The following is a 288358-nucleotide window of genomic DNA, read 5'->3' as shown; positions in this document are numbered from 1 at the left end:
ATGCCAATGCTTTTTGCCAATGCTATGCATCAAACAAAGAAAAAAGGCATGACGACGCAGTTGCTGTGCCCTGCTGCGGCATTTTGTATGTGTTATGAGGTATGCTCTTTCATGCATCACCGCACATCGGCTTGACTATGGAATGACACAGGTGGCATTTTGTTTATTTGTTGACCACTGTAAGCTGGCAGAGACACTTAGGCCCAGATTTTCAGAACAGTCACAGAACGCAAGGCAGCAGCCTAAAATGCTGATCTGCGCTGTGTGACAGGGAGGGAGGAGGAGAGCGCCATATCTACAGAGATAAGGCTCTCTCCTCCCCTTTCACTGCACGCCAGGAACACACCTTAGCGCCATAGTGCTAGGGTGTGTGTGTGAGCCTACCATAGCTTTTGTACTGGAAGGTTAACAGTGGTGGCCACGACAAACAAAGGGTGGTGGGGTGGGTGTAGGGAACGCAGGAAAAGGTGCACAATGGGGTGCGGGGGGTATTAGAATATGTAAAAAGTTAAATACCTTACCTTAAGGTGCAAGCTGCCTCCCGCGTCGTGCTTCCTCTTCTCTTCCTCGACCCAACAGACACTGGGACCAGGTCACAGGCTCCCATCCAATCCCCACAGCGCAGGGATTGGCCTGGGCAGACTGAAAAGACCCTCCGCTCAGGCCAGTTAATTTGTTGGGGTTTCTCCAGCCCGGCTGTTCTATGCAGCTGGGTTGGAGAAATCTAAGGGGCATATTCTCAAGGAGCTATTGCCGAGTTATCAGCACTTTATCGCAACCAAAGTGGCGATAAATGTACTGCCCCATTCGCAATCTGGTGCTAACAGCCATATCACCAGTTTTCCGACAATAGCAGCCTCAAAAAACATCACCACAGATGACCCCGCCAACTATCGCTAATGAGATGCAGAGTTGGCGTTCTCGAGGAAAAAGCCGCAACAACACCACACCTCAACATTCTCAACGACCAGCCTGATCTGCGATAAGATCACAAAACATGCGCTAAGGCACGTTAGCAGCAGGAAATTAACACCTGCTCTGACCTGCTGCAAAGTGGGACGACAACCGGCACCAGACAAGGGAGCCCAGCCCAGAGCCACACCTGAAGAACAACAGATGCCATGGAGCTACTGCTCATGCAGCTCGGAGCCCCAACACGGCCACAACACCCACCGCAACCAGCCCCAGGACCTCCCGGACCCCTACCGTCCCCCTCGGACCACCACAGAGGCAGCACAAACAAAGACACCGGACCTTCAGAAAACGCACTAGCCTCACAGACTTAACACCAGAGTATGTCATTGCCCACTAAAGGCTCAAAAGGACAACCATTCTCCGCATCCTGAACATCATTGTCCACAGGCTGATGGTACCAACACAGCGGACAACCAACATCCCTGCGCAGACAAAGCTGCTGTCTGTGCTGCACCTGTTGGCCTCTGGTACCTTACAACCAACAACCGCCAGAGTCGGAGGAGTCTCACAGCCTGCCCTATCCAAGTTCCTCATACCTGTCCTGGATGCCATCCTCAGCTTGGTACCCCAGTACCTATACTTCCCCACACTGCGCAGGAACAGCTGGAGACCAAGCAAGGCTTCTACGCCATAGCTGGCTTCCCGCATGTGTTGGGAGCAATTGACTGCAAACGTCCTACTTATACCCCCTACCAACACTGCACACAATTACCGCAACAGAAAGCACACACATTCGATCAATGTGCAGACAATAGTGGACCACCGAGGACTCTTCGCCAATGTCGTCTCCAACTACCTAGGCAGTGTGCATGACTCATACAGTCCCATAGTCCATCATCAACAGGCGCTTCCAGGATGGCACCTACGGAAATGCAGTTCTCGTTGGTAAGTACCAAATGGACACACCACACACCTCCGATCCACAATCATGCAACTCACAACTCTGGCAATACACATTACAAACCCACAAACAACATGTCATACAACAAGCCCACCCACCAAACACAACATCACAACTTACTGTGGCAACCTGGACTAGCCATGTACAAGAGCCACCAATGGCATGGCATATCAGCCACACACCAGCGGAATGTGGAGGTATGTGGCAACCAGGCATGTGGGAAGGAGGTAAGTGACCCATGAATGAGAAGAAGGCACACGTTGCTAAGTGTGGCGTGGATGTGCTGGACAGACTGCAGTATCTAGACCACAGACATATCCATGTTGACATATAATGATGGTATTGGTAGTGTTGTGGACAGTAGACACAACCATGTCACCCCAGCCAGTGGGGAAGATCATGGAAATGTAGCTTGTTACATGCCCCCTGTAAGCGTGTGCGGAGTACGCCAGGCCAGCGTAGTGGTGTGAATGAACATCACGTAGCCCTGGGCATGGTCCTGTTCTGGAAAGGCAAACGTGTCTGCCAGGGCATCGCCTCTAACCTTGCCACGAGACCGATGCCATGTGTGGCGGTGTCTGCGATCCTGTGCACCTGCCGCAGTCCGGGCCACTGCTCCCCAAACCAGTTTCGTCCGCCCCTGCGCACCCAGGCCTCACTGCTCACCTGCCGACACCGGTGTATCTCTAAGAGTGCCCACCACGCGCCTGTGCTAGCTCCAAGCCTGAAGCCCACTACCATGGCAACCTCCTCAAACCATTGCAGCCTCCGCAAGCAAGGGCCGCAGTACTCCTTTTCCGTTGACGCAATCCCACGCCATACACAGCAGACAAGTAGGTTACACATTTGGAACTGAGTCTTGATTACACAATTGCAGAGTACACGTTCATGGCATCGTTTGAATCCCTATACTCGCTTTGATGTGGTGCCACCAACTCTGTGCATGGCATTCCGAGCACATGTGTCTGTGGGCCCTTGCAGACTTCTGCCTTAGGCCTACACACCGGTCCAGCAGGCCTCATATAAATTCAATCCAGTCCGTCCCAGGCAGGACACAGCATTGTCGCAGGGATATAATACTTTTTATTTGATTTGTAAAAAAAATCATAAAAGGGTGGAACTTACCACCATGCGGTCAACATTTACATCTTTAAAACAGCACAAAATAAACAGCAAATCGGATTAAAAAATAGTAACGCAAAATTACACAAACTTTGCAGAAATGATCTAAGGGGGAAAGTAAAACTTGGGTGAGTAGTGTAAATTGGGTCGCATTACACTGTTTAACTCAAATTAAAAATACTTGTACTATACTAGTGAGTGGAGAAAAGAGTATCCATTGAGCAGGATGAAGGAGGGTCCATGACCGGCTATAGCCAGGCCTGTTATCCTGAGTCCTCTTTGGTTGGTACCTTGTTTTCCAGCTCTTGAGCGGTATACTCCAGAAATGTTATAGTATTATAGGATCATTGGATACAAGACCTGCTAAGGCATTTGATGACAGCCGCCCTGCAGGTTCTCACCTGAGCATCTCTTAAAAGTGGTAGCAGGAGCGTTTTCCTTAGTTCCTGAAGTGCCGGACATATACATATTAAGTGCAGTAGTGACTCCGTGCCGTTTCCACAAAGGCGACAGTCGGGTGTTGACCACGACCGTAGCCATTTGGGGGTGAGGTCTTTACTCAAGAAGCAACCCAGCCTTAGCAGGCTTAATTTCCTTTTGTAATAGTCCCTGAAGCAGTCTTGCAGATATGGATGGGGTTTCAGATGGAAGTATGATGGCAAGACAAACCAAGCGTGGCTTTTACCAGCCACTGCAGCTTTGTCCATTAGTAGTGATGCTTGTTTAATTGCTTTGTTGGTTAACTGTTTGAAAGCGGTGTAAGTCATGGGTAAAAGCCAGGATTCTTCCAGTGCTAACGCATGAAGCGCTTGCCTAAGGGACTTATATATGGAATTGGGGAGCCCTGCCTGTTTTTCAACTTCTAGCCAGCACAGATGAGCCAGGGAGTGATCTTCTGTGTCCCTCATTCGCCAGTAGTATTTGGCAAGGGCTCCTTGTCTTGCCGGGTACTGATTTGTGAGACCATATTCCAAACGTATTTGGGCTTGGGAAATGTGACGCGGAATTGAAAAAAGGTTTTTGAACAGGCTGGATTGGGCGAGATTTAGGACTATGGAGTCCCGGGTTGCCATCATCTCAGAGCCGTATGTAAGCGATGGCAGGAATTTAGCAGCCGCAATCTTTAAAATGTGGCCAGTGGAGTTTCCACGTAGATGTTTTTGGACGGTTTTAAAGGCAAATTGGAGTTGTTTGGCTTTTGATTTCCCTTGTTCCAAGTGCTGTTTGTACTTTACCTATGGTCCAGTAAAATGCCCAAATATTTGTATTGGTCTACCTGAGTTAGTGTAGTAGAGTTTATCTTCCAGACGAATTTTTGTCTTTTCTTGCGAGAGCCGGAGAAGCATAGGATGTTTGTTTTTTTAAGATTTATTGTTAGTTGTGCATTCGAGAGATACAATGCAAGTTTGGAAATCATGCGTTGTAGGCCGAGAGGAGTTTGTGACAGGAGCACAATGTCGTCTGCGTATTGGAGACTCATTATGGGTAGATTACCCAGTTTTGGTGGATCTCCCTGGATAGAACGTAGTCACTTTCTAGGTCCGCGGTGTAAATGTTGAAGAGGCAGGGGGCCAATAGGCAGCCTTGCTTTAAACCGTTAAGCGTGCGAAATTTCTTGGTCAGGCATCGGCCGTCTCCTTTTTTCACTTGGACCCATGTGTGTGAATAGAGCTCTATAATTGCTCCCATTAGCTTTGGCGGCGCACCCCAGGCTTTCATTTTGACCCAAAGTTTGGATCTGGGGACTTTATCAAAGGCCGATTTTAGGTCCAGAAAACAAGTGTACAGCGGGTTAGAATTGTCGATTGCCTTTTTAGCTAGGATGGTTATCGCGGATAAATTAGTAAGAGTGCCCATCCCTGGGCGGAAGCCTGTTTGTGTCAGGGGCATAAGCCCTATGCTGCTAACCCAAGCTTCCAGTTCTATCAATAGATTTGACGCGTAGATCTTAGCCTCCACGTCTATTAAGGCTATTAGCCTGTAGGTGTTAGGGTCTGAACGGGACACGGATTTATGTATTGGGTGTAAAATGCTGCCCCTCCACGATTCAGGAATGTTTCCGGTCCTTAGACTATGACTGAATAAGGGGAATAATTGGCTGGCCCAAGACGTAGGGTCTTTCCTGAATAAGGCATTGGGAAGACCATTTGGTTCAGGCGCTCCGTCTGCTCTCATTGATTTTATGGTGTTAAAAACCTGCATAGGTGTGTTCGAGTCGGTTTTTCCTGTGTACTTTATTGTTGATCGTTCACTGGTAAAAAAAAAAAAAAAACTGGCGCTGATATGGCGGAGCCGTCTAACTATCGCCCCATTTCCCTCCTCCCCTATTTCTCTAAACTTATGGAGGCCCACGTCACTCGCTGCCTGTCAAGCTTTATAGAATCTTCCTGCTATCTTGAGCTGACTCAGGCCGGCTTCAGACCTGCCCACTCCACAGAAGCCGTTATTTTGGCAGTTCTTGACACACTCAGGAGTAACGCGGACGCGGGAACCCCCCAAGCCCGCGTCCTACTGGATCTGTCTGCCGCGTTCGACACGGTGGATCATAACATCCTTCTCCACCGTGTCGACCAGGGCGTTGCTCTTGAGTGGGTCAAATCCTTCCTTACGGGAAGAACACAGGCGGTCCGCTTAGGTCCTTACACTGCCAAAAAAACAAACACATCATGTGGTGTCCCCCAGGGCTCTTCCCTTTCCCCGCTCCTCTTTAATCTTTATCTTCGACCACTCATCCAGTCACTTCTGAAATGGGATATCGTCACTTATAACTACGCTGACGACCTACAAATCATCTTTTCTCTCAACTCACCACATGCCATTAGAACCTTCCATGGAGCCATGACTTACATCCAACTCTGGATGAACCAGAACCAATTGAAGTTGAACCCCGGTAAAACCGAGCTCCTTCTCCCTGGACTCAGTCACACCTACTGGGGCCCACAGTTCTGGCCTCCAGAGCTTGGCTCCCCCCCACCCCAGCAAAAATAGTAAAGAGTCTGAGCGTCTTTATCGACTCTGCGCTCTCTCTCAGGGCTCAAGTTGGAGCGGTGGTCTCCTCTTGCATGTATCAACTTCGGAGGATCCGCAAAGTTCGTCACCTTCTTCCCCCGGCGGCACTTACCCAAACTGTCATTTCGCTGGTACTTTCCCGTCTGGATTTTTCCAACGCCATCTACCACGGTCTGCCACAATTTCTGATTCAACGCCTCCAAGTTGTCCAGAATCAAGCGGCCCGCCTGATTCATGGAACTCCCAGATGGCAATCAGCTAAGCCTCTGCTCACGAGCCTCCACTGGCTCCCAGTCGATCGAAGGGCCGCCTTCAAGGTGGCATGCCTCACCTTCAAAGCACTTCACTGCCCTAGCCCCGTTTTCCTAAAATCCCTCATTCGCCCTCACTGTCCTACACGCAATCTTCGATCTGCCCACCGCGATTTGCTGATCACCCTCAAGAGAAAAACCAAGAGATTCGGCGGCCGTCGTTTCTCCTACCTGGCTCCTGTGCTCTGGAACCTCCTCCCTCTCCCAATCAAATCCTGCTCTTCCCTTCTGAACTTCAGAAAAATGTTAAAAACCCACCTTTTCCCCATCCTTACTTAGAATCTGTCACCCTGCTCCCCCCTCATCTGTTCTGTTTATCAGCGCCAGGAGGCTTCGGTGTCAGTGCGCTTTATAAATTACATTTAACATAACATAACATAACATAACTTTAGAATCAAAGGACTTTAAATCTGCTGTTGTTCTCAGGCTTGACGGGGGAGTCTCTGGGAGAGACTCGGCTTTGTTATCTATAGATGTGTCGTGCGTGGAGTTGTATAATAAATCGATGTGGCTGCACCAAAGCTGATCTGTCATGTCTGAGTTAAACTGCCGATGTTTACCATTGAGCAAGAAGTTTATTTTTGCCCAAAAGTCTTTTGAGTTCTGCAACTTACTTGCATGGAGTATGGTGCACGCTCGTTTTTCCTTATATGTTCGCTTGGCTCGATTAGTCTCTCTTTTTAGCTCTTTTTTAAGACTTCAATTGTTTTCAGAGTTTGTTGTGAAAAGTGAAGTTCCTTTTTGCGTTCAGCCCTAAGAAATGCGTTCATTTGTCTTTTTAGTTGTCGCGGTTTTGGGGTGAACCATTTCCCTCTGCTGTTTCATATGGTTTTTTGTCCTCTCTGGTTAGATTGAAATTTCTTATTTATATCTACTACAAAGGACTCCCAGCTCTTTATTGTGTCCTTTGATGTATCGGATAGGGAAAGCAATACATGGCATGACACCATAGGTTGGGGAGGTTTTCTTCGTTCCAATTTAGCCGTTGTAGGTTAAAGATTTGGGTGTTCAAAGATAGAGGCAGTGCTTGCTCGGACTTTTTTGGTAGGATAGTCAAGGTAAAGGTCTGTGGGAAATGATCACTTTCTCCACGATCCTGGATGTGAAAGTCTCTGATATAAGGGAATAGGTCGGGGTCAGCCAGGGTATAATCTATGGTTGATCCTGAGTTCTTGGAGACCCTCGTTAGGGCTGCCAGTGTATCTAGGTGGCCCCTTCCATTTAAGGTGTACAAGTGGAGCGCTTCCAATTCTGTAGCGCATTTCCTTCCCATTGCGCTTTGTCTGCCTTGATTGCCCTGCCGTGGATCAATATGGGTAGGAAGAGGTCCCTCCTGGCGTTGAATTAGATTCATATTGAAATCTCCGGTTATAAGCATGTTTTCGCTTGGGTAGGTGGACTTTAACATGTTGATTACGGTTACTAGTTGTTTTATCCTTTTCCCTTTTTGTTTTCCACCGGGATGCATATAAAGGTTCACGATCAGAAGGCCCATGTTAGGGGAAATTTCAATTTTGATGCATTGCATCCATGTGGAATCTAGATCAATGCAACTATGTGACCACATTGTCGCAGGGTGCACACCCGCTCTGCTCTGCTGCCTTCACCTCCATCACCAGGAATCTTCTCCACATGCCATTCCAACGCTGTGTGTTAGAGATCCAGGGAGAGCTGGCTGCACAGCATTTGCCCCATGCTGACCGCTGCCTCCGGCACACACTGTGGTCGAGTAGGACACACAATTGGAACTGAGTCTTGATTTGTTCATTGCAGAGTTTATATCATTGTACAGGCCTCATTGCAGACTGCACCTCCTTCCAGCTCTGGTGCCACGGACTCTGTGCCATGGGTGTCATGGGCCCTCTCCCGTTGAACATTGTTGGCATCTGAGTCTATGGCCTGGGGGTTGTCTTCATCATGTAGCTGATACTGACATGGTGGGAAAAGGAGACTGTAGCATTCCTCTCCTCCAAAATTCCTGTTTCTGCATGCTACTGCCCTCTGCATCATGCACTGGATGGACACCTTCCACTGTCCCCCGTAACACTCTGCAACATTCACCTTGGACATCAATGAGGACCCGCTCAGCTCTCGTGGCCCTATGTCAGTGCACCACAAGTCACTGTCCCTTGCGGGCTCACCTGTACCGGCCACAATAAATCCGGGGCCACTAACTCTGTGCAGCTCAAGACATGGACCCTTGCTATTTGTATTTTGAACTTCTGATTGTCTGATCACTGTTGCAGTTGTTGCCAGCACCAACCAACCTCTGAGGGGTTGCTTACACTACCCAACACCCATCCAGCACAGGCGTCAATGGACGTGTGACCCTGGAAATAAAAGGTGCCGGGCGCCGGTGCCCGTAGCCAGTTCCACAAATTATCTCATTGTGTCTGTGTGGTCATTATGTATGCATGAGGGCCCCGGGCCATACCACGCACATTGTGCTGTGTACAGCGTGTGCAACCATGTTGCTTCAGACAGTAGGGTAGACCTGGGACAATGACACGTCTGTGTACAGGAGGCGTTGCTTGTCCCTCTGCAAGGGGAGTTGCAGTTTCACTGTGTGTTCCATGCATGTGTCTGCATTGGTGCAGTTTAAATGCAGACTGCATTGTGACTGTGAGGAGATGCCAATGTGATGCGGGACAATTGTCATTTGTTCTACATCACGGATGTGGAGTTGTGCTCGTACATTTCCATCTCACCGCTTTCGTACTCTGCTTTTATGGTGCATTTTCCCGCATGGCGCGTGGGAATTGCAGGCCTGTCGCTGGTTTTCGCTAGTTTTTGTATCGCTATTGGCCTCATCGCAGCTTTTTTTTGCGTTCGTGTTTAGCATTTTTGCAGCGTCGCGTTGACTTTATCGCAGACTTTTGACGCGTTATCGTGAGCCTATCGCATAGTACCGCCGAACTAAGAATACCAGTTAACACAGAGTTATTTTCCCGCGATAGACTGCGATGTGAAGAGTTGCGTTAAGCCAATTTTGCGATGCATATCCCACGTTCTAGAGAATATCCCCCATAGTGCACATTTGTGTTTTGTTCAGCATAAGACGGCCAGCTAAACACATATGCGCACTTAGGGAGTGCACATAGCACTCCTCCTCACATGCCCCGCCCCTTCCTGCACAAGTTGGTTCAGAGGCAGCAAATGAAAAATAAAATTATGCTAGAACATAATTTTATTTTTCATTTGTTGGCTCTGAGTCGGACATTGGGTCGACGCTTCTTCGCCATTGCAGAGGAGCCACCCCTGGTGGTTAGCTTTCCAGTACAGAATCCTATGCTTAGACACACTTTACAACTTTTCCTACTTTGCATGTGTGCTGCACAGTGCAACACGCATGCAAAATTGGAAAAGAAAGGAAAAAAAAGCATTTCCCCTTTGAACACCTCCTTTCCATTGTCATTAAGTTTTGGAGCTAAACTCTGTCTACTATTGTATAAAGATAGGGTTTTGCGTCAAAAGGCATGGGTGGTTGCATGGGAACCCCCATGTACCACCCATGTACCGCCCCTTGGCTCTAAGCAATGCACAGCAATGCTTTACGCTGCTTTGCGTTACTTGTAGGGTACTTTCTAGTGCAGAACAAGTTTTGCACTGGGAAAAAAATTAGGAAAAAAACATTTTGTGCTATTTACAAGCCCCTTGAGCCACTGGAGCATCACTTTTTACATGGGAAAAAGTGACAGAAGGCTGGTGCAAGGGTCTTGGCAATAAGCCCCAATGTTTGTAAATCTACCCCAAAGATTGCTAAATAATTTAAAAAAAATGTAACCATGCAAAGTTCCCTTTCTGTAGAGGAGCACCCAGCAGCAAATGACAGCAGTGGGCCCTTCAAAACCCTACACATAAAAAAAAAAAATAATAATACCCACAAGAAGTGTGGGGGGGGGGTAATGAAGAACAGCATGGGGGCAAGCAAGGGCAGAAACAAGGGGGGTTTGTCGTTGGGAGGATAAAATAAAGCTGGGTGAAGGGCGGCAGCAGTGCAAAAGCAGCACACGAGGGGGGATTTACAGGGGCAGCAGCACATGGACAGAGCAAAATGGCGCTCAGGGGTAATGGGGTTTGCTGGGGAAGAAGCACACGAAGGAGAATGCTTGAAAACATGAGCATTTTCTTTCTCTAATAGTTGGGTTCAACCTGCTTCAGAGTCCCCTCTTTCTCTAGCTCAATGCTGATTGCGCTTTAACTTTTGTTGTTTGATACACCTATGGTGACCCCCTAGTGTTTCATCTGTCAATCATTTAAGACTCTGAGACAAATCCTTCTGTTTGAATAAAAAACACATTGAAGCTGATTTAAGCATTTAGTGGCAGAGTTACAAACCCCGTACGCCAGTTTTGCGCCACCGGAGCGTCACTTTTGTGACGCAGCAGCGGCGCAAAGCCAGCGCCATGCTGCAGGGTATTTACAACGTGACACATCTGGGAGGTGCGTCACGTTGTAAAGTCCTGCGCCACATGTGGGCGTTCTGGTAGGGGGGGGTGCTCCGGCGCAGGAACGCCTCCTAAAAGTGGCTGAGTGAAATCTACACGATTTCACTCAGTCACTTTTAAGGCCATGCTGCGTCAAAACCCTGCGCCTTCTTGAAGCAGGCATAAGTATTGACACAGCATGTTAGGCATAGGGGCACCCGAGCCTTGCTGGAGCTGCTTCGCGCTTGCGACGCGACTCCAGCAATGCGTCATCTTTGCGGTAGAAGATGCATCATGCATCTGTCTACTCTTGCCCCATGGTGTGCCGCGTTGTAAATGCGGCGCATCCATGGTGGCGCAAGAGGTGTCTGCCGTGACGCACAATAACTGGCGCATCCCTGCTGATATGCAGGGATGCGCCAGTTATTGTAAATCTGCCCCCTAGTGCACCCAGGGGGTCTTTCTTTGTCTGATTCCTGCTCCGTTTTTTGGGAGTGCCCCTTGTGGCCTAGTGGTTAAGAGCTCACTCGTCATCCTGAAGGTGTTAAAGTTCAAGCCTCATTGCTCCCATGAGCATTTATCTGCTTGGAGATCTGTTCAACACAAAGGGTTTCAGTGTTTCCCAATAAGTGAAGTCGATGACATTCACAATAAGAAACATCCTGTAGAGTGGTTGTTGATGGGCTCTTCTCATAAGCTTGAATCCTCATATTATTTCTGGAGTTGTTACTGTGAAACCCGTTACAAGTTTATTTTTCTGCCCACGCTCTGTTATGGGGGCTGTCACGTTTACATTGTGAATCACCCTTTGTATAGGTTATGATTCAACTGGTCTTCCCTCTCCGTTTCGGGGAAATGTGGATTAGATGTATGGGCTGTTCTGTTGTCTTCTGTGTTTTTTCAGAGATTTTGTTGGATGAAACCTATGGGCATATTTAATAGCCCCTTGCGCCACAGGAGCTTCAATTTTTTTGACTTTCCGATGGCACAGTGCGCTCCCCATATTTACAAGGCAATGTAAAGCCACCCTGCGTAGCTTTTCATGGTCTTGTAAATATGTGCCCCTTTCGCGCATTACTGTAAGCATTTAGTGGCATATTATCAAGGGCCGGTGATAAATATTGCAAAGCGCGCTTAGCGCTTACATATTTATCGCCGGCTATTTCTGGAACTTTTCACCTGGTTAGCGCGTTATCAACAACGCGCATTGCCGAGGCGGTAAAAATTCCAGAGATAGTGGGGATATCGCTGTTTTTCATGGTGGAAAACGGTGATATCCTAGATGATAGGGCTTGTGGTCTTAGCCACACAATCCACCCCCCATATTAGATATACCTTAGTCAGGAATTTAACAGACATTAAATTCCTGCATACTTAACGCGATTAGATATATCGCTAAGCCTCCTTGATAATATCGCGAAGCTGCCTTTGTGATATTATCCCATGTTGTTTTCACAGCCACGCCTCCTTTGCATCTCATTATCGAGGCGAGGCGTTTGAAAAACAGGCAAAAAGTCAATGGATCACGCACTAGCGTGTCCTTGAGGATAATGCGATAATATTATCGCCGCTTTTCGCCCGAAAACGGGCTCTGAAGTGGCGATAATATTATCGTCGCCCCTTGATGATATGCCACTTAGTCAGTAAAGTGGCATCCTAGCACAGAACATCTTTTCCATGTTTAATATAGGCCGGAACAATTTTGCTGCAGCAGTGTTCCTGGTCACACATTGTATGTGTACAATAGTACTGGCAGCACTGTGGTTGAGAAGAAATCTTTCTGCTTAGTGTTGCCCCCACATTTTGTATCTTTGCACACGTCAGTTCTTTAGTGTTGCTTTGTGTTTGACTTTGTTTTCTATGAGGTGTGCTGAGCAAACGAGCACTGTTTTACATTGTTTTTCTTCACGCCTTTCGGGAAAGCTATCATAACTAAGGACTAGATTGAAATTTTTTAAGCAAACCAAGCAGCTAGCACACCCAGGTACCAACATTTATAATCATACAATGTCAAGCTAACCATAGAAAGTCAGGCAGCTTTGTTACTAATGTATCGTTTGTTGTAGACAATTACCACGTTATTCCTCCATGAAAAATGACATGCAACTTGGCATCCAAAACTTTAATAATCACTGCAAAAAAAACTCTGTAATTAGTACATAGAACAATCCTTTCTAGAATGATGACAGCTAGTGAGATTTAGACAGTATACAAAGACTCAGTTCAAGATAGAAATAAAATATTCATTTTGGATTTGTTTTACCATTTATGAAAAATAAGTTCAGGATGAATCAGTGTGAATTCACACACCGGTCTGGGTGAGGGAACAATTAATGAATGCTAATGCTCAAAGTGGCCCATTGGGCCTCTCCCAGCAAAACCAATGGAGACTAACATAAAATAGGGGGCAGGAAGCACAGGATGGCCAATAGGAGCTCTGTTTTGCGCACTTTTTGAGCCTGCTCCATTTATACTGAAGAAATAACACTGGTCTTTATGCAGACACCGTTTGTCCTGTCATTAGTTAGCATAAGGTCAACAAAGTGCTCTGATTAGTGTGCTCTTTCCCTGCTGTCTTGGGTTTCGTCTGTACAAATGTCTCGAGTGATTTTCAGTGATGTGGCACTCTCCAAGGGCAGTAGCTGGGGTATGTCCTAGAATGCGAATTGAAGGGCGATTGTATAGTATCATCCCTGTAGTGATATAGATTTGAAGCTTTCAGATATCCCAAAACACAGCTCCTCAGATCCACCTATGAACTTGGAAGAGAAAGTGTTAGAAATGGGGGGGCAGATTTACAAGCCCCTTGCGCCTCTTTTGCGTCACTTTCAACATGGGAAAAGTGATGCAAAAGTGGCGCAAGGGGCTTATAAATAAGCCCCTGGGTCTCCAGTTGGGAGAGGTATGAACCCTAAGTAGGGACCACAATCCTAGTCAAGGAAAGCTAGATCGACATTAAAAGATAAGATGTGCTCACCCTCTAGTAGCTTGGCAGAGAGCAGTCAGGCTTAGCTAAATAGGTAGTATGTAAAGTATTTGTTCAATCCACAGTAACACAAAAAAAACATTTAAAAAACTCCCCGCAGGTTTAGAAAAATACAGAATATTTCTATGAGAAAATCAAGACCTAAAAAACAGAAATCCAATAAGTAGAACCGGAGTTGAAGAACCGGGTTTTAGAACCCAGCGGCGCCAGCGACACGCCCAAAGTCTTCGGGTTCTCCTGTCTTGGCAAACAGAGACACGGAATACTTCTAGGTGGCGTGAGAGATCAAATTTATTAGCTGCAGCTAGTAACAGTAATCTCAGCAATACAACACGGTGTACAACTCAAGAAACTGTTCAATTTCATAGAGCAAGTCATCACCTTTTATACACAATATTCTCATTATAAATGTACACCCACTGCGCAAAATTCTGACCAATAGGACACATTTTCTAACTGAGTATCACATTACCAAAAACCCAATTTACAGTAACCCAACCCAAAAGGTAATTATTAGGACTGTCCCAAATTCAATTTCCACAAGCCGGACAAACCCATCATTGGAAGCACTACCCATGTAATGAAAAGTCGTCAGGAAAGAAACAATTCAGATGATGATTAGGATAAGATATGTGCAAAGAAACTAAAGTTAACGAGGTCCTGAACATTGATTGGCAATCTCAGACAACGATCAGCCAGAGAAATTGGCTTCGTGAAAGGTCAGTTTCAGGTGAAGAGGTCAGCGTCCTGCAGTTCATTCACAAGTCAGAAAAGGGCCTGTTTAATGCATACATGAACAATGAGGCCCATGCAACTTTGTTCGTTTGGTTACCTCCACGGCCTACGTGAGGGCAACACAAAATGGCGTTATGAACAACGCAAACAAAATGGAGTCCGGTCCCGAAAACCACGGAACCTTAGGACCTCCTTTTGCCATTACATAGGCAATGACCTAAACTCACGTCAGTCTGAATCCAGGTCTATATCTATTCTCATCAGGTCATCAAGGTGTTGCTGTAACATCATCTTATTATCCTTCGCTTCTCTCGGGACTGGTCTTCTCACACGGATTGTAGCACAAAGACTACAAATGGCGGGACCACACTGGATGCATAAGCAACACGAGAAAGAGATTGCTAGAGCCATACCAAGAAACATCAGAATCGTCCATCCCCATTTGGACAGCAGTTCCTAAAACCATCCTATCAACGACCAATTCACTTCGTCTACATGTATAGACTCAGCGGACTTATGTAACCTCAAGATGGCGTGGTACACTGTCGGGGCGTTATCTGGTATGAAAACGCGGCAACTAGACCCGATCAATTTACATACTCCACCTCTATCTGCAAGTATAATATCTAAAGCAAAGCGGTTCTGTAATGTCATAAGGCGATCCGCTTGAAGCTCAGCTGTAATATTACTAAGAGCACCTGCAGTCTCATTTATAGTGGCCTTGACCACTCTCGTAAGCTGACGAATAGTCCTACTATTAGCCATAGGACCCCAAAAGGGCAAGAAACCCTTAAAGAAGTCTCCAACTTCTTGTGCAGCAGAGTCTTTCACATCGATAACACCTCTACCATATCTTGTCTTATGGTAGTTGAAAGCAGCTGTGTATGTAGGGGGAAGCAAAAACACCACATAACATGTGCCTGAAAAATCAGAAGGCAACCATGTATATGCTCTGTCATAACAAACAAAATACGTGCCTTTAGCTGGCACGAACGGTGGAGATTTCTGGGACGTAAAGACATAGGTGTGAGCACACACACTCTTACCAAGCTGAGCTCTCGGATTCTGACCATTACCTTGCAGACAAAGATGACCTCGGTGGGGTACGATCCAAATAGGAGGAGACCTTTTCTGTCTCTCTTTCTCTGTCAGACTAATGCTATATCTCGTCTTGTTCCAACCAACATATGCTCGTACCTCATCTTTAGGGATAGCAGTATATGCATCAACATCTCTGACCATATCTACTATTCCCTGTATCAAGGCATTATTATTCGCATTATCTTTGACAGAACGTACAGGAGATGCTTCATTCGCATAGATAAACATTGACTGGAGTGCCCATACTGACCCATTAGGCAAAAAAGGCAAAACAAAATATGGCATTCCCTTATCAGTCGTATGCGGCATAAGACCACACACCCAACAATTCGTGGTATTTACAACTAGCTGATGCTGATGTAACATCTGTATAAACGAATTGTTCACAAATTCTAATCTTCGTGTCTGTTCATGTTCAGGCAATGTATGAAACTCATGTGGGGAAACAGTAGAAAAAGAAAGAGTAGGTTGGGAGGTAGATGCAAGCGTCTGTTGTGATGCATGGAAAATCCAACCCACACAAACCAACGTAATGTTCAAAAGCATAAGAAAACACATTATTAAAAAATATTTGCTACGAACCAATATACACATTTGCACTCTGAAATCAACTCTTTTAACACCCTTGTCGGACTCAAAAGACTCCATCCTCTAACGTGCTGCTCACGGCAATTTTCCTTCTTCACTTAAGTGTGCGTCAAGATCGTACTAACGACCCTAAACCACAGACCTTGTGTCAATACGCGTCTCACCCCTTAAGAACTTATACCGTGACCCTGCAGCTGAGTCCAGATGGTGACTCCAAAAAGAAAAAGTAAAAAAGTCTCTTGATCTGACAAGGTGTAATTCACTACATAAAAAGCCGCAAAACTTACCGCCGCCACCGCCGAGAGTCTGCTGCAGGCACCAGCCGCCACCGCCAAGAGTCACTAACGTCCAGAAACACCGCACCGCCGCTCCGGGGACTACAACACCCGGCAGGCCACGCGGCGGCGCGCAACAGGTGACCAACAACGCGGGGAGAACGCGCCAGGAGGCGCTACAAATTCCCAGACACCCCGGCAGAGCGGGGGAGCCGCAAAACTTACCGCCGCCACCGCCGAGAGTCTGCTGCAGGCACCAGCCGCCACCGCCAAGAGTCACTAACGTCCAGAAACACCGCACCGCCGCTCCGGGGACTACAACACCCGGCAGGCCACGCGGCGGCGCGCAACAGGTGACCAACAACGCGGGGAGAACGCGCCAGGAGGCGCTACAAATTCCCAGACACCCCCGCGTCGCGGGACGCCCGGGGCGAAGCCCGGGCAAAGGGCGGGCCCTCTACGGCCCTCATCGGCAGGAGGAGGCAGGGACAGGGCCAGAAACGCTGCAGGAAATTCCTTGTGGCCCATACCTCAAGTAAGACTTACTGCTGTAAGACTTTGCTATTTGACATTTTATACGTACATTTGAGAGTTTGTGTGTATTCTGAAACATGCCTAAAAAACCCGAGGAAGTCCCGCTAAACACTATTGACAATTATCTTGTCCAGACTGTCAAAAAGATAAACATGCATAGGAGAGACTCTTTGGGGCTGAGTCAATCCCCAGACTTACGATGTCTGTCCCTATCCGCATCCTCTCTGATCGACGATACCATACTGCAGGAAGCCCATCATGTGGTCACAACTAGCGGTCTCATGTCTCAGGAAACAAGTGGCATACCTGCTAACATAGCCCTGGCCTCTGAGGTACCCAATGTAGAGGCTGAGAGCGATATTGACATTGGCTCGGAACAGGAGAAACAGATGTGTTTCATCTGACGGGCAGTCGCCTATAGAGCATGCCACTAGGCCAAGACGACTATGTACCAAAAATTCATCAAAACGGGGCGGGCTACGATCAGGGACAAGATGGAAGAGAGCAACTACCCCAAAGTCTAAGCAAACGAGCATTGTTGAGGAAAAATTAAATCACTCAAGTGAGGACGCCCTCTTTGAAAAAATTGCTGATTTCCTGGAGTCAAAAATTAACGCTGTTATTAAACCCCTAATATCCAAAATTGATAAACTGCAAGCGGAGGTCAAGAAGTTGGGTGGCCATCATACTATGGTTGCAGGAGGGTTAGAAAACATAACTACGCTAGTCACAAACTTGAGTAATAACGCAGGGGGAAATGTTGTCAGAGAGTTTGTAGGTGAAGGCGTAGGAAATCAACAGTTAGAAGAGAATTCACCACCTCATCCACCAACATTGACTGCTGTTAGTGAAGGCCCTACACTAGCTAACATCACAACAGACAGAATCTCTTTAGCCAATATCCCCCCAGTACAAGCTCACTCAATGGACCCCCTACAGTTCATAGTAGAAGCCACACCAGTGGTTTTAGTTTTAGCAAACGTGCCCCATCTGGAAGGGGGTACAGTAGAATCCCCGACTTCTCTCACAAGCAAGGCCTTACACTGGCTAACCAGTAACACGCGGCTAGCACCAGGGGGAAAGCACCATCTGGCAAGCGTAATCAAGTCAGCAACTAGGGTCCCCTGACTGGGAAACCGGCCGAAAAAATTTAAAGGGGACTGTGTGACAGTAAGTTTCTCTAATCATGACGTCCTCCCAAATATTCTCGCTAATATACTTCCTCCCCAACGCAGACAGGGCACTGTTGTTCCCTTAACCCTGAAGTTTTTTTACGGTGAACAGCAGAACGTTACTTATCCAAGGACCCCTGCACTGGGGTGGGGTAGAAATTGGGATTCGAACCTTGGATGGGACCAGGACCCAAGGTTTAATGTAGCAACTCACCACTCTCATTCAGTTCAGCACAATTCTTTTTTACAACCCCTTCAATTGTTCAATCGCTATGCCCCGTTATCTTCTATGGATCACAACGATTGACTTTCCTCTAGACAAGTCAGTATTGGCGAGGGCTCCCAGCCTGCCCCCAGTTCATCAGTTCGGAACTCTGCAGGTATTAGGCCCTGTAGAATTATGAGCTGGAACATCGCTGGTCTTAAAGCCAAACAGAATGATAAGAATTGGTTGGACAAAATTAGATTCTATGATGTCCTTGCCTTTCAAGAAACTTGGGAAACGTCAGACAGTATAGTTTTGGATGGCTTTTCTCATTTCATTGTACCTGCCGTTCCTAGTAAAGCAGGAAGGGCAAAGGGGGGCTTGGCCATATACATTTCATTAGATATTCAAGGAAAGCCAAGACATATTAAATCTAACTCAAAAAATTGTTTAGCGGTAGAACTAACTACACCAAACTCTCAGCCTATATTACTTGTCAATTTTTATAATTCCCCTGTCAGTCAAACACCAAACGAGCATCTGGTAACTCTAGAGGAATTCCTGTCTACCCACAGTGAGAATAGTGCCTATGGGTATGACATCATCCTTATGGGCGACTTTAACACCCATCCATGCCCTACGGATTGCCATGCGGAACACGAGGAATCTTCCCTCTATTCCTCCCCACCGCATTTTGAACACTCATCACGTGGAGAGGCTTTGGAATTGCTCCTAGCCACTTTTAACCTTTATGAATCAAACAGTTGTCCTATAGGCCTGAGGTTACCAACGTTTGTGGGTAATGACACAGGCACAATCATAGATTATGGGGCCGATTAGGATGGCGGACGGACTTGCGTCCGTCCGCCACCCCTGAGTAGGAGGGACCGTCCGCATGGGCAGCGGCGGTCCCTCCATGGCAATTAGGATGTGACCGCCAGGGTGGCGGTCACATCCTCTATTTTTAACATTGCGGCGGGTGCAGCTTCAAGCTGCACCCGCCGCAATGTTAAAAATGCATGTGTTGCATTTACATGCACAAAGCGGCAGGCACCGCACGGTGCCTGCTGCTTTGTGTACGCAAATGCAGGGGGGTACCATAGGTACCCCCCATGTGCACCCCCCACCCCCCATTCACCCAGGGGGCCCGCAACGGGCCCCCAAAGTGAATGTCCGTATGCTTTTCCATGGCGGAAAAGCCGCCGTGGAAAAGCATATTTACACCAACATCATAATATGGCGGACGGTGTCTCATAGACACCGCCTGCCATGTTATAGCTTTTCCGCCGCGGTCGGAAGCCGACCGCGGTGGAAAAGCGGCGGACGGAATTCCAGACCCACCAGCCATCCTAATTTGGCGGTGGGTCTTTGGAGTCTCCGCCGCGGTTTTTCCGCATCCTCCAGGCCGGCGGACACTTCCGCCGGCCCGGAGGATGCGGAAAAACCGCCATCCTAATCGGCCCCTATATCTTTTTATCCTCTAGTATTCTGCCTGAAGTGATTAACTATAAGGTAGAAACTACAGTTTTTAGCTACCATAACCCTGTGATTCTAGAGACCATATCACAAGGAGTCTTGGCAAAAAGGGAGATTGATGTTTTATGCGCGACAGAATTAGTCCCGAGAGATCAGAATCGTAGGCTGAAGTGGGATCAAGTAACCCCAATCACCTTTTTACAAGACACTCTGGCTAAAGTTGAGGGGGAAGTGGCCATTTGTTTGGATAACAATAACTCTGGTACTACTATGATAGAGGCTTTTAATGTTATCTGCTGTCAGGTCAACTTAGACCTTACCGTAAAGATAAAATCCAATAGGCCTAGGTGTCCCAAATGGTTTGATTCAAATTGTTCCAAGGCTCACTCAATCCTCCTAAAGGCTCTAAAAAATAATCCTAGAGATAAAGAGCAGGTAGCATCACTGAGGAAACAATACAGTTATGCTATCAGGGTGAGGAAATCTGAGATTAAAAAGGAGGCCTGGAATGATTTATTATCGCCCGAAATACAGAGAGATAGTGCCAAATTTTGGGCAATAATAAACCACCCATACTTCGTCGGACTAGAAAATCAGAGAGCAGATTGCATCATACCAGATGATCAGTGGGTGACACATTTTAGCAACATCTATAGTTGTCCCGATACCACTCTAGACTGTGAGATACCTCTCACACAAGTTGTAACTACCATCTCTCCTTTCAGTCTGGAGGAGGAGAAAAAGGCAATTAACGACACACTCTATAAAAAGGCACCGGGCCCCGATGGGGTTCCCGCAGACTTTTTTAAGAGTGCCCCTGATTTAAGTGCCAAGATTCTCACAAACATTTTTAATGCTACTAGGGATCTTATTTTTCCTACTAGTTGGGCCAAGTCCACGATAGTTCCAATCTTTAAAAAGGGACAGAGGACAGATCCGGCCTGTTATAGGCCAATCTCTCTCATCGATTCCAGTGTTAAAATCTTGGGAAGAGTCCTTTTAGGAAGACTGACTCACTTTTTAGAAGGGAAGGGTGTCCTATCAGACGCGCAATACGGTTTTAGAGCCAAAAGAGGAACTTTAGACCAGTGCCTAAACTTAGAACTGATCATAAACAAATATGTAATTGCCAGGGGGGGTTCTCTGTACATGGCCTTTATGGACCTCTCCTCAGCTTTTGACCTGGTCAACAGGGCTAAGCTGTGGAGGGTCCTCTTGACCATGGGCATTGACCCCCCTTTGGTTAGTTACCTGGCTGAGCTACATAGGGACCTTATGACCTCGGTCAGAGTGACCAGGGAAGGGAGATGCACTTGCCACTTTAACTCAGAGAGGGGGGTCAGGCAAGGGTGTATCCTTGCCCCCCTCCTCTTTACTCTCTATATAAACGATCTTGAGGTAGTCTTGGCAGCATCCCACACCGATATTCCGCGTGCAGGTGAGACAAAGATACCTGTCCTCCTGTACGCGGACGACGCAGTTCTTTTGGCACGCTCCGGAGTGGCACTAAATAAACTCCTTTCATCTTTTGGGGATTTCATGTCCTCGTTGGACATGAAAAGAAACACAGATAAATCTCATGTAATGATTGCAGGAGCTGCAGGCAGGAAAAGAAACTCGAAAACATTTTACTGTGCCGGGAAAGAGGTCAGGAGAGTTCCATCTTTTCCATACTTAGGGGTGACCTTTGACGAAAAGGGCACTTGGGGCCCCCAGCAATCCGTTAAAAGCAACGCTGTTGCAAGAGCGGCAGCAGGGTTGCTTGGCTTCGCTAAAAAACTGGGAGCCCGCCCCATGGAAAGCATTATAAAGGTTTACAAAGCTAAATGTTTGTCTGTTGCCCAGTACGGCTCTGTCATCTGGGGGTACACTAACCATGAGAAAATCCAGAAAGTAGAAAATAAATTTCTGAGAACTCTGCTTTCTGTCCCCCAATCGACTTCCACCCATGTAATACACACAGAACTAGGATTGGGCTATATAACTGACATTTTAAAACTAGCCCCAGTTATAGGATGGTTGAAAACTTGGCTTAACCAGGAGCTTACACTGAATCACATCATCTTAAAAGATTGTTTAGCCCTGGACAGAGCCCAAAACATTCCGTGGGTAAAATATGTACAAATGCAGCTAATTTTAGCCGGTCGACCGGAGCTTTTCTCATCCCCAGATTTGATAAGTCAGGAAGATCTTAAAATAGTAAAAAATACCCTGACAAATTTATATGTTCTGGAGAGGGAAGCCATTGAGTTAAAAAAAAACATGGTTAGGAAACACTGTTTGTTGACATCTGCCCCAGGAATGGAACTGTATCTCCTCCTGGTAACAAAACCATACCATCGTTTCCTTTTAACGAGATTTCGTTTTGATCTGATCCATCTTATTCTGGGTAATTTTAAAATATGGAATAGACCCGAAAATGCCGAACCATGGGACTGTGACCACTTTTCCACCCAGGATACGACTCACTTTACCATGTTCTGCAGCCATTATACTGAGATTAGAAAAAGATATTTGTTTCCAATTTTGCGCAATTTAGGTTTTACCCAGGTTAAACCAGCCTTGATGTACCTGCAACTCCTTCCCAATGTAAGAGTAGCTTTCCATGTTGCTAGCTTCTTAGTGGCAGGAGCACGTATAAATAAGCATCGTACAAGAAATAGGCACCTTATTCCCGAACATTGATTCCCCTTTTTTAAAATGTCTTTTTAATATTTTTAACATTCCTGTATAACTTATTTTGTATATTGTGGTTTTAGAGTTTTTAAAAATTGAATGTTTGTTATAATTATGAATTAACCTGTGTCTTGATGAAATGTGGCTATGTAATAATGCTCGTTCTTTTATGATTTTTAATAATCGAATAAAGATAATTGACTGACTAACTGACTGACTACATAAAAAAATTCAGATTTATTTGTCCATTTCAAACGTCCTTTTTCGATCTCAGATTGTAGCGCTCTTTGCCAGGCACAGTCTGATCCTTAAAGAGGAGTTCCGGATTCGTCGTGTCGATCTTTAGATGAGGAGGCACAGCAGCTTGCAGAACATCAGCATCCTCGCGCTCTGATCGTGTCCATGTCAAATGAGCATCACTAAAAGGTGCGAATCTAGGAACCCTTTTACACTCGGAGTCAGCTATTCCATCCCTCACCCACTTATCATACGGTAAGGGCAACTGAACTTTTTTCGTATGGGTGGCATGCACCCATTTCTTTTTACCAGCTACTCTAACAGCAGTTCTAGTGACCAGCAATACCAAATAGGGACCAGTCCATCTCGGTTCCAAATTCTTGGATCACTGAAAATTCTTCGTCAAAATAAAATCACCAGGTTGGATCGTGTGCCCTGGATCTGCAGTAGCTGTCGGCAAACTGTCATAGACCTGTTGGTGGAGAACACGTAATTTAGCAGTCAAGTCATGTAAGTAATCCACCAACATAGGGTACTCAATTTCGCTGTATTTCTTAGGACGAAGCACACCCCAAATATTCGCTGGACGACCAAAAACTATTTTGTATGGGCTAAGTCCCACACAAGAATGCACTGTCGTCCTTGTTGACAAAAGAGCCAACGGCAGGCCATCCGGCTATGTAAGACCAGTGCTCGCTTGAATTTTATGGAGTTTCAGCTTTAATGTGCCGTTATAGCATTCGACAAGACCTGCTGACTGGGGGTGATTCGCAGTGTGGAACTTCTGCCTGATACCCAAACCAACGCATACTTTCTTCATGATTTGACCCACGAATTCACTCCCATTTTCCGACCATACAATTCTCGGCAAACCAAATCTGGGGAAATACTCTTTGAGCAAAACCTTAGCTGTAGACAAGGAAGTATTATCCTTTAGGGGGTAGGCCTCTATCCATCTGGAAAAGGCGCAAACAACCACAAGGACATACTTCAGATTGTTGCATCTCTCCATGTGAATGTAATCTAGCTGTATCACTTCAAATGGATACGTCGGAGGAGCAAAATGACCAGCTGGAGTTGGAGTTCCCTTGCCAGGATTATACTTCAGACAAATCATGCAATGCTTCACAACATTCTCAGCACATTTAAGAATTCCAGCATTCTGCCATACTGGAGCCAACAACTTGCATATCCCTTTCGAACTGATATGAGCCATTCCATGAGCCATTGTAACCACTGGGAGCACATACGCATCAGGCAACAACCATCGCTGATGATCTGACAACTCAACCCAACAACCTGTCGAATCCAACATACCCATACTTTCTCTCCACGTACTCACTTCTTTTTCCGTAGCTTCAGCCTGAATCATCTTCACACTTTCCATTGTGTCTTCACACATTCCACTTTCCACAACCCATCTTGCAGGACCTGCCACATACATACGGCTCATCATGTCTCTCGCCGTTTCCTTCGCAACTTCATCCGCAAACGCATTCCCTCGACCTACATCATCCACAACTTTCTTATGCGCACTACACTTCACAATTGCAATCTGCTTTGGGAGAGCAAGAGATTCCAAAAGTTCATTCACTAACTGCCCATGCTGAATTTTTGTGCCATGGGAAGTAGGAATCTTCTTTCTCTCCACAAATGTCCAAAACTATGGGCAACACCAAACGCATACTGGCTATCGGTATAAACATTCACTCGCTTTCCCTATGGCAAACCACACGCTCGTGTCAATGCAATCAACTCTGCTGCTTGCGCAGAATTCTGTGCTATGCGTGCTGTCTCAATAACTGTATGTAAAGTTGTGACGGCATATGCTGCAGTCGTTTCACCATTCGGAAGCTTGAAACATGAACCATCTACCCATAAAGTACCATCGACATTCTCAAGAGGAGTATCTTTTAGGTCAACTCTAGCTTTCGTTTCTTCCTCTGTACGAAGAAAACAATCATGCTGTTCTTGAGCATCTGACTCTACAGAAATCGGCAACAACGTAGCTGGATTCAATACATTACATCTTTTGATGTGAACATGGCTAGCTAAAAGAGTCAACTCATAACCTGACAGACGTGCACTAGTAAGGTGCTGAGTCTTGGTCCTGTTCAATAAGGTATCCACTGCATGTGGGACCATCACAATCAACGTATTATACAATACCAAACCAGCAGACTGTCGGATAGAAACAGCGCTGCCGCTGTAGCTCTCAAACAACTCGGCAACGCTTTAGCTACCGGATCTAACGTTGCTGAAAACTACGCACATGGGCGTTGCTTGTCTCCAAACTGTTGAGTCAACACTGACAATGCACAACCTTCTCTCTCGTGAACATACAACATGAAAGGCTTACTGTAGTCAGGAGTACCCAATACCGGAGTTTAACACAATGCATCACGTAATTCAGAAAAACTTTTCTGACACTCATCAGACCAAGGGAGAGGATGCGGAGTATCTTTAAGAGTCAGCGCCAACAGAGGTTTCGCTAGCAGGGAAAAATTAGGGATCCATTGTCTACAATACGAGGTGATACCTAAGAAAGCGCGCACTTCTCTCTGTGTGGTTGGCACACTCATTTGCGCAATCGCTTGAATTCGTTCTGGGGTCAACCTTCTTCCCTCCTTCGACAAGAGATGACCTAAGTAGGTTACTTCTTGTCGGCAATACTGTAATTTGGAAGGTGACACTTTATGATGAAGGTCAGACAAATGTCGTAACAAAGAAAGAGTAGCCTCTTTACAAATCTCTTTGTCATCAGCGGCAACCAACAGATCATCAACGTACTGGATAAGAGTAGCACCAACAGGCAACACAAAACCATCAAGCTGAGTTTTCAACGCCTGACTATAGATGGAGGGACTTTCACAATAACCTTGGGGAGCTCTCTTAAACCAGAAGCTTCGTCCTCCTAAAGAGAAGCCAAAAATATCCCTAATCTCCTCAGCAATCGGAATGTTAAAGAAAGCATTCTTCAGGTCAATAACAGAAAACCAGGCTGCCGAAGCAGGAATCAGAGTCAACAAAGCAGTGATATCGTGAACAACAGGAAACTGTGGCACCACATTCTTGTTCACTTCCCGGAGATCGATCACAAACCGATACACAGGTGGCTGAGAAGCATCAGTACGCTTAAGGACAGGCAAAACAGGACTGTTACACACATTGCCTCTCGTTTCTTCAACTACACCCTTCTCAACCAGATCATAGACAATCGCTAATAGAGCTCTCTCGCCATCACTAGATATTTCATATTGTGGAATACGAGGTAGCCTAGCATTCGATTTGGAGGTGACAACATAAGGTGGAATCTGCAAGAGACCAACATCATTCGGACCCGTAGCCCAAAATGTATCAGGAAGAGAACGCAATTCCAGTGGAAGACAATCTTTAGACAAATACATCGGAGAAATCACTTTCTTACCTAGGGTAAGATGTACTCCCGAAGGAGAACAATGGAATGTCGCATACAATCTTTTCAGCAAGTCCAAACCCAACAGATTCTCATTACAACCAGTCGTAAAAATAAGAGGAGCTTCCAATTCACAAGGGCCAATAGAAAGGGGCAAAGGATTAGAAATCGGGTTACAAACTGGGGCGCCTGAAAATCCTACGGAAACATTGGTCAAGCCAGACAAAGGTGCGCCAGGAAGTTTAGAGTGAATAATAGAACTCTTTGTCGCACCAGTATCCAAAAGAAAAGGTTCTGTCACACCTGATGTAGTCACTTCAACATAAGGTCCACTCTGATCTACTGGAACTGACACTACTCCCTTAATTTGCCCATGGCTGTCCTAACTATCATTATAACCAACACTCTCACTATCGACATAATAATCATCAACATAGTACTGTGCAGACTGACCACACGGAACATTCTGTCTGTCAAAATAATTCGCGGAATTCTGAAGGGAAGAGGAACGCTCATGCTGGGGTAACACACCACGTCCCCTAACCCTAGGAGCTTGCTGGAAACCACCACGACCTCTCTGACCAGATATGCCATTCGCACGCTGTAACAAAGCCGGGCAACTATTCTTAAAATGACCTTCCTCTCTGCAATAAACACACTGATTAGGACCAGGAAAGAATCGCGGCGCATAAGGCTCAGGTTTCTGTAACAATCTCTGAAACTGTGGAGGGTGCTGAAACTGAGGCTGATTCTGACGAGGTGGATAAGCTTGCTGCAAAAGAACCTTCGTCTTTAAATATTTTGTTTTCTTCTCTGCTTTATCCTTCTCATCTTTATCCCTATTCTCATAATATTGTGCAGTAGCCAATATCTGGGCCGACGAAGAAACAGCCCATGAACTCTCAGAATGTTTTAACTTATTAGAAAGCTCGGGAAGCAAATTAAAGACAAATTTGTCCACGAACAACCTTTGACCACCTTCCGTACTCATGTCCTGACCACTATGATCGATAAACGTCTCTTCAAACCTTGTGAAGAAATCAGACACACTCTCGTCTTTCTTCTGTTTGCATGCTGCTAACTTGTCCCAATTCACTCGTAAAACAGGCATCATAGTTTTCATTAGAATAATAATCCTACCAGGTAATTCTGCAACTAAGGGCTCAGGTTTGGCACCCCCAACCTGTCGACCATCTGCAGCAACAATATTAGCCCACGTATCTCCTAATTCTGCCGCATGACTTTCATGACGAATCTTCGCCCACAAAGGTTGAGGAACTACATTACCCATTAACATGTCTATGTCAGCTAAATTCATGATACACGCTTCAACTGTCTGAGACAACTCCTTGTAATAACCAGCAGGATTCTTACGAGAGTCGGGTAAGGTCTGCTTAAGAGCTAAGACCTCTGCTCTCTTCCATGGAACATGTACCCATACTCGCTGAAAATGGGCCTCTACGGCCTGAATACCCTGATTAACATTAGCAGCAACTGCCTCTCTCCATACAGGGGGAACTTCTCTCATAGGATACTGCTTCACTTTCCTCCTAACAGAAGAATCAGGTTCGTACAATGACGGGAGTCTAGTTCTGAAGGCAAGTATCGTCTCTACAGCATCAGTAACATCAGATTCCACTATCGTCCCTTTAGCAAACTCTGACTGAACATCAAGCACTTCCTGCGGAATCGGTCCCAACTCATTATCTTCCCATTCCTTCCGGAGAAAAGTACACATTACATCAAAAACATACCTTTGCTTAGGCGGCTCCCACTGAAAGAAAACATCCATAACTGCTGGCAAATTATACCTGGAAGCATTTAAAATCCATCTACGAGCCAACAAATCCAACACCGCCCGCTCTTCGGAACTAGGAAGCTGACTACGACTCTGCTTACGTTCCGAAACAGGGGTCATACTCAGTGGCCCAAACAATGGAGACAACAGATTAACAACAGTTTCTGTCATTCGTTTTCGAGCAGAAGGAGAAGAAGTAGGCGTAAAAACAGGAAAGTTAAAATCTTGAGACAAAGGAGGAACTGGAACAGTAGGAGTCTGAGATGCAGAAGCAGAAGGCAAAGGAGTTTGAGGCAAAACTGGAAGCAAAGCTGGCGACCCTAGAGTGGGTTGCGCAGTAGGAGGCAAAACCATCTGTGGAGCACCGGGTGGCTGAACAACAGCAGGAGGTTGAACAACAAAGGGTGGAACAACCGGGGGTAATGGAGGTGCAGTAGCACCCTACACATAAGGGGGTGGCAATCTCAGTAAATGAGAGATCAAAGAATCTTAATCAGGGTCTTCAGTCACTTTTGGAGGAGAAGACGGCAAGGCCGGATAACACTTATCAATGGCCATGCAACGTTGTCTATCTAAAACTTCACTCGCACGCTCTTCTCCATCTTCCCTAAACTGCCTAGCAGCTTGTAGTACTGACATATTCTTATCTTTCTTATCTCTCTTTGCCTGCTTAATTTCTCGCTGTTTGGCTTCCTTTCGCCAAAGGCGGAAAGAGTCAAACATTGCCGGCTGGGCTTTCTTCTTAAATAGCATAACTTCCAGATTATCTAAAAGATTTAATTCAAAGCTACCATGTTGGGGCCATCGTAAGACACCATCTTTTTTTGTATATCGGACCCACACTTCATTATAAGTGATAGGACCCACTCCGTGTTTTGAATAGAGCTCATAAGTCGGAGTTCCAACCGGAGGTATCGGACACGAATCCTCCAATCGGGAATCCCTGTTGCAACCACAACTAAACCATTTCCTAATTTTGCTAAGACCAGGCATCTTATAGCTCACCAATCTAGCTTCAAACTTCAAGGGGTTATCAAGGGGTTATCAACTATCGATACACTTGTAAATATACGAGCCCCTCGGCTTCGATTTTTGCAAAAATCAAATCAAAACCAAGAACCAAAACAAAGTCGTGGGAGCGACCCATTTATACTTAACCAAATATCTGTCACGCCACCAGAAGACCGTCTATCGTCTCGCTCTACAAAGGATCAATCAAGGGTCGAAGACAGGCGACAGTCAGGGCAGCAGTCCTTCGTAGCCGTTGGAAAGCGGGAAGCCTCGCAGAAAAGACCTTCGGTCCACGTCGACATGCAGGGGTCAATGAAGTGGCGGCCTTCCTCCGGAATTTCCTCACGTGGCTCCTCACGATCCTCGGGCTTGGACCGGTAAGTCGCCCCACCGTTGGCCCCCACCGTTGGGCGCCAACTGAAGAACCGGGTTTTAGAACCCAGCGGCGCCAGGGACATGCCCAAAGTCTTCGGGTTCTCCTGTCTTGGCAAACAGAGACACGGAATACTTCTAGGTGACGTCAGAGATCAAATATATTAGCTGCAGCTAGTAACAGTAATCTCAGCAATACAACACGGTGTACAACTCAAGAAACAGTTCAATTTCATAGAGCAAGACATCAACCCTTTATACACAATATTCTCATTATAAATGTACACCCACTGCGCAAAATTCTGACCATTAGGACACATTTTCTAACTGAGTATCACATTAACAAAAACCCAATTTACAGTAACCCAACCCAAAAGTTAATTATTAGGACTGTCCCAAATTCAATTTCCACAAGCCGGACAAACCCATAATTGAAAGCACTACCCATGTAATGAAAAGTCGTAAGGAAAGAAACAATTCAGATGTTAATTAGGATAAGATATGTGCAAAGAAACTAAAGTTAACGAGGTCCTGAACATTGATTGGCAATCTCAGACAACGATCAGCCAGAGAAATTGGCTTCGTGAAGGATCAGTTTCAGGTGAAGAGGTCAGCGTCCTGCAGTTCACTCACAAGTCAGAAAAGGGCCTGTTTAATGCATACATGAACAATGAGGCCCATGCAACTTTGTTCGTTCGGTTACCTCCACGGCCTACGTGAGGGCAACACAAAATGGCGTTATGAACAACGCAAACAAAATGGAGTCCGGTCCCGAAAACCACGGAACCTCAGAGTTATGAATTTTTAAAGAATAAACCTAAAAATAGTGCTTAGAAGTTAATAGCGCTAAGTGGTAACTTGAGGTCGTGATAGACCGGGGTAAATACAAAGTTCAGGCCGACCGGGATGGAGGACAGGACAGCTACAGAACTCAGACTGGTCCTGCTGACAAAGTACCTTGGATGGAGGCAAAGCATCTGTGCCGATCCGTGCAGTTGATGAAGGTTTCGGTGTCGAGGCCCTTTGTGATGCAGGCACTGCGTTGATGTTGTCAATCTGCTCCTGCGTCAGCATCAAATGGCAATGCACCAGTTCTGATTGGTGCAAAGTCGTCACTGCACCAACTTTGACGCAAAAACAGCTGTAGAACCCACTTAGGCCCAGGACTGGATTAGCACCTCAGGATAGGGAGGAGTCACAGATGGCAGAGAGCAGTAACAGGGTTGTAGGAAGTCTTTGATGGCTGTGGGACCTTTGAACAGGGGGCAAGCCAGCAAGCCCTTGTAGTCCCTCTGGGTTTGAGTGAGATGGGTTCGGTCCTTGTCTTCAGCAGGGCAAAGTTCAGCAGCCTGCAGTGCAGCTCAGCAAATCAGAGCAGCAGTTCCTTCAGAACAGTCAGCCAAGTAGGATGGCAATCAGTGTAGCACAGCAGTCCTTACACCTGGCAGAGTTCTTCACAGGTCCAGTAGTGTACTATCTTGGTAGGGTCAGAGCATCCCCTCCCTCTTCCTGCCCTGGAAGAGCTATCAGAATGTAGATAAATGCAGATGAGTTACCTGTCACACCCTAAAAGTGTTTTAAGGAATTTCCAATGCTAGCCTATGATCTGAGATGGCCTCTCAGTAGTGAAAAAGGAAGTTAGCTGTTTGTCACTACCAGGACATGGACAAAATAAAAGTTCATACGTCCTGCCTTTTAGTTACACTTTATCCTGCCATTACGGGCGGCGTGCATAATAAACAAGCATTTGTAATGCAATAGGTCTCGCATTATTACGTTTGAGCTATTGGCATTGCTAAATATTGCAACACCAATTGCAACAAAAGTCTATTAATTGTAGGCCAAAAAAATGTGTATTTATTTTTGTAGCAATGGTGGCATGTTACGCTTTAGATGAATATGTTTAGAAGTAAAGTGCGCCATACTGCGATTGCTACAATAGTTAATTGTGGATGCGTTAACAACTGATGTGTGCACTGATGGCTGGTGGTGTGTGTGCTTGTGGAAGGGTGCACTGCCAGCTGGTGGTGTGTGTGCCTGGTGGAAGCGTGCACGGATGGCCGGTGGTGTGTGTGCCTGGTGAAAGCGTGCACTGACGGCTGGTGGTGTGTGCCTGGTGAAAGCGTGCAGTGACGGCTGGTGGTGTCTGTGTGCCTGGTGAAAGTGTGCACTGACAGCTGGTGGTGTGTGTGTGCTGGTGAAAGCGTGCACTGACGGCTGGTGGTGTGTGCCTGGTGGAAGCATGCACTGAAGGCTGGTGGTGTTTGTGCCCGATATGACCAAACAAGTCAACGCCGTCTCATCCTCATGCTTCAACACCCTGCGAATGCTTCGAAAGATCTTCCGATGGATCCCCACAGAAACCAGAAGAACCGTCACCCAGGCCCTCGGCACCAGCCGACTGGACTACGGGATGCCCTATACGCAGGAACCACCGCCAAACTTCAGACTAGGCTCCAGCGCATACAAAACGCCGCTACACGACTCATCCTGGACTTCCCTCGCCACAGCCATATAACCACCCACCTGAGAAACCTCCACTGGCTCCCCATCAACAAAAGGATCACGTTCAGACTGCTCACCCATGCACACAAAGCGCTCCACAACATGGGCCCCGACTACCTCAACAGCCGACTCTCGTTGTACACCCTCACCCGCCAGCTTCACTCCACCTGCCTCACCCTCGCCATCGTCCCACGAATTCGCAGAACCACCTCCGGAGGAAGATCATTCTCCTACCTGGCAGTGAAGACCTGGAACTCCCTCCCCACTCACCTACGACTGACCCAGGACCATCTTAGCTTCAGGAGGCACCTCAAGACCTAGCTCTTCGAGCAGTAGCAGCACCCCTCCCCCCTAGTGGGGGACCCTCACGGGTGAGTAGTGCGCTCTATAAATGTTTTGGTTGATTGATTGAAAGCATGCACTGACGGCTGGTGTCTGTGCCTGGTGAAAGTGTGCGGTGTGGTTGTGTGTGTGTGGTTGTGGTTTTGTGGTTGTGTGTGTGGTTGTGGTTGTGTGTGTGGTTGTGGGTGTGGGTGTAGTTCTGTGTGTGGTTGTGTGTGTGTGGTTGTGTGTGTTGTGTTTGTGTGTGTTGTGTGTGTGGGTGTGTATGTGGTTGTGTGTGTGGTTGTATGTGTGGTTGTGGTTGTGTGTGTGGTTGTGGTTGTGTGTGTGGTTATGGTTGTGTGTGTGTGTTTGTGTATGTGTGTGGTTGTGTGTGTGGTTGTGTGTGTGGTTGTGTGTGTGGTTGTGGTTGTGTGGGTGCTTGTGGTTGTGTGCGTGTGGTAGGGCGTGGTTATGTGTGTGTGGTTGTGTGTGTGGTTGTGTGTGTTTATGTGTGTGTGGGTATGGTTTTGTGTGGTGTGTGTGTGTGTTTCTTTGTGTGTGTGGTTGTGTGTGTAGTTGTGGTTGTGGCTGTGTGTGTGGCTGTGTGTGTGGTTGTCGTGTGTGTGTGTGTGTGTGTGTGTGGTTGTGTGTATGTGTGTGGTTGTGTGTGTGGTTGTGTGTGTGCGGTTGTGTGTGTCTGTGGTTGGGTGTGGTTGTGTGTGTGTGTGTGTGATTGTATGTGTGTGTGGTTGTGTGTGGGGTTGTGTGGTTGTTGTGTGTCTGTGTGGCTGTGGCTGTGTGTGTGTGGTTGTGTGTCAGAGAGGGAGTGTGGGGATTCCTGTGTAAAGTGGGCGTTTTATCCCCACGTCATGCTAGTTTTAGCAGTGTGGGACAGGATGGAGACCAGGACTTCGTATTGTTGCCCGTGCACAGGGGCACGAGTTGTACAACCCAGGACCGCAAGCTCTCTTGTGGAATCGGAAGGCATTGGCCTTTCGGTACAGGCTCCTCTTAGTGCTTTGCTTTCCACTGGTGATCTGGCCTTTAGTTGTAGTACACCACCCTCTGTGTACCCCCAAATTAAGTCTCGGATGTGAGGCATTCAGGAATTTGACCTTCAAAAGAAGAGAGTTTCCCAGAAAACCAGAAAGGACTGGGTATTAGCAATAACAAAAAGAAAATTCCTTTCTGTGTTGTTCAATCTATTAGTGACCTATAGGCCTACACACAGGTACCAGCTATTTATGCTATGTAGTGACACAGATAATTATTTTAACACGACACTAAAATTGCTTATTCTTCTCAAAGTTTATTCTTAAATAAAAGGTTGTATCAATAAAATTCCTTAATCCACATATAACAGAAAACATATTACACTTAAACACTTAGATCAATGTCCCACATTTCCTATAGCATTTCATTCACAATGCAAGACTTAGTCCCAACACTTCATTTAGTGTAAATATCTTTTGGCATAAATCACAACAAATAAATACAAATCTTATAATCAATATTTGAAAACAATTTGAGTCCTTTTGCCGACGCGTTCCGGTGCTTTGTTCTAGATGTAAACACCTTCTTCAGGACAGAGCTTAGTTAAAAACAAGGTTTCTTCTTTCTAAAAAAACGAATACATACAATTAGTATCGTCGTTGCCTATTTGAGAGAAAGTTACCTATCTGGTTGTGTCATTAATCTTCCGTGTCACTCTTATCTATTGGTTCACATAAATAAATCATCATTCTTACTTTAATTATCTTTTCTTGGATTCATCTTTTTTGGGGTACTGGACCTTTTGAATTAATGTGTCCTTGGTCCTCTTCGTGGGAACTGTCAGAATACCTGTCCCACGGCCTCTACAATTGTGAGGGTGTACATTTTAGTGGTAAACTCCTTTATCAATTATGGAGAAGTTAGTGGTTGTTGCATCATACGTTACTTACTTTAACAAAGAGACTGATGTTATTTCTTGTGCCTTACTCGTGTCTGCGTTTTTAAATCTGCGCAGGTTCTTGTATAGCAGTGGGCTCTTTAGTGCCTAGGGGGTCAAAAGGACGTATTATTGACTTTCATAGATGCCCCTTTGTGAGCCTGTGTCTATTCTGAATAGACACAGGCTCACAAAGGGGCATCCATGATTCAGGAATTTGAACCTGAGGCTGTTCTGTGGTGGGGAAAGGGAGGGGCAGGTGGGAGAGGCACCATGACAACAAAAGATGCAGGAAAAGCAGATTGCAGGAAAAGCAGATGGCCGCGTATGCACACGCATGTTATGTTATGTTATGTTATGTTAATAATTTCTTATAGAGCGCACGTTCACCAGGAGGTTTCATGGCGCTGACTCTAACGAATGCCGGATCCAGGCAAGGACTACACTTGTGCCTGTGTGAATAACCACGTCTTGATCATCTTTCTGAAGCTCAAGAGGTTATTGCAGGACCGAATCTCTAATGGGAGGGAATTCCATAGTCTGGGGGCCAGAGTTGCGAACCTACGTCCGCCCTGGTGATGTAGCTTAAAGGATGGAGTGGCCAGGAGTTGAAGATTAGCGGAGCGGAGGTTGCGGGCAGGGATATACCTAGGTATAAGGGATGTGATAAACTTTGTGCTGCGGCCGTGAAGGGACTTAAAGATGATACAGGCAGTCTTGAATGCAGTGCATTGAGGGATGGTGAGCCAGTGAAGTTTTTGTTAGCAGTGGTCTGGCAGACTGCCACCTAGGTTGCTGATGGATTAGCCTGGCCGCCTGGTTCTGAACCAATTGCAGAGGACGAGTGGAAGGCCCAGGTATATAGCGTTGGCATAATCCAGATGTGACAGTACCAAGGCTATCACAACCTGGATCAAGGCTGAGTGGATGAACATGCGGCTGATTTTCCTGATCTTACGAATTTGCAAGAAACAGGAGGACACCACCGTGCCAACTTGAGTCTTTAAGGACAGGTCGTCGTTGATGATCACCCCTAGGCTTTTTACTGGGGGGTGGGCCAATAGTGTGGGCCCCAGAGGTATTGGCTGTGCCCATTCAGAACCAGCCCCATCTTACCGGGATTAAGCTTCAGGTGATTATGGTCCATCGACTGGCGGATGTGAAGCATGGTACCCTGAAAATCTTGAATTGATTCGGGGGAGTTGTCAATAGTAAAAATCAGCTGGAGATCATCAGCGTAATTGAAGGTGATTATTTTCCGTTTCTTTAAGGACTGAATCAGGGGTATCAAATATAAATTAAACAACAAGGGAGAGAGTGAAGTTCCCTGCGGAACCCCACAAGTCGTCGGAAGCTTAGCAGCAGTAAAAGAAGCTAGGCGTGCGGCCTGAGAGCGGTCCCTAAGGAAGGATAGAATCAAGCTGTAAGCCGCACCGCGGATGCCGGCCAGTTTGACACGGTCCATTAAGATTGTATGGTCGACCGTGTCAAATGCGGCCGAGAGATCCAGAAGGACGAGGGCCTGGGGGATTCCGCTGTCAGTATTACCTCTAAGAGCATCCAGCACTGCGAGAACTACTGTCTCGGTGAAATGGGCAGGGCGAAATCCTGCTTGGTGAGGGTCTAAGTAGTCAGACTGCTCAATAAAGTTAGACAGGCATGTTGTTACATGAGCTTCAAGGACCATGGCCAGATAGGGAAGCAGAGAAATAAGCCTGTAATTGGAGAGGTTCTGGGGTCCGCACCAGATTTCTTCAAGAGGGGGACTACAATAGCGTCCTGAAACGCGTTGGGGACCCTGCCCTGGGATAAGGATTCATTCAGGAAGGCCAAAATGGGAGGGGAAAGGACAGAGAATGCGTCCTGTAAAATATGAGGAGGACAGTTGTCCCTTGGCGATCCAGATTTTACCCTGGACAGCAGAGCTTGAAGAGACTTAGCATTAATGAGGGGAAAGTGGTCAAGGGTATAGGGGTTAGGTAATAAAGCAGATTGATCCTCTTTAAGGTAGGTGATGGGAATACTGGTTTTAATATTAGCAATTTTTTCTAGAAAGTATGAATTCAGAGAATCACACAGAGCATGGGTGGCCACGGGGTGGGGAGTATTCTCTCGGCATTGGATAGCTCATATACTATGGCAAAGATGTCTTTGGATTTGTTATTTGACTTTGTGATTTTTTCCGAAAAGTATGAGGCTTTAGCTGAGATGATAGCTCTCTTATATTCTTTGCAGGCCATCAGGTAGTGGCATTTACCTTCCGGAGTATACGAGAGTCTCCATTTCCTCTCTTTTTGACGGAGGTCTAATTTTTTAGCTCTGAGCTCAGGGGAAAACCATCTCTGAGCATCAGAGCGGCGGACAGTTTTAAGTTTCTTGAATGGGACATGCTTATTGCTGGCTGCGAGTAGCCAGGCTGAGATGTTGGCTTCGGCGAGGTCAACATCCGGGACCGCTGCAGCAATGGAGCTAGTTAGACTATCCAGAAAGTATTGTTTATTGAGAGTGCTCCATTTTCTTATCAAGCCTCCCTTGATCGATAGGGGTTTAGTACAAGTGGAGATTGATATGGACAATTTATAAGGTGGTGATCGGACCAGATGCACGGGGAGATTGTGGGTGTTGAGACCATGAGGTTAGTAGTCCACACCTGGTCCAGGATATGTCCTTTAATATGCGTGGCTGAGCAAATGTGGTGGGTGAAATTTAGGTTGGAAAACAGTTCTGTCAATTCAGTGGCATGGGGTCCACCGGATACGTTGTTGCACCAGTAATTAAGGTCCCCAAGCACCAGTATTTTTGCATAGTCCGTGACCAAGTTAGCAAGTTGCTCACATAGTGAGAGAGAGAATAATGGCATATGCTAAGGGGGTCTATATATCAGGACACAAATAAGTAGCCCGGCACTGGAGTCCAGTTTGATAACCATGTTATTGGCAGCGGGGAGATTTAAAGGAGACATAGAGGTAAACGTGTGATCTTTATGAATAAAGGAAGCTACTCTGCCTCCCATTTTCCCTGGGGTCCGGTTGGCGTGTAAGATGTAATAGTTTGGGGTAAGGGCGGCCAGAATGTCAGGGGTGGAATAAAAATTTAACCAAGTCTCTGTAATAAAAAAACGATGTCAGGCGCCTCCGATGATAGGAGTAAGAAGATGTCTCACTGGTGTTTGACGAGAGAGCGGGTGTTGAGGTAGAGTATCCGTAATGTCGTTTTTTTGGCCTGAGAAGGAATCAGAATCTCACCCTGATAGAGAATGGTACGCGGGGGTCTATGGGGTGTACTCTGACTTTGAGCGATACCAGTGTGCTTCAGGTGGGCATAGATGACGGGACAAAGAGTGTAGTTGGACTGATATAGACTTTTTAGTTCCTGCGAGGAGTATGTGGTGATTAGGGCAGGGGGTTTGGCCCCTGTGCCCGGACAGGCGCGGATGGGCGCAGCTGGGGTTGCCTTTGGCACGCCCGCTGAGCTTCCACGAAGTCAGCGGCATTTCTAGTGGTTCCCCGCCTCAGACTCCTCCCCCATCAGGCGAGATTGGTTGCAGCCTAGGGGTGTGGACAGGAGCACGGGAGGGAGCCGGCTTTAAAGAGGTATTTTACACAAAATTCCAAATATCTCAAATGCAATTTTAAAAGTAAGGCATTCTTTTTTTAAAACAAAGAGCAAGCGCACGACAGGCAATGAGCGGGGAAACGGCACAAAGCTAGTGTGTCCTCGTCCGTACTACCAGCGGCATTTCTAGTGGTTCCATGCCTCAGACTCCTCCCCAATCAGGTGTGATTGGTTGCAGCCTAGGGGTGTGGACAGGAGCGCGCGACGGAGCTGGCTTTTTACAAAGAGGTATGTTACACACAATTCCAAATTTCTCAAATGCAATTTTAAAACTAAGGCTTTCCTTTTTTAAAACAAAGAGCAAGCGCACGACAGGCAATGAGCGGAGTAACGGCACAAAGCTAGAGTGTCGGCACCTGTACTACTAGCGGCATTTGTAGTGGTTCCCCGCCTAAGACTCCTCCCCCATCAGGCGTGATTGGTTGCAGCCTATGGGTGTGGACAGGAGCGCGCGAGGGAGCCGGCTTTTTACAAAGAGGTATGTTACACACAATTCCAAATATCTCAAATGCAATTTTAAAACTAAGGCTTTCCTTAGCATGTGCACTCATGCTTCTAGCCAACAAGCAAAGACTGTGTAGCACTTTTGAGATCTTCTTTAAACAAGGACGGTTACATTTTCCCGTATGACTGCAACATTTAGCAATTATTTATTATACCGGTGCTTGCTGCTCGCATTGAGATCACTCCTGAGGGTGGGCAGGGAGGAAAAGGATTCGGTTTGAAACATTTACAGTTCTGCCTCGGAAACCCAGAAAACAAAGATAAATCACGGGTTACCTGCTTAAATTGTGTGCTATTGGCTGGTATGGGTTAAAGCAGGGCTTTAAGTGGGGAAAAAAAACTGGGGGTGCTCTAAAAGGGGCGGGGCAAACATCTTAAAGGGGTGTGGCCTATCCAAGTGGGGGTGTGGTCTAAATTAAGGTAACTATTGTAGCAGTACCCCCTGCTCTGACAAGCTGTCAGCTCTAGGACTCCTTAGAGGGTCATCAGATTTGGAATTCCCCACTCAAGCTCGTGAGAGAGCACAAGTTTGAAAAAAATGTATAAGTACGCCATATTTACAAGCACGTAGTTAGTTCACATGTACTTTGCACCAGAGTGTTTATATTTAGAAGTGAAATACACAGAGTGTCTTATATTCAGTGGTGAAATGCATAGAATGTTTAAGTAGAGTAACGATAATCATAACTGTGTGAGACTAATGTAGAAATGTTTGGGATGAATATGAAAACCTCATGTTCTCATGTTAAAGGAATAATGTAAGAGTTGAATGTAACTCTAAAACCCAGTATTTTGTGTAGGCCTCATGGCAATTCACAAGCAAATCTAAACGTGCTGCTAAAATAAGGTGAGACAAGGTTGACATAGTTCTTTCAAAATGTACTATTGAACTTAGGGTTAAAAGTATATGCTTTATAGATGTGTTATTTTAGAAACGTATGCTAGTTAAGAATGTTTGCTGTTTAAATCAAGTTAACGTTTTAAGAGTGCAGGAACCTGCTGCATGTAAATCAAGTAGGCCAGAGCCGATAATGTCATGTAGTTTAAATCGTCATGTGCTCGTTAGAGGAGAGGTCGTGAGGTGTCCAGTATGAAGCTCAGAGAGTGTTTTATGGCCTAAGATATGGTGAAGTCTGGAATTTGAGGCCCACTGCAGGACGAGCTGTATGCAGGTGCGAGGGTCCTAATCAGCTCGAATGAAAGGGACTTTGTTCAGTGGCGCCTTGCGCAGGCCTGTAGGAGTTTCCAGGAATTTCAGGGGGTATCAGCGCACGGAAGAAGGAGCCTGGGAACCAAGGTCAACTTTAACGAGGGTCTTCAAGAGTACCATCATGGAGTTTGCCGCGGAAAGATGTACCACGTGAGGGGCGTCCCAAGGGGCGTTTCTATTGGAAATGTGATTTGGTATTAGGGAAAGTGACCCGGGAGGAGTGCAGAGCAGATGATTTTGGGAGCCTAAGGAAGCGGATGGGTAGGCAGATAGGCTGATCAGGAGAGACCCATTATCAGAGAAGAGACAAAGAGAAGTGCGTGATCTTCTTAGGAAGTCACCACGGCTGACACCTAGAGGGTTAAGATCTTGCTAAGTAGGGATGTCATTTAGTATAGTGTAGGGACTGACTAACCTTAATTTTCTTTTCTGTAATGACTGTGAGGTTGCAACTTGTATCCATTTTAGCAACCCTGATGGTATTCGAACTTGTACTTATTATTTTGTTCTTCAGACTCAGACTATTCAAGAAGTTCATGTTCATAGTGATTCCGATATACCTTTTGAATCTCATTTTGAGAAGTTTGTATCTTCAGTTATCTTTGACTTTATATTAAATCTTTAAAACTTAATTTTGGTCAGTGGTCATTTAGAGTGGTGTAAGTTCTTAAATTGATTGTTTACCTCGAGATTACCTTTTACTCAAGACAGGTACCAACGATTCAGTCGACAGGAAGAAGGGATTTGGCAAGATAATTAGTAACCAGTAATCCCGCGTTAGCAGTTGGTAGCAGAGTGAGGATGGTTATCTTCTTGAGGAAGGTAATCTAGAGAGGTTAGTTTACCCCAAGGCCCGAGACGTCGAGAGACGAGCAGCGGAAGAATCGTGTGCCGAAAGGTGCAGACGGTGCGAGAAAAGCAGCAGTATCGGAGAGTGAGTATAAAAAGGGTCATGCGTGAACAGATTGCGGTGTTTTGTGTTGTATTTGTATTGTAATGTCTTGCGGAGTTGAATGCCTGTAGTGTGAATGAGAGAAGGTTGTGAGCGCGCGCAACCTGGTAAACTGGTAACCTGGTAAACGGGTGAACTGGTGAAATCTTAAGTTCAGGCCAGAGCTTAAGTGGTTTTGGGTGTATCGAACATCCAGGGTAGTTGTCGACCATAGTACGGAGGTCACGAGGTACCATTGACCGCCGTGGATCCAAGATAGGGGGAGTGTAAGAGTGAGTGTATGAGTAACGGACGCTGGTCGAAAGTTACTGCGTGTGAGTAACCTATCGGAGAAGGCGATTGTCTGGAAGTAAACGGAAAGACATTTCGCCAAGTTAGGGGGACAACTACAGAAAGACTGTGGGCGTACAGTCAAAGAAAGGTGATCGCTTGGACGGAAGTAATCATTTTTCAGAGTATGAATGGGATGCGTGCATGACCGAGGAGACAAGCTGAGAAAGGAGGGGAACTGCTGCGAAGGGGGACGGGTGACGTCGGCTAGAGCCGCGCTCTGATTGAGCGGTTGGTGTGACGTTGGCTAGAGCCGCGCTCTGATTGAGCGGTTGGTGTGACGTTAGCTAGAGCCGCGCTCTGGTTGGGCGGCTAGAGTGACGTCGGAGGAAAGCCGCGTATGGATAGGCCAGTTAGTGAGAACGGCGCCGAGGTTGGTGGAATATCATCAGGAAGTAAACAAACGCGGAGAAAAGAGAAATCATGAAGTGTTTTAAGTGTTTGAAAGGGATTTTTAAACGTAAACGAAGTGAACATTATTACGGGGAAGAGGCTCCCCCAGAGGGTACGCCAGCTCATTATATGGCAACGAATGTTGGGCTGCATACGATATTGTGGATTGGGGCTTGGAATAAGCTTACGGAAGGAAATGAGGAAATGCAGTTCCCGAAGTACGGGACGTTTAAATTAGAGGTGTTACATCGGCTAAAAGCAACCATGTCCTCATTGAAACCCTCACCTAGACCAACACAGTTTGAGGCTCTTAATGCATGGATTAAGGCTGCACACGACCGAAATTTGAACAGGCGTCAACAAAGGCTGACGCGATCGGTAAGGGCAGTGCGAGATTCCAAATGGGATGAGGAGGAAAAGCGTTGGAGGGTACAGACTATTGAGGTGGAGAAAATGTATCCGATGAGGGAGGTGTCAGGAGGAGGAAACCTCATGGAAGAAGACGAGGAAAGCGAGTCGGAGGACAATCTGATAAACAGATTGTTAATGGATAGACCACCTCCGAGAGTGGGATTGATAGAAGATAGAGGGCTCGCAAGGGAAGATGGGAATGAGATAGAGGGATATACACCACTCCCTATATCGGAATGGACACCTAGCAAAGGCGGAGAAACACCTCCAAACAACACTGTACAGAGTGTAGTGGGAAGGTTTGTGGTGCAGAAAACGCCAACCACAGAAAGGGTTGAGTCTGTGGGATTGCCAGACGCTCTTCAAGTGCCTGTTACCATAGGACCCATAGTTTCGATCTATAATTCTGAGAGAGATAGAGGGGAACAACAAAGGCAATTGGATAGGGAAAGGATTGAGATGGAAAGGAGGAATAATGTGACGAATGCATGGAAACAATTACCAGGTTCGGTAACGTGGAACACCCCATTAGACACAACTGTCGGTCCCAATTCAGAACAGGGAGGTCCGAGAGGACCAATGGATCTAAGGGGACCGCGGCCAAGATCTTTTTCAGAGTTGAGAGCTGATTTGAGGGAATGGGACGGGTCCATAGTATCTCCGAGTAACAGGACAAGAACGGAACCAGAGTGGGAAAGCAGGGGAAACGGGACTGTATCTCATTGTGGGGCCAGCGAAAGCAGTCAGGGCCGGGAAGGCCAAAGTCAAGAGAATAGAGGGGATGCAGGTCCTACAAATCAGAGAGAACAGCCGGAACAAAATACTAGGATTGTAGAATGTGAGGAAATGTCCCGTCTCTGGGGGAACGGAGGAGATGAGGCGGTACGGAATTTTCAGAATAGGTTTAGGTGCCTTCATCATACGCTTGGGGAAGACGTTCAACATTGGAGAAAGGAGAACAGCGATAGGTCCCGCCACGCCTCGAATACTCAGGAAGCACAGGGAAGTAGGGAAGAAAGAGGGAGTAAGGGAACATCTTACCCTGCATCCCGTGAAACTAGCCAGGATGGAGAGAGAGAGGCTGGGAGGCATGAAGGAGTGTTTCACCACCCACCCCGAGAAGACGGAAAGGCATGGGACTTAGAGAGATGGGAACAGGGGAGGACTCCCTATAATTCACCAATACCTAAACGTAGATCTCGGAGTTGGGATGGGAGAGATGCGGATGGAGGAGCTAAATTGAGTGTCTTGAAAGCTGAAATAAAGGCAAAAAGGCTTGATGTTACCAGTTTAAAATCAGATGTAGATGAGATAATAGATGGAACATTGCCTTTGGAGAGGATAGAATTGTATGAACAGGATGAGTTATTGTTCATGGCAAAGGATATTACTAGGAAAGCTAGAGCGGTTCATGAAAAACTGACTGATTTGGCAGACAAGTATGCCGTGGATTTGTCTAGGACAAGGGCATTACAGAGTAACCACAGATTACAGTACGCAGACCAAGATCTAGATGAGAAGAGAACTGCTGGATTAAAAACACACATAAGAGAGCTGGTAACAGGGATAAGAGTGTGGAGAGAACTGGATAAATGGGAAGAAAGGTGGTCGAAAAAGGGTACAGTTAGGCGAAGTACAAACGTGATGACCCCTGAGGGAAGGGTAATGCAGATGGAGGCATTCCCTTTGCGAGAAATATCAAATGGAAATTATGTACATGTGCCCTGGAGTAGAGGAGACTTAGCCGCATTTACCAACTCATTTCCGAAGTTGCGGGACAACCCAGTCGAGTGGTATAAGCAGGTAGAGAGGTTTGTTAAAATTTCGAAAGTATTGTGGATAGATTTGAACACGTTGTTTGACATCGTGGTCCCATCTGATTTGTGGACCCCTTGTAAGACTAGTGTCGAATGGCCAAATGCTGAACCATTGAGAGATGTTCGAACTAATGGACCAGCTGAGATAGTCATGCGAAAGTATGAAAGGGTAATAGCATGGCTGAAAGATAAGGTACCACCACAGGATATAGATTGGGTAAAAATAGACCGAACAAGGCAGGAACCCAAGGAGACAGTTCACGAGTTTTATGAAAGATTGTTGAAAACATTCAAGCAATACAGTGGACTAGATGTAATGGATCCCAAAGACATAGGGCAGTTCGTGTCAAAGTTTGTATTGGGGTTGAGACCTGATATTTGTTTGATGATACAGCAACATTTAATCTGTTGGCAGAACAAACCACTAGATGAGATTTTACGATATGCGAGGTACTGCAGTGACGAGATAGATTCTAAAGCCAAGAATCTAAAGGAGAAATTGATGGTGGTGCAAATGCAGTCCGCTGGGAAGGGTGGCCAGCAGAAGCAGGGGATGGGACGAAAACCAAATGGTCAGAACAAAGATAATGAAGAAGGGCAGAGACCTAGGATAGACTTTGCCACTTTAAAGAAAACGACAAATTGTCATCTGTGTCATCAGGTGGGGCATTGGCGACGCGAGTGTCCCTTTAACCCTGAAAATGGAGAGCAAGAAGTAGAAGAGCAGGTCCAAGAAGACCCAGTGCAAAAAGTGACAGTCCCAAGCAGTAAGGTGGCCAAAGGGGGGACTTCGGCTCCACGGGCCCAATTCCCACAGCCACCGAAGATAGCAGCTGGAGGAAAGGTCTTTAAACAAATGCCTCTGTTTATCGAGGAAGAAAAATGTTATTACATTGATCCATTGACAGGACAACGGGTGAGCAGTGAAGAGGACTGTACCCTCGGGGAAGTTCTAGAAGTGGATCAGAGAGGACCATTTGTTGAGGCAGAAGTGGCAGGGTGTCCCACTACGTTCTTAGTGGACACTGGGGCTACTCGTTCGACTCTGAGATCAGCGGTAGTTCCAGACTTGCCAATGTCAGGGGAAACAATTCAAGTGGTAGGAGTCGCAAATAAAAGAATGACTAGTCCCTTGACAGAACCAGTGTCTGTGAAAATTGGAAACCACATGAACGAACATCAGTTTGTGGTTTGTGACTCGAGTCCGGTATGTCTGTTAGGTAGGGATTTGTTATGCAAATTGAATTGCACCATATACTGCACCCCACAAGGAGTGGAGGTACAGACTACCGACGATGATGCTACCTTTAAGGTGGCCAATTCAAAATTCTGTGTAGAACTATATCCTACTCTGACTGTAGAAGATCTTCCACAAGATTTAAGAGATGCAGTGGCGTCAGAGGTGTGGGATTTCACAGGAGAAGATATAGGATTGATTAAAGGGGTAGAACCGGTAAAAATTCTGGTAAAACCAAATGTTGAGTTTCCAAGAACGCCTCAATACAAATTGTCCCAGGAAACGATTGCGGGAATAAAGCCTGTGATCGAGTCAATGATACAGCAGGGAATACTGAAGGAAATTGTGGGCAGTCCTTGTAACTCCCCGATTATGGGTTTGCAGAAACCTAGTGGGAAGTTTAGGATAGTTCAGGATTTACGAAAGATTAACAACATAGTCGTTTCATGTTGTCCCGTGGTACCGAATCCATCAGTAATATTGTTTCAAATACCATGTCAAGCAGAATGGTTCACAGTGATAGATCTTTGCCAGGCTTTCTTTTCAATCCCATTGGATGAAGAGAGCAGGTACCTTTTTGCGTTTAAAATGGAAGATCGCGTTTTAACATGGTGTCGAATTCCACAAGGATTCACAGACAGTCCATCCATCTTTAATCAGTTGTTGAAGAAGAATCTTGAGAATCTAGTACTGCCACAGAACTCGGTTCTGGTACAGTACATAGATGACCTACTTGTTGCGTCAGAAACAGAGGAAGCTTGTAAAGTAGATTCAATTGCCTTACTGAATCATTTAGCTGAAAATGGACATAAGGTATCTCCGAGCAAGTTACAGTATTGTCTGACAGAAGTACAGTATCTAGGGCACAGGTTAGAAAAAGGGAAACGTAAGGTGTCCCCAGAGAGGATTGAGGCGATAATGAATATGAATGCGCCTACAACTCAGAGAGAGGTTAGAATGTTCCTAGGAATGGTGGGTTACTGCCGACAGTGGATAGTTAACTTTTCACTGAAAGCAAAGCCCTTACAGAAACTGACGCACAAGGAGGTGAGTGATCCGGTACCATGGGATGAAGAATGTCTGGTGGCGTTTTTACAGCTGAGAGACGATTTATGTCGTGCTCCGGCTTTGGGAATGCCAGATTATGAAAAGTCGTTTTCACTCTATTGCTGTGAGAGAGAGGGATGTGCTTTGTCAGTCTTGGCACAGACCCACGGTAATGCCCGTAGACCAGTTGCATATTTTTCGGCTACATTAGATCCAGTAGCCGCAGCGTTGCCCGGATGTCTCAAATCCGTTGCTGCAACGGGTGTCAGCATTGAAAGGAGCGAAAGTATTGTAATGGGACATCCAGTAGTGGTGTATGTACCACATTCAGTTGAATTGTTAATGACCAGGACGAAGACGCAGCATCTGACCAATAGTAGGCTCACGCGTTATGAGCAAGTTATACTTGCTGCAGAAAACGTGACTCTCAGGAGATGCTCTGTCTTGAATCCTGCTACTTTGATGCCATTACCTACTGTAATAGAAGGCGAAGGATGTGAAGACCACGATTGCCTTGATGTGACTGAACTATGCACGAAATCCAGACCAGATATTGTGGATGAGCCATTGTCTGACCCCGATGAAATTTACTTTGTTGATGGCTCATGTTTAAGAGACGATACTGGTCGGTTGAGAGCAGCTTATGCTGTTTGTACCATTACTGGAGTTGTGGAAGCCGCTTGCCCGGAAGGAGTACATTCCGCACAGGTAGCAGAGATTATTGCCCTAACTCGTGCCTGCATAGCAGGAAATGGAAAGAGAGTCACCATCTACACGGACAGCCAATATGGTTTCGGTGTGGTTCATGATTTCGGGCAGTTGTGGTCTCAGAGGGGTTACATGACCTCCTCTGGTTCGCCCATTCGAAATGGAGAATTTGTGCGATTGCTGATAGAAGCATTACAAGGTCCTATTGATATTGCAGTAGTGAAGTGTGTAGCTCATACTAAGAATACAGATTTTGTGTCACAAGGTAATAGATATGCTGATGAAGTCGCACGCTATTGTGCGGAACAAAGTTATTCTTTCTCAAAGGTGGAAATAGAAGGTGCAGAAGAAAAGACTGAATTAAGTATGATGTTAGAAACGGTAGACACTTGGGAGGATTTAAGAATAATGCAGGAGAACGCACCTGAAAAAGAGAAAAAGGCATGGGAAATAGCAGGCTGTGTGCGAAGTGAAATGGATTTTTGGGTTTCAGCAGATGGGAGAGCTGTGTTACCTGAAGAATTAGCTAATCCCATGGCGAGAGAAATACATGGTCCAGTACATCTAGGAAGGGATGCTATGATGAGAGTTTTTAGGCAGACTTGGTATTGTCCGAAATTCAGAATAGCAGCAGAATCAGTATGTAAGCGATGTGTTACCTGCCAACAACTGAACGTAGGCAAACGAACACCAGTCACACTGAGTCACATTGGGAGGTCAGGGGGGCCTTTCAATAGAATGCAACTAGATTTCATTGAAATGCCAAGAGTCAATCGCCTTCGGTATGTGTTGGTGATTGTATGCGTATTTTCCAGATGGGTTGAGGCATACCCTACACGTAGGTGCGATACACTCACAGTGGCTAAATTGTTGCTCAGGGAGTTGATACCGCGCTTCGGGGTGCCTGCCTCTTTGGAATCGGACAGAGGAAAACATTTTAACAGCGAAATAGTGAAGATGTTGTGCTCCACACTGAATATCGATCAAAAGCTGCATTGTAGTTATCGACCAGAAGCTTCAGGAATTGTGGAACAAGTGAATGGCACTTTGAAGAATAGATTGGCTAAAGTAGTGGCATCCACATCTTTGAGTTGGCCAGATGCTCTTCCATTGGTGCTCATGAGCATGCGCAGCACACCTGATAGGAGGACAGGTCTCTCTCCCCACGAGATCCTGATGGGGAGGGCCATGAGACTTCCTACAGTTCCAACTACTGCTCTATTGAATATTACAGATGATCTGATCTTGGATTATTGTAAAGGACTGTCTGACGCCATCCATTCTGTGTCCCTTCAGGTGCATGCGGCTGAAGTTCCAACAGCGAGGAACCTGTGTCATGACCTGAACCCAGGGGACTGGGTCCTGGTTAAAAAACATGTCCGGAAGAACTGCCTAGATGTTCGCTGGCGTGGGCCCTTTCAGGTAATCCTGATCACGAACACCGCGGTGAAGTGCGGGGGGCTGCCAAATTGGATTCATGCATCCCATACTAGAAGAGTTCCAGCACCTCTAGAAGGAACAGCTCCCATCCCAGACGAAAGCCCGGAAGTGGAAGAAGAGTCGCAAGAAGGGATTGAGGCAGCTGAGGAGGTGTCGGAAGAAGTTGGGAACGCATCGGATTCAGAAGAAGAGCGAAGGCAGGACGGCAGTGAGACAGAAGACGCAACTGAAGGAGAGAGCAGAAGTGAATACGACTCAGACTCAGATCCGTATCGGAGCGATCAAGAACCAAGTGGGAGGACAAGGAATAGGAGAATAAGGCTTGGAGCTGCCACTTGGCCAACAAGAAGAAGAAGGCTAAGTTTGAGGTCGGCCCAAGAAGAAACGCTTACTCCTATATCCGAAGACTCAGATCCAGAAGAAGATATCCAGGATCAAGCCGAGGAGGGTCTTAGAAGATCAAGTAGGGTGCGAGTGCCTAGCAGAAGATACTCTACTCCCGACTGGACCTACCTTGTTGCAGATGTCTGGGAGACACAGAACAGGGAGGATCAGGGAAGTGGAACTGATCAGAACTGACCCGATCATCACAGTGCAAATAAAGTTTCTACTGCCAGGAGCGGAGACCGAAAGGTTGCTGACACTCAACATCGTTCATCCTGCTCTCCTGAGTGGAATAAGAAAATTGCTTTTAGAGACAGTTGAGTTTCCAGTTTGCTGTTCACGATATCCAATATTGGAGGGAACTCTTCTTCGTTTGGAAATGCTGGAACGAGTAGTAGAATTGCTAGGAGTGCTTATTGTTGTGGATTAAAGCCATACTGCGAATGTCTTCAAAGGGGTGCAGATCTGGAAAGGTGAAGAAAGTGATCTTGATTAGAACGGACCCCTTTGTAATTGTGGATATAGAACTGATAGTACCAGGATTAGAAATTGAAAAAACGCTAACTCTCAATTTCGTCCGTCCACTTGTCTTGAGCGAAATAAGGAGAATAATCCTAGAAAAGGTTGACTTTCCATGGTGTGGTACGAATTGTCCAGAACCTGAGGGAATGATACTTCGGATGGACATTTATGAAGAAGTAGTGTTACTCCTTGAGTCATACATAACTTCAGACGAAAATAAGACTTTTGAAAAGAAATTGTAAACTTGTTGCAAGATAACCTAGCGCCGAGTGGAAGAAGAAAAGTGATAGGGGTTTCATTTTAGTGGATGGAGAAGGGCTAGGGTTGTCTATTTTCTACTGGACTTTGAACTGTTTTGCGGAAACCAATTGTCAAGCTTCCAAGCGTTCCAAGAAAGACATTGCAAGAGAGAAAGACTTTGTTTGAAAAAAAAAAAAAAGAGGAAGTGAATGCTAGAAGAAAGAAAACTACACTGTTTGAAAACATGGAGGCTGGCAACCCGAACCGCAGGGCAAAATGTATAGCTGTTACATTTTTAGGAGTAGTGGTTTCTCTTATAATTTTAGTGGTAACTGTTTCATTCCTAGCGGGACACGAAGGGGATGGAACCACAGTTAAGGAGGATAGGGGAGTGTCAACACCGAGAACTACCACAGTTAAGGAAAAGGGAAACATCAATGAGAAAGACAAAGCGTTGTTAGATGCAGAAGTAAAAAGGTTACACATGGATGAATCACAGGGGAATTACAAGTCAAATGCTTATGCTAAGTTGCTTTATGAATATGTTGATGCCATGGAGGTAAAGGACTGCTATGTATGTATGCAGTTACCAATTTCGGTGGAGGAGGGTATCAAATACCATCATCTCCCGTTGACATATGGAATAACGTGCAGTTTATTGTTAAGTATGTTTTATGGACGAGACGGATTTGAGTATTACTTCTCGAATTTCGACTCGACATTGCCAGAGGTTCCGAATTTCAAGCATTTGAACAAATGGGACTACTACAAAAGCGAAGACAGGTTACACAAATGGTTTATTCCATGGAGAACGTTAGATACTTCACATGCTCGAAACAACAATCTGACTTGTCAAATATCAGAAGTTGAGAAAAAGTTTATAGCTCAGGTAGATACTAGATACAGAAAGCAGAAGGCATTGAAGGCATCAGGACAAGGAGAAACAGATTGGACCAAGGAAGAAAGGGCACAACAACGGAAAGGTAGTATTGGTCCAATTGCTTTGGATAAGGAGAAACGGGGGAAACTGTGCATTCACAGGAGTTACTCCTACTATGAAAACGTTTATGTAGGACAAGTCAATTGCGAACATGCTTTTCAATTGGAGTACTACTCTAAGAACTTCATGAAAGGGATGCAAGCAATACCAAATGTATATTTTGTATGTGGAAGATATGCCTATGTGAAGTTACCAGATAATTGGTACGGATCATGCTATCTGGCTGTTGTCTTCCCTAAAATATACCATGTTGAGAATTTAGACACGCCTAAGAAAGAAATATCAACTAGATGGAAGCGAGGGCTGGGTGCAGCAGAAGTAGTTGGAGATGTAATAGGTGCTGCATTCCCTTTCTTAGGATTGATAATGAATGACATTAAGATCAGGAGGTTAGCTACAGTCGTAGATAGACTGTCTGCCAGTACTGCAAGATCCTTGATGCTGATAGAGGGGGAGATGCAATCGATTAGGGCAATGGTTCTTCAGAACCGACTTGCTTTAGATGTTCTGTTAGCAAAAGAGGGAGGAGTCTGTAGGGCCTTGAAGGTACAGGAATGCTGTACTTACATTCCAGACAATTCAAAGCCTCTAGAGAAGTATATACAAAACATTACTGCCATACACTACGAAATTGAGGACCTGGCAAAGGTAAATGTGTGGGAAAAAGTAGGCCATGGAATGGGTAAAGTTGGAAGTTGGTTTGCCAACTTAGGAAAGGGTATCGTTTGGTACATATTGAAACCCATCATCATAGTAGTGATTTGTGTAATCACTTTGTGGGGATTGGTGCGTTTGTATCAATGGTATAGAGCAAATAGGTTACAGAGAGCTATGAAGAAACAGGAAGAAGAGTTGACAGCGATGCAGGACACCCAATACAAAAGTCTGAAAGCATTAGAGAGTATGAAAAGAAGTGGTACTGTCCTGTCTTCACTTTAAAGGTTCTACATTTTTAGTGTCATGGTGATGATGACCCCTAAAGGTCATCAAAGGGGGGACTGAGAGAGCACAAGTTTGAAAAAAATGTATAAGTACGCCATATTTACAAGCACGTAGTTAGTTCACATGTACTTTGCACCAGAGTGTTTATATTTAGAAGTGAAATACACAGAGTGTCTTATATTCAGTGGTGAAATGCATAGAATGTTTAAGTAGAGTAACGATAATCATAACTGTGTGAGACTAATGTAGAAATGTTTGGGATGAATATGAAAACCTCATGTTCTCATGTTAAAGGAATAATGTAAGAGTTGAATGTAACTCTAAAACCCAGTATTTTGTGTAGGCCTCATGGCAATTCACAAGCAAATCTAAACGTGCTGCTAAAATAAGGTGAGACAAGGTTGACATAGTTCTTTCAAAATGTACTATTGAACTTAGGGTTAAAAGTATATGCTTTATAGATGTGTTATTTTAGAAACGTATGCTAGTTAAGAATGTTTGCTGTTTAAATCAAGTTAACGTTTTAAGAGTGCAGGAACCTGCTGCATGTAAATCAAGTAGGCCAGAGCCGATAATGTCATGTAGTTTAAATCGTCATGTGCTCGTTAGAGGAGAGGTCGTGAGGTGTCCAGTATGAAGCTCAGAGAGTGTTTTATGGCCTAAGATATGGTGAAGTCTGGAATTTGAGGCCCACTGCAGGACGAGCTGTATGCAGGTGCGAGGGTCCTAATCAGCTCGAATGAAAGGGACTTTGTTCAGTGGCGCCTTGCGCAGGCCTGTAGGAGTTTCCAGGAATTTCAGGGGGTATCAGCGCACGGAAGAAGGAGCCTGGGAACCAAGGTCAACTTTAACGAGGGTCTTCAAGAGTACCATCATGGAGTTTGCCGCGGAAAGATGTACCACGTGAGGGGCGTCCCAAGGGGCGTTTCTATTGGAAATGTGATTTGGTATTAGGGAAAGTGACCCGGGAGGAGTGCAGAGCAGATGATTTTGGGAGCCTAAGGAAGCGGATGGGTAGGCAGATAGGCTGATCAGGAGAGACCCATTATCAGAGAAGAGACAAAGAGAAGTGCGTGATCTTCTTAGGAAGTCACCACGGCTGACACCTAGAGGGTTAAGATCTTGCTAAGTAGGGATGTCATTTAGTATAGTGTAGGGACTGACTAACCTTAATTTTCTTTTCTGTAATGACTGTGAGGTTGCAACTTGTATCCATTTTAGCAACCCTGATGGTATTCGAACTTGTACTTATTATTTTGTTCTTCAGACTCAGACTATTCAAGAAGTTCATGTTCATAGTGATTCCGATATACCTTTTGAATCTCATTTTGAGAAGTTTGTATCTTCAGTTATCTTTGACTTTATATTAAATCTTTAAAACTTAATTTTGGTCAGTGGTCATTTAGAGTGGTGTAAGTTCTTAAATTGATTGTTTACCTCGAGATTACCTTTTACTCAAGACAGGTACCAACGATTCAGTCGACAGGAAGAAGGGATTTGGCAAGATAATTAGTAACCAGTAATCCCGCGTTAGCACTCGCTCTCTCCCCTCCTTATTACAGCTAGGTTATGGATAATGCCATGCACCCTCCCCAATACCCCAAGACCGGTGTCGTCATCCTGGGAAATGCCCAGGCAGACACCTCCCGTATAGGGTGGCTTCACGTGAGGCTGAGTATACTAGAAGCACTGCTTCAAGAAGGCAACGCGGCTTCACAGGGGTGAGTTTTAAGAAGCCACCACCCCCTTCAAAACATGCCACAGAGTCCTCCTACAACATGGTTCACCTGGCATGATGTCATGGCTTGACCTCCACTACTCAGTAGTGAGCAAAATGAGCATGCGCACATCAATGTGCATGCTCTCACTGAAGTCCAAGAAAAAATAAAGAAAACGGACTATCTGCGAGGCTTGAAAATACAGCCCGTTAGAGACCCGTTTGGAGGCCCCCTGAAAATAACTGCCAGTGCCCAGACCCAGACAGAACCAGCCCACTTAAAGCCCTGAATTTAGTAGTAAGTTAGACCTATGCTGCTGATGGCAATAGCACAACAGATGCAACACCCAGTGGGTCTGAGAGCCAAGATCCCAGGGTGTGAAGAGCAAGCACCATGTCAGACAGTGTGTGCAAGATGGGGACAGGACGGCTGTGTACCCAACCCACTGAGGAACTTACAACCCAAGCTGCATCCAGGGATAATATGAGCTACTGCGAGGTGGGAAGCAGGTAGCCCCCTGACCCGCGCTTGGCTCAGGGCCTCTGTGTATCTGTGAGGCAGACAGCCTAAGTGCACTTTCCGGAGCACGTCACACGGATTTTGCAGGACCGCTCCGCCATTTGGCATGTTGATTCTCTGGCACTAAAGCAAAAGGGCATATCACGCAAGCAGCAACATCACACCAGCACATAATACATAAAATGTAGACGTGGTGAGTGTACTGTGGAGAGATCTGGAGTTAACCTCCAGGTCACATGGTCAAATCTCAGCACAGCGACTCAGCGTTTATCTTTCCACGTTTGATGAATTGATTTGGCTGGCAGTCACAGCTGTTATTTAAATATCCTGGTCTTTCTGCTCTCGTTGGGGTAGATTTCAAAGTCAAACACGCTAAAAAGTGCTCATGCAGTCATGAGCAAGCCGTAAATGTGTGGGCACTATAGATATTCTCTTCTGGTTTGCTCGCTGCGTTATGCTGAAAGCAGTGCTGTCTTCACCCGAAGACACTGCCATTCTTCTCTGTGACCTATCTTCACCCTGAATACAAGGCCGAGAGCCCTAGGGTCACGTGACCCGGCACGGGGCACCGTTGGTAGTGCAATTCTCCTCCATTCCTGTCACTGAATGTTCCTGCCGTATTGTTTAGCATTCCCTCTGATTTTTCCGAAGCAGAAGGCTTGTCATGTAGGCAGAAATCCGGCAGTTTAGTTACCTTTTGACAGCCGTGCGTTATTTGAGAAGGACCACTCGGGTTTGATCCTCTCGGAAACCACAAACAGATATGGCAGAGAAATAGAATCTGTTTTATATTCCGCTCCCCGAGGATGCCAGCATTGTGCTGTGCACATCGATGTAAATGCTTTCACTGAAATCCAAGAAACAAAAAGAAAAGAAAACGGACTACCTCTTCGAGGCCCGAAAACAGTGCCCGATAGAGACCGGTTTCGAGGCCCCATAAAAATAACTGCCGGTGCTCAGACCCGGACAGACCCGGCCCACTTAAAGCCCTGGGTTAAAGACTTTAACAAAGCCAATAGCTCTCACATCCAGTCCATCAACAGAAGTGTTGAAAAGTCCACGGGGCGTGAATTTGCTAAAAGTGCTATTTTTGCCAATTACGCTAGATGGCGTCAGTCTTTAGACATCTGCCAGTTTCATTGAAAACTGAATAAAGAAAGCTGGTGGTGATGTGTAAACACAGTTAACGATGTAGAATTACACTTAAGATGTGCTACGAGAGCAGCACCAAGAAGACTGATGGGGGCAAGAAATTGAAACTTTAGCAAAAGAGAACTAGCACATAACACAACTGTTAACATATTAGCCGATTAATAATCGCCTCGGGACCATGCCATGAAAATACGGTCCGTAGATCCAGAAACGGCTGCGGTAGTTACACCTTCAGACGCAGTACCGAATAAAAATAAGCATTTGCAATGCAATAGGTCTTGCATTAGGAAAGTTTGAGCTACTGGTATTGTAAATGACACCTTTTTTATTTATGTCTTGGTTTTGAAAATAGCAAAATTAATAGCTTTATCATTTACAATGCCAATAGTTTTTGTCGCAAATGTGACACCTATAGCATTTGTAATGCAATATGTGTTGTATTTACGCGACTTAAATGTATTGATATTACAAATAACAATGGCTTTTAATTTTTATAAATAATTAATACTTAAATAAAAGTTACTGTAATTTATAATGGCAATAGCTTAAACTTTTGTAAATAACTTTTGTGAAGATTATGTTCAGTGTATTTTATTGTGACGAAAATGCAAGGACAGAAGTGAAATATTATCATTTTTTTAAACATTTGTAATAAAGCTTGAAACATTGAGAGAACATATTGGAACCAGTTGTTGTGGAATGGTTGCACAGATTGATGCTGTGGTGGCGCTGAGTGATGTTGTGGTGGTGACGAGTGATGGTGTGGCGTTCAGTAATGTTGTGGTGGCGACGAGTGATGCTGTGGCGTTCAGTAATGTGGTGGCGACGAGTGATGATGTGGCGTTCAATAATGTTGTGGTGGCGACGAGTGATGCTGTGGCGTTCAGTAATGTTGTGGTGGCATCGAGTGATGCTGTGGCATTCAGTGATGCTGTGGTAGCGGATAGTGATGTTGTGGTGCCCCTGACTGATTATGTGGTGCCCCCGACTGATGTTGTGGTGCCTCTGACTGATGTTGTGGTGCCCCTGACTGATGTTGCGGTGCCCCTGAGTGATGCTGAGTGATGATGTGGTGCCCCTGAGTGATGATGTGGTGCCCCTGAGTGATTATGTGGTGCCCCTGAGTGATTATGTGGTGCCCCTGAGTGATGTTGTGGTGCCCCTGAGTGATGTTGTGGTGCCCCCGAGTGATCTTGTGGTGCCCCCTTGTGATCTTGTGGTGCCCCCGAGTGATCTTGTGGTGCCCCCGAGTGATCTTGTGGTGCCCCCTTGTGATCTTGTGGTGCCCCCTTGTGATCTTGTGGTGCCCCCGAGTGATCTTGTGGTGCCCCCGAGTGATCTTGTGGTGCCCCCGAGTGATCTTGTGGTGCCCCCGAGTGATGTTGTGGTGCCCCAGAGTGATGTTGTGGTGCCCCCGAGTGATGTTGTGGTGCCCCTGAGTGATGCTGTGGTGCCCCTGAGTGATGCTGTGGTGCCCCTGAGTGATGCTGTGGTGCCCCTGAGTGATGTGATGGTGGCCCTGAGTGATGCTGTGGTGGCCCTGAGTGATGCTGTGGTGGCCCTGAGGTGGTGCTGAGTGATGCTGTGGTGATACGATAGATAGAGTGAGGGCAATAGATAGATATATATAGAGTGCGGGCAATAGATAGATAGATATATAGAGTGATGTTAATAAATAGATAGATATATAGAGTGAGGGCAATAGATAGATAGGAGTGAGGGCAATAGAGAGATAGGAGTGAGGGCAATAGATAGATAGGAGTGAGGGCAATAGATAGATAGGAGTGAGGGCAATAGATAGAGTGAGGGCGATAGATACATAGAGTGAGGGCGATAGATAGATAGAGTAAGGGCGATAGATAGATAGAGTGAGGGCAATAGATAGATAGGATAGAGTGAGGGCGATAGACAGATAGGATAGAGTGAGGGCGATAGATAGATAGAGTGAGGGTGATAGATAGATAGGCAGAGTGAGGGCGATAGACGGATAGGATAGAGTGAGGGTGATAGATAGATAGAGTGAGGGCAATAGATGGAGTGAGGGCAATAGATAGAGTGAGGGCAGTAGATAGAGTGAGGCAATAGATAGATAGAGTTAGGGCAATAGATAGATAGAGTGAGGGCAATAGATAGAGTAAATGCAATAGATAGGGTGAGGGCAATAGATAGAGTGAGGGCAATAGATAGATAGAGTGTGGACAATAGATAGATAGAGTGAGGGCAATAGATAGATAGAGTGAGGGCAATAGATAGAGTGAGGGCAATAGATAGAGTGAGGGCAATAGATAGATAGATAGGATACAGTGAGGGCGATAGAGTGAGGGCAATAGATAGATAGATAGAGTGAGGGCAATAGACAGATAGAGTGAGGGCAATAGATACATAGAGTGAGGGCAATATATAGGTAGATAGAGTGAGGGCAATAGATAGATAGACAGGATAGAGTGAGGGCGATAGAGAAATAGGATAGAGTGAGGGCAATAGATAGAAAGGATAGAGTGAGGCCAATAGATAGAGTGAGGGCAATAGATAGAGTGAGGGCGATAGATAGAGTGAGGGCGATAGATAGATAGATTGAGAGCAATAGATAGATAGATAGAGTGAGGGTGATAGATTGATAGTGGGGACACGGCCAGTCAGAGGATGAAGTGTGAAGGGGGTGTGAGGAAAAGGGAGATACGTCAGGGGTAGGGAAGGACTCGTGGGATATGGGAGAGGCGGGGGGATGGAGGGATTAGTGCGTAACTGAAATAGAGGCGAGAGGACAACATAGAAACCGTAAAACGCATAAGGTAAGGGGGCAGAAATATGAAAGAAAATAGCAAAGAGGGGAATGGAAAAATAGGAATGACCAGCAGGATACAGGAGTGATGGGGAAGAGGCAAAAATGGATGAGACAGGCTGAAAGGAGAAGGGGAATGAAAATAAAGGAAAAAAGGCAATTTAGGAACACAAGTAAGAGGTGGAGGAGTGAAGATGAAAAAGTGGAAGCAAGGAAGAAGCAGAGTAGATGGGAAACTTGGGGATACCAGTTAAAAAGGGGAGAGGTGGAAATAGAAGGGAGACATTAACGAGGTAAAGACGTAAAGTAAAATTGAGAAACGGTAGTAACATGAGAGACAGTGGCGTGGAGTAGATGGAGAGAAGGGGATAGACCAGGTGGGAAATGGAGGGCGAAAGGGAAATAGGACTGGGGTTATTTGGAGATAAATAGCACATGTAGAACGAACGGTCAGTAGGAGAGAAAGAATTTACGTCGGTGATTTAGTATATATTTCATTTGTTTTATTTAATTTTGCATTCCCTAAAAATTGTAGCTTTTTTTTTGGATGTTGGTTTATTTTTTTTTTCAGTGTGGCATGTTACTCTTGTACAATGCTTTATCCTAAACACCTAACGATTATTGATAAAACCAATAGTCATGGCTGGTTGTAGGTGTATGTTGGTTGTTGTGTATGTATAGCTGGGTGCGACAGTGATGGAATGGCCTGTCGTGCACTCTGGCACACACTGCCTTTTCAAGCCGCCCAACGGGCTCTGCCACTGTGGCCGAATGCCCCAGGACAACACTAGGATGAAATAACCGAAAGCTCAGAGGCACCAAAATGCTAGATGGGTGGCACACTATAGGAATCACAGAAATGTAATTTACATGTTTAAGTCACGCCCTAAATTATACATGCCATGCTCCTTGTAGCAAACCACAATTTTTTTTGTCCCTCTTAAAGTCCAGGAAAGAAGAGAGCGTTTCTCCTATAAAATCCGCTAACTGAGGCGTAAATAATACGTATAAATATGCTTACAAATGCCGCTGTTAAATTACATTCTACACAAAACATGTGTTTGTTTTTTTGTTTTACAAAAAACTGAATATATTATTAAAATAGGCAGCCCGTCCCTTGTTGAAAATGCGATTTAGGAAAAGGGGGAGACGTCAGGGGAGGGGAGGATGAGTGGGATATGGGAGAGGCGGGGGGGGAATTGGTGCGTAACTGAAATAGAGGCGAGAGGACAACGTAGAAACCGTAAAACGCAGAAGGGAGAGGGGGCAGAAATATGAAAGAAAATAGCAAAGAGGGATATGGAAACAAGACAAAGAGGATAATGATGACATAATAACTGGAGGAAGTTGACAACTGTGATTGGCTTTCCAAGTCTTGCAAAAATTCATTTGGTTAGCATTTTAGAAGGCAGACAAAAGAAAAACACACAGGTACTCACAAAATATTTAACCTAAGTTGCAACAACTTGAAATGATAGCTAGCCTTGAAAACGCAAAGTAATTTAGTGAAAAATGTGTCAGCTGGAATGTATAATGATTTTTCTACTGTGCCCCAAATATGTTGAGAATAAAAAACTGGACTCTTTTGGGGTAGTGTAGAGTTGTGTCTGGTGGGTGAAGTGAGTTTGATAAGATTTTAGATGCCCTTACCACTTGCTTTTAATGAGATTGTAATCCATTATTGAGTATAACAGACATTTGCACACAGGGTACAATGCATTAAAATGAGCATATACAAAACTGCAAACACATTCAAATTATAGTGAGAAGAAAGGAATATTACAAAATTCACCATGAACTTCAAATTCGTGCATGCTGATCACCTAAAGTCGAACAGTAAAAACACAATAGTTAAAACCTTCAATTTAGGGAATACCCGAGTAGGGAAAATTATAAACGTGCAACAGAACAGAAAGTGTGGCAGGAAAAAAATCAGTATCATACACATGGCAAAATGAAGCAAAAAGTGTCCTACATCACTGAGCTTACACCACAGAAAGCCTTAGTTATATTCTGCTTGCTCTGGTTCAGAGGAAGGCTATGACTTCCATGGCTCTGCTTCTTAGCACACTGTTGTTCATTCCCATGCCGTTACTGGCGACAGTCGCCAGAAAATGAAATTAAAATATGAAAGCAGGTAGAACGCCTCACTGGTGAAGGAAAGGACAGTGGGGGAAATGTATATTTAGAGGAGACAAATACAAGACACAAACATAAAGAGCGTCTCAGGGAAACGTCAGAGAGAAATTACAATAACACTAAAAACATGGATGAACCGCTAAGGATGAGAGGCATAAGAGCGCTTTAAAAATAATTCAGTCAGTCAGTCAGGTGGGGGGCACTAAACACATACACGAGACAAGAGACAAGAGGAAATACAGAGATTAAAGCACGTGTCTCAGGGAAACGTCAGAGAGAAATTACATTAACACTAAAAACACGGATGAACCGCTAAGGATGAGAGGAGGTGGAGGGCACTAAACACAGTTACTCGTTTTCCACAGGAAAGACAAGGGTCCCACGGCAGATGTTCTGTCAAACATCGTCGGTAATTAAAATAATGATAGTTTTCGAGCCTTGAGAGCTGCCATCCCAATGAAGATGCATGGATTAGGAATGCATTTATGCAAAAGAGTTCTTTCGGAGGCTGTTTACATCCGAGCTTTTCTCTCATTGCGGCTTAAAGCACTAGAACAAATACGTGTGAGGTGCTTTACCACCGCTTGCCTCCACCGGGATGCACTGTCGAGAGGCCCTGCTATTAATCTTTATTTGGCGCTGTTGTGATCGAGGCGGCACAGATGCTGCCTGTGTAATCTACAGGAACATTAGAAATAAAAGACCCCAAGGGATGCAAGGCGTCTAAATGTCGACAGCGCCAACTCAGCATTTCATTCTTCAAAGCGGAACACATTGAGTAATTGTAACAAAAAGATTAAACAGGGTGTAGTGGGGTGAGTGAGAAAAGGAGTGAGACATAAAGCTAAGCCCATAGAGAAGGGAGAGGAGGTTGGAAAGATAAAGGCTGTAGAAGAGATTTGGAGAAGCACAGAGACAGAGAAAGGAAGGAAGGAAAGAAAGAAAGACAAGCATTGGCTGCCGAGAAAACAAACAAGAGGGGTAAGTGCACTGAACAGGAACAGGCACCTTCGGAAGCATCTGGTGAGTCAGGGGGCGGGGGAGTGGGAGGCATTCCTTTGTAGTCTGTGGTTTGTGATGTGCCTGGTGTGGCGGAGGGTGCGGGGGAGCGGAAGGGATTCCTTTGAAGTCTAATGCTTCTGATGCTTGGCTCGGGGAGCAAATGGGTGCGAGGCTGATGGGTTTGACGTGCACTCGCGTCTCACACGACTGGATCACATGAACTGCACGTAATCCGCGCTTGGTCAAGAGTTTGTTTCGCCTACTATATACTCGCTATTAATCCCTGCGGGATATAATTGCGAGACCTAAAAATAACCTCGGGGTACAATTCCCAGAGAGGAAAGGTCAATTTACAGGTTGATAGGAAAGTGTAAATAGTCACAGCATGTGGTTGACAGTCAGTCCGGAATGGTTAGCTTTTAGCTGCTAATTCCTGTTGTCTAAGAGATGGTGAGATAGATAAGCAAGAAAGGCCTGCGTTGGAGCCAGTGAAACAAATTGCTTCAGGGCATGTATATGTCCTGTCTGCAAGTGTAACTGTAAGCAAATGTCAAACAGATTATTCTCAACCTCTGCAAAGAATTGAAAATGACACACCAAAAACTGTACAAAAAACAGCCCGTTTATAGATCCTTGCTATTTTCCTTAAATTCGCATGCTTGCATGCTTTTTGCACCACAACTATATAATGTGACATTGATTGTACAGTTTAAGACTACGCTTGGATTGAGGTTTTTTCTGTCTATTTCATCAAAGGGTTCCCTAATATTTATAGCTCCTTTCTGTGTTGTCCCGCCTTACTTGCAGCAGCTGTGCACTGCTCACCATAAATCGAACAGATCTTTAAGCGTTGCCCCCTATTTAGAGTTGCAATAAAACACTGAACTTTCCCGACCGCTTCACACACTATAATCCCCCATACAAGCCACTCGTTGTGCAACACCTCAACTCAGAGCAAAAACTTGAGTAACTGCAAATTAGAAAAGACAGGAATTTGACTGAGCCTATCAGAGACACACACAAGCTCCCATTGTACAGAGACGTATGTACGCTAGCAGAAGCGAAAGTGCAATCTTAAACTATCTAAAAAGAACTGCATTTGTAGGCTGCTGTTGTCTGCCGGACATAGCTTAATTATGAAAGCAAATTAAGGAGAGCCTTTTAGTAGCTAATCATTGATACATGTTCAACATCTAGTGATGGGGTGATACAGGGGGCCCTTGATGATTCAGATTTCCTTTGAACTAAATGCTTTAACAGTATTTGGTGGGAACATGCTTTCAGCAACGTGTCCCTTACGTTGACAATTTGAGATTATGAGTAATGGGCTCATGCATGAGCATGTGAAGACTATCTGTGACACACATGTAACATGTAGAGTCTGCCCACAGCAATGCAATGTTGGGTTGTTGCACATGTATTTACTTTATCGGTGTACGGTGGGCATTACAAGGTTCTTTTCTCACGTACGCAAAGCACAACAGACCTCGTTCCTGTAAAAACAAGTTCACGTTTTTTTTACCCATTGGTTACTTTCCCTAAAAGAATCAATTCTTTGGATCAAAAAAAGGGAATGGTGTTATTGTTGGGGATTGGAGGGCTTCAAAGGGGTGAGAATTCATCGACTTGGTTTTGCCTGGTAACGGGCAAAAGTAAGTCTTGGTGCAAAAAATAAAAGATGAATAAACCAGCTTTCTGACGGCATTCCCTTCTCTGTGAGTTTTATGGCCACCATTGATTATCCTTGCTTTGTACCACAGAGAAAAGGGATCGTAAAAACCCTTCGACATCCGGGTTCCTGTCCCGGTAAAGAGAAAATATAGCTTTCTCTTCCAAATGGCTTGGGAGATAGCCATTGTTTAAAATACATGTATATGTGAGCGCGCCAATCAAAAAGGCGTATATATTTGCAAGCATTCGTAAATAAGTAAAATGCATTACTCCTGGCGTCATTGTTTGAAAACACATTACAATATTTCCACAGGTTCCCAGTTCAACATTGTGATGTTGAATTGTAATTGAAATACACTAGCTCACACAATACGGATATAGATATATAGACACACATTGTATATATCTTCTAATTCCTCTAAATGCGTGTGTTTTTATAGCAATAGGCTTTAAAAAAAGATGATGCAAAAGCCATATTATACTTTTGTTCCACGTACTCCTGGAGTCAGTTCGCAAATGGGCGGAGATTATGGACCTTGATTGCTATAATTCCAATCTCAAGCAGTTGGAGTTTGATCTATAAACCGTGTTGCTAACCACACTACACAACAAGAAACAGAAACAAAAGCACATCTTCTAAATAAACCATTTAAGAGCATTTAATTGCGACAATACGGGATGGCGGGGTGCTGGGTGGGTGGGGGGTGCTGGGTGGGGAATGACAGGAAGAAAACGAGACTGTGAAGCCCAGGTAAACCAGTTTTCGGCACATATTGGCAGAACAACATATATATGCTGAAGCAATGGCAAACTGTGTACCACTGCCAATGAAATAATAGCAATTAAGTTTCATATGACAGCACTTGCTTGAAATCATTAACATCTGCACACTGTAGACGCATAATGTCCTCTCAGCTATGCTGAGGTGGGAAACACACGCATTTGCTTCACTATGAAGCTTAGGGGAAAAGCCCATGCAAACGAATCAACTGTCAGACCTTTGGAGCCAAATAAATAAAGTGGGGAGGGCTGTATGAGAAAAGGAGAAGTAGGGAGAGGCGGGCAAACAACTGAACACAGCCAAGTGGCGGAGAGCAAAAGTGCCAAGCAGAGAGAGCTGGGGTGAGGGAAGGGGTAGTAGAAGAGCTGGAAGGCACAGGAAGAGATTTTGAAAAAAAATGAGGGCAGAACAAGTAGGGGGAAGGAGAAACAGACGAGCTGGAGAGGCGAGAAGAAATTAATGGAAGCAACACGTAATCCTTTGGATGGAAAATGGTGATCACTTTCGCGGCCCCTTTGATGTTCTCAGTGGCCACGCGGCTCACTGAAAACATCAAAGCGGCCGTGAAAGTGCCCCAAATGCTGCAGGCTGACAAATGGTGCGCGCGCCCGGCGCTCATGCACTGTACCGGATCCGCCTGCAGCCTTTGGGAGCATTTTTATAAAAGACCTACTAAATATTTCGCAAAGCATCGCTAACTCGATGGCTTAGGCGAGACCTAAAAAGGGAGTTCAAGGCTTGGCAAGTGGTTTTGAATGCCAAGTAGAAGTGGCAGTAAATTGCACACACAGGCCTTAGAATGGCAGGCCTGAGACAAGTTTGAAAGGCTACTTGTGTGCAGGGCCGGACTGGCTACCGGGCATTTTGACATTCTACAGTGCTGGGGGCTGATTTCGTTGATGGGGACCTGCGTGTGCAAAACGTTGATTTCGAGGCACACGCAGGTCTCCATCTATGAAATTAGCCCCCACCGCAGTGACATCCGCCCCAAGCCCTGCAGAATGCAAAAATGCCCGGTAGCCAGTCCGGCCCTGCTTGTGTGGATGGAAAACAGTGCTGCAGGACCACTAGAGGCATCTAGATTACATGCCCTGAGTATATGGTATACCACTTTACAAGGGACTTATAATATTCCAATTGGGTATACATCAATGTCACTATGTTTAGGGAAGAAGAATATGCACTTTAGCACTGGTCAGCAGTGGTAAAGTGCTCAGAGTCCTAAGGCCAACAAAAAGATACATCAAAAAGTAGAGGTAAGCAGGCACAACGTTTGGAGGAAGACCCACCCTAAGAATGAGAGGTCTAACAGGATGGAAGTAGTTGTAGCCTAAGAACAGAGCGGTGCCAAACAAAATAAATACTGACTTGACTCTTGAGGACCTAGGAGTCTGCAGCCTGATGAAATCACTGTGACTGGGAGAAGTGCCCTCTGTCGGAAGTTAGCATGTAAGGCAATTGTAATAGACCGAAGCCCAGGTCCTGCCATCCTGAATGGGATGTTTTTGGAGATACATGGAAGAACCTAGCAGGCTGAGTATTGTATGAAGATACTTCATAATTGTTTACCCAGCAACCAAGCTGAAAATCTACAAGCACCCAAAAACATATCAAGCATTCCTGCTATTTTGCCAAGATGACAACTATGCTATTTTAATTGACGGTTAGAGTTGCACATATTCTAATTGGGCCCCTGGCACACAGTCCCAGGTACTGTGAAGCACTCTTTCGATAAGCTAATGATCTATGATACTTCCCGAGTTATAGTCAATTGTTTCAAACATACCACTCAAACACTTTTATTATCAAGCATAGCAGATACAAGCTGGCGTTTTTGTCAATTTGGGCAAAGCTTTAACATAGTATTCCTCTTTCTGGCTATTAGCAGTATCCTGTTGACTGCCTGAGAGTGTAAGTCAAGAAAAAAAAGGATGGTAGTTTTCTCTCTTGCCACACCTTTTGCATCCCTCAAAAGCTTCAAATTGACACTGAGGAAAAAAGAACTGCAAGACCTGTGTAACCTGGGAGATAGCTTTGCTGTCTTCACACTCTACTTGCAAGACCAGCGTGACTGAGTGATCGCTCTGCTGTATTTACACCCAACCTGAGAGATCTGTGTAACCTGGGCAATAGCTTTCCTGTTTTAAACTCTACCTCTGAGATATGTCTGACCTCAGGGATTGTTCAGCTATCTTTACACGCTATCTACAAAATAGGTGTCCCTTGAGTACCTGCAAGATTGATGTGACCTGAGCAGATTGATCTGCTGTCTTGAATGAATTAGTAGTTTTGTATTGCGGAACGTTCACTCCAAGGAGTATCTTGGCGCTTTAGTGGCGAATGAACATCTGAAAGGTTCACAGAAGAGAAGAAAACTCAATAACAGAGCTTAGATAATGGATAGCACAGTATTATCCGGGATAGCGAAGATCCATGTTTTTAAAAGCTTCCTAAAAATAGGTTCCGTTTGTATGTGTCTAGGTTGGGTGGGCAAAGAGTTCCAGGCTTTGGTCCCTAGGACCGCCATTGTCTTGCCACCTCTGGATTTCAGCTTAAAATTGGGGACTTTAAAAAAATTCTCAGAGGATGACCGCAGAGTACGTTGGGTAGCGTATGGCCTGATTCTGGATCTACGGTATTCTGGTCCGGTTGTTCTTATAGCTGTGAACATGAGGGTCAGGATTTTAAAAAGGATCCTCATGTGGACAGGCAGCCAGTGAAGAGTTTTAGAGTGCAGTTGCTGAGGAGGAGTCTCTGGGCAGTTTGAGTACCAACCTCGTTGCAGCACTCTGGACCACCTGGAATCTTTTCAGGACCGTCTTTTTTGTTCCTGCATATAAACTATTGCAGTAGTCCAAGCGTGATAAAATTAGGGCTGATGCAACCGGTTTCCTAGCAGGCACCGGGAGTAGGTCGAATAATGCTCTGAGAATTTTTATTGTTTGGAAACAAGTGCCTGCCATAGCAAGAGCTTGCTTGTGGACAGATAATGTGGGATCAAATGTATTCCTAAATTTCTCACTATATCTACTGTTTTAGGGGATGGAGCCGAATTTGAAGGCCACCCCTGGTTGGGCCTAAATACATTGGACTTTCCAAACAGCATAATCTCCGTTTTAGAGCTGTTACATTTAAGATGTCTTAACATCATACCTGCATGACTGGTGTGACCCGAGCAATAGCTCTTCTGACTTACACCCTACATAAAACCACAAGCATTCTACCCATTTGTTAATGCGCTTAGGCATCCCTCAGCAAGGTATGAAGCCCTATATGAATCCAACACGCTCAACTTGTTCGATAGTGCTCTTCAGCACCCCATAACAGGATATGAAGCGCTATATAAATGATGCAGTACAATTAAGGAAACAGACCTCTTAAGTGGTTGTGATGACTTTCAGTTCTGGACTGTCATTGCAGCTTTTGAGCACAGGACCACGAGGGTGGGCCCAGTGGTGGAAAGGGAAAGTTAATAAGATTAAACAGCTGCACTTCCTTGTGGGCACAAATTGACGTCAATACCAAACATCCACACAGCCAATGCTTTATTACAACATCGAGTTTTCTTTTTAAAGTACCAGACATCTTTTGCTTCAATGTGATCCTTACAAAAAGCATGACCGAAGTCTTCAGGAAGTTAATTTGTAAGAGGTTGTTTGAATATTACGCTAGTGCCAGTAATGCATGTTGTGAAGCAGTAGTGCTTCAGCTGTATATTACAACATTTTCACTCAGAAGTGAGGCAGTCTACAATTTCCTTGCATGTTAAAACGGTTATATGTGATTCAGTTTTAAATGGTGTCATCACCAAATGTCATCATAATGTTCCCTCAATGAAGAAACACCTTGAGAAAGACTGTGTGAACATCTTGGGTTTATTAGGAGCCATCAAATCCTGGGACTTGCTCATGTAGGATTCAATCCATCCCTTACTCCTACAAAGTCTGTGTTGATTATATATATTGTATTGTATTGTATTTCAGATTTATAGAGCGCACTCGAACCCAACGGGCATCCTGGCGCTGCGGTTGAGAAACTACACTTCCGGGCTCACTGGTCTCTACTCTAAGCCTGCACTCTAGGGAAAAGCCAGGTTTTAACTTTGCCCCTAAACTTCATCAGATATTGCATCTGTCTCCGCTCAACTGGCAGACTATTCCAGAGGCGTGCTGCCGCGTAGCTAAAGGCTCTTAGGCCAGATTTAACTTTCTTGATCTTAGGTATATTCACCAGATTAGTCGAGGAAGACCGAAGGCTCTGTGTGGGCTTATACCAGTTAAACTTGGACTGCAGCAGTATAGGTCCCAGCCCGTGCAGTGCCTTAAAGACAATGCACAGCGACTTGAATTGAATCCCCTGGAGTATTGGAAGCCAATGCAGGTCCGACAGTGCCAAGGATGTGGAGGACCGTCGTGGTCCAGACAGGGCCAGCTTAGCCTCCACCGTCTGTACTCTCTGGAGTCTCCCAATCAGGTACCTAGGTGTTTCCAGCAGTAGCGCGTTTCCATAGTCAAGTCGACTCAGAATAAGGCTCCTTACTACGTGTGCTCGCACCTGGTATGGGAGTAACGGTAAAATCTTCCAGAGGGCCCTGATAAGCATAAAACAGCTTCCCACAATTCTATTAACGTGGGTTTCAAGGTTCAGGTTATCATTAAAACTGACCCCAAGATTACGTACAGTCTTGGCGGGTAGCAGAGGTGTCTCCGTGGGGATGGGTCAAAAACCCAAAGGGAGAGAGCAGGGGACTTTACCTGCTGCACAGCAGAGTATCTCAGTTTTTTCACAGTTGAATTGTAAGGAGTTGTTTTTCAGCGAATGCATCATTTCTAGCATAGAGGCGTGAAATTTTTCCAGTGAGACTGCGGGGTTTCCCTCCAGTGATACAATGAGCTGTTTATCATCCATGTAGTTTACCAAGCTGACCCCATAGGATTTAATAATCGAGATCAGGGAGCTCATATAGGTATTAAACAGTATTGGGCTGATTGCAGAGGGGGGACCCCATACCCATTCTCAGTAAAGTCCGAACGATAAGGGGGAAGGGTGACCGCCTGTCGTCTGTTTGTTAGGTATAAACGAAACCAATCCAACCCTCTCACCCCAATTGTTTCCAGCCTGGTCATGAGAGCTGTGTGGTTAATGGTATAGAATGCGGCAGACAGGTCCAGTAAGATCAAAATAGCTGGTTGTCCTCTGTCTGCTCGCATTCGAAGGTCCTCCAAGACAGTAATCAGAGCTGTCTCCGCCCCATGATCTGGGCGAAACCCAAACTGCACATCCTCCAGCTTGTTGTTACACTCCAAAAACACGGAGAGTGCCCGGCTGACCAAATGTTCTATTATCTTTAGTGGATAAGGGAGAAGAGATATCGGCCTATAATTTTTTGGATATGCTGGGTCAAGTGTCGTTTTTTTCAGCAAGGGTGTGATTAATGCTTGTTTCCAGCTTGCTGGGACCTGTCCGCTGCTCAGTGATAAATTGCACAACTGTTGGAGTATGGAAAACAACTAATTTCCCAACTCTTTCCAGATTCTGGGAGGAAGGGGGTCCAGAGGGGAGCGTGAAGAGACTCCTAAGGCTATCTTATTAAACTCCTCCTCAGAGGGAAGCTCAAAGTGACCCAGATAGACTACCAGGTCCACCGGCTCAACCCCTCTTTCCCTGCTCCTTTGTTTACCCGTAGACGTTTGTTCATCTGCCTCCCTGGATATGCCCACTTCGTCATTTTCCAGCCCTTCTATGATTTTTCTTATCTTGTTTTTAAAGAATGTAGCCAAGCTATTACATCGCTCTTGATTAGGTGTGGTGCTGTTATTAGTACATTCGGGACTAGCGATGTCCTTCAAGATTTTAAGAATAGCCCTAGTGCTGTTAGGCGCCTTCATGATAACTTCGGCGTAGTAGTCCGCCTTAGTATTCCCAATTTCCTTTTTATAATTGACTAACTTCTCCTTCCAGAGTGCTTTGTCTGTCTCTGCATATGCCTTCCTCCATTGCCGCTCTGCCAATTTGCATTCTCTTTTTTTGTCCTTAATGTATCATTATACCAGGGAGCGGAGGGTCTCCCCACCTTCCTGATTTTCTTAGCTGGGGCAATCTGGTCAAGAGTTTCGGTGATATGTCCAAAGAAGGATGCATAGTTTTGTTCCATCGGTTTCAGGGGGTCCAGAAGCCCATTGGTCTTAAATACCGGCGATAATTCGGCCCTCTTAAGAAGGCTCTTCCAGTCCCTGCCTAGGAAACTTCTTCTCCTTACTACATCAGCTCGCCCTGTTTTAGGGATCACCATCCGAAATTGTACCAGATAATTGTCCGACCAGCCCACTGGGACAATATTTTCCACCTTTCTCAGTGGATATCAGTGGAAGTCAATCGCAGATGGATGAAACAAGAGGGTACCCTGGTATTCTGAATCTACCAAGGGCTTTAAAAGCATGGATTTGGTATCCTCTGAAACTCCCACGGTGAAGCTGATGTGCAATACAGTGACCTCAGCTCCAGTCTTTTTTTTAATGGGCCAGGTGAAATCCTGGGCAAATCAATGCAAGACATTGGATTATTAGTCATGGCGGAGATGAAAAGATTGAGTAATAATCTTTATCCCAGTTAGGAAGAACGAACTCTCAAGGTCACTAAATTAGCCTGGGTTCAGTCCACTGGCAAGTATGGCTTAACTTTGCGCAACTGTAAAGCATTTATGCAATACCAAAACAGTAATAAAGTCAAATCAACATAATAAATATCACAAACTGAATTAGAACAATAGAGTACATTTTAATAAATCAAATGGCACCAAAAAGATGACAATCCAATAAGAGAAACTAGAGATATGAATGTAATTAAAAACAAAATAATAAATAGAGTAAAAAAGCATTAAAAGCCAACATCAGTCAACTGGTCACAGAAGAGAAGGACCTGGACACATTTGAGGCCAACTGTGATGGAGCACAGGTCAGATACAGAAACCTGGTCGGAGATTTTATCTTGGGATTTAGGGCCCGGTTTGTATGTTGTCAGTAAGCATACCATTAAGCCTGGGAGGAGTTCTGCTACGCAGAACTCCGCAAAGTGCACAAAAAATAAAATCCACTGTGCTACGCAAAGCTTTGCAAGCGGCGGATTGCATTAGATAAATGCTGTTCACAGTGATTTTCAGTGCCAGGCGCTTGTCTGCACTGTGCAATCATCGCGAACAGCACCAGGCACAGCATAAGCGGGTGCTGCTTCCTTTCTGCCACTCGAGTAGATTTTTACTCGAGCGGCAGCTTTCTCAACGCGAAAGGACAGTTTCTAAACGTGAGCAGTTGCGAGCATACATGACCACTTACAATTAGAAATCTGACTGCCTGCGTTGAGAAATATCGCCGGGCGGTTGCTTTTCCACGCTCGGCAATTTGATGTTGATGATTGCAACCGAGGAAAATTCTCGCCGGGATGTGGATTTTTCTCGCTACGTGGAGCTGAGTTTTTCAGAACTCTGCTAGCTCAGCGTAACGCGGAAATCTTTGCAAACTTCGCGAGCAGAGTGGAGTTCACCACCCAGACTCCGGTTCGTCTGCTGAATTTGGACACAGGCAAACATTTTCGTTTAATCACAGCAGACACTACTCTGTCTCCAGCATGATTAACACTCCACCCCCACCGATGAACCTATGGAGAAAGGACAGTCGGAGACAGGCCTCGAATTCCATCCACCTAATTTAGCTGGGCGGAAATAGAGGTCAGTTTTTACTGCCCGCCACTGCCATAAAACCCTGGCGCTAAGGGGCAGTGAAAACTGCTAAATGCTGCCCTCGCAATGGGAGAGTACTCTCGAGAGAAGAGGAGCATTTTCCTTTTTCTTTTGTCTTTTTGAAAATAAAAAAGAAAACAGTTTCATGCAGGGCTCTGTCATGTTGACTGAGCCCTGAACCAAACCGCAAAAAGCATTGATAGGAACCACAGTGTCGGCAGTTCCTGGCAGTACTTGAAATGACTTCCGGCTTGGTGGTAATTTCTAAATCTGGCAGACGGTACTTCCATCAGGGCAACTGAGTAAATTACTCCATAGCCCTGGCGGAGAAATAGGCTGTCTGCCAGATTATAAATCTGGCCCTTAGTCTCAAAAATGGAAGTCAGAAACATTCAACGGAGCAAGGCAGCCGGCTGTAGCTGAAGAGAGCTCCAAGAGATCTGACAGCTGTTTGATGCCATCCTGGTGAACTGCTCTTTTTGGCAGGAAAAGCTCCTAACTGGAGTTATTAAAATATCACACCCTGGTAAGTCCTCTCTCCAGTCAGCTACTTTTGACAACTTCGCTTGGTCAAGATTTCAAAGTTAGCTCTAAGTAATTTCTTTAAAGCTTGGAATTTTGCCAGGCAAGGCTGCAGGCTATAGCCAAGGAGGGCTTTACGAGGCCAGATACCTTCTTGGCGAGTTCTCACTGAACAAGATTTGCTGCTTTGGAAAAGCTCAGAATGGAGAAACCCAATCTTCAGCCCAGTGCCAATGCACCTCGGGTGGATTGGTTTGGCAGATTTGCTTCAGTAGTCCAGAGGTCTTGAAGTTGAAAATGTTTACAAATCCTAGGTTTTTAGGGGTGGTAGGAGAAGTCCCGCTAGACACAGGCAATGGCTCCAGGGCCTCAAGAACAGCAGGACTCCAGCAGAGGCCGACAGCAGGGTCCAGGGCAGGTCTAGTTGTTACTGGTCAGCTGGCAGTGGCAGGGACTGATCGATATGTTCCTGTAGCTTGAACAGGAGGTCAGCTTTCTAACCCATGGAGTTCACTTCTTTGTTCTGGGTTAAAGAGGGAGTAGTACAGTCCTTCAGGGCTCCTCTCAGATCACAGACAGCAGGTCCAGCCCTCTTCTGTTCTTCGTCAAGTTCAGAAGTGATATGAAGAAGGTGCAAGGGATGCCACAGTTATGCGTCGCACTAGCTTGTGGGCCGAGGTGGCTCCTGGCCCCTCCCTAATCAATAGGGCAGAACATCCCAACATTAATCCTACCCACTTTTGCAGCAGTTCGTGTGTGCTCCATTACAAACAATACCACAGTGTCGCTCACCTCAAAAATCCAAACCAGTGAAACCCTTCATTCCTTTTGTAGAGCCTGTGAGCCCAACCAGAGGCATGACCAGAGTAATGAGCAGCCTCTCCTTTGTTGTCACTCTAAAACTAGGTCTGAAGGCTGGTCGCCTCCCACTTGGATTGGTGCCTGCATGAATAGGGAATAGAGGATAGGGCCTGCCCAGGTATCATGTGACATCTGCTTGCGGCAGTGTGGGCTCCTTTGAAATGAATTAAGTCCCTGGGCATGGTCCACATGACCCTCGTGCCAGAGAAACAAAAACAACTCCCCACACACAGGCACTGGAATCAGTTGTAATGCCTCATTCAAGGCCATTCAACATGTCAGTGACACTTCAAAGGCCAATCTAAATTGGCCTTTAAGAGTTTCAGGCAGGGAAAAGGTAACTCCCTAAAAGTTATGTGACCTTAATATTTAGTAAAATCTGATTTAACCATTGAGTTGGGCTTTTAACAAACATTAAAAAGAGAGTTGTTGAATTATTTGTCTAGCTGGTTCCTACCTTGAGATAGCAGAATTGATATTTATTTATGCTTCCCGGTGCTCCTCTATGGACCAGCCAGCCTTCCTACATGGAAAATATCTTTTGGGTGCTAGTCACTGTAATATGTTTGCATTAAATTTCCACATGTTCTACTTTTAAATACCATACTGCCCTGTGGGCTGCTTGTTGTTGTATCACATCTGTGAGAACATGAACCATGTGGAGGCAGAACTCAACTGAAGACCGCTGATCTCCATCTCTCCCAGATAGCCTCTCCAAACCAACAGTGATGTGTCCATCATCAGTGTTATTTCTGGGTGGGGTAAGAAGAAGGGTCCAGTGCAGATCTTTTGCAGTCTCCTCCAACACTTGGGTGGAATCCAACAGGTTTCCCAGGTGCTGGGTCCACTGAGACTTAAGAAACCACTGCAAAGGCCATAAAAGCCATCGCGCATGATCAGCGAACAGGAGGCAAGCAGTTTGAGAAACCTCAGAGCATTCCTCACATAACCTAAGTCAGAGTCTGAAACATTATGATCATAGCACAAATGAAAAGCGAGAAAGTGCACGGTATCCAACACAGCTTCGATTAAAGGTTTGACTTCAGCAGTTTGATTGAGAATTCCAAAGATGTCAAGAGATTTGCTTTGGTCCTGAGATGGTCCACAGGTGACTGTGGCGAGCCTGCCTTTAACAGCCAGTCTTCAAGGTAGGGGAAGACCGGTACCACCGCCCTCCGTAGATGGGCAGCGACCACCGCCATCACCCTGTGAACACCCAAGGAGCACTGGTGAACCTGAAGGGGAGCACAGCAAATTGAAAGTGCTTGTTGACCACCTTGAACCGAGGGTACCACCTGTGGGCTTATAGAACAACCATGTTAAAGTATGAGTCCTGCAGATCCAATGGCAACATCCAGTCTCTGCAATCGGAGGCAGAAAGAATCAGCACCAACATGAGCATCTTGAATTTGTCCTTGCACAGTAAAGCATTGAGGGGTTGAAGGTGAAAAATAGGACAAAGTCTTCTGTCTTTTTTCGGCACAAGGAAGTAACAGGAATAACATCCAGTCCCTACTTCTAAGGCTGTTACCATCTCTATGGCTCCCATGGTCAGAAGAGCCTGTGCCTCCTGGGGGACAACTGACAGATGGTCCTCCAAAAGATGTAGGTGGCTGGTCATAAAGCAATGGTAAGGCATAGCACAGTTGCATCATTTGGAGAACCCGCTTGTTGAATGTAGTGGTCTGCCACCCAATGAGGAAGTGGCTAACCCTGCCTCCTACTCAATGGCTGTGTTCCCCTAAGGGTGCACTAAAGATGTTTTAGGTCATATTCAGAGGGGCAGGGGAATGGAGCATATACTGTATGCTGCCTGATTACCTGGTCATTGTCTGTTGGGTTCCACAGCCCTGACTTCGCAAGGGCTGGGAGGCTGTTGTGAAGATGGCAGGTTTGAAACAGTGTATACACCAAGCCCCTGGCATAGCCACGTAAAGAGCAAAACTGTTGAGGGGATTTTCAGACTGGTGTTGAATGGCCTAAGAAGTGTGCAGTGGCACAACTCTCCTTAAAATGCTCCAGGGCGGAGTCTACTTCTATGGCAAACAGTCCATTAAGAATGCCTGAATGTTCCCAGAGAAACTAGTAGATCTCATCCATGCGTGAGGCCTAAGCTGCCGACTCATCCCAATAGCCATTCCTAGACAATCCGTGGTGTCCAGGCCTTAGCAGATGACAAATGTGGCCACATCCTGGTCATGCTGAATGGAAGCATGCCAAAGACGAAAGGTTTTTACCTGCTGCAATGTCGCTGACAGACCTGGGAACTCACGGTGCATTGGGACCAAAGATGAAATATGTTTCTTGATATAATGGGAGCAAGACCCGGAGGCACAATTATGCCTTCACATCTTCTCCAGAGAACGAGAGTGGTAGAAAGGGGTGGAATCCCGCTTGGCCATTTTATGTTTTTTCTTTGTCTTAGCCACAGACTTTGACCATAAAGATGGTTTGTCACATGGCCGATAGGGACATTGTTGACATCACTAAGTTAGCATGAGCCCAGCACCCATGATGCAGCTTTTGCGCATGTTACTATGTGGCTTTATTTTTGCAACGCTGTTTATGCCCTTCACATGAGAACCGTCTGATGTGTGCGTTTTCTTCCTATTCCTGGTGTTTAATCTGAACACTGAACAAGTCGATAAACAATGCCCCTTGTTATTCTATTCTGGTCAGGCCCTAGTACCTAGACAAAACATGCTAATGCAGCTGCTGCAGGAAACTCCTACTTCGATTTTATGGAGATGCATGTTTAGGTAACGCACACACTTGGAGAGGGACCTTTCCAAGGAGAAGAGCAACACATACCTACAATGTAGAAATACCATCTATAGTCTAAGGTATGGGGTCTGCTGACAAAACCCAGAGATCTTCAATTATATATTAATACTTCTTCTTGCCAAGGGGAGGGAGGTTAGGCACTATAGTCTTTTCCCCATTGTTTTTATATGATGACATCTCCCTTTATGATGTATGGCCCAGCTGCGCCCCTGTGTGGGCCAGGGCGGAAGGCATAGCGATTAAGCGGGAAGAAATCATGGGTCTCAGAAAAGTACCCATATCCGAAAGTTGGGAAGCAATCCTGGCAACACTACAGCAAAATGTGGACCCGCCAGTCCAGGCCTCGCAGACATTTGACCCAATCGACTAACACAGTACGAGCGACTAAAACTGTTATATGGCCCTTAGGGACATTGTCGACATTGCTAAGTTAGCATGAGCTTTGCGGCCATGATGCTGCTTTTCCGCATGTTACTACATGACTTTGTTTTAGCAAGAATCTGTTTGTGCCTTTCACATAAGAACAGGTTGCTTTTGGCGTTCTCTGCCTTTCCTGGAGTTTAGTCTGAACACAATGTGCAAGGCCGATAAACAAAGCCCCTTGTTATTCTGTTGTTGTCAGTCCCTAGTACCTAGACATAACATGCTACACACAGCTGCAATACTGAAGACTTGCGCTTTGATGTTACTGGGTTGCATGTTGTTTTAACACACTTGGAGAAAGCCTTGGGAAAGGATGCAGCCTAACGGCTAGGGCGGTTGAGCACTAATCTGGGGAACCGGATTCGAGTCTCGGCAGGACGCCAACATCCTGCGATTCTGGAATGTATCCTCATGTATAGCAACTGGTGGTCATTTAAAGTGCTCTGATACCCGATACATTCGGGTCAAGTTTGCGCTCTGCAAAACTCAGTAAAAAATTTTTTTAAAGCTGTTCCATGGAGAAGAGCTCTGATGCTTCTATGATGTAAACCTTACATTCAGGCTTTAAGGTATGGGGTCAGCTGTCAAAGCCCAGAGATCTTCCTTAATATAAAATAAACTTCTTATAGTCAAGGGGAGGGTGGTTAGGCCTGATTGCCTTCTTTTCCACAGTCTTTATAAAATGACTTCTCCCTTTGTATTCTATGGAATGGTAACAATGCTAACTGCGCTGAGTTTATGCATTTTGCTCCTGGTAGTGGCTTGTATACTGTATTGTAGAGCATGATAGTTAAAATAATTATTTTAAACTATTTTCAGTGACTCTGCTAATTCTTATTGTGGACAAGTATAAGGGAGTAAGCGAGAGAGTACATCTTGCTCCCGCGATTCCTGAGCAAGTCGGGAGTGTTGTGTTCTGGGTTGTCTAATCATTTGTAGCTTCATTATATTTGGAGGAGAACGAATGAGGCACTTTAGCTAGTGGGTATTGAGATTTTGGGCATTAAGGGGGTAGGATGGTACACCCGTATTCACTGAAGTCCTGTTTTCCTGCGCATAGTTCTGTGTATGTGCGGAATCCCTGCAACAATACCCTTTAAGATATGCATGAACACCTGAGGAATCGCAAACGGCCTTGTGCCACTCACCCAGCGCGAGTACATGCAGGAAACTCAAGGTCAAGGTCACAGGCGTAGGCACATTAGGTGGCACACACAAGAAAACACACAAGGAAGTGTGCGGAAGCACTCCAACCCAAACCCAAGTTCGACACCCTTTACCCACAGTTACTATAACATGTACAGCTCGCCACACCTGGCTAAGTTGAACTGGCCTTCAAAGTTATACATCAGACATAGAACAAAAAGTCCAGCTGTATTAGCAATGTACTATATCATCATACAAACATAACGTGTAAACTGCCAGTTGAATGTACTTACTGAATCAACAGCTGTGATATAACTATTGCAAATGATGTGACGAATAATAACCTCAGTCGCTGCATGTTGCAGCAAGACATGCTGTTTGATAATGGTCACGTTCTCTAAAAAAACAATAAAAACTAATTTACAAAAAAAAAAGGATGTAAGGCCTAGCTGCAAGGTTAACTATATTACAGTTATGCATTTTTCTGCTGGTCGCGGGCCGTACACTGCATTTTAGAGCACAATAGTTAAAATAAACACTTTAAACTATATTCGTGTCTCGGTCAGTTCGTATTGTGGACAGGTATGAGTGTGTGAGCGATAAGTGTGTCTTGTAACTGCGATTCCTGAGAGATCCGGGAGTGGTGTGTTCTGGGGCGTCTAATCATTTGCATATTCGTGAGTGTGTAGGAGAGCAAGTGAGACACTATAGCTAGTCAGAGCAAGACCTGATGGCTTTGCCAAAGCCTGCTTTAGTATTTGATGTTCTGCCGAGAGATCAAAGAGGATCCAAAGGAAGAGACCATAATGGAGCGAGGAGAAGGGCTTCATACACAACTTCCATGATTGCAGTATGATGCTGCACCCTGATCAGCATCAAGGATTCAAGCCATTCAGTAGATGATTCATGTAGCTGGTTAAATTGAGCTTTCTCAAGTACATTTGTAAGGAATTTCATATGTGTAACTGGTTGTAGTTGGCAAGGTCGCTGGAATCCAGGATTGCTTTCTTCAGAAATGGTTTGAGTTGTCAAGTTTTGAGTACATGAAGGAAGATGCCTTTTGTGAGGGATGCATTGTTTATGTTGGATAAGGCGTTAGAGGGTCTACATAACGGTTGAAGCATGATGTTGCCTTCATAAATGGTGGCTTTGGCAGCTCAGAGGATGTCAGAGAGGTGTGTACTTTAAAGGCAGACCACTTTTAGAGGCGGGGGGTGGGAAGAGAGGCAGGATGGAAGGCTGCATTGTGCTACTAAAGAGGAGTTTCAACTATTTTTTTCAGTAAAGACAGTTTCTTTGTGAAGAAATGGTTGTGTGCGTCCTTAGTCTCTGGAACTGATGGGTTAGAACGAGGGTCAATTCAGTGCTTAGCAGCCATAACTAGGGTTTGATATTGATTCTTTGCTGCTTTCTAGTAGGTTGTTTTTCTGCAGTGATATGGTGTCTATTGCATGAAGTAGCTTTAGCTGAATTATGCCAGCTTGGGACGTTTCTGTTCCTGTTTATGGTCCTTTACTCATATGAGTGCATATAACTTCTATAGCACCTAAATGCTGTACAAAAACAGGAGTTTAGAAAAGAAAATGGCCTACAACATGGATGGGGAACACAAGAGAAGGGTGTGGCATCCAGGGATACCTGGAACATAAGGTTATGGCATGCGCAACATCTTAAGTTCCGAGACCAGCAGTTAGAGGTTTGCAGAACAGGACATGATGTTGGATGAGGCATGATATACTTGAATAAACCTAGTTTAATATATGGAGTTGTCCAGGGACTTCTTTACATTGGAGGGGAACTGGAGGGATATTGTAACGCCTCAACACTCTGCGAAGCGCTTATGAAGAAGGCAGCGGATATGTTAGGAAGAAGTGGCAGTGTGACGTGCATCAAGCGCATAATCTGACAAAACGCAGTGATGAAGGCGGTGGAGTGGACATTATAGAGGCTGTGTGTAGACCAGAGGCCATAAGCAGAGCAAACAGAAGTTGGGGTAGCGGAAGCTGCATGAAGGCCGAGGCAGTGTTGGGAAGTGACTGTACAGTGAGCCAAGGCTGTGAGCACAATTATGTTCATTTTGCGGATCGGTGGCTGTTCGAATCACTGTAATGACTCTTTGCTGTGAATTGCAGGTATGCTCAAAATTTAAAGGTGGGCAACATCCTTTCAGCCCTACCTTCCCGATGTAAGGCAGCGTGTGCCGCTAGCTGCTGTGACATTGATAGGAGCGTACTGAACACTTGCGCACCAACTTGCGCTCTTGCCTGCTTGAACACTTGCACACCAACCATAGACATCACCCCTTCCCAGGACCTCTGCAACAAGTTCAGTTCATACTTCCATCTGAAAATCAGGTCCCTCTATAACAACTTCAACTAACAGACACCCGACTCCAAAACCACTCTCTCCTCTAGCAACGCCAGCCAGCCCACCATCTCCTCCTGGACCCCAGTCACAACCAAAAACACTGCATCAACCATGAAAGACATTCACTCCGGAGCCCCCACAGGCCCCTGCCCCCTGCACATCTTTCACAGAGGCACCGCCGCTATTGCATCGGAACACCGACACACCATCAACGCCACCTTTGAAACTGGCACATTCCCCGACGATTGGAAATACACAGAAGTCAAGCCCCTACTTAAGAAGCCCTCAGCAGATCTAATAGCCCTCAAGAACTATTGACTTATCGCCCTCCTCCCCTTCGCGGCAAAAGTCCCAGAGAAGACCAGCAAAGTCCAACTAACGAAATTCATCGAAGAGAACTCCATCCTCGACCCTTCCCAATCAGGATTCCACAGCAACCACAGCACTGAGACCGATCTACTCGCCGCCACAGAAGACATCTGCACTCTCCTCGACCAAGGCCACACTGTCGCCCTGATCCTACTCGACCTCTCTGCAGCATTCAACAGTGTCTCCCACAGGACACTCACCGCCAGACTCCATGATGCCACCATACAGGGAACCGCCCTCGACTTGCTCCGCTCCTTCCTCACCGGCAGAACCCAAAGAAGCAGACTTCCACCCTTCCTATCTGAACCCACAGAGATCAAGTGTGGAGTACCCCAAGGCTCATCGCTCAGCCCTACTGCTATGCTTTGTGGCGCAGTTCAAATTAATTGTTACAGCAAACAAATGATGGGCAGAATGCTGACAATGCAAACATTCTCCCTCAGTCAAAAGATCTGGGTTAAATCCATCGTTCTTTTGCCCACTACGCCACCCCAGTTTGGACCCAGCCATATGCAACTCAGTCTTGACCCTGTGCCCCATGGGAACAGTCAGACCGAACTGCCAGGCCAGGGCCCCCCAGACCGGAAAAAGCATCACTGTACCACTGGATTCAAGCTAGCCTGGCTGAAGAAGGGTGACATGCCCTGGAACCGGACCGAGGATGCTTGTTTCCTATCCAGGGAGGACATAGCCTGGCAGTTCGATCTGGACTGTTCCCATGGGGCACAGGGTCAAGACTGTTTTGCATATGGATGGCTCCAAACTGGGGTGGCGTAGTGGGCAAAGAAACAATGGATCTAACCCAGATCTTTTGACTGAGGGAGAATGTTTGCATTGTCAGCATTCCGTCCATCAGTTGCTTGCTGTAACACTTTGCGCCCTAAGTGGGATGGGTATGCCCAGACGTGGGTCCTTTGCTCACCTTGCTACTGGATTCAAGTTAGCCTGGCTGAAGAAGGGTGACATACCCTGAAACCGGTCCCAGGATGCTGGTTTCCGGTCCATGGAGGACCTGCCCTGGCAGTTCGGTCTGGACTGTTCCCATGGGTCACAGGGTCAAAACTGATTTGCATATGGCTGGGTCCAAACTGGGATAGCATAGTGGGCAAAAGAACAATAGATTTAACCCAGATCTTTTGACTGGGGAGAATATTTGCATTGAAAGCATTCCGTCCATCATTTGTTTGCTGTAATGCAGTTAAAATTAAAATACTACTCAAACATAGTTGGATATTGGAGAAAAGCCAAAAGGTAAAGTCCTAAAACTAATAGCATTAGAAAAGACAGGTGTTACTTATGGTAAAGAAAAAGTTCATGCTTTTTCCTGAAAAGTATGAAGCTCTGTTCTGATCACAAAGCAAAGGGCAGTAAATTCAATTTATTTGCTGCAACCATTGAAATGCAATGTTGTTATATCTTATGGTTATTTATTATTTCTGTTTATTCATTATTTTGTTTTACTATTCATGTATCTTTAACTATGCTGTATTGTTAATGCATCTTTCAATTGATAGAGCTTTGAAGTTTAGAATGTTGGGCTTGTACTAGCCAGTATGAGCTGTAGCTGATTGAAGAAACACTCTGCCTGGATCTCAGTGCTGTACTTGTTTAAGAATAAAACGTATTCTTATTTACAATACCTTCTCAACTCTTCATTGGATGCAACATAAATTTGGGGACGAGGTGGTCAAGGCAGCACTCTCTGGACCCATCGCTTTTGGCCTAAAGAAGATCCTACCTGCAGACCTACAGTGTTTCATATTTTATGAAAATTCTACTCATCTTTAAGAAGCTCATATTCTTCATTTTGAGATAAGTGACTTTGATAAATATATATGAACTATCTACAGTAAACAAGCTTTTAAATATTTTCTGCGTTTTTGAATTCTACCCTACTGCACTTTTATTATTTAATTCGATGCAGGCTTGTAGCGTTTAATCCTCAGCTTAAGCTTTCTTTTATTTATTTCTGTCATCTCAAGCTCTATATTTATGGCGCCGAGATGCCCTAGGGCCTTCGTTTGCGCTTTATAAGTGTTAAAAATAAATAAATAAATGAATAAATAAATAAATAAAATAAATAAAATGGATTAATACTTCACTACTGGGAGCTTCGCTGCATTTATTAAATTGTTTTTGCTCTTTGAAACTGCCATCTATTGACACTTTACCCTGAAGATTTCTGCCTTGGTTTAATTTAATCATTTTTTATGCTCTTTCAATACTGCCAACTATTGACACTTTGCTCCGATCTCACAGCATAAATCAAGTGATTTACAACTTCGCATGTCATCTCTTTTGGATTTCACCTTTTAACCTTCATTATTTACATTGCATCTTTTAAAAATTATCTCGAGTCAGCCTTTCTATCCTTAATGACATCAGCTATGACGGAGACTTGTGTATACTGCTCTGTACTCGGAGGACACGAGTGAATCGTAAATATCCTTGTGGATTACTCTTGAATTGACATATACGTTACGGGTTGGGTCTTATACTCCTTTCCCAACCCCAGAGGATTGAGCTAATGGATTACATGATTTATTGACAACATTGGAGAATACTGTGGATATCGTGGAACATTTTGGAAATAACATAAGAGTGGATGCTGTGTACGGACTAAGGGATACCACTATTAATAATCCATTACAAACAATTCTAGTCATATGCCCTGACGAAGTCAATTGGTCATCAGACCAAGACGAAACACGTGTTGGCAGCGGCTATTGTATGTTCTTTGGCAGCGACTATTGTATGCTTACTTGGTGAAGATTGGATTTACCCAAGAATGGAAAATAAATGAAGATAAAATGAAGAAACTCTGATTCATTGGATTCAATACTTGGACTCTGATATTGATGAACTTTTAGCTCAGGATATTTGTTTGTTCTTTCAAGCTGTGACGGAGACATCAACCGGCATTTTTGACACAGCAGAAGTCCACACGGAACTTATTGTTTACCTCGCATCTTTTAAAAATTACCTCGAGTCAGCCTTTCAATTCTTGGTGACATCAGCTGTGACGGAGACTTCAAACGGCATTCTTTAACTCAGCAGAAATCTACACAGAACTTCCTCAAGCTTAAAACGCTGACTTTGTTTGTACTAATAACTCCTCCGTAGCTCTGTGACGTTGCACGTCTTCACGTCCTTTCTAATTTCTTCAGCCATCTTCTGCCGATTTCCTGAATTGCCGTTTTCTTCATTCTGCAATGGACTTTATGCGGGTTTACTGACATCAGTGACACGCATACTCTTTCATTAAGGTCTAGTTTATTATTTTTCATGAACTGCTGTTTTTCTTCATTACGCGCTGGAGTTTATGCGTGTTTATCGATATCAGTGACACGCACACTTTTACATGAAGGTCCAGTTTATTCTCTATTTTTAATTTTGCGTCTTTACTGACACAACATCAGTGGCACGCACACTTTTACATGAAAGTTAATCATTTTTCCATACTTGTCATTAGAGTCACACAAGTAGTGATTAATTTAATTCACTTATTCAGGGTAGTTTTGCCTTTTATACGTTTTACATTCATTTTATTATATTCTGAAGAGTTATTACTTATTTACCTCATTTACTTTATTTATTTATTTCATTATGGCCTTACAAACTGCCGTCCTTCCTCCACCTTTTCTCCCTGAGCCTGGCACTCCTAAAATTAAATGGGTTCAATGGTTTAAAGCATTTAATAGCTATATTATAGCCATTGACGGAGTGAAATTTCCTCCCATCAGGAAAAATGCCATGTTATATAGCGCTTTGAGCGCAGAAGGACAGAGAATTTTTGATCATCAACCTCCAATATTGCGTCCACCTTCCGATGATTGGAATGAATATACTGAGGCAATTGCTAGATTGGAAAAACATTTTAAAGATCAACCTAGTATAATTGTTGAAAGACACAAATTTTATACTAGAAAACAAAGGGAACATGAAGGCATTGACACTTTCTTAGCTGAATTAAGAGTTCTTGCTGTTTCTTGCTAGTTTGAGGGTCCTATTGAACAATATCTAAGGCACCAACTTGTAGTAAATTGTTTTAACAATGAGATACAGAAACCATTTTATGCTGTAGGAACCCTTCACTTGAGGATGCCTTAGAGTTAGCAAGAGTCATTGAGAGATCTGTCTCTGCTTCAAAAGAACTTAGTATTAACCCAGTTAAGCCTACTATTTCTGAGTCAATAAACAAAGTGTCTCAAGACTTTACTCAGGTTTCTCATAAAGACAAACCTTTCAAAAAAAATGAGACAAAGAAGGCTGAAAGATCTTTTCAGTGTTTCAGGTGTGGTTCGAAAACACATCTTGCTAACTCTCCTTCTTGCCCGGCTTTAAAGAAACAATGTACCATTTGTAAGAAAATTGGACATCTTGCTTCTGCATGCAAATTTAAGTTTAAAACGATGTATCTTGAAACAGATAATTTAAATGAGGTGGGCATTGTTAAACACAGTGAATCCATTAAGAAGATATTATTATTATCCATTGATATGGTTGATTCTCTTCAAGACTCCAACAGTGGTGATCCTGTATGTGATATGAAAATTGGAGAAATTCCTGTCAAAGTAACCGTTGACTCGGGTTCTCCTGTCACTATCCTATCTGATATATTTTTCTTTAAAGAATGGAAAAATGTTGAGTTAATACCCCCTGACATTCGCACAGTAGCCTTTAATGGACAGGAGATTGTCATGATGGGTTATTTTAACGATAGTCTTACCTTTGAAGATAGGGTCATTGAATCTAAAATATACATAGCAAACAAGGGTTATAATATCCTTGGTTGGAAGGATCAAGGGAAGTTTGGCATGATATTAAGACCTGGCACTGATAATCCTATTTCTCTTGATCGTTCCAAAAATGTGAGTTCTGTGATCTCAGATGGTTTGTCATTAGAAGCTGTGATTGATAAACATTGTGATGTCTTCTCTGATACTTTAGGTTCAGTCAAAGGCTTTGAACATAAAATAATTTTGAAACAGGATGCCTTTCCTACTATTCACAAAGTTAGACATGTTCCTCTCAGTATTAGAGATAAGTTAAGAGAACATCTTGATCAATTATGCAATGATGGAGTTATTGAACAAATTGATTCTTCACTCTGGATTTCTCCCATTGTAGTCGCTCTTAAAAAGAATTGTGATGAGCTCAGACTGTGTATTGATCTGAGATCATTGAATAAGAATATTCAAATTGATTGTTTTCCCTTACCCCGCATCCAGGACATGTTGGCTCAGTTAAAGGGAACGAAGATTTTTTCCACCATAGATTTAAGAGCCGCATACCACCAAATTGAATTGCATGAAGACTCCAGACACCTGACTGCATTTAATACGCCATTTGGTGCGTTCAGATTTCTGAGGTTGCCGTTTGGCCTAGCCTCTGCGGCTTCTGTTTTTCAGAAGTTATTGTTCCAATTGTTTGGAAATGTTAATGACGTCTTGGCTTATCAGGATGACATTTTAATTTCTACCAATTCAGTACAGGAACATCTTACCAAACTAGATCAGGTTTTAGGCATATTACACAAATATGGTATGACGGTAAAGGAGCAAAAATGTAAATTTCTACTAGATCAGGTTGAATACCTAGGTCATGTCATTTCTCAAAGAGGTATTGGTCCCAAACAGGATTTGTTAAAGGCTATTTGGGAATGTGCTAGACCTACTAATAAAGATCAATTGAGGTCTTTCTTGGGGTTGAGAGAATTCTATTCAAGGTTTGTACAAAATTTTGCACTGATTAGTGAACCTCTAAGATTGTTAACTAGGAACAAGGTTAAATTTATGTGGGGCAATGAACAAACTTCGGCTTTTGAGAAACTCAAAAATGTGATAATTACTGCTCCAGCTCTCAAACCCTTTAATCAAAATGAATCTTCGTATATTACGGTTGATGCTAGTAATTGTGGATTAGGTGCTGTCCTCAGTCAGATGGTTGATGGAAACGAAAATATAATTGCATTTGCTTCACGTCAACTCTCTTCTTCTGAAAAGAACTAAAGAGGCCTTAGCTTGTGTGTGGGGTGTTAAGCATTTTTCCACCTATGTTTGGGGTGAAGATTTCGGATCATAAGCCCCTAATTTTTATGTGGAATGATAAAGGGACAAGAAATGCTAGTCCCAGGCTGGTTCGCTTGTTTTCTAAACTTTATGATTTTAATTTTGTTATGAGGCACATACCAGGAGGTAAAAATTTTAAAGCAGATTTTTTATCCAGGTGTCCCTTACAGGAATCGGCACTTGATTCTGTGTTGGATGATAAAGAAGTTGTAATCAGTCTGGTTGAAGGTTTAAACTTTATGGAGAATGTTATTTCTCAATCTGATTGGGTGGAAGCTTCAGCAGAAGACCCTTCTCAAGAAATTCTTAGACGATTAATATCTGTGGGATGGCCAAGGGAGAATCAACTTGATAAAAATTTGCTTCCTTTTTCTAAAATAAAGGATTAATTGAGTCTTGAAGGCAATTTCATTTTAAGAGGTTCTCTACTCATTCCTCCAAACTCAGTCAGAGATAAAATTATTACACTAGCTCATAAAGGTCATGGGGGAATGACTAGCACATAGAAAAGATTGAGGCCACACTACTGGTGGCCTGGTATGGACATTAGTGTAGAGACTTTATTAAACAATTGTGTTGAATGTTCTCAAGCTGAGAAATCTCTTCGCACATACAATTCTCAATTATCCCCAGTTGACTTTCCAAAGAATCCTTGGGAGAAGTTGGGAATTGACTTTTTGGGTCCTGTGGGTGGCTTGAATCAAGGATTCAGATTTATTTTGACCATTGTTGATTACCATTCCAAATGGGTGTCTTTCAAATTCATGAAGGATCCTAATACTGAAAATGTGGTCAAATTTAGAAGAAACTGTTCAGATCAGAAGGGGTTCCTGTTTATCTGGTTTCAGATAATGATGTACAATTTGTTTCGTATGTTATGAGAGATTTTTTGGGTACTCTTGGTATAAAACATTTAACTACAGCCCTTTACAGCCCACAGGGAAATGGTTTAGTAGAAAGAGTAAACCGTGTAGTAAAAGATTCTGTCCAGTTGGCTATTTCTTCTGGTCTGTCAGTACAAGAAGTTGTTAGTGACAGAATTTGGTCATACAATAATACTCCACACTCTACAACTGGAGTTACCCCTTTTGCCATGTTGAGAGGGAGAGAGTCATTTAACGAACTTTCCCCAGAATGGGTTGTGAGTAAAACTCATTTTGACAGAAGTGTACCTAATTTTGAGTTAGTTAAAATGAATGTGAAGAATTCTCAAATTAAGTCTAAGGCTAGATATGATGTGAATAAACGTGTCAAAAATCAAGAATTCATGGTGGGTGACAAAGTTAGAATTAAAAGACCTTTTAAAGTTAGAGGGTCTAAATTCTATCCTGATACAACGATTGTTAAAGTAGGTAAACATTCTGTCATGATTGAAGGTGGAAAATGGTGGAGCTACAGAAATATTGCTAGAGTGGACAAGTCTGTGGAAATGAACTCTAAGAAGCATTCTATTCAGTCCTTTCATTGTCCATCTAATTTTAAGTCAGGTTCATCTTCTAATGTAAGCGATTTATCTGTGTATAATGATTTTTTTACCAATTTTTTCTTGATGGTGGGCATACTCATGATGTTGGGCATAAAGCTTCACATAATCTTGTTTCAATTTCTGATGTGCACACTGTAAATGATTCTGTATCAGTTTCGGATACACAATTGGCGAACGATGTAATTTCTCCTCCAGATGTATGCAGTTCTTCTGTTAGGTCTAGCACTAGGTTGAAGGTTACACCTACATATTTGGAGGATTATGTCACTTACATTTTTAGATATTGTAAGGTGAGGAGGTGTGTCATATCTTATGGTTATTTATTATTTCTGTTTATTCATTATTTTGTTTTACTATTCATGTATCTTTAACTATGCTGTATTGTTAATGCATCTTTCAATTGATAGAGCTTTGCAGTTTAGAATGTTGGGCTTGTACTAGCCAGTATGAGCTGTAGCTGATTGAAGAAACACTCTGCCTGGATCTCAGTGCTGTACTTGTTTAAGAATAAAACATATTCTTATTTACAATACCTTCTCAACTCTTCATTGAATGCAACAAAGGTGTTGATGGGCTGAGTGGAGACTGCGACTCAGGGGCATACGACTCAAACTTCTTTGCCCTGAAATCTGGAATGCAGGAATAGATAGTCTTCTGGACTTTGGTCACAGTCTTGAAGGAGACTCTCTCTCATTCTTGGAGTCAGTAAAAACTTTCTAAAGACTGTTGCAATATGGTCTTGTCAAGTGAGGTTGCGGTAAAATCTGGTTTGGCATTATGCTCCAGCTGCAAACAATTCAGAGTTTGGACCAGCGAGTTCATAAATGTTGTGCATCAGTAAGGGAGGAAAAAATGGAAATCGTTTTTTTTATGGTCTTTAAAGGCAGATGTTTAACACTCGAGAGACCTGAGCCTCAAGAAATACATCCAATATATAGTAAATATGCAGGTTTGGCACAGATTTGTCCAGGGGCAGGAACGGTACCTCTGATGTTTTTGAAAACTGCTTTGGTTGATTAGATATTACTTTAACGTTTAAGACTAATTTTGTTGGGTTGAGCTTGCTACAATTTTTTGACATTCAAGAGATGGTCTAGGGAGAAGCAGTTTGCCAGAGTGACATGGACCTGTGTTGCCAAAGTATATGTTGAATTTAGACACCCCCTCAACTTGGGTGTTGTCTGCGTACATGTTACTATGATCCTGGCAGCGTGAAGTGATTTGGCCATGGGCCTCCTGTATATATCAGATAGAAAAGGGATTAATATTAAAGTCCTGTGGAAATCTACAGCAGATTGGTAGAGACTGAGATGTAAAAGGTAGCATATAAATTACCTTGGACTTGACTTCCAGAACTGATTAACCAGTTGAAAGCTGCACCTGGGGACCTGGCATATACAATTCTGTAATTAAGGATGCAGGGGTCAATGGTGCCAATGGGTGCAAAAAGGTCTAATGTCAGGATCTGACACCAACATTGCTAAGCAATTACCGTAGGACATCCAGCACAGACAGTAAGACAAACTCTGCTGTAAAACTGAACCATCCCTACGAACACCTGCACATCTTCCTTTTTTTCTGGCGAGGGCAGCTCTGAGATGGTCTTCACTAACTCCATTTTGGGTCTCAACTCGTGGGCAGAAATAACGTGGCCAAGGTAGTTGATCTATGTTAAACAAAATTACATATACCTATTTTCGAGGGGGTACCCTTATGTTTGAAAATTTGCATTACTTCTTTTACCTTGATCCCAAGGAAAGTAAGTCTGTCACTGAAGAGATCATCATCTTTAAAAACCATGACCCCGGAGTGTTCCCTAGCATGTTTTTCAACACAGAAGAATCCTCAAACCACTGAGACAGCTTCACAGCGTTCGAGCACTTCAGCGGTCCAGCAGTGGCAGAGAGTCCACAAGAGAGCTCGGATGAAGGCTCGAGAACAGAGACGACAGAGCAAGCATGTGAAGGGAAATAGTAAGGTAATTCCCAAATCACAAACCCAGAACAGCCCACAGCCGCGGCACTTAAGTTGAAGCAGGCAATAGGCAGACTCAATGACCAGTCCTAAAAGAGACGCTGTATATAGTGTTGAAGTTTCCAGTTCCACCAAGAAAATGACAGTTCCTCAGAAATCCTGGCATCCCATCCTCATTGTCAAATGTGAAGTTACGGTAGTCCACGTAAGACCAGGACATGGTTGAGTAGGTGAAATCCAAGTTTAATCGAGAAGAACACAAAGCTCCATCCACTCTGGTCTCCTGACGGCTTCAGAGCCACTCGGACTTTGAAAGATAACATTCTACCAGGCAGGCTCGAGACAGTAGAGGATTCAAATAACAGAATAAACATACAAAAGCAAAGGAAACAGTACAGCGATACCACACTAACTCCATGTTGTGACTGGCACTAATGCCTCAAAAGCACCCAGTATGGTGGTGGTCTATGCAAAAAATGTGCTTGTATCAGCACAAGTTTGTTAAGTACCTGGCCTAAATATGAGAGCAGAGCTATCAGGTGGTAGTTACTATCTCATCTGGTTTTAAAAAGGGTTTCTTCTATTTAGACTCAGCATAGCTGCATTCCAGGACACTGGTAAACTCCTGTTTATTAGGGGGCATAAAATAGTACAAGCAGTCTGAATAAAGGGGCAGAGGGCCTTCATAACCCTGGCTGGACCCATTTTGTGGGGAACCTGAAGCAGTGTATATTACAGTGTTTAGTAGAAAAAGTATGAAGGATTCAAATTCATCTAAGACATTTGATAGAGGGTTTAAACAATCTTGACAGAACTGAGCAAAGAGTATTCTGTGTGTCACAATTTCAGTCTGGGCATTTCTGATTTAGTTTACAAAATATTGGGAAATATGGATAAGTTACCTGGAATCCTAGTTCTCTTCCAGGGGTATCCTCATCAAAGTCATAAGCACTGAATATTCCCACCCATGTGCGGGGACCCCATAAACAATATAGAAATATATATGGAAATCACATATATCTTGCTCCCCATATATGTATGTACATATATCATTTTTTCTCACACCAATGCAGCCCCAAAACGGAGGCTAAACAATGAAAATATCCACACATAAAAGTGTATTAGCAAGCGTATAAAAAACACATTAGGTAAAATAGCACTTGAACTCTGTTTTAATGAGCAAAACACTCAAATTGTGAACATTGCTAATAAATAGACATTGTTAGCCTACAGGCTGCATTGAAAAGCAATAGCATAGAAAAAGAAAGCATTTTCAACACAAACTGGCACCGTGCCTTTAAGGCAGCCATGACCCCTGGCTTCCCATCATGCCTCAGGGGTGAAAGTTAGGTCAGTTGTTCTTTGCATAACCCTGATATCAGGGCTTAACAATTCAATCAATCAATCAGCAGAATTTGTAAAGCGCGCTACTCACCCTTAAGGGCCTCAAGGCACTGGGGGGGGGGGGGGGGGGGTCGCTACTGCTCGAATAGCCAGGTCTTGAGTTGTTTCCTGAAGGAGAGTTGCTCCACGGTCAGCCGTAGGTGTGTGGGGAGGGTGTTCCATGTCTTGGCTGCCAGGTAGGAGAAGGATCTTCCTCCGAGGATTGCTTTGCGGATCCGTGGGGTGGTGGCGAGGGCGAGGCTGGCGGTTAGGTGTGTAGAATGTGAGGCGACTGTTGAGGTACTTCGGGCCCGTGTCGTGGAGAGCCTTGTGAGCGTGTGTGAGGAGTCTGAACATGATCCTTTTGTTGACAGGGAGCCAGTGCAGGTCTTTCAGGTGAGCAGAGATGTGGCTGTGGCGAGGGATGTTCAGGATGAGTCATGCTGATGCGTTTTGAATGCGCTGGAGTCTTTTCTGTAGTTTGGCTGTGGTTCCAGCGTAGAGGGTGTTCCCGTAGTCCAGGCGGCTGGTGAGGAGGGCCTGGGTGACCGTCTTCCTGGTTTCGGTGGGGATCCATCGGAAGATCTTTCGGAGTATGCGCATTAAACTATAAACACACTGATCACAAATCTCATTTACCTGGGGAGGCGGGTGGGTTGCTTATGACTTTCATGAGGATACCCCTGGAAGAGAACTAGGATTACAGGTAAGTAACTTATCCTTCTATACAGGGGAACCTCATCAATAGTCATAAGCACTGAATAGAATAGCAAGCCCATCAACCACCTGCAGGTAAATGAGAAATACAAGACCCAACTAAAAAATTGTAACAGCTGAAAACTCAGCCGTTAAACAGATTCCGCAAGGAGGCCTGGCCTACTTGGGTATCTGCTCTCATGTCCGAATCAAGACAGTAATGTCTGGTAAATGTATGGGCGGACCTCCAAGTCGCCGCCTTACAAATCCCAGACATGGTCACATTATGGAGAAAAGCTGTAGTAGTTGCTGTCCCTCTCGTGGAATGTGCCTTGGGAGACAACCCTAGAGTCTTATGCGCCAATTGGTAGGCAAGCTTGATACACGAAACTATCCATCTTGAAATAGAACGTTTCGAGGCTGCATAACCTGGTCCGACCGAAACATAGTTGATCAGACTTACGTATAGCTTTGGACCTATCTAGATAGTACATTAAAACCCTTTTCAGGTCCAAACAATGCAAGGCCCTCTCAGCTGGAGTAGAGGGATTGGGGAAAAAGGTGGGTAGTGAGATGGTTTGGTTTACATGAAAATCTGACACCACCTTGGGTAGAAAGTACCACTCTATTCAAATGGAACACAGTATAGGGCTCTTTGGAACAAAAAGCTTGAATTTCGCTCACCCTACGAGCTGACATGATTGCTACCAAAAAAGCAGCCTTCCAGGAAAAATGGTGCAAAGTTGCTTTGTGAATGGGTTCAAAAGGGGGCCTATTAATTTTGATAGCACCAGGTTCAGCTCCCAGGGGGGAGACGGAGGGCGCACTGGAGGGTAAACTTTTTCAACCCCTGCAGGAAGTCCTTTACAGCTGGCAACTGGAAAAAAGAAGGTTGTGTAGGTGATTGCCTATAAGCTGTTGTAGCAGCCAAATGCACCTTAATAGAATTAAACTTCAACCCTGCTTTAGCCAGATATAGTAAATAAGGAAGAATAACATCCTCCTGACCCCTGATAGGATGATGATCGTTCTGCATGCACCACATATAGAAGCGCTTCCATTTACATGCATAGGAATGTCTTGTGGAAGGACGTCTCGCTTCTTTCAAGATGGACATGCAGTCCTGCGGCAGTCCTAGATGGCCATATTGTATGACCTCAGGAGCCATGCTGCCAAGCTCAGTGATGGAAGGTTGGGATGATGAATCCTCCCGTTCATCTTGGATAACAGGTCCGGCCTACATGGCAGCCTCTTGTGAGGGGACAGTGACAGATGAAGCAGGTCCGTGTACCACCATTGCCTCGGCCAGTATGGGGCAATAAGGATCATCGTTGTGCACGAGTGTGCCAGCTTGCTCACCACCTTTGGGATCAGCGGAAGGGGTGGAAAGGCGTACACAAATTCCCCTGATCAGTATATCAAAAGGGCATTCCCTTTCGATCCTGGCCGGTAAAATCTTGAGGCGAAGTCTCAGCATTGGGTGTTTTCGTCGTCCGCAAAGAGGTCAATGGTGGGACGACCCCAAGACTGGAAGATGCCCTTGACTACCTCGTCGTTGAGAACCCAGTCTTCTCTGTCTTCGAAATGCCGGCTCAGGGCGTCCGTCCTTACATTCTGTTCTCCTGGGAGGTGGACTGCTGTGACTGAAAACTTGCGAGCCAGAAACCAATGCCAAATGCGTTGGGCTTCCAATGAAAGAGTCCGTGAGCACGTTCCTCCCTACTTGTTCAAGTAGTACATTGTGGTGGTGTTGTCCGTCTGTACTAACACGGATGATGTTTGAATCGAGGGTAGGAATGCTGAGGGCTAGGTGGACTGCCCTCAACTCCAACATGTTGAAGTGGTAAGTGCGCTCTTTGGAAGACCACAGACCTTGCATCTGGAGATGACCCATGTGTGCTCCCCAGCCTTGTAAGGAAGCATCCGTGATCAACGTTTGTGTAGGAGGTTGATGGAACAGGACTCCAAGCTGCATATTCTGCTGTTTTGTCCACCACGGAATGGAGGCTCGAGCGGTTTCTGACAGAGAAATCTTGTCGTCCCAGTGAGATGACTGTTGATCCCACTTGTCCTCCAGATCCTGCTGAAGAGGACGCATCCGAAGTCTGGCATTCGGGACCAGGAAAATGCAGGACGCCATCGACTCTGGTACTTCAAAGCAAGGCCCAGAAAGTGCGAACAATTGCCTCCCTACTAGACAACATTTCTGAGCTACGGAACACTGTCTCTCCTCCGAAGGAAACACTTTCCCTACCTCGGAGTCTAGCAGAGCCCCTAGGAACTGAATCTGCTGCGAAGGCTGTGAAATTGACTTGTTGACATTGACATGCAGTCCCAACCTATGGCAGAGGTCGATGCAGCTCAGGAACTGATTTCTTACACTGTCTTGGGAAGGTCCTTTCAACAGCCAGTCGTCCAGGTATGGGTACACGATGACACCCCTGCGGCGTAGTGCGGCCGCTACCACTGCGACACACTTCGTGAACACCTGGGGTGCTGACTTTAACCCGAATGGAAGGACCTTGAACTGGTAGTGGGAGCTCCCCATCCAGAACCGAAGAAATCTTCTGTGATTGAGTTTTATTGGGATATGGAAATAAGCATCTTGCAGGTCCAGCGAACACATCCAATCTCCCCTCCTGAGATGTGGATATATTTGATGAAGCGCCAACATGCGAAACCTTTCCTTTTTGATATATAGCTTGAGTGTTCTCAAGTCCAGAATGGGTCTGTATTCTGCCTTTTGGCCCTTTTTTCTGACCAGAAGATATCGTGAATACACTTCTTTCCCCCTCTGAGAGATTGGCACCCTCTCGATAGCTGACTTTGAGAAGTATAGCCACCTCCTTTTTCAAAAGATTTAGCTGATGACTTGATGTTGGCATTGGAGGAACGGGTGGAGGCAGACGTTGGAAACGAAGACAGTATCCATTCTGAAGTGTAGTCAACACCCAGTGGTCTTTTGTAATGGCCTGCCACTCTGTCATATGATGCACGATGCTCCCCCCACTGGAGTGGACAACGGCGCTGGGGGAAGGAAGGACTCATTGCTTGGACTGGGCCTTGTTGAAATTGCTGCCCTGGAGCTGATTTCCACCGCCTCTGGAATTGCGCTTGCCTCTGAACTGAGACTTCCGCTGCCCCCGTTGGTCCTGACCCTTCTGCCACCGAGGGGTTTGATCCCTCTGCTTGGAAGAGCCCTTATTGTAGTTGCAAAACCTTTTTCTAAACTCTTTCTTCTTCTCAAGCCCTACGGCTTTAATAGTGTCCAACTCTGTCTTCATTCGCTGCATCGCTTCGACCGGTACTTGCCCCAAACAACGATGTTCCAGAGAAGGGCAAGTTCAAGATGAGGGACGGAGCCTCCGGTTTAAGGGACGTCAGACGCAACCAGGAAGACCTCCTTGTACATACTCCTTGTGCATAGCCGTGCACTGATAGAGTAGCTCCGTCTGCAGCTGCACCGATTATTTGATTGGAGACCTGGCAGCCCTCCAAGAGAATCTCCCCAAAGTCCTTCCGATCCTCTTGCGGTAGTTTTTCAGTGAACCGCTGCAGAGAATCCTACAGGGATCGATCATAGCGGCCCGAGAGTGCTTCCGCATTAGAAACTTTCAGAAGTGAGGCTGAGGTGTTACAGACTCTTCTTCCCCAAGAATCCTGCGATTTGCTCTCCTTATCCGGAGGAACTGTGGAGGAGGAAGCCACAGCGTGTGATTTTCTTGCCACCACAATAATCACTGAGTCTGGTGAAGGGTCGGCCCTGAGGAAAAGAGGATCCTCCTCTGGTGAATGATATTTTTTCAGAATCCTCGCAGGGGCGGCCTTTATTGTTGCTGGTGTAAGAAACACCTCCATCACAGGTTCTATAATACCCTGAACCAAGGGTAGTAGAGGCTTGGGTACTGACCTGTGGTGCAAAGTCTCGAAAATCACCGAGGTTTTGACCTGGTGAGTCGTCATGGGGACTCCCAGCTTAAGCGCCCCTCTGCCCAAGATAACTTGAAAAGTGAAGATGTCGTCCACTGGAGATATTCTCGAGGGCGGACTGTCCGTCAAGGTAGGCGAATTATCTCTGTGAGAGCAAGTAGGAGATGAGGAGGGAGTGGGAGACCTGCGTTCCCTTCTTCTACTCCTAGACCTGGACCTCCATCTGGTGGAAAGCATCGGGGTGCGTGACCGATCTCTGGGTCTGGACACCTGTCTGGCTGGGGTCCCATGCTGAGTAGGCCCACCCCATCGTGGTGATCTGATGGGAGGCAACTTCTAAACCTCTCTCCTTGCTGGTGAACGTGACGGAGGGGGTGATGCTCTCTGATCATGCAGTGAACCTGCATGAGAATGTCTCGACCTCTCACTGCCAGAGGAATAGATGACCACATCCGGTGATCTATTTCGATCTGAAGATCTAGAGCCTGAGGACGATGACGAAAGGCTCACTGGCATGTTTCCTCTTGAAGGGTCTCTCGAGCGGGATCTAGACCGCCTCTTAAAAGTCTAATCCGCTGGACCTCTCTTCCTCTTAGCAGGGGGGCTCATGCCCACAGGAGAATGACGGAGAGTGCCTCGACGTCGCACGCCGGTGATGGGGCGACGACGGAGTGTGCCTCGACTTTGATGACTGGACGCCGACGGAGGTTGCCTCGACGTCGAACGCCGTTGACTAGGCGTCGACGGAGGAAGCTTCAACGTCGAAGACTGGTGATGTGGCTTCGACGACGGCTGTCGACGTTGAGCTCCTGTGCAACAACAGAGACCTCTCCCTCGACGCAGCACATCGCCCCATTGACGGCAGCGGAGGTACCTTGGTTCTCGACGCTGAAGTCTTCGCCGTCGAAGGAAGGTGACTCGTCTTTGTCGACGGAATCTTCTACGCCGATCCCAATGCCGAAGGTGAAGAAGTCGCGAGTCCTCTCGACGTCGATCACGTTCTTCGCTTTTTCTGCCTCTTAGGAGACCTACTTCTCTCAGAGAGACCATAAATCCTTATTCTCTCTCTATCTTTGAGAGTTCTCCTAGACAAAGTCTTGCAGTGTTCACAGGAATCTGCAGAGTGTGTCTCAGGGAGACAGAGGATACACACAGGATGGCAGGCGTCAAAAAGAGAAGGCATTTTGACAAAAATTATCCTTATTTGAAACTCAAAAAAGGCAGCTCTAACACTCTAAGGCCAAAAACTGTCGAATGAAAGCAAAAATTGAAGAAAATCACAAAGGATTTTTGACAGAAAGTTAAAAAAAAGTGGGAGCTGTTAAACCAGGGTCCTGACAGAAGGAGCCAGGAAGAACAACTGACCTAACTTTCACCCCTGAGGCATGATGGGAAACCAGGGGTCATGGCTGCCTTAAGGGCACGGTACCAGTTTTTGTTGAAAATGCTTTCATTTTCTATGCTATTGCTTTTCAATGCAGCCTGTATGCTAGCAATGTCTATTTATTTGCAATGTTCACAATTTATGAGTGTTTTTCTCATTAAAACACAGAGTTCAAGTGCTATTTGACCTAATGTGTTTTTATATGCTTGCCAATACAGTTTTATGTGTGGATATTTACTTTGTTTAGCCTCAGTTTGGGGGCTGCATTGGTGAGAGAAAAAATGATATATGTACATACATATATGGGGAGCAAGATATATGTGATTTCCATATATATTTTTATATTGTTTCCGGGGTCCCCGCACATGGGCGGGAATATTCAGTGCTTATGACTATTGATGAGGATCCCCTGGAAGAGAACTCCATAGATGCGATAAGAGGATGTCTGTATAAACACTGGGCTTCAGCCTCAGAAATACAATAGTTATAAAAAGATGTTCTGGGTGGTATACATTTTTTTCTACATTGGCGTCATTTTCTCTCATCACGCCTAACCTTTACATGGAGCTGTAACAATTCTGGTGAAAACCAAGTGTTCTTCTTGACCTTCAGTATTAGGGATTTTCTATGACTTTTAATGGTAACATATGGTCAGGAGCCTGTGTCACATTAGTGTTGCAGATGTCTAAAAGATTGTTTGCCTTGGTATCAAGAGACAGTGAATGTTAGTAGCCACATGTGCCTTCAGGTAAAGGTAGAGAATTATCCAGTTCTACTCTAAACTAGTTCGCAAATGCTCATGAGGCAGGAGTACGTTTTGAACCTCAATGGTGAAGGGCACCCTAAAAGCACTCATCAAAATGAAAGGGACCAGATCTTGAGTATTGTCGCAACCCCCTCCTGCACCCTCTCTGTCACAACCCCCTCTTGTGCCCTCTGCTTAGTGGTCTAGCGCGCAGGGCTAATGATGATTTATCCCCCTTGGAGCCCTATGCATGCTATAATATTACTGACTGATGCTCTCCCTGCATCCTAATGACCGGTGTCTCCTCCCAATCTCCTCATGGTTGATGCTACCCCAGCATCCCCCATAACTGATGTACCCCATAGTTCCCTCATGACTGATGCTTCCCCAGCATCCCTTATACCTGATGTTCCCCATAGCTCCCTCATGACAGAAGCTTTCCCAGCATCCCTTATAACTGATGCTTTCCCAAACTCCCTCAATACTGATGCTTCACAAGCAACCTCATGACTGTTGCTTCCCAAGCATCCCACATAACATCCACCTCCCTCATGACTGATGCTTCCCCAGCACACTTATGACTGATGCTTCCCCGACATCTGAAATTTCCATTACCCTTGAACCCCTAAAAGCGTTCACCACTCTCCATGGATTAACTACTCTTGCTGTCCCTGGGGCCTTAGCGTGGTTTTCCATTCACTCTCTGCAAGCGTGCCCCAGAATCCAATGAGCGAATGACAAACCTTGCTCTTGCTGTTATTGGGGCCTTGGTGTTGTTTTCCATGAACTATGCAAGCTCGAGCAAAAATGATACATTTGTTTCTGGTAACTTGATTCCGATCAACAAGTTGCACCAGCCCCTTCTGTACGGTCATATAGAGTATACTAACATGTTTTCCCCAAGGTTCAAGAACCTTCCAGACAGCCATGTTCCCCACATGCTGCACGCGATCTAGCTACTTACATCGAGATTTCGAGAGGATATATAAACCCCACCCAAACTGTGGCTTGGCCTCGCTCCCTGCAGAACTTCATCCTTCCCACTCAACTGAAGAATCCTGCCGGAACCAAGAACCGCTCCAATGTCCTTAAAGACCAACCAAACCAGTGCTTCCAGTGGCAGCCGCTCCCTCAACATCTTCCTCTTCGCTACCTCCTGCACAGTTACGCTGGTCCCCCTTGTAAACCTGAGTCAAGGCTTTGAGATTTTCTTCGAACTTCAGACAAGTTGAAGAACTCTGCTATTAGTACTGGATATCAGGTCAGTGCACACTAAACCTCTACAGTAGTAAACAGGACTCAGTATCCCCCGTCTTCAAAGACTATAGACTTTTCCTCCATTTCCACGCTTCTTGTGCATTAATACTCCAGACCCTCGCTACAACCTTGATGCTAAAACGGTCACCGCTTAAGGATTCAAGAATTCAGTCTTGTGTTTTTCTGATGAACAGTAGTGCGCAGAGAAATCACTTCAGTCTTTCATATAAGGATCAACCCTGTACCCCACTATGTGTTTTGAGTGTATCCTCAGGAGTGCAAGTCAGTCCAACCTATGCACAGAGAGAATCTTGAGGAGTGCCAATAACTCCAATCTGTATTTCAAGTTTATTTCTAGGAGTGTCACTCCAATCTGTGAATTTCGTATTTCTGCTCTCATGCGGAGTTGCTGACGAAACTTGTAAGTTTGTGTCACTAAAGTCAATGCATGTTCATTGAATGTTCAGACTTGTTAGTGTACTGAGGGTAACTGCTTCCTCTTGTTATTTCCAATGCATTACATTATCGCAAAGCCAGAGGTTCTTGTCCAGTGCATGTCTACCTCACAAACTTAGATGGCCTCAGAAGTGACAAAACCGGTTACGCAGTTTCGCACAGCCATCGAACAGATCCAGTACCGCAAATCTCTCTTTTCTTATTTAATCCCAACCTCTATTCTCCCAGGAGTACAGTGAGAGTTCTAAGGTTTCCGTTCCTGTACTTGCATTGTGTTCAGGTGGGACAGGAGATCCAGCATCGGCTCCTGAGTCGTCTCCGTGATTGGGACCAGTTGAGTGCATGACAAGTATATGTTTGTCTGATTATGAGACAGCATCTAAGAGGAAACCAGCCTCATGAGTGTCATTTAACTACTTTAGATCATAATTTGCATAGATTAACATTCATAAAGTTTTTTGCAGCCCGAGGTGGGTTCTGGGTATACGTTAAAGTTTACCAAATAAGTCATGGACTCCTTATATATTTTGTAGGGTATAAAGTTCTAGTTCAACCAAGCATTTCAGTGTTATCTTATTGGGAGGACAGTAAAAGTGGAATACATGTATTTTATATACCTTTATCTTACATGCAATAGCTAACAATTCAACCTCAGCTAGTATTTGAGGATGTTCTAACTATATAACTAGGGATTGGTTTGCTATTATCGCTTCTTTTTCTCAGTTTTGGCAATGTTGTCTTAAGCCCTGGAGATACTCAATCATTCATGAACGCATCACTTGTCTCTGTATGCCACGTCTCAATAATACATACAAGGTCTAGGGTTTATGCTATAGGTGCACCGCTATCTGATGCGTTTCATATCCAACCTTCCACTACGAAAAAATGTCAGAGAAAAAAGGATACTCTCCAACAACTGCAAAATAAGTATCCTCAGGACTGAGACAAATCCACCAAGAAACAGGAACTGCTACACTCGGTCTCCACACATGCTTTCACACACTATGGCAATACAATTTAGCAAATGAAAATCAAAAAAAACAACTGCCATATAGAAAATATCGACACATGCAAGGCTGTAGTGGTGCTGACAATAAGAACTAACAAAATATTCAGCTAATTCTGTTGAAAAGCAGGTCTTCAATGTTGATGTGGTTGCCTCAATTCTAAATTCATTCACCCCTCAATTTGAGGGCAGGCCTGTTTGTTCTACCAATGATCATGTCACAACACGAAAAGATACATATGAGACTGTGATGCGTGTACACAAGTTTAATTGCGCAATCCAGAAAGGGAACTTAAAATAGAGAGAACATAAAAGACCCAGCATAGTGGTACACGCAGCTTATTTGCAGCTTGCTAGCAAAGAGATTTGTCACAATTGAGCATTCAGATTCAACATTTCCATTTGTTTATTCTACACGCATCTAAACGCTGCATCATAAATATTAGGGATCACAATACACACAAAGTTCCACTTTACCTGGTCAGTGTGGCAGCTGAGACTTAACTATTCCTAATTTCATGCAACTATTGGAGACAGAATTATACACCATGAGCACACTTCCTTCATGATGTTCTTTAAGGACATGGATGACATCTATGCAGTACTAAAAAGGAAGTGCAGAATAGTAACATCAGCACTAGAAAGGTACTTTACTAACTCGACCTTCAACCCCTTCCAAAATATTGTATTTAAGCTTTGTCTATTGTGGGGTGCATAAACTTCAATTCAAGGCTTCGATTTAACTAGGACAATTTGGGTAGCCATCTTATTTAGTTCCACAGATGGAAACACCAAGGTATGACCATAGACAAGCGTCCTCTACTGCTCCTAAAGCATTCATGTGCTCATGTTGTTTATTCTCAAACTTTCTTGCTCTTGAAATAAACACCAGCCTACTGAGCTATGCATTCTGAAACTTCAGGTTGCTGTGTTCACACCTGCATTCTCAGGCCACGGTCGCAATAAATGGCCAGTTCCAAGGTACGTTCATTGACACTTCTCAGCTCCTGTGATGGAGCGTGGCTCTGTGACATTTGGGATAACCATTTAACCAAACCTTTGATTGCCTCACAATAAAAGAGGTAAAACGCTAGGACAAACCCCAACCAGAAATAGTATAACTTTGCCATCACTGTGCTTCTTAAATGCAACCAGTTCTAGCTATATATTTGCGATTCATTAAAGATTCAGCAGTGCAGCTTAATCACATAGTCTTCACAATTCACATGTAGCTCTTTGAGATGGAGTAACAACAGGCACCACAAAAAGGGACAATTTCATGTCGCAAATAGTGGGCAAACAGTCGTTTAGAAGCACATTGGACTTCTTTGCTAAGTTATTAGTAGGTCATATCCTTAACTTGAATTTCAAAGTTTAATTTATTGCATTGCATACGCTGATAATACACTTCAGTAGCTGCAGCATGCAGCGAGGTATGTCTGAGTAATGTAGTACATGGCCTGATCTTGAGTGAATGAACTAGACTCAAGCATGTGGGACATTCAGTAAAATCCTTCATTGAACATCCAAGAGGGCACACGCCTGGCTGTTCACTTGTCCAAATGATGGGGAAGAAACCTGAGCCACCATACACAAATGTAGATGTAACAGTTTAGTGCAGAGCATAATACTATAGATTAGCAAGTTACTTTTGCCAGGCAAAGGAAGTGAGGTACTATAAAATGAACTGATTTGTCCAGAGTCGCTTAAAGTGGGGGATACAACAATGGAGCGATTAGATCCCATCTCCATTCGACATATTGTATTTTGATTGGTTGCTTCAGCATGTTGCTTCCTGTTGGAGAAGTACTGCTGTGCCGCAGGGTCACATGACCCTGTCCAACAAACCTTTTTGCTTTTCATAACACATTGGTTTCTTCAAGGCTGCAAAAGGTACAGGATATACGTCTCAAGAGTGTGGATATTAGCCCAACTGTAACATATACATTTCTACAGAGACGGATACCAGGTATATTTTCCTAACGTTCAGATAACACACAATTCGAAGTCAATGGCATGCTTTGAAAGCTAGAATACATTCAAACAGTTTTCTGAGAATACTTCTGCTGCTGGGGAAGTCATCCCTCACATGAAATGTGGGCAACTCCATCAATAATGTCCGTAGATCTTCAGTTCATGACCAAAGAAAGAGCTGCTTCAGTAACTCAGCTGAATGTTGAGAAAGGTTTGAGGAGTGTTTCCAAACTTGGGTATCTAATACAAAGGTCAACCAAGGTGACATCTGTATGGTATTTTGGCCTCTTGGTATAATACACACATGTGGTCGAGTGCACCTCTAGCATAGGGGTGCAAAGCTATCAGTTGATCGAAGCTCTTGACGTGTCGGCAGCAGTCATTGCCATTTTTAAAATCTCCTGAAACTCTCCAATGACCTTGGAAGCAGGCCAGCTGCAAGAATGCTCCACCTTTCTGTAACATGGAGAATGAGGGCAGCATAGGCAGGAATTTGTTCAGAGGAAAAAGATCATCCCTACCCCATATTACACCATAAGATAGCAATGATTTTACAAAGTCAAAGTCCATTATAAATATGACATTGCCTTTGGAGGTTCATGATTGAAAGACTTAAGACACTAGGTAGGATGAAGATCCATTCTGAGAACACGGAATGAATGATCAGATGGAAAACATCCACTCGCTGGGAGTGCGGCCATACTGCAGGGAGAAAGAAACAAGAATAAATTAGAAACATTGGCACCTGGCAGCTGAACTTAATTAACTGGATCAGTAACCAAGCTAGGCTGGTTCACAGTGAATCCTACTGAAATCATGTAGGATTATTGCAGCTCTACCAAGACTACAGAACCCAGGTTACTTGCACGGGGGCTAAGGGGTCACTGCATAAACATATTTAGCATATGGTTAAAAAGCTTTGCACATAGTATGTTACTGAGAATACTTCACTTTAATGAACCAGCACTGAATGACTACTACAAATATGCAACATTATTACACTGCACTTACCTGCCTCCCTGCAGCTTTAGAAAAATCTTGATTAATTTGCAATGTGTTGACTGGTGAAAAACCTCCTTTCGTTTAATAGTGAGGCAACTTTAAACCTTACAATAGTTGAATGAATGAATGAAATAGGTTTTATAAAGCGCGTTACTACCCCGAGGCCTCGCATCGCTAGGACCAAACAGAGCAAGGACATGGTAAGTTAGTGAGTATTAGTGAAGAGATGAGTTTTAAGAAGTCGGCGGAAGGTCAGTAGGTTGGGTTCCCTGCGAAGAGTAGGGGGCATGGAGATCCAGAAAATGGAGGCAATCCAGAGAAGCAACGTCCGCCTCATCTGGATCTGCGTACTATCCTCGTCGTGGCGAGGAAGGCGGTGCTGGAGCGAAGACTCCTGGACGGTTGGTAGGGGGTAAACAGAGGATGGGTAATGGCAGGTCCAGTTTTCCAGATAGCTCCGTGGGGGAGGCACATGGCCTTGAAACGTATTCTGGACTGAATTGGCAACCAATGAAGCTTCCTCAGAGCAGGTCTCGCCGATTGTCTCAGGGGATCTCAAGGAGTAGGCGGGCCGCACAGTTCTTGATTACTTGCAGTTTTTGGGTGGTGGCCTGCGGGGCGACCAGATACAATGTGTTCCCATAATCCAAGCGGGACATGATAAGGGCTTGCACCATAATCCTTCGCGCCTGTAAATTAAGTAGGGGGAGGATTTTCCTTAACATCCACATCAGACCAAAGCAGACAGCAGAGAGCTTGGTGGCTTGATAATTAAAGCAAAGGGAGCTGTTGAGCCATATACCTAGGCTCTTAATCTGGTGCTTTGGGGCAGGCATCGTACAGATACAGGGTGGCCAGGAGAGGGTGAAGGAGACTTGCCCAGAAACATTAATTCTGTCTTGTCTCCATTCTGGTTAAGGTGAGATAGTGCCATCCATTCAGCTACCGCTTCTAAGCAGATGCCCAGATCACACGATGACCCTTCGGGTCTTTTAATGCAACCACAAGCTGGGTGTCATCTGCGTATGTAATGATTTTTATGTCAAATGGAAACATTTGACATTTTAAACCACTCAATAAACATTTTTATAAGATTTTTCATGGCCAATTTCTACTTCGTCCACTTCTTAATATCTTTACATAGGTTGGGCTTCTGTATTACCAACTCAAACGATGATTTGTATGTCTTTTTTGATTGGCGCTATTAATTTAATTCTGCATGTTTTATCTCTGAAATATGCCTTAAAGTGAGGCAGACCCCATCAGAGAAGTCACTTCCATAGTACAATTTTCTCACCCGCTGGACCATTGACCAGATGAAGTTTAAGTGGAACTGAATACAATGCAATGGGGCAAGTTCCTAAATGAGGTCAGGAACCTTTCTACATCAGTTTGCTATTTCTGTCTCCTTGTGGGCTGGCTCCACAACATGCAAGGGGCACCAGCTTTTTAACATCTGTTTTCTTACCTGCATCTGGTAGTGAGTCGAAAAGGTGCTTAAGTGGTTTATAAATATCAGTATGGTGCAATTTCTACTGCTTGAGGCAGTGTTCAATAACACTATCCCTCTTTGGTGCCATTCAGGGATGGATAGAGACATTCCTTCCTCAAAAATCATTCCTGTAACTAGTGTCATTGGAAAATGAACTTCAACCAAATTTATTAGGTGATCTGATAACAGCAGATAACTGTGAAATAAAGCAGAATCCATAGAGATGAGGGTTTCGGTAAACTACCTTCACCCCGCATCCGTAACCCCGCATGCTGTAACAACGACCGCATTGTGACAACGCATACCATTACCCCTCAAGTCGTTACGACTTGCGGAGGGGATGGAGAGGTAATGGATTTAAAATCCAACACCTTCCCTGCAGTCCGCACAGACTGCAGTTTGAATAGTAAATTTTACTATTCCAACATCCAGCGCTCCCCCTCCGCAAGTCGTTGTAACGACTTGCGGGGTAATGGTATGTGGGAAAAAGAATCACATTCGAGGGTTTCATGTGCACAGCAGCCCATACCTGTGCTGAGAATTGAGCAAAGTATAACAAAACGATGCTCTGTTTGAGATCAGGAGTAAAAAGGTGTCAGAACAAAATCAGTTAAGAAGGAATACAATTAAAGGGCAGTCTCTCAAAAACTTGCATATTTCAAATACTAAGGATTTTTCAGTTGATAACCCAAGATTCAATTTTAAGAGGGAAAATGCATTAACTAGTAATTTAGGGACTTTATCCTACTCACAGTCATCATAAGTGTGGATACTTTTCTGTGTGCCTTTTATCAACACTAGGTAAACTGTTTGGTGACATTCAGTTTAAAACTGCCCACAAATTATGGGTCCTAAAATGTCATTTAATCTAGGATTTGTCCTTGCAAGATAGTGGTTGTAGAGGGACGTTTCTAACACAAGAGAAAACAAATCTGACAACATTCTTCTAGAATTGATAAAGTTGTTAAATATGTTTACAAAAACTTTGACTTTATTTATTTTGTATGATGTGGAGCATACATTGGTTCCCGTATACTCCAATTTAAAACGGAGTAGAAGCCACAGCAATGCAATTAAGTCTTTGTTCACTTCTCACATCTTCACGCTTAGCCGCTCTTAACTGTGTCACTCAGAGCACCTTCACCGTGCAAGTATTTTTTTCTCCAACCACTGCCTGTTTTCCATGTTGTACCTTTAGCGATTTGCAGTCTTTTTGTGATATTAAAACTCCGCAAAGTCTTCACGGCTGCTGCCCTGGCACTCCAATGCATGCTATAGCGTTAAGATTCTCAACATTTACTATACAGTTTATTTAGACTTGACCATTGATATCTCATTTTCTTTTTCAAAAACGTTTTCATCTTCAAAAAACTTTTTTTTAGTATATGTATTTCTCGTTTGCTGCAACACTTTAGTCTTCTTGATGCTTGAAGTACATACAACGGGCATGCAGTCTATTTGCTCAATTCAACTCCAACACTTGATTAATGTGGGGAGTTATTGCTTCGTTTACTTCATCTGGGACGTTGTCCTTTTCAAATAGGATAACTAACTTCGAGATATATTTTTATTATATGATAGTGCATGCAGCAGATCAGTCTCTGTTGCTGAAGTTACATCATTAAGACTTGCTCAAGTACAAGTTAGAGGTTTAGTTTTCAATGTCCTAACCTCCAGGGTAGGTACATTTTTAGTATTTTCTCATTGTTAGGGCTACGCAAGTTACAGATATGAGCTATGGCTTGGGTTGCAATGTCAAACAGGCGCATGCAGTTAAGCCCCATACAAAGCTTCTCATCTGACTTATTAAAGCTAATGTTTTGTGAAGTATACTGTACTACATTAAAATTACACTAAGATTGTTACAGGACCCCTGACTCTGTTGGAGTCACTCGCATTCAAATAGTACTTGTCTTCAAATGTATCACCAGCACTAGAACTGAACCAGTCTGAACTGTTTGACAAGATGACACAGTGCCTGAATGAGCCATTTAGCTATATTGTTTTTCCAGTGTTAAATTCTAACGAGAGGACACATCACATGGGGGAAGAGTTATACTTTACTAAATCCTTTGGATATTGTTGGTGTTATAAGCTAGAGGTAATGCTCTACCCTCTCTTCCAAATACAAAGCAACATTTGTAGACTGGTCAAAGGATTGGGATTGTAACAGTTGGACACAGCTTTGAGTTTTTGTATTTGAACAAGTGAAAAAATATTTGACTTCGAATTTTAGTCGCGCATTAACTCAATTTCATACTGTTTTATGGGCCTTTGGAATGCAGCCGTTATTATTTTTGGGAAACCAAAACTGCTGCAAATCCTTATTTTCCTTTCAGAAAATGTTCAAAGAATTTGTGTACAAGTGTTAAGGTAGGTACTGTACCTACTGAGCACAATTACGTTTATGGATGTATGCATCTCGTTTTATGGTATTATAGTATCTGATCATAACTGGGACACTGAAATAACACTGTTGATTTGTGTCACATGAGTAATTTGTAAAATGCAAAGTCCACATCCATGCAACAATTTCATTACCTTCTTAACCACCTATTCAATCTTTTCTCCCATTGCCACTTTCTTAATGAAGGCGCTTACCAACTTTTAATGCTGGGCAATCTTTACGTTGAATATTTCAATTCTCTTTTTCCACACGCCTTGGTGTATGCTTCAAACTTGCGCACAATATCGAGGCAGGTATTAAATGTAAGGTCTAGAGTGAAAAACGGATGTGACATTATGGATTTAATGCCTATGTGGTTATCTGACGACATGCAGGATATCACTTATGAGCTTAATTTATTTCAAGTACTCTGTAGTTATATCCCACTGAATAGGTGAAAATGTAGGGTTATGATATTGTTTATTAACAGTTCCCTTAAGTTCTAGACACTCGATTCTTGTTGCAACCCAGTTCCAGAAGCCCTTGCTTCAAACAATTGGGATTCTGATGGTAGTCTGTGGACCTCCCTACACACCAATTGACTTGCCTGTCTTATTTCGCTGACAAGAAGCAACCGATGACTCACACCTGGTAGTTCTTGGTGATTTGAATTCTAATTAGATAGTATGAATGCCACACTTACCATTAAATATAATGATTTTTTTCTCCTCTTTTGCGCTATCTCAGCATGAACCCGTTGCTTACTATTTGTAGGGCTACAAATGTTTAGACATTGTCTGCTCCAATACTCCATTTTGTCATGTTTTCTTTATGTGCTTTGCCTTAGGCAAATAATTTGGGGCTTCCCTTTTCGTGAATCGCCTTCAAAATAACTAGACCCCACTCCACCTCAGTGTTTGTTTCAGAAAGACAGGACTGGAAATCTGTGTAGACTGAAGATTTATTGCAGCATTTGTCTGAAAATATTATTGATTAAACCAATTCCTATCTGATTGTTAATCATCTTTACTCAGTAGTACATTGTGCCTTGAATAGAATTCCCATTAACAATTGTTTTTTTTTTAAGTGCAATCAAATCTTGCAGCTGTGGTTTACCGTGGACCTCGCTGCCCGTAAGCAGGTCATATACTTTACTGAAAGACACTGGAATGTCTAAACTTAGCCATGCTTAAATGTGGCCATACAGAGAGCACAGGCAGCTTTTTGCAGTTTGAAAATATTTAATGCCCCCTATATGGCTCATGGTATTTTTTCTGTGATTGATGAGCTTAGTAAATCTAATATAGAGGCAAATGTAAACAATTTGGGAGATAGGTGCAATACATATGTGTATTCTCAAAGCCTTCAAGGTCGTTTGTTTCAACCTCAGCCAGTAGAGAAGCCCAGCCTTAAGTCCTCCTCCTGACATACGATAGACTGGTCCCTTTTGCCAAAAAATTGTTTTTTTTCTTTACTTTTAAAGAGTAAGCCCTCAGACTCCAGCATTGCACCTCTTCCTATTAAATTGCATAAAGAGTTTCTCCTTTGGGAGCACTACTGCCTATTGGCTGTTCTCAATGCCGCTTTGGCATCAGGAAGAGTCCTCACATTTTTTAAGCTTGCTTCAGTCACCTCTATTCTAACAAAAACAAAAAGCACTAGATAAGAACGCTTGTAGGAATTTTCAGCCTATCTCCCAACTGCCATTTTAAGCCAAACTTCTTGAGCAAGCTTTTTCTTCAGCTCCAAGAGTTTGTAACTACAAGCCTCGGTTACACTGCACAATGCGGATTTCACCCTGGATTTACCTGTGAATTGGCTGTCATTTCTGCCCTTGCCGAGCTATCCTGCTGTGCGAACCAGAATCTTCCAGTTGCCCTTATTTTTCTGGATCTATTGGAGGCATTTGATACATGATATTCTTCTAAAGCGTCTCTTTGGGAGATTGGTATCAGGGATGTACTCTTGCCTGGTTCGACAGCTTCTTATCTACTAGGATGCTTTAAGTATCTCTCTCCATCTTCTCCTCCTCTACGGTTCGATCCCTGAACTTAGGGGAATCCTAGGAATCAATTATTTATTTTATTTTATGAGTTTTATATAGCGCTAGCCAGGCTCGAAGGTATCGGAGCGCTTTACAGCATGAATCACTCGTAGGATACATTAAGGCAATTGTTATATACAAAGTTCCGGGAAGCCTCACATAATATCGACGTGGATAGCAAAATGTTACACGTAAAGTAAGTTATTTCAGTACAATGAACAGGGAGCATATGACCGTTATCACAGTAGAATGTACCGGGAACAAATGATGCCTTGCTTCAGTGGTCGTTGAGGATCCAGTGACTCCTGGAAGGGATCGACTGGTGAGGAAGAGGGGGGGGGGGGGTGAGGAGGAGGTTAATTGCTGATCGAGTGTCCATGTGCTTCTATGGTTTATAGCTGTCCATTCCAATTGTCTCCATTATTGTTTAGCATTTACATGATTCGACTGCCCAACATAATTCAGTCATGTGTTTAAGATTTTTTCTTATATCCTAAGATACTGAGATAGTCATGAAGATTTATGACAATATCCATGAAGCAGCTACAGCATCTTTTAAACGATGAGAACAGGATGAGCAAGAATAATTTACAACTTAATGGGAAATTGTGTGTCCCAATCCGCTCCTCTCCCTTTGCGCCTCTCTCTTTGTCCCAAACCTGCACTGTCTACAGGTGTGAAAAAAGATGCGAGTAAACATTGATTCTCATTGATTGGCCCTCTCCGTTGTGGGTCAACCTAATTCTTTGACAAAGAACATGTTATTTCAACTCTGCTCCCTGACGCGCATTTTATACTTTTTCACACTTTCTTATATGGTCCAAGTCGTCAATACTATTGCGTTCTCACTGATTTATTACTGTAACTCTTTCTACCTTGGGCTCCTAGATTATTTTCTTCCTAGACTCAGGGCCGGCTCTAGGGTGGTGCAATTGGTGCCACTGCACCAGGCACGGACTTCAGGGGGCACTGTGTTGTCAACTTATAGTGGGTTTAAAAGCACCTGCAGGCACGTTCCTTCTCTCCAACAATGTTCAAGCAAAAATAAAAATATCAAGATAACTCTGGTGATTAATGGATATGCTGGAGAGCAATCGAGTTTTGTCTAGTAGAAGTTTTAACTCAAAGTAGCACAGAGGGTTAATATGCCTGCTGCAAGCAAATGCACCATGCAAATCACATAAGTGCATATAATGTAAATAGTTCAGTGGGTTACTGCTATTGTCGGAGAGATCATTTTGGTACTTGCAATTTATAAATTAAAATCCCAATATAGAACAGTTAGCAGTCATCAAAGAACTGCCTGGAAACTGCAAGGCATATGTTAGAGCGTTACGATTTGTTCCCCAGTCTTTTATTACCCTAATGCAACAAAAAGCTTCATTTTGGGTAGAAATCCATTCTTATTTGTAAAGGCACCTCCCACTCATTGTGCTACGTTTTAAATACTGAGATTGTGCTTCTCCATATCAAACCCTCCCCTACATAAACTTCACAGATTTAGAACTTTACAGCCAGACTTGTGCATAAAAGATAAAAGATCATATTTTTCCTGCACTGATCTCTTTACACTGGGTGCCAATGAAAGCTCACATTGTTTAATTCCTTGTGTTTGTTACATAGATCCATCCTCTCACCAACTACCTCTGCCTTAAGTACTAGATTTTGTTTCGATCAGTCGTTGCAATATTTTAGGTCACAGCAAAAATGTATTTTTGTGTCCCTTAAAATTTATCGCAAACACAACAAGATGCAGCCCGGAGTGGCGAAACTTTCAACCACCCACCCACCCCCAATCAAGAGATCTGGGTTTAATCCTCTGTTCCTTTGCTCACTATGCCACCCCGGTTTGGGCCAAGCCATATGATATGCATATCAGTCTTGACCCTGTGCCTCATGGGAACAGTCCAGTCCGAACTGCCAGGCCAGGTCCTCCCTGAATCGGAAACAAGCATCCTGTAACTGGTTTCCGGATGTCACTCCTCATCAGCCAGGCTAGTTTGAATCCAGTGGCACAGCAAGCAAAGGACCAACTTCGGGGCATGCCCTTGGCCCCTTTCAAAATCACGATGGATTAAACCCAGATCAGTGACTGGGGGTGAATGTCCAGCATTCCGTCCATCATCTTTCAGTGTTGCATTTTCGCCCTAAGTGGGAAGGGTATAGCCAGATGTGGGACCCTTGCTCGCTATGCCACCGGTTTCAAGCTAGCCGGGCTCGTGAGGGCTGATACCCCAAAACCAGTCTCAGGATGCTTGTTTTCCAGTCCAGGGAGGACCTGGCCTGGCAGTTCCGACTGGACTGTTCCCATGGGGAGCAGGGTCAAGGCCGAATTGCCTATGGATGGGTTCAAGCTGGAATGGCATGACGAGCAAAACAACGAAGGATTAAACCCAGATTTGTAACTGGGGGTGAATGTATGACAATGTTCAGCATTCCGTCCATCTTTTTGTGTTGCCTTAAATTCATCATCAAACTAGGGGAGGCCCAGCTGGTTCCATGGCAGCTGTGGGGAAATGGTACTCTATACCTCTGCATCTAAAATAAATTCTGACAATAATCCAATTTGGAAGGAACTTCAAACTTGGCTGCTTAAAACTTGGATGTTTAACATCTGTATACATTACTTTCGATACACTTGTTGAGCTGTCTTACATGGGTTGTGGTAATTTGCAATGATACCCCTTTTGTGGGTGAATGATGAACTTTACAAAACCCTAAACTAAACTTAAAACATTACGGTGAGTTTAAACTACATTAACTTTGTAAATTGGTCTTGTGGTCTTTGTGAACAACATGTAGGTCGTAAATGCTGTACTAACTAAATGGAATCGCTCAACACAATGAAAGATGGTAACCACTACAGTAATTCTACATCACCAAGGTCGCATGGGATAGACCTATACTTTAGTAGTTGCAGTCTACCAGTTTATATTTGACACCGTTTCTTTGCACCAACTCTTGAAAACAGTTTTTTTCTGTAAAGAAATCGTTTTGCCTATGGTATGTCGAGGATTACTGCACCCTCCTTTCCCAGCAGGTTTTACATCACACTCTACTTCTTGAACCTTCTAATGAGGATATAAGGAGGAGGAAAAAGGGAGCCAAGATCCACTCAAGTTGAGGGGTCACAGATGCTGCAAGTTCAAACTCCGCCACAGCAGGCAAGTCTGATGAGACAGAACAGGAGCAGAGTACATACGTCAGGGGCCGTTCTCTAAAGGTGTTTTGGTATAATGTGATTTCTACAACGCCAGAAGTGGTTTCATTATATTGACATTTAATTGACCTCACAGCACTGCATAGCCACATAACAGGATGGTGACTTACACAAATAAAAGCTTTGCGTACTACTTCCAAAGGCCCTGGCAATAAACAGGATTTTGTTTCATATTGCAAAACTTGGACTAAAACAACCAGCTTTTGCCCATCAATAATGCAAAACTTGGAACCAGCAGCAACAAACCAGAAGACGTCTGCAGGATTCTGGGCCAGGCATAATAATATAATTTCCTGCAAAAAGGAATACCCAAGATACAGAACAACTTAAAGATTATTCACTACTGAACTGTCAGCCTCCATAACCCAAAGGTGCCTAGAGGATGATCTCTTTGGAAACACGTACACCTCCTTTCTTCCTTTCTAATAAAATGCTTGCATAAGACTGGATAAATTAGCAAGATGTAACAAAACAGTGCTCAGGTGCCAGGTTTTTTCACCTTCTCAGTAGGAGGATTACCTGTATGTCAGTTAGTTCCTTGAGGAAACGCTTTGCCAGGTCGGGTCCATTCTCCATGGTGGGAATGTGGTAGTTCTTTTGCGGGGAAAAAAAAAAAAGATCATGAACAAACCAATACAAGAACTAAGAGATTGAAAGTACATTTTTTTTTGAGAGAGAGGTTTACTGAGTGTGATTAAATACAGATCAGCATTTTTAGGTCAAGCCTGGGCAGTGCAAGCACTGCACGGCACGCTGTATTGAGATAGGGATTTGAAGCTACGCCCACATTTTTCATTGGCTTGTGTCATTGTCCACTGTAAATTGTGGCTGTTCATTGGTCAAAAGGCTTAGTATTCCCTCCTTAGTTCCGCCTTGCCTCATTTTGTAACCTCCCATGGCGACACCCAGTTACGTGTGGTTGTTGCTCGGTAGGCTTTAATTACAGCCTCCAAGCACTATTTTTTCAAATAGAGTTGTCCTGCCTGGTGAAGCAGGCAGGACACGCTCTGTCCTAACGGGCTTTTTTTCTAAAGCACGCATTTGTAAGAAATTAAGCTATTGGCATTGTAAATGTCAATGCCTTTTATTTATCTGTTTTACAAACAGCACATAAATAAAAGGTATTGTCATTACAATGCCAATAGCTCAAACTCTCATAAATGCTTGACCTATTGCAATGCAAATGCTGGTTAAAAAAATGCTGTAAGTTTGTTAGTAAAGGAAGTGGTACAGGAGAACTGAGACAAAATGAAAATACTTTTTTACAGCATTAGCAACTGCCACTATTTAGAGATATGTGGTGTGTTCTTGACACACACACCATTCCCTGAGACACACAAACAATGACTAAACTTCCCTATAAATAAGTGAGTTAATGGAGACATCCAGAATGATTAGAAAAGGCTACAAAAGTATTTTAAACTACTCTCAAACTGATAAAACGGTACTATGAAAACAAACTACTGGCTCTGTAGAAACGGATACCCTGATCAGCAGGCTGAGGCTTACATTATAAGACAGCTGCATCAAGTTTGCTTGTGTTGGCCAGTAAGTTGTTTATGTATGGCCTGTAAGTTGTTTATGTATGGCCTCTGAGTTCCTAGTTCACACACGGCCTCCAGGTCCTAAAGAAGTGGGTACTTACTGAATCTTGAAGATCCATCTTAAGAAGAACCATGTGTTAATTGCATTCATAAATGGCAAATGGTTGCTAAGCAGTCTTAGCATTAGCATCTGAGAGTTCAGGACAGGTTGAGCCAAAGCAGAAAAGGCCCGAACACATCAGTTTTTCTTAAACGCATAAACAGCCATGAGGTGCTGTGAACTAGAGCAGATGAACTGAGAATTGCAACCCCACAGCAATGTATTCAAATGAAAGGTTATCTGTCACCTGAGTTGCAAGAAGATATACACAATCCCTTGAATTATATGATCAGTCCAGCCAGGATACACAAGATGTTGTCGGGTAATATTGTGCCCATGAGCAACAGTTTTCGGAATAACGTGCAACAGGTGAATGGTACACATGGTACACTCTGTGGATGCAATAAGTTACTGAGTTAGAAGAGCTTAAAAGTGATCTTTGGATGACAGCGTGAAAAAGGCTAGGACTGTGGACAGTTTTGTTTTACTTGGAATTCCTAGAAACTCTGAGTACAAGTGTCAGGGAGAAATAAAAGTTTAAAATCCAGATTCTTTATCACGGTGATGGAGAAGAATGAGACGGAAAATCAATCAATCAATCAGAGTACTTGTAGAGCGCGCTACTTACCCGTGAGGGTCTCAAGGCGCTGAGGGTGGAGGGAGGGGCGGGGGGGGGGGGGGGTCTTGTGGAGTCTTCTGAAGGCGAGTGGGTCTTGGGTCTGTCGTATGTGGGTAGGGAGGGTGTTCCAGGTCTTGGCGGCGAGGTAGGAGAAGGATCTGCCGTCGGAGATTGTTCGTTGGATGTGGGGGGACAGCGGCGAGTGAGAGGCTGGCGGAGCGGAGCTGGCGGGTGGGGGTGTAGAAGCCGAGTCTGCTGTTCAGGTCGGCTGGTCCGGCGTTGTGGAGTGCTTTGTGTGCGTGGGTGAGGAACTTGAAGGTGATCCTCCTGTCTATGGGGAGCCAGTGTAGGTCTCTCAGGTGGGGGGTGATGTGGCTGTGACGGGGGACGTTGACCATCAGATGGGCTGAGGAGTTTTGGATGAGTTGTAGTCGTCGTAGGTGTTTGGCTGGGATTCCTGCGTAGAGTGCGTTGCCGTAGTCCAGTCTGCTGCTGACGAGGGCCTTTGTCAACGTTTTTCTTGTTTCGGTCAGGATCCACTTGTAGATGCTGCGGAGCATGCGGAGGGTGTTGTAGCAGGAGTAGGAGACGGCGTTGACCTGCTTAGTCATGGAGAGGGAGGAGTCGAAGATGAATCCTAGATTGCGTGCATGGTTGGTGGGTGTTGGTGCTGTTCCCAGTGTGGTTGGCCACCAGGAGTCGTCCCTGGCTGAGGGGGTGGGTCCGAGGATGAGTACCTCCGTCTTGTCCGAGTTCAGCTTCAGGCGGCTGCTCCTCATCGAGTCGGCGACAGCCTTCATTCCCTCATGGAGGTTGGTTTTGGCGGTGTGTGGGTTCTTGGTGAGGGAGAGGATGAGCTGGGTGTCGTCGGCGTAGGAGATGATGTTGAGGTCGCGATGGCGGGCAACTTGTGCGAGGGGGGCCATGTAGATGTGCGAGGGGGGCCATGTAGATGTTGAACAGTGTCGGGATGAGCCCTAGGGGATGCCGCAGATGATGTCGGTGGCTTCGGATTGGAAGGGTGGGAGGCGGACGCCCTGGGTTCTGCCGGAGAGAAAGGACATGGTCCAGTCAAGGGCATTCTCTTGGATTCAGGCTTCTAGGAGGCGTGTCTTTAGAGTGCGATGGCAGACCATGCCGAAGGCGGCGGACAGTTCCAGGAGGATGAGGGCTGATGTTTTGCCGTTGTCTAGTTGGCGCCTGATGTCGTCTGTGGCGGCGATGAGGGCTGTCTCGGTGCTGTGGTTTCGTCTGAATCCGGATTGGGATGGGTCCAAGATGTAAGATGTTGTTGTCTTCCAGGTGGCGGGCCAATTGCTTGTTGACAATTTTTTCGATGACCTTTGCTGGGAACGGGAGCAGGGAGATGGGCTGGAAGTTCTTGAGGTCTTTGGGGTCCGCCTTGGGCTTCCTGAGGAGGGCGTTGATTTCGGCGTGCTTCCAGCTTTCTGGAAATGTCGCTGTTTCGAAGGAGATGTTGGTGACCTTCCGTAGTTGGGGTGCGATGGCTGCGTCTGGCTTTATTGAATACGTGGTGTGGGCACGGGTTGACAGAGACAGTGGCGTAACAAACCTTGAGGGGGGCCCCCCTGCAGGGTACGTGAAGGGGCCCCTCTGGACTCAATCTAGAGAGACCCAGCAGAAGTGCGGTGCTGACAGGGCTCCTTGGAGGGTGAGAGCCCCCCAGCACCGCGGGGGCTGCAGTGGCCTGTGTTACGCCCCTGGACAGAGACCCTGAGTGGATGTAGTTTATGACCTTGTGTCTCTCGTCGTCGTTGACGTTGGACCAGGAGCTCAGACGGATGCCGCTGGTCGTGTTCACAGGGGAGGTGGAGTCTGGCGTATTCGGGCGGTCGTGGTGTTGAAGCCGTCGTGGATGTCAGCGATGGAAGAAGATGGCTAGTGAGTCGCACCGTTCTTGTGAGGGCGGGATGTCGTTGGCGCTGGGGTTTGAGAGTTCCTTTACGATGCTGAAGAGCTCTTTGCCGTCGTGTGCATTGTTATCCAAGCGGTCTTTGAAGGAGGATCTCTTGGCTAAACTGATGAGGTGGTGATGTCTGCGGGTGGCGTCCTTGTGGGCTGCGTGGTTGTCCGGTGCGCGTTCGTGGAGCCATATTTTCTCCAGATTCCGGCATGTGCGTTTGAAGGTCTGGAGTTCGTCGGTGAACCAGGTAGCTCTCTTGCTGGCATGGCTGTTGGAGGGTTTGAGCTGGGCGAGGGTGTTGGCGCAGTCATTGATGCACTGTCTGGGTTGGTGGGGTCGGTGGGTGGGTGATTAGCTGGTCTTCGATGACTTTGCTCCAGCAGCGGCGAGGCAGCTGTTGGGTGCGGTGGTGCGTGGTTGGTTTCTTGAAGGTGAAATGGATGCAGTGGTGGTCGGTCCAGTGGAGTTCGGTGGTGTGGTCGAAGGCGACGTGGGTGCTTGTGGAGAAGACTGAGTCCAGCGTGTGGCCGGCGGCGTGGGTGGGTGCGGTGACTAGTTGTCCGAGGTCGAGGTTGTCGATCAGGGTGGCGGAGTTGGCGTCATTGTTGTTCTCGAGGTGGAAGTTCAGGTCCGCGATGAGGATGTAGTCCGTGGAGGCGAGTGCGTGGGTGCTGGCGAGGTCGGCGAAGGAGTCGCTGAACTGAGCCCGGGGTGTCTGTAGATGAGTGTTCCTCTGAGGCAGGGGTTAACGAATGGGCGCGGGGCCGCAGGGGCAGCAGCGGCAGGAACGGCGAGCAGGGGCACGGGGCGGGGGCAGCAGAGACCGAGGGTGCAAGGCTCTGGTGGAGCGGAGCTTCAGCGGGGGGGTTGAAATGAAGGGGGGAAGCGACCTTCCTGGCAAGGTCAGGGGTCGCCCAATTACTTATCTTAGGTAAAAATATTTCTAGAAGGCACTACATCATATCCCCGGATTCTTCACCTTATCAATATTCTACAGGTGCCAGACTGGACCAGGAAACTTTTCACTAGCAAAGGCTCTCCAGTGCCACCAGGTGGCACCATTTGGCTTCGCATGTAACATTGTCTCATCCAAGATGTGAGGCCATCAGGAGATAGAAGGATCAGACAGGCAACCTCAAATCAGTTCCTGGAACCATTTGCTTGCTATGTGGAGGCATGTGCAAAGGAAGCGGCAGAGCATAAATACAGCCCATAACTCGTATGTCTCTACCTTGGGATGTTATTCATTATTGCACTGATGGATCCATTAAGAAGGCAGGATGGTAAGTAACATGTGGGAAGATTAGGATACATCTTCCAGCCGATTCTTCACCTTATGAATGAATCCCAAAGCAATGCCCTCTGTAAAGAAAGTTTAAATAGTGCTGGTTAACCAAGGCCTTGCAGAGTACCTGTTAAAGTGTGCTTGGGCTGACAGGCAGTAATGTTTAACAAAGTATGCAAAGATGATCACTTGACTTTGGTGAAAGCTGTGGAAGTAGCAATGGTCCTGGTGATGTCAGCACAACTGCCTGGAGGGGCTTTCTTGGCTAAGGGATAGCAGATCTTGATATAAAGGATAACCCAGCATGAAATGTTGCACTTGGTGACCACCATGCCCTTCTCAGCTTTCTTGAAGTCCACAAAGAGCTGATCATTCTGCCTGTTGATTGAGGTTGATGTAATAGGATACTGCAAGCCCAGGGTCCAGTCTATGCAGCTTCTACTCGTCTTTGGTTGGACAAGGAAGAAATAAATATGGAATGTTAATGAACTGACCTATGTGGAAAGCAGATACCACCATAGGTAGAAAGGATGTGCAGGAACAGAGGAACAACATGTCCAAGTAGAATACTGTGAATAGTGGATAAACTGGTTGGGCCCAAAGTTCTCCTAATTGACAGGGTGCAGTAATTGCCACCGAGAAAACAGTTGTCAGAGTGCGACATCTAAAAGGGCACCAACAATGGGTTCAACAAGAAAGGAGATGTCATTACAAAAATAAACACAAAGGTCAAACCCACTAAGTAAAAATTAATGAAGTGGGTGAAAACAAAGTAAATCTTTCAGAAGACGCCTCACTAGAGGCTATGGAAACAGAGAAAGCCAGTTAGGGAGACAAAAGAAGGCATATTCGGAAGCTAAATAACTTTAACAGTGTCCACTACTAAGCCCTGTTGTGCAAGAGGCTGCATGAGCAGAAAGATTTGATTGAAAAGGATTCACAATGTCTGCCTTGCAGTCCAAATAAACAAATTTGCTCCAATGACAATCATAAATGGATTCTGTAGCAAATTTCCTGACAGCCAAGATGGCATCCGCCAGTTCAGGAGGGAGATAAAAGGCCTTCAGCTGCCACCGCTCAATCTCCATGAGTATCCGCTCACATGCTAAGAGAGCCTATAATGTGAGAACCTATTGGGAAAATACCTTGCCACTGTGCTACAGAGGAGCTACTCCCGACACAGGGTCTACAACCCTTGATGTCCTATCTATTGATATAATGAAGGGTGGGGGAACTGTCTGACAGAATCTAAATGGTGCTTCCCTGGGATGGAAGGGAGGAAGGCATCGAAAGCAAAGATGACTGCCAGCAGCTTCATCACTTGTGAGTGCAGGTACCTTAGTCCAGTGAGGAGGCTTCCATGACCAGGGTAGCCAGCACTTGAGGAGGGCTGAAGTGATGAATCAACAAAAGGGTGCCATTTGTACAGATCCTAATGGACTTGCATAAGGAGCTACACTCGAGACGAGATGCTTGCTTGATGTTAGAGCCACTATTTTCTCAGGCACCAGTGAAGGGCTGTCATCTGCCATCTGGGTGTGAGGCACCAACAGGACACAGGGTACATGAGGCCACAAGGCCAAGCAGATGTAGGAGAACAAAAGGAATCTATGTGAGTTGTGTCCAGGACAGTTGCAATGAAGAACAGTCTCAGTATGGGAGTGAAAGGAGATTTCTGAGCACTGATAGCAAAGAATGAGTCGTGAAGGAGTGTCATGAAATATCGAAGCCATTCTTGGACTACCACTAGAGACTCCACTCTCACCAGCCAGCCATCTAAGTTCACAAATACGTTGATTTGCGACATTCATGGTGCCAAACTGTCAGCACCTTCGCAAAAATGTGAGGTGCAGTACTTAGTACAAATGGTAGAACTGTGAACTGATAGTGCTCCAGGGTGAACCTCAGGTAACATCACAAGGCGGGAGAAATCTGGAGTTGAATTGAGTAACCTGGTGGTCCTGAAATGCTCACAAACATCTCGCATTTGGGGTCAGCAAGACATGAATCAGTGACAGCATCTTGAACTTGTCCTGGCGATAGAACACGTTCTGAAGGCGAAGATGCAGGATGGGTCTCAGAACCGTCTCCTTAGCTTGACGACTACAGGCAGCAGTAAAAAGATGTTTATCAATACTGTCAAATACTATTCAGATGGACTGAATAACAACAAATGTATGTGTCTGTCTGCCAATGTTTTATTTGTAGACGGGGAAGACACTTTTAGTTCTGTTTTGTATTGGGCTTCATAACAGTAGTTAAAGCAGCTAAAGCAAACTCTTAAATTTTCTGCCAGGACAAAATACAACCCTGCCTAAACAGACTATGACGGTGATTTCCTTTATTATTTATTGTTCCTCCTAAAAAAAACTATATTGAAATAATTCACACTCAATCTTTAGAGAAAAGTTGACTTCTTGCATCTTTGGAGGCATTTTTAGAATTGAAAGTATTAGTTCTATATATTATGTGGTAACTGAGCTTTTCATGATGCGCAATATGTGTGAACTTGAGCAACATAAGACTGTGCATATAGATGGTGCATACAAGTGAATGGAGAGAAAAGATCAATGCATTCCTCACTGGCAGAATGACTGTTGGATCAGTGAGGAATGAACACCACGTGCACAGGACAATGGACCTTTGAAAGTATTAAAATAAGTGGCCAGTGAATTTATTAGAATAACGAAGAGTGGTCACTGCTATGGTCAAAGGCCATTCCTTTAATAGAGCCATAGTATGCGTTCGAAGAATTACCATTTTGTGCACTGCAAGAGTAATTTATAGATGCACTGGAAGAATGAGACATTGGCTTCCTGGAATAATGACCAGTGGATACATTGGAGTACCGACCAGTGGGAGCGTTGGAAGGATGCCCAGGCAATACACTGCAGGAATTACCACTCCATGCTTTGGAATGCAAATGTCCAGTTTTTATCTAGGTATACGTAAGTAGCATGTTGCAAAATAGCCTATTACTGCAGAGAACAGGACTGGAGGAAGTTTCAGAGCATGTAATCTACGAATGCCCAATGCCTGTAACCCAACAGTGTCCGCTGTTTGGTATTTTATTAAATGCAATAGCAGATGGACATTTAATTTATACACTGGAAGAACGACCATGTAATACAATGGAAAATGGGCATGAACCGATTGGGTGGGTTAAAACTGAAGAGGCCAGGGAGATGATTTTTGTGTGTGATGAAATAGAAGAAATACCCAAATTGTAGGAAGAATCAATCAATCAATCAATACATTTATAGAGAGCGCTACTCACCCGCGAGGGTCTCAAGGCGCTGAGGGGAGAGGGGCGGGCTGCTACTGCTCGAATAGCCAGGTCTTGAGGTGTTTCCTGAAGGTGAGATGGTCCTGGGTTAGTCGTAGGTGTGTGGGGAGGGAGTTCCAAGTCTTGGCGGCCAGGTAGGAGAACGATCCTTCTCCGGTGGAGGCTCTGCGGATCCGTGGGATGGTTGCGAGGGCGAGGTTGGCGGAGCGGAGCTGGCGGGTAGGAGTGAAGAACGAGAGGCGGTTGTTGAGGTATTCGGGCCCCATGTCGTGGAGCGCTTTGTGTGCGTGGGTGAGAAGTCTGAACGTGATCCTCTTGCTGACGGGGAGCCAGTGCAGGTTTTTGAGGTGGGCAGATATGTGGCTGTGGCAAGAAATGTTGAGAACGAGTTGTGCGGCGGCGTTCTGTATGCGCTGAAGTCGTTTCTGGAGTTTGGCTGTGGTTCCTGCGTAGAGGGCGTTCCCATAGTCCAGTCGGCTGGAGACGAGGGCCAGGGGGACCGTTTTTCTGGTTTCGGTGGGGATCCACCGGAAGATCTTTCGGAGCATGCGCATGGTGTTGAAGCATGAGGATGAGATGGCATTGACTTGTTTGGTCATCGTGAGGGAGGAGTCCAGGATGAATCCCAGGTTGCATGCGTGGTCTGTGGGTGTCGGTGCGGTGCCCAGTGCTGTGGGCCACCAGGAGTCATCCCAGGCTGATGGGGATTGTCCGAGGATGAGGACCTCCGTCTTGTCAGAGTTCAGATTCAGCCGACTGAGCTTCATCCATTCCGCGACGTCTTTCATTCCTTCCTGGAGGTTGGTTTTGGCGGTGGATGGGTCTTTGGTGAGGGAGAGTATCAGCTGGGTGTCGTCGGCGTAGGAGATGATGTTGAGGTTGTGTTGGCGTGCGATGGCGGTGAGGGGGCTCATGTAGATATTGAAGAGGGTTGGGCTGAGCGAGGAGCCTTGGGGTACCCCGCAGAGGATCTTGGTGGCCGTGGAGCGGAACGGCGGGAGGCGGACTCTCTGGGTTCTGTTGGAGAGGAACGAGGTGATCCAATCCAGTGCTTTTCCTTGGATCCCAGTGTTGTGTAGGCGGGTTATTAGGGTGCGGTGGCAGACGGTATCAAAGGCGGCTGAGAGGTCTAGGAGGATGAGGGCAGTAGTCTCCCCGTTGTCCATCATGGTCCTGATGTCGATGGTGGCTACGATGAGGGCTGTCTCGGTGCTGTGGTTGGCTCAAAATCCGGATTGGGATGGGTCGAGCGAGTTGTTTGCCTCGAGGAATGCAGTCAGCTGTTTATTGACGGTCTTCTCGATGACTTTAGCTGGGAAGGGAAGAAGAGAGATGGGGCGGAAGTTCTTGAGGTCTTAGGGTCAGCTGTGGGTTTTTTCAGAAGGGCGTTGATCTCTGCCTGCTTCCAGCGCTCTGGGAAGGTGGCTGATGCGAAGGAGTTGTTTATGACGTTCCGGAGGTGGGGTGCGATGATGGTGTCAGCTTTGTTGTAGACGTGATGGGGGCATGGGTCAGAGGGAGAGCCAGAGGGGATGGTGTTCATGGCGTGGGTGGTGTCTTCTGTGCTAATGGGGGTCCAGTTGCTTAGGGTGGTGGTGGGGGTCATTGGTTTGGTGACTGGAGGCGGAGTCTGGGCGTCAAAGCTGTTGTGTATATCTGCGATCTTGCGGTAGAAGAACGTGGCGAGGGAGTTGCAGAGGTCTTGTGACGGTGCGATGTCGTTGTTGCTGACTGGACGAATACCTATAGCAGACATAGGTACTTTTACCTCAAAATAAGTTTGAAGGGCTGTTTAGAAAATTGGATAAATAACTTCTGAATAAGAATATTGAGTTATTTGCACGATTCTTAGACCTGGGCTTCATTACGGCGAAACGCCTGATCACTAAAAGATGCAAAGCCCCGGCAACGCCTCAGGCATTGGCCTGGCACCGCTCTATGCTCAATTGGGCCAAGGCAGAGGGCATGACTCGGCAGAGGGAGGACTTACTGGGACTTTGCAAATTCCCTCTTGCTACACATAGGGGAGCTATGGTGTTTGAGTTGCAGGCTCTCAGGAGGAGGCAGAGGTCGCCTCAGCTCTAAGAGGGCTCTCCACTCATGTTAATGCGTTGCCATAAAAAGAGCTCCCTCACACAATCCTCACATGCTGTGTCATAACACGGTATCTTCATGCGCTTCACAAGCAGTTATTAAGCCATTGATGCACCTGTACCCTCACCACTGGTATAGTGCACCCAACTAGAGGGGTGACTGATCTATGCCAAGGCAGTGGGTTGTAGACATGGCACACAGGGATGTCGGCCATGTCGGCTCTTTACTTTGTTCTGCACTAAAACACGCAGCCTGCAAACGCAGTGTGTGAGTGTAGTGGTACAGGACCTCTAAGGGTGGCACAATAAGTTCTGCAGCCCTTAGAGGCCTTCCCTAGTCACAGTGCCCTGGGTACCCGTGGTACCATTTACTAGGGGCTGACTTGTGGACAGAGAGGTCAATTGGGTTTAGTTTTGGGGAAAGAACACTGGGCCTGGGTCCCTGATTGGCAGGGACCCAGGGCACACCAAGTAAAAGTGCATCAGCAGTCTGGCAAAATGTAGGGGCGGTGGGTTACTGCAACAGAAACCCACTTTCCTTCAATCGTTCAATGCTACTCAACATCATGCACAATATAGCATCACAATACGCAGCGCTCGATTATACATTCTCTTATACTACCTCTCAAGTGTTCTGACGTTGTGGATGACCTTACAACACCAGGTCTGAAACACTACATTCTCGCTATTGATGCCAATACCGGGCCATATGTCTTACTGTGGTGTCCTTGCCTGGCACTTGTGGCCATTTGACTATTGTTGTACTGTACTGTTAAAAATAATAAATGTCAATAACAAGATTTACAACAAAAAAAACAACAAAAAAAAAAGAATATCGAGTTGCTTTTATACAGAATTTAATATTTGTTCAAGTTGTCTGTTCTGCCAGTATCAGGAGTTAAAACAGTTCTACGTTTTAGGCACTGGAAGAATGGCAATGAAAGGCACAAGAGGATGGGCGTTTGGACATGTTGAAAGAATATCCAAGTGATACATTGGAAAAATGACTATTGGAAAAGGCATTGAATGCACTGAAAGAATGACCACGCCATGCATTGAAAGAACCCCTACTGCACGCAGTCAAAGAATACCATTGGATGCATTGACAGAATGGCCAATGGATGCGGAGGTAAAACGAATACTAAGCGTTGCAATGTTCACAACTGATATGGAGATAAAAATGCACTGCATGATAAGGCATAATGACAACTAGAAAAATTCTAAGAAAACTCAGAGGCTATTTTGGAAGAATGGTCACTGACTGAATGAAAGAGTTACTTCGAAAACATTTGAAGGATAGTACACTGAATTGTAATAAAGTTACTTGGAAACACTAGAAAATAGCCAGTTAGTCACTGTGGGATGTATAAGAAAAATGTATAGACTGCTTGGTTTTTAGGTGCCTATTGGATGCATTGAAAGGAATATCCGTTAACGCACTGGAAAGTTGTTCACAGACTGAATTAGAAGAACAAATGCTCAATGCAAAGGAAAAATTACTAGAAATTGAGACCTCTGCGATTTTGGACAACCTCTTAACTGAAGCCTCGCATCTTTTAAACTCACCAGGCCTTCTGAGAACACCGTGGCTGATTTATCTAAAAAGAATGTGTAAAGCCCTTTCCTTGGAATTTCTGTGGAACAAACCTGATGAAGCCATTAAGGTACCAAGGCACCTGATAAAAGATTGGTGTAAGGACCACTTTCGGGTGAAGCGATTAAAAATGTGTCTCGTGAAGTTAAACAGATCTTTTTGTAGATCATAAGATTATTCCTCACTATGAAGTGTCACTAGATATGAAACGAAGTTCCTTTCCAAGGTAACTTTATCTGAAGTTCCAATATGGTACGCTCCCATTGGGTGAGTTTTCAGGGAGATGGAGGAATGCTAATAGATCCAGCAATACCTGCCCAGTGTACAAATTGAGCCCTGATACCACTATCCATTTTGTATTTGTTTCCCCTGCTTATAGTACTCCTCCTTAAAAATAGATTATCCCAGCATGCCGTCTTCTGGGAATACGGACCCTTGGGGTAGTTTTTTGGGTATTGAAATCTGATACAATGAAAATGGTTAGTAGGGCTAAATATTTGCAAGCAGCATGGATAATATGTATGCGGGCAGGAATTACAAAGTGTTAACTCCAGTATTGCAATAACCTTCATATTATTAGGTTTGTCTGTGTACAGAACAACCAGTACAGTAATGTAAGACAGCAGATTATCGATGCAATACCGACTTTGTATAAGGTGGATCTTGCATATCTGGTTTAGGAGGGGGGCCCCAATTTGATGGAATCTTGAATAAAGGAAGTGTGTAGCCCTGGCTGATACAGCCGGATAGATAAACACCCTAGGGGGAAATTGTAGTAATGCTTATTGTGCACATTAAGGGTACAGTATAAACGTTTAACTGCTTGTGTTTTTAAAGCATTTATTCTCTCCCAATTTTTAGAATTGTGATTTCAACTATTTATTCTCTTTAAAAATCTTAGAACTTTTGATATGAGTTTAATGCTTTAAACAAAAATTAGGAACTGTTCCCTTCTAGAAAAGGAAGGCAGACAGTGAGGTGGGAAATCCAACAAATTATTTGTGATGCCCTCACACACGCCTGGGGATGTCATGCTTCATCATCAGACTTGCTCCTCGTTGGCCCAGCGCTGCCATGCCCTACGGGTCCCCGAAAGGTCACTTTGGTGAAGATCTTTGTGGTTCTAGCCGTATGATGAGTGTGTGTGAGAGGGCTCCTAAAATCATTAGGATGAGTGAGGGTGGGTGTGTGATTGGTAGAGAAAAAAAATCTAAAACCGACTAGGTGTCTACTTTGATAGTTTTATTCTGGAGACTCTCCTGTCAGGGTTAAAAGATCAAATGTAGGTTGGTTCTACTGTAGACAGATGATATGTTCCAGTAGTGTGACCATATGTAACCGTAGGTTAACATGTTTAGCGTCTTGTGACCCAATGAGACCGGATCAGCGATGCTTCTTCAGGACCGAGAAAGTGTTATTCAATACCCTACCCCACACCTATTAAGTGCAATAGTATATATCCCTTAAAAATACCGGTTTAAAAAGAAATTGAGTGACCCAATCATTCAACCCATTGGATCGGTAGATATTGGCTCCATAGGTCACATAGCAGAGGTCAGTGCTTCGCTACTGATTGGTTCTGGCTCTGCAAAAGCGAACGGCCTACGCTCCTCTGCTCACCTATAAACAGGTATTTTTTAGGGAATACCCACTGTTACACTTAATAGGTGTGTTTACCCAATGTAATGTGTAGGAGAAATAACCACTGGATGCACTATATAAGAATGAATACTGAATGCACTGGGATGAGGACCACCAGATGAATTAGATAATGATCACGAAAGGCAGACTTGCTGTGTTGCCTAAGGCTGGGCTTTGCTCCGCTCTACCTCCTTGGCCGGGCTTGGCTCCGCCGAGCCCCTGCACCCCTGTGTTGGTACCTGTGGGCCGGGCATTGCTCCGCTTGTTCTCTGGCCGGGCTTGGCTCCGCCGGGCCCCCTCAAACTACATTTCCCAGCAGCCCCATCGTGGCAAGGACGCCGCTGACGCAAATCGGAAGCGCCCGGAGGCGCATAAAGGCTCCCTTGGTGCCGAGGCCGGGGGGGCCTTACTTGCAGTGTTGCTGAGGGCCGGGCTTTGCTCCGCTCTACCTCCTTGGCCGGGCTTGGCTCCGCCGAGCCCCTGCACCCCTGTGTTGGTACCTGTGGGTCGGTCGTTGCTCCGCTTGTTCTCTGGCCGGGCTTGGCTCCGCCGGGTCCCCTCAAACTACATTTCCCAGCAGCCCCATCGCGGCAAGGACGCCGCTGACGCAAATCGGAAGCGCCAGGAGGCGCATAAAGGCTCCCTTGGTCCCTCGGGACGGCGCCGGACACGCCGGACGAAGCCCGGACAAAGGGCGGACAGTCTGTGACAGTCCGGGACAGGACGCGACTGGGCTGGGCCAGGGACCCTGATTCTTATTTGCTGGTGGACTTCCGTGATCCTTACACAGTGAGACCTTAACCTATTTAAATCCCTCTCAAGTATTTGTACTAGGTGTCTTGTTCTATCCTGTGTACTCTGGTAACGTTCTTTTTTTTACTGTCCCACCCAATCTATTATTCTCGGGCATGTCTAAACAAAAGGGTCCCCTAGTGCCAAATACCCTGGATAACTATCTGGTGAAGGTTGTGAGTAAAATTAACAGTGAGAGACGGCAGTCATTAGGGTTAAGTTGTTCCCCTATATCTCCTACATCCCTCACACTGCCCAATGCGCAACCTTCGCCAGTATTACCGGCACGGGATGACAGTAGTGATATCGTTAATCCCGATTTCTCTGCCAGTGACTTACCCGAGCTAAACACTGCCCCCACAGTTGATTTAGAACTATCCCTTGATACTATGGTACAGAACCCACCGACCCCTGTGCCTAGAGCAGTCAGAGGATGCAGGAAAGTACAGACCAAACGAGGAGGGTCACGCTCTGCTAGAAGAAGATTAGTTTCTCCACCCAAAATCCCAGATAATGATGAGGCCGTCCCGGGGAAGGGTGACACTGTGAAACGGGAGGAAGACCAAATTAAAAAATTAGTAAGCATGCTCGATTTGAAGATCAAGGGTATTGTCAAACCCCTTGTGGCTAAAATCGACCAGCTTACTGCAGAGGTCCATAGACTAGGTGGCCTCCTCAATAAGACATTGGAAGAAGTAGGTAGCCTATCAGCATTGGTGTCAAATGGGTGTGAAATCCAGGAGGCTCACCCTGGAGGAGGGGAGGGAGGTAGTGAGAATGTTGTACAGCAACCCCCCCCCCACCCAGCCTCCAGTAGGTGAGGAGGGCCAAACTGCAGCCAGAGAGGCTCCCTCAACAGCACTCCAAGAACGGCGCCAAGAGCGCGACTCATTCCAATTTGTAGCAGAAGTTTCTCCTTTAGTTTTGGTTCTGGCAAACGCTCCCTTTTTGACACCTGGGCAGGTAGAGTCAACAACCTCTTTGATTGATAAAGCGCTGCATTGGTTGACGAAAAACATGAAGATATCTCCCTGGGGAAAACAGCAGTTAGCAGGGGAAATCATTATGGCCAGAAGGGTAGCATGGCTTGGGGATTACCCGAAAAATTTTAAGGGTGACTGTATAGCCTTGAATTTTTCTTGACCTGAGGTACTCCCAAATATATTGGCAAACTTATTCCCCCCACAACGCAGGGATTCTGATATGATCCCACTAACTCTTGATTTTTTCTACAGTAGGAGATGGAGTGTAGCGAACTCTAGTAGATCTTGGTCGAAACGGGCCCCTGTGTTGAGTACATTGGGGAGGGATGTCCAAACCAGGGATGGAGGTATGAGACTGGAAAATCGGTTTGGGGTCCTGTCCGACCTGAATGAATGTGATTGACTCTTGAGGACTGATAGATCTGCAGATATGGTGGCAACAGAGATTGGCAGAAAGTATGGTCCTAAGGTTTGGAGCGGGACACAAACTAACACGGCCCCTATACCTCGTACAATCCCACTGGAGAAACCCCACCTCACAGGGCAGCCCATAGAGAGCAGGAATCTCGGACAACTAACTTGCTCGGATCCATTTGGGGAATATGATTGCCCTGAAACAGACGGGCCCCCCCCCCAGAGAAGAACTGCCTCGTGCCCACAAACATAGAACATCAACCAGTGATTGAGGGCGCGAGCCCAGTAGCTGAAATCCCGCAGGATTCATTTAGTACTCTACCAGGGTAGGTTTTCCTTTCATGGAACCTTGCTGGAATCGATAATAAGATAACATCCCCTGAATGGTATAGTTTTGTTGACCAGTATGACATCATCCTCTTTTAGGAAACCTGGTCTATGGCTCCAGTTTATCGCCTGGGGTTTCTCAATTTTCATGCTCCAGCCACTAAAAAATCTAAAGGTCGGCCTGCTGGAGGCCTGATTATTTGGGTCCGACAAGCCCTATGCTGCAAGGTGCACCAGATTAGTCCTCCTTCGAATGATATCCTGTCAGTCAAAATCACATGGGAAAATGGTCATGGGGTGGCTATCTACAATATTTATGCGAGGGGGACAGCAGGGGGACAAATATCTGAGGTAATCTCAGCTCTTGATCAGCAGCTTGAGGCACTCTCAACACAGGTGTCTACTATACTAGATGGAGATTTTAACACTACATTTGAACCTCTTGGTCAAGAGGATCAGTTTCTCGCTGCTGAGGACAGCAAATGGGGTGTTCCCCAGCTTGAATTACCTGCTGTAAAAAGATGGTCAGCCGTAGCAATACAGCTTAAGGCCCTATGCTTAGTTAGAGGGCTTAGAGCAGCAAATGGACGCACTCCGTCCGCTCGCATGGGGAAAAATACATTCGACAATGGTAGGCATTCTAGTCATATAGATTACATCCTGGTGGATATAAGAGGGTGGCATAGTCTGATAGATAGGACTGTTAAAACTAGGATGGAAAGTGACCATAACCCACTCTGTATGGGTTATCAAGTACAGATGGGGACTAAAGAACCGAACCCGGGGTGTGGGAAGGTCACCTTGGACATTGTCGCTTCCAATAACATGCGCCACATCAAATGGGGTAGTTTTATTGAGAACCCTGAGAAACTGGAGGTCCTTAAAAATATGGTTGTCGAAGAAGTGGCTAATCTAAATACTCACATTAACAAGTCAGATCTTCCCCAAATGTTTGAGGCACACATCCACTTCTTCGCAAAACTCCAACTACTTTTTAGGAAAACTATAAAACCAGACAGGGGAAACAAAAAACAACCAAAGGAGGGGTGGTATAACAATGCATGTAAATTAGCCCGCCAAAACTTGAGCATAGAAATAAGGAGCAGGAACCCCACAGAAGTGAGAAAGGCAAGGGAGACTTATAGGCTTGCCCAGAAGGTAGCAAAGAAACAGTGGGATGAGGATCAATGGCGTGATTTGAAACTAGCCTGTGGAGCAAAGGACTCAAAACAATTTTGAGCCATTGTGAAATGGGACAGAGGAGGTGCAGCTGAAGCCCCCCCAAAACAACGTTGCTAAACAAGAGTGGGTAGATTTCTTCAGACCACAATATGCTTGTAACCGAACTGAAGAAGACTGTCCACTACCCCCAACTATTTTTTTTATCAAAATCAGCTTTTTACAATTAAAGACGTTAGCATAGCGCTAGATTGCGTGACCGGGGGAAGAGCCCCAGGCATGGATGGCATCCCCGCTGACGTGTTTTTAAGTGATAGATCATCTTGGTGTCAGTATTTTGAGTGTCTAGCTAACTCTGTGGCTAGGGGTGCGCCAATCCCACCCTCATGGAAAGGTGCCGAAATAATTCCGTTTTTTTAAAAGGGTGACTAATCTCTACCCAGTAACTATAGACCCATTAGTCTTATAGACTCAGCCCAAAAACTCATGGGTCGTTTAGTGCAAAACAAACTGCAACAATGGATAGAAGAACACCATATCAAGCCGGCTTTCGGCCATGCACTAGTTCAATTGACCAGGTTTTTTATTTCATAGCACTTTACTGGAGGAATGTGGCCCTAACTAAGGGGACTCTTTATGCGGTCTTTGTAGACCTGAAATCAGCTTTCGATTTAGTCCCCCGTTCCAAACTTTGGAGGGTCCTCGCTGAGTCAGGGATATCCCCGGAGCTATTGACTCTCCTCGTCCGCCTGCATGAGAACAACTACGCCAGAATCAGATGGGGGATGCAGGGTGAGGTGACCGACTCATTTCCTGTCGAGCGTGGTGTTCGGCAGGGGTGTGTACTGGCACCCACACTGTTCTCACTATACATCAACGGCATTGTGGATCATCTTAACCGTTCCCCCACTGACGCCCCCATTTTGGCTGGGGCCCGCGTACCTGTTCTCATGTTTGCGGACGACACGTTGATAGTTTCCCGGACCCCGAGTGGGCTCCAGAAGGCTGTGAATGCGTTCGGAGAATTTTGCCAACTGCGTGGACTTGAGATAAACACCTCAAAAACAAAGTTCATGTCCCTGAGTCAGCGGAAAACCTTCAAAGGCATAATTCATTTTAATGGAACTCCACTACAGCAGGTAGAGGCATTTACGTATCTGGGAATAACTCTCCCGAGTAACATGGGCTGGAAAAGTCACATTGACATGGCTGTTTTAAAATTTCACCAGCTTGCGGGTGCCTTAGCCACAAAGCACAGAGCTTCTTTTACTAAGCCAATCACACCTGCCCTAGAGATTTATAATATGAAGGTCATAAGTGCTTCTTTGTATGGTTCAGAACTTTGGGGATTTAATAACTTGAACCAACTAACAACGGCGGAGAACAAATTCCTACGTTGTTTAGTCGGGGTTCCCCATAGTACTCCTACCATCCCGCTTTTATATGATCTTGGTAGGAAAAAAAAAATCGAGGATATTGCACGGCTACGGCCCCTACTGTACTGGAGGCGTATCTGGACAACTCCAGAACTAGCACACTACGCCCTTGCACTAAAGGACATCATTAGGGCTGATCGCTTTCATTCTATCCAATGGCTTAAAGGGATAAGGGGCTTATTAACAAAGTTGGAGCTTGACCACCTATGGGTAGATGCAGACGTCCCAAGTTTCCCGTCAAAAGCAATTTTGAGAAAAAAAGTATTGGGAAATGATTTGGATGTCCACCCATAGCACCTGTATAAACACTAATTTAACAGGACGGTTCCTTGATTTTAAACCTCGCCCACTCTGTGAAGCTTATTGGGATAATATAGAGGGTCCGCTTGACCGAAAGCTGTATTTCCAGTTTAGAACTGGCACCTTACCTGTAAAAGCTTTCAGCAATAAGTGGTCAGCAAATTGGGATGACAAATGTCATAAATGTAAAGATCTGATTGAGAATGTATCACACATGCTGTTTGTATGTCCCCTCTATACAAGCCCTCGTAGCAAGTGGCTAAAACCAACGTGCATCAATATGGGCACCGGGAGATACATTGAGGCGCTAAGGATACTGGAGACAGATTGTTCACCTTGTATAGCGATTGCTGTTGCTAAATTTCTACGGTGGGCCTGGATTATACGCACTCACACTTTAAATTCTACAGAAGTCAGCCAATGAACTCTAAGACACTTAAAAAGATAATTGATCTTGTTTTATGTATATATCAGCTGTTTAAAAAAAAAAAAATTTAAACGTGTTTTTTAATTCGTAAACGACAGTCACAAAGATTTAATAACTTTTTAACATTGTATTTTTTATTGCTATTTAGTATTTATAATGTTTATGTCTAATGGTTGTAATAGGTTGTATAATTTTGCTTTTATGACATGCTGTCGAATAAAGCTTTTTGAAATTGAAATTGAAATGCATTGGGAGAAAAAACACTAAATGCATTGAAAGGATGACCGCTGAGTTGTCTATAAAATGGAAAAGGACCATAGAAATGTTAGAAGAAAATTTGCTGAACATGTATGAAAAATGAATACTAGACTGATTGGAATAATGACTGGACTGATTAGAATAATGAGCTAGGCACAATACTAAGTCTTGGATGAACATGAAAAAAGGATAAGGAATGCATCCGAAGAATACGTATTGGACACACTGCAAAAAAAAACCTTAGTTGCAAACAGCATTTGTAAGTTAGTCTACTGAACACTAGTAATTCGGCAGAGTGCAAACCTTTTGATCAAAGGAAGACTTTAGAAAATCTGTGCATTGTACTGTATTTTCACCTCTCGGAATAATAAAGCTTTGCTGGCTGGTGCCCTTGTGATATAACTGCCTCAACTAAATCATCCTCCCTGAAGCAAGCCTCGTCCATAATCTTCACAAGTAGGAAAGTATCACATAGACTCTTAGAATAGCCACTGATTCCACTGCATGATCAAATCATTTACACACCTGCTACATGGTCTACAGAGCAGTCAACCATGGCACCCCACTGTAACCACGATTAGTACCTTAGGTTGAACATGCATGATAGAGCGCATCATCACTAAACTAAAGATCAGGAAATGCATAAAATAGAAGATGAGGTACCAGGATGTGTTCTGCTTTATCCTTCGATCTGAAACAGCATCCCAGACAAGATCCACTGAGCGCTATTCAATCTCCACAAGCAGGAACTAACTACAGGGTTACTACCAAAATAAAATACCAGATCACCTATGAAGAATTTGCAGTTTCCACCTTATAAGTGCACATCCGCCTTTTACACTCTATCCAGCAGTTCTGATGCTTCACTGGCTCCCCTGACACCTCTTTAGACTCATCCCATCATCGATCCAACAAAACCATTAGTCTAGATGCTGTGCAACACCACACACCTCCATTTCTCACCAACTTCACTGTATTACCTAATGAAATACCCCCATCATGTCCAGGGCTCAATTGTCATGTTTATAGCTTCTCACAATGGGAGTCACATTAATTCATACATGAACACAAACATACAAAAAGAAACAAGATGAAAACCAATGTATGACCTTACCTTGTCCTGGTAGAGTATCCGGTTCACAGGGCACACAACACAGGCTGTCCCAGACCCAAATATTTCCTTCACCCGGTTTTCCTCCAGCGCCTTAATCAGGTCGCTCATGTTGAATGTTTTCTCTGAAACCTTAAACTCCCCCTGTGGACCAAAAGGAAGGTTTAGTAACATCAGCATTGGTTGGCATGAAGTGAAATGTTCTATTTTAGTACGTCCTTAGAAATAAGAACATATGGTGAGAGTTCAAGGGTAGTTACTCGATTAGAACTCCTGCTGGTAACATGAATTAACTGTACAGAGAGCTCGGAAGTGTCCGCACTACAAAGGGCTCCCGTGATCACAGCAGAAAAACTCATTAACAACTGTAAATAAACTCAAAGTGGCTAGGGAAAGACAAAAGAAGCCCAACAGAAAATCCCATCAGTTCATCCATGGAAAGCAAGCACCAACGCATACATATAGTTTGGCTCTTGCTCGTCACCCATTTTTTTAGCCGCTGGACGAAAACAAAGTCAGAAGCTGCTACTTTATTTGCAAAATTAGTACATACGATGTATAGGCTCTGTAGCAAGTTGTTTGCGCGATATTATATTTATAAAGGATACAAAAAAAATGCAGCAGTCTTAAGCAGCTTTTATTGCTCTATATGAACTATTGAAGTTACAAAAAAATGCAATAAAAAGTACCTGGGCAAAAAAAATGTGATTTACATCTGGAATGGTTTACTTTGGCAGCAGAAAATAAAACATATACAAATGACTGCAAAACTACAGATATCTTCCAGTAAAGAAATAGGCAAATGATAAGCAAATGCTGTAAATTTTAAAATAGTGACCTCATAAAAGTAGAAACTGACAATTCTTGAATGATGCACATTCAGGATAGAAGGCAAATTTGATATTTTTGTCCCATTTCGACACATTAAGAACCTGGATAATTCTTCTAGTGTCATTCCCATACTTTTGTGAGGGGCTGCCTGGGTCAGGCATTAATGCTCCTTGTACGCTTACAATGAAGGTTGTTGTCAATTTACATCAAATAGCATTTCATTGAGACGTGTCTTTTTGGTAAGTGGATGCAGCCAAATTGTGCCAAATGGAGTTTCAGCTAAAGTACAAAGAGTGTATGTTTGACATTTGGTTATTTCACATAATCCAGCATTGTCAGCTACAAAACTAAAACATACATAGATGGGAGTTGCCGGGGACGCCAGTTCTTTAGTCCTAGGCTTCATTTGGTGCATTCATGGAGTTGTGGTCTACGTTTGCTAGAGCTGAACTAGGGTCTAATGCCTAAGATTAAGTTTAAACATGTGCCCAGCCCCAGATAGTGCAGAGGGGCTGCACAGCCCCTGTAATACACACTGAACAGGTGCAAAATGCATATGCTGCGTCCTCATTTCTCTACTGAATTATTTATGTTCATTTGTTTCACATTTGTTGACAGAGCCCGCTGGGTAACCACGCCCTGAAGATGCTAGATGTTCAATAAGCATTGCTTTCCTGGGACTTCAACCTTTGCACTTCATCCGAGTTGAACCTCAATTGATAAATTTCCCCCTTCACCCCTTATTGCTTGTGGCACCTGCGGCTTCCTTTCCATTGGTGCCATAAGCGAAGAGGAGTGGTCATGAAAGAAACACACAACTCCCAGTTGGTCGAGTTGTGTATCGAATTTCGCCTTCTATGGTATCCAGGTAAAATGAAGCAAAATTAAGGATGTTCTCCAATGGCATCTTCACAGTTTGGGGCGAGCAGAACCAGGAAGTGCTGTAGGCCAGAGCCTTCTCATTATGCACGCTTTTCCGTTCCTCTTTATCCTTCCACCTCACCTCTCATCCTAAGGCTAACTACTTCCATGCAGAGGACTACATATTTCATTTCTAAGCTGCCACATTTACAGGATTTTTCTGATCACTTTTAGAGGGAGTGGATGTCCAGTAACTGTTGGAACGCGTATATGATAGTGACACAACTTGGGAGAAGGCAAGCCAAAGATTGAGAGAATTGGCAGGAATTTGAGCAGGAGCTACTGAATGCTATAGAGAAAGTTTGTCAGAGTGAGTAAGACAGAGCAATAAAGTGAGGAGAAAAATGAGAAATACTGAGGGATGAGAGAGAATGTAAGGGGAAGTGACACTGAGAAAGTAAAGGTGAGTGTAACTGCTTGGAGCTTGAATAAGATGTGAGAGCGATAATGAGTGGACATGTAATGGGTTGAAAGCGGATAACCTGAAAGGGTGAGGAATGGAGTCTTGGGAGAGGAAACAATACATTTAAATAGAGCTAAACACAGTGGTGGCAGATAATGTAGACAGGAGGGGGGAAAAAGGTAAGGAGGGTGTGGGATGATGAAAGAAAGAAGGGATGCAGGGTATAGTGTTCTACAAAGGAGGAGATCGAGCCCTGGCATCCCTGTGGCACAATATGTGGTATGTATGCCTCCGTATTGAAGGGTACGCATTCAACATCAAGCATTCAATGGCTCAGCCCCTGATATTTCTTCTGTGGCAGAGTACTTGCTAGGGATAAGAAACTGATGGACAGGGATACCGAAAAGGTGAGTTATGGAATAGTACTGTACCTAATACATGGCTGTCACTCAATGTGTCTGAGCCACATGCTACTCCGATGCACAGCAGGACATGTGAATTCTGGAATGCATGTTATGCGAACTTGCATTTATTGAGCTCTCATTTAAAACGCTTTCTAAAGCTGTGACGTTTTGGCCAAATTAGTAGGGAACAATGTTGGAATGAATATAGTAACTATTTTTAAATGCAGTGAGGAATGTTCCCTTCCAAGGCCACCAAATAGTAGCAGGATGCTGGTCCAAATGAATCAGTTGCGCACCCAAACAAGAAACATATGCACACAAACAGGTCACTGCCGCACAGAGAGAGCAGTATTTTAAGGGAACACTGATGCACCCCACTACTCCTTGGGCATACTCCACTCAAAGCATACATTATTTCAAGTTGAAAAGCCTCTTGGAAAGCTCTCTCTATGATGGATAAATAAGTGGCTTGTGGTCAATCCTAACCACAAAGCTGGTTAATCATACATATTGGTAAACACAACGGGGAGAAAGGGTCAGAGGGAGAATATTTAAAGACCTACCCAGGGTGGGGTCCCCCTACCAGTAAATGTAAGAAACAAAAAACACACACTGGGGGTCTAAAGCTGGACCTAATACGCTCCAAACAACAAACTGACAAAAAAACGCTACCTAAGTCGGTGAGTGTTTGCCACTGCTATGTAGCAAAAGTTTTTTTTACGGGGTGTTTATACCCTTGACCTGTGCAGTGGGGTTCACTTCAAATAAAGAATAGACCCATACAGAGAAAAGTAGGATGTCCATCAACGTCAGATGTAGATCATATATTCTCATTTGGCCATCCAGATAGGAATGATATGTCCCATGATCATTGGGACTGGTCCATAACCTAGATTTGTCTGGGTCTTATCTCCAGATGCAGTGAAGACCATTTGAGCAAAAAGATCGTGATGGAATCTGGTGCAGTGCAAAGTAAATATAGTGTGGTGAGGTTTAAAAAGGGATAGTAGATCAATACAAAAGCTTTAATACAACTTGATCACTCCCTTCATAAAAACAAGAACAGTGCAAAGATGCAGTCTAAACAAATATCTGCATTTATTCGGCCAACATGTTTCAACCTAAGGGGAACCAAATCCCGCGGTTTTCTTCAGGGCCACAGTCCTTAACGTTTGCTACTGCGTATCAAAAAACGGTGAAAATGTAACTAAATCATATAAAGGATACACCTATGTCGTGATAAGTATCTTTCAAACCTCTGTATCAACCAGTGTCGATTTCATCTGTTCATGGAAACAAAGCAGAAATATTTTGCGTGAATCCTAAGGGTTGAAATGCTTCCAGGCCACTATTCTGCATTGAAAAGACTTTTAATTTAAGGGAGTGATCAAGTTGTATTAAAGCTTTTGTATTGATCTACTATCCTTTTTTAAACCTCACCACACTATATTTACTTTGCACTGCACCAGATTCCATCACGATCGTTTTGCTCAAATGGTCTTCACTGCATCTGGAGAGAAGACCCAGACAAATCTAGGTTATGGACCAGTCCCAATGATCATGGGACATACCATTCCTATCTGGATGGCCAAATGAGAATATATGATCTACATCTGACGTTGATGGACATCCTACTTTTCTCTGTATGGGTCTATTCTATATTTGAATGAACCCCACTGCACAGGTCATGGTTATAAACACCCCGTAAAAAAAACTTTTGCTACATAGCAGTGGCAAACACTCACCGACTTAGGTAGCGTTTTTTTTGTCAATTTGTTGTTTGGAGCGTATTAGGTCCAGCTTTAGACCCCCAGTGTGTGTTTTTTGTTTCTTACATAATCATACATATTGTCAGAATGCGTCTCTCACTCTCCAACAACAGGATAGCAGCACTTTCATCTCACCATAGAATATTGGGTTTCAGCTTGTCAAAAAGCTTCAGATATCAGCCATAGCCTATCTCATCCTGCAATCTGACCAACTCATCACACTGTCAACACATCATACCTCACATATTTTTAAGTACGTTATTCATGTTGCACGTCTTGTTGGCAAAATGTGTTATAAACTTTGCAGAATGCTCGGCCAGGCCCAGGGCAGTGCAGTTGCTTCTTATTGCTGGAGCTGGGAGCGACCATAATTGTTTTAACTACATTTTAATACCCTGTCAATGTGATGGCCTAAGTAATCCGTTCCACTACTACTTTACGTCTGCCACCTACCCACTGACGCGACAGGTCCAGCAGGCTGCGCCTGACCACTCCCGGCAGGATGACGCCATTCAGCGGCGGTGTCACGAGCTCTTCCTCTGCAAGTGTAAAGCGAAAACGTAAGCACGCAGCTGCGGCCACTCAAGGAAATAATATCCGGGGGACATCTTACGCTTGGACTGCGGCGCCGCACCCCCCCAGGCAGACGCAGAGCGTGAGTCATCAACCCAGTGAGACGTAGTTGTTACCTTTGGCCGAGGCCCCTACGTTTAACGGTGAGTTGGTGTAAACACATTTTGCGAACAGATTTCTGCTCTGCCTATCACCGAAAATATAAAACAAGCAAATGTTCCGGCAATTATAAAACACAATTAACAACCAGAGGAAAAACGATGGGTACCTATTCTGTCTCTTAATGGCACCGTCGAAACGTCTGGCTGGTACAGACCTGCCAGGTTGTGAAAATAGTATATATACACATCGTGTTATTTTTTTTGGGGGGGGGGGGGGGGGTTAAGAAGATTAGATCACAGCCTGAGGCACTTGACATTTATCTAAGAAGCAGCGCCGCTTTCTGCTCAGTAACTTCCGCTGAACATCGGGCCTGTTCTTCAACATGACTCAACCCCTTGCGACCCCCCACAAGCCAGCACTTTACAGAACAAGTACAAGTATTGATTCATATTCAGGCATCAGACCCAGATCTTTCCACCATCTCAAAACAGGACCACAGGCATCTTTCCCCCATGGTGGCCCCCGGGAGAGATTGGAAAAAAAACACAAGGAAATCCATAGATTGTAACAGTCACTTCCACGTGCCTTCCGGGATGACTCAGGCCCAGAGATGCATGGCGTGCCAATGATGTATACATATTCGGATGTATATGATGCTCTTCATACATACACAGAGCTATGACACCGCCCAGTCCAGAGGTCCGCATACCCGTGGGAGAAGGCTGCATTTACACAGCTTGCTGAGAATCTGTCAAGATCAGCCCCTCCGAAACAGGATGTTACTACTGCAATACAGTGATCAGTTAAAACAATTCATAGCATAGTAAAAACAGTAACCCACTAACAAGTTCTCAATCTGTAACACGTATTATATCTGATTAGACTAGACACAAGCAGACCCAGCCTTGAGTAAGTACTTTAAAAAGACCTCAATAAGGACTGCAACTTATCCAAGATAAATCTAATGATAGAATTACTGGCCTAGTTCGGACACTTTCCAATGTATGCACTGGATATTTCAAAGTCAATCTGTTCATTGGACTATTGGAGAGGTAAGATTCTTTTCCACGAGTCATTTAATAGAGGACAGCACTACATTGTGGTCAGACTCCCCTCTACAGAGAGTCTATTAACAGGCACACTGGACCAGCAGTATAAGGCAAGTATCATACGCAAGGAAGCAGCTCTGTTCTGCACCACAGTAGCAACCAGTGACAGAAGAACTTTTGGATGCTACTCTGTGTACAGTTTTCCCTCAAACCATCTACTGTTCTTTTATCCCATTCCTTGATTTTTGTCTCACTTGAGTACATCTCGCATCGAGATGTTCCATTACTTCCTAGACTCCAGACTGTGAGCCCTTTTCATTGTTTGAGTAATAGGATCATATCACCCCATCCTAATGGAACTCTATTGGCTCCCATCGCCAGCCCACACAATCTTGAAAACAAGATCAACAACATTTACAAAGCCACCATAACCAGCAACCTCTCCTTATCTGGCTGAACATCTCTGGTGGTTCTCAACACAACCACAGCCAGGACACCATCAGACTGGAGACAAGGATGCATAATGAAGAAACCATCCGATCACCTCAACTCTGCCGAAAGTGCAGAGACAGACCTACACTACAACATGATACAGCGGGAGTACATTTCTGTTCCACAAAAGTAGCTACCTCTCCAATCACTTGTTGACTCTATCCTTGCTTTTGACTGTGTACAGCACTCTACTGCGTTTTGACTAGATGTGCTCTATACAAATGATAAAAACATAACACACTTGTACAACAATCAAACATATCTCGTTGTTGATCAAAAGAAACCCGACTAACAGCTTCACATTGAAAAAGAAGGGGCATGTGGATTTGTTGGCTGTTAGTGCCTCTGATCTTGATAAGTGAGACTCGATGTGCTATTTCCATATCCTACACCAATTTTTGACACACTCCTTGATTTATTAAATACTTGTGACATATTTTGTTACTTTTTATACACAAAGTTTAAAAACCTACTGATGTCTCGATCTTTGAAATATTTCCAAAATATGTCTGAGAAAAATATCATTGGATGTGACCCAAATATGCCGAAACAGTTCTGTGGTTGCTAGTTTTCCTTTCGGGAGGAGCCTCTCCTGGAAGTTCAGGATAGGCTTTTCACATGAGGAGGTGGGTCACCACTGATTTGCGTAAGACACGGTTCTGTAGCTGGACACAAAATGATGGACTGGAATGTGGCCTGAGAAATTGCCAGCGGTTGAGCTAATTCAAGCATTCCTTCCCAGCACCTTGCTCTTTGTATTAGATGAGGGCAGATGAAGGCTTCAAGCCTACTCTAAAGGAACGGTGATACTGCAAACCAAGAAAACCAACTTGGCCCTAAGAATTTACTAGACCCAACTGCATATGTAGATGGGGGCCACCAAGGAGTTATGATGCTGCGACCCGATGAAACCAACACACACCGCAAATACATGGAATCTACATGGTCCACCAGATGTGGTGATAACGCAACCCACACTTGTGGATATTACTGGGAGCCAGTTTGAGCAAGCGTCTATCAGAAATCATTTCAGAAGGATGAGTCCATACTTAGGGAGACCAGAGGAAAGTTGAAAAATATAAAGGGAGAATATAAAGAAGGGGAAACAGACCCAAAGTATGTACAAGGGGTAAATAGGGAAGATGACACAAATGTATGCCCTTCTCCTCTCTGGCCTTTACTTGGACATCCGGCCAGTGCATTCTGAGAGGAGGGGTTTAACCAAGAGGACCAAACATGGAGGGTTCACAGGTCATTTGACAAGCAAAAGGCATGTGGCAAGGACAGAAACTTTCTGCAACTATGGATGGGAAACAGAGCTGTGGATAAGCAGGGGAGGAGAACATGTGCTAAGGGTTAAACAAGAAATGCCTTCAGCAATGCACAAAAAGTCGGCTGAACAGGCCAGAAATAGGTAAACGATTTAACAAATTGCAAGGCAAACCTAAGGCTGAAACAGAACGGGTGCAAACACCAGTCACAGTCATGGCCCCACCATTATGTACTCAATGGTCACTTCTCAAGGAAGCAAGGCACAAGTGAACCACTACGATGTTTTAATGAGGCTTGGGCCTTGTGAAACTCTCTTGCTTGTAGTGTTATTTACCATCTTTCACTATTTAGTGCTGAAACAAATGACTGAATACAATAAAAGCGTTCTATACTGGTAGCGCTTTAAAACCCCTTCCATGCTTGGCCGATTCCGCCGCTGTGCGGTAAACAAATTAACAGGGCGGGGCCGTGACGAATCCCAGCCGTCATCAGCACACGAGCACCGTGGAGCGTGACGGCTGGGGTTCGTCATCAGCATGGAAGGTGTTAAGGTCGATATGGAGTCTTGTCCTAGAACAAGCTTTGTAAATAGTACTGTAAGAAACAGGTGTATGTTAAAAGCAGCAATACCAATTTACTTTCAGAGATCCAGCACGGGACAAGTTGGACTTTAAAGTCCTGAAAGCCCACCTTTGCCCCTTAGATGCTACTCCATACACAACCTTCAACAATCTTCAACTGCTTCAACCCCATATAAGGGCAAATGTTAGACTGCAAGGCCTATTGGCCTTATTGGTGGCTGCTGCTGCTTGTGGAGCATCCTTACACAGACTAGCACAAATCTAAAACCAGTACGTAATACATCCCACCTATCGGCACAGGAAAATAATGTGAAAATACATTGCTCGGGTCATCCAGCTTTTCCAAAGCAGCACTCAAACCACTCATGTTAAGGTGCTATGTAGGTATAGTTGGAAATAGTGATGGATTTATAAACCCCTTTTTATATGCATGATTATGGGGGGAGATAGTTACCCTTTGAAGACTTTCATCACTTTCAAGTTTACTCTAGAGGGTACTTAAGGCGGGAAATCGCCACCTGTCCACTTTTCTGCCAAAAATGCCGAATGAACATGCACTGTGCTTAAAATATATTTTTTACTTATTAAATACTGTGTACCATCACAAAAAGCTCCCTGTGCACTGATATTCACTTAACCCACACATGTCTTTCTGCAAAAAATCATCACAGAAGGAGCTTAGGACAGGCCACCCAAACCCACCTGGTCAATAGAAGGCACTGGTTCTGTAGGTGCTATATTCAGTTTCATGTGCTATAGCAAAGGGTGGGTGGATCAATGGCACATACACGGTAATCATCAGTTACAAGCACTTACGCCTCTCTTCCTCCATAACAAGGTTTAGATCTAAGTATCTAAGGACAAAAAGGTTCTTGATGACATCTTACCTCCATGCTCATTGATCCAGTATAAGAAGATGTTCATTGTGCCCACCTCAGTGATCTGGTGGTCCTCCCCATAGAGCCAGAGTACCTGCTGGCAGCCCAGCTTTGCCGCCTCACTCTGCACATAGATAGTAGGACCGTAGTTGCTGCAGAATCGAGAAGAAAAAGATCAATTTAGTCCACGGAATTCTTCAATTAATGTTTCATCATCATGAGCAGATGCTTGCAAGGAACATCCCATGTCTCCTGTGTAATTTGACACCTTAAGACAGAGAAAGATGCCAATGCACATCTAATCCGCAGTTTCACATTCTGCTATATTTCCAAAGATCCTGCTTGGTCATTTGCTTCGGTCAGTGCAGGTTACTGTACGAGGTAACTTGGGCGCTCACAGTGTCTTTGTTTGGATCTGTATTGGTTCATGACACATCTGGACATATATAGTAATAAGGCCCTGGTTATGAATCGGGTGGAGCGAAATTTCCATGTGGAATTTCCCTGTGCTGGATCACGAGTTGTCTGGTGTTCCTAGGTGCAGAAAAACCAGACTCAATTTTACATCCTGGAAAAATCACTTGAGTCTTTTGCTGCAACAATATGGAAGTCTCTGCCTCCATCCCTCCCTGACTTCTTTCCATGGCAAGGGGGGAGCCTATCTTGCCTTCCCAGACCCTCTTTCTCCACCCCACTCCATAGAAAAGCCCTGCTATTATATACCACTTGCTCCGATCGGGTGGTAGCTAGGAGCATTACATCCTGTGCAGCACTATGAGGAATTCTACACAGTAATTCTGAACCCATTCTGAGGAGTCTAACGCGTGATTGCACAGTACAGGTGGGATGTTATCACAAAGCACTGCTAATTTGTAGGCCTGGGCGCAGTTCGCTGGGCTTTACTCTGAAGTGCCAGAAAACTCTGCCGCGTTCCACAGAGTTCCGCCAGCGACGAAGTCTATTAAGTCACGCTGCGGGCCCTGATATTCAGGACCAGGAGTTTTCCCCATGCTGTAAAATCTGTGTGAACTGCACTACGCTAGTTCCAGAGGGTTCTGCTGCCCGAGTAGCCATTCTACCTGAACAGCAGCTTCCTCAACGCAAGCATCAGATTTCTCAACACGAGCAGTCGCAACCGTCCGTGACCGCCAGTGTTGAGAAATCTCAGTGGGAGGAGGTCTAGTGCATAATTTTTTCGCGCAAGTGCTGGCCAACCTACAGTTGACAAGCCTCTCGGCAGAAAAAACTCAGCTCCGTCTCACTTCACGGAGTTTTTCGGAACTCGTACGGAGCACGCAAAACTCTGCGCACTCTGCTAGCGGAGTAAATTCTTCGCCCACACCTAGTAATTACAGGTGCCACCAGCACCATGCAACTAGAAATTAGGGACCAAGAACCTAAGTGCTATTTTGTCTAGGATAAACATTATTTAAATGCGGCATCTTAGAAGGGGGTCTTTAAACTTGGTGAAGATAGCGAGAGAATCTAGATAAATGTTTAAGCTATGAAATTCTTGAACAAAAGCTGTCCTTTTCAAAGATGGTATAGACCGAATTCCCAAGGCCGTAGGTGGCATCTCTGAATAGAACAGTAATTCTGCATTTTGAAATTACTGCCTCAATATTTCCACTTAACCAGTCATTAAAGCCTCTCTTTCACACTGTCTCACCAATTGATACAGATGATAAAAAGTAGAAAACTGTTACATCTCCAGTAGATGAGAAACGAAGCCTGATTATGCCATCACTACTATTGTTGGTGCCACCATAATAAGAGCACCCTTTCAACATTCTCAGCATTTAAATTAACGTGGGAATGACAGTGGTAGGTGAAAACTTGCATTCAAATTGAACAACCCCTTCAGTTACAAAGAAAAACCGGACTGTTGGCCTCCCTACAAATTCAACAAGTACTGACAAAGCCAATAGGTCTAGGGTCAATGTGCCAACATATGCAAACATTTTGTTTGAATTTGTTAACACATTAAAACCAGATCAATAGGCTTTCCCAGTGCTAGCATGCATGCAACATATAACACCAAGTTATAAATATAATGTTCACACCTTTCACTTTTCTATTCAGCTGCCACTGGGCTATTATACTCAGTCCTTCTTCCTCACCATTAAAGGAGACAGCTACAACACAGAAAATGTCTAAATGCAATGAACTACTATGTGCTACTAACCTTGGCAGCTACAGGAACACAAGTATGGGGAACTATAACTATTGCAATGCACAAACTCCCCACTGATCACAAAACTAGCCCCAATTTACTCACTCTTCTCAAAACCTCTAGTATTTATGCAATACCATGGGTCTTTGCATATTAAGCCTTTATAACCCACGGAGCTACGGTCTCACGTTCTGTTGGTTCAGAAAAACCTCACAAACCTGTTCTAGTTTGTCTTCCAAATCTATAAATCCATTTTCAGGTATAGGCATAGCATAGCGCAGTTTGTAGGGAGATCCCTCAGAGTATCTGACCTTCTATCAAAGTTAAATTACATGTCTGTTTAACTCATCTCTGGCAGTATACCAGTTCCATGTAGCCATCAGAAAAAGTATCTAGAAAACTCAGCATCGAAAAGTCTTAAGTGTGCCGCCCGCGCTATGGACTTCTTTGATGGCACCAAATGCAGTGAAGGTAAACGTAAACAACATATGTGAAGTCTAGAAGAAGGTTCAAGGTTCTGCTGAGGTCTATACAAAGGAGCTCATGTTTAGTAAACCGGCGCTTCACCTTCTGACCAATATTTAAAGTCAACGAAAAAAACCACACAGTATTACAGGGCTAGAGGGATGTTTAGAGACCAAGCCTAAGTATTATCCCCCACAGGAACAAGCTAATAAACAACAAACTTAGGGGTCTAATTAGAAATCCAAATGTGATTCTATGCTTTTGTAATCATGTCAATTGTACATGAGGACAAACACAGCAAATCCAACAAACCATACCACCAAAAGTGAAGCACCAGTAAACGTGAGTCACCCCTAGTTAAGGATTCCCGTCAAAAGTCTTGTATGGATCAATATTCTCATTTGGTAGTCCTTATCGGGTATCGTGTCTCTTGATCATTGAGACCAGCATACCCAGATAGCCAGTTCGGGGTAGCGACCCACAATCACTCGGTACTACCACATGATGTTGATACGATGGGAAGTGCAGTGCAAAAGCAAAAAAGTGGTGATTTAAAAAAGGATAGGGAACTTAACACAAACCAGTTTTAATAAACGTTAGCCCCTTCCCCTTTAAAAACAAGAACAGTATAACATCATCAACGCAGTCCACACAAATAGCTGCGAGGAGACCAACATGTTTCAGCCCCAATGGGATAATTCCCCAGGCTTTCGTCAGGGTCTCTGTTCTAAAAATATGCTACTGCTTATGAGTGAATAAGGTGTGAAAAAACTATACAAAAAAACACACAAGTGAAAACCAGTAAAGGATATAATTTTCCTTCAACTGTATCAACTCCTCTCTTCGGCACCTGGTCGACTTAGTACTGTATGTTGGGGACAAACATACAAGTGAATCACGATCAGCTATCATGGTTTGTTAAAAGAGATACATCGTTCCTCAAATATATACAAGTTCATTACTCACCCAGGGTGTCCGGGGAGTGGACCTCACCTCTTCCTGGACCTGGCTCAGGATATGTGGGACCCAGCTCTACAATAAAAGAAACCGACTCCGTAAATACAAAGGACAGAGGGATCAAGCGTTGATCTACTCTGGCACTGTAAACAGTACGAAGTCATAAGGTCTTCTGTGCATGGAGTACACTAACATCTATCAAAACGTTCCCATTACAACCAACTATCCAGACCCTTGTTAGCCACAAACTGAGAAGCCATTGGTGTGATAGTCACTAGGGTCAGAAATCAAGTGACAACAACCTTAATACAAAACTATTGAGAGAGGTAGAGATGTGTGTCCTACCTGTCCGTCGTTGTCTCAGGATGTGAGACTGAGTCAGGGGGAGGCACCGAACCTCCTTCGTTCTCCCTACTTCATTAGTTTGGTCTAATAAAATGAACCAATCGGTGCCGATGGGGGAGGGGCATGGCCGAAAGGCTGAGTTTGATCCCATTGCCCAACAACTTATTTCTCAGCATCCGTTGGTACAAGAGATAGATTAGGGACCGGGGGGAAAACGGGTCTGTGTCACCGACTGCCATCAGTGATTGAAAGACTTGCGCGTGTAATCTCGCGAGACTAGCAAGTCGGAACTACAAGATGACGTCACGCGTCAGTCTAGTGTAGTTTATTCATACCGCTTCCGCCATCTGAGGCAGAAAACGAGCGCTGAAAACAGGAGAAGAACTACCGGATGACGCAGTAATGCTTGAGAAAGTAGTTCAATGTGGGGGAAAGTCGCTATAATCAACTTGGCATACAGTACCTCTCAGAGTCTGTTAACTATGACCCAAATTATGTACAGCGCCACAATAAAAGTAATTTATTAGAGGGAAAGTCAAGAGTGTGATTATAAACAGCTGGTCACTGTTTATGAATGAAAACCCACAGGAGAGCGACAGTACAAATACAATCATCTGTCAGACCCCCTATAGTGTCCACACCTTCTGAATTATGTGGTGCAGATAAAGCACTGAAGGACTAAGGGGCACACGAGAGACACGGTAGCAGTGAATCCAATGTTGCTATAAACCTTCTATACAAGGGGTCTTAGTCACCAGCATTAATCCAACTAGCACTATGCAGATCACTCATGCATACCTATATGTATGTTCACGACAGATTAAACCAGGGTATGTCATCGTTCAATCCTCGTCTGTCTGTGCCCAATTTGAAAACCCACTTTTGTTCACGTAAGAACAAAAATCTAGACACATCACTCACATGTGGTGGAATGAACGTTTTTTCCAGGACATGCCACTTAAAATCTGTTTCTGCATGATTGTGTGTTAAGAAGTGCTTGGTGAGCTTCAAAATATCTTTTTTGCACCGAAAGGTGCTTCTGTGCTCTTGCATCCTCACGCGCACCTTCCGCGTGGTCATCCCCACATACCGTTCGTTACACGTGCAGGTAATGAGGTAGATTAGGTTGGTACTGTTGCAGTTCGAAAACTGCCGCAGTTCCCAAGGCCGATCGGTACCAATGTCCACGCTTGTAATTTTAGTAGTCAGAGGGCAAACAGAACAACCTCCGCACGGATGGTGACCCACTGAACAGTGGCAAAGAGAAAATTGCTTTTCCGCTCTTTGCCTTCAAACGCTCCAGAAACCTAAGGGACCATTTGGTACACACTCGCCCTAAAGCTACACCTAGGAGAGAGGTAGGCACTCTATGGGACCTACCTCCTGTGGTGGGTCACCATCCGTGCGGAGGTTGTTCCGTTTGCCCTCTGACTACTAAAATTACAAGCGTGGACATTGGTACCGATCGGCCTTGGGAACTGCGGCAGTTTTCGAACTGCAACAGTACCAACCTAATCTACCTCATTACCTGCACGTGTAACGAACGGTATGTGGGGATGACCACGCGGAAGGTGCGCGTGAGGATGCAAGAGCACAGAAGCACCTTTCGGTGCAAAAAAGATATTTCGAAGCTCACCAAGCACTTCTTAACACACAATCATGCAGAAACAGATTTTAAGTGGCATGTCCTGGAAAAACCGTTCATTCCACCACATGTGAGTGATGTGTCTAGATTTTTGTTCTTACGTGAACAAAAGTGGGTTTTCAAATTGGGCACAGACAGACGAGGATTGAACGATGACATACCCTGGTTTAATCTGTCGTGAACATACATATAGGTATGCATGAGTGATCTGCATAGTGCTAGTTGGATTAATGCTGGTGACTAAGACCCCTTGTATAGAAGGTTTATAGCAACATTGGATTCACTGCTACCGTGTCTCTCGTGTGCCCCTTAGTCCTTCAGTGCTTTATCTGCACCACATAATTCAGAAGGTGTGGACACTATAGGGGGTCTGACAGATGATTGTATTTGTACTGTCGCTCTCCTGTGGGTTTTCATTCATAAACAGTGACCAGCTGTTTATAATCACACTCTTGACTTTCCCTCTAATAAATTACTTTTATTGTGGCGCTGTACATAATTTGGGTCATAGTTAACAGATTCTGAGAGGTACTGTATGCCAAGTTGATTATAGCGACTTTCCCCCACATTGAACTACTTTCTCAAGCATTACTGCGTCATCCGGTAGTTCTTCTCCTGTTTTCAGCGCTCGTTTTCTGCCTCAGATGGCGGAAGCGGTATGAATAAACTACACTAGACTGACGCGTGACGTCATCTTGTAGTTCCGACTTGCTAGTCTCGCGAGATTACGCGCGCAAGTCTTTCAATCACTGATGGCAGTCGGTGACACAGACCCGTTTTCCCCCCGGTCCCTAATCTATCTCTTGTACCAACGGATGCTGAGAAATAAGTTGTTGGGCAATGGGATCAAACTCAGCCTTTCGGCCATGCCCCTCCCCCATCGGCACCGATTGGTTCATTTTATTAGACCAAACTAATGAAGTAGGGAGAACGAAGGAGGTTCGGTGCCTCCCCCTGACTCAGTCTCACATCCTGAGACAACGACGGACAGGTAGGACACACATCTCTACCTCTCTCAATAGTTTTGTATTAAGGTTGTTGTCACTTGATTTCTGACCCTAGTGACTATCACACCAATGGCTTCTCAGTTTGTGGCTAACAAGGGTCTGGATAGCTGGTTGTAATGGGAACGTTTTGATAGATGTTAGTGTACTCCATGCACAGAAGACCTTATGACTTCGTACTGTTTACAGTGCCAGAGTAGATCAACGCTTGATCCCTCTGTCCTTTGTATTTACGGAGTCGGTTTCTGTTATTGTAGAGCGGGGTCTCACATATCCTGAGCCAGGTCCAGGAAGAGGTGAGGTCCACTCCCCGGACACCCTGGGTGAGTAATGAACTTGTATATATTTGAGGAACGATGTATCTCTTTTAACAAACCATGATAGCTGATCGTGATTCACTTGTATGTTTGTCCCCAACATACAGTACTAAGTCGACCAGGTGCCGAAGAGAGGAGTTGATACAGTTGAAGGAAAATTATATCCTTTACTGGTTTTCACTTGTGTGTTTTTTTGTATAGTTTTTTCACACCTTATTCACTCATAAGCAGTAGCATATTTTTAGAACAGAGACCCTGACGAAAGCCTGGGGAATTATCCCATTGGGGCTGAAACATGTTGGTCTCCTCGCAGCTATTTGTGTGGACTGCGTTGATGATGTTATACTGTTCTTGTTTTTAAAGGGGAAGGGGCTAACGTTTATTAAAACTGGTTTGTGTTAAGTTCCCTATCCTTTTTTAAATCACCACTTTTTTGCTTTTGCACTGCACTTCCCATCGTATCAACATCATGTGGTAGTACCGAGTGATTGTGGGTCGCTACCCCGAACTGGCTATCTGGGTATGCTGGTCTCAATGATCAAGAGACACGATACCCGATAAGGACTACCAAATGAGAATATTGATCCATACAAGACTTTTGATGGGAATCCTTAACTAGGGGTGACTCACGTTTACTGGTGCTTCACTTTTGGTGGTATGGTTTGTTGGATTTGCTGTGTTTGTCCTCATGTACAATTGACATGATTACAAAAGCATAGAATCACATTTGGATTTCCAATATTTAAAGTCGCCACTAAACCTTGTAGTGCAAAAATCAAATCCATTCTTGGGCTTTGGAATGAAAGTGGAGGCTTCAAACTTTATATGTCCAAGGCAGGCTAGAGAATCCGACTCTTAACAGCATGGGAACCCGTATCAATAGCAGCGAAGCTTCGAGTGTTAAAGGCCCAATGATGAAGAACATCCTCGATATCAAGGGCATCCCATAGGGTTGCCGAAGACCTTTGTTGAGGGTGAATACATGAGTAATTTTCACTCTCAGCGTCAAGAGACACCTCAGAATCGAGGTACTGAGGATAAACGGAAAGAGGAGACATAGGTAGGACTTGCACCCCTCCAAAGGCAATTTGTCTCGGACTGGTCTGGTGGCCAGAATCACTGTAAGGGGTTCAACCCCATTCTTGCTTTGGGTGTATGCCGAACGATCCCTGCACTAGAATAGAAAAACCTGCATTTTATGGAGTTGAAATGTGCAAATATGGATTAAGGATTAGGCTGCTCTCTAAAACAAATCTTAACTGACTCCGACCCTTCAACGCTCTTGTCAGAAAGAAGGGAATCAATGGTCAGAAAAATCTGAGAGCAAAAATGACGAGAACAGAAAATCTACCTCAAAGCAAGTTTTAGAAGAATGTATAAAATGTTAAAAACATTCTAAGAAGTGTCCAAAAAGAGCATATCCCTAAACAGAAAAAGAATTACACATCTGGAAAAAATAATTGAGGGGCTGTGGATCACTGTGTTGCTTGTTGGGATTGTTAAGGTACCATGTGCAGCTTTGCAGTGCCAGCACAAATTAACCTCTATGAAAGGCTGAGGTGAGGATGCAGGTCCATGGGTCCATTTCCCCTTTTATATTTTTCTCTTGAACAGCAATGCTGCTATGTAACACAATGGGTTGTAGCTGTGAAAACACATTTATTTTTGCTTTTGGACCATTTGTCCTTGACCGCTGCTATGGCACTGATGCTCCCACATGTAATCATCCTCACTGCAATTCTTTGCATAAATGGACTATGAACTGCAGCCTCCATTGCCCGCCTTTAAATATAGGGTAAGCTTACTGTGGACTAATAGGGTATATGACTGTGTAGTCTGCAGTCAGTGTGTGAACACGCATGTGCAGTCTGACCGAGGAAACCTCTCGTCTCTCCGCCGGTGTCTGCACTTAGGGTACTCTGCTGCAGACAGAGCACAGTCTAAATTGTTATAATTCAATTGTATACTGAAAGGAACTGCACCATGTGTTTTGGGTAAAAGTGTAATCTGCAGCACTTTTCAGTATGTGCACTTTTATGTTTAAATTATAACTTTGGACTGGTGCATTTTAGAATCCAAATCTAAGGTTATTTTTTTACCATAGATCTGTTCTTCAACTTAATAATTGTTCTCACCACCTAGTACGGTTCTGGTCTCAGCGAACAATAGGCCCATTATTGCAAGAATGAAAATCTCCTACTGGGGCAGAGAATAGGCTATGAATTTCCATAACCATTACCAGAAACTCCTAATCAACTGCATAAAGGAAAACTCCCAACTAAATAACGGGCAGTATGCCCAGAGGTAGGTTCTTTGAAGATTTTGGAGGAAAGTAGAAGGCTGGCATGGACGGAGACCAGCCCAGAGAACGATATTGTGCTCAGACTTCAAAAGCATTCATGATCTTGTTTTTTTTTTACCCAACATGCTGTGCAAAAGAGGGAAAATCAGTTGGCTGGTTCCTCTAACGTCAGATAGAGGCGGAGAGTTGTAGTGCCTGTAGAAGGCATTGGGGACTTCTGTTGAGACAGGACCTGCTGTAGGGCCTACATAAGCAGGCACGGTTGGCACCAGCTGTTCTGTACAGTCACCCTGCAAGAAGCTGAGCACGCCGGCGCACTGTGTGGACGCAGAATGTGGTATGCCATGAAGGATGACAATCTGTGAGTCTCTACTGAGGAGACAAAGTGTCCCAGATCAGGAGACCAACATGGTTGCACAGAAGAGGAGACCAAGAGCCCCTCCAGTGAAGTTGCTGTTAACAGGAGATGTGGGTTGTGGTGCAGTGTGGGGGCTGAAGAAACCTTAGTAGCTGCTGATAACAAAGGCAAGGGGAGGGCAGCTTGAGCAAAATACTCTAAACCTTGCTGAAATCAATCTGGGTTGGAAGTAATATTTTACATTTTCCTTGCCATTCGTACACTGATTTTTGTTGAAGAAGGCTTCTGTTGAAATTAAGAAACATTTAGCCTGACCATCCGCTCAGGAAATATAGGCCCCTTTGAAGCAGACTGGCCGATAAACTCAGAGCATAACCATAAGTTGTTTCAAAGTCCCACATTGTCTTGAGACTGGGTCGATAAGGCTGTGCCACAGACATTGTGAATCAAAAAATGGGTTCATCTGCATAAGGTAATCTCCAGGACTCATGACATGGTCCTGCAGTGAAGGCCAAATGAGGCACCGGTAGTGCGCTCACCCTTCTTAAGTGCTCCACGCACCCAATAAGAATAACACGCGAGAGCGAGGGTAAAGCCTCTCCAATTCCGACAAATGAAGCAGAGAGCCTGGTAAGCAGAAGACTTGGGCTGGTGTGGCTCAAGAAGACTCCCGTGTGATGCCCCCCCCCAAAAAAACAGGGCTTAGTGGGTGAGTGTGGGAAGCCCAATTGAGGCAGAAACCCACCACAAATAAGAAGCCCACTGGTGCAGCTATTAGTTTAGTTTAGAACAGCACAAAGTAAAGTGGAAAAGAGCATTTCTTAGGTTGTTGGCCAACCCATAAACACATACTGGTGTGTGTAATGTCACCCATAAACAGATTATTAAAAACAAAATTAAGTTTGGACAATTTATGGTCTGGTTATTTTTGCGAGACCTCTTATTAATAGTTCCAAACTGGCTTTACCAACGTAATTTGGAACATATTTGCGATTCTGTGCCATGTATTTAGTTGTGTGTATTAAAGCACCTTTTCTGAGTTTCAAGACCACACCATGTCCATGAGTCAGCCTGGGACAACTGTGCCACGCTATTCTCAGAGTCAAGTCCGCAGTTTGAGAGCCGGCGGTACAGAGGTGCCAGCACTCTAGAAGTATTTGGCCCTTATTGATACAATTAGGGCCCAGCAACTTCCGATCGATCTGTTATACCTCCAAACTGTTTTTTTCGTATGGACTTTGTAAAGAACAAATCAAAAAAATCCCCAAAAACCTTTTAGTAGTAAAGCTGCCATATTTATTTTGGGCCCAATTTTATGTGTGGCTTTTGGAGTTCTTCCTTACATATTTATTTAGAAAATAAAAAAAATAGAAGAACATTTTTCCTCTCCATTGTAAGTGTCTGGAACTTTTGGTAAATTCAGTGTTATTGAATATTGACGAAAATCCCAAGACACAGAACCAACCATAGTTTATGCAGAGCTGCTGTTCAGAAACAGTGGCTGCAGCATAACATTTCTTGAAACATTGATTTACAGCAGGAGTGAGAGAAATTTGCCAAAAAGTCAACATACTTAAATATTGGGACGTAGTAACAACCGAACAGAACCAACATTTCTCCATAAACAAATATGCATTTTATTTGCTCCCACACAGACAAGGGACTGGTGTATGGAGACACTTACATGTTATAGAAAGGTGCCTGGGCACATACTAGGCCTTGCATGCTACTGTGCTTCAAATGTTGTACTTTCTTCTTGTTGGACCAACCGTTTGAACTGTTAGTTCTGTATATACCAGACTTCTGAAAGAATGGGGCTGTGTGAAAGAGTATGTCTTCTGTTTAGATGGCAGGTATTTTTGATTGTGGTCACTAAGTGCATGTCTAACATCAGGATGGACCACATTGTACAATGGGCGAGTGCTTTGCACACTTTGAAAGGGATTAGTAAATATGCTGCTCCCATTATACCTTCAAAAGGTACAACAGCATTATTTTTGCCAGTGACGGGTAAGCACATTTTACTAACTTCAATATGCTCTCCAAATCTTCTAGTACATACGACCAACATCTGCTTGCAAAACTTCTTTATTAGACTTCCAGAGTTTGTGTTTGAGGACAGCAAGTTGTAGACAGCTTAAATACTTGGACCCACTTTTATTCTTCGGCACAGATATGGCTCTATATGCTGTATGTCTTATGAGGGCCTAATCTAGACTTATGCCATTCTGGATAGGTGACTGGTAAAAGGTGCCTGCTCTAACAGGAGATGGTTTATTATGTTCACAGCACAAGCCTATGAACTAATTTGACCAGGAGTCTGCATAAATGATAGCATCCCGAGTAAGAACAAATTTGTGGCGAGGATATCATATGCCCGCCAGACTTCAAGAGAATAGTTTTTTTTTTTTTAAAAACAGCTCCGCCAAACTGAGCGTCATCATCTCAAGACAAAACCAACATAAGTTTCTGTGGTGTACAGGTGGTATGTATATTTTCTATTACACTATGCAGAGGATGATTTTCTAAAGCTCTATTTACTCACCATAACACAAGATGATCTGGTCTCAATGTAAATAGAAAATGTAAATATTTTGTGCGCTCAATATAGCTCAGTTCTGGTAGTCAAGCCTGCATTTGGGAACTTCCACTTTTTTTGTGGGCAACGATAGCAGGGTCACATAGGGAAGCCAGTTTAAGACTCCGGGTTCGTGGCTCCCTAGCTGAAACCAATCGACCAGGGCTTTTTAAACAAGGACGTGAACTAGTTCAAGAGCTGGATATAATGAGGTTCTGCTGAATTAGAATTTACAAAGAAACATTAGAAGTGGATTAATCAGGATCACAATGCTATAACGATTCAAACCCAAAACTCAGGGAAGTCCTGTGACACTCACCCACCGACCTTACAGTCTCCCACGCCTCCCATCCAGGCGCGCACATATCTGGGGTCAGCCATGAGAGCCACAGGGCTGAAGCTGCCTGTCGAAAAGTAGGGCCCGACCGGCCCAACGATGACATACAACAAGGCGTGGTTGGACTTTGTCACCCCAAGGGATGGCTGCAAGAAGAGTAAGGGAGGATGTGAAAAATCAGAAAGAATGCATGCTATTGCTAAACAAGTGAAGCAATCAAATACCAAATCATCAAAAAGAGGCCCTATTTGCATATATATCCGGCATGTTAAAATTTATAGAGGTGAAAGAGGTGGAGGGTGGCAGAATGTAGGCCATATGTAGTCTAGACTGGGACATACAACACAGTGCAGTTAAGAGGAATCCTTTCTCAGAAGCAAACGGAGACCTTTATTAAATGAAATTTATAAATAAAAAAAAAAAAACATTGAAAAAAATCTGACCTGTCCAAATGGTATTGGTTTACAGTCTTACCTTCAACAAAATCACAGTTTAAGACACAAAAACATACAGCAAAATTTGTGTCGCTTGCTAAATCACTCACAAAAACATGCATTACTTAATTAGCGCAATTCTCACAACATCAATTGGTACACATTTGCTGGCTTGACCACTGAGTAGCAAAACCAAAGGGGATGATAGGCGGAGTGTTGAAAATTGCGAGCACTCACCCCCAGTCAACTGATCGGGGTTTAATCCAACATCATTCTTTAGCTCACTCCGCCACCCCAGTTCAGACATGGCCATATGCAAATCAGTCTGACACCGTGCCTCATGGGAACAGTCCAGACCAAACTGCCAAGCCATGTCGTCCCTGGACTGGAAACAAGCATCCTGGGACCGGTTTCGGGTTCATAACCCTCATCAGCCAGGCTATCTTGAATCCAGTGGCAAAGTGAGCAAGGGACCCACGTCTGGGAATACCCTGCCAACTTAGGGCGAACTTAGCAAAACAAAAAGGGGATGATGGACGGAGTGTTGAACATTGCAAGCACTCACCCCCAGTCAACAGATCGGAGTTTACTGAAAGCCCGAAACCGGTCCTAGGATGCTTGTTTCCAGTCCAGGGAGGACCTGGCCTGGCAGTTTGGACTGGACTGTTCCCATTGGGTACAGGATCAAGACTGATTTGCATACGGCCGGGTCCAAACTGGAAGGGCATGGTGAGAAAAAAAACGATGGCTTTAGGCCCAGATCTCTGTACTGGGGTGAATGTATGACATTGTTCTGCATTCTGTCAAATCAATTGTTCTTTTGGCATTTGTCACCCCGAGTGGGACGGGTATGCTGAGACGCGAGTCCCGTGCTTTCCATGCCACTGGAGTCAAGCTATCCTGGTTGAGGAGGGCTGAAAACCCGACACCGGTCCTAGGATGCTTGTTTCCAGTCCAGGGAGGACCTGGCCTGGCAGTGTGGGCTGGACTGTTCCCATTGGTTGCAGGGTCAAGACTGATTTGCATATGGCTGCATCCAAACTGGAATGGCATGGTGAGCAAAAAAACGATGGCTTTAGGCCCCGATCTCTGTACTGGGGTGAATGTATGACATTGTTCTGCATTCTGCCCATCAATTGTTCTTTTGGCATTTGACCACTGAGTAACCAGTGCTAGAAAAATTAGAGCGGAAAGTGGAGTAGTACTCACAATTGTAATACTTTCAGGCAGGTGTATGGATGCAGCCCTTGATTTGGAGGCCAACAAAAAGCACAGATGCGGCCAGATATGCCACCTCTCAATAATGATGAATATATGTTCCACCACAATCAGAAAACTAGTGGCTCCGAGCCAAATGTAAAATTTTTAGTTTTACATTTTATTTAACTTCCTATTCTTACTTCGTTTTCCTCTTTGCATTCACTTTTCTCTTTTCCCAACGTGGAATGCTCATTTTTTAATTTACTAATTTCCTTTGTGTGATTTTCTTGGTCCTGTGTTTTTCTTTCTTCTTTCTTGTCAATGGCTTCATTCCTGTGTTTTCTCCACTTTCAGTGAGGCAACCCCACACACCCTTTTTAGGTCTCGCCTAACACATCGTATTCGCTGTCTATTGCAAGACATATTAGTTTATAGTGGGCTTAGAGCCCACCCATTGCTTACCATTGGTTGGCTTCATTATCACCCCTATTTGCTAATCCATTATTCGTCCGTTCCATTGGCTTTCCTTTGTATTCTGTTTGTCGCACCAGAGTATGAGCACATTTACTTGTGTCCCTCTGCTGCTTACTTTTTCGAATCTACTTTTTCTTTTTAAGTACTCTACAAGGGTGCATGTGTTTTACAGCTGCCTGCCACATATGTAGTATATGTGTTCTTCTTTCTCGCCCTTTCCTGCTTTCTCCCCACGACCTTTCCATACCATTCTTGCTTGCCCAGAACCCCCTTGTCCTTTGCTGACTAAGCTCCATGCGCCCAGCCTCCATTATCTGCTTGGTTCCCCAGCCCTGCCCACCCTCTGATGCCTTGTTCAAGTACTTCCACATACGTTTCCGCTTACCTTACATTGTCTGTGAGCTTCCCCATCCACTCGCACCCTCCTTTGTCCGTGCTTGGTAAGAACCTCCCGCTCACCCTCCATTGTCTATGTGCTGCACCAGACCCACCCCCCACCCTCTGTCAGCTTGCTTCCCCACAAATTCTCACCCACCTGCCGTTGCCATCTTGCTTCCCAATCCCCTTCTGCCTACCCTCGTTGTCAGCTTGCTCCTGCAGCCACTTTCACTTGCCCTCCATTGTTTGCTCACTGCCAGAGCACCTCCCGCCCTCCTTCCGCAGTCCATGTACTTCCGCATTGTCTCTCACATGTCCTCTCACCAACCCATGTACTTCTCTCTCACCCTCCCTCCGTGATGTCTATTCCCGTAAAAAAAAAAAAAAAGGGTAGATGCTGGCCAACTATTAATGCTTTTTATTTCTAGTTTTTAGCCATGCTACTGTACAGCAGGACTAAAAATCATTGCCAAAGCGAAAAGCTCTCATAGGCTAAACCGATTGGCTTTGCCAATACTTAGTGCTATTCTCTTTGCTTCTTTTTTATTTGCTCTTTTCCCTCTGTCCCCATTTCCTTATTATTTTACTTTGTTCTCTCATTTCTACACGGGCTTAACACTGTTGTCTTCTTTTTTTCTCTTCGATCCCCAGGCCCCCTTTTTCCCTCATCCAGCTTTTTTCCTCACTTTTCCAATTTTACAAGTTCTGTTTTTTTTTTTTTAGAAGTATTGAGCATTTTGTTGAGCAGCCGGATTTTAGATTACAAATAACTGGCTGTAACTGCTCTTGAAGTATCTGTTGGTTTCTGAATCTCTAATTGGAAAGGGAGGTCGTCCCACAGATGCATGTCCACAAGTGGTATAGAGTTGTTGTCACCCACTCATAATAGTGCATTTCTATAAGGACAAATAGCTCTGTCACCAGAGACTCAGGCCCTCATTCCAAGGGCTAAGTAATGTGTGGCTTCATAGCCAGTAATCATAGTTTGTCTTAGTCCATATTCCTCGCCCTATTACTTATTGCATCCTTCCACAACATCTTAAGTCCTTTTCTAGTATTACTAGTTTACTATGTAAGTATTACTAGTTTACTATATAAAGTAAAGGAGCATGTATGAAACTGTATTAGATCGGGTGGGTGACTACCCACCTCAAGGAATAATCACAACCCTTGTCAAGATGAACTCTCCAAGCCACTAAATTAACCTGAGCTCAGCCCCTTTTAGCTTTGGCACACAATAGAGGAGCTTAGTTTAGGGAAATGTGTAAAGAATTTATGCAGTACCAAAACAGTAAGAAGGTCAAAATGCAAAAGAATAAAAATCCCAAATCTAATTAGAAAAATAAAATAAAAAATAATGAACAAGAAGATGGCTGGTTGGACGTGATCCACATTGGCTTTGCCGCCCTGTAGCTGTCTTTCTGAAGAAATCGAAGCACAAAGTTGCAACAGATAACGACAGACAAGACCAATTACTGTGGAAAGAGAACAGGGGTCGATGCCGGCCCCTAATGGAGAAGAAATTTAGCGGATGGCCACGAGGGATACGGATCGTCAGTGCCGGTGCTCCTGGAGACATCATGAAGACAAGAGGCATACTGCAACACCCCGGGAAGAGGAGGACTGCTGGAGCGAGCATCCGCTGGAAGACACCACTGGTAAAGAAAAGGGATTGCACCTGTGGGGGCGGGGGAATCCGAATTGTGTCACGAGGGCCAAGTGGCGGTGAGTGAGAGGCCTCGACCAGACCACGAGTGCAATAAAGCGTTTGGGCCAGAAGCACAGTGTGGCCACAGGGATCTCCTGAAAACCCCCCCTCTCATGGGGCAAGTCGTCCTTCTAGAAGGGTCCATGAACCCAACCAGTGGAGAGTGTTAGTGGATACTCCCACAGAGTGGCACTACCAAATTGCTTTTGGTAAGATTGGAGCCCCTACTTAATCTGGTCCTGATGAATGCCAAGTACCCACAAGGACAAGTGGCAGAAACATGTTGACCTTTTCTAAAAATTTCACAGCGGTGACGGGATGATAGTATCCCTATTCACCACACTTTCCATTTTTAATCCCACACAGTCACCCTTTTGAATAAAGGATTTATGGGTGTACTGTGATGGCCTTTTAATACTCACCTTTTTTCTTTCTGGACCCCCACTCACTTAGAAGTGCATCCCTGTCTCCAGGTGCATGCCCGTCCTCAACCAAACGAGGTTTCTGGAGGGCGAGGACTGGCAGATGATGAAGCATGACACCTGGTGGTGTGTGATGCCAGTCTATTACTTTTTGTGAGATGCCCCACGATCATTAAGCACCTCACCCTTCTTTTGATTTGGTCTCACACTGGGAACGGTCTCTATTGTGTTTACTGACTACATCGACCGCCAAGGTGCAGTGATAGAGCAGAGGACGGAGGACAGACTTACCTGACCTCAACCAGGCGGCCCTGTGAGGCGACAGTTACAGAAGGCGGGGCTGCCATGGAGAGACCCCGCATAGAAGCCCGAGAAAGTAGAGGGGCCGTTAGGTGCAAGGTACCAGGAAAGTGTGTGTGTGGAGGGGGGGGTGGAGGGGGGAGACAGATCAAGCACTGTAGCCCCATGACAAGCTGCCTCACATTGCCTGACCGTAAGATGATGACAGTCGCATGAGCCACCCATGAAATGAAAGAAAGGCGGCCCTTCTCAAACAGGGGATAACTTCTCCTTTCATGGACGCTTATTGCTTACGCATGCCGGAGATCTCAAGGACTCATGATTTAGGGGAAGGTGGCTTCCTGAGGACAGGGGGCATTTCCGACCTTCCGAAAATATCCTCAGCGTATCCAGTTATTTTGCTGCTCCCGCTGAGAAGAGGGATTTACAGGAAAAAGGAGATACGAACACAGTCATGGAGCTCACTAAGGAGGATCTGTTGGCTTCTCTGAAGGAGTTGAAAGCTGAACTTCACACAGAGCTTAAGATGCATATGAAGGCCTCGCCTCAACAGAACAACTTACAAGATGTAGAATCCATTGGCGCAAGTTTGCTACAGGTAGAGGCCCAATCACAGGACACCCACAACAAGGTGCAAGAGCTCCATGCGTAATTACAACAGGTCCTGCTGAAGAATGAGGACTTGGAAAATAGATCCAGAAAAGAAAACATTAGAATTTCGGGTCTAGAGGAAGGGCCTGACCTGAAGGGCCTATATGCAGAGGTGCTTATGTCACATCAGCAGAAAATCAAAACCGAGAGAGCCCACAGAGATGGACGACAGGCACCCAGAGAACGATGGCACAACCGAGACATTCTGGTCAAGCTACATTCATTCAAGGTAAAGGAGGCCATACTTCAGGCGGCCAGGAAGAGAGATTCTTTAATGTTTCAGGGCTCTACATGCACGTTGTTACAAAACCTGGCGCAGTCAACCCTGCAATGATGCCAATAATTCAGACCAGTGATGAAAAAACTGACAGGACCACATCAAATATCACTGGCCTTAACCGTTTGGGCGGCCTTTTGAACTCAATAATAAAGCGCGACCTGGGGGAGGGACTGGATATCCTGGGACAACCGCACCTGGAAGCAGCAGGCGTCCGGCCCACCGCAAAAGGGAATGATACAGAGCTAAGCAAGACCTTCCAATGGTGGACCCAGCTTAGAAGACAACACTCAAAGAACTGAGGTGGAAAAGAGGTGATATCCTACACACTGACTTGGCCCGGATAGAAGAGATAATGGGAGAATATTCGCCTGGACAATCGAAGGACTTGAAAGGGATAAGAGGGGCCCAGGCTCTGACCGACGAGGTCATGTGGGACTAGGTATGGCTTCATGAAGGCTGGTGGAACCATTTGAATGCATATTCAGTGAAAAAGAGAGGAAGTGCTTCAACATATTATTGCTAACAGACAGCTGTGGAGGCGGGCCTTGACCAAGACGCCTGCTGACATGCCTTTTTCTCTTGGTTTGTAAAGTTGCTGGGGGTCAGAAGACTCCACAGCTGTTGCCCAGTTCTGTTATTAGTTTCATAGGGTTTAAAGGGTTTCTCAGGGGTCTCAGAGGGTGGTTTGGCTAGATACAAGAGACAGATACACACCGCAGGGGCTAGGGAGGCGGGGATGGATTCTAAGTGGGACGGGTCATGGCAGATCAATGGGCGGGGTGGGCCTACAGGGGGCACGGTATAGAGTAACAGGATTACAGTAGCATCTTGGAGCGTGAAAGGGCTGAACTCTCCTCTTAAATGCCAAAAAGTTTCAAAATACATGATATACCACCAACTTGATATTGTGGCACTGCAAGAGACATCTCAAGCAACTAGATGAAAACGGGTTAGCTACCCCCTGATCTATAAATCATCCGCAGGTACAAAACAGAAAGAGGTTGCGCTGTTTTTTCCTGGCACCACGAAATTCCAACCAGAAGGAGTCAAAGCTAATAGAGAGGGAAGAGTGATTATACTGAAGGGCAGACTTAGGGGGATATTATGAATATTTTGTTCAGCATATGAACATAACAATGGCCAAATTGCCTTTATTACCACTCTGTTACCTATGGTGGGAGGATTCGCAGAAGGCCGTGTAGTCCTTATGGGGGATTTTAATCTCACATGGTACTCAGAGCTAGATACAACACACCCCAACTGGCCAGTTTCTTCAAGGGCTCAAACCAGGCATTCAGAAAATGTGACTCAGGGATGCATGGAGGATTCTTAACCATACCACAAAGAACTTTACTGTCGTCTCCCTTGTACATCAGATGTACTCCTGCTTAAACTATGTATTCCTCAGTCAATGTCTGTTGGGCTCCTTACAAGCTGCAAAGATTCACCCTATTAGCATCTCAGATCACAGTCCCGTCTCTGCCTGTCTGACCTGGGGGTCCCGGGCGCGTGGACCGCCGAGATGGTTACCCCCGGCCCCGTCTCCCTAATGCAGGACCGGGAGCTACGCGATGAGCTGCGTGCAGCAATTAAAGAATACTTCTAATTGAACTTGTCAAAAAACACAACACCCTCGAATAACTGGGATTCCTTGAAGTTGGTGCTGAGGGGTAAATGCATTGAACTCAACTTCGCCTTCAACAAGCACAGGCAAAGGAGCGCAGCAGCCATGGAGGTAGAGCATAGACAAGTGAAACAGGAACACAAACTGACACCCACAGGTGCCCTTTAACGCTTCTCCTATGGATACAGGAATAAAGTAGGGGTGCACCTTGCAAGGCAACTCAGAGAAAATAGGGAGGATCTATGATGCGGAAGGGAACACTGAAAATTCAGATGAGGGTAAAGCCACGTTAGTTGGAGCTTTTTACAATGAGTTATACTGGGCAGCCTCTGCAGAGAGCTCTTCTCAGATAACGTACCTCGACTAGATTGATCTACCTCAAGTCACTCCCACCCAGAACGCCAGACCGGTCGTCCTAACTATCAAAGAAGACGTACTGCAAGTAATTGCGGCGTTAAAGCCTCATAAATCCCCAGGGCCCGATAGGCTGCCTGTGCATTTCTATAAAACATTTGTCCAGAGATCACTCCTCAGCCAACCAACCTTTTTAACGCTAAAGTGGCGGGCATAGCAGTGACCCCTTCGATGGCAGAGACCATGATAATGGTGATACCAAAGGCAGGGAAAACCCACCATCTCCGTTCATCGTGTTGGCCGATCGCCCTTCTAAATCTGGATGCTAATTTATATTGTGCAATTTTGGCAGGCAGAATGGAGGACTTCGTGCCGGAACTTATCCACCCAGATCAATCGGACTTCATAGAGGGCAGACAAACCATGATAATGTCCGACGGGTACTCCACTTGATCGACAGGGTAGACTGGCCCTTCTTTTTTCGCACACTACAGCGATTTGGGTTATGTGTAACATTTATCAACATGATTAAAGCAGACTACACTCAACTCTGATCCAGAGTACAGGTTAATGGAGTCGGCTGACACCCATTTCCCCTGGGCAGGGGGATGAGGCAGGGCTGTCCTCTGTCCCCATTGCTGTTCGCTCTAAGTATTGAACCCTTGGCGCTCGAATTGAGTGACACAGGAGATCAGGTTTAGTGCCGATGAATACAATTCTTTGCTATTTGCAGACGATATCCTGCTAACCCTTACCTTCCCCTGGTTATCGTTGCAAGCCTTACAGGAAGAAAGGGAGTATTGGGCTTCAGCTTCAATCTATCCAAATCTTCAAATGTTAAATCTTACTCTGTCAGAGAGGGAGATGACTTCTCTGCTCGGGACTTCCCCATCCCAATGGGCTAATCACACTCATGTACCTAGGTATCAAGATCACACCAAATCTGGAAGGGCTATTAAGGGCAAACTATTCCCCATATAACAAGACCTTAAACGATGGAACTTCTTATATATCTCGTGTCTGGGTCGCATTCAAGCGATTAAAATGACGGTACTACCAAAAATATTTTATTTGTTCCAGGCCCTCCCGACAGACCTAGAGCAAGATTTCCTCCCCAAATTATGTACTCTCACTACCAGCTACATCTGACAGAATGGAAGGGCGGGACTACCTTTTGCTCACTTAAGACGCTAAAAGAGGGTGGGAGGAGTGGCTATGCCTGATTTTAACCTCTACTATAAGGCAGCACAACTCCGGGTGATAGCTGAGTGGTCCATGAGCGAATCGGACTAACACTGGCTGCACATGGACAGATCGATTGTGGGCAGGATGATTTGGGATGTGCTTTAAAAACCAAAAAAGGATATACTCCAGGAATGCATATCTGAGTACCCCCACCCGGACCACCCTTAAGGTATGGGACAAAGTCAATAATGCAGCAGGATAGATGTCATTTCCCTCCCCCTACACTCCGATCCAATTTAATCCAGAATATCCCCCAGCAGCCAGGGTTGGAGAGAGGGTGGATGTCTGACACGGTTTGATCTCTTTCTCTTTCATAACTATGACATACTGACTTTTGAGCACTGCCAGCATTACTATCATCTCCCTCCCTCTACGCATTTCCATTATCTTCAGCTTAAACATTGGGCCCTAAACCCACTGGTCGGGGAGGGAGCCTGTGTGGAGAGTAGGAGCTTTGAAAGGGGGTAATCTTCTTCCTATATGGGATATTGCTTTCTACCCTGCACTCCCCACAACCCCGCCACATCAGCTTCTGGGAGCACACGTTAGGGAAGGAGATCGCAGGGGGGGGAGAGTTGAGATACCTCTGGAGAGACATTGCTAAAAACAACCACTCATTAGGCTTAAGGGAAGCTTATTACAAGATACTGTTTGATTGGTATCTCTACCCCATGAAAAGTAAAAAGATATTCCCATAAGCCTCCGACCTCTGGTGACGGTGCTGCAGGTTATTAGGTGACTTCCGTCACATCTGGTGGGATTTTAGCACAAATAAAAGATATGTTGGGGTATCCTGTACCTAATACACCTGAGTGTGCACTACTGGGTCTCAGAGATCACGGAATAGAAAACCTGTCAAAGGAAGATCAGGCGATTATGTGGCCATGTCTCGGGCAGCTAAAATAGCGATTGCAGCAGCCTGGAAGATGAAAGACGCGCCAGTGATGGCCCAGTGGCACCTCCAACACTGGAAAGTACTGATTATGGAGAGGATGGAGACCTCTTTAAAAATTACTAAGAATTTTAAATATAGATGGGGCCCTCTGGTGACATATCTCTCTGAGGGTCTTCCACTGGCTGGCAGTGTGCCTCCCCCCCACGATGAGAGCCATGCATCTATTCCGGTTTTAGATCATGCCTAGGTTACCCAATGAACCACTGACAGTACAAGGAGCCTATAGGATCGCCTTCACTACTAGTAACTTTGCTTTGCCACCAAGTCTACTCACTACTCTTCCATATCCTTTCTTCATCCTCGCCACCCTCATTCGGGGGGGGGGCTCTTTGGGTGTGGGGGAAGAGGAGTTATGAAGGGGTTCTAAATGTGTTAAAGCGTAAAGTTGAGCAGGTAGGCATGAGGAAGTTAAGGTGCCAAGCATTGCCTTTCTCTGCTGTTCATTGAGCTACTATGTTTCCTTTATGCACTGATTCGGCTTTGGGGAAAGACTAGACTATGTAATGCCACCAGCTGTATGTGTGTACTCTTAGTAAAAAGATGTTTGAGAAAAAAAGAATGAACAAATTGCACCCAAAAAAAAAAACCCATCTATTAAGGGGAGCCAGAGGGATGTACTTTTAATATTTTAAGTAGAAATAGGAGCAAATAGCACTAATGATAGTCACTAATGATAGTCACTGGTTGTGGTAGACCGGAACCTAGCAACAATTTGAGGCTGACCGTGATGGAGCACAGTTCAGATACACTAACCAGGATCGTCATGGACAATGATTTCACTTTCTGACTTGGTACTTCAAGTCTTAATCCACCACAGGAGTGCTCTTTCAAAGGCCCAAGACCTCAGGGGAGGCACTGGAGATTCACAGGGTGTCAGGCAAAGGCCAACGGCAGGGTTCGGTCTAGGCCCATTTGCCACTGGTCAGCTGGGTACTTCCAGGAAAAGGCCTCTTGCAGCTTTTTGTCTGTCTGTAGCCACACAGGAGGTTAGTTAACTGACCATTGGAATCCGCTTCTTTGTCCTGGATAGAAGAGAGTGCAGGTCCATTCCTCCATGGCTCCTCTCAGGTCAAAGACAGCATATCCACCCCTCTTCTTATCTTCCATAGGTCCAGAAAGTGTTCTTAAGTTGGTGCCTGGGGGTGCTACATGTATGCTTGGCACTAGCTAGTGGATAGGAATGACTCCAGGGCACACCCTAATAAATGGGCTTCAACCCTACCAACTTTGAGCCTTTTCAAGATGGTAGAAGTCTTCGGCCACACTCAACATGGGCTCTGGCCACCGGCCCTGGGCACGGCACCCATACCCACAGAACACGCACGTAACCTAGGCTTCATCCTAGACTCCTCCCTCGATGACCAGACAAGTCAACGCCGTCTCATCCTCTTGCTTCAACGTACTTCGTATGCTCAAGAAAATCTTTCGTTGGATCCCCACCAAAACAAGAAAGACCGTCACCCACGCACTGGTCACTAGCCGACTGGACTATGGAAACACCCTCTACGCCGGTACCACAGCCAAATTACAGAAAAAACTTCAACGCATCCAAAACGCATCAGCCAGACTCATATTGGACATCCCTCGCCAAGATCACATCACCGGTCACCTGAAAGACCTCCACTGGCTTCCCGTCAACAAGAGAATAACGTTCCGTCTCCTCACCCACGCACACAAGGCCCTTTACAAACTAGGACCCGAATGCCTCAACACACGACTGTCCTTCTACACACCCACCCGCCAACTAAGATCCTCCAATCAAGCCCTCGCAGCAGTCCCGCGCATCCATAGATCCACCATGGGAGGAAGATCCTTCTCCTACTTGGCGGCCAAGACCTGGAATTCTCTCCCCACTCACCTCCGCCTTACTCAGAACCACATCTCCTTCAGAAAGGAACTTAAAACCTGGCTATTCGATAAATAATGCACCCTCTCCCCCAAGCGCCTTGAGACCCTCTGGGTGAGTAGTGCGCTATACAAATTCCTGAACTTGAACTTGAACTCTGATGCTGGGTGTGTGTGTGGGGGGGGGAGTACTATAGTAATCCTACTGTCATCCCACATCTAACACTAAAATCTAGTTTGAGGCAGCCACTGTACCCACAACAAACCCAGACACAAATGTTTGGTAGGACACAAGCAGATTCCTTCAGCAACCAAACAGATGTTCCACAAGAGTTGTCTTGGCATACCGTTATCTCCCCTTTCAAGCGTGTCCCAAGTGTTATATGTGAATCCAGCAGACCTGTCAAGCAGGACTGGACACTCAAGCGGAACTTGACCCTGTTGTATCAAAAAGGATACCCACATGCTGTGGAGTTCAGAGAAGTCAACTCTGCCCATTCAGGTCAGTATACTGTTTAGTCCAGGGAGGCATTTTACACCTTTTCACACCTATTCAAGGCTAATTAGTGGCTGGTAGAAGCTGGACAGGCAATGTATGTTAGCCTCCAGGAACGTCAGGCAACTTTCTGAAAGGTACTTTTTCTTAATATTTATAAGAAATCTGGCTTTATCATTGAACTCAATTTTTAATAACTACATAAAATAGTTATTGAATTACTTATTTTAGCTAGTCCCATTCCTGAGATAGAGTATTATTATTTTAATCTGTACCCTGGTTTTTACATTGGACAGCTCAGCATAGCTTTTGAGTGCTAGTTGTAGGGACATGCGAACATACCATTTCTACATGTCCCACTTTTAAACGCCAAGCACCCTGGCTTGTGGGCTACAAAGCCTACATAGAGGTGACTTACTTATTTTTTAAAAGGGAGGTTTTAACCTCTCAAAAAATGTTATTTTGAGAGGTTGAGTTGCAGTTGTTATACTGCTAAAGTCAGCTACAATGGAAGGCCGGAAGTCATGTTAGCACTGCCACTTTATAGGACGGCACAATAGATGCTGCAGTCCACTAGTGGCATTTACCTTCCAGGCCCTGGGTACGTTTTCTATTATATACCAGGGAATTATGGGCAAGTTAAATATACCAATTAGGAATATGCCATTCGACTACGTTAAAAGGTGTCTAAGTTCACTCCTGCAAGCGGCAGGACATCCCGCTGATTTCAAAACCATGATCTTAGACCCTTATGGTTAAGGATAAATAGATGGTTGAAGAGATGTTCAACCTTCTATCTGTTTTGACCAGTAACAAGTGACCACCCATGTGATCCTGGTCCAGTATGAGTGCCCATGGTCCCTCTGGGTGCCCAGGAGCTGCAAAAAATACCACAAGGAATAGCTTGAAATTAAAGGTTTTGGCACCTCTTTGAAACAAATAGTGGCAACTGGCCCACTGCAATTCAATCTATTGCTATGACAGCCAAAGGGACCATTTTAGAACTTAATTAGTTCTTATATTCCTAAAACTGATTCGGATTTTTAGTGGTCACTAATACCCATCCACATGGCCAGCTTTACATCTTGGAAGCTTCAAATACTTTTTGTGGGTGGGATTTTTGTTATTGTGTGAAGGGTTTAGTAATAACCATTTTGACGGCTTTGGGTTGAGCTATTTTGGATGTGCCTCCTTTTATTCAAGAGCTCCTAAAATAAGGAAAAAAGTATTCTCAACTGTATTCCGTCACTCAAAAGTGTTCATTTTGTTGCTAGATCCAAGCGCTTCTGAACATTACAGAGTTAAACTGAAGGATCTCTTCACAGTATACCAATACTTCTGGATACTAGTGTTGGTTACACTTCTAGTACCTAACGTAAGAAAAGTATGGAGAAGTTTCTGGCCATAACTTAGGCCTACCAGGTGATAGAACCATCAAGTGCACTAAAATACTCACCTGTCATAAAAGTTATTTTCATTTTATGAATTAAAAAACGAGTTGAACATTGATGCTATTGCTATAGTCAGACTGGTTCGGAGTGTCTAAGCCCCTACACCTCTTGGAGTGAGCCTTAACCGCGCGTCCTCGCTAATCTGAGAGATATAAGAAAGTCTCTTGGTTGTCCTATTTGGAGTGCACCTCTCTTGTGGGCCTGGGGCACTTGTGGTAAACGTGTTATTTTTCAGCTTTACAGGACCACAAGCACAACACTATGTACTTCTTTACTGTTTGGTAGAGCCAAATAGTGTCCTCCACAATATATATGAAGAGAAAGTGCTATGATGAAGCATACCACTTTCAGGAGGGTGAGGGCTCAGTGTCATTTTAATGAGTTGCTCAACCACTTCACCATTCTACTGCTCCTCATAGAACTTAAAACCGTGTGTGCTGCTCACAGGACCCATCACACTAACAGGTTAGGGCCCCATTTCCACCTTCAGTATTTTGTGTACATTACATTGAATGTCAATCCTCTGAAGGTTTGGGAAAATGACATACAACATTTTTCAGTGGCAGCCTCACAGGGCTGCACCTGCGGCCTGTGCTGCACTTGTTCCAAGCAAGATACACGTCTCTGAAGTTCTTCCTCCACAGCATAGCAGCATGGCATGGCTTCAGAGAAAGAAATATTGCTCTTACATGACTTACAGGGCCAGAAACACTCACACCACTCTTTGTTTCAGCTCCGTCAGCCAATTTGCATTCATACCATTTCAATCAACTTCTTTAAGTTGGTGATTATTCCGGTTTCCAGGTGAGCAACAACAGAAGCGAGTTTGAACCCTACCCAGAGCAGTCAAGACTAGGCAGCGAGTCAAAGTATGTGCACCTCACCCAAGTCCATCGATGTGCGCGGGTTTACCAGAGTGCAGCAGTGCAGGGTTCCCCAGATATATCCTGATGTGTGCATGTGTGGCCGACCCCCCTTCTGTATTATTTTTTTATTTGCTATTGTTAGCCTGCTTCTGGTGTGCAACTGTTTCACTCCTTCCCAGTTTTGTTTGTGTCTCTGAAGTGGCAGAGTTGAGGGGATATGCTGAGGAGATGCAATGTCCATCCTGGAGCTGGGGATGTGTAAACATACTCTGTAGAGATCTTTGTGTGCCCACTATTTTTCAGGGAATACTAATGACAAGATAATTCTGATGCCTAATGCAAGTGATGAAGAGATCTGTGATTTCTTTAGTCATTGTTTTGACTCAACGTAAAGTAGCTTAGAGGGTTCATGTTTGGGCTTCAAAATGGAGATTGCAGGTTTGTATTTTATGTAGATAGCTCAATGGGGCACTGCTTTTGTCACAGAGACCATTTTGTCACCTGCAATTAATAAAGGACAGTCCTTCTATAATAGCGCAGTGAGCTAAGAAGCAGCATCAAAGAGCTGCATGGAAACTGAAAGTCGTATGTTTAGAACAAAATTGGGTTTTTAAAATATTTTTGTGGGTATTCTAAAATGGGTTCTTTTGGACAGTAATACTTCTTATTAACCCCTCCCATGCTCGTGACGGAACCGTTCCGTCACGAGCCTCGGGTGGGCTGTGCTGGTGACGGAACGGTTCCGTCACGACCCGCTCGCCGCGCCTGCGCGGTGCGAATTCCGCGCCTGCGCCGACATTCTAATGGGCAGGCGGGTCCGTGACGGAACTGTTCCGTCACAAGCACAGCTCACCTTAGGGCCGTGACGGAGCGGTTCCGTCACGAGCACGGGACCGCCGCGCGGCTCCGCCTCCCCCTTAGCGCTGCGGCGGAATAGCCGCCGCAGCGAAGGGGTTAATGCAGCCTGCCCCCAAACACTTCCTATTGTAAATCCTGAGTTGGTGGTGAGGTTTACCAACACTTTTTGCTGAGTTTGCGTCACAAAAGTGACAAACTTGGTGCAAAGTGGGTTTTTTAGGGGTGGGGGCGGGGAGGGTTTACTTTCGAGCAAAATCCTAATTTTCATTACAAAGCAGCCCTACATTAGCGGTATGTGCTAATTTGTATCAAGGAGCATACTATCAGTTGTACATGGGCATTTCCATGCAACCACCCTCGGATTCGAACGCCAATCCCTGTCAACTAACATTGATAGAAATGGACATGCAACAACAAATTGCAAACTACGTCTTGTCATGGCAGGCATAACATCAGAGAAACGTTATGTTTTCTCCATACTTGTTGAGCTTTACAAGATTGCACCTCCTGGTTTCAAACTTTCCACTAGACCACAGCAGGGATGTTGGTGATTATGAGGCCAAGGGATTGCCTTTACCAAGAAATGCCACAATGTTAGGGGCTCTATTCAGATGTTAATGCCGCTTTTATTACAGAATATTTGTGTTTGATGAATAAGACATACTTTTATAATATGCTGCAGCAGTAAGCAAGAAACAGTGATAGGTCTGATTGGTTCATAGAAAAAGCTTTTGCTAGATGCCAGGGCCCTGATCATTAATTGTATTATGAAACATTATAATTCATTTATTTATTTATTTAAAACATTTGTATAGCCCGGCTGTCACCTTACAGGCATCCTGGCACTGAGATATCTCCAGGGGGGGGAAGCACGGGGGGAGCAGCAGTACAGTGGCCAGCAAGTTAACATTTAGGAAACAGCCAGGTTTTGACACGTTTCCTAAAAGGAAGGAGTTCTTTTGTATGACGGATTCATGTAAATAAATGTTTATACATTTGGCCATTTGAATTGCACTAAATCATTCTGGTAAACAAATCAGAAAAGGAGTTATATATATTATTTTGCAAACTGATTTTCTGCATATTTGAAATTTTATAGTGGTAGGCCCAACGGTAGCATTGTCGAAAAATGCATGTACAGTATAGTAGGCCTGAGCTGGCTATAGTGGCAAACCAATTAACAAAGGTATTGGCCTCATATGTTCCTTGGAAAAAGTTATGCTAACCGTCATGAGTCTCTATAGGTAATGAGAAAGGCAATAGGGCGGATACATTTATTGTGAAGAATACGTACATGGCCAAGAGTTGAGTGTGGGTTGTATTACACTAGGTTAAAGGCTACAGACAAGCCATTGCTTACTTGGAATCTTCTCACAGTTTACTAGTTTAGGCAAGAGTTTTGATGTTAGTTAACTCCTCTGACAAACCTTGGATATCGAAGATTTTCACTGTGATAATCCTTGTACCTCTTCGAAAATGGGATTGTAGAGCATTTTGCCGATCTTAATTGTGTACATATTTACACTTTCATGACTGTATCCCTAATTGCTGCTGTGTGGTGCCTGAAATAAGGTTATCCGATGCATTTATGATTACAATTTAAAACAAAGGCAGTAGGCCAGAGAGATTTCCTGTAAAAAGCATCTGTTAAAGTCAATAGGCTTCTAAGGTTGGACTATTTGTTTTGATTCATGAGGTTCCATGGCATTTAAACAAGATGCTTAAGGAGCAATAAACTTATAACCTTGAAAATGTTTTGAACGTGCACATGTGCGTAGCATTCCACCCTTGGGCTTGGTCCTGTACTGGTTCAAAATGTTGATGTCCACCAGTGACATGTTTATCAATGCCTGATGAGTGTGGCCTGAAGGCTTGTTGGTCACATAACTGACCAGACTTCAGTGATTGTTAAAGATGGTTTTAAAATTAACTGGACACATTCTAGAATGCAGGTGAATTTGTTTGGAAGAGGGGCCACTCTCAGGGTTTCGGGATACTGAAAATAAAAACAATTGGGCTGATGTGTGGCCCAATTAGAAATGGTCAATGCTCCCACCAATTAGTGACAAATCTTCAGTGCTCTCACCACATACAATCGGTTGCGGCTTCAATTGTTCTGGATGACGAGACAATATCAGATGGTGCAGGTACCCTACTTTTGGACTCTATGTTTTGCCTACCTTAACATGCCACTAGGTACAAGTAATTTGCATACATGAACCTGAGAACGTTAGCCAGAAGATGTATGTAGGCGTTGAATACTGGAGGTGGCAGTGTTGTGTATCGATTTAGATTCCGTATGAATTTCCCGATTCATGCCCTTATATAGGTACAACTCACATTGCCCTTATATAGGCATAGAAACCCAGTCCTTATTTAGGCATGGCCCATGCTAACCATATTCAGGCATGACTACTTACATCCGTTCATCTACGTCACCATGATTTCTTGGAAAACCAGACTCTTAAGCCGTTAGGGACATCCCCTTGCTTGAATATTGATTTCTCCAAGAAACTCATTATTATGCACAAACATCTATTCCTTAGAGGTTCATTCATGACGTTCATATGCCAGACTCTTACGTTAATACTGGCATTCCTAAACACTTTCAAGGTATAAATATACCTTCACTTGCTATGGCTACTTGCACGACGCAGCTCGCCACAGCAAGTACCGAAGGAAACCAACTCCTCAGCCTACGCACTGACCAGAAGCTGTCATCCTCCTACCGAGAATCCGGCTCCAGTGTTTCTGACTCCGCTTGCGGGGTGTTGGGAAATCGAGTCCCGGGAAAGAGATACCAACCTCTCTCATGCTAAGGTATAGAGCCGATTAGAACCTAGAGAAAGTTTGGAAATTCTTGGCAAAATGAAACCAATGCTAAACTAGCACCTACTTCTTCCCTCGTACTAGACCTAGGTTAGGTACATTGGGATAGGCATGTGTTAGAAGCACCAGTTGAGTATTTTACCCTGTGTTATTTATGTATGTGTTTGTATATATGTCATAGCAACAGACCATGCTATTACAGTATTATTTTATATTACTGTGTACGCTGTACGCATTATACTTCGCATTCTGTCTTACGATTATAGCAGTGCATATCTGTTGCATGAGAAAGAAGACTGTTTAATAAACCCTTTTTATTGAAACACCCGTCTCTCTATTTCTGTGCAACTCTGTAGAACAAAGCATGCACGATTGACTGATTGAAATAGTTATCTATTGTTTTCAGGACTCTGAAGAGATTGTTCCGACTCTAAGGGCAACAAAGTGTCATGTTTATGCGGTTGTCAGAGACTAATCCCCTTGTTCATTCGAGAAAGTTTCTAGTGACCTAGTTAGCTGGCACAAACAATTAAGGGTAATGTACTCGATAGAGATATACTGACCTCAGTCAAATCTATAGTGTATATTATTCCAATGCGGAATTAGGGATATAGGAACTACACTGCAGCAGTGAGGGGCTTGGGATACTTCATGTAACAAATGCCAGGCTGAACTGAAACAGGCAATTGTACTGCATTCAGTCACAAAAGAATGAGTCACTTTAGACGGGCAAACAGGAGACTTCTGAATGAATCGCTGAAGCAACAAAGAATGATGTTTAGGTGAAACGTGCAGAAGGAGGGTGCTCCGCTGGCTTGAGTCTTGATGTTGTTTGATGCATTCTCGTACATGTGCTAGTGCTGAGCTGCTGCTGTTTTTGTAAGGAATCAAGAATGGCTTTTCCAGCAGTTGGTTAGTTTTGAGCCGCTTTTGACAGTGGTGTCCTAGACTTATGAACACCTGAAGGAGAGTCTTGGCAGATCGGAGAGTTTTGGTGGGGTGAAAAAATGTGTTGTCAACAATTTTGAACTGAAAGAATGAGGCCATGCGAAGACAAACGAGAGTCCTGGAGAAGTTTTGTGCTCAGATTTTTTTTGTTCAGGGTAATGTGTCTGTAATTTAATTACTTATTCAATAGTATTGTACAGAGATGCTCTGCTAATTAAAGTATTAGGTTGCTTTACATGTGAATAACAAATACAAACATTAGGACTGAACAGAAAGCTATGATGAAAGGTACGACGTAGGCAAGAATAAGAACATGTAATTTTGCTGGAATAAAGGATCTTCTAGGTATCGCCTGAACAATGAAAGAGAAGGGATGGACTGCAGGTCTGCAGGAAGAGAGTTCCAGAAATGCTTTCAATTCACGTACTTTTAACTACAAGTTCCTGTTTCTGAGTGCATTTTGGCCATTTGACAAGCAGGGTAAAATGACCTCTTATGGAGGCTTGTTTAGTTCCTAATCAAAATGCTTCCGGGCAACTTTTAATATTATCACGCTTGTGGGTATTTTGCTCTGCCAGTTCACTTACAAACCTGTTCACCATATTTAAAGTAGTGCTGTTAAAATATGGAAAATATAAACTAACAAGATTGCCAGGTATTTTAACAGTTAATGCTGTTTTCTGATAAATGCAGTACAATGTACAGCGGTATACACTGGTACAGTAATAAAGTACAAAAGCATTTATTGTTACCATTAGAAAAACTTGGTTGCAAGAGATTTGCAAAAACATGTAGTAACATTGCTACAGTACATTACTTCGCATTTATTCAATCTCTAAATCATGAGGCGACATACCCAGGGGTGTAGTTTGGTCAATAGGATTTGGGGGGGGGGGAGCTGTGGGATTGCAAGCACATACTGGTAAAATACATTGTACGACGAGCAGGGCGCATAGAAGGAGCTAGAGTACAGCGGAAAGGGAAACAAATGCACATTGATTGGGGTACTAAATGAGAGAAAACACAATATCTTGTAAAATAACCAACATTTTTAAGACTTTCAAAACAGTGAGGGAGAGAGTGTATTTGTGTTTTTGTATGCGAGTATGTAAAATTTCCTTGTGAAATCAGATAGGCGCCACACCATACCCGACTGAAAGCAGCTGTACCCAATAAGTTTCAAGAAAATACATTTATTAAGAAATAGTAACACCCCAAACACCCCCCTCGCCATTTCCCTGCACATACAGATTAGGGAATTTTCTCCTGATGTTGCAAAGAAGGCTACATATATCTGCAAGACGCAGGTTCACTTTGCAGATATTGGTGGAGGAAATATTACTGAGAGGGCATGAAAAATTATGCCCATACTCACTCACCTCCATCCCGATGAAGGTTGGTCGAACGTAGAGGCTGGCTGCATCAGAGTATGGCGCCCAGTCCTGGTCAACTTCAATCAGCTTACGAATACATTCCAAGAGCTCTGCTTTGTCAAAGGACTGAAAAGTGGAAAGAAAGGTGTCAAAGAAACACTGATAGCGAAACATTTCTTGGAGAGCCCAATAGTCACTCAAAATGGAAGTAAACACTCATGCACATGCAGGGAAACAACTGAAGCGGTAGAATCCTACAATAAACAAACCTGAACACTAGATATTCAGTATCGGGACACAAAATGGCCAAAATAATCTTATGTAGCGTTATTTAGCTAGCTGAAGACCAAAGATCCTTTGTGAAAGTGATCTTCCAAGAATTTAAAATCTGTAGGATGGCGAAAATGAGAAAATAGAATAAAAGGCATCAGAGAATGCCTTGATGTTTATGGTTTCTCTTTCAGATCTTAGGGCTCTTGGTAATTCTGGGAGCGCCCAGCGGTAAAAATCGTGAGTTTTTCCCAAACACAATACACACACACACCCCCCAGGTCAGGGTACGCCTTAGCGTGCGTATACCGCCAGAGGCCTGGTCCTGATGAAAGCTACGCTGAACTAAGCAGTCTCTAGCAGAAACATGTCAACCTTTTTCCACAACTAATTGAGGATACAGCTGGTTCAATTTTATAACCAACACGTGTCCGCTACACTTGATTTTAATGATCGCATTCTGTCCTTTCATTAAAATTACTTTTGGAAGCAGTTTGCCATCTTTTAAATACTTCACTCACTTTCTTTCACTAGCACACAGTTCAAAAAAACCCGCTCCGCTGTAACACAGGCGTTGTAGCACACCGGGAAGACATTCGGTCTCCAGGGTGAGATCCCAGTGATGAAGCAGGTCACCAAGCAAGTTGGTGAGTGAGGGTTTTTTCTCCATCACGTATACACTCCCCCGCATTTCGGTTGCAATTTTCACTTTTCTTTTACGCCATAAATATAGATGTGTGAAAGGCTGGAGCATCTCAATTGTAAATTGCCCCTTCCCTTAAAACCTACCTTTATTCAAATTGCCTTTTCTTACAAACCGCTGCATTAATTGAATTAACAGGTTATTGTGTTTGGGAAGTGTAGTAAACATACCAGTATGAGTAGAGTTGCAGCCTGAAGAGTTTTTTGGATTCACATGCTGGAAATCTATTTCCCCATTTAATGGTTGGGTCCTGAATCATATCTTTCTTCCTCCTTTTTGTGTGCGAGTGTTTGATGGTAAGTCCGTCTCCTGTGTGACATCAGACTGCACCCCATAAGTTCCCGTGCATGGTCACCATTTTCAGATTTTTTTCTCCTGTGCTAGTTGAATCTTTCCCCGCGTTAAGTGTTGTTCACCTCGCCGGTTTGCTTTACCCCATTAACGTGGCAAACCATAAAACTTCTCAGACTAACACTGGTAAGAAATGATTTTGTTGTGCAGCATGAATCCTTTTCTGGATTCACGAGCGGAGCATTGGATTACACAGCCGAATTTTGTTCCTTGGGGAAGATGAGTTGAAATGGGGTTGAACTGGCCAACAGGTGTTGCAGCATTCTCTGTCCCACAAGTGTTTGTTTATCTGGATGTTTACACAGTAGTGTTTTGTGAAGGTGTGTGTGGAAGACCATGTTGCAGCACTGCAGATGTCACTAATGGGTATGTTTCCTGGGAACAGTAGGGTTGCCCTTCCTCTGTCTCATTAAGTGTGCCCTGGGAGGTGTGGGCAAAGTTTTCCCTGCTTTTGTATAGCAGGTATGAGTAGTCTCCACTAACCATTGTGCAATTGTCCCCTCGCCGGAGTACCATTGCCCTGGCGAATAAGACAAAGAGTTGGTTCCCTTTTCAAATAATTGTTGTCTCTTGTAAGTAGTAGGAGTGCCCTTCGCCAGTGGCAGCTGGTACATCTTAAAAGTGGTGAAGCAAAAATCTTAGAATTGAATATAAAGTGCGAGCGAGCTTGACTCAAATCACCACTCTCTCTGCTTTCACACAGAGACATCTTTCACAGCACTCACACAGGCACACTACTCAACCTGCGCTCAAACACATCACTCAGGCTGCACTCCCAGACACGTCACTCTGGCTGCACTCCCACAGATGCACCACTCACCCTGCACTCAAACCAGACGCACCACTCACCCTGCACTCCCACAGACACGTCACTCTGGCTGCACTCCCACAGACACGTCACTCTGGCTGCACTCCCACAGACACGTCACTCTGGCTGCACTCCCACAGACACGTCACTCTGGCTGCACTCCCACAGACACGTCACTCTGGCTGCACTCCCACAGACACGTCACTCTGGCTGCACTCCCACAGACACGTCACTCTGGCTGCACTCCCACAGACACGTCACTCTGGCTGCACTCCCACAGACACGTCACCCTGGCTGCACTCCCACAGACATGTCACCCTGGCTGCACTCACACAGACGCACCACTCACCCTGCACTCACACAGACGCACTCACCCTGCACTCGCACAGATGCACTACTCACCCTGCACTGACACAGGCACACTACTCACCCTGCACTCACACAGACATATGCCTCACCATGTACTCTGAAGCACATCACTCACACAGGCACCACTCACCCTGCACTCACAGACATCACTCATCCAGCACTCACACAGACACATCACTCACCCTTCGCTCTACTCACCCTGCACTTACAGATGCACACGGTTTCACTCTCCCTACTCTCACAAGCATATACTGCTAACGCTAAACTCTCAAGGGCACACCACTCATCCGGTCCATTCAAACCAATCAACCCTCGCTCATGAAGGCATACTGCTCATCCAGTGGGCTCATACAGTCAGACAACTCACTCTGCGCTCACACAGACAGACCATTCACTGTTGAATGCGACAGATACACACCCAATAACAGAGATCAGTCGCCCTGTTCTCGTCTCTCAAGTCAGGCAATCTGCCTAGCTAGTCCCTAATTCTGAAGAAGCCTGGTGGTTGCAGCCTTTACACAACCTGTAGCATAGTGCAGCTCTTGTGGATCTCAGGACAGGATCTCAGGACAGTCTCCCGAGACAACCTGGTTACTCAGATACTGAGAATGCCAGTAAAAACATGCACGGTCTCCCTGACTTTAAAGTGGATGCAGCCGCTATACAACCCACAGCACTGGTCTCCTGGATCACTCCTGGATCCTGCCACTCTTGTTGCATGCCCAGCCCTGAACTAACCCATAGCATGCCGCTAGCAAGCTGTGGTATGTGCACCCCCACAGGTGACCTGCAGAAGCTAAACAATAAAAAAACACTAGGTTGAGTGCAGTAACACATTCGTTAGAGTACCCTACTTCAATGTGAAACAGCATGGAGTAAGGCTTAGTTCAAGGACATACAGCATTAAAGGCAAGGGCCTTGAGGGAGTAGCGGTCGACACTCTTCTGGGGGGGATTTGGCATTGGGATCCTGCCACGCCTCAAACTGGCTCTGACCCACTCCAGGATAGTGGGTTCTCTTTGTTATTGAAATGGTCTTCTTGCTCCTTTTCAAGCTGCTCTGGCATCAAGGGTGCCGCCATGTACAGTAGGTCATCATCAGACTAGATGGACTGAGGGTTTTGATGGAATGTGGAATGCCTTCAGGCAGTAGTTGAATTATGTACATAGCTACATGATTTGGTATTTCTTTTTTAAATATGTTTTTATGCTGGTCTCTTTTATGGCTATTGGCAAGAATAAAGAATATTGACTGACTGACAAGTCTTTTGACTTCTTTTCACAACTGTAGGAGTTCTTTTTCCTTTAAGGGTATTGCCTTCGGAGGTACATGTGGCAGTAGTTTGGTGAGTTCTATGCAGCAACCGTGTCTTATTATATTTAAGAACCAATTGTCTGAGGAGATTGACCTCCACTCCTGGAGGAATCCTCCTACCCCCTCCCAACTGGTGTTTTATGGTGGGGCCTGTGGCCAAATAGTTACTTGCTTGGTGGTACCCCCCCCCCCCCTTTGCAGGATTTTCTCCCCCACAAAGAGCTGCCTTGCCGGATGTTGCCACTGTCCTTGGGAAGGCTAGTGTGTGGTTTGTTGGCATAAGCCTTGATGATGTAGTTGCCATAGGGCTGGTGAAAACCCAGTCCAGCGTATTGTATTATATTCCTCCTCTCATTAAGGACCATCTGAACTGCAAGGCACCCATGGCTTTGCTTGTCTCATTGCCTTTCCTTATTTGTTGGGGTGCCTCATCTACGGCAGTCCCAAAAAGAGCTTCCCTGTGAGAGGCATGTTGATGATGGATGCCTGCACCGTTGATGTGGGTGCATTATTTCTCTTCATGGCTGACACCGTTATTATTATTATTATTAAAATGTATAGAGCGCGTAGTCACCCTGAGGTATCCCAGCGCTGAAGAACCCTACACCAGTGGGGGCTGAGGGTGGAAAAGGGGGGGGACAGTAGATTAGCCGAGACAGTTTTTAGGTGAACCAAATAATTAAGTCGGGGTGGTTAGAGAATAAGGGAACAGGTGGGTTTTGAGTCGTTTTCTGAATCTTAAGTAATTCGATTCTTTTCGCAGGTCTCGGGGAAGGGCATTCCATAGACGCGCTGTATGGATCGAGAAACGTCTACCACCCGTGCGGGCTTTCTTGAATCTGGGGACGGCGATAAGGGACTCGCTGTCCGATCGAAGAGATCTAGGGGCTTTATAGGGTTGTATGAATTTCCTCAGAATCGGCGGGCCCTGATTCTGCAGTAGCCTATGGGCAAGGCTTAGGGCTTTGAATGTTACTCGTTCCCTCACTGGGAGCCAGTGGAGGAGTTTCAGGGCAGGTTTGGCTGAGGTTCTGGCAGGAGTATGCGTGAGTATCCGAGCGGCCGCATTTTGGATTTTCTGTAGTTTGTTTAGGGTTGCTTCGGGAGCGCCCAGGTATATGGCATTGCTATAGTCGAGCCTGGACAATATGAGGCCTTGGATGAGAAGTCTTTGCGATGTGGGTGGAAGGAGGGGCAGGATCTTTCTCATCGATTTGAGTAGCCCGAAGCAGGTACCTGCTACTTTTTTGGCCTGCGTGGTGAATGAAAGGTCCGTTTCGATCCATACTCCCAGGCTCTTTACTTCCTGTTTAGGGACAGGGGGGGGGTCCTAGGCAGGGTGGCCAGATGTTCACAGGGAAGGTGGGTCCCTTTTGACCCAGAAGGAGAATGTCAGTTGTAGAACCATTCAGCTTTAGGGTTGAGTTGTTCATCCACCCTTGGATCTGCGTCAAGCAATTGAATAGGTCCGCTGGCTGCTGGCTAGGGTGGGAGAGGGAGACAACTAGTTGTGTGTCATCCGCATAGCTGACAATGCTCACTCCGAACGGGATGACGACCTCCTCCAATGGGGACATATAGATGTTAAACAGTGTGGGGCTCCGGGAGGAGCCCTGAGGCACACCACATTGGAGGGGTGTGTCGGAGGAGCGAGTGTCATTTTCCCAGATCTGGAAGGAACGTTGGGCCAGAAAGGAGGAAAGCCAGGATAGAGCGGCGCCTTCTACTCCTACCTTCTTAAGCCGCTTGACCAGGAGTTGGTGGTTGACGGTGTCGAAGGCCGCGCTCAGGTCGAGGAGGATCCCTGCCACTGATCCTCCCTCGTCTAAGAGCGCTCTGGCCTCCTCCACTGCAGCCAGGAGGGCGATGTCGGTGCCCTGTCCTGGGCGGAATCCTGTCTGCGAGTTTTTTAGCAGATTATTGGATTCAAGATACTGGGAGAGTTTTTTATTCACCAGTTTCTCGGCAACCTTGCTGGTCCCGGGGAGGAGGGATATTGGACGGTAGTTGGCTAGTTCGGCTGGGTCCAAGGAGGGTTTTTTTAGCAGCGCCTTAACGACTGCCGCTTTCCAACTGGGGGGGACGACTCCCTGTTGGAAAGAGGCGTTAATCAGCTTGGTGAGGGGAGGGATGATGGTGGGAGCGACTTTAAGGGTCCGGAGCAGTGCGGGGTCCCTGGGGGATCCGCTTTTGATGGATGTGAGCGTGATCTCTACTTCTTCGTGGGTAATTTGTCCCCACGAGGTTAGGCGGGGGGTGATTGACGTGTCAGGGGGTTCTTCGGTCTCGCTCACATAGGAAGGGAGCTCCGGGGGGATGGAGTCAAGGATTTTTGGGATTTTTTCTTGGAAAAAATTGGCTAGCTGACTACATTTCTCCTGGTCTGCCCTTGGGTCTGGGGGGTTTCTAGGGATGGGGTCAGGGACCTTAAGCAGTTCTTTCAGGATGGTATAGGTTTCTTTGCTTGAACATGCAGCTTTTTCAATTCGTTCCTGAAAGAATCGACTTTTTGTCTTGTCAATTGCGGATTTATAAGCTGAAAGGGAGGTGGAGTAGGCGTCCTTGTTGGCGATGGATTTCTCCTTCCTCCATGACCGCTCCGCTCTTTTGCAGTCCTGTCGTAGTGACTTGAGCTCTGGAGTATACCATGGGGCTGATGGTAAACGTTTATTGTATCTGAGGGAGGAGGTTTTGGGGATAAGGATGTCTAGGGAGGATGTAATCCAGGAGCAGAACTGTTCATCGGCCGTTATGGCGTCGGAGGATAATACGGGGGTAGTCTTAGAAAGGATGTCCGACCATTCTGATGGTATGAGTTTATGCCATCGTCTGTCGTTGACTTGGACTTTCACGGGCTGGGTTGACACGATAGGGGCCTCCCATGAGAAGGGGACTAGAAGATGATCAGACCAAGGTAGTGACAGAGGTGAACAGGTGGTGATATTGGCATTAGTAATGACGGGATCTAGTAGGTGTCCTTTATCATGGGTGGGTTCGTTATTGACCAACCTGATATTGAGTGACAGTAGGTCTACTAATAGGTCCGAAGCAGAACGGTCAGTGGGATCTGTGAAGTGAAGGTTTAAGTCGCCCACGATGAGGAAGTTGGAAACAGAGGCGGCTAGTTGGGAGGTAGTTTCGGTAACTGCATTGAGAAATTTCCCAAGGGTACCTGGGGGTCGATAGATTAGAAGCCCCGAGAGGGAATGCATCGGGGAAGATTGAAGGGAGAAGTGACAGCTTTCGCAGTTGTCAATTTGGGCGTCACTGGTTCTGCAGGTAAGCTGTTCCCGGTAGATTATGGCCAGCCCACCTCCTCTTCCTTTTGGTCTGTGGAGGGTTTGGATGAGGTAACCTAGGGGAAGGGCGGATACCGCGTCTGCGTCGGTGTTGTCGGAAAGCCAGGTTTCTGTGAGAAATAATGCATCTAAGCCTTGATCTTCAATCAATGCATTAATTTCTAGTGCGTGTTTGGGGAGAGAACGACAGTTGAGAAGGCCGAGTTGAAGACTGGGGTTGGCTATGGTCTGAGTGGTTGGATAGCAACGCGGGCAGCTTGTGAAGGGTTTACCTGTATCAAGAATGTAGCGACAACCATGGATTTTTGTAGGTCTGAGATCCAGAAGCGTGTCTGCTGAATATGATGAGTTTGGCAGCAGGTTCTCCTTAATGTGCTGGGGATCTTGAGTGGAATGTTTGTATTTCTTCCATACTCGAGGAGTAACCACTGTGACTGGCTCTCTGACTGCTTCCTTACCTTGACCAGTATGTTGGGTAGCACGGGTAGGTACAAGTTTGCCTTTTGTGATAGCATCACAGTTTCGAGGAGGTAGCTTGATTGCTCTCTATCTTCCTCGAGCTAGACCCCAATTGTGTATGCCGAGCTATTGATGAGGGCATGTACAGGTCGTCCGAAGGGGAGGGCCTTGAGCAGTCGACACCCTTCTCTGGAGATTTGGCATCTGGATCCTGCCAATCGTCAAACTCACTACCTCTCCAGCAAAGGTTCTCTTCATAATTGAAAAGGTCTTTGTGCTCCTCTTCTGCTGCTCTGGCGTCGAGATAGTCGAGATAGTCACCCAACTAGCTGGACTCTGAGGGTTTAGAAAGAATGTGGAATGCCTTTTGAAGAGTCGCTGAACTTCTTCCTCCACTGCAAGAGCACTGTCATCTTGGCATTGAGCCAGCATCTTTCTTTCAACTTTGATCGACTGCTCTGCACTGGTCATCGAGGAGGGATTCCTCTTCGCAGCAGCCGGTTGCTTTTCAGCTATCTTTGAAGATGGATATAGGTTTATTAGTTCCACAACCAGCCGACACGTGTTTCGTCGTGTGAGAACAACTCCGTATCTTGGAAAACGGCGACCGGGAATCTACAGGAGGAGGGATGCCACGATTTTGATACTATACAGACTCGAGGTGCATCCACGCGAGTCTGAATCTGTTTTTGGATCCCCTCCCGGTTTGGGCTTAATCCGCACACTTAAGTGATTATTTCTCAGCACTATTAGCACTCCAGACCTACACGACTGTAGGTGTTGTTGAAAGCCCTGATGAGTCGGAGTGAGTTGTTCTCACACGACGAAACACCTGTCGGCTGGTTGTGGAACTAATAAACCTATATCCATCTTCAAAGATGAAACTGCAACTGTCTTGAAAATTATCTTGATACACTGAATTTTGTTTATGGTATAACTACCATTGATATACCTTGTTTGTTGTGTGCGAGGGCATTGCTGTATTAATTTGTTTCGTGGGTTTGTTTCAGACCCACTTGTGAACGGTTAAGGGGTCTTGTCCGCTCGCCCTTCTGCACCACGGTACATGCATAGCCATTTAGACACACTAGACGTCAACACTAGGCAGTGCGCCTGCTCTTATCTGAAACCCAAAAAAAACCCGCCTGCTAATTTTGCTTTTCAGCTATCTGTCTCTCTCCTTCGTCCCCTCCTTTGCGCCCGCTTGCATCGATGGTTAGCTCTAAGGTTTGCACCTATTGGTGTCCTTTGGTGGGACCCATGTGGCGCTTTGTGTTTGTTCCAGGATTCAGTCATTGAGGGTATTGAAACCGAGGTGGCTTTCAGGGGTTTAGGGTCTTTAGTTACCTTGTAATGCTTGGCCTTTTCCACATCTCTCCCCACCTTCTACAGCTTCTTTTTTCTCCATGAAGACGATAATGTTTTCGGTGTCAGTTTCCCCTCCTTGCACAGGTTCTGCTTCCTCAACGTTCTCCTCATCCTCACTGGAGAGGCATAGGTCCTTCAGGAATTCTTGTAACCTGTAGGTACCAGCCATGGTGTGATGTGCCATACACTGTTTCAGTTTTGCCGTGAGAGGATTTGGTGCAGAATTTGTAGTTCTCGGCGTAGTGATCCTTGGGGAGGCACTGATTGCAAACCTCATGTAAATCCCTTTGCGCAAACTTGGAGCAGTTGGGGCAGAATTTTAAGGGGGTGATCTCCAAGTCACTTAGTTGCCCCTCTGCATTCTCTGGTCACATTATCCTCACTGACAAGGTCTCCCATTAAGGTCGAGAAGGCTCCCTTTCTTAGTCTTTGTTGGTTCTCTTGGCTTCCCTACCACCCCAACAGACGGCTTAGATTAGCTTCCTCCTTCTGTGTCACAGTACCCAGGATCAAGAGAGCCAGATGTGGGGGCCGTTCGTTCTCCCACAACTCGGCCAAATTCTGGAACTCTCTTCCCCTTCACCTGCGTTCAGAGGCCAATCTTCTGCCCTTCCGAAAAAAGTTTGAAAACCTGCTGTTCAACAAATCAGACTAGGTCTCTACTGCTCTTCCACACGCGTTTGTCCGCAGCGCTAGCAAGCCTCAGGGTAGCTATCACGCTATACAAATGTTCTTTTTATTTCATTCATTTCATTTCTTCCGGTGATGATCTGTGTTTACAGTTCAACTTTCTCTCTATTTTCTTCAATTCTTCCCAGCTCCTCAGGTGTGCTTCCTGATTCAACGTCGGAAAAGAGAATCTGAAGATGGCGACCATGGACAGGAACTTCCAGGGTACCGTCTTATGTCACACAGGGGATTGACTTACCACCAAATGGTGGTCGACGTTGCCCATAAACACATTAATAAAAAGAAGAAAGAAAGACAGGACACTATTCCGGACCCACCCACTCGATGGCGGAATAGATGCACAACATATGAATCCAGAATAGGATTCATGGTACAAAACGTAATGTTTGCTGTGAGGAAAAGTTAAGTATTCCAATGCTCTCATGGGCCAGGTCTGAGGTAAAGAAAATCTTAACATAAATACGAAGGGTAGTGGAGGGGATTTATGTTTCAGAAGCATTACAGCTGTATCATTAGGAGTAGTTATTTTCACAGCATGTATGTAGCACAGATCCAACAGATTTAGCCATGTTTTTAGCATTTACAAAAACTGGAATAGAACCCTCTCCAATGAAAAAACGAATTATGAAAGGATATGTTTTATTCGTCTTAATACAAGCACCTGCTTTGATTGTACCACTTAATATTTCATTGAAATGATTCTGGCTTGAGGCAATATTATGCACTAGCATCAAACAAGTGTCAACCCTAGCATCAAGCGAATTGTCGAGAACCCTGGGTGTGGGGTTGAAAAGAAGCAGAGTTGGATAGGGCAGTCACTCCACTTGCCAAAAATCTAACAATCCCCCTTAAATCCCATGTTGCTACAAATCAGAGAGGATTGATGCCTCGCTTGAAATTTGTTGTCAGACGGCTTCACGTTCTCAAGATGCCATTGAAGGCAGACTACCTACAGGAGGAAAGAAGTTAGTAAGACAGTAATACTTACAGGCAGACAGATCCGCATAGCTGAATTGTGCATCCGCTCCATGTTGAGCATTGGCCGGAAGAGCCGTACTTTCTTATCCACACCCCGGAATGCCTTCATGCCTTCGAAGATCTGTGCCATCCCAGCAAGTAAAAACAAGAAAATGGTTAGAAACTGCAGCCCTACCTTCCGAACATGTGCTTGCAAGAGACAGTTGATGGATATGTCCTCAAGCTGCAGAGCCCCTTCTCTTGATAGAGATAAAGAATGAAATACTACATCACTGATCTCGCACTGCTAAACTTCACCAGATTGCATGGTAGGAGGAAGCAATGCAATGCCTGGTGCAAGGGGCATTGCAGGGCAAGAGAAACATTCTACTGGGCACTCACTGCACAATATAATGCAAGTTAAAACTAGATGTCCCCATATGACACCTTCAATGGGGTGAGGGTGGGCAAAATGCCCCACTGCTAAATAAAGAAAGGCTGCTTAGGGCAGAGGAAAAAACTTTCCTAATCGCTGGCAATTACTCGAGTGCAGTATAGAAAACTTACCAGAACGTATTCAATGCCATTGTACAACTTTGACTTTAGCCTGTGGCATTCCACCCAAATTATATGTTCTACCATGAAATCACAAGCGACCAACTGCACCAATATCCAGAATTTTAGAGGTAATTGAAGAGAATGGGGATATGATATCCTTTGTATTTTACACCAGGGGGCATTGCAGAGCTGGCAAGTACAAGTGCACATTGTGGTGTTTTGGTCATACCAAGGGGTACTTGTTATCCCATAGTGCTGGCCGTGATCGTGATGAAGGATTACAAGGCCATGTTTAGGTTGAGATAAACACACTAATGTTTGAAGGCGAGGGTGCCCTGGAGGGAATAGAAAAGGAAATGGCACATTTGTGGGTTCCGATTCACATGCACGTAGATTATTTCTGCCTTGGAAGATTATCAAATAAGGGAAAAAATTGTCATCAAGTAACTAATAGTTGTGATGCAGTCAAATACTTTAAAATGGAGTCCAGCAGTGGATGTTGGGAAGGGGAAGATAATCTGGGGGTTTTGGGACAACAGGTAAGAGAATCTGAATAATATATTATACGCACAGAGAAAAAAAGAAGTAGAGCATCTAAATTAGAATCTCAATAATCTTTTGGAATACCAATTGCAAAAGAGTAGATCTTGAGAGAGAACCCAGAGTGGGGTTTAAATATATTTTGAACAGCGAAGAAAGCAGCGAAACGTTCAAACATTTTCAAGAAGAAGGGGGATTGTGACACATAGCAACAGTTTTCAGGGTCAGTTGTCCCAGTAGTAGGTTTATTGTGCAGTGGTAGAACGATAGCTAATTTGAAGCACTCAGGAAAGGTACCAGAAATGAGCAAATAGTGGAAGATAGAAAGTCAGACAAGATAGTGCATGTAATGAAAATGATGGGAGGCCTAAAGGGTCAGAAGGTGCGCATGAGGGGTTGACATATTTAAATACTGACATTAGTTCAGCGGGTCATGTCGGGGACAGAACAGGTAGTGGGAAATGGGAACTATAACTGGGAGAGAGGGTGATAAGAGTGAGTCTACAGTGGTTTGATGTTTGTGACTGGAGAAGAGAACGGAGCTGCAAAGTCTGAATGGGGACTGAATTAGGCCTGGGCGGTAAATCCCGTTCTGCTCGTGGAATTTGGGTAATTTTGCATTACGCGGAGAACGCAGAATTGCCAAAATTTCTGCGTTGATCGGAAATTGTTGCTTGTTCGCGCTTTCAAAATGCTTGTTCGCAAGATATTTCTCCCCCCCCCCCCCCGAGCACGCAAACAGCATTTGCGAATAGGAAAAAAGCATCGCGAACTTGCGGAACAAGCAATTCTGCGTGTTCGTGGAATTTTTGCGTGTTCGCAGAAATTTGTTACTATTTTGCAGAGCTTTGCGTAGCGCGAACAAGCAAATTCTGCCCACTCCTAGACTGAATGAGTGAGAGGCAAGGTAGGGAGTGAAGGCTCTGGATTGTTTAAGACTATGGGTGGGACGTTTGGGAAAATATTAGCTCTTGGAAGCATGTACATATAGGAATGTTTTGTTGGGATATAAGCTTCCCTAAAATAGTTCTATCCCCTTACAAGTGATCTTTGTAGTTTGATTGACGCCATTGTGATGAAGGAAGGCTTTCACTTTTGTACACAGGAGAGCAGATGGGGTGGAGGGAGTGAAAGACTCTCCTAAATGTGTCATTAATCTTTTTGAGTGAAGTGGCTGAAACAGAGGTTTGAGGTGTCAAGACACGAGGGTAGGGCTCTGCAAGGGTATTACATTTCAATAATGCGGTGAGGTGTGGAGGTATTTAGGACAGGGGTGAGATTAGTGATTGTGATCTAATAAGAGGGTTGAAATCCCGAAGTGAGTTAAAGTGAAGAAGATAACATTAAGGTTTAGCTGTCAGCCGTGAGAAGGGAAAGGTAGAGAGAGTTTTCATAAACCAGTGTTTGATAAAAAATTGTGTATAAAAGTTAGATGATTTTTAAATTACCAACCAATACCTGGATCATCACGTTAGGCAGACAGCTTAACATGGTGTCACGATCAAACCAGCATTGGCAAAGGCAATAGGTCTTGCCTGTGAGACATATTGATGTTGTCTTTGCTATTTGGCGCTGCGGTACAGTATCAGTAAAAAGCAAAATGTATTTTGCCAATGCTGTGCTGCAAAGACAAAAAATACATTATCATGCAACACTATTGTTGTGCGTACATTTCATGACATTAATAGCATCATTATTCAGTAGGCTGGTGTGTGCGAAAATGACTGATGCTACTTCGCACAGTAATTTTAAAAACAAATAAATAATTAGGGCTAAAGTGCATCACAGCAAGTGGGGGTGCTCTGCAAAAATTGGGAGCTGCTGGGTCCTCCAAGAACTGTATAGAACAAGCATTTGCAATGCAATAGGTCTCGCAGTTGGGAGAGTTTGAGCTATTGGCATTGTAACTGGCAATGCCTTTTATTTATGTGTTGGTTTTTAAAACCTAAATAAAAGGCATTGTTGTTTACAATGCCAATAGTTTAAACTCTCGCAAATGCAAGACCTATTACATTGCAAATGCTTGTTACATATTGCTTGGGACTGCCCACGGCTGCTTGAATTCTGGCAAGAAATCTTTAGCGCGATTAATCAGATTGTTGGCAGAATAGATGCTCCCTCCCCGGCGTTAGGTCTTTTAGGTTATGTGAAGGATACACCGGCAAAGCAGCGCAAATTGCATGCACTTATTTTACTATATGCAAGAAGGCAGGTTGCTATCAGGTGGGGGGAGGAAAAAGATACCTGGTTTCAGGGATTGGCTGTAGGATGTGACTCATGGTCACACTCAACTTGGTGTATTCTGGGAACTAATGCCCCTGACCTCGGGACATATGGGAACCATTCTTAAATTGGGCGCAAGAGAGATCTGACTCCCCTGTTCCCAGCCCCAGTGTGACTGCATAGGGATACATAGCCTCTAGTTACTGGGTTAATTTGGATTGTACTTGTAGAATCCCCACATATGTGTATATCTGATGTAACGTGTTAGGCTGTTTCCTGCTGTTTGATCACCACCAGCACTGTACATGCTGTTTGATCCTGTGATGGATTATACTACAGATTGTGGTTCTGTATATGGGCATATTGCTGCCTCGACTGTGCATGCCATGCCTCTATATGTGACATTCCGAAATATTGTACTATTATGCTTATTGTACCTATGTGATGATGTGCTGGCTGGAACTCTGGTTCCTCTTGTTTGTACTGGTATCTTGAATAAATTCTCCCCCAAAAAAAAACATTGATGGAACTTCTGACTGGTGTGGCTCAAAAGACTTGCCCGAATCCTTATCTGTCACAGTTGACCTGATATTGTAGAAAGGACCCAGACAACCACGAACATGGTCTTTAACCGGTGCTTTATGCTTTCTTGGCCTCAAAAATAATCCTTGGTTCCTTTAATCTAATGTGTACCATTTATTATTCGCTTTTTTTTTAATTCTAGGTTGATTTGTGAATTTTATTGTGTTGCTGCTGGACTTTAATACTGTTTGAACATATCCAGCTTTTCTTGCGCCATAGTTAGAAAGAGACAAGTAGAGTTTTCTCAGTTAAGTGGGATTTGACCCAACAAGATACTTTAAGACTTTAGATTGCTGGCATAGCCTTGCTTCCAAATTAATAATTCTGTTTCGCATAGCTAAAACTCAAATGTACTTTTGTTTTTAAAGCACAACAATTAAAATTGCTGTAGTTATAATGTTGTCCGTTTCCTAAATTGGATTTCTTAAAAACAAATCTGCAGATACGTAGGCATTCTTAAGAAAAAAAAATGTATTCTCTTTAAAAGCAGCTGCAAATGTAGAATGCGCTGCTCGTGGAAAGAAGATAAAGCTCATGGCACCAGAATGATCTTTGCTGGACTTTGCCATTGAAGACCACGTCAGCACCACTGAGGGCAAGGCAAGCTTTCAAAGGCTGAAGTCAACATCTAACTACAGACCTTTGAAGCGTGATACTTGTGCAACTTAAATAAGTAAACAGTATACTGTACAAAGTGAAGCCTGACAGAGATTCCCACATCACTCAGATAGGCATAGTACAAGGATACTGAAATTCGGAGATTATATATATATATATATATATATATATATATATATATATAGCGTTCTTAACCTCCCTGCCCTCTTCCCAGCCCATGTTACCTGACGATGCTCACAGACATGTCGTCCTCTTGCTCTAGGAGTCGCCAGGCTCCAGACAAGTATTCCCGGCACCAGTCGAAGGCTCTGCGCCTCATGTCCTTGCTCACTTCCTCCCGGCATCCGTGCGGATACAGTTCACCCTCAGAATCCACATCCGAAAGACCCACTGAAGACACTGCGTCATGACCGCCTCCGGGGCCTGCAGCCTGGATACGGGTGACAGGTCTGTTGTCCAGCACGGGCGCCACCGGCTGCCCATCCGGGAGCTCTGTGCTATTCATCCTCAGGGCAAACGTCCTAAAGCACGCCGCACTTTCGGCCGTCTGTCAGTGAAGGTTTCTTTAATGAACGACATTTGTCCGTAATCTTACATGCGGTTGGGTGACAGCCAATCATGTGTCTTTCTATCATCAACCTAGCTCCAATCGTTGCTATGGAGTACAAACAAGTAAACAAATAAATAAGTGCAGGTGTTCAACGTTTTTCCCTGGGGTCCGCCTTCGGGGCTGCCGAATGTCATGACGCCTTGTCTGGATTTCACGTCACGCCTCTTCCTTTCACCGCACTACACACCTCTGCACACCTTACTGCCACTGCATTGTGTCGGGTGACTTCACAGTGGCGTTATTTAAGTGCCCGCACTCACTTGCATCACTGGGGAAAATGTATACTTAATATTTTAATTGATTTCTGTTTAAAAAAAGAAAAAAATGGGAGCGGACCAGAGAGGGAGCATCTCTAAAAGGAGTTCTGCCTCCTGATTGGCTGTAGAGGAGCCGACGCGGGAATCGAAACTAGTGGTGCGCGCGCACCAGAGGAGCGGGGGCAAGGGAGCGCGAAGACGCCGAGACGAGGTAGGGGATGTGCGTGTAAGCGCCGGGGGTTCTCTGTGTATGTGTGTGCGTGCGTGTGTGTGTGTGTGTATGGGGGGGTTCTGTATGTATGTATGTGTGTGTGTATGCGGGGGGGGGGGCTGTATGTGTGTTGTGCATGTGTTGTGAAGAGCCTGTTGATGCGCGCGACCTGATCCCGGCAGGCTGCTGCTGCTGCTGCTGCGTGCGCGTGACAGTCTGTTGTCCTCTCCGGCTCCCTTTCAGTCCTTGAAAGCCGGAATGATAACAATAGTCTCGCTCTGCGACAGCAGGCCTTTGGCCTGCAATCGCAGGGCGAGACCTAAAAAAGTACTCCAATAACAAGGGACTTTTGAAGAATGTTTTGTGAAAACACAGAGAAATGGAAGCCTTTAAAAGTTGGCGTCTGAGCAGTGTCTGCCATGGGATTTTAAGAGATTCGACTCAGACTTCTTGTCCGCATGCTTTTGCCAACCTGACCTTCCATGGCTATTTTAGGAGTGGGGGTTGGATCCTGCTATCTGGGTGGGGTATGAGATTACACAGCTTCTGACCTAGTATCTGAAGTGGATTGACAGGAGTGGGTAGGGAGAATGCTGCGATTAGTTACGACGAAAAGAAGCTAAAATATTTAAACGGCTTTCAGGATCAAGAGATGGTGAACTTTTAGGTTGAAGAGGTTGATTCTATGCAAAGGCTTGAGACGTTGGATTGTGTCTAAGACTGGGGGGATAGGACTGGGTTGGTGAGGTGAGGTTCATTATACAGTGGATGAGTTACCACATCATAGGTTCATTTTGGCATAGCCAGTGTATGGCAGTCTATGCCAAAGCTTCAATGAAGGGGACAAGCGCTGCAACAGAATCTCTTCTCTTTCCCTGGGTGTGAAAACGTTGTTGAATGACCCTGTGTATACGCCAAATCCCTACCTGTGCAAGTGCAAATGCTTTGTGTGCTGCACACAATCTACAATTGGTTCACTATGTGCCTGAGAAGCCTTGTCACAATGCAGTCTTTCTTTTAAATTCCGATACACACATTGTGTAACCTTAGCTGGCTTTATGGCAATATGCATTGATTTACATATAGTAGTTTTGAGTTCCATTTTGTTAAACATTTGATTTTTCATTAAATCTTTCTTATGTCTTTGCTGTCTAATATTTATGTTTGCTACTTTTGTTTGTGTGTTCTTCCAGACTACTGTGTGTCTTTACTTTAAGTTTTACTGCATGGTCGCTCTGCCCCTGGCCCGTCCCTGCAGCAGAGATCAAAGGGCCAGGGTATTAGTAGGGGGTCCACTAGGTGAGACCCCCTACCACTTAGAAGCCAGAAATTAGGACAGGTTGACCAATCCTACGGAAGGAAGGACACCTGCTCCCCACAGGCCCAATCACTTCAAGGGCCCTTTACTTACACCTCTGTCTGGACATGGAGGGGGGGGAAGGAGGGGCCAATAGAGCAACATATGTAAACCCCTCACCACCCTTCTGCACTTCACTGTTGGGTTCCAAAAAGGTGAAGCTAATTCAGAAATAACAGAAGTGATGGGGTAAGGGATATCGTGTTGGCAATGAACATTCAACTGTATAGGGAGTGGCATGACCAAAGAGTAGCCCTGCTCAAAGTGAAGAGGAGTGGTGCACAGTCCCAGCGCCTGCCAGCCTGAGGCATGGCTAGGATGTACGCCCCACTGCCCGAAGGGTAATAAAGCAGGGTGTACACTGAGGGTGACACTTGAAGCACTGCCATTGGAAATGCAAGCTCACCCACTGTGCCTCACGGATGCCTCCCACAAGGGGATGGCCAACCGGCAAGCATGATGAACTGAAGAGAATGAACCAGGTCTGGTGTACAAGTCTGAGAGCTGAAGCACAGCTATTAGAAGTGAAGGGTCACGGGGGAGGGAGGCCTGACTGAATGTGCCACAGTTACCAGAAGTGGACGGCCACCTGGCATGCCTGATGAACTGAAGGTGTATGAAACAGGTCTACGTGAAAACAATGGCCACATGTTGGTCTGGGCTTGGTTTGTAATAAATGATTTAGCACGACTACCATATGGTCACAACTTCACAGCCCCCTGGTATCCTGTCTGGACGAAGCGTTTGTTGCTACTGTTACGGTGGTCAGCTGGAAAAGAAGTGAGTGCCTGGCAATGAACATTCAGGGGACGGAAATATTACAAAGCGGTCTTCAATTCATGTGCAGCACAAAATGACTCTTAAAGGACCGCTTGTAAGCAAAAGCAGCCAATAAAATGTCAGCTTTACTCAGCCAAAGAAATAAGTGTGATCTACTTTACTAAGATGCGGGTGGGCGACTGCCTCAGGGGTACCCTGCTAAACATGTTTCTATTCTCTGGACTGCTCTAATTGGCTATTCAGTGAGATTCCATTCTTTGGAAAAATAGACCACTCAAGATCCGATTTCCAAAATGTGCAAAGAAAGGTTTTCAAAGAGAGCAGCTAGACCGAAACGTCACCGCCTACCTGCACTCTCAATCCACACTGGTACAATGAGCTAAATGAAAAGCACAGCTATAAAGTGACAACTTCTGTCGGGATATCAACATACCTCAAAATCCGTCCCCACTGAAGCCAAAATAAATATTGGGGTTTTTTTCTCTCCATTATTTGCCTTCGGAGTCGGACGTAATATAAAGTATGTGGGGGCCACAATTCCTTTGGGGTGGTCTCAAAATGTTTGTTTGATTAGCTGATACCCCGTGTGAGAAAGTGGCTCTATATATACTGGACTAGAAGGAAGTATAGTGTGTATAGAGTCAACCAACCCCAGAGTTATAACAGAGGTTAAAGTCAGAACTGACCTTACTCTCCAAAGTGGTAGCTTGGTCGAGCAGTAAGGCAGTTCCAGAGGACAGTGTAAAGCATTTGTTGTACACACTCAGTCAGCAAAAGGTTTCACACGCTCAAGAACTGAACTCCAGGCCAATTGTTGTTATATCCTCAGATATTGTTGTTTTATTTTTAGAACCAACAGTTATAAAAATATACTTTTCAAGGTACGAGTACTCTCATGTAAATAATTTGCAGAGGAGCAATAAGTTTGTACACAATAATTACAGGATAGATAATAAGCAACACAGTTTTGAAACACACTCTAGCATTGAGCTCAATGGGTTTTTCATAGGAAAGTACAGTTGATTACTTTATGGATTACTTTGGTAGTTCCAGGACGAGATATTAGATTCAGTCCTGGGGTCTAAGCTGAAACCAGATTAGCAAAAACGTTTTTGTTACTGTGATGAATTTTCCTGAATATAAAGCGGTTTTAAAAGTTCACACTTAGAAACTTTTCAAGGTGATTCTGACAATGTTATCCAATGGGAGGAAATTCAGGTTACAGGTAAAGTACGATTGCGTTACTTTTGTAACCCAGCACTAGTCTCCTAGGGCCAGCACTGGGGGCTTAACTCAAAACAGGTAGGTAATTGCGTTTCAGTATTTCGTACGATTTTTAAAGAATATTTGCAGTTTTCAAAAGTAGACAGAAGAAATTTCATAGAAAAGCAGACAATGGGTCCATATGGAGAAAATACAGGTTACTAGTAAACCGGTTCAGTACTGGGCTGATAGGTACAGTACTGAATTCTCTCCTGATCACAGGTGAGTATTTTCGAGTTCGAACTTTGGCTGATTTTATAGGAATATTTTCAGTTTTCAAAACTTCACACTTCAAAAATTTTCGAGTCAAAATGGGTCAATGGCAGGTAAGTGAATTTCCGGTTTCCAGGTGGGTACTTAGTTGGTGAAGTTAGGGTTCTGGGCGTAGACTCAGGGATCACCCAGGGTCAGGTGAGTACAGTTAGTTCAGTCCCAGAGGTACAGCTGCGGCCGGGTGCAGAGGTAGGTAGGCCCAATGTTATCCAATGAGGGAAGGGGGCCCCTCGGTTGGTGGCGGCTGGCTAGCAGGCCGCGTGGTTCTGGGAGCTGGGCTCCTGGTCACTTGCTCAGGGCAAGGGGGGGAAGTAAGATAGGACAGAGAGGTCACATCCAGCGGCACTCGGGCGGCTGGGTGCAGGGAGCTTTTGAGCCGTTGGGCGCTCAATGTTATCCAATGAGGATCTTGAAAAAGGAACAAAGGCTGCAGGCTCGGGGACGGTGACTCTCCAGGGGCGACCAGCACTTCGAGAGGTAAGTTGGGATCTTGGAGCCCAGGTAGGTACCCCAAAGGGAGGTACAGGGGGCCGCCGGGTGCAGGGGTGTCTTTGGGGGTCGGAAAAGCTTACCCTCGGCTGGTCGCGGTTGGGGTGGCCCCTGGGTCTGTGTCTGCAGGCGTCGTCTGGATCGTCGAGGAGGGTCTTTGGGCACTGGACTTCGGGTCCCAGCCGCCGGGGGGACGTCCTCGTGGTCTTGGTTCAGGTTGGCCCGGCCCGGGCTCGGCTGGTGCAGAGTGGGCTGGTCCAGAGCTTCCTGGTGGGCACCAGGTGGGTTGTTGCAGCAGAGCCTCTGCTGATGGGAGTCCCAATCTTCGAGAGGGTCAAGGCAGGCAGGTCCTCTGGGTGTTCCAAGGTAGCTGTCCGCGGAGGTCGCCGGGATTAGGCAGGAGCAGGTTCTAAGATCAACAGGCCAGTAGGGCTGGGGCCAAGTAAGTTGTTGTTGTCCTGTTAGCAGCTGCGCGGCGGGTCTTCTTCTTGATCTTCTTTCTTCTTTTGGTATCGGGATCTAAGGAAGGAAGGTTCAGGGAGCACCTAAATACTAAATTTAGGAGCGTCACAGGTAGGGCAAGGGCAGGGACCAATGGGTCCCTGTCCTGGGGTGAGTACACCCCCTAGCCTGCTCCTCTCCTGTGGGAGGGGGGCAGGAGCCTAGCTGGGATTGGGCAGGACTCCCCATCTACAAGATGGCCAGAGCCCGGGGTCGTACTTCACCTCGCCTCCTCCACCTGAGGGGTGCAGTTGGCACAGGTTGGCACAACCCCCTTCCTGACGTAGTTTTTCCCGCCAGAGTGGGGGTAGGACTGGTGGGGGGCTGGTTGCTGGGTACAGCAAATGGTCTGGAGAAGCTCTCAGAGGCGGTATGCCTTTGAAGCTTCCCCCGGTCCATCCTGGGGGAGGAGACATAGCACCTCGCCCAGGATGTGCTTTGTTGCAGACCCAGGAGAGCGGGGGGCTCCTCACCCAGGGGTCCAGCAACATGTCTGCTGTGTGGCAGCCTCTGCAGCCACTCAGCCCAGACGTGGATTGTAGGTTCGGGTTTTTGGAGGGCATCTCTAAGATGCCCTCTCGTGCATTTTACATTAAATCCCACACTGGGCTCAGTGTGGGTTTAATGTGCTGAGAAGTTTGGTACCAAACTTGTTAGTCTTCAGTGAAGCCATTGTGGTGCTGTGGAGTTCGTGAATGACAACCTCCCTGCACCATATACTCTTAAAAGGCAACACTGCACTTACAGTGCCCAGGAATGGCCCTGGGTACTGTAGGGGCACAGGGCTCATGCGCCTGGGCCCTCACCTCTGGCATAGGGCACCCAGCTAGAGGGGTGACTGAAGTATGCCAGGGCAGTGGGTTCTGTGGGCATGGCACACAGGGATGTGTGCCATGTCGACTCTTGCTTTAGTTCTGTACTTAGGCACTCAGCCCGCAAAGCCAGTGTGTGGGTACCTGGGTACAGGGCCCCTGAGGGGGGCACAATAAGTGCTGCAGCCCTCAGGGGTCTTCTCTGGTCACCAGGCCCTGGGTACCTAGGGTACCATTTACTAGGGGCTAACAGGTGGCCAGAGATGCCAATTAGGTATTTTGTTTCAGCATAGCTTTTCTTTGTAGGGAAGGAACACAGGCCCTGGGTACCTGATTGGCAGGGACCCAGGGCACACTCAGTCAAAGTACATCAGCAGTTCAGAAAAAAGTGGGGGCATACGAAGGCAAGAAAGATGGCACTTTCTCACACCCCATCTTTCTTGTACTATTGTTATTACAACTAATGTAAAGCCACTGCTTCCGAATGTAACCACCAACTGCTACTAAAAGTTGAAAAAGAATAGTAATGTAACACAAAAACATATTTACATTATGATAACGTTCGACAAGTCACAGTTAATATGTTATTCATTTAGCTTTGCGTCAAGAGTATTTGTGATTTCGTGTGTTCAGAATGTATTTTTGAGTGAACTATACTGAAGAATGTATCTAGCACTCAATACAATGCTTGAAGTTAATATGGCGCAAAGCTCCTAAGCATCCTGGACTCTGAGTGAGTAGTATATTGAGTCCAGGTTTTGAATTTGCATTCTGGGATTTGTAATCCGAATGTAATAATGGGATTAACTAGGCTACAAGTCCCAGAATGAAAAGCAAAAATGCTGACAGGGTGAGCTACTCACACATAGATCTGAGAAAAGTGAGACCTCTGGGGCTGTTGCTAGATCTCAGGACAGAGTTGATCACCAGGTACAACAACAAATGCAAAGTCATCCAAATAATGGAAATCAGAAACTGATGCAAAGTTGTAAAAGGACCAGCAGCATGGCACAGGACACCTCTGTGTGGAGTGTATATGTTGGATTTACGTAGGAATTAGCTACAAAGCAGAGTTGTATATGTTGGATTTACGCAGCACGAAATTAGCTACAAAGCAGAGTTTGCAACGAGGGTGCAAAGCGGTCACACGAATGCGGGGCACACTTGTGATAAGCATACCGGTAGTATATGATATATTAAGGGGGGGGAGGTGAGTGAGTGAGAGTGTGAGTGTGTGTTTGTGGTCATCGTACCTCTCAAACAGGCAGAAGTGATTACTGGCATGCATGTGTGATGGACCAGAGAGGATAAAGTAGGAAGAAAGAGTTCCTAGTTGGCTGGGGACAGTGGTATGGGAAATACAACCAGAGATGGCGCGGAGCTGCAGCTACGAGCTACATATACGCACCTCAACAGAGTAGTGCAGCGCAGAGGTGGCGGGGTGAAGCGAGAGATTCTGGAAGGGTTTGATACAAGGCTTCCCCCAGCCCTTCTCATGATTCCAGTCGATGGTCAGCATGTGATCGGTGAACGTCTTGCCAAACACCAACTTGCCAGGATCGGGCTTCTCCTTCGGCCGCTTGTTCAGCTCTATCTGCAGGTCGGAGGCCTGGAAAGAAGCCGCAAGTGTTAGAGGAGTGACAGCAAATGTACAAAATGAGCCCACCCCTTACTCGTCTCCCCACACACTAAACCAAGCAGCAGTGAGCATCTTGTTGGCTCCACTAATTATTTGTTTGGAACTTCACGGGGATGTTTAATGCCATTTTGAGGCAAATCTAGATTTATTTGTTGATTTATACAGAGCAGGCAGACCTGTGGGTAACTTAGTTGTTTAAAGTTGAATCTGACAGATCTAACTCAGTTTACAATAAATACAAAATGACATAGCACAGCACCTAAAGGTCCTATAGAGCATTCACTTTCAGTAAACATGTTTCCACACCCAAACATATTCAACCAGCCTTTCTCAGCATTTATTTTGTGACCTCCTTATTGTGCCTCATCCCCTCAACATTTCTTAGTGTAAGTCCCCTTTACTCCTAGGCCTTCACTTGTGCTTCCAAAGGTTCCCCGATCAGGTGGACGCCAACCACGGTCAGCTAGAGACATTCACAATTATTCTGCTACATCATGCAACACGATCAATCAAAGACTAGTAAACCAATGAGTCAACCACTCGCAATTAAGAGAATGCGCATTAAAGAATGTCTGAGCCCATGCAACGCCCTAAAATATGTATGAGGCATTTTTGACTCCGGTGGTAGAGCTAAAGCAGACAATTTACATCATTGTGGCACTACTACTAACTAGGGATCAAGTGTAAATTCCACTTTTTCTATTTTTAACCCAGAATATATTTCTCCAAACTTGACTTGTCGTGAGAACCAGTGATAAATGTTAAAATTAGGGCAGAAACACGCGCAAAAAATGTTTTGCACAAGTTAACACTTTTTTTTACCACATAATGTATACGATTTTTAGAGCAAGTGCTGGTTAGCATCATCAATGTGCTGCAAGTAACAGACTGTTTAAGCACTGATAACTGATACTGCCCAATGTACTGTGCATTGCGACCAATTTACCAGCCACAGGTGGCCTTTTTGTCTGCTGGGAAAGGCAGTGCCAGAGTAAGCACGGTGTGGCAGGGGAAGGCATGAAGAGTGAATAAGGCACAGGGCGGTCAGACTTGCACAAGTGTCATTCAGCTAGACAAAATGCAGCATGGCGAGGCAGAGTGCGGCAGGTGTAGACAAAGATATAGGTTGTAGTTTCACAATGTAGGATGTGACAGAGGTAGGCTGTCTGGCCTTACCTACAGATCCTGAGGTAAAGGGGCGCATGGCGATTAAAAGTTCAGCCAAGACTCCCTTCGTTTTCTTGACTCTCCAGTATTAGCAATCATCAAGCTGTCAAGGAATTGGTTAGGGATTTGTGCTTGGTATAATGTAACCAAGGCAACTGGAATTATGTGGCAAAGTTGTCCAAGTTATGTGGCAAAGAAGGCAAAAGTAGCAACAATAATGTGGAACCTATTTGTATTAAAAACAACTAAGCAGTACATTCTACTAAATTTGTTTTTTAGGATGCATGTCTCACTGGGAGGTATTTAAGCATTCAAGATATGCACCTTTAAAGGAGATGCACCATACTTGTGATTATTCTGAAGTATGAGCGTCCTTTATCCTTTTGAAATGCTCTGAGTTTTCAAAACAGTACCTCCGATGTGAACATACATTTCTGATACTATTGACAGAAAAGTCATGATCGAAGACATCATTGTGATCATCGTTTTTTAGGTCTCGCCTGAACCGGCGCATGCGGTGCTCTGGCAAGATATTTAGTATGCGAGTTGCTTTTCCGTCCACCAGCTTGCTGTTACGCGCACAAGCGTGCGAAGTGCACAGCTGCATCTGGCTTTATCGCGTGAATCCGATCGCGATCACTTTCGCGGGGCGCGCGTGCACACAACTCCCGGGCTTCTTTTCACGCACACGCTTGTTTTCTTTCTGCTTTCTATTTCACCCAAGTTAGCCTACACCTCTCTTTCCTCACTTAAACTGACTAGCTGTCCCTTTACTTCGCCTTCAGTTTCCCTTCTCTTCCCACTTTTACCCCAGTCTGCCATTGTCTCACTCTCTCGTTCTTCGCAATCTTTTTCCATTTCCATGCCCTTTACTAGAGTTCCACCTTCTCTGACTCTTTACTTTCTCTCTCTCTCCTCTTTTCTTTCGTGTCCTTGCCCTGCGGCCTCTCGCTCTCTCTCTCTGTTCTGAGCACTTTTTCCTGACTTCTAACGCTTCACTGGGTGCCCACCTACAATCTCCCTTTACTCCTCCGCGCGCTGCCGGGACGTGCGTGGACTGTTGCCTCTCACGGAAGACTGACTGTCTCGCGCTGCACGGCGCTGACAATGAAGTCATCCCTACGGCCCTTTCCTTTGTTAGTGCAAATGACTCCTCCCAGGACCACATCCCAGGTCAAGGTCCTTGAACGTGCTGGTCTTGGACCAGCACCCAAGGGTCCCTCATTTCCGAGCCCCTGACTGTCCTCCCAGAGCGCTGGAATAGATAAGAATCTGGACACTGGATTTTATTCATTTATTTTTATTTCGGTTTAGCTCGCGTGACCACAGATTGCGTCACCACTCGCTTGTTTTTTTTCGGTTTAGCGCGCACACAACTCTCTTCCTCATTACTTTCCCTTTCGCGGCCAATGCTTTTAAATTTACTACCAGGACTTCTGGATATGTGAGCCTTTTATCAGAACGGTGCCCGCTTCATAGCGTCCACGCTTCATGAAGCTCAGCGGGTGCCGTGCTGCTGCTCTAATGGCCCTGTACATCTTTTGTTTAATCTGCATGTCAACCATGATGCACATCTTCTGTTTTAAGATACGTTCTTTGTGGGATATGTCAAGGATTAGCCTGATGGACTCTTGCAAACTGGACTGGCTGGAGTCACTGCACCACAGACTCTTTAATTAAGTGCCAGGCTGGGCTGTGAAGGAAGCGCATCAGACTCAAAGCCATTTCTCAGCTCTTGCGTGTGAGCAGGCACAGAGCACAGTCTATGATCAGGGGGCTCTGCCTCCCGCCAGTCACTGCCTGTTATTTACAGTGCTTCGGCGCCCGGCGCCGTCACTAAAAATTCTGTGGCGTGCACACCCCTCTATCACCTGCCCGTCGCTGACACCTTTTAGCCATCCTCCCTTCATGCCTCTCTTCCTTTCACTCTTTTCTTTCTACTACTACTTTTCCCTCAAATCACTTTCTCCCTTTCTTTTTTCTTCCTCCTCACCCTGTACCCCTTAAACTTCACCCCCATCAACCCACCACTCACTTCGCTCCTCTCCTCCATCCTTCATGCCTACCCCAGGCCCCCTGGATATAACCAATTTCAGGGATGATCTCTGGCCCCTCGAGCTAGAGGAAAAGGAGGTTGAGGGGCCGGGCATCCCTCGCTTCCCCCTCAGTAGTGTTAGCAGCATCACCAGCCCCACCTCCAATGCCAAGCACATTCCTTTCTTTAGGAAGGTAATGCCCTGGCCAGCGTGGGCACTGCTGCAAAAACCTGGAGTAGGGGTAGCATCTTATAGCAGGGGCCATGCAGGGCACAGTGGTGTGTAGCCATGTTTGTAGCTTTTAGTATACTGTGTCACTAAAAAATCTCCTTTGCAAAAACAAAGACAAGAAAACAGGCGTTGGGAGGAGCCAAGCTCGCGAGCGTAATGGTCGCCTTGTAGCTCGGCTCCGTCAGCCCTCTGGCCTGACTCGCATATCCTGCTGCATATCCTGCCCAGAGACGACATAATTCCGGAGAAATAGGAACGCTACGTTTCGCTCTTACTCACCGTTTGGCCTGGAGGCTCCGGCGTGCTGTGGTTCCGAAGTTGTGCCCCCCGAAGGGACCTGGGCCTTCGTGGAGTTGAGACCGGGGCCTCGCCTATTGGATCCGGCCTGGCGTTGTGGTGACCGTCGGCCCCGGCCGAGAGACTGCGCCACTGGTGAGAACCGCTGAGTGAACATCCCGGTGACCCTGATCCGGGCCCGCCTTGACGGCCGTGAGGCTGGTGCGGGGCGCGGTGCTCCGTGGACTGATCGTGTGAAGGGGTCCCCCCGCCGCTGCTCCGTCCATCGACCCTGGACCCTCGTCCTCGGACTCTGTTTGTGTGGAGCGCCAGCGATACTGCAGACGGCCCCCCGCGTTGGGCGAATCTCCTTTCTTCACCGAGGCTGCCATTGCTGGGACCCCCCGGATATCTGTAAAGGCCCGCATTTGTGAACTGTTCCGAGAATCGCGGAGGGTGGTGAGGAGGCTGAATTCACAAAATGGCTGCCGACGGCCTGTGTTGTGGGTCTCCTCGCTATGACGGACTTGGGTTGCTGGACTGCACGGGGGCCTGGACATGTGTGCGTGAGCCTACGATTGGAGACGTTCTTGATGCCTTGCGATCCTTACACGCGGCCCTGGCCCCCGGTGCTCCTGGAGACTCGATTCGATCCGCCGCCATCTTGGGTGAACACTCCTTCATGGTCCCGTCTTGTCTCAGTGATGCCACTGCCTCGCCTCCCTCGGTCGCTACGAGGGTTACTGCCGCTGTCCATCGACGGGTCTGCTGGCCGGTGGATTTGGAACCTCCTGCTCTTCGATGTTTGGAGTTTGGGGACCTGGATGTCGTACTGGGACCCGATCCTCCCCGGGTGCCTGAGAACAATGGTGGACTGCTGCCTGTTTTTGCCTTGATGGGGTCGTGTTTCTATTTTGCAGGGAAACCCCCGCTTTTCCGAACGGCGAGACTGAACTCCTGTCTTTTATTGCCCTTGTTGCTATTGCTGAGACATTTGAACTGCCTATTTGAACTTTTGCCCACTGGCTTATTGATTGCCCTCCCTGGCCTACGTCTTTCTCGTAATTTCTTTCATCTGTGTGCTTGCCTCGCATCGTGTTGCTTACTTCACACTGTCATGTGGTGGGTGGTAATTGTGGTTAGGAAGGGACTGGGGTGAGATGCACGGCTCCCGGTGGTTTATTGGTATACGGATCCATGGCGAAGTTGCTCATATTTCTAGTGCTGTGGGTGACCCCCCTGTACGTTTTTTGGTGCTCGAGATTGTGTCGTTCTGGTTCACATGTACTGTGATCGTCTGGTTGGGTGGAGGGCTGTGGCCGACCGTATTTGTTCCCGCCCTCCTGCTCCTCCCTCCCATTTATTTCTTTTGTTTTCATGTCCTTCTTTTTGTCTCTTTATTCCTCTTCTCTCTTGTCTCTACTACATTTCGGGTTCTGGTTTAGGGCGACAGGCGCGCTGTTTGGAGGGTAGGCCGTAGCCTTCTGCAGGGGTGCTGGGTGGGATGGGTGGGTTGGGTCTTCTTTGATGTTTTATTTTCTTCAGTTCTATGGCCCTTTTGTACCTCTTTATTGGAGTGCCGCGTCTGTCCTTGCCTTCCGTGGTATGAATGGGGTGGGGTCTGTAATGTCGCTGTTCTTCTTCTTGTAGTTCTGCTGCTTTCCATTGCGACTCCCATGCCCTCCTCGTTGCTGATATTCCTGCTCTTTTATGTGTTCCTCGCTACGGGGCGCTTGTTTAGGCGCGGCATTCTTCTCTTGCAGGCTGTGTTTTCCTTTCCCTCTCTTCTTTCCTCTCCCCTCTTCCCCCCCCCCTTTTTCCTTCTCTCCCAAGGTTAGTATGACGGGTTAGTCTTGGTGTTGTCGCTATTCCGGCCCCTTTGTTCTGTTTCCGATGTGCCAAGGTTAGTATGACGGGTTAGTCTTGGTGTTGTCGCTATTCCGGCCCCTTTGTTCTGTTTCCGATGTGCTACTGGGTGGTGGGGATGCAAAGTTGTTATTAATTATATATTGACTTGTGTTCACTGCATCTGTTTTTATACCGATATATACAGTGCTGACACTCCTGCATTGCTGCCCTTTAGCCTTTCTGTTGCCAATGGTTTGATTTGGGAATCCGGATTCCTCTATATTGTCGCCGAGCCGGTCATGCTCCTTATCGCTATATTATAAAAAATAACCTTCTTTGCTCCTGTTTGCTGGCCGTTTAGATCCTCTTTTCCCCCCCCCCCTTTTTTAAGATTGTATTGATTACGTTCTTCTATGATTAATTCTGTAACCTCATTCTGGACTTCTTGACTGCTTTCACGTATCATGGCCGGCCAGTTTGGTTGTAGGCCCAGATTTGTATATCCTGTCTATACCAATAAAGGTTTAAAAAAAAATAAAAAAAATAAAAAAAACAGGCGTTGCATAAATATACCCATACAAAAAGACAGCCTGCACTTATATCCCTCTCAAGCACATGTCCCAAAATATATGCTTAGATCATCCACGTATATAGTGTGCCTACATTTATCTTTTTATTGATATGGTGCATCTCGAACCCAAGAGGAATCAGATCACATAGCATGATAAAGACAGGTAACTTTTCTGCACACACGATTACATTATTTAATGGTACACCACTCATTAAAGCATAAGCCCAGGTCTCGCCTTTGGGACCTTATAAGTGCTTAGCCATGCAACAGTTGATGTTGTTGCACCAAGGTGCTGCATAGCTAAATACTTATAAGGTCCCAAAAGCGAGACCTATTGGCTATACCAACGCATGTTGTTCTATGCTGCAGAAAAAAATCCTTCACTGTGCCCCCTGTCTGGGGATGTTTGCCCTACTTATGCAATATTACTTGGCTATTTACTGCAACCAACAGGTGAATGCCACCAGGCAACTTTAGTTAAACATTTGATAACAATGCACCCTGTGCACAGCAGTTTGAAAAAATTTAATTTTTAAATGATTTACAATTGAAAAAGTTTCTTTGTTAAAAGCACTTCACGTTGAAAACGCCACAGCAGGACAACTGCGTTTTGTGCATAAACCAGCTGATAACATAGGAGTTTTTTTTTTATCTTCCAATCAGAGGTACTTCTTTGTTAAGGAATAGCTCTTTTTTTATACAGTGGAATATGAAAGTTAAACAAAGCATACTGGAGAAAATACAAAGTACTATATGACTCCGAATGTATTCCAATTTGACCATATGTGGTAAAAATACAACTCGGTGTGAGTTTATGGGGCAGATTTGGGGAGCACGTCATACAGGAGAAGGCCTTCTTGGCTGGAGTTTATGATTCAGGTTAATGTGATAATACACAAGCTAACACAACAGCCGTCCTTTAGGTTAGGTTCCTATTGCAAAGAAAAGGTAAAGTAACCAGCAGGTGCTATCCATGTAGAAAGTTAAAAGGAGTAGAGAAAAATATTTTTCTGGTCTTTTAAAATATCCTTTAAGGGACCCACTGGTGTTGTGCATTTTTACCTCAGCTCATAGTCAATGGGTGGGACAGGAGACAGCCTTTACAACGAAACTATTACAACGCACCCCATTAAATCGCATGTTGTTGCAACAAAAAAGGTGTGAAGCAGTGGGTAGAAGGTGTTGCATTTAACTCCAACACCTTCCCTACTGTTGCACACACTGGAGTTGGAATAGAAAATTTATCTATTCCAACTTCTAGCGCCCCCGCCCCGACAGAAAGTCGGAGTAAAGGTTTGCGTTGCAACTGCATGCGATGTAATGGCATGCGTTGTAACATCACCTATTCGGGACGACTATTCGATGGATATCAGGCGCCAGTATCAAGGAACTAACCAGTCACAGCCGACTTCTTCCGGGGTCACCAGAGTACTCGTTCTTCATAGGACCATAAATTGTAAACAAGTATTTTGTGGTCACAAAGTTCTAGCTCCACAGTCAACTAGGGTTTCAATTCAGCTTGAGCTGAAAGTAAACTTCACTTGAGAAACTTCAAAAGCTGATATCCCTCGACCAATCAAAAATGCTATTTTTTCCAAGTAAATAAACAAAAGAAATCCAACATCAAGGGAAGGAAAGAGTGATCAATGGATATTGAAGCACTCAGTGTTTGTTAAAATACCCCTCACACACCAAAAGGCCCCTTGGTGTCATGCTTCATCATTGGGGTCTTCGCACCCCTCTATCGGGATGCGGCGTGCTGCGACCTACGGATACGCGGGAGCACTATAGAGTTGGCTATGTGTGGTGTACAGTGTGTGGGGTATGTGACTAAAGTGAGTAGGGAAAAAGTGGTGAAGGAAAATTAAAAAGTATCTGGCACTCGAGTGAAAAAAAATTTTATTCTGAACTCTGGCTGATACTAGTAAAAATAAGTGCAGGGCGAGATCAACCTGTTATATTAATGAACAGGATCTCTGGTGTGCTGTGTTTGTCGACATGTTTCGGAGACAAGCTCCTTCTTCAGGACAGGGGCACAAAACCCTTCCCTACTCACGTCTTCTTCTACAAAAAAAGTGTAATATTTACAAAAAAGTGAAATTTTGTAGGAATAGGCTAAGTGTGCCTACAGCGGTCTGCTACAAGTACAATGACCTGTAGAAAGACAAAAACCAAAAAACTAATGGTTACCCATGTAGCGGGTAGTTGCAAGGCGCAGTCGCCTAGAACCACACCATGTGCTTTTTAATAAGCTAGTAAAAAGGACTCACAACACAAACAACATAAAACACATAGAACTAGGATTTTTACTGTCAGGTATACTCATACTTGTGAAGCCTGGTTGGTGGGCTTCATGAACAGCGCGTTGGGGTGTAGCTTCAATGGCTATCTGTGGTAGAGAATAATGCATTTTGTAAATAGCCATCTATTCCCACTTACTTCTAAGGATAAAGGTCGATTTCAAATGAGATGTTTTCTTGGATGGTATACTCACAAGGTCCGGACACTTTGATCACCGCCTTACCCCTCTCGCTGCTCCGCTGGTATGGAGTCATGCGAAAGACATGGGTATTTATACTCTGTTTTGTTAATTGGTTTCGTTAATTGGGCGGAAACCGGAGTGTCTCCATGTATGGGTATTCCGCATGGTAGCCATACAAGGCGCTCGTATGTTGCTGCCGTGTTAACATGAGAATCGCGTCTGTCTGGTCTTGTCAGTGCCGCTTGACGCCGCTACTTCCTCGCGCATGCGCAGTTCTTCGTTCCTTCGCGCATGCGCACAGCCTGCAAGCGCTCCGATTCTTGAATGGGAAGCGCTGAGGATTTAGTGTATTTGAGAAGTGCCAATTATCTTCAGAGTAGTACAGTATGTGGTCACAAGGCTTAGTACAGCGGGTGAGAAAAACAGCAGGAGCAGTGTTGTTCCCTCGATGTTTTTCAATAGGACACTACTTGAAAAAACTTCGTGGTCCTTTCTTGAGAGTAATGGAATATTTGGCTGTGTGATCTGTGGCATAGGTGTTATTATGATGTTCATGCTGACAGTTGGCTCCATGGCACATCATCATTGAGCCCATTGATATGTGTGCCCAGACGGAACACCCATCTTTGTTCCTTTTGGAAAAGGCCAGCATCAGTGGGTAATTGTTCGATTATTGTCCATCTCAAATCATTAACGCAATGTTGCATTGTGAGAAAATGTGTGGCCATTTTCGTTGTGCTTTTCTTGCATCGTACGTTACTTTTGTGTTCATTTAGACGCGTTTTTATGGCTCGTGTTGTCATTCCCACATATTCAAGGTGGCAAGGGCATTTGATGAGGTAGATAACGTTTTTTGAGTTGCAGTTCGTAAATCTACGCTGCTCCCATGTTGATCCATTACTGAAGGTGAGTTTTTTACTTTTTTCCTTTAAGTGACAGCTGCTACAGTTCCCACAGGGAAAATGGCCTTGGATCCCTATTGATAGTTGCGGGGACACAGTAGTAGGTTTTGGTCTGGTGTGTACCAAAATGTCTCTTAGGTTGCGTCCTCTGCGGTGGGCAAACATCGGTTTGTCTAGATCCAGATCACCACTCGTTAGTATTCTCCAGTGCTTGTTCACTATCTTGGATACTTCATTCGACATGGTGTTGTAGGTTGTCACACAGATTGGTCTTTTATTTCCAGTGGGTTCCCTTGTTCGTTCCTCCAGTAATGACTCTCTGTTGTTATTTCTTGCTCTTTTTAGCGCTTTGTTGATGATCCTGTTTGGGTATTCTCGTTGTTTGAGTTTGTCTTTGAGGTCAACCGCTTGTTCCTTGAAAATAGACACATCTGTGCAGTTACGCCTTAAGCGCAAGAACTGCCCGTAGGGCAGGTTTTCCCGTAGATGCCGAGGGTGAAAGCTATCGTACCTCAGTAGGCAATTTCTGGAAGTAGGTTTAAAATGGGTAGTCGTTTTTAGTATGCCTGCATCTGCATAGATGTTGAGATCTAGGAAAACCATTGTTTGGTCAGAAATTGTGCTCGTGAATTTCAAGAATGTGTTTTGGGTATTTAACCAAATCACAAAGGTTTCCGCTGACTGGCGGTCGCCTTGCCATATGACCAGGATGTCATCAATGTACCTTCTCCAACATTTTATATTTGACCTGTACGGGTTCTGTTCATGGAGTATCTTGCTGGTCTCTAGGTGGTGCACATAGAGACCAGCCAGGCTGGGAGCAAAGGTGCTTCCCATGCTGGTCCCATGGCATTGTTGGTAAATAGTTGTTTTATATTGGAAAAAGTTTTTTTGCAGAGCCAGTGAGATACATTCCAGAACTAAACCTCGTGGTGTTTGATAATTCCATTTGGTGGTGAAGAGTACTTCTTCGATGATCATCAACGTCTCATCGTGGGGCAGGCTGGTGTATAGACTTTCCACGTCAAGGGACATGAGTAGTTGGGTAGTCCCTTGACGTGGAAAGTCTATACACCAGCCTGCCCCACGATGAGACGTTGATGATCATCGAAGAAGTACTCTTCACCACCAAATGGAATTATCAAACACCACGAGGTTTAGTTCTGGAATGTATCTCACTGGCTCTGCAAAAAAACTTTTTCCAATATAAAACAACTATTTACCAACAATGCCATGGGACCAGCATGGGAAGCACCTTTGCTCCCAGCCTGGCTGGTCTCTATGTGCACCACCTAGAGACCAGCAAGATACTCCATGAACAGAACCCGTACAGGTCAAATATAAAATGTTGGAGAAGGTACATTGATGACATCCTGGTCATATGGCAAGGCGACCGCCAGTCAGCGGAAACCTTTGTGATTTGGTTAAATACCCAAAACACATTCTTGAAATTCACGAGCACAATTTCTGACCAAACAATGGTTTTCCTAGATCTCAACATCTATGCAGATGCAGGCATACTAAAAACGACTACCCATTTTAAACCTACTTCCAGAAATTGCCTACTGAGGTACGATAGCTTTCACCCTCGGCATCTACGGGAAAACCTGCCCTACGGGCAGTTCTTGCGCTTAAGGCGTAACTGCACAGATGTGTCTATTTTCAAGGAACAAGCGGTTGACCTCAAAGACAAACTCAAACAACGAGAATACCCAAACAGGATCATCAACAAAGCGCTAAAAAGAGCAAGAAATAACAACAGAGAGTCATTACTGGAGGAACGAACAAGGGAACCCACTGGAAATAAAAGACCAATCTGTGTGACAACCTACAACACCATGTCGAATGAAGTATCCAAGATAGTGAACAAGCACTGGAGAATACTAACGAGTGGTGATCTGGATCTAGACAAACCGATGTTTGCCCACCGCAGAGGACGCAACCTAAGAGACATTTTGGTACACACCAGACCAAAACCTACTACTGTGTCCCCGCAACTATCAATAGGGATCCAAGGCCATTTTCCCTGTGGGAACTGTAGCAGCTGTCACTTAACGGAAAAAAGTAAAAAACTCACCTTCAGTAATGGATCAACATGGGAGCAGCGTAGATTTACGAACTGCAACTCAAAAAACGTTATCTACCTCATCAAATGCCCTTGCCACCTTGAATATGTGGGAATGACAACACGAGCCATAAAAACGCGTCTAAATGAACACAAAAGTAACGTACGATGCAAGAAAAGCACAACGAAAATGGCCACACATTTTCTCACAATGCAACATTGCGTTAATGATTTGAGATGGACAATAATCGAACAATTACCCACTGATGCTGGCCTTTTCCAAAAGGAACAAAGATGGGTGTTCCGTCTGGGCACACATATCAATGGGCTCAATGATGATGTGCCATGGAGCCAACTGTCAGCATGAACATCATAATAACACCTATGCCACAGATCACACAGCCAAATATTCCATTACTCTCAAGAAAGGACCACGAAGTTTTTTCAAGTAGTGTCCTATTGAAAAACATCGAGGGAACAACACTGCTCCTGCTGTTTTTCTCACCCGCTGTACTAAGCCTTGTGACCACATACTGTACTACTCTGAAGATAATTGGCACTTCTCAAATACACTAAATCCTCAGCGCTTCCCATTCAAGAATCGGAGCGCTTGCAGGCTGTGCGCATGCGCGAAGGAACGAAGAACTGCGCATGCGCGAGGAAGTAGCGGCGTCAAGCGGCACTGACAAGACCAGACAGACGCGATTCTCATGTTAACACGGCAGCAACATATGAGCGCCTTGTATGGCTACCATGCGGAATACCCATACATTTAGACACTCCGGTTTCCGCCCAATTAACGAAACCAATTAACAAAACAGAGTATAAATACCCATGTCTTTCGCATGACTCCATACCAGCGGAGCAGCGAGAGGGGTAAGGCGGTGATCAAAGTGTCCGGACCTTGTGAGTATACCATCCAAGAAAACATCTCATTTGAAATCGACCTTTATCCTTAGAAGTAAGTGGGAATAGATGGCTATTTACAAAATGCATTATTCTCTACCACAGATAGCCATTGAAGCTACACCCCAACGCGCTGTTCATGAAGCCCACCAACCAGGCTTCACAAGTATGAGTATACCTGACAGTAAAAATCCTAGTTCTATGTGTTTTATGTTGTTTGTGGTGTGAGTCCTTTTTACTAGCTTATTAAAAAGCACATGGTGTGGTTCTAGGCGACTGCGCCTTGCAACTACCCGCTACATGGGTAACCATTAGTTTTTTGGTTTTTGTCTTTCTACAGGTCATTGTACTTGTAGCAGACCGCTGTAGGCACACTTAGCCTATTCCTACAAAATTTCACTTTTTTGTAAATATTACACTTTTTTTGTAGAAGAAGACGTGAGTAGGGAAGGGTTTTGTGCCCCTGTCCTGAAGAAGGAGCTTGTCTCCGAAACATGTCGACAAACACAGCACACCAGAGATCCTGTTCATTAATATAACAGGTTGATCTCGCCCTGCACTTATTTTTACTAGTATCAGCCAGAGTTCAGAATAAAAAATTTTTTCACTCGAGTGCCAGATACTTTTTAATTTTCCTTCACCACTTTTTCCCTACTCACTTTAGTCACATACCCCACACACTGTACACCACACATAGCCAACTCTATAGTGCTCCCGCGTATCCGTAGGTCGCAGCACGCCGCATCCCGATAGAGGGGTGCGAAGACCCCAATGATGAAGCATGACACCAAGGGGCCTTTTGGTGTGTGAGGGGTATTTTAACAAACACTGAGTGCTTCAATATCCATTGATCACTCTTTCCTTCCCTTGATGTTGGATTTCTTTTGTTTATTTACTTATGATAGTGGAGTATAAATCCAACTAATAGCTCTACCTCCCTCCTTTGTTTAAATTATTATTTTTTCCAAGTGCCAGGGACAAGGGATCCTGAAACCACAAAAGGGACCAAGAAGTCTCAAATTTCGAATCTATTGAGGTCAGGAGCAGGGTTCACTGGCAGTCCCAGGTATCTCTGGACCACCTTGTAGCAGTCAAGGAAATCTAGACCCAGGCAACTGCCCCCAAAAAATTCTACACCTGCTTTCTAGCACAAACTCGACGGGAAGGTGTTGGGTGGAGCGCTTCACATGAGCACTAATTATATTACACAAGGTGGTCACATTCAGGCGGGGTAGGTTGAATAATGTGCCAAGTTTCACAGGATGTTGAGCTAACGTCGAGACTGCTCCAAAATCAGCAGCTCCGGACTCAGTGACCACATCCTGGGCAGAGGGAGGACGGCAGGCAGAAGCCACGTGAAAGCTCGGCTCGTTACGGGCTCCAGGTTCTAACAGGACCTCGAGCTGAGCTAGAGCCAGGCTTCGGACTCTAGGCTCGGGCTTTCAGTGGTTCCCCACCTCTATACCCACTAATCGGACGAGACAAGCACAGTGGGGCGCGAGGTGACAGGCCCGAGGATTACACTGAATGAGAGTTAAGGCAAAGGAGTTGGAGTGACAACTGTCGGGGTATGTGGGTGGGGGGCGGGCGGGGAGCTATTAAAATAATTATGACTGGGTTTTGGAGTAACTTCAAATTAGAGGGGGTTGAGGTTTTCACGAGTTTCAACTAATAGTGAGTTAGAGTTTAATCTGCAGTTGCCAAGAATGTGTTGGATTATTTAAGGTGTACAAATGTATAATTAATGCGACCTGTTGTTTGATATAAAGCGTGCCTAATGCGCTGCGCTACCCCATCTGAAAATAAGTTTTGAAATTCAAAAGGATATTAATGAGCCAAACAGTGGTGTGAGCTGGGTTTAAAATGATCATTTATCCCCATCTAGTGGAGTTATTTAGAAATGCAGTTTAGGTTTCCCCACCGATTCTCACATTACATAATACATAAATCATAATACATGTGTATACTCCACTGCAGAAAGCTAATGTGACGAAATATTACAGCACATAAAATGGTTTCTGTGAAATGATACTGTGGTGGAATATTGGTCGCGGATCCACTATTCTATTGTAGATTGTGCATGTGAAATAATACACGGGGGCTAGATCCTTCATGAGCAAGGGTTTAGTTATGAATACAGGTTCCCTGCTTTAAATCCGGTAACAATTTATATAAGAACTCCCAACTTTGGTTGAGTCTGCCCTGGTGGCAGCACACTACCAGGGTGTGAATTGGTGCCAATAATAAAGCATGCCACTATCGAGTGGGTGAGGAGTCTACTCCAAAATCTTCGGATTTCCCCCAGGAACTCGCTAACAATCCAGCCTAGTTGCCCATATGTGTATAAATCCATTTGTGATCTGCAAGCGCAGAGAGCTGAGCTTGTCTGCCCTGCCATTCAAGGATGACACCAGGTGGATCATGATCGGGGATATTTCCTGACACTCAGCCAACTCCAGAGGCAGAGACTCTCTTGGCACAGGACTCCACTCTGTCCTTCTTGTTGCACTACCACACGGCAGTGGTCTTGTCCACGAGAACCTGCACCAGCTTCCCTTTGATCAAATGCATGATAGCCTTCGGCATTACACGAATTGTCCACAGCTCCAAAGATTAATATGGAGCAGTGTTTACACCGCAAGCCAGATTCCTCTGATCTCTACCTCCCTCCAGATGACCTCTCCGACCCAGCAGTGATGCATTAATCTCAGCTCTGAGTACAGAAGGCAGGAGGGACTGCTGCTGGTCCAATTGTGCCCGAAGAGCCCCCACTGTAGAACCCATTGAGTAGCCTCCAAACCCTTGATGGCATCTGACAGGATGACTTGGTGCTGGGCCCACTGGGACCATGTGGTGAAGTCAACAAGCAGAATGCAGGAGGCAAACAGGCCAAAAAAGTGTCAGAACTGCTCTCACTGAGTACCAGGATCAAGGTTGAAAAATTGGGATCATAGCCTGAATTACCTTGACTCACTACAACACTGGGAAGGCCCTGAACTACATGTCCAAGACAGATCCTATAAAGGGAAGGCTCTGATGAGTTACATCTGATGTGGGCTCCTAGATAGAGACCCCCAATGAGGTTACAAATCAGTCACCCGGATCCAGGGTAGACAGAACATGAGCCAGAGTGAGCCTTTTCAATTGGTCATTCCTTACGACGGTATTTAGAGGATAAAGATCAAAGATAGGTAGACGCTTTCCAGCCTTCCACCGTTCTTCTGCAGAAGGAAATAGCAAGAGTAACAACCCTATTGTAGCCCCTTTTAGCACCTCTTACTTTAAAATGGACAGGAGTTCCTCTCAGAACTGTTTGGAAGCGAGAGAAAGGTGCCGCCAGGCAGAAAACAATGGTAGAGGATAGCCCTCACGAATTATATGAAGGACCCCTCTATCAAACGTGATGGATTGCCACCCTGCAACAACGTGCTTGAACCTTATTCCATAGGGTGGTTAAGTGCCAAGAATGGCAAGCTAAAGTAGCTTGGTGCTGTTGCCACAGGGAAGGAGGGCTGGAAGGACTGATGCTCGTCGAGACCCACTTGTTGTTTCCACAATCCATATCCCTGGCTACCAATAAACTGAGTGACTACAAAGGGAGCTGGAAAGACTGGCGTAGCTGGTAAGCCAACACCCTGGAGTAGCTTCAGAATTTCCTGAACTGGGGGAAAACTGTTTGGCAGGGTTGAAAGACCCAGAGAATGTACTGTCGCCCTTCTCTCCTTAGTTTGCTCTAAGGTGAATCAACATTTTTTGCCAATTGGGAGTGTGCCTTCGACAGGTATATCCATAAGAGAGGCCTGTACATCTCATGGGAAACCTGTAGATCTCCTCAACACATTGCGCAAAAGCACAACACTAGTGCGAACCACTATCCCAGATGATAGGCAGTATTATGAACAGCACAAATCATGTATTTAGCTGTATCTTGACCATCTGTCTGAGCCAAGGAGGCCCAAGTTCTTCCGAAAACGCCATCCAGATCAGACCCGTTTTGAATGCTCTAAATGCCAGGCTAGTTAAAGAGAACATGTGTTTTCCAAATGCCTAAATCCTCTTCAACTCTCTTTCTAGGGGGCAGCATCGTAGGGAATGAATTGGGGTTCACCTCAGTAGTTGAAACCTGGTCACTAGATTCACTGGAGTAGGATGCTGTGTTAAGAAATAAGGCTAGCCAGTAGCCAGTCTGTTCTGGCCACCTTCCTATTCACTGGTGACCAGGAACAGGGCTGGAACCAAGTGCTCATTAAGGTGTCTGTAATGACATTTTTCTTGACTTCAACTGGAGGCAGTTGTAGGTCTAGGACCTTAGCTGGCACTCAAATTAGCAAAGGAAGTACTCGCTTATGTTGGGGGCCCAAGAGGTGAATTCCCCAGTATCAGGGGAAGTATCAAACCCACTGGCCTCCTTCAAGTCCACGTAAAGGCGGTCTTCATAATGAGAAGGTAAACTATGCCCATTGTCATCATTGGACGGTAGCAAGTTCTGGTCAGAGTTGGAGCCAAAAGGATGATAGAGCCTCCAAGGGTACATATTTATTTATTTTGCGGGTTTGTAGAGCGCTAGAATAAACTCCCAAGGGAGTATCTCCGCGCTATCTGACTGCTGAACCTGCAGGAGATCGAAGACGGTAGCAAGTTCTGGTCAGAGTTGGAGCCAAAAGGATGATAGAGCCTCCAAGGGTACATATTTATTTATTTTGCGGGTTTGTAGAGCGCTAGAATAAACTCCCAAGGGAGTATCTCCGCGCTATCTGACTGCTGAACCTGCAGGAGATCGAATTCTCTGGCTCCAAACTAGTTCTTAGACTGTGTGGTTAGACCTGAAACAAGAACGTCTTCAGCTTTTTCCTGAAGGCCAGATGGTTTTCAAGCTGCCTAAGCTGGAGAGGGAGACCATTCCATATCCTCGGTCCCCTCACAGACAGAGCCTTACCCCCTTGCCTTGCCCGCTTGATCCTAGGAATCGTGAGAAGCATTTGGTCACTGGACCGTAGAGCACGAGAAGGAACGTACGGCACAAACTTGTCTGCCAGATAGGAGGGACCCAAACCATGAAGTCCTTTGTGGACCGTACAACAGATCTTAAAAACAACTCTCTGACGGATGGAAAGCCAATGAAGCCTGGCAAGTAGAGGTTTTGAAGGTGTTCTCATAGGGGCATTTAGAACCGACCTGGCTGCGGTGTTCTGCACAACCTGCAACCTATCCAGGTCCTCCTCATTAGCTGACAGCAAGAGACCATTACAATAGTCAAGACGGCTGATAACCAAGGCCTGGACCAAGGTCTTTCTGATGGTGTCTGGAAGCAATGGAAAAACTCTGCGCAGCAATCCAATGGTCCGAAAGCAAGATCCAACAATGTTGGTAACATGCTGCTTCAAGCTGAGTTCTTGTTCCAGACGTACCCCTAGGTTCTTGACTATTTGCTTAGGCTCGGGGACTGGGCCTAGATCTAAAGGCCACCAGTCAGGAGCCCAGCTGATCTTAGCCTCACCGAAAAGCATAACCTCTGTCTTTGAAACATTGCACTGCAACATATTCAAAGACATCCACTGGGAAACTGCTCTCATCCCCTCAGAGAAAGAATGTAATACCTCTGGAGTAAGATGGTCAAAGGGAAAGAGCAGCTGGGTATCGTCAGCATATGACACTGGGCAAAAACCAAAGGCTCTCAGGATATTAGCCAGGGGGCCACATAGATGTTGAATAATGTAGAGCTCAAACAGGAGCCCTGTGGCACCCCCTTAGTAATCCTGGTCTCCTCGGATCGGAAATCGCCCATGGTGACACATTGGGTCCGATCCGAAAGAAAGCTCTTCAGCCAAGCCAATGCCATGCCCCCTAGTCCACTCCCAGTCAGACGCTCGACCAAAATCTCATGTGAGATGGTATCAAAAGCTGCCGATAGATCTAGCAGCACCAGGACAGCTGATGTTCCTTTGTCCTGGAGCATGCGTAGATCATCGGTAATCGACAGCAACGCTGTTTCCGTGCTGTATTTTGGTCTAAAGCCCGACATATCTGGTAGTGGAAGCAAAGGATTCATCTCGGATTGTATGGGGATCGGGTGCTTTGGAGAGGTTTCGGAGCACGACAACGGTTGAGCCAATGCTGGTTCATAATCGGCATTTATTGTTTGTACCAGAGTTTCCTCCGGTTTGGCATAAGGGTCAATGAAGGAGCGACCGACATGGGTCTTGGAGCCAGGATGGAAGTCTGCACCAGAGTTGGTGAACCAGTGACAATTCCAAGGGATTCAGATGGAGCGGAGGATGGATCAGCTGATGGTAATCCCACTGAGAGTCCTGCAGACCATTGCTGCCTTAAGATATACCAGTGGGATCCGGAAGAGTGCCAAAGATACAGAACACGGCCTCCTTAATGGATTTCCACCTACAGTGATCACCGATAGCCCTGGGAATTCAGGGTGCGTCTGGATCAACTCTGTGATTGGCTCCTCAATTGGAGATCGGAAACAAGATCAATTGGCACTTTTAGGCCCTCACAACTTCTTTTTTGATAGTGGCTAGATGGGGTCAAGTGCCGATTCACTTTCTTATGTTTCTTAATGGCCGTTTGACTTATCGGAGGACTTTGACTGTGAAGAATCCTCCTTACGAGAGCTGGAAGGAAACCACACTCTCGAACTTTCATGAGGCGCCTGACTTTTTTCCCGTATTCAGCAACACACAGCTTCACGACATAAAGGATGGCTTTCGGGACGGGTGCATGAGAGCGCTCCAATCACAGGACTTGGAAGGCATGATCCTAGCCCAAACACCAACACACCTCGTGCAGATCGGTGATGGATACCAGTTTTCAGCTGTCACAGCATGGTTTGAAGCCTGTAGTTTTAAGAGCGGACATTGTTCCTTTGCACACTGGTTTCATTTTGGGAATCATCAAAAGATAGAAGTGGGAGTAGAGTTCTGGACCGCATTCTAAGGTGGAGAAAGACGGACATTGGCACTAAGCTCAGTGACGACAAGCATCAATGGGAAGATGGGGCGGGCATGCGCTTTAACAATTAAAAAAATATCAAAACTAACGGGTGTGCGCAAATATAAAATAAAGTATATTATAATAAAACACTTACCTGAAAACAGGACCTCCTGCTCCGGACCTCGTAGCGCTGCAGCTCGGCCACCAGGACACTCCATTGACCAATCAGGGTGCTCCTCTCACCAGTGTGAGAGCAGCGCCCCGATTGGAGGGAGCAGCCACTCTCGCGCTCCAGAGGGCACCGGAGCCCTGCACTTACTCTCACCCAGCTGTCTTACTGACGGTCATCTAGTAAAATCCCTACTCTTGTTCAGGACTCTATTGCCTTGCATGCAGGTTCACACTACATATGTCACATACATCATACATTCATATTAAAAATATAATTACCTTGAATGCAGTACTCAGACTTCTCCATGGCAAACTGTGCCATCGTGGAGCAAAGCCAATCTGTCTACAGAAAACCTGAAAGACAAAAAAATAACAAATGAATAACTAAGTATAATACATTTCCAACATAAAAGTGCAAAGTGGTAGTGTCCTTTTTCTATGCGCTAACACCTTCAAATCAACAAACGTGTAACAGCATAGAGCATTTAACACACCTAGCCATCCTGCTTGGAATATATAGGCCATACAAATCAATATATTTTTTATTATTCCCACTAAAAAAGGAAAATCTGTATTAATAGGAGTCTCTTTCGTGCTTTTAGGTAACTACAGTCTGCACTTTAAGTCCTCGTCTGATGTCATCTCTTATTTCAGGTGGAAATGGCAGTCCACAAAACGAAGGAAACATTTTAAGAACAGATACAGAAAGCTAGATGCAATTAGCCAATCACTTTGTGACTGCAAAGCCCAGGGGAAGTTTCAACATTAATAGAAAGGAGCATAATATTTTAATTCAGTAATAAAAAAAAGGAGAAATGCATGTCCTCGTCATAAGCAGTAGGCACATCCTCCTCGCCCTGATTAAAGTGCATCTCAACCCTTTTCGTACATTTTCACAGCATGCTGCGCAGCAAGAGGATCAAGACCCCGTCCAATTCAGAGCTCTTTAGTGGGAGTCGACTGCTGACAATTTCAGGTTTCAAGGAATTTCACTATCGATCTACAGGTATATGAATCAGTAATACGTTCCAGATGGGAATGCATTCACACCCTAGCCTCCATTTAAATTTCTAATATTTTTTATCTAACAATTCTTGCATTCGGGTTTTCCGGATTCCTTTCTAGATCACCCTGCTCAGTTTCCCTCAGTGACCCACAAAGCAGGCTCCGCCCATCCATTTGTTCAGCATAGCCTGTTGTCCTTCTTCAGTTTCTTTGACGTGACAACTTTTAAAAAACCTCCACTTTGTGAGAGGAAAAGAGGCGCTAGAGGAGGTGGGGCCTACGAAAGCAGACGGTGTTAACATCCCATCACTTACTCGAGCAGAACACCTGCACTCCCCCCGAAATACCACAGAGGCTTCAAATGTTGATGCCCATGACCGCGAGGGAGGAGGCGGCAAACCCCAGGCGGTAACTGGAGACTCTCTCTGTAGGCTTTTCCAGCTCACGTTCTCTTTCACCAGGCGACCTTGTGAGGAAAGCAGATACTGTGCGACTCGCTGGCAGAGTTTGTGTTGGCAGGTATGGTTCGTGTTGTGCGGCCTGGTTTCAGTTTGCATCCCACAGTCTGTGCCCCTGCTACTGGTTTATCAGGTCTCGCCTACGTAGCGCGCATGCGCTGCATAGGAGGGGACCTTCTGGAATCGATCAGCTTTTTGTGCAAAAACGTGCACGTTTTGCATTGCTTTGTATTGCAACACGTGCACGTTTGTCGTATCCCTTGCTGGAGCGAACTTAGGCAACATCAGTTTGTAATTATCTTGCAAACAGATGGTGCCCCTGCTCGCTCCCGCAAGGGAAACGCTGTGTATGTCTGGGCCCTGTTACCATGCAGAGACTGCTTGTCTCTGGTGTCCGCCTCCGGTGCTGCCGAACGTCAAGATGCTTTGTCTGGATTTCACGTCACGCCTTTTCCTTCCACTGCACTACACCTCTGCACAACTCACTGCATTGTGTCTGTGACGTCACAGTGGCGTTATTTAGGTGCCCACACCCACTCACATCACTGGGAAAAAGGTATACTTAATGTTTTATATTTTAATGGATTTCTTTTTAAAAAAAAGAGTCTACACAGACAAGCATAGCTTCAGAACTCCGAAAGAATCAAACGTTCATTTTTCTTGTATTATTACTAATTTTAGAGTGCGTGTTTGGTGTCCTGAACATGCGTTTTGAAAGTAGACACATTTCTATACTTAATTCATACATTTTGGACCGATGGACAATACGAGTTTACCACAGACAGGCGCTGCTCATAAGATAGTTATGTGCGACAAAGGGTTTCAATTTATACTGGAAGATAGGTGATAATACCAGGAGTCGGGGAAGTTGGGTAAAACGGTAGAACATTTGACCGTTTATATGAAGAAAACAAGTCACACAAAAAAATTTAATACATGTTCTTGGACGGCTTGCCTTGGCACCAACCCTTCTGACAATTATGTGGCAACATTGTATCCACATACTGAGCGGGTCAAAGCAGCACTATGTACACACATATAAGGAACAAATGTGGCCTAACGGCCAGAGCTGCCGACTTCGGAACTGGAGAGCCAGCTCCAAGTCCCTGGGGCTGCTCAACATCCTGTGATTCTGGGCAAATCACTTAATTAACCCTAATTCAATTACCTAGTCACACCTGCTGTCAAACATCAAGGAACCCCAAGTCTTGGGTAAGAAGACTGACATAATACCATCTGTCAGTTACATTCCATAAGCTAACTCTTTGCCTTGCACACCACACTGGCACCAGCAGAAATACACCACAAATCACCTCACTTTCCAAAAGGCTACAGAACAATCAACCCACTCGCACAGGCAGAGTAATCCCAAAAACAATGAGAACTACACTCCAACCACGCTTATGGTAAAACATTCCTCCATCACCAACAATCAATGTACAACCTTCATTTCTGCCTCCCAACACCACCACCACCTTAAAGCAATCCATATAACACATTTGGACTCCCATTTTTCGCAGGACGTGTTCAGCCTAACGAGCCAATCCAACATGAGAACAGTTGCTTATCCAAATACCAATTAAAAAATATTAATATGAAATATTCATTTAGACCCCAACAAATACCAGAGGGAAGCACATAAGAAACATACAGCCACACGAAAATGTTATCTATATAAGGTCTATAACACATCTGACTCAACATTTCTGTTGGGCTGTTACAGTCTTACAGAAATACTTGTTTTATAGAATGTTTTTCATAGAAATTATAAAATCTGAAAGCCATGCAATTGTATGAAACAATAATAGGAATTGGCATGTTCATATCTTATTTTTTTTATTTTATATGAAGGTAGAACAGCGAATTTATGAATCATAACCAGTTCAAGTCGAAATAAAAGTAACCGTGCTAAGACCTCAGTGTGTTTTCCCAAATAGGACAGGCGAAGATTTGGCAGCTGTGAGCTCTGCAGTTTTTTTCCTTAATCCTTTTTGTGAAATCTGACCATCCGCCCTCAACATAGTCAACAAGCGCCCCCAAGCATTGGCATAGCTAATAGGTCTCGCCTTTGGGCCCTTATAAGTAGTTAGCCATGCAACAGTTGATGTTGTTGCACCAAGGATGTTGTGCTGCATAACTAAATAATTATAAGGTCCCAAAAGCGAGACTTATTGGCTATGCCAATGCTTGTTCTCCCCTTACAGGACCCAATCTGGGCTGAGAGAGATCCCTACCGACCCTAGATGGCATTAGAATCACTGACGTCACCACATTCAGTTTCGAACCTTGTGACCATGCCGGGAGGGGAGGCTCTGGTCTGGCCCATAAAGTATCTCCGACTCCCACAGGGCCATACTGAAGGCACACACCCTGTGGTAAGTGTGAGGAACACTATACTGTTACAGTAAGCTCTATGCTGCTTTCGGCAACTGCACCCACAGTCTATGGGAATGTCTCTAAATATTGTGGTGGTTGAAATGGCTTTACAAATTCATGATGTTGAGTATTTGTCAAAACCATTATGACTTATTGTGGTCGACTCAGACAAAGCGTCGCGTAAGTTATCACCAGTGCGCACCTTTAGCACGGTGGGAGCAGCACTCTTCCTTTTTCTAGTCTTTTTTCCGTCTTCATTGCAGCAAATACGGATTGATTTTCCCTGGAGTAATCCCCGTTTCATTTAACAGTAAGTACTCTTCCATTTTCTGCGAGTGAGCTAGTCACTCAATATCATGAACTTTCCTTTTCATTCAAGTTGTTCAGAGGAGCTAAACGTTTTTAGGTGGTGCAGACTTTGAATCCTGCAGAACATTTCAGACGGCAAAACACACAAGTAACTTTCCGCAAGGAAGCAAACCCCTGGTGTGGACAACTAGCCTGCACAGTCTTCTTCTGCCTACCACAGCTCGCAGCACGAGGCAGTGGGTCCGCCCATTTCAGCGATTGGCTAACAACTGTCAGTAACAGCTTTCTGCACTTTCACAAAGAGGCATTGACACACAAATTAGTTTCCTTCAGTACCACTGACCACTATGTCATTGTGTGCTTTTGTTTTCTGAGATTTAAAAAAATAGTTCTCCAAAGGAGAAGAACCAGGAGTTGTATAAGCAGGTCCTGCACACATACTCCCAAACGTAGAATAAGTCTGTCCGAATGGTATGCAGTTCCTAAATGTAAGCGAGAGTGTTCAGGTCAGTGAAGAAGTTCTCTCACACACCCCGTAGGATGTCATGCTTCATCATTGGGCCTGCAATGCCAGACAGGCACCCACGCAGGGGCTCTTTGGCGGAGATCTTTTAAGATGAAGCTGTTAACTGCCTAGTCCACACACCCACAGGCACCTAAGTGAGTGCAAAGAGGTGTCTAAAATAGGCTTCGGGCCACCCTATTGCCCAGATTTTATTTCTAGAGTGCACTAACCCAACTAAAAACAAGGACTCCTAACCGCATTCAATGGTCCTAAAGGGCATGTGTGGTGTAAAAGGTCGACATGTTTCTTGCCTGTAGTAGCCCCTAACGGGTCTTGTGGCAATTCGTCAGGACTGATAGTTTCAGAGAGAATATCTCAACTCTAAAACTACCGCACTGCTGGTTCTAAAGGTAAGGAGATACAATAGTTACCAGCTTTGCAAGTGAACACCAGGTCCGATTCACCTAGTATTCGGTGACCTGAAAGAGAAAGTGATAGTAAAAACAAATTTTAGATACTGTGTGGCAGAAACACCTCGCGGCGCTTGGTTCCCAAGTGAACCCGGTGTGAATGTGGCGGCAATGAGGCATTCATTGGCCATAAGGGGAACTCATTTTTATCTACTGTGTGGTGCCTCAACTTACTCAAAGTACAAATTACTGGGAAAGTCCTGTGTGTTCTAGCGCCCTCAGCGTGAAGTAAAAAAATGATTGGCGTGACTGAATAATCCTATTCAGCCCGTTGTGATTATTGCGGCATGTTCAACTGTTATCTGTGTCCCTGAAAAGTAGGAGAACTTCTCCAATCAAGAGTTCATTAAGGAGCCATACATAAAAATACGTATGGGATGAACAAACATTGTGAGTCACACATAAATGCAACAAGGTTATTGCGGCATGTTCGAACTTGTTTGTGATCCAAAATGGGGATTGCCACCTGACCCATAGTTCGTGTAACAAACAAGTATACCCATATACATACATGATGCGGGAAATTTGCATGACCCGGTAAAAATATTAATCAGGCAAAAGAAGCTTATGGTAAAGGGGGCGCGTTCTCTGTAAAGTCTGAAACGGACTGCTGGCTGCCACTCACCCCATATATTGTACATATATGCGGACAGGTGCTTTTCAACAGAGCGCGTTGTTGCTTACGACCGGTGTGAGTAAAGGTATACGATCAATTACATTGGAATGCATGGTCTTACTGGGAGCTTTGGCATGTTCTCTGCAGTGTGATCGGAAATATCATACTCACGGAAGGCCGCGTGGCAACTAGCCATGCTCCTACCACTGCTCTGGTTCTCGTGAAGGGAAACGCCGGGGCGGGTTTTTGATGGCTGCACGCCAATGTCAGGAACAGCGGAGACGCTGCATCGTTAACCCTGGCGGCCATATTAGGAGTGGATTTAATTGACTAATATTGTTGAAGTGGCCACATGTATACGAAGGCTGGAAATACTTTTGGTAGTGGGTTGTATTCAAATTACAGTGTGTTACCCTCTTAATGGGGTGCAGGAACATGCCCTACTGGATATATATGATATGGGGAGGGTCCCCCAAGACCCATGAAGTGAGGAGGGTGTCTCCAGGACCCAAGAGGGTTATATCAAAGGGGTCCTCTCGTGGCTTAAAAGAGGCCTGTCCCTTATGTGGTGTCATTGCTGGTGGCTATGTTAGTAAAGGGACGTTTCTTTCGCACTCTTTAGGCCAGAGTTTATTTTATTAACTTTTCTAATTGAGGAGGGTCTGGCACTTTCTCTAATAATAACGTTTTGCAAAACAAAATCATTGACAAAGCCAACAGACTGGCAACCAGCATCAGACCTGTTGGCTTTGCCAATGCTTGTTTTTGTAAATGCTATTACTGCAGGTACTATTAGTCCTAGTAAATTTTTAAATAACATTGAAACAAAGGTTGTTTAAACCTGCTGCTTACATGGCAGCAAATGTTGGCGTATAGCATTTATTTTCATCAGGAAGAACTAGTTACACGTAAATCAGGAACACTAATGGTTCAAGTTAAAGTAAGATCTCCTCGATTTTAATGTTTTCACACAAATACACTAATCACAGCTTGATCCTAGAACACGATTATTGTGCCTACAAAATTGGAAATTTGCTTTTATGTTTTTACACAAATGCAATAACCACATCTCGTTATGGTTCCTATAACAAGAGTATTGTACCTATTAACATGGAAATTCTGCTTTTATAAGCTTACTATTTGTAGACACATGACAAACATTAGATGGAAACATACATCACTTCTGACTACCGTGAGTAAAAGCTAAAGAAGGGATTGGTTTAACCGCATGCGTGCGGCGGCTTTTCCCGCTGTATGCAGCATTTTTAAAATTACCGCGATACATGACGAGCTCAGCTCGTCATCAGCACACGGCAGGTAACGCTGATGACGAGCTGAGCTCGTCATCAGCATGGAAGGGGTTAAAAAAAACATTTTTTACAAAGACTTGTTAAACGTAAAAGCAAATAATTTGAACATGAATATATAGGATAAGCGCTAGAGGTAAGTATGTGGGCGTCTCTGAAGATATAAGCAGTGAATGCAGCTACAATATCCCTTCATAAAAGCACAATAAAATATTTGTTGTTAAACAGTAAACTACTGTGCATGATAAATCACACTTTAGCAGTGATGCGCAGCACAGTATGAAACTATCCTTCCAGCTTCTGGTGACCAATGATGTGGTTGCTATGTTTCAGGTGATGTATCCCCATTATGTATCTTTGAGGTAATTCTACGTGTGTGCAGGGGTGCGTTTAAGTCAAAGGATGTATGTGAGAAAAGTGCCCTCTTTCTTGCATGGTATGTCCCCACTTTTTGCTAAATTGCTGATGTGCCTTGACCGAGTGTGCCTGGGGCTCCTGCCAATCAGGTACCCAGGGCCTGTGTTCCTTCCCTAAAACTGCATTGAAGCCTAAACCCAATTGGCATATCTGGCCAGATGTCAGCCCCTGGTAAATGGTACCATAGGTACCCAGGGCACTGTGGCCAGAGAAGGCCCCTAAGGGCTGCAGAACTTATTGTGCCACCCTTAGAGGCCCTGTACCCGGACACACACACACTGCCTTTGCAGGCTGAGAGTCGACATGGCACACATCCCTGTGTGCCAAGCCCACAAACCACTGTCCTGGCATACATCAGTCACCCCTCTAGCTGGGTGCTCTATGCCAGTGGTGAGGGTACAGGTGCATGATCCCTGTACCCCTACAGTGCCCATGTCTATTCCTGGGCCCTGTACATGCAGTGTTGCCACTAAGAGTATATTGTGCTGGGAGTTTGTCATTACGAACTCCACAGCACCATAATGGTTACACTGAAGACTGAGAAATTTGGTATCAAACTTCACAGCACATTAAACTCACACTGATGCCATTTAATGTAAAATGCATGACAGAGGGCATCTTAGAGATGCCCCCTGAAACTCGACAAACTCCCAGTGACCTCACTGAGTGGCTGCCTAGGCTGCCACCACCAGACATGTTTCTGGACCCCCCTGAGTCAAGAGCTTGCTGCTCTCGGGGGCCTGAAACAATGCACATCTTGTGACGAGGTGCCAAGCCTACTCCCCCAGGATGGGCAGGGTTCACAAAGGAGACGCTTCAAAGGCATGCCGCCTTTGTGAGCCTCTCCAGACCATTTGCTGCCTTCAGCAACTGGTCACCACTGGTTCTACCCCCAACTTTGGGCGGGAGACCCGGCGGGAAAAACAAATGAGGAAGAGAGGGGCACCTGAACCTTCCTTCTTCAGATCCAGCAACCACAAGAAAAAGAAGAGAAGAAGAAGGACGGGAAGCCGTGCAGAGCTAACAAAAGGACGACGCCCACTGACTTGGCCCCAGCCCTACTGGCCTGTCTCCCCTCAAACCTGCTCCTGCAAAACCTCGGCATGTCCAGCGGCCCGCAACATAAAAAACCCCGGAGGACCTGCCTGCCTTCACTCTCCTGTGAACACACGGACGTGTGTGAACTGCAGCTTCAGGTGCCAGCCAGGAACCGCGAATCCAGCCCACTCTGCACCCGCCGAACCCCGCCTAAGCTAGAGTAGAAAAATACCATGAGGAGGTCCCCCCAGCGATCCTGACCCAAGATCCGGTGATCTGCCTCAAGCCGCCAGACGCCGCCTGTAGCCTCAATCCAGAGGACCCCCCCCTACCGCGACCAGAGCAGGTAAGAAAATCAAACGTCCCAAGGCACCCGACGCCCCACTGCCTTGTGTGCCCAACCCAGCAGTGCCGAACTATCCCTCAACATTCCAACTTACCCCTCGAAGTGGTGGTCACTCCTGGAAGATTATCGTTCCCAAGCCTGCAGTGTTTCTTTGTCCCAGAGAATCTCCATTGAAATCAACAGGGCACCTGACCTCAAAACAACAATCTGCACCCGGCCGCCCTAGTGCCGCTGAGGGTGCCCCTTTGGTGCTAACTTGGTCCCCAACTTGCCCTGAGCTTAGCCCTAGGAGCTTTGCTGCCATAACTCTGTGGCCTGCTAGCCAGCAGCCACCAACCGAAGTCCCCCTATCCTCCATAGGGAAACATTGGGCCTCAACACTCTGCACCCGGCCGCCCGAGTGCCGCTGAGGGTGCAACAACAGTGCATCACTGGCCCTGGGAGACCCCTTAGTCTAACCCCAGGACCCTAACTCCAAAAACAGATTACCTACCTGGAAACCGATAACATCTTTTTCCTCATAGAATAACATTGACTTTTTTTCTCCCAAAAAGTTTTTAAGAGTCCACTTTTGAAAACTACAAATATTCCTTAAAAATCAGCCGAATAACAAAACGCATTTTCTTAACTGTTTTCAGGAAATGTCCCAGTGCTGAATCTAGATATCCAGCACGGAGTAAGAAAAAGTATCGTTAACATAACTTACCTGCTAAGTTAATTTCCTCCCGTAGGATAACATGGGTGATTCTATGTGAAAACGTTTCCAAGAGTCAACTTTTGAAATGCAATAATATTCTTTAAAAATGGTACCTCTAACTAAAACGCATTTACTCACCTGTTTTCAGGAAATGTCCCAGGGCTGAATTCAGGATCCAGCTCTGTGTTAGCAAAATTAATCTGAAAAGTAATTAACTGTGTTTTACTTAACCCCTTCTATGCTGGTGACGGAACCACTCCGTCACCAGCCACGGGTGGGCTGTGCTAATGACGGAGTCAGGCCGCCGGGGCGTTGATTTCGCGCCTGCGCGGCGCGTTCTATTAGGCGGGCGGGGCCGTGACGGAACCTCTCCATCATTAGCACAGCCCACCCGTGGCTGGTGACGGAGTGGTTCCGTCACCAGCATGTCGGCGCTGCGCGGCCCCTCCTCCCCCCCAGTCCGCGGCGGAATTACCGCCGCGGCCAAGGGGTTAACAAGCCCTTTCATTCGAATGTACTATACCTTCAATGTGTTGCAAACTGCTTACTTAAAACTGTAACCAAAACCAGTACAAGTTACACTTTAATTTTGAACTGTGTTCATACAAGTATTTTACTACTGAAAAGTATTCTTATGCTTACCTGTGCCAGGCTTGCTTGGTTCTAGATATAAAACAACAGTATGTTTTTTATACATAAACAATTGGCCTAGAGTTCAGTTCTTGAGTGTGTGAATCCATTTGGTGACTGAGTGTGTTCATCAAATGCTGAACACTGTCCTCTGATACTGCCTTACTGCTCGACCAAGCTACCACTTTAGAGAGTAAGGGTCTATCTAACTTTAACCTCTGCCAAACCTCTGGAGACCCTTGGACCCTATACACACTGTACCTCCCTTTGGTGCAGTATATATAGAGCCAGTTTATTTCAATGTACCTTTGAGGTGGCAAGCGCTTTGACAACTTAGATGGCTTACAGCCCTGTTGGTCACATAACAGTGCCAGGAGTTGTGTCTAACGAGTTCTGTAGGAGGTGAAGGGATGTCATCATTTCAATTTTGTAAGAACTGAAGGCAAGCTTCTGTGCTACTCAGAGAGAACCCTCATTATGTAAACCCTACAGAAGGGCTGCCGGGTCTTATCTTCATCGGTCTAATACCAATGAAGATAAGACCCGTCAGATAAGACCTAGGGTACTACGGTCTATGGCACTTTAAAGTGTACTTACTCTGCCCTTTAAATTGACTGGCTCTATTCCAGTGTAAGTCCTAGGACAAGAACCACTAGAGGGGCTCCACATCACCCATAAAACATCATGTTTTGCCATCATATTGTAGAGGTGGAAATGGCAAAATACGACTTTAACAAGGGTGACCAAAATCCTTGCATTTGCCCCGCCGCCTCTGAGCTGCCAACCAACAAAACACATTCAGACTCTGTTGGGTCGCAATTATCAATAGTGCAGTTGGTGCAGTGTCATGGATGCCCAGGGTTCTAGGGACCCATTGCAACTCAATTATAGCCATTTGTTATAGCTAAACCAGGGCGTGGAAGCCCATTTACCTTGCTTGTTGCATTAGGGCTCAAGGCACCCTTACTTCGTCATAGTGTCGGTGCTGGGGTTTGCCACAGGCACATTTTTGCTGTTGGCATGGTTGATGACCTACCCTGACTCTGTACATGTTCTTTCAATGCAGGAACCTCAACACAGAGCTCAGGTAGAATCTACCAGTCAAGCGCCACACCTATGCTGAGGCAGCAGAAGCAGATCCTGAGCAGGAAGGGGGTTTGCAGGATGATAATAGGGTAGCCACCTCCCTCCATTATGCTTTTCAGTCCGTGCTTTTCACTTACAAATTATGGCTTTCTGTTGTGTTAGTTGATGTAGATCAATGGAAGTGAAGAAAGACTAAAACACGCACAATGCCTTAGGTTGTCACATTAAAGATCAGAACTGGAGTGGTCAACCTGACCTTGGTGGATACAGAAAAGCGACATCAAGCTAGTGAACTGGACAACTAGTTAGGCGCAAGCACTTTCAGCAGTGCCGTGGGTGTGAACCTTCCTCAGTATGAGATTCATCTAGTAGTGCCTTTAGTGTAAACATCCGCTCAGTCACACCCACAGGAGGGACCGCACTGTCAGCTTCCTACTAGAAGGCTCTCACTGGACGCTTCCCACAGAAGAAATAGAAGCAGCAAAAGGTGAGAAAAATACAAGTGGAAAATGAAATATATTTCACATCTTTTTGTGACATCTGCCCCTATCGGAGGGAGAGGGAGAGATTTGGGTTTCGGCAGAATTTGCCACACAGAAATACGTTTTGATACCGTTGAATTTTTTAGGGGAGATGGTGTACACCTTTCCAGGATTGGCATGGATCTGCACCTCCTGGAGGTCAGGGAGGTCTTGGCCAGGACCTTGAATGTGCAGAAGCATATGGGCAGTAAGACCTTGGAGTAAACCAGGAAAGGGGGGCCTGGAAAAAGGGGTTAGTGGTCACTCTGTTCTATTTCTCGGTGGCGAGGTTTTGAGAAGTTGGCCAGGGTTGGCAGAAGTTTTTTTAATTAGCATTGGAAGTTGGGGAAAAGGGCACAGAAAGGGTAGGCAGGCAGTTTAAGGTATTTTAAGGTTCAGTTGTAGACGTTTTGTTATTTACAGTTTCAGAAAGGAAGTATAGGATGTTGGTTTAATAGAAGTGCATATTTTTAACTACAATACATTGTAATTTTAAGATGTTAATGGCAGGGTAGCGGCATGTTGAGGGGATCGTAGCGGTGGGGTCAGATATCAGATGTATAGCAAGGTTTTCGTTTTGTAAGGCAGTTTACAGGCATGTTATTGTAATGTGCACCTGTTTCAATAAAACGGCCTTTTTCACACACAAATTGGTCTCAGTATGGTCCGCCCCCCTCTCCCAGTGGGGGTTTAGGGGCAAACAAGCGAAGGGAGGTCTGCCCCCCCCCCCCCTGGGCAGTTTGGGAAGGGCGAGCATACCAGAGGGCTGCCGTTTTTGTAACTTTTTGAGCTATGCAACTGTACCCCAAGGTAGCCCAAAGTATAAGGGCCAGCTGGGAAGGCTCCCAGCCACCATTTTAGGTTTGGTGAACTAGTGGCTGGGAGCGGAGAGTAGCGGGTACAGAAAAAGTTTTCCCACCCTCCTGTCCCTATTCGAATTGGACTTTAAGGGGTTTGCAGTTTTTATGCATGGTAGTTTTGTGGCTAACTTTGATTGGGACAAGTGTGCAAGGGCTTTTAAGTGTACTGTTGCTTGGAACAGGTACGTGGCAGGGTTTGAAAAGTTGGCCAGGGTTGGCAGAAGTTTTTGGGTTATAGTTGGAAGTTAGGAACATGGGCAGGGAAAGGGCAGGCATGTAATTTACGGTTCAGTTGTAGACGTTTTGTTATTTACTGTTTCAGAAAGGCAAGTATAGGATGTTAGTTTAATAGAAGTGCATATTTTTAACTACAATACATTGTAATTTTAAGATGTTAATGGCAGGGTAGCGGCATGTTGAGGGGATCGTAGCGGTGGGGTCAGATATCAGATGTATAGCAAGGTTTTCGTTTTGTAAGGCAGTTTACAGGCATGTTATTGTAATGTGCACCTGTTTCAATAAAACGGCCTTTTTCACACACAAATTGGTCTCAGTATGGTCCGCCCCCCTCTCCCAGTGGGGGTTTAGGGGCAAACAAGCGAAGGGAGGTCTGCCCCCCCCCCCCCTCCCCTGGGCAGTTTGGGAAGGGCGAGCATACCAGAGGGCTGCCGTTTTGTAACTTTTTGAGCTATGCAACTGTACCCCAAGGTAGCCCAAAGTATAAGGGCCAGCTGGGAAGGCTCCCAGCCACCATTTTAGGTTTGGTGAACTAGTGGCTGGGAGCGGAGAGTAGCGGGTACAGAAAAAGTTTTCCCACCCTCCTGTCCCTATTCGAATTGGACTTTAAGGGGTTTGCAGTTTTTATGCATGGTAGTTTTGTGGCTAACTTTGATTGGGACAAGTGTGCAATGGCTTTTAAGTGTACTGTTGCTTGGAACAGGTACGTGGCAGGGTTTGAAAAGTTGGCCAGGGTTGGCAGAAGTTTTTGGGTTATAGTTGGAAGTTAGGAACATGGGCAGGGAAAGGGCAGGCATGTAGTTTACGGTTCAGTTGTAGACGTTTTGTTATTTACTGTTTCAGAAAGGCAAGTATAGGATGTTAGTTTAATAGACGTGCACATTTTTAACTGCAATACATTGTATTGTTAAGATGGTAATGGCAGGGTGGGACATGTTGAGGAGAACTTAGGGGCGGGGACAGGGGTCAGATATTGGATGTATAGCGAGGTTTTAGTTTTGTAAGGCAGTTGCGAGGTATGTTATTGTAATGTGCACCTGTTTTAATAAAGCAGCCTTTTTCACACACAAATTGGTCTCACTATGGTCTGCCCCACTCTCCCACACATTCTCGGAAACGTGAAACCATATCTTTCCGAAATATCATATTTCAACTGTAAACCTAAACATAAAAGAACTCCGTCTATTTCCACGTATGCTTATGGAAGCATTATTTTGCTGGTGGAAAACTGAAGAAATTGTTTCACCTTTTTAAATGCAATAAAATCATCACAGTTATTGAGCCTTCGTTATATTTTTTTCGTAGCTCATGCAATTAAACACCGCGTGTTGCGGGGCTTCTCCAAGCAGTTTGGTCTGGCTATGATTTCAAAACTGATGTGTGAAGGTGCATGTCACCCCACTGCCAGACAACACTTTGAGCGAAGTGTGCGGTCTAGTGAGCCCTGGGACTGTGGCACGCTCTGGCATTGTCGCGGCCTCTCTCGTGCGGCCCGGCGAGGCCTGCGCCTGCAGGAGCCCCCTCCGACACCCCCTCAAGGCTCATTACTGTAACAGTCCAGGGCACTAATTGCCATTCAAGCCGCATAGTAAGGCCCGGGCCCGAGAAGAGAAACGGCCCTGGTTCGCACTTGTGCCAAGCTCAGCATGTTCATGGCGTGAGAAGCAGACCTTTGGACCCCGGGCCCTCCCCCAGGCAGAGGAGAGGACAACTGGTCCCTGCGATCCAATCAGAGCCTGCCTCCCCCTCCCAGCCGCCCCCCTCACCCTCCAGCGCTGAACTCTGCTCTTCCCAGGGAGGTGGCCCCACAGTGACAGGTGGATCAGCCGCGCTCGGGGAAGGATTCCCCGCTATGTTTCTTCAAATATCACACGGCACTGGAAGAATGAAGCCTGGAGCTGCCCGTCTGCGCCCGTCCCGGTGAGTGATATCCGCCCAGCAGTGGGTTCAGCGCCAAGGAAATGAGGTAGGAAAACAGAGAATGCTCACAACTGGATGAGTGAGTACACGGTGCCGAGTGACAGAAGCAGGCCAGAGGAAGGGGGCAGGGCTCACTGGGGGAGACAAGGTGCCTTATAGCAAGCAGCGAGGACGGGGAAAGTGCCCACGTGGAGCTCTGCAGGTGTGAGGCAGGTATAGGAGAGTTCACTTCACCAGGGGAGGTAAGGAAACCGAGACAGACCCGAGGGGTACGACATAGTGGATTAGCGGTAGGCGAGCCACCGAAAGCTGTAGCCTGCCTCAGCTCGAGGTCCTGTTGGAACCTCGAGCCCATAACGAGCCAAGGTTTCATGTGGCTTCTGCCTGCCCCACGCCCTCTACCCAAGATGTAGCGTAAGGGCCAGAGCTGCCTACCCGAGTCAGTCTCGACGTCGAATCAACATCCCGTGTTTCTGGGCAAATCACTAAATGTAACTAATCACTTCTCGGTGCAGGGCCGTAACGTGCTCTATTAATGTCAAAGCTCCACATATTGAGGGAATACAGTCCCTTGAATTCCGAGGCAGCTTTATTACAGGTTACTTCAGGTTTGTTGTAGGGTTTTAGCAACAAACATGTTCAGGGCTCGGCTCGTGCACAAGATGAGGGTCGGATCCTTGGATCGGCTCTGTCTCGGCTCTTCCAGTAAATCTGTTCGCTCGCCCAACTCTATAGAGAAGTGCACACACAGGGGCGGTGGGGGCAAGAGCTGTTCGTGAGAGTGGACAGGGTCATATCACGGGGGAATGTGTGTGAAAGACAAAGCTAGGCCGGAGTCAAAGGACTTCACAGAGGCAAGGCAGTGATATCGAGGAGGATTGGGAAAAGGGAGCAGAATGAGAGCAGTTAGGGGACAGGAAAAGTCACCACATAAGAGGGCACGAGAGTACACAGGGAAGAAAACAGATCACCAAAGAACAGTACAGTAGAGCATGTGTGAAAGTAAAGAGACAACAGGAAAAGTTTGACAAAGGGATTCACAAAGGCAAATCAGTGAGGCGGGGAGGTGCACCGAGGGAGAAAATGGGGTAGAGAGTAAACGAAGGGTGGACGATAAGCCTGACTGGGATTGCAAAGTTCATAGAGGCTGCCGAGGGGCGGGGGGAGGCGAGAAGAACGGGGACGCCAGACAAGTGAAATATGGGCATGGGCGTTAAAAACGTAACTTGAGAAAACAGAAGAATTAAGATTCCTACTCACAAGTAGAGGGCAAAGAGAAGTAAAGGGGACCACAGGGAAACGGCGAAAAGAGGTAGAAAGATAACGACAGAAACAAGCATTGCCATAGCCAATAGGACTCGCATTAGGAAAGTGTAAGCTATTGGCTTTGTGAATAACAATGCTATTAATTTATATCTTTTTATAGCCAACACATTAAAAAAATGTGTCATTTACAATACCAATAGCTCACACTTTCCTAATGCGAGACCTATTGCATTGCAAATGCTTGTTTTTTTATAGCTTTACATTATAAACGGATACCTAGAGAATCTGAAGTGAACCGATCAGGCCCTAAGCCTATGCCAGTGGCTTGACCATATACACATGCCGACTGAAATGTCCGTAAGCTGCCATCTGTCAGACAAAAATTCATAAAATTACAAATTTGTACAGAATTACAGTTGACAACAGTATTCACCTGTTCTCAATCGGGTTCATCAAATTGTCAGTGCAACTCTACTCCCATGGTTTGTCGGAGTGGGTGACCCAACGCTAAACTATATGCCTTCTTTGACAATCTTAGATTACATATAACCAAATACCTTTCCAGTGGCTGTAACATGATATGATAACCTGTTAGGGGCCTGTTGGCTTTACCATGCACTTTTCGCAATAAGGCAGCCCTAATGCCTTTGTAATACTGTTATTATTAAATAAACTGGCAAAGCAATGGCATCGGACATAACATTTCAAGCATATAGCTGTTATCATTGGCTTATTGTAATAACCAGCAGACAACTACTGTACTTTAGTGTAAGCTTTCCCACCACGCCACAATTAGGCATACAGTTCTATACCAAATGATGTTTGGCAAAATGCCATCTCTTCTAAGAAAGCTTAACAAGTATTTTCATAGTGCAAATCTTTTATACCACTGGTTTGGTGACGTGGTAATTTGTGATAATCCATGTAACCAAAAAGCTTTCTGTATGCTTTAATTGAGTAATAGCAATCCACCCATAAATGTCAATTGACTTTACCATATTCCTTTCACAGTCAATATGGCAGGCTTACCTCTTTAATCGTTACTAATCTAAGGCACTTTAGTCGCATTACCGTACCATGTTTGCCCCTGAATGTTCAGTTGCAGCAGCTGGATAAATTCACAAAATCACAGCTGCATGAAGGGAAAACATCTTTCTCCTGTGGAAGCACACAACTTGTGCTCAATTAAAATGTAATCTTGGCTACCAATAAGTGGGATGAGCCAAAGCCCTTTTATAGTATTCCTGAAAGCTTTTTTTTTTTTGGGTGGGGTTTGACCTGACAAAGGACGGCACACTCTGCTATGGTGTAATCCCAGCACACATTTGCTTTTTTGAAAGACCTGAGGTTGTACAGTGATGAGTAAACACATGAAGAAATAGGAGTTGGCATAGGGCGATGGTCAACGAGCCAAAAACCCCACAAGGTAACACATTGGCTCCAAACTGAGACCAAAACATTTTGGACTCCAGGTCTATCATTGATTGAGCAGAAAACCCCAAACCGGGCTGGTTGAAAACCCTCTGAACTGAACTCAAAAGGGGGATCAAGAGGATGTGGAGTTTGGGGAGGGGGGGGCGACAAGAGACCGCAATATAGAAGAAAATGTCAACACTGGATGTGGAACAAAAGGCCTATGTTGAAAAGGAGCGTCGCCTCGAGGCTGATTAAAAGAAAAAAGGACTTTGAAAACTACTTTAGGGATTACTGAATTGTAAAGAAAACTGGTTGTAATTTGAGAAGCTCACAGAAATGAATCCTCCTTTGACGCCGGTGTCTCCAGAGAAATAAGAGGAAGTTGAGAAGGAATGATTTTTGCAATAAAGTAGACGTGCCTTTACCGGAAGGGGCAAGCTCTAACCGTTCAGAAACTACTGGGCTTGATGGTGTCTTGCTTTCCACTAATTTCCCATGCTGGTTGGCACATAACACCACTCCAGGACTGGCTATGACATCAGTGGTCAAAGACGACAGGGAGAGGGGGGTGGGGGGATCTAGTGGTTGTCAGAAAGAAAATACAGAGGTAGATACAGTGGTGGAGCATGTGGAATATCGCAGTGAGCAGGCCTTTAAAACTCCAAGCTACTGCAACCATTGCAGGAGATGTAAATCAACCCCAAAGCAATGCCGAATATTGGGAATACTCACTGTTACCTGGCAGCGTAGACTGCCTCTGTGCTCACACAAAGCGATACACGAGCGCAGGCGGGCTCGCGGCCCTTGTCCTTCTACTTCCATGGCCCTGGTCTGCCCCCTGTCCTCGGGCTCGGGTCGTGCGCAGCTGATATTAGACCCGGGTCCTTGTCCGTGCTCTCTTTCTGTGGCGGGCGGGCACGCGCTCGCTCAGTGCGTAGGAGGGACGCACTGATCCTTATTCTCTTACGCATCTGTATAGGAGGCCGAAAGGGGGCACGCGCCGGCAGTCAGACAGACGGACGGACCGAGCGCCATGGAGCCGCCGCTGCTGCTCACCGCCTGCCTCCTGCTGCTCGACAGGGCCCGCGCCGACCTCTCAGGTGAGTGCGAGGAAAGAGGGGGGGGACATCTCACCCTTGGGGGGGTGGAGGCGGGGGGGGGTGTCTGTATGTGTGCATGTGTGTGTGTATGTGCGCTCGTGTGCCCGTGTGTGTGTCTCTGTGTGTGTGCTTGTGCGAAAAGCAGGGGCTGTGGCTGTGTGTGTGTATGTATGAGGCTTCCAAGGAGAGAAAGAAGAGACAGGAGAGGGTGAGCGCGCGACCTGATCCCATTGCGGCCGGCTGCGTGCGCGTAACAGCCTCTTGTCCGCTCTGCCTACTCCTTGAAAGTCAAAAGCCTGAAATGATTACAATAAGACTCGCTCTGCGACAGCAGGCCTTTGGCCTGCAATCGCAGGGCGAGTCCTAAAAAGGTAAGCGGACATACCAGGGTGAGGAAAGTTAAGAAACGCAAAGTGAACACTGAAAAGAGATGCAGCTAAAAAGGTAGACAGAAAACCGAATGTGAACCATGAGCAGAAAGAGCCAGAGAACGATAGAAAGTAATGCGAGGAAAGGGGTAACATTGAATAGAACAAGAGGTGGACAGGATGAAAGGGAAACCAAGAGGCGCTGAGAAAAAGACTCGACTAAACAGTAGAAAGAGTGGCAAGGTGACAGAGACTGGTAGTTGGTAGAGAGCGACAGAGCGGGTAAAAAAGAAAAGGGACAGGTACAGAACTAAAGAGGTAGAGAGTCAGTAAGAGAGGTAAAATAACTTTGTTTATTTACCGTTTTCCGCCTTCTAAGGGCAGTAATTAACTGGCACTCCTATTGGCCAACCCACTGTCACTTATTTAACAGAGCACGATTCAAAGTTATGACTGGCTGCACAGAGATGTCTGCAGCAGGTGCTCAACACACTAGGCTGCATTGGAAACGAACAGAAACCGGTTGAACTGGAGGGAATTCCCCCAGCACACGACTTGTTTACAGTCTGATGTGGCTACCTAACTTAACTAATCATGAAATTCAGACATCTAAAATAGCACCATCACTTTTTTATTTTTAATCAGAATTCTTAAAAGAAAGACATTGATTGGTCCGAAAAATGCGGGAGCAAATTCTCCGTTATCTGCTATTTGCTTTAAGGGGTCTTTTTTAAAGGGACTCCGACTCACCAAAGTCCATTACAACAAAATGCAACTTGCTAAAAATGTACTGCATTACATGGAATTTTATTTAGAAACAATAAAATAAACCTTACCCGAGGGTATAGTTCAGAACCCATACAGTCTATTTCAGACGTGGCATGGCGCTGCACACAAGCCAGGAGATTTTCAGGCCCGTTTAGGCATCAAACACTTCAGCAGAGTTGAGGCACAGTCCGTCACATGCAAGTTGTTTGCGGCTTCGGCCCAGCCAACTTTCTAGGGCCACAAGCATCTTTTCTTCGAATTATTCGATTTCTCCCTAGGTTACTCTTCCTCGTTATATTTCCAATTCTATGGGGAAGAACTCCAAATGAGTGGTGGAAGGCAGTGATGGGTCAGTCGTGGAATAAAAGTGGGAGGAAAGTGGCATTGAGATCATCTTGATGATGCATACCCAACAAAGTAAGGTTAAGAATGGAGACAGCCATCCAGCTGTGATGCTGGGTGAAAATGGAGGTAATGTAATGAAAAGTTTCAGAATATATTGAGACTTCGTATCCAAAAGGCCCAAAAGCACAACAGACACCTGCGCGTCAGATTTTTACGCTTCCTGAGTTTTTAAATACTTAGGGCCTGATTACGAGTATGGCAGTCGTAAGACCACCAGACTCGCGGTGGCGGTGCTCCGTCTGCCGCATTACGACTTCAAAAGTAGTTGCGGAGGATGACCACCGGCTGCGCCTGTCGTTCCCTGGCGTTGACAGAGCTGCGCCACAATGTAACATGCTGAGCGAGACTGGCACAGTCCCACCCAGCATATCACAAGTTCCGCCACCGCCAGCGGGATATATCCCGGTATGTATTACCCCAAAGTTCCAGCATGGCATGGACGTCAGCGTCCATGCCATGCTGGAACTTTTTTGCCATTCCCATTGCAGTGCCTGTTTTCCAGGCACTGCCATGCAAAAAGGTGAAGGATCGTCTGCTTTACACAAGTTCAACTTGTAATAAGGGGGGGTCCTTGCACAGCTTTGGCACAGCTGTGTCGGCGAGATGAAGTGCAATGGCACCATGCTCGTAATCAGCCCCCAAGTGAGGATCACAGATGCTTGTGGGGCTCCTTCTGTAGTACAGATTGAATGGCATGAGGTTAGCACAAGCGCAATGCAAAGTGGCAATAGCATTGCGTGTGCACCAGCACCATAATAGCGATAGGCAGATCTCAAGGTCAAGTTGGGACATATTATTTGTTAAATATGACTGTCAAATGCATTTGGCCAAGAGGACTGTAGGAAGGTGGAATCTGACTGCATAGTTACCCACACTTTTTTCCATGTATTTTGCTGGTTTTCAACTAGTCTGACTGTGATCCTGCTAATCAGGACCCCATTTAATCTGCTTTCTCCCTAAATTGGTTGTGCATATACTTTAGGTATACTCCAGATTGGATACTGGGTTACACTTATCAGTCCCTAGTATATGGTACACCATGTACCCAGGGCGTAGGTACCCCAGGGGCCTCCCAGGGGCTGCAGCATGTCTTATGCCACCCCTGAGAGATCATTCAAAATGGCACCACAGGTCTGCTACTGCAGCCTGTGTAAGGTGGTGCATGCACCCCTTAATTAGATATAGGTTACCTATATCTATTATAAACCACTGCACATATAAACCTATCAGTCACCCCTATGTCAGGCCTTATCAATCCTGAAGGCAGGGTGCTGGGTTTTGTGTGAGAGGGTGCCCCTGCATGAGCAGAGCCACTCTGCAGCCTTCGGAACCTATTTTCCGGTGTGTTTTGGGATGCAGCCAACCATAAATATTTAAGTGCATTAAAACCTTGCGGTAAATGCTAACTTTAAAACAGCTGCTTAGAAACATGTCATGTTTGGTGTCAAACTCCTTGGAATCATACCTTCCCGCCAGTAACTGGCGGCGGAGGTATGATTCCACCCTTCGAGAGGGACTTATTTTAAACACCAGAACACCCCGTACCAGCTTTCTCGACCTGGGCATCACAAAATGGATGCTGCCAGCCATAGACACAAGTCTGCCCTCCTGCTGCTGAGCAGAGCTCGTGCAGGGGAAGGCTTGATAATAGGTTTCCTGTCACAGGGAGGTGTGACCACCTCTCAGACAGGATTTATTGTATTGGGGCTGGGTAGGTGCACTCAGAGTGCCTGAAAGTCTGCACTGGGGGCATATTTGGTGTCCCTGTGCATAGTCTAGCTCAAACCGTTTGCAGGAGCCATTTGCTCCTGCTCTGGCGCGAAAGTGGACAAAGGACATGGGTGTAGCCACCCCTATGTCCTGACCCTCCCATAGGTGGGTCCCCAGAGTTTGTCCAACCCCTTCCTTGGGTATAAAGTACAAACCCTGACTACAGGACTTTGGATTTTACCTGGACTAAACTCTGCAAGCAGAAACTAAGTACTTTGATGATCTACACTTCGCTGGACGACAGAAGAATCTCCCTTGGAGTAAAGGTGTTACTCCTCTGCAGCAGCAGGCACCTTAACGCATCTGACCAGTTTGCATTGCCCGAGCTCCTGAGGGCTCTGAAGATTTCTGCAACACAGAAGGTGGGTTCCCGAGCATCCTGAAGGTTGATCTGACCTCTCAGCAACGCTAAGGCCAGTATCCCTCGTGGGGACCATGCAACCCGAACCCCTGTGCACAGTGTACTTTTGGAGCAGCATATGCTTTTTGGTGATACCGGAGGCTGTGCTTTGGGTTATGTGTAGTCCTCACCCCGAGCAGTATTTCCACTGAAGGTTTCCGGCCTACACTCCACGAGTGTTCAGTGGGCTGGTATTTCGTGATTCAGCTCGAGGTCCCTTCGCGATGCCTGGTGCTTTGGCCTGTGGGTCCCTGTGAAGGTAACTTTGATTTCCAGTGGGCCTCCCTGGTTGCTCCAGACGTGCCCTGACTCTCCATTGCTTGGATAGTCCCCAGGACCTTGCTGGTCCTCACCGTAACTTGTTTCCTCTGCCCACGTGGGTTGCCGTTGCCAAGGCAAGTTGGTGTTCAATCCGGACACTGACCACCCAGCACTCGACATCCTTCGTGGGACAGCTCACCTCCAGACTTTGGTCGTCGTCGGCGTCTCCTGGTCCCCGTGGCTGCAGAGTAAAGCATCCTATCTTCTCACCTGAAGCACCCAACATCGGTGGGCATTCGTCTACTGAGCCCCTGGTCACCCTGAAGTGACCCAGACTCTGTCCCCTTTGTTTCAGGTTCTGCTCACCTCTGATCCAGGCATATATTCTCCCAGACACTTTTCATCTTCCCGGGAGCAGCACTTCTTTGCATAATGCCATTGAAAACAATGAGGGTTTCCGACAACACTTGACCTTGAGGCACCCGACTCCTCTGGGATAGCTAGCTTGGGCACTTTGGTACTCACAAAGGTGCAGGCCTTAGAACCTTCTATGTTCCAAAGGGTTTGCTTGAAATCTTCTCCGAAGTGTCCTTAAACAGTAAATTTTCCAACCGCGACTTTCCCATAGAGTTATACGGAGCTCGCGTCTGTGTTCTCACACTGCACCCGTCCTCCGTGGGCTCCCTGTGTCACTACTTTGGGTGGTTCCTCGGAGTCCCAGCGATTCTACGTGCTCTAGGCACGGAGTCTAGTTAAGCCGTTGTTGTTATACAATTTTTTTTGTATATGGTTCGGTCTCCCCCTGGAGGCCGCTGTGTATTGTGCTATTTACTATCGTTCTATTGATTCAGTATTGTGTATCTTGTGCTCTAATCTCTTAAAGAGGTTAGTAGAGAGTGTTTAGTAATAAAAACATCTATATTTTATATAACACGTGTGTTTTTCTCCTTTTATTTGGTCATTCAGGGAGGTTCTGATCTGGTAAAATCAAGCTGCTTTACATTCCTTCGAGACTTAGCCTGAAGGCTGCTCTCCACAGCTACCACTAGGATAGCTTTCTATAAAGGTTGTCTTTAACCTAAATCATCAATAAGGGTTGTTTGGACTGGTACACGGTGCCCACTTTAATTAGTGGACAGCATATACCATGCCAACTTCTCACAAGGACAAATAACTTTGTGAACAGGACTCGTACAACAGTTGACAGTGAGGCCAATTTAATGTACGCAGCTGTGGCGAGATGTGATGGTGTACAGGTATTTCTGCTTCAGGCTTGGAGTGGCATTTTGTACAGTACACCACATTCTTTAGATGCACAGTAAAAAGATGCAGAGTTCTCAAGTTTTTCCTGTGTCAGGCCTAAGTAGCTCATCCAGTCTGGTTCCAGAATGCAACCTGAAAAGCCTGCGCAGACTTGAATACCGACTCCTGACAGACAAATCTTTCAGAACTAAGTTTTCTTCAATGGAGGAATCTGGAAAAGCCCTGAAGGCCAAGAATATCTGTGATTACTTTAGGGCATTTCTCACAACAAACCAGTCTTGATTCTCTGTACATTTTCATCGCGGTTAAATCATCTTTCCAAAACCACTAGAAGCCACTTCTGTCTATAGCAGTCCAAATCCTCAGGGCAGATTTCTCTACAAAAAAACAAACATTTAATTGTTCCCTGCATATTTTCCACAGATTTTTTAGATTTTGAGCATTACCCATATAATTTCGACCACAGGCTGAATTGCTAGGCTTAAAAGTGCACAGAAACATCAGAAATGGAGGAGGAACTACTGCAGGCACGGCAACAGTTGGCGATGCTAACTAACATCAGCTAGAAGCACTGGAGTAACAGGTTAATTTCAATAGCTGCTTTGTTGAGTTACCGCCTGGGCTTCTCCGCGGCCATCTGCACTGTACATCTTTGCAAGGGAGACGTCCAGCCAAGTAACCCAGAGACCAACCTACTCGTAATCTCAATACACGCAGCAAGCACATATTCATATTTAGGTGTACATATCTGTAAAGAAGGTTGTGTGAGCAATGCTGTCTCACGGTGCAGATATCCTGACACCAGACCACAGAAGAGAAGCTGAGAGGAGTCTCAGGGAAGATGGGTGAGGAGGACGGAGACAGTCAACAGGACACACAGAGGGTAGCCGACGACAGTGAACATGGCAGAAACCCAATAGATTTCAATTACCGCGTACAGTGCTTTTCAACGCACCTTTGCCAGGAGAGACGCTTGTGTGTGGTGCCTACTTGCTAGCGCACAAGGAGATATCTGCAGAAAGGTGCAGGACACAGACTTCCTTCAGGGCGAGGTTACTCTGAAGGGCATTATCAGGCATCATAACCATAGCATTCAGGGAAATATATTGCTCGGCTCCTAGAAGCAACTGTCCCTTTGGCTTTGGGCCTGTTTTTACCACCAACGGATCAGCAGAGAAACCCCAATTGCTCTTAGCAGGCAGACAAACAAACAGGGAGTTTTCTATGTTTCGCTCATAACTTTGAAATTCTACCCGCCTGTACACAGTCCGAGAAAGCTACAGCTATGAAATAGAAGGAAGCCACACAGAGTGAGAGGCAATTGGCATCAGCCACAGAAAGTATCTACTCCATTGACCTCATGTCACATGGCTTTTCTGGTAGTTTGCAGGAGTATTGACGGACACCGTCAATTGTCCCCTAAATATGTCGATTCGGTACGGTTGCTTCATCATTGTTGTACTTAGCTATTTCTGTAGCATCCTCCCCATCCTGTTTTCTGAACACGTTTTTACAACTCAGCACACTTTAGCACTGGTGGGCAGTGGTAACATGCATTGGATGTCTCCTCTAAACATGGTAAAATTGGCTTACATCCAATTGGCATATTTAATTTACCTGCACATCCCTAGTAAAGATGTACTACATGTACCCAGGGCATGTAAATTAAATGCTACTAGTCGGCCTGCAGACCATACAAAGCCGATAGGGCAGGGTGCAGCGCATCTAAAAAGTTGGAGATGTACTTTTAAGTTTTACATGTCCCGTTAGTGAAAAAGTTCACCACTGCTGCTTAAAATAAAAGTAATATGTTAGAAACGCCAACAGGAACCCTCTCTGCTGAGACATAAATACTAAGATTTCTAGTACTGGCTGTGCATGTTCTTGACTGTGATGTGAACACTTAAAAATGTGTGAAAATGACTTGTCTAGACGTCATAGATCAGTGTGACTGCACCTGTGAACAATGCAGGAATAAACTTAAGCCGCATACAGAACAATTACAAGACAGACAGCAGCAGTGCAAGCTCTGCACACCTACAACTGGTACATCACAGGGATCAGACTGCAATATAAATATACTTACAGAATAGGTATGAGAAGTGCAGCAGTGCATACTTCCTTCACTCACACAATTACATAGGAAGTAGATGCACAAGCAGTCCCCATGAAGACACAGTGTAGAGCCTATGCAGTTGTGCAAGCTTCTCTAACTCAAAAAGCATGTACAGCACATGCAACAAGAGGGAGACGTTTTGATAAACATATGATCGCATTCTAGTGTTAACTAAGTGACTCAACTCCTTCATGCCATTCCCACTCACTTCTGTTGCCTTATGCACCTTACATCTAATAAACTAGCTTTAAAACACGAATGTGCTACTCCAACCAAAGGTCCTGAGGGTACAAACAATGCAACCAACGTGAATTTCTTCATTTAAAAAGGAGAAAAAAAAGGCACAGCCTTGAGACCAGATCAGCAAACGGGGCTACCACAGGCCACTAAGATTAACCCCTTCGCTGCGGCGGCTATTCCGCCGCAGCGCTAAGGGGGTGGGGCGGCTGCGCGGCGGTTCCGTGCTTGTGACGGAACCGCTCCGTCACGGCTTGCGGGTGAGCTGTGCTTGTGACGGAACGGTTCCGTCACGGCCCCGCCCGTTATTTAGAACGTCAGCGCAGGCGCGGAATTCGCGGCGGCAGGGCCGTTACGGAACTGTTCCGTCACCAGCACAGCCCACCCGTGGCTCGTGACGGAACGGTTCCGTCACGAGCATGGAAGAGGTTAATAAAATGAACGCTACTGGGACATTTTGAAGAATAATTGCATGGGACAGCCCGTTCCCTTCCCTGCGGTCTCTATTTTTAAGCATCCAATCCTCCAGTAGCCGCTGATCTTTCTTATTTCATGCTCATTCAGGGACTCCTGGGGCGTTGAACATTTAAGGATTATGAACAACAGAAGAATACAACCTAGAATTTGGCTTACTGGGAAGCACGGTGGGTGGTTCCTGTCCTACTATATCACTGGTGTCCCAAGACCACACTTTTGTTGCACTCTAGTTTGATCACCACATTAATCCTTTTGGTCACTTGAATCTCTAGTGAGAACCTATATGCAGCGGCAGGGGTTAGATAAAGTACAAATAGTAAATACTACACAATATCTTCCTCTCCAACTAGTGCTTTAACTTTAAAGAAGTAAAACACCTATTTGTAGGATTGCGAATAAAACAGTTTAAACTAAAAGCCCAGAAGGGACTAAGATCTGCTCCCTGGCAGGATTCTGGAGTGACCCCACTATATTGTACCCCTAAGAACAAGTCCAGAAGTAGGGGGGCAATCTCTGCCCGTATTGCCTTGTAGAGCTCCAAAGGAATAGTATCAGGGCCTGCTGCTTTCCCCGAGGCCTTAGAGTGTAGGGCATGTAGAACTTCCTCAGTAGTTAAATCCCCTTCCAAATCCTGTCTTGTTAACTTGTTGACCCTTCGTTGGTCCCCCTTGGTTCTTACAATCTCATCAAGAGTTAAAGGGTTAAGATGGTCATAACGGTATAGATCCTAATAAAGGCTTTCAAAGACTTTAATAAGGTCTTTAAAATTTGTGATATAGTGTCCGTCCTGCCCTTTAACCCCAGGGATATTATTCCTAGCGAGCTTCAGCCTAGTGTGAAGCACTAGTAACTTGCCCACCGACTCTCCGTACTCATAACTCTCATTCTTATGCGCCTGAAATCCTGCAGGACTCCTCCTACTATAATAGCTGCTACTTTTTGTCATAATGTTAATTCAGTCGCTACTTCAGTCTGCCTGATTGCCAAGGAGTGCTCCTTTTCTAATGCCCTCAGCCTTTCAATCAGACCGTTAATTGCATCCCTTAGTTGTTTCCTGGTTTTCCTTACAAAGCTGATTGTTTCACTCCATAAGCCATCCTATGAGCGATCCCAAACCATACCACGTGATGAGCTATATCGGTTTGCCTCAAAGTACTGCACCACCCACTGCCTGATATGATGGATATACAGACTATTGGTGAGTAATTTTCTGTCGAATGTTCACTCGGACTGGACTTGAACTCTGGCTTGAATTGCCAAATTTATGATTAACAGAGTGTGGTCAGACAGTAATATAGGTAGTTTCTGATTTCCTGCTGCAGCAAGCATAGAGGAAGAGACCAGAAAATATTCCAGCCTGACATACTTTTATGAGGACAGGAGAAATATGTATATCCTGGGGTAGTGGGGTACTTGGCGGCCCATACATCAACTAATTCGTGGCTAGATTTCAGCGCAGACAAGGCCTTGTTTACTTGCAGCTTCCTTCCATGATATTTACATATTTGGTCCCTGCTCACCTCCTGATTCATGTTCAAATCCCCACAGATTACTATCTTTGCGTCATCCTAGTTTGACCCATAAATAGTACAGATTGTCAACCCACGGGTCACAATCGTCCATCTGCCCCACTTATCCTCCAAGACTCGTTTTACATAGCCAATGCTTATAGCTACCCACCCTCCTCCCCCGGAATGGTTGAGGTTTGTGTAGAGAACGCGGCCAGGATATAGCCTTTAATAGTCAGGGTGCTCCACTTCCCCCACGGGATGTGTGTTTCCTGTTAACAGAATATGTCGGCCCCTTGTGTTCTTAAAGCCTCGGCTACCCTTATACGTTTCATCCTATCATTTAAGCCCCTCACATTAAATGAACATATATTAATCTTACCCATTCACGTAACACATGGGTTTGCCATTCCTTATACTCTCAATTGTATTTCTTAATTGAATATTCTTGCATGCCTTGTTTTGCTTTCTCTCCAATTTCCACCCACCCTTTTTCCCTTTTTCTGTGCCCAACAGCCAGTGTGCCCCTCTCTGACCCTCTAAGCCCTCCCCACCCCTCCTTAATCTCGCCCTCCCCACCCCTCCTTAATCTCACCCTACCCCCTATTCAGTGACTTCTCCACCCCCTCCATACCCACCCCAAACGGATAGGCAGCCAGACTGATTTCAGTCTGTGGTGAGGAGTGCTGCTCTCTGACCGGTATTCCAACCAAACTCTTCATGGCAGCATGACATCTAAAAAAGGGAAGAACACCTAGAGGGACAGTGGATGGTGGATATCATATCTTTTGCTAATCATTTCCATATCCCACACCAGCATCTGCACTACTCATATCTATTTAAGGGTTTGAGCCCCATAGCTCTAAGTCTTCCTTGTCCTTAATGTCTCAGGTAAAGAACTGGATTTGATCCCCCTGTCTCACTTTAAGGCAGGCGGGATATAGCAATAAAGCTTGCCCCCTCCTTATCTTGAAAGAGTTTAATCATCTGGCGACTGTAAAGTGGCAGAAATCCAGCCCGATAAAGAAGAAATCTCCCCCACTTCGCTTCTGGTCAAGCCTTCTCATAAATGGTCTGCAGGCAGGAGATAGTTGCCGAGGTAGACAAGAATATCGCAGGGCTTCATATCTGGTCTGACTCGTTGCCGGAAGTTAAATGGCACTCGGTGTGCCCTCTGTATTCCCAGTGACCAGTTCCAGCCTTCCAAGTCAGGGAATGCTTTAGCCAACATGTCTACCATATAGGACCGAGCACCCTAGCCCTCCTTGCCCTCCGGAACTCCAAGAATTTGAAGATTGTTGCGGCGTTGTCGATTTTCTTGGTCCTCCAGCTTCCACTGTATGTCGACCAGCTGTGCCTCATGCACTGTTGTCTGTGCTCAAGTGTCGAACAAATCGCTCTCAAGAGCCTCCGCTCTGGTTTTGAGATTGGACAAGCGCTTCCTAATTGCACTGCAGGTTTTCTCCACTTTCCTTACTGATCCCTGGAGTTTTTGCATAGCTTTCTGTGACCGCCGACTGTCCTGACACGTTTCCTCACAGTAGGAGAGTATGCATTGTAAGATAGTAAACCAGATTTGGCGATATTGGGGCAACAGAGTCTTGAGGAGGCATATTGCAGTACCACGCAAAAGCTCTGCACCTGACAAATTCCATTTTAGATCTTTTGTACTTATTGGATAGACCTGACATTTTAGCCCTTTACGTGCCATAGCCATTGGGTCAGTTTTGCTCGTATCTGATATGTTCCCATCCTCACTAGACTCAGTTAATGAGTCTGTCCCAGATCCACCCCTCGGCCATACCTCATCCAACATAGAAAAAAAACAGTCATTGGCCTCAAAGTCTTGTTCACTAAGAGTTGAACCAGTAGCTTGTGCCTTTAGCTGTGCAGCAACTTGCGGGGGTATTAACCTCGCTGGCTCCAGACATGTCTATCCAACTTCCTCCAGCCACTGTATTCATAGGATTAAAGTTGGGAGGGGGTAAGGTTACCTCTTTACTCGCAGCTGATCCACTCTGATCTGTTGCATCGTTAACTGCACAGGCGTCACTTTTCTTCCATGAACTCTCCTCTTCCTGAGCCTCTGCAAGTTCCAGGGGCAGTTCCTGGGCCTCTTCCTGCTGTTCTGGGCCGGAGGCTCAAAGCAGTTCCAAGACGGATGATCCAAGCAAACGTTGTAGAGCCCCGCCTTTGCCCTTTCTCTCTTCCGCGATCTCTGTCCAGGTCACGGAGTTCCCTGCTGCATGTTTCCTGACATTCCTCTTCTCCTGACCAGCGGTCCCTTCTCCGGCACCAGCACCTCTGCAGGGTTCTACCGGCATCCCATATTTCGGAGAGGAAGCCACCGCCAGGAAGCTCTGTGTCTTCCCCCTCGCGTTTATCCCCGCTGTAGATCTTCAGCCCCATCTCCCGCTGAGGAAACGGCTGCTGACACCCTCGACAGCTTCCACGCTCCCTGCTATTCGCCAACTCCATCAGTAGCTGCAGAAGTGCCCAAAACAATTCAGCCTGGCAAAAGGCGAGTCTGTACCGACCGGGCCAGAACTGCAAGTACGCTGGTACAGTTCCCATTAGCTCCTTCAGGGCATGCAATAGGTTGGGGTTCTTACTCTTGCTTCTTCCTGCTGCCTTACTGCATTGCTGCACTAGGTCAGGGAACTGAAACACGGCTGACTAGAGAGAGCAGTCGCCATCTTGCCCATCCACCAGTGCTTCTTTTTCTATAGCCAAATAATTTGGCTATATGCCCCTCAGTGCTCTTGAAGCAAATGGTATTATTTCTTCACACCCCTCCCTTACTGGTATTAGAACCACTTCTGGACCATGACCAATAGCATCCAACACGGCAACACTCCTATCGTTGATATCAAATATTCTTGACGGTCTGACTTGCACAGTCCCTCCCTCGCTAGTTTAAAAGCTTCCTTACACGCCTGCATCTATACAAACTTCTCATTTTTGTTGAGAAACTCTTTCACAGGACTTCTAATTTCAGAGAAATGGCACACATTGCTGTGGCCAGTTCTAGGTACATCCTTTACTGATCTTTACTTTCAGGCCTGGGCATCTCCAATCACTCCCAATAGACACTCTTTGGGCTCAATGCAGTTTCCAACATTCATTGCATCAAAATCTGTTTTAAACTTCTCTTTCCTTAACATCAGCCCTTGTTTTTCAAGATGGATAACACTTTTTCTGATACCCTATCATACTCTTTCACATTTGTACCTCAAATCAACAGATCATTTGGGGTGGGACGTTCCTCTCACCTATACCTGGGGGTCACAGAACCAGAAAATCAGTGCTGTTTGGTGCACAACCTGGGAGTGCACTTTCCTAAAACAGACAGGAGAAAAAGCTGCCTCTTCCAATAAAATTCAACTGTTATTAAATTTGGTTCTGGAAACTGTCCTTAAGCGTGGTTTGAGAACAGCGCGCAGTACAACAGTCTAGGGTTCATGTATGTCTAACTGCTAAAACATTTCAACCCACTAACATAATTTTAACACTAATTTCTTAACAGCTACTTAACGGATTTACACCAAGCAAAGGGATATCTTTGAGTACAGTTCTACTTTGATGCCATGTTTAGACAGAATTTTCTATAGGCCAAAGAATCCTATCCGAGTTAAAATGGAGAAACTCGCTTTGTTTTTTAATTTCACCCAACATCCTCCTTGGTGGCTCTGCACAAACTTGCCATGCCAAACTCATAACAAATGATCAATTTTTAAAACACTTTCATACAGGTTGGTCACAGTGCCAAAGTTATCAGGAAAATAAAAAACATTTTCGGTGCAAACTTTGACCTAAGCACAAGTACACACTGGCTACCCCGGGTGTGGAATTTTCCCTCTTCTCTTTCTGTATTGCTCCTGTAGCAAATTTAGACAAAATAAGTGCACACCTTGTGACTGCTTCGCTGGCTCCCTTTGAATGCATAGTGTGGATTTGGGAGAAGAAGACCATATTTGCCATTTACGAAGGGAAACTGATGGGTCGATAGAGCAATTGACGAAGATTCCTCAACATCCCAGACAGCGCTTAATTTGTAAAACAATAAGTGCCAGGGCTCTGGTCTGGAGGCCACTGATGGTACCAACACAACTACCAACCATCAGACTCCTACAAGCGTGACAATTCGGACTATTTCAGGCCCCCAAAGCTATAAGAATAGCTTGGGCGGAAACCAATAGTCATTTTTAATGTATATTGAATTCATGAATAACAGTTATGGTCATATCTAAATTAGCTGGACAGTGCCATCTTGCGGCAGACTGTAACAAGTACCGGTGTTGACAATTAAGTGCTGCTGCCGAGCACCAGAAATCACCTGCTCAAATTAAGCACTGACACCTGGTCTCCCAAAACCTTGTTGGGCTACGAGTAGAATTATCATTTACAAGCCAGGAACAGATTGACTTCCAGTGTGGTTTAACAGGTCTTTTTCATGCACCAAATGTCGAAAACCTAAAATTTCTTCACTCTGACTGTCTCGGTGTCAATTGCTCGGTTCCACCAGTTAAAAGAGATCCCAGAACCACCTTTGTCACCAAGGACTCATTGTGGTGTTCTGCAGCAACTCTCCTGGCACGCAAGCACACTCGCTACATGGTGGCTCCCAGCTTCACATTGCACAAAGCCAGCTTTACTTGTTTTTCCAAGTCTGATAGTCAACATTTCATCTCAGGTTTGTATAAACAAAAAGCAATCAACATCATAAATGCCTGCCAGTATGGAAAACGCTCTTCAAATTTGAAGGATGATGCATTTTTATTCAGTTAAAGCAAACTCATTTCCCAGACATGTCCACCGTGTGTGGTTGCATGCGGCGGCCATGGGTGGAGAATTCAGTGGATGGGGCTAAATCGGATGGAAATAACAGTGCTGTGTTTGCATAGAGCATCTCTACAATGTATTTAGGAGTTTTGTAAAGCACTGTTTGCCCCCTTTTGATTACGTCAGAGTGCTGTTAAGAAATATATATATATTTTTTTTAAACCATCTATAAAACAAGCTTTGGAAAAGCCAAAAGTCTTGCTTATGTGAGATCTATTGGCTTCATTGGAGTGGAGTGGCATGGAACAGCTTTGAATGGCATTGTGTGGCATGCTGCCAGCGCCTCGTCAGGGGTAGCAGGTTCTATATAAATAGAATTGAGTGGCACGGAGTGACATTGACTGACGTGAACTGGCATTGTGCGGAATTAAATATCATTGTGTAGACTGGTGTTGTGTGGTAGGGAGTTGAGTGAAGGGGAGAGGCATTATGTGGAGTGGAGCGGCACTGTGTCATGAAGTGGAGTGGCACTGTGTGGTGTGGACTGGGGTGGCATGGATTGAGTGGACTGGCATTTTGTGGTATGGTGTGGAGTGGCATTGTATGGCATGGAGTGGCATTAAAAGATGCCCGAGTTGCCACTGAATAGTACTTGAAAGTCTTGTGCAATATAATTACAAATATAATACAATATGTTAGAGCCTTGAGACCCCTCACGGGTAATTTGCCGTGCTTAATAAATCCCCGATTGACTGATTGTTAGAAGTTATCTGATACAGAAGCTTGTTAGTGTGTACAAAGCTTCTGCAAGAACTGGTTTGTTTACAAATAAAGGTGTTTTAGAACTAGAGGGACTGACCTATATCATACAAGTTGGGGATAAAGGAGATGGAGCCAGGTGGCGGCAGTGTTGTGAAGCTACAAATGTTAAAAACCTTTTCCAAACAGGAGTCAAACAAGTGTTCAATACAAAATCATCATAGAGAAGGATAGTGAGTACAATCACCTTGTTGTGAGAAGAGGCAAACAGAACAAACAGCCGGAGGTTTAGACCAAAGATATTCCAGAGTCTCAGATGTTGAGGGGGTTGGGGTGTGGGAGGTGAAGAAGCACCATGGGGAGTTGAAAGGGAAGAAGAATGGTACCTTAGCCACTGGACACTAATTAAGATTAATCAATCTGTACATAGTCCATGCTCCACAGAAAGAGAAGGAAGTGGCATCCAGCATGTGCAGGCCAATTAGGAGGCAGCAAAGAAGACTTCTAATAGTACCAACAAATGTTAAGCAATGGGTGAGATCCAAGCTCTTTACAGTAAACAGTACCACTTGCAGCGACAGTGTACTCGTCGTCAGCAGGCGAGATGTAAATAACCGCCCACACATGCCTTGGGGCCTCATTAAAATAATGTCATCAAGGAATCAGGGCTTACTGGTAACTCTTTAACATAGTGGCACTTGATGCATCACATCTCACGGGTTCCACAAAGAAGCGCAGCCCTTTAACCAATATAGAGCCTTTTACTTTTCTGCTTAACCAAAAGTATGTATGTGAATTGACAGCGATGCCCCATAGGCATGCTCTACCTCTACTAAGAGGCTGCTAGGGATTTTGTCTGTGTCTTTAGCTATTGACTACCAGTAAAGGAGTGTGCTTTGTTTACTCCTCATGGGACAGTTGTGGTGATGGTTTTCCCCGGTCTCCCTGCTTTTCCACTGCTGGGTGGACCCTGTGTTATGATAGCCACTGCACTGATATCACAAGTAAATAGCCATTTAATTAGAACTGATGCAGTTTCCATACAAGTTGGGCCTGGTTATGCTGCAGGGTCTTGTATGGGGATGTCCTTTGTGCTTTAGCACAAAATTATTACATAAACAAACAATTATTAACTATGATTTATTTATGTTCAGATTGACCAGACCTAACGTAGGCATGCGTTTAAAATGGCTAATGTTGGTCGCCACCTTGGTTTGTGAGACACAAACGTTTAATTTCTAGGTGAAGCTGGAGTCCTTACTATTGAATGCAATGTTATTTTGCATTCTTTCCCATGTAAAATGTTTTCTTTTCTTTCTGATAAGCATGGAATGTTGTAATCAGTAGGACCGTCACAAAGACACCTGCAGAGTACATACTGGTCCCTGTATCTCATTTTGCTACAGATAGTGTAGAGAGAAGCTGTTAAGCTTTACTTTAACCTTGTTGGACAGTCTCATGAGAACTGTGTGGAAGAGTATCAAATGTTAGAATTATGCGATTTAAGTAGTACAGTATGGATTAAAGGGCAGACTGGGTTTCGATGTAGCTTAGAGCCAAGCAGAGTAGGTGGTTTAGAAAACTCAATGACAGAAGTAATTTTGAATTGCATATTAATCTAACATATGCATTTTGATAAATAATACATACCTCATTTTTCCCCTATGTAAACTTTTTAACCTTTAATAAACCGTTGTGGTTTTTGGATCTATATCATTCTAATTCTTTCCTCTGGAGCATAATGTGATTTACTTTTATTAAGTGCATCGATTGTGGACCACATGTGTTTGTACTTTTGCTTTTATGGTTATTACATATTAACCGAATAAAGATTATTGAATCAAATCGATTTGTTGACCAGCCTCAGTAGTGAACTTCGATTCCTCCGATAGCGCTTTATGGGCCCCGAAATTTGCATAAAATAGTTTTAACAGCTGCATACTCTCCCAACTGCCAGCAGCGTGCCTCTTAAACTCTGCTTTGCTGGGGATTTGCGCCAGAGTGCTCTCTCTCTCAACAGGTGCTCTCTGGGACATACTCTCTCTGCCTCACCTTTCTTTCACCCCCTCACTTTCTATGGCTCACACGGTTCTCTCACCCTCATCTCTCTCCCTGCTTGATTATCCTCCTTTTTTTCTCCAATGAACCATCTTCTCTCTCTGCACCTCACAGGGCTCCTACTCTGTCACCTTCCTCGGCCTCACTACCCTCCCTCTGCCTCACAGTACTCTTACCGCTCCATCTGCCGCACTCTCTTCTCCCTCATACGTTGCTGCACTTAATGAGGTATCCATGGTGTGTTTATGTAAAGGAAGCTATAACTGTAGTCACATGTGGGAGTGGGAGGTCAGGAATAAGTATGTGTTTTGTGTGTTTTTTTAGGCCTTGAACTGTTGCTGCCCTGTACCAGTTCTTTGCATTTTAGGGAAATGTTACTGCTGCCGCTAATGATGTATCTGTTTGCATTAATTTATATTTTGCATTAATGAAGCTAGGTTAAAGCCGTGTTTTCAAAAAGACTGGCATTGTCGGTGCTGGTTTAAAATGTTACATCCGGCGCTTACATGGCGCAATATGTGCCTTTTGCTCAGCTTCTTGGTTCTGCATTGTTCAATTGGCCTCCAGTCTTCACAGGAGTTTTACGCTAGCGCTATGAGAACCATGGGTGATATGTGAGCTCAATAAATCTCTTTGACTTGACTTGCATGGGCTGTCAGCAACAGAAGGGGACGAGCCTCCAAGGAGACTAAAAGCTATCACGAGGGGTTTCTCCCTAAATGTATGAGGATCTCAGGATTACAGCAGACCGATGGAGAAATCTCCAACTTACAGTCCCACTCTCCTAAATGTGAGAGAGAAACTCTAGAAGTGCATTTTGTGTTTTTTGTTACCGGGACTGTCTACTTTGTGGCAGACCTTATCGGAACCTTTTTTCAGACCCTAGAACAGGATACATGTTCTTGCCGATGCCACTTCCGTTTGCAATATTAAAGTTTAAAACAAAACATTTATTTTTAGCTCCTGAACTCCGTGACAAACCCCAAAAATTAACTACAACTGCGATACTAATAGCTCCCAAATATAATAACAGTTTTCAAAGACGAAGTTTAAATGTTCGGCCTCCATCCATATAGAATGTATTCACCTTGAGCCTGAAAGTCGGGTTCATATTGCCAACTAAATCTAAATCTTTCTTTGGACCACCAATGAATATTGTATGTTGGTGTAGTAGTGTCCAAATGCCACAAGGGGGTATTTGGGCCCAGAATTGTCCACTGGGTTAAATGATGCTGTTGCATTCTATAGATCCATATCTGTATATGTAAATTCATCAAAACTATGTAAAAGTAAAAACAGCCCAAAACCCTGGAATCCAAGAATGCAGCTAAGACTTGGCACTTACGCAACATATGCTGAAGGTTCACACAGACCAGGAGTCAGAACCAATCCCACACACAGGGAGGATATGGACAACAGATGACACCGGGCAATACCTACCTGGGAACCAGAAGCAAATCTGTCCCACAAGGATGGTGGTGCAATCACAAAGACACCCATGTCTCACTCAGTCTTTTGATTTACTATACGCATAAGTGCAGCTTTGCAATTGGAGGCATAGAACAGGGCACTTATTTGACTGGCCTCAGGATGATGAAACGCTGAGCTACCCCTCTTGGAATTTGATCTTGTGACCAGCAAGGTACAGACAGACATCTGCAGTGGTTCCACAACTCAGGCAGCCATTATTACCAGTTCTTTAAAATCAAATGGTTAATCTAATTATCAGTTGCCTGCACCATGACAGCAGGTTGGAGGGAGGGGCAGCTGAGACAACAAGCATTTGCAATGTAATTGGTTTCGCATCTACGAGAGTTTGAGCTATTGGCATTGTAAATGGCAATGCTTTTTATGTATGCGTTGTTTTTAAAACCGCAGGCAGGACAAAGCTATTTGAAACAAGCATTAGAAATGCAATCGGGCTCGGATTTATTTGAGTTTGAGCTAATGGCATTGTAAATGCCAATGTATTGTTGCTATGTGTTATGGAGTGTGTTCATGTGGTGTGTACTGCCAGTGATCTCATTGTGAGTGTGAGAATATTGCACCGTTACTGCCTGTGTTGTCCTTCTTGTGAGTGTGAGAAGCTTGCACCTCTGCTGCCTGTGGTCTCCTTGTGAGTGTAAGAAGCTTGAACTGCTGCTGCCTGTGATGTCCTTCTTGTGAGTGTAAGAAGCTTGCACTGCTGCTGCCTGTGATGTCGTTGTTGTGAGTGTGAGAAGCTTGCACAGCTGCTGCCTGTGAGTATGAGAAGATTGCATTGTGCATCTCTGTGCTGTGCCTGTTCTTTATAAGGGACTCTTGCTCTGTTGCTGCTGCTGCCTTGGCACAGTACCTGCTGTGAGTGTGTGAGGGAATCTTGCACCGCTGCTGCTTGTGATGTCCTTCTTGTGAGTGGGAGAAGCTTGCACCTCAGCTGCCTGTGGTATCCTTGTGAGTGTAACAAGCTTGCACAGCTGCTGCCTGTGATGTCCTTCGTGTAAGTGTGCTCTGTCATCGGTAGTTGAGAGTGGTAGTTGAGAGTGGTAGTGGAGAGTGGTAGTGGAGAGTGGTAGTGGAGAGTGGTAGTGGAGAGTGGTAGTGGAGAGTGGTAGTGGAGAGTGGTAGTGGAGAGTGGTAGTGGAGAGTGGTGAGTGGTAGTGGAGAGTGGAGAGTGGTAGTGGAGAGTGTTAGTGGAGAGTGTTAGTGGAGAGTGGAAAGTGTTAGTGGAGAGTGTTAGTGGAGAGTGTTAGTGGAGAGTGTTAGTGGAGAGTGTTAGTGGAGAGTGTTAGTGGAGAGTGTTAGTGGAGAGTGTTAGTGGAGAGTGTTAGTGGAGAGTGTTAGTGGAGAGTGTTAGTGGAGAGTGTTAGTGGAGAGTGTTAGTGGAGAGTGTTAGTGGAGAGTGTTAGTGGAGAGTGGAGAGTGGTAGTGGAGAGTGGAGAGTGGTAGTGGAGAGTGGTAGTGGAATGCACTCTGCACCGCCACTCTGCACCGCCACTCTGCACTCTGCACCGCCACTCTTAACGTGCATCCTATACATAAGTGTGCAGTTGGGTCTTCAAATGTACAGTAGCCGTCTCACCACCGCATTATTAGAAACGCAACAGAAGTTGTTTGGCAGCTTCCTACGTTGCAGACAATGGAGGCATTCTTACTGCACACTGACAGTTTCACCTTGACTGTGCAGTGCTGGTCCGGAGCCTTTTCAGTCCGTCAGCACAGGGGACACATTTCAACCTTGACATAGAATACAATCACTACCATTGTTACACAACATTTTCTATCCAACTAACGTCACAGATGAGTTGCTGCCTTTGTATTCTTTCTGTGCAGCTCACCCTATCATGCCGTGCTCACAAGAGAACTCGAACAATCAGTATTTAGACATAAGTCGAGCCCTGGCTGCTGAGGTGCTTTTTCCGTTCATTTGCTGATATGTCCCTTGTTAGCACCCGTCCATCTGACGCCTCGCGCTTAGCCCCTTCTTCCTGTGCTCAAGATATTGTGTCCGCTCATGCAATAAATGCCCATTATGGACCCGGTGGCCAGTGTTCCACAGCAGGCAGCTGTGTGCGGTTGCTATGAGACCGAACACACAACACAGCTGTCACTGATACTGTACACATATGGCCTCCCAGGGCATTAAGCATCTAAAGAGCCGAGCATCGAAATGTGAGAGGCGCTTCGATAAATCATCACGAGGGGGTCGTTGCCTCTAGTCTTGTTATACGCAGATGACATCACTCAGATTAAAATTAATGTTTACCCTCCATGCATGAAACTATTATGTTCGCCTAAAAATACCGCAGGAACGAATACAGAGAAAGAGCAATTCTTGGGCGTTATAAATATATAATATAGCCAATCAGCCGGAGAGCAGCGATGCGCCGCAGTTTTCTTTCCGCTTTCTTCTGGACATCAGCTGCAGCGTAATTCTGCACACAACCCGCGGCAAGTAAAAGACACACAAACGGAGGAAGCAGGGTTTAAACTTCGACAAAGATAGAGAGCTCTGAGAGCGGCAGAAGCTGAAACGGTGTGCACAAACCAGCAAATGACAAGTCCTGATGAAATGACGACTCTGCTTCGTACCCCGTATTTCCAGTGCCCAAATGTAAACAAGCCCCGGAGACCACCGCAATGATCGGCATGTCTGGACCTCAGTGACATACGAAAGAAATTAAAGCGGCGCCATTACCGTATCCCCATTTATTCATACAACGCAACGTAGTCATAACATGCAAGAACAAGGAAGCTGCGCGCTGAGCGCTGCTGAATGGTGAACGCGCCCGGCCATCTGGATTCACTAACGGAGGCACCCTGACAGCTCCTAATTAGAATTTATGTACTTCTTTGCGCGAGCACGAACGAAATATGCCCAAAATGGCGGAACAAAACTACATTTACCCTATCACTTCAAGCCTATTAAAACGAAAACACAACGAAGACGAATCACTGGCCAGATGACAGAAAACGCTAAGGAATGTGTGGAATTTCTCTCGCCAAAGCCCTAGGAGATACTTCTTTTTTTTTCTTCTTTAACATTAGTTCTCGAAACTCCTCCCACTTTCAGTGGGGAGGAGTCCGAGCCCTAAAAAGGGTGCTCAGAGACTGTAATTAAAGCCTACCGAGTAACAACACATGTAACAGGGGATGTCACCAAGGAAGGTTACAAAATGAGACAAGGTGGTACCTAGGAGGGACTACTAAGCCTATTGACCAATGAACAGCCACCGTTTACAGTGGACAATGACATAAGCCAATGAAAAGTTTAGCTGGAGAGTGGTCAGAGCTTAAAGTCCCTACCTGAATACAGCATGCCACGCAGAGCAGCGCATGCGCTGCGGAGGCTCGACCGAACAAAAAGGAAAGTAAAAGCAGTCACATAGCGCCCGAGTAGGTTCTTCTTTTCCTTGAAATGCATCTAAGAGAAGTTACCTCCTTGATCAATGGAAGCATAAATGTAGATTCCTACATTGGTTTCTGAGTCAATACACTCATTTCTATAATGTATTTCACAGGGCACAGGAAGAAGACAGTGCGCTAAACTGCGGCCTTCTCAGCTCAGCTTCTCCCTACTTTTACTTGGTAGACATCTCAAGTTTTACAAGTGACATGAACTGTGCTTGTTTTCTTCTAATAAAAGGTGCATAACTGAATGATCAAACATCTCACAAGTCTTTTAAAAACACTCTTTCAAGCGTGTATGTATTCACACAGTACTGACTTTCAATACTGAAAGACGGCTTCTATGACACGACAGACCAGACCAAAGCAATTCAAATGTCTGCCTCAGTTCTTGTCCCATGGGACCTGCGAGCCAAAACAGAGCTAAGCCAAGCAACCTAGCCCTTGTCCAACTCTCTTCCAAATGCAGTTTTTGGAAAATAAAAATAAAAATCACTGCATGCAGGTCAGCTGAGTGCATGAAAGTAAAAACAAGCATTTGCAATGCAATAGGTCTCGCATTAGTGAAACTGTGAGCCATTGGGGTAGCAAATTTGCTTTTTTTAATAATAAAATATCCTAGCAGTAGCATAAGTGAAAACGAAAAGACATCCAAGGAATGAAGGAAAGTGTGCAGTACCAGAGGATGTTATCACGGCAGACCAGCTCACTACGTCCTTGAGCAAGAACCCTCCCACCAGCACAACGAACCCCAGTCAAGCAGCCACCAACCTCACGAAATGGATCAGCGACTGCGCAGACGAACTCGCCCTGCTGAAGACCCCGCCGAGCAGACCCGGCAGCAAGAAAGCCCCATGGTTTAACGACAAACTCAAGAGCTCCAAGAAGAACTGCAGAGCACTCGAGAAAACCTGGCGCACAGACCCAACACCAGACAACATGACTGCCCTCAAGCTCGCCACCCGAAAACACCACCAGCTGATCCGCGCCACCAAGAAAACCGCATTCAAGGAACGACTGGACAACAACGCACACAACAGCAAGGAACTCTTCAACATCGTGAAAGAGCTCTCCAACCCCAACGCCGGAAACAACGACATCACCCCTTCGCAAGACCTCTGCAACTCCCTCGCTTCCTACTTCCACAACAAGATCGCGGACATACACAACAGCTTCAGCACTCAACCAACGCACGCCACGACCGAACCACCGCCCCCCACCACCAACCTCCGCGCCTGGACCCCGATCAGCACCGAAGACACCATCCGCACGATGTACTCCATCCACTCCGGATCACCGACAGACCCCTGCCCTCACCACGTCTTCAACAAGGCCGACGCTGTCATCGCACCCCACCTGCGGGACATCATCAACACCTCCTTCGACATCGCCACCTTCCCGGAGAGCTGGAAGCACGCCGAACTCAGCGCTCTACTCAAGAAACCATCAGCAGACCCCACCGACCTCAAGAACTACCGCCCCATCTCGCTGCTCCCGTTTCCGGCCAAAGTCATCGAGAAGACCGTCAACAAGCAACTGGCCGCCTTCCTCGAGACGAACGGATCCCTCGACCTCTCGCAGTCTGGCTTCCGGGCCAACCACAGCACCGAGACCGCCCTGATCGCAGCCACAGACGACATCCGAGCCCTGCTCGACAACGGAGAAACAGCGGCCCTCATCCTCCTGGACCTCTCCGCGGCCTTCGACACTGTCTGCCACCGCACCCTAGTACAGCGCCTCAGCAACGTCGGAATCCAGGAGAAGGCACTGGAGTGGATCACCTCCTTCCTCACCGGAAGGACACAGAGAGTCCGCCTCCCCCCGTTCAGATCCGAGGCCACCGAAGTCATCTGCGGCGTTCCTCAAGGCTCCTCGCTCAGCCCAACTCTCTTCAACGTCTACATGAGCCCCCTCGCAGCCATCGCACGCCAGCACAACCTGAACATCATCTCCTACGCCGACGACACCCAGCTGATCCTCTCCCTCACTAACGACCCCGCCACCGCCAGAGCCAACCTGCACGAAGGGATGACAGAAGTAGCCAAATGGATGTCGAACAGCCGCCTGAAACTGAACTCAGACAAGACGGAAGTCCTCATCCTGGGATCCTCACCCTCCGCCTGGGACGACTCCTGGTGGCCCCCCGCCCTGGGCAGCGCACCCAAACCAACTGACCACGCACGCAACCTGGGCTTCATCCTGGACTCCTCCCTCTCCATGACCAGACAAGTCAACGCCGTCTCCTCGTCGTGCTTCCACATCCTGCGAATGCTACGCAAGATCTTCCGATGGATCCCCACCGAGACCAGGAAGACGGTCACCCAGGCCCTCGTCACCAGCCGTCTGGACTACGGCAACTCCCTCTACGCCGGAACCACCGCCAAACTCCAGAAGAGACTCCAGCGGATCCAGAACACCTCAGCACGACTCATCCTGGACATCCCCCGCCGAAGCCACATCTCCGGATACCTGAGAGACCTGCACTGGCTCCCGGTCAACAAGAGAATCACCTTCCGGCTCCTCACCCACGCACACAAAGCCCTACACAACCAAGGACCAGGATACCTCAACAGCCGCCTCAACTTCTACGCTCCCACGCGCCAGCTTCGATCGACCAGCCACGCCCTCGCCGCCGTCCCCCGCATCCGAAGAGCCACCACAGGAGGAAGGTCCTTCTCCTACCTGGCCGCCAAGACTTGGAACTCCCTTCCGACCCACCTCCGCCTGACCCAGGACGACCTCGCCTTCAGGAAGCAGCTCAAGACCTGGCTATTCGAGCAGTAGCGGACCCCCCCCCCCCAGCGCCTTGAGACCCTCCGGGTGAGTAGTGCGCTATACAAATGCTCTGATTGATTGATTGATTGATTATGTGTCCATGTGGAGTTGTAAAGGAACCTTTATTAGCCACATAAGGTACAGCACCTTTAATGCAATTATAAAGAAAAGGATTGCTGCTGAGCATACATTTTCATTTGGTTTTATTGGAAGTGAGATTTTTGTTAGCTTGAGTTTTAAAATTGCAGCACTGTTGTTTATTTTTGTTTGTGAAATAAAACTAAATAATCAACAATAGTGCATTTTTAAAAAGCAAGCTAAGGAAAATTTCATTGCCAATGAAAACAAATGGAAACATACGCCCAGCTGTAATATATCTGTAATTTATCGTTTTATATTTGCATTAAGGGTGCAGTACTTTACTAATCCACAGAGAAGCCTAGTTACAGCCTGTGGTACTGCACCCTTTCTTTAAGAGCTATTATGCGAATAGAATTATTTGGCTTGTGTAGCATTTGCCCAATGCCGCGCTTTAACTTGATATGTTTAAAGCAAAAGCGTTGCGCAAATGCTATTAAAAGTAAATAAATAGAAAATAATGGCATGCGGCCGCCATATTCTAAGTGAACGAAAATGAGCATTTTTTTTTGTAGGTTTTTGCGTTATGCCGCGCTATAACTTTATATGTTTAAAGCTAAAGCGCATCGTGCTGTGAATGCTAGAAAAGTACATAAATAGAAAAGAAATGGGGGCTGTTGCCATGTTGAGAGGTAAAGCTAACAATGATGTAAAGGCATCATGTTGTAAAGGCATATTTTTTTTACTTTAGTAGCATTTGCGGCGCGCTTTAGCTTTATACATGTGAAGCTAAAGCGCAGCGTGCCACGATAGCTACAAAAGTAAATAAATAGAAAAGAAAGCTTAAGGCCATAACCTGAATTAAGTAAATAAATAGAAAAGAAAGATGGGCTGCCTTATAAATAAATATTAACAAGCAGGAGGGAGAAGTCAGTTGCGGCCTGAGACAGGACGTATCTGGGGAAGGGGTTGTGCCTGCAACTCCAACTACGCTGAAGAAGTCATTGGGAAAAAGTGCAGATAAAGTGAAAATAAAAGGCACTGAGTAAAGTCAAATATAAGAGGGGCAGTCCTTGTGGAAGATTACAACTAAAGAGAAGAAGGTAATAAACAAGGAGGAGGAGGGACTATTAAACAATTAAACCTGTGAAATAAAAAACAATTCTAAAAGACACTGAAAGGGGCCAATAAAATACATAAGCGGAACATAGGCGGAGATTAAAGCCCATATCCTGAATATAGCACGTCTTGAAGAAACAGCGCAAGTGCGCCCTAGGCGAGACCTAAAAAGATACAATTAATACATTTCTTCCTGGAGACCTGTAAGGAGGAGGAAGAGTACAATCTGGCAACTTCTGAGGTCTCTTGGTTATGTTAAGCGATATATACTTTTCTTCAGGACTGGCATTAGACAACTTATACATATAGTGTGTCAGATTAAATTAACATGCGATACTTGTACTTAATGAACAAAATGTATTATTCAGATCATGGAATAATTTAACAGAAAACATTGTACTTTGGTAGTAAAAGGGGGCTTCAGAGAGCAGGAGATATTCGACCAGTGTCTAAATTACACAGTGTATTACCAGAAAACTTTGGTTGAGATCCTGGCTTCCCTACTCCCTAAATTGTGAGATACTACGCCAATTACTTTACTTTCCTTTTAAGTGAGTGCCAAAACTGAGGGCACGTGGAAGGAAATAAGTTCAAGATGCGCACTATATAAAAACCTCAAATGTTTATTGGTTATTATACAATAATGTCATTGGTGCTATAAGTTGAACATGACCGCTACAAACTGACATCTTTTGGTCCGCTTGTGGCACTGCTGTTAGTGTATGGGGTTCATATTTTTCATACAGTGATATCAATAATCATATAAAGGTGAAATACAGGCATTCAAGAACCTGTTTTTTTTTTTATTTAAAAGAGTATTTATCTTGTTTTACATGTCCCTTGCTGTGTCTGTTATTGGCCAGATATCTTAAGGGCTTGGCTTGTGCTTAGGCTGTTTGGCGCAAGCCGATCCCCTGCTCGACTCCGCTATTCTTATGAATTTGTGGGCTTACTCATATATCTATGTATCACATTGCACCAGAGGGGTTTTCAGTAAATAAAGTCGCTACATTAAATAAAGTTTCAGAACTGTCAGTTTCTAGGCTGAACAACAGACGGCTGTTGAAGTCAAGGTGTCTGCAGGGCCAGACTGGGAACCAAGACCGGCCCTGGCAAACTGCTAGGCCCCCCCCCTCCTCCTCCCCACTAGGGGTGTGGGGGTGGAGGTGCCACCCAGCTCTTTTCTGGGGCCGGTTTACGGACGATTTTGGTACAGGGCCAATTTTGTAACTATGCTGCAAAATCGGCCCTGTATGCTGCAAAAACGATCCTGTAACAAAAACGGCCCCCAGGAGGCCAAAAACGGCCCCCACCCGTGCGGCGCACAGGGGGATTGCCCGTTGCCCGCTATGGCTAGTCCGGGCATCAGTGCATTAACACTGTGATTACTACACTTAGTAGCTCTGCTCTTCATTGGTGCTTTTCCAAAGAACACCTAGGCACCGGAAGATCGCTCTCTCACATTGCAGCCAAGACCTGGAACGAACTACGGATAGACATCAGACACGCTCCTTCCCTGGACACCTTCAGGAGGGCTCTCAAGACCTGGCGCTTCGGCTATACGGATCTGCACCCCCTCCTGCCTCCCCCACAGCACCTTGAGACCCTCTCGGGTGAGTAGCGCGATTGCAATTCCCTGATTGATTGATTGAGAGGTATACCAGTGAGCGCGCGCTTAAACTGAGTCCCCAACAACTGGAGGGGTTTCATCAGTGGGGTTAAATTCTGCTCTGATGTAATCAAAAGGAGAGATAGAGCTTTTTAAAACTACGTCATAGATAAATAAATACTACATAAACAAACTGGGAGGTTTCAGACGATTGCTGTCACCCAACCATACATCCAACTAGAACCGGTTTTAGGATCTCATCCCAGGCTACCAGTGACTCCATGCCACGAGGTTCGCCATTTTAGCATCTTGGACTAGCCTCTGAAGCAGGATGCATTATGGGATTCCTGAAACATCGATATGATATATAAACGGAAGGGCCTGGATTGGAACACGGTGGACCGGATGACTGTAGTTATTCGCCTACATAGTTGACAACCTCTTGACCCCAAATAAGGGTGAAGACTAAGAATAAGAATGTGACCCCAATAAGTTGAATTAAGAATAAACACTTTTTGGAGGCCAATATAGGTTTGAAAAGGAGGTGCCCCCATGAACTCCATGGTTACGTTTGGTTTGTCAGGTGAATGAACAGAAGTAAAGAGAGGGGGACACCCAAACAATGCAGGCAACGGCACGGTTTCAGTTCATAAACCAACTGCAATAAACAGTTCTCGAAAAGGACAGGCATCAGAGACTCCGGGCGCTGCAGAACTGGTTTGTTTGGATATGCCTAGTTAAAGGTTTCTTTCTGGCCTGAAGGGCTTGTCGACCTCAGCTGGACGCCGTGCGCAGCCGGATGTGCAGGTGCTTGGAAGGAAGCCGCGATGGATACCTCGGAGAGGAAGCTGTGAACCTACCTCAGCAATGCTGAGCTGTCACAGACCGGCGAGCACCTGGCTCGTCTTTGTAATAGGGGGTTTCTGGCAGTCCTGTGCAAGCATGCTGGGACGTGTAGGCCCATTGTGGTAATGGGGCAAAGTGACACTACAAGCGCATGCAGCCCTTGACTAAGTTACCAAGCCTGGCTGACAGTCGCCCTGTCAGCAGCTGATAGTGATAGCCAATCTCAGTGCTTTGGTGTTTGAGGAGTGCTATTGAGTATTTGACGCACATCCTATCTAATGCATATGCTCTAGGTTAAGTGTTTGCTTGGTATATGGGGAGTATACTTTAATGGAGGTTTGCTGAGTGGTGTGAAAACAAACAGGTGAGTGACAGGTGGGAGGATGCTAACAGCTTATAGCGAAGGGTGGTTTGGGGATAAGAGGTGAGATTGAGGGTACCTCTGCCGAGAGGGTGTATTCCCATGGAACAAGAGGGATATTGGAAGTGTAGATATGCACTGACGAGAAGACAGAACATGATACACACCGATTGCTGTGATGCAGGCTTTTGTATCGGGTCTGATCCTGGCTGGGAAGGTCTGAGTTGTGGTTACTGTTTTCAGCAAATTAAATGCAGATGCTTCCTGTAAAAATATCCTAGTACGGGTTTATTTCACACCGCTCGCACACAGTGTGTACAACACTGTGCTTTCTCTGGCCCCAACTCATCTTCCCTCCCTAATACACGCCAAGCTCGCACTTGCATCCCCCTCCAACTCCTCAATCCTCTACACAGTTCATCTGTTTTTCCTGTTCAAGGCTGTACGGTTGCCCCCTCTCTCTATGTCGTCAGTATACTATTTACCGTCATGGGCTTTTCTATTACTAGTATTGTTCCCTGGTGCCTTCATTCGGTTGGTTCATTTGAAACAAACCAAGACTACAACTCCCAGAAGGCATCACGTTGTCAAATGAACACGCCTAACCGGAAACATGTTTAAATGACGACGACTTGGAGTGAGGCAGCAACACTGCTATCATCACCGAAGTCCTGTACTCTACCTCAGCCCTCCGTCCTCTCACTCACCCCACGCCCCAGCACGCTACTCTTACGACCGCTGCTCTGCCTGGCGCACTGCCCTCCGGCTGGCACAGATCTCAAGTTGTCTCGCGGCCAGAAGGAGTACCTCACCCAGTTGTTACTTTTCCTAGTTGCATCTTGGGGTTGCAATCGTGCATTTGCAATGAGAAAAGTAAACCCTCGAAAACACAACAAATGAAAGACGGACTGGATACAAACTAACAAGGATCAGCTTAGAGCGCTGCTGTCTACCCGTAGACGTTCCCGTACCCCAAACCAGCCAGACTCCCCCCACCACCACCCTCCAACTAGCTCTTATCTGTACTCTCCTCTTCTAATCCCTCGGTATCTTATCCCCCAATTCACAGCTTTCAATTGAATACGTTCCCTCTAGAACTAGACTGGCTTTTTCATCAGTCCCCCCCCCCCCCCGGACTCGCATATCCTCCTTTTCCAGCCCGTTCTTCTTTATTGCTTCCCTCCCGTTCCTTCGCTTCTCTTTTCTGGGGCTTTCATCCGCCCCTTCTCCTTCGCGCCCTCCTCACCTGTCCTCCCCGGCTTAGTCCTGCAGCTGCCATGCTCGGTTCTCCTCTGAGTCTGCTCTCTAGCACGGTGCCGCTGCTCAGCGTCCGGGCTGCCGCTGCCCGTGAGAGCGCGAAGCAAAGGTTCCGAGGCGCGATGGTTCCTACTCCCATTCCTGTACGGGTGGCGGCGGGGAATGAGCTTTGCAGAGGGCGGGGTTTACAAGGTGAGATCGAGGACAATGATATGCACTGGTCTAAAAAATATAGGTCAGTGGAGAATTTTTTTTGTGTACATTTATATAGCGCGAACTCGACCCGTATGTAAGGACACATTCATTTTTGGTAGGCACGGGGAGAATAAGTGATTTGCCCACAATCACAGGATGCTGAGTCACCGCTGGAAGCCGGTTCCCCAGCTCCTAGGTCGGAAGCTCTGGCTGTTAGGCCACATCCTCTTGCCAATTGGGAGAAACTGATCACGATTATAATTTATTTCTGTAAGCACAGGTAAAAACTACAATAATAAAATGTGCAACTAAGGGGATGTGATGTTCACCACTGGGTTCCTTTGGCAACATGTGGAATTTCCTCCAGTTTTCTGCATTTACGGTGCACAGAGTTATTGTTAGATTTCTTCTTTTGGTAAATGGAGTTAGGTTTACATTGCTGTAATCATAGCTGCCAAGGTTTCAGATAGGTTGACTGTGTGTGACAATTTCATAGTTTCAGTGTAATTGTGAGTGACGTTCAACGATTGAGCATACATGCCAACATTTCAGAACAGGAAGGTGGGAGATTAAAAAATAATAAGCAGGAGGCTATTGTAAAGTTGCAAATTCACCACACTCACGAGCTGTAGGTTTTATTTTTACCTTTATTTCCCCGGAGCGCCGGGAGCTACCAACTTCTCTGCTACGGTCGGCGCCAATGAAACAATATGGCCGCCTTCCGCTTCCCGTCCCCGCGCTTCCTGTTCCGGGGACGGAACACTAGACCGCTACTACATATCTCCCCCCTTTATGCATTTACCAAACAATATAACAAAGTCCTTACTTCCAGTTCATGTTATAGTCCTTGAACTTCTCTGGTACCTTTACTCTACGTCCTACTCTGGTCTTCACACTCTCCCAGCTTCTCTCTCCTTCCGATTCCTTGTTCTCTGTACGTTCACTTAATCCGTCTCTATCTCTGTCCATCACTTCCCTTTCACTTTCTTCCTTGCATCCGCTTCCCTCTCTCATTCTCGCTCCCTCTTCTCCTTCTCCATCTGCCACTTGCTGCACTCCTTCTTCAACATTCTCTCCGTACCTTCCACTACGTTCGCTTTCGCCTTCTTCGTCTATATGCTCTGCTCCTTCCGTAGTCTCTTCTTCCCACTTCAATCAATCAATCAATCATAGACATTTATAGAGCGCTCTACTTACCCGGAGGGTCTCAAGGCGCTAGGGGGAGGGGGGTGCTGCTACTGCCCGAACAGCCAGGTCTTGAGCTTCTTCCTGAAGGCGAGGTGGTCTTGGGTCAGGCGCAGGTCGGTCGGGAGGGAGTTCCAGGTCTTGGCGGCCAGGTAGGAGAAGGACCTTCCTCCTGTTGTCGTTCTTCGGATGCGGGGGACGGCGGCGAGGGCGTGACTGGCTGATCGGAGGTGTCGTTTGGGATCGTAGAAGTTGATGCGGTTGTTGAGGTAGCTCGGGCCTTGATCGTGGAGGGCTTTGTGTGCGTGGGTGAGGAGACGGAAGGTGATTCTCTTGTTGACCGGGAGCCAGTGCAGGTCTCTTAGGTGTCCGGAGATGTGGCTGTGTCGTGGGACGTCGAGGATGAGTCTGGCTGAGGCGTTCTGGATCCGTTGGAGTCTCTTCTGGAGCTTGGCGGTGGTTCCGGCGTAGAGGGCGTTGCCGTAGTCCAGTCGGCTGGTGACGAGTGTCTGGGTGACAGTCTTCCTGGTCTCGGTGGGGATCCACCGGAAGATCTTCCGTAGCATGCGCAGGATGTTGAAGCACGACGAGGAGACGGCGTTGACTTGCCTGGTCATGGAGAGGGAGGAGTCCAGGATGAAGCCCAGGTTGCGTGCGTGGTCTGTCGGTTTGGGTGCGGTTCCCAGGGCGGGGGGCCACCAGGAGTCGTCCCAGGCGGAGGGCGAGGATCCCAGGATGAGGACTTCCGTCTTGTCCGAGTTCAGCTTCAGGCGGCTGGTTGACATCCACTCGGCTACCTCTTTCATTCCTTCGTGAAGGTTGGCTCTGGCGGCGGCGGGGTCGTTGGTCAGGGAGAGGATCAGCTGGGTGTCGTCGGCGTAGGAGATGATGTTCAGGTTGTGTTGGCGTGCGATGGCCGCGAGGGGGCTCATGTAGACCTTCAGGATCATGTAGAGACTTCAGGATCTTGCTGCACTTCGCCATTCTGTCCAGTGACCATATTTTTCCGTCACTTAGCAAGGCCGATCGGGCATAGGGCTCTACCACTTTCAAGGGTGGTGAAAAATTGCTTTCTCCCTTTCTCTTCAAGATGGCCAGTTTTACTCGAACCCAATCGCCCTTCTCCAACCCCGCTTCCTGAGTGTTCCGTCTCTTGTTGTAGTGAGCTGTGTATACCTCTTGCGCTCTCTCCAGATTTCTTCTGACCACGGCCAGTGACCACTTGCTCTGCACCACTAATTTCCTCCATGCCGTGTTGTCTTTCGTGAAGGCCTCCCTTCCTCTCAAAACCTTGAATGGGCTGTATCCCGTGCTCCCCGGGGTGATGCGATAAGCCCAGATCATCTTCTCCAATTCTTTTTCCCAGTCCAGGCCATCATCTATGGCCGCTTGGATGGTGCCCATAATCACTCGATTGAAACGCTCCACTTGACCATTGCCCGTGGGGTGATAGATGGGCGTATGTTTCACTTCGATGCCATTTCTGTCGGTGAAGGCAATCCACTTCGCCGAAGTGAATTGGGGCCCGTTGTCACACGTAATTATTTTTGGGATTCCCTCCCTGACAAACGTGGCGCGTAAGAAACGTACCACAGCCTCTGTGTCTGCGTGCTCCATAATCTCCATCTCCGGCCACTTGGAGTATTTGTCGATGATTACCACAGCATATTTCTGAGTTCCTGCTTTGTTGAGGACTGGACCCATAATGTCCACTGATATCATTTCCCACGGTCCATCCGGTACTGGGAATTTCCCCAAAGGCGGTCTCAGCATGCTCTGTGATTTGTCCGCTTTTGCACATGACTCGCACTGTCGCACATGACGTTCCACCTGCACGTCGATGGCCGGCCACCAGTACGCTTGTCAGGCAAGGGCTTTCGTTTTCGTTATTCCCTGGTGCCCCTCATGTAGTAGACACATCAGATGATCCAGAATGCCCTGTGGTGGAACCACTTTATCACCTCTGAGTAAGAATACAGGGTTCTCCGCCAGTGATAGCTCGTCCTGGACCTCCCAGTACCTCCTCAGTTCTTCTTTCAGGTGTCTTTTTTCCGGCCACCCATGGACTACATACCCTTTCACGGCCTCCAAATCAGTGTCCTCCTTGTAAGCTTTTTCCCATTCCTGGGCACTTATTACTCCTTTTGTGTCTTGGATAGTGGCCACCACATATCCTTCCCAGTTCTGTCTTTCTCCGCTCCGTGCTCCCTCCATGGCCGCCGCTCTACTCAGGAAGTCCGCAACTTTGTTCTGCGGTCCCGGAATGTGTTCTACTTCATAAACGAAGTCCAGCAGTCTGAGGGTCATCTTGGCAATTCTGGGTGTTGCGTGATCATGGCCACTGGAAGTCAGTACTCGGACCAGTGGTTTGTGGTCTGTCCTCACCAGGAACTTGGCTCCCCACAAGTACTGCCTAAATTTCTCCATCGCCCAGACCACGGCCAGCATTTCTTTCTCCACTACGCTGAACTTTTCTTCATTGGAACCTAGCGATCGAGAGGCGAAGCTGACTGTCGACATCTCACCAGTCTCCGACTTCTGCATTAGAACTGCCCCCAGGCCGCGGTCACTGGCATCCGTTGTGAGGATGGACTCTGCACTTGGGTCGAACCCCTTGAGGGGAATGGCGACGCTCATCTCCTGTTTGAGGACATCAAATTCCATTTGCTCTTCTTTTCCCCACTGAAATTTATTCTTTTCCTTAAGTAGTTGCCGAATGAAGTGAGTTTTCGTGGCGAAGTGGGGAATTAATTTGCTGTAATACTCGGCCATTCCCAGGAATGACCGAACATCCTCTTTCTTGCTAGGAGTGGGGGCCTCCTGGATGGCTTTCATGTTGGTTCTTTTTGGTGTAATTCCTTGTCCGCTCACCTCATGACCTAGGTATGTGACGGATTGAACCCCCAAATTGCACTTGGACCACTCAGCCGTAAGGCCATTGTCTTGCAGCGTTTGTAATACCTTGTGGAGTTTCTCGTTATGGTCTTGCTTCGACCTGCCCATCACCAAGATGCCGTCCTGAAAGAATAGAACGTCCTTTATGTTTTTCAGCAATCTGTGCATAATCTTCTGGAAGACTGCCGCTGCGGAAGCCAGGCCGAAGGGCATCCTCACAAATTCGTAGCAACCAAAGGGCGTGATAAAAGACGTGAGATGGCTTCACGATGGATGCAGTTTCACTTGATGGTATGCCGACGGCAAGTCCACTGTGGAGAACCATTTGACATCTTTCGTTTTTGCCAGCATCTCATTGATGCGTGGTAGAGGGAATTTATCAATGACAATGTTTTTGTTCAACTCCCTGAGATCCACGCATATCGTACCTTGCCATTCGGCTTCTGGGCCACCACCAAGGGTGAGAGCCATTCTGCACTCTCTATCACCCTGACCACTCCTTCTCTTTCCAGTCTGTCCAGTTCCGTTTGCACTGCTTCCCTACTGCGGAACGGGATGTTCCTTACTTTGTGCATGATGGGCTTAGCTCCCTCTTTAAGCTTTATGAGATGCGTGTATTTTCCTAGCTCACCAATCTGACCATTGAACACCTTGGGGTAGGCCTTCTGCCACGAGCCTCCATCTTCCATGTTCTCCATGTCCATCAGCAGGATTTTTTCGATCCCTCCAGGGTTGAGCTGGATTCCTAATGCTCCTTGGTCCTTCCAGCTCAGCACCGAGGGGCCTTTCTCGGCCACATATAGTTTGCAACTTGCGTGGCGGCCTCTGAATTCGAACGTGAGAGGACAGTACCCCAACATGGGAATTCTTTGTCCGGTATACGTAACTGGTCTCACATCCATCGGAAGTAGTTTCTCTTTGATCTTTGGTGTGAATTTATCTTCCCAAACTTTTCTTTGTACGATGGAAATGGGTTCCCCACTGTCTGCAATCATCTCCATTGGTATTCCTCCGATGTGCATGTCAAGTCTGGGTTTATCTGTGTCTGACCCTTCCATTTCCAACACCTGGACATCAATGTATAGGAATTCCTCCTCGTCCGCCGCGTCTTCTTGGTCGCTTGCGTCTTCTTGTCGTCCTTGGTCCACATAACGTACCATCACGTTTTTTGGTTTCCTGCGGCACACCTTTTCATAGTGCCCGAAAATGCTGCAGTAAGAGCATTTGGCTCTGAACGCGGGGCACGCCTTGTCATTACCTAGATGAGCATTGCTGCCACACCTGTAGCAGTGGGGTCTACCTCCTTTGTTAGACTTGTTGTCCGTTTGGTATTTGGTGATGCTGTTGGATTTTCCACCTCCCTGATTCCTTTGCGTGTCGTTCTGCCTCGATCGTTCACTTCTTGTAGGTACCATTATCTTGCATACGGTTTGCGACTCTCCAGCTTCCTTCTTTGCCGCTTGAGCGCAACGTCGTGACAATTCTGCTTTCTTGACCATCGCCCAAATTTCTTTGAGTGGAGCATCTCCATTCACCCACAACTTCTCCTGTATGTGAGAGCTGGACGTGTGCATGATAATTTGGTCCCTGATTAGTTCGTCGTGGAGCGTGCCAAACTTACACGTGAGGGCCAATTTCCGCAAGGCCACGACGTACTCGTCCACCGTCTCACCACTCTTTTGCTTCCTTTGAAAGAAGTTGTATCTGTCGATTGCGACGCACACCACCGGTCTGTAGTGTGCATCTAGGTCAGCGATGGCGTGGCTAAAGACGTCAGTGTCCGTGGCAACCCTCTCACCTTTGACTATGGTGTCATACACCCTGATCCCCTCCGGACCCAAATATGTAACAGGATCTTCTTTTTTCTCTTGCTCGAGAACGGGGTATCACCTTCTTCCTCCAGCGCCTCCAGATAGTTAAGGAAGTACCTTTTCCAGTCTTCCCATTTCATCTCCGGTTCGCCACCCTTAGTCAGAAACGGTACCGGTTGAGTGAGGGATGTGGTCTGGGTCGCCATTACGGGCGCGTTCCTTCTGACTGTCGCAGTATTGACCGCCCGACTGGGTGGGCTCCCCGGCGTGTGCTGCCTTGCTGCGTCCTCTTCACTGCGCTCTCCGTCGCTCTCCTCCCCCTGGACTCTCCTAGTGGGAAAGCGCTGTGCCCTCTAGGTGGAGCTGCCGTGTCCCTCGCTGCTCAGGGTACTGGCTCTGGCGCTGCTGTTGTCTCTCTGGGGCGCCGACTCGTTTTCGCGCCTTTACGCTAGGCAGTCCGACGGCTCCTCTGCCGCGCTCCGGGTGTCTCGGCGTTCGCTCACGCCCGATGCGTATTGCCGCTTCGTCGAGTGCGTGCTTGTGGGTATCACATCCCATTCCTCGTCGCCATTGTAAAGTTGCAAATTCACCACACTCACGAGCTGTAGGTTTTATTTATACCTTTATTTCCCCGGAGCGCCAGGAGCTACCAACTTCTCTGCTGCGGTCGGCGCCAATGAAACAATATGGCCGCCTTCCGCTTCCCGTCCCCGCGCTTCCTGTTCCGGGGACGGAACACTAGACCGCTACTACAGCTATGTCACGTTGATTTTTATTGAAGCAGAGGCATTTTCAGTAAAGCCACTTTTGGCTCCGAAAATTGGGAATCTCCCGCCTGATTAGAGTCTGTTCAATCAATCAGATGTCTTATGAAGAGCGACTACTCACCCATAAGGGTCTCAAGGCGCTGGGTTAGCTGCTGCCTGTTGCATGTATGTATGAGAGACACTTTCTCGAGGGCAAAATTAAGCCATGACGATGAGGGGAACTTATAAATATCAGAAATTGCATCCATTTGAGCAACGAGAAACTAAGAAGATCTTAAAACTGCTGCAAAGCATCGGAAATGGATGGGCACTGTTAAAAGTGACTAGGGATATAATACAGGTGGATTGCTATTGCACTGCATTAAAGCCCACAGAGAATATTCTGTTATCCAGAATCTCACATATTACTACAGTACACTCCTATTTGCTCTAGTCATCAGCTTTTGTAATAACAATGGTCTGAATGAAATGGACTGTAATTGGTGTGGTGCTACTCAAGCCAGTTTTAACTACAGCGTTCACGATAACAGAGACCTGCGATTAAATGTTACATATTTGTCTAAAACAAAAACACGTCACTTACAATGCTATACATAGATTATATAGATCAAAATCAAATTCTCCTTTTGATTTTATTGAGCATTGTATGAAGTGCCATGTAGAAAAGGACAGATTTTTTTTTTTAATTTGAACAGGGAAACTGAATACATGAGGTAGCAGAAGAAAAGGAGACGGTTAACAGTCTATCTTCTGGTGCTTGATTTGAGAAGGAGTGATTGTAAAGGGCTAGGGCTACAGGGTGTGCAACCAGAACCTTGTGTGTGGGATAGAATTGTGGAGGCAGCTGCATCGGGCCTGTGCACTGAAGCATAATGACAAACTAGGGTGATCATTTGCATGCACTTCCGCGAGTGGAATGGGAGACCAACAACAGCAGAAGCCTTCCAGTGCAAGCATTTGCTGTTTGATTGTAAGCACAAGAGCATGGATTTAAAAAACAATATTTGTAGCAAGCCACATGTCACGTCCCCAGATCAGCTACATTGAAAGCAGCTCATGTTGACACACTCAATTGTCAAAACCATGAATTATTGATTAGGCCAGCAAATGCGTAAAGTTTGTAGTGGTGGCGGCCCTGGAGAAAGGAAAGTATGTGCAACTTGAGATTCCCCTACTCTGGCGGCATTCAGAATAATGCCCGAAGCTGCCTAAAAGCAGTCCCCTGGGGCCTGAGGATGTGAGCAGTTCTGAGTTGCATGCTGCTTAATAGTCTTTAATCAGCATGTCAGTCAATATTTATTAATAGTCACAAACCTAAGCAGGCCAGACAGTACAAGTCTACAGACCTTGGACTGAAAATGACTGTGAGCCCCACAGCTGCGACAATGGGTTTCCAGCAGTCTGGTCCAGTTGCGGGTCATTATGATGAGGCACAGGTGGCGGTGCAGGCAGCGGCGGGCAGCAAAACTAAGCTTTGAAACATAACTACCGTCCACTAGGGAATTAAGTTATGTCTCAGGAGGCATACGGACAATGTTGCAGTCACATGCTGCAGTCAGACAGTGCAGCTGAGCCCAGCGAGGCCAGTGCACTCGGACTCAGGCAGATGAGATGTAAACTTTACAAACAATAATTCAGCCTTATAGCAGAGCAGTGCACTGCACATTGTAGTGCAGTCTTTCACACACTCTGCAGCTGCCAGAGCATCGTGTGATCCGTGCTTTGCTCAATGAGGGCAAATAGCGGCGCTCCAGTCTCCCGCATGTCAGCAGCTTCCGGTGGTGCTATAAATGCGTGACTTTGCCTTTTACTATGGTGATGCAGACCACCACACCAAAATGCGTTAGTCTAATGCCTGATGCGTGGTACTTGGCAGGGCTATGTAATGTGGAGTGCCTACATTAAAATACATTACCCAATGTGTTAATAAATGGCAAGTTACAATAATACGAATGGGGCATTTTATTGAAATTATATTGCAGCAGCAAAATTACTAACAAGTCATCAGCAAAAGTGTTTCCTATTCGTAGTGCTTACTTTGAGCCGGTGTTTGCCAGTGGGGCCCATTAGCACAAATTTTTCCTCAACAGATTTTGATACAAAACAAGGCAGAGAAAAACACAAAAGAGGATAAGAAGCAGTAAGAGAAAATTGAAAAACAGTGACGAATGGAGAAAGCAGGGATGAAATAAACCTGTGAGATAGGGGCAAGAAGTGTGGGGTGGTGGATCAAAGAGGCATGAGATAGAATCAGGAATACACACCTTGGGTTTCGATCCAAAACGTTGGCGCCTGGCATTTTTCTTTTACAAATCAAGCACACCTAGGGGAGTCAGAATGATAAAAGGCAAATTCCCTTCTAGGTCAGATATCCAGCGGTATGCTACAAATGTATTGCGAGAACATCAGAAACAAAAAAACTAAATATCATCAAAAAGAAAACCATACTCATGCAGATAGTGTGACACGATGATCAAAACACCATGAGACTGAAAATAAGGAATGTAAAGAAGAAGCGACTAAAGGTTGGGCCTTCTCAGTTTATGCACCGTGATCTGGAAGAACACTGCCATTACCATCATACCATTACCATCATAACTGCATGTTAGGACGGAAAAGTCCTCCACATGGAAACGGACATGTAACCCTTCCCTGATTGCCCCAGTTGTCCTGCTGTCTGAATCCCTAATGCTGATTTTTATTGTCATAGGCAAACAATTATGTATGTGCACCATGACACAGGCCTGTCTCTCGAAGTGCGGTCTTGTTAGACCCAGAGGGACATCCAAAGTGGTACCCTCATAGTGATGGATGGATATCACCACAAAGGCAGAGACGTCACCAGAAGTCAAGGAGCTGCAGGAACTCTTCCAGGACGACTAGTGGCACAGCAAAACTTGAGGGGGCTCCTCTGCAAAGTACATGCAGGGCCCGCCACACTCCAGAACCAGTCTGGAGCTCTCTGGCCGGGGCCTGCAAATGCCAGAGGGGGCCCTGGGTCCCAGCCGTCCACACACCACGGGGCTTGCGGGGGCTTTTGTTACGCCACTGAGGACGACATCTGAGGCAAGCCTTTATGATCCCTACGTGGCCGAACACATTTTGGGTAGATGTATGTGTCCTAGGTGGACACAGACGTTCTCCTCTCCTCTACATACCATCCATTGTGGTTGTACGCTGACTTTGGTAGTCACCCTGATTCTAGAACTATTTGTACCTGCTCTCTAACAATGACATTTGCGAAGATATTTCTTTGCAAAGATGCAGTTTTACTGGTCCAGTGGTTGTCCAGCCAGAGGGATGGGTTGTCCACCACTGGCACATATTGAGATAGAGGGATCCTAAAGTTTGGCACCCATTGGGACTCCATAGTAGGTGCCGATCATATGTTATATTGCTTTCCTTTTAAAAACTATAAGAGACTGTAAGGCCAGTTTGTCCATAACTCGTCGCACCTTCAACTGTTTCATTCTGGACATAAACTGTTAATGGTCAGCGAACCCCTTTAATGCATGTAGGGCATTGCTGGAACTGGCCTTTGTGGCTAACCTTAATTTTTCGACACTGTGATTCTCTTGTTCCTAATTAGATGGTGACCTTTTGAACTGTAGCATTTTCTGAATGTTTTGTTGTCTTAACCCCGCTCAGTTGCCCAATGTTTCACTTAGTGCTAGATTAGGACAGAGTGTAGGCAGACCCGTCCAACTAGATACTTTGCATCTTTCTATCTTGCACCTCTACAACAATGACTGAGCCTTTTCATTAATACTGCAATATTATTTCTCTAAACAGACTTGTCTGCTTTCCTTTGTAGACCAGGACCCGGCAAACTAGCTTAGCTTGGAGGTTCGCTCATAGAACAATATTAGACATAGGGAGAGACGTTTTAAGGCATGGGCAAACCGGGCTTTGGCCCAGGGCCCCCACCTTCCTAGGGGGCCCAACATTAAGCTTTCAGGACAGTCCCAGACAGTGGCATAGCGCAAAAATGACGGGGCACCCTGCATAATATGAAAAGGGGCTCCCAGGTCCCCAATCTCTCATAAATATTCAAATGCTTTAAATAGGTCCCCTTAAAGTTTTGGGGGCAAACAAAGAGGGTTGTCAGCGATCGGTCCTAGTTGCTGAAGCCTTGAAAGAGTTGAAAATGGATTAAAATTAAGAGTTGTTCCGAACAAGGGGCCCCAAATTACGTTTGGGCCGGGGCCCCCAAAATCCTTAAGATGTCCATGACCATAAGTGTGTATGATTTTCAGTGCTATAGTGCCTTGGCACTTCGAACCTGCTGTGTTTTGGGTCCTACGTGGGCCCCAAAAGGTGCAAGCACCTTCTTTAGTCATTTCTAAACCCAACTAGTCAGTAGTGTAGCAAGAATGCTTGGGCACTGATGCAAGCAGGAAAAATGGCCCCGTTGACTGCTGGCGGGGTGACAATATGTAACAATTTTGAGGGTCCAATTGGCCACTCTGGAGTCCGGTGCCACTGCACCTGCTGTACCAATTGTAGCTACGCCCCTGAGGCTCAGTAAACAGGGGCTTGTCCAGGATCCCAATAACATGCATTCATTTTGAGACTGATAGCGTTTTTTTCGAAATCCGGGAGTACCGTTTCATGTTGTAAGTCTATTTTATAGTGATGTGTATTTATTTTTAATTATAGTTCTGTTTAAAAAAACAATTTTACTAACTCTTTTCTATTTGTCAATTGGTATTTTTCAGCTGGTGGACTTTGTTTTGCCTTTTCTTTCCGACTGGCATGCGTTTGTTATTAGTTTCATTTTCTATTTTGTGTTTTGCAAGCGTACTTATAATTAATTATTGTAGTTTTCTGAATTCTTTTGGTGCCACTATATTTCTTTTTGTGAAATGGTTTGAACTCGTGATTTTCATTGCCTCTCAGTCCCGACGATCTTTTGAAGTCATGTTTTATCTCCCGGTACCCTCGTTCATGTAGCTGGTGTTCCCTCATTTAGCTTCCCCCATGGTAAGCACAAAGACACCTTGCAGGATATGCAAAGGCAGCTCGAATCCTCCAATAGGAATTATCCTTCACCCCGCCCTCTTTCCGATACAAAACAGAGTTTGGTGTTCGGCGCCTCACCTCCCGGAAGGAGGTTGGAGGGAGTCTGGCCAATAGGATGCTTTAGAACACATACGCCTCCTTGACGCTAGTCACGTGATGTGATGTGTAATTACACCCCATGTGCTTTTGTCATGTGTCAGCCGACCGGCTCAGCCGCTCGAGCCAGATATACTTATCTGCAAACTGTTTTTGTAGATAATCTTTTGGTTTGCATAGCAACGCACAGTAGTGCTTGCATTCATTTTCTACTGCGAGATTGATTACTATTTTTTTTAAATAAAAATCTTCAGATTATGGATTGTGATCTATGAATGTGGAGTTCACCAATAATTATATCCATTCAATCATATATATTTTTTATGCAGTCTATTTCTGTGTTTTGTCACTGTCGCATCTGTGCTCGCCCTTGCGTATTAAGGTGGGAATGTCAGGGCCCGGCCTTGTATTTGTTCATTTCTGTGGGAATGTCACTTTGTATATTACCATGTTAATTGTAAGCATTGGCAAAGCCAGTAGTTCTGGCTTGCATTTGAGACCTGATAAAAAATATTAGAAAATCCAGATGGAGTGAAAACAGAACTATTACTTTCTGTTTACTGTGCTTCCATGAACGTTTACAATGCATGAGGAATCAATGCACTTTTTGAGATGTAGTATAATCTTTCTTGCATTACAATGTAAGCACTATGTAGAAGGCAGAATAATAAACCAAATAGCCAATAGCATGAGGTGAGACAAATACTCTCCTGGATGGAGCCAAAGTACACACTGTCTCTGTGGGACGCTGAAGCGCTTGCCTACATGAGTAGCAAGCAACACCATGTAGGGTGTGTTGTGGGTGTGTGAAAGGATCTTGTTTTTGTTCTATGTGTGAAGTGTTTCCATGTCATGGGTGATGACCACCTAGGTGCTGTTATCATGTTTTGGGACGCAGTGCGTAACTGTGTGTTGGATGATGAAGTGTTAGAGACAGACAGGCACTTTTTTGTTTTTCAGCATGCTGGTAGCTTTGAGCATCTCTGCAGGTCCCTTCATGTTTTATCATATGATATATTGTGCTTAAACTGGGTACTGCACTGCTTTGTCCAATCTGAGATTTTTTAATATGGGTGTCATCCTGAACTGGCACAGTAGGAGGGAGAGAAGTGGAGAGATCTGTTGGGATGGACACTTTTATTATCATACCATATCTCTGGTGTCTATGTGAGATGCAAAGAAGCAGCCAGCTATTTGGGACCTGGATTGAATGGACTATATAAAAGTCCTCAAAAATGTGCAGTAACATGTGACAGATCTTTTCAGTAAATACACGCCTGTTCGCTCTGTCGATTTTAAATTATTGGTAACAATAGGTTAATAAGCAGCTGTCTCTCAAGCCAGATCTAAAATCATCAGTTCTGTGTTTAGTATATTCAGTAGAACATTTTTCTCTGCAACTAAAAGTAACTAATTAAAACAAGTGCTCATGGTTATCAACCTCACAAGGATGAAGGTCTGAGTATACTTAGCCACGGCTCGAACCTAAGCAGTATCCAAGAGCACTGTATTGCTTCTTGGTGCATAAATAATGTGTGTTATAGGATTTTAAATCTCCCTTATGACATGGTCCTCGTGTAAATCTTTGTAAACAAGAAATAAAAGCATGACTGCTTAAAAACAACAAACACAGTTTTTTGTTAAAGATAAAAAGACATTAGGTATAGTGGTCCTGTGGAATTTTAGTTCGTGTATTGAACATCATCTACGCCATCTTGCAGACCCACGTACGAGCATACACGACAGCCATTTTAGGCACCATGGTCTCCCTGTTCACGATCGCCCGTCAGCACACTTCCCTGACCATGCAAGCCTTCCCCGCGCACCCTGGCTGCCCCCGCGCTCACATGCACAAGTCATGAACCCTCCCCTCCCATGACTCTGTCCCAGGGAATCGCACCCCGCGCCTGACCAACACCTCCTTTCCGTCCATGAATACTCCTCCTTGGATGACCCCTTCCTCTGAGCCTGAACGTCAGCACTGACTGCTGGTCATCCTTTAGCCCGAGGATACAGTTTATTGCCCATTACTGTATGCACTCACCTCTCCTGAAAGAGGCCACTATTGATCATGACATCCCCACCCCCGGAGATTCGATCAGGCGCACACATTCCAAAGAGATCGGCAGAACACTCAGCTGCGTGATAGCCCCTCCCAATCATATGAGGGGAAAGGGTCTCTACTGTTGTCATGTGATGGAATGGGCTGGAACTGGGGGGTGTCGGAGATATCGTTCTGATGTCATTCTCATGCTTCATAAATGCCCTTATTGTAATAAAGAGCGTCCACATGTCTTGAACCAGTGTATAAAAGACCAGGTCGCAGAGAGGTAGAGAGAGCACCTCGAGACGATACCTTGTTGTCCGATCTGATGTGTTCTGCTCCGTCGGAATAAAACTTGTTTCCTGTCTTCCAGTCTCCAGCGCCTGCCTCTTTATTGAATAACTTCGTATGGTATTAGAGGCGTTTTACGCCGGGCAAATTTAACTTAGGTAACAACTACTGAAATCGCCTGACCATTGTAAATTGATCTTTATCAATTGGCGTCCCAAACGCGGGGCCCATCAGCGACACGTGGATCCAGTGGGAGAGGTCCCGACGACAGAGTGAACGACTGCAACGATCGGAAGAGCTCCTGTCCGATAGACCCTCGTCTGACAGCCGATCATCTGAACTTCACTGATTCCGAGCAGACCTCTCCCGAGTGATCTACGGTCCTGACTGGGAACCACCAGGAGTGCCGCGATAGCAACAGAGAATAGAGGACGATCGGGCGCTGGAAGCGGAAGACGAGAAACTGTCCATGCGGTCCGGGTAAGGTCGTGACACACGACAAATTGCGAAATTGATTGATTGATTGTTTGAAAATACTAGTATTACTTATTGACCGTTTCTGAGAAATTCTCTATTTGCAAACAAACACAGAATCGCCATACTCTGTTTAGTCTTTGCAGATAGTGAAGGGTAGGCAACGCAAAACTTTAACACGTTGTGCCTATTCTTTTTTTCTCCCCATTGATTGATTGATTGAATCGAGCATTGAATTGTTCGAAGTTGGTTCTCTTAGGGATCTTCTCTGCCTGCAAACGGGGAAGAATAGGAATATTCTCTCTCCCTTTGCAGAGAGTGAAGGGTAGGTAACGCAAAACTTTAACACGTCGTACCTATTTCGTTCCTCATTGATTGATTGTTTGCCCAAACATTTACTGTTTGGAATTGGTTCTTTCTGGAGGTATTCTCTGTTTGCAAATAGCGTAGAATATACTATTCTGTCCAGTCTTTGCAAATAGTGAAAAGATAGGTAGTGCAGGCTTTTGCCCCCCCATGGTAATCCGTCATGCCTATCTTCTCCCCGTTGGCTCATAGTTGGGTCAACCCGGACCGCTTGTTAGAGATGAACCATCCAGCTCCACTGGAGGGCACCCCTAATAAGGACATGTTTACTAAGCAAGGACTAGTCGCTATAGCTTATAGTAAGTTATGGCATAAATATACAAAAAGGGATCCTAAAAACCAGTGGCCACTGATAGGTTCTTTTGATGAAAATAAAATAAAAACACTAGAAGCAGCTGTAAAAATAAATAAGGTAACGCCCACTATGCTCGTTAGTATTGGCATGTGGCGCAAAGAAGCAGACCATCGCAGAAAAAGAGAGGAAGTAAAAACAGTGAAAGAATTACGAAAAGCAGCCCATCTGGCCGCAAAAGAACTAGATGAAGAAATAAGAAGAAGAGAGGAAGTTAAACAAACGCAAGAATCAGGACTGACAGGTCAATGCCCTGTCAGGACCACCGCTGCGCTCTACCCGGAGATTCCCTCCAAACAGCGGGCAAATGACGAGTTACTGCTCGGTCCTCCAATTATCTACATGCCTCCTCCTTATGCTCCCAGCCAACCTCTAGCACAACACTCACCAGTTCAAAATGCAGGTGTGAGTAACCCTAGCGCTAGTGCCCCGGCTCTTACGGCCTTCGCACCAACCGCGTTGGTAACAACAGCAGATGAGCATGAGATCGGCAGGCATCTAACAGCCAGACCAAACAGGTTGAGCAAAGATGAGCGGGATGGAATCGACCAAATAGCAAAAACCCTGGTAGAACGAAAGGAGAGCGAAGAATATACGATGAATATGCACAACTCGCATGCCGGTAGTCACAGACGGCATTTTATTTTACGGTTCAGCTACCACACCCTGAACGCGTATGAGGATAGGTACCAGACTAAGGGTCCTGCTAAAGTGACGGCTCTATATAGAAGGGTTGATGTCGGAGATGGGGCTGAAAGCGATGTGACGGACCTCTTCACGCAAACGCTTGAGGTCCTCCGCCACCTCGCGGAACAGAAACCAGAGGTCAAGATCACAGTCCCTGAGACGATTGAGCCCTCATTAGAAGCAGCCAACACTATGATGCCTATCAGAGAAGCCGCCCCCTATTGGGTTCCCCCAAGAGGTCAGGGAACAAACGATGATATCAATCATGCAGATGCCAAAGGGAGGGTTGTGTACAACTGGGTTTACCAACCATGGGATCGGCAAGATATTTTAACTTTTAGACAAACCCTGCCCGATTTAAGAAAAAACCCTACAGCATTCTATACCGAATTAGGCACAGCCTTGGGCTCAACCATAATGACTCTAGCGGACATGGATTTGTTTTTCGGGTTGTGTCTGCCGGCTGATGTGTGGAAGCAAATCCGGAGAGCCGACCACACAGATCTGTTCGGACACACCTGGACAAAACTCGATGAACTAGATAGGCAGCGAGAGCCCGGAAAGAAACCTGTAAAAGACATACTGGAACTCCCCGACAAAATAGTGCAGAAGCTAAAAACGTTGATCCCAGAAAAGAAGGTAGACTGGTCGATAGTCACGGCCTGCCGCCAGAAACCTCAGGAGGACGTATCAGAATACTTCTCACGATTTGAAACAGTGTTCTCCGACTACAGTGGCCAAGACATGACCGCCGCAACCGGACAACACCTATTCGTGCAGAACTACGTAAAGGGGCTATCGCAAGAGGTCTCCCAAAAGTTACAGACTAGCGAAAGTAGTTGGGGAGCCTCTAAACCTGCAGCTATCCTTCAGATGGCTCAGTATTACGAACACCAAAAGAACGAGAACGAAAGGGCAACTGAGAAAAAGAAAAAGGACCTAAAGGAACGAGTAATGATTGCACAACTACAGGGAGTGACCACAGGGAGGGAACGGTATAGGGGAAACTACCAGTCAAATGCCCCTAGGAATTCGACCCCTAGAGACCGCAACCCCGCCCCTGGCGCTCCACGAACCGACCTTGATGAGAACCAATGTGCATTTTGTAAAGAATTTGGACATTGGAAGTCTCAATGCCTAGCCCTTCGGGAACTGATTAAAAATAAAGAGACAAGGGACATGGCAAATGGCCCAAAAACTGGAGGACAGGGACGAGGACAGACCCACGACACCACCAATGACCGATCTGGTAGACCAAACACATTTGACCGCCCCCGACAGAATCAGTGCCAACAGTCCGATGGCTACAATGATCACGACTCTGCATAGGACTGCCAGGGGCAAGGGAGGGATCCAGTCGAGCTCTGTGTTGACCAGCAAGGTCCTTATGTCACTGCTAAGGTCCTGGGTACAAAGTCTCCATTTTTGGTAGACACTGGAGCGACACGTAGTGTGTTATCAAAATGACTGATTCCAAGGGCACCCTTGTCTGGCTCACACATTACCTCGATAGGTTTCGATGGGACGCCCTCCACTAATCCCCTGTCTGTACCCATCTCCTTTGACCTAGGAAACAATCCCACTGACACAACGTTTCTGCTCTCCTCCAACTCCCCTGACGCTATTATGGGTATTGATTTACTGAAACATTTCCGAGCCACTATTAGGTGTTCCCCGGAAGGAGTCCGAGTCATCCTGTACGACAACCCGAACATGTCCGGACCCTACCCCGCACGACATATGTACACTTTAACAGATGCTGACCTATCCTTGCTCGATTCGCTACCCCTGCACCTATGGGCCAGAAACGACTCGGATGTAGGACGAATGATGATCGATCCTGTACACATAACTGTTCGACCAGATGCAATACTCCCGAAACTCCCACAGTACCGGATATCGCCCGAAGGCGAGAAGGCATTGGTAGCGATTATTCAGTCCTTGGTAGATGCAGGAGTGGTAGAGGAAGTGGTTAGTAACGTCTGCAATAGTCCTATCCTACCCATTGTTAAGATTCAAGGTGAGGGGGATGAGAAAGCGTACCGCTTCATCATCGACCTGCGAGAAGTCAACAAAGTGGTGGTGCCACAGTACCCCGTAGTCTCAGACATCGCCACCATTCTGACCCTCATCCCGTCCACTGCCACCACCTTCACCGTTATAGATCTTAAAAATGCATTTTTCTCTATCCCCATCCATCCAGACAGCCGTTATCTCTTCGGCTTCACTTTAAAAAAACGTTCATACCGATTTTGTAGAGCCCCCCAGGGCTACACTGAAAGTCCCAGCATTTACAGCCAGGCCCTAAAAAGGCAGCTGGACGCCATCCAGCTACCAGATGGAGTGGTGTTGATCCAATATGTCGATGATATCCTTTTGGCGGCCGACACCACTCCACTTGCAATCACAGCCACTATCCAACTCTTGCACTTTCTCGCGGAGAATGGCCACAAAGTCTCCAAAAAGAAACTGCAGTTCTGTCAGTCCCAAGTAACATACCTAGGTCATCTCCTGTCCAAAGAAGGGAGAAAACTTACACCCGACCGAATCCAAACCATCCTAGACACCCCTATTCCAAAAACACAGAAGCAAGTCCGTTCATTAGTAGGCCTTACTTCTTTCTGCCGACAATGGCTACCAAATTTCAGTCTCATTATAAAACCCCTACTTTCCCTGTTGGCCAAAGATGTTCCGTTCCCACTCCCGTGGACCCCCGAATGCCAAGCATCCTTTAAGGAGTTGCGAGATGCCCTTTGCTCGGCACCCGTTCTAGGAACACCAGATTACTCCAAACCCTTCTCCCTCTACACTCACGAAAGGGAGGGATGCGCATTGTCCGTTCTAACCCAGCCCATCGGCGCCAAACAGCGCCCTTGTGCCTACTTCTCTGCCACTCTTGATCCAGTCGCCAGAGCTCTACCAGCCTGCCTTCGAGCAGTAGCCGCTGCTGCTGTCTCTATCCGACAGAGTGAGGGAATTGTACTTTCGAACTCTCTCACAGTATTAGTACCCCATGCAGTTGACACACTTTTGAACCAGACAAAGACTCAACATCTGACTAGTGCACGACTGACGGGATACGAATTGACTTTGCTTGCGCCCCACATCACTCTGAAGAGATGCACGACATTAAATCCTGCTATACTGTTACCCTTGCCCGAAAATGACCCCGATGTGCCCCCTATACACGACTGCGTGACTCTCACAGACGAGCAGACTAGGAGTAGAATTGTCCTCCGAGACGTTGCTTTCACAGATCCTGACGGAGAACTATGGGTAGATGGCTCTTGCATCAAAATCCCAGACGGCACCACTTCTGCTGCCTATGCGGTAACGACTGCTCGAACAGTAGTTGAAACAGCTTGCATCACACAACGATCCGCACAGGCAGCAGAACTAATTGCCCTCACACGAGCATGTATCATAGCAGCAGGAACCACGGCGAACATTTACACGGACAGCCAGTACGCCTTCGGGGTAGTTCATCATTTTGGGATCCTGTGGAGGGAAAGGGGATTCCTGACGTCCCATGGTACACCCATCCTTCACGGAGATTTAGTCTCCGCCCTGATTGAAGCAGTCCTTCTCCCCACACGATTAGCAGTGATCAAATGTCAGGCACACAAGAAGGTGACAGATTTAGTTGGACAGGGAAACGCACTAGCCGACATCACTGCCCGAACCACAGCTGAGAATAGGGCCACGACACGCATGTATGTGACCAGGTCACAAGCAGAAAAATGGACCAACGCTAGGGAAACGATCAGGGATATCCAATCGACCAGCACACCACACGAACTGACTGAGTGGGCACGGGTGGGTCTAAGGGACGATGAAGGCTGCTGGCTGACAAAGGACACAAACAAATGGTTGCTGCCTGATGCATACTTGATCCCCATACTGACAATGGCACATTCCCCTGCACACATAGGTTCGGCCCCCATGATCGAACTCATTTCCAAAGTCTGGCACAACGGCAAGATCCCCGACTCAGTCAAACGCCTAGTCCAACAGTGCCTTATCTGCTTACAACACAACCCCGGGAAAGGAACTGTGGTACCCCGGGGAGGGTTTGGGATCCCCGACCACCCCTTTGATGTCCTCCAGATGGATTACATCCAATTAGAGAGGTGCCAAGGCTTGAAGTACGTATTAGTCATTGTATGTGCCTTCAGCAAATGGGTGGAAGCCTATCCGACCCGTGATAACACTGCCATGACTACTGCCAAAGTACTACTGAAGGAGTTTTTCCCTCGCTACGGCCTTTGTCGAATTTTATGGAGCGACAATGGCCCCCACTTCATAGCTGAAGTTATCCAACTTATCCTGAAGGGGTTGGGGGTCAAACAAAGGTTCCATGCGGTCTTCCACCCCCAATCCGCTGGCCTGGTTGAACGACACAACGCTACACTGAAACTGAAACTGTCAAAAATAGTGGCCACCACAGGACTTAAGTGGCCAGATGCCCTTCCACTGGCATTACTATCGATGCGCTCCACCCCCACTAAGCATCACTTGACCCCCTACGAAGTTGTGTTTGGACAGCCTATGAACCTCTGGACTGCCCCCAAACCAACCTCCATTCATGACGTCCCCGACGTCCTGCTGTCAGATTATTTGTACAAGTTAACTAAGACATTGTCTGTCATTCATCAACAGGTGCAGCAGGCCATCCCCGATACTTCCAGGGGTCCCGGTCACAATATCCAACCGGGGGACTATATCCTGATCCGGAACTTTCAACGAGCGAAGAGTCTGGAACCCCGGTGGACGGGCCCCTGGCAAGTACTGATCACCACTCGGACGGCTCTTCGAGTGGAGGGGAAAAAGAACTGGCTGCATGCGCACCACTGCAAGAAGATTTCCTCAACCCTGGCCACGACAGACAACGTCAGCACCCAGGAAGAGCTCCTGAACAAAGACCGACCATCACTGAACTGCTATCCTGATACCGAGGCACTTGAACTTGCAAAACACTCTGATCCCACTGTGCCATCTCGAGAAGGGTATTTCCTGCGTCGAAAGGAGGGAGCTTCGGCTAAGTAGGCCACTGACTAAGTTAAAAATCTCAGAACGGTGACCCAAAGCAACCAAGGGTTACCTGGAGAGAAGCTAAACTAAGTCTGTGGTTCTGCCCACTACCAAGCACCTTGAAGATGAAGATGATGGAAGCGCCAGATAAGAAGATGATGGAAGCGCCAGATAAGAAGACGTCGAAAGCAACAGGAAATACCCACTATAGGAATCCAAAAACTGACAATTTGCACAAATCAAAGACAATCGCTTTCTTCATTATCTCCCTGTTCTGCCTCCTCCTCATGCCTTCCTTCTGGATCCTGGAGGAAAGCACGCCCGCTCACCAAATGTTGCCAACCACTGTCCAGCCAACCACCGTGAAAGAGCACCACCTGATCACCCTTTCACCTCAGCTTCGAGAAAGGCGTAGGGAATTCTGGAACAATTCCTTTGCACAACTGTTGCACCAGCACAACCTTGCTGCAAATGCCACAAACT

General features: G+C 45.6%; 1 protein-coding gene across 1 annotated transcript; it reads right to left on the bottom strand.

The window, feature by feature from the left end:
* Window positions 1-99447: 99447 nt before the first annotated feature.
* On the bottom strand, window positions 99448-266801 carry LOC144770466 (branched-chain-amino-acid aminotransferase, cytosolic-like). Its single transcript, XM_078654990.1, has 11 exons — window positions 266649-266801; window positions 218255-218329; window positions 198145-198345; window positions 185694-185804; window positions 175081-175200; window positions 154366-154529; window positions 141912-142054; window positions 137409-137494; window positions 132631-132771; window positions 111834-111908; window positions 99448-101872 (listed from the first exon to the last, which is right to left on the bottom strand). The coding sequence occupies exons 1-11, from the start codon at window positions 266796-266798 to the stop codon at window positions 101834-101836; spliced, it is 1305 nt and encodes a 434-aa protein (XP_078511116.1). The 5' UTR covers window positions 266799-266801; the 3' UTR covers window positions 99448-101833.
* Between the last annotated feature and the right edge of the window lie 21557 nt (window positions 266802-288358).

The sequence above is a fragment of the Lissotriton helveticus genome, chromosome 7 (genome assembly GCF_964261635.1).
Source record: "Lissotriton helveticus chromosome 7, aLisHel1.1, whole genome shotgun sequence".
Lineage (NCBI taxonomy): Eukaryota > Metazoa > Chordata > Amphibia > Caudata > Salamandridae > Lissotriton > Lissotriton helveticus.
This window is presented reverse-complemented; position numbering and strand designations above follow the sequence as displayed.

What these genes read in the sequence shown, in the direction of transcription:
- LOC144770466 (XM_078654990.1), bottom strand. Translation starts at nt 266,798, where the DNA reads ATGGGAGTAGGAACCATCGCGCCTCGGAACCTTTGCTTCGCGCTCTCA. An exon ending in CGCTGCACTACTCTGTTGAG is followed by an intron (nt 185,805 to 198,144) that starts GTGCGTATATGT and finishes GGGATGGCACAG; the next exon opens with ATCTTCGAAGGCATGAAGGC. An exon ending in CAACCTTCATCGGGATGGAG is followed by an intron (nt 154,530 to 175,080) that starts GTGAGTGAGTAT and finishes CTCTTCTTGCAG; the next exon opens with CCATCCCTTGGGGTGACAAA.